We start from the raw sequence: 288358 nt of genomic DNA, 5'->3' as shown, positions 1-288358 counted from the left end.
AAAACAAAACGTGGAACGTTTAATAAGTGGTTTGGCAGACATGAACAATGGGAGAAAATAAGTTCAGGGATGGCACTAAAGTGCAAATGGGAACTGAGGTGAATGCAATGAGTAAAAGTCAAGGTAGTGGCAGATAGGAGCAGTCCAGTATCCGGGTCTTGTGAAGGTAGTGAAAAAAGACTTGTCCAGCAGTGTGAGTTTCTGGTTAATAGAGAAATGTCCAGTTAATGATAGGCAGGGGAAATCAGGTGTCGTGGTTAAAATGAAAAATGCAGGCTGAGGGAAAATCATCCAGCAGAGTGTCAGTGGAGGCAGGGTGCAGGGTGAACAGCAGACTCAGGTTCTCAGGCAAGGTGAAGGTAATGGAGGATGCAGGGTAGTCCAGCAGGGTAGGAGAAGACAAGCAGGCAGACAGGTTACGTACACAGGAACAGATGGTGAGCACAGGGAACTCGTTGCACTGGCAATGAAGTGAGGCTCTGAACCTCCCTAAATACCAAGTGCTGTGCCATGACTGGCCAGAGAGAGCATGTGAAAAACCAGGATTGGGCGATTAGGTCACGTGACCAGTGGCAAGATGGCGGCGCCCATTGCAGAGCGGAACCGAAGCACCACCAGGCCTCACCAGCCCAAAGTGACAACATACCCACACAGAACCACGCACAGCCAACGCCCCTCACCAAACACCAGCGCCACCGCCAGACGCCCCCCGCCATAGTGACCTCACAGGTAATACAAGTCGACCACCATGCCAAGAAACTCTGGTCGTGACACAAGCCCTCGATGGATGCAGATTTCCTGGCCTTGACTAGGCACCGGCCAGGCAAGGTAAGGTTGTTTTGCAATGGTGATCTAGGCAGTGTCTACGGAAGCGGCACTAAGATTGCAAATGCAATGCAGGAGGTGTCTATATATAGATACATCCTGCTGCATTTCCTTTTCTTTGGATGCTATGGCACAGCCGCTTCTGTGCGAATAAGGCTGGATTATAGGTGAGGGCCCCCACACTGCCGCAAATATTTACCGGAACCTCGCTACTCACCATGTCTGTCTCCCGGCAACATCACACAGGCACAGCACACTCTCACTGACACTGACTGACGGACCCGACAGTGACTGCCTATGGAAGCCCCACCCCTTTGTTGACGTAATGCCATTATTCAGAGGTGCTACCATGCTGAGACGTGTAGTTCTATTGCACCGTGAAGTGGTAGGTGGGCAAACATCTTTGGCCAAACATTTACTAAGAACCTCTATATAACACCATGTTAATTGATAGTTTATTATATATTTTTTATATTTATTATTCTTAGTACTTATTATCAACATTATTTTTACTAAAATAATGTGAAAAAGGGTGTTTTCACACCCTTTTCACATTATTTTAGTATCACCTATAGTTATTACAGGGCAATTGGAGTAGAATTCGTAAAATTCTACTCCAACCCCTAAGTATCACTTATTTTTAGTAAGCAGATCGCATTTCCCATAACTGTAATTGGAAATGTGATCTGACCATAGTTACTAAAAATAAATGTGAAAAAAATACCGGGGAAAGCCCTGTGATAATAACACCACCTGGAGGTGGCGTTATCCAGGGTCTCCCCTGGTTACCGGCCTCCTGCCCTGCTCTAACGGGGAGAGCAGAGCCGGGAGTCGGTCCCAGTAATCAGCTGTGTGGTCTAAACAGACCGCAAGCTGATTACTGTAAAAAAAAAAAAGTAAAAAAAAAAAGTAAAAAAAAAAATTTACTTACCTGACTCCAGGGACCGGTGATCGGGCGTCCGGTGATGTCTCCCCTCCGGTCAGCTGGTCTCCCACAGTGCACTGCTGCCCGGTCACCAGGTGATTGGGCCCCAGTGCAGTATGGGAGATCACCTGACCGGAGGAATGGAGAACATCACCGGAGGCCCGGAGCATGCAGGTAAGTGTAAGTAAGGGAGAGGGGGGTCGCGGGGGGTCCGTGATTGCGGGGGCGGGGCTTAGCGCCAGGGGGCGGGGCTTAGCACCGGAGGGGGGGTAGCTGCGGCGAACGGTCGGCGCATGCGCGGGCACTTAATCACGGTATTTTTTGCGAAAATACCGTGATAAGGCTCCGAAGGGGATTAGCAGGGACAGAGCTTTATCGCAAGCTCTGTCCCTGCAAGGGATTTGTAGAAAATCCCTGTGATATTGCCTGAATTCGCAATGCGAATTCACTCGGTAATATTACACTACAATCTGCATTACCAAAGCGTATTGTAGTAAATAGAGCCCTTAGAGTGTGCATCAGCTTCCCCCTTTTTTTCTGCAATAGAACTACATGTCTCAGCATGGTAGCACCTCTGATAATGTTGTAATTAGGTTGTGCAGCCCATCCCACCCCTTTATTCCCATGTATGTGTATTTAAGGTACACTTGAAGGTGTGAGACCCCTTCTGGACTAGCACACCTCCTACCTGACCCAGGTGATTTTAATTAGTATTGGTCCTTGCATTGCAGTACACACATGTAATGGGCACTAGTACAGGTAAGTCCTAGATAAATTTATACAATGTATCAGTATTAGGGATGTTAGGGACCCATCTGATGAGGTTCACCGTGAAGTGGTAGGTGGGCAAACATCTTTGGCCAAACATGTACTAAGAACCTCTATATAACACCATGTTAATTGATAGCTTATTATATATTTTTTATATTTATTATTCTTAGTACTTAGAGTGTGCATCAGCTTCTCCCCTTTTTTCTACAGTGTATAAGATCATGTCTGCTATGCTGCCGGGAGCAGCACAGCGGACATGATGTAGTATGCTTCCTTCCCAGTAGTGTCATGACATGATGTAGTATGCTGCGACCTTGCCAATCAGTGGAGAGTCCAGAGACAAGGAATAGTAGTCATTGAGTGAGGCAATTTTATCGATGGGACCCCCACATCTTAGTTGTCCTTAATCCGGCCCTGTGTGCGACTGTACAATACCATCCATTTCTGAACCAGGCCCAGGGCTCATTCTATTCCAAGAAACAGCACTACCTAAAATAAAGCTAAAACAAGAATTGGAAATCAAGTATGTTACATTAGAAATGCCAGAAACTGGACATGTGTCTGAGGTAGAGACTGCCATTATGGGCATCCAACCACAGAACATCAGTTCTGCAAGATCAAATAGGGAAAAAAAATAAAAAATATATTATGAGGAATTTGCAAATATCACCTTTTGTGAAGCCCAAATTATGCAGGAAGCAAAGTCAAGCAACGACTGGATAGAATGGAGATCAGCAATTTACAAAGAAATGGCATTATTGAATGACAATACATGGACTGTAGTTAACAGGTAGAGTCACCACAAGACAGCCAAAAGCAAATGAGTCTTCTGTAAAAAGCCGAATGCAGACGTAACTATTGCACTTTACAAGACCCATCTCGTAGCAAAATGATGTACATAGAAATCTGGGATTGACTGTGGTGAAGTCTTTTCTGGTGTGGTAAGATGCAATATGTTTGTTTAGTCATTGCCATGTCTGCCTCACATGATTTGTTGCTATACCATTTGTTTGACTCAGTTTTCTTGAATGGTGGATAGACATAAGAGAGTTACATGGAACAGCCTGAGCATTAGTGTGAAAATATGTTCCAAAAAGGGAGAAGTATGTCTCTTAAAGAAAGCTTTGGACCTCATTCAGAGTCTCTCACTAGGGCACGGTCGCTCGCTGGGAGTGATATTCGCACATCTGCGCATGCGTATAATTCGCAGTGCGCATGCGCAAGTCATTTGTTGAGATCTTATTATGGTAGCTCACAAGCCACTTTCAGGTCGCTGCTTTGAGTGACAGATAGTGCCGTTTGTGGGTGGTAACAGGGGAAGGTGCTTGTGAACAGGGAAGTGGTTGTGCGAACACAGGTGTCTGACCATCAGAAATGCGTTTAGTGGGTGTGCATAATTAGCAAAGTAGCGTCATTGCACACGTGACTTGGTTGTTTTTTAGCCTGAACTGCTCGCAGTGCTTGGGACAGGCTAGGTCAACCCCAAGCGCTGCGAACAGCTCCGATGGCCCTCGATGTTCACGATTAATCAGACTCTTCCCGGAGATGACGTGTGCTGCGAGTGACAGGTGGAAGGTTTTATAATCCAGCGTATGCTAACTGCCGTCGCTCACTAAGACATAGAGGGCGTCCTTACAGCGCAAAGAGCGATCGTGGCCCCTTTTTGCAAGCGAGGATTGCATCTTGCGAGCGGCTCTGAATGAGGTCCTTTGTACGGTTTGAAGCAGAGTGGTCTATGTTGGAATTTTAAGCTAGATGATGTATTACTAGAAATGGACTGTTTGTTCAAAAACTGATCAGTGTCTCTACCATAAACACGTAGAACAGAGACTGTTTATCTTTGTTGTGTACTATGAGGAGGGTCTGTTACTAGCAAGCCTAGAGTAGCACATTACAAATGTATACCAGCTATTTTGACATAATTCCAAGTCTTAAAATGTAGGCCCTAAGCCAGGGACAGGCTGGGGCTGCTGAGCAGCCCTGGCAGTGTCCCCCTGCATGTACATGCCCACAAAAGAAGTGTGACATCGCCTTAAAAGAGGCGTGGTTAGGGCTCATAGGGGCGTGCCACAAGTTACGGGAGCCTGGCCTCACAGCACGCCCCCATCTGTCAGTTTCCCAGCCGAGCAGAGTGCTGGGAGGCGGAGCTGCTCTGCCAGGGTTTAACACTGGCCCGGCCCATCTGACATTTGCCAGAAGTGCCAGATGGGCAGTCCAGCCCTGCCCTGAGAATCACCTGCTAGGCTTACGAATCTTACAGATCTTGGAGTATGAATTGTCACTATTGATCATCAGACATACATTGAAGCAATACTTGCAAAATACAATATGTCAGATGCAAAACCAATAAATAGGTCCATTGACAAAGGCATTAAGCTGACCAAAGTGATATCACCAAGTAGCAAAGGTTCTTGGAAGTTTAATGTATGCAAGTGTTGGAACTCATCCAGACAGAGGTGTATGTAGGGGTCCAAGCACCCCTGGCAAAGTAAGGAACTGGTGCACCCATCCCCCATGTCACTCTAAGCTCCCCTGTGTCACCCCAGGCCCACCACTGTGTCACTCTAGCCCCCCCTGTGTATCTCCAAGACTCCATTGGGTCTCTCCAGGCCTCCCTGTGTCTCTAGAGACCACATCTGTGTCACACCAGGCCCCCCTGTGTCATGGCTCTGTGTTTCTCCAGGCTCCCCTGTGTCTCTCCAGACCCCCTTGTGTCACTCCAGGCCCACTGTGTCTCACCAGCCCCCCTGTGAATCTCCAGGTCCCCAATTGTCTCTCCAGGGTATCCCTGTGTCACTCCAGCCCCTTACATCCCTCTGGCTCCAGCCCAGTCATTTACCTTATTCTCTTCTGGCTGCTGCTCCTCTTCACACCAGGCCGTGGCTTCTCTGCTTCTTAGCGGTGCAGCGTGGTGCGACGTCATGTGCGCTGTGCTGCAAAAACAAAACAAACTTTATTATCCCTATCCATAGTTATTGACTCATATTATATATATATATATATATATATATATATATATATGTGTATGTTATTTTATGTAATGATTTAAACTGTTAAACTAGACAACAAATGAAATTTTGACTGACAAGTGTGATACATGCACAGTTGACATACTGTATGGCACTACTAACATTAATCAATTTGCCATTTGGTAATTTGAGAATATGTAACTGTAAACGGTGCTGATACTAGTAAAAACTGAGACACGTTAGTAAATCCATTAAAAAATCACCAACAATATGGCCACTCCCATAGAGTAGACATGATTTGAATTTTCTGCAGGTAAAACAATAGAGAGAGAAAGGCAATCGCTGCTGATATACTTCCCCCCATTCAATGTAGACTGCAGGCTGGAATGGTGCATGTGTGGTGAGACCATGACCCAGGAACACGCTGGAGCTCTAGTGGCGGCACTAGTGCTCATACACAGACGGACACTGGAGGACACCATTGGGCTCTAGAGTCAGCATGACTGCGCATGAGCACATGGCGATACTTGGAAGTCCGGGATTACTGAAAGGCAGGTGGCACTTATAAGCAGTACAAGGTATATAAACCCCTAGCAGTGGCAAACACAGAATTTCTAGAGGGGGTTTCCAAATGCTTGATTTTAGAGTGAGTGTGGCCAGTCCATGAAGAGGGCATAATTAGCACTTAAGCAGCTTTAATATGCATAATACAAAGTGTATTGTGTGTGATAATTCCAACATATACAGGACCAGCGATCACAGTAAGCCATTAGATGCGGCAGTAGTGCCCTCCTGTCTGAGCTGAATGTTATTTCACATGTGGGCACCATTCCAGACCGGTGAAGCAGGTCCTGGAGTCTGGGGGAGCAGGAGAATCTAGCACTGCCCTGGACATATATGTACATATTGGTCTTGTTATGAACTGGATAGTGTATTATTATACAGTATTAATAATTTAACCTTATTGATGGTCTATAGCAGTGCACCCCCAAAAGTGTATATTTTCCATATATCCTAGTTGGTGCACAGGTGTATTTATTACTGGCTGACACATTTTAAAAGATCCACAGGTGGTGCGGATTATTTCATTTGTGATATTGTGGTCATAGGGCCTGATTCAGAGCCGGACGCAATTTGCGGACGGTCGTTCAGGAAAAGGGGGTGGCTATTCAAATGAACCGTTCGCTCTTTGCGGTCTGTTCACGCCTCTATGTCTGAACGAGCGAACAAAAATTGCGGTCGTTTTTTGAAAAAATACGCCCCCTGGCCGCTCGCATCCAACGTCATGTCCGCTATTTATTAGATTAATCGAGTACATCGACCAGCGTATGAACTGCTCGCTATTCTTGTGGTTGGTTTTTGCTACCACAATCTTGCGAGCAGTTCTGGCTATAAAATAACCCAGTGACGTGGTCAATGACGCTGCTGTTTTAATTATGCACACCCATAAAACGCCCGTTTTGACCTTTAAGCACGCCTGCGTTCGGATCTCCACTCCCCGTTTTCAAGCACCTTCCCCTGTAACCACCCACATACGCCTCATTCTGTCACTCAAATTATCAGGCATTCGCTATTTTGCGAGCACATGAATTTCGACCGCACTGACTGGTTCGCGCATGCGTATAATGATCCGCACGCATGCGCAGTTGGGCAAACATCGCTCGGAGCGAACGGCTCTGAATCAGGCCCATAGTGTGGTCTGGGGAGTTTCCAGGCAACCATAAACCCCCTTGCATTTGCTTATGCCTAGACAACGAGCAACAGGTAACACACCCTTAAAAAAGTTCTGGGATGAAACGCATTGGGATATGCCCCACAATTTTACCATACACTAGTTGTCAATTCATACGCCTTTGTTACGATTACAACCAGATGTAAGTTGTCAACTTTTGTTTTTTGTACAGGTCACCTTTTTGGGTTGCTTTTTGTTTATGTTTTGTTTTGATTTTGAAGACAATACTAAAATCATATATTCCTAGCATTTTTAATTTTAGTTAATTTAAGTATATTCACCATTAAGAAGTAACTACCATCAATGTTAAGAACACCCTACCTACAGATTTTAAAGTTTATTCATCTATACTCCTTCAAGGATCCTATGGATGGACTATTGACTTTTTATGCTAGACATCACAATACCTGCTGCATTTAAATAACTATGGTACGACCTTTCCCACATTCAAACACCCCATTACCCCCAAACGCCATAGTACTGTAGTTAAGCTTATATAGGATATACCACAATATACCAGGAGCGCTCTAACATCTATCCATCTGTTTATATTAGAGATGTGCGCCGGGCCATTTTTGCTGGTTTGGGTTTTAGTTTTGGTTCTAATTTATCAACCGGCTTTGCTTTTGGTTTTGCCAAAACGCCGTGACTGGTTTTGGCTTTGGTTTTGGCTTTTTTCCAAAAATTGACTAAAAAAGCAAAAATCACATAATTTGGGCTTTTTTTGTTCCTAGAGTAGAATCCACAAGATGTGCCACTAGTATGAATGCAAGACACACCCCCAGAGATGGATTAACACTTCAGGGAGCCCTAGGCAAGTTACTGGTCTGGGGACCCCGCACCCATCATTACACAACTCCTCATCAGCGCTGGCTCCGCCCACACCATGTCCCCACCTAGAAGCTTAATGGCAGCCTGCTTCAGCTGCCAGTGAGTGATTCCTCCTCACCCCACACAACTGCCCACCTGGATAATGTACAGCGGCCCTGCCATTGGGCGGAGGCTATAATAGTTGATTCAAAATAAAACTTATTTTATCTATTTATTGCTGGTTGTGAGAGGCGGGCCCCCTAGGTACCACCGAGGTAGCCACCTCTACCACCTTGTTATAATGAACACCCATGAGTGGCAATAGATATGCCCATAGGTGGAGCTAGACAAACCCTTTGGACGGGGTATGACACGGCTTCATGCAACGCATTCTACTTCTAACTGTAATCTCCCTGACACTGTTTTTTAAAAGTAGGCACGTATATGCACTACTATGGGGTATAAAAGGAACTAGGCCACTACTATGATGCTTAAAATGAACTCAGGCACTACTATGGGGCATAACATGAACTAAGGCACTGCTATGGGGCATAAAATGGACAATTGCTGCAGGGAGAAGTGTCTCCTAGAAGCATTGAGGCAGGCGCTCCTTCAAATGTTGACAAAGTTCTGGCTATGCCCAAGAGTGCAGCTACAGTAGATGCAGAGGATCAGCTACTACTGGGCCCAGTTCGCCTCCGGGGCCCAGCCCTACCCCTGAAAATATTGCAATGGGGGTTCCCTAAGGGGCCTATTCATCATCACTTAATTTTTACAAAAGCAGCTGAAACTTAACATTTTCACCTGTAATTGTAAAAATTAAGTTTCCGGGCCATTCATCAAGAAGGTAAAGCAGGAAATATAACAAATACGGAATAGCGGAATGGCCTGCTGTCCCCATACATTAGTATGGGGACAGAATTCATCAGTCTCCGAAAATACAATATTTTTGGAAATTCAGTGTGGTAGCATTCACCATCTTCAGCTGGCAAATGCTCCCGCTTGACTTGTGGATTGCAATTCGCTCCTTCTCTATGAGAAGGAGTTCCAGGTTGCAAAGAGAGATCCTCTCGGATCCTTACGCTGGACGTCGGGGCTCTTGTGCGGATGTGTGACCTGTAGGTCACTCATGCGCACTCCCTCACTCCTCCGAAAGGAACAGTGAAGCCGCTCTCGGGGACAGCTGATTTTGCATCAGCTGTCATTGCGCAGGAGCAATGATGAATTGCTCCGGATTCCGGGGCGAGTTAGAATATTAATTTTTCGAACCCCGATAATAAACATCATGAATATGCCCCTATTTTGCACTGTTTGCCTCTTGAGATTTCCTTCCTCTCTGTAAACCTGCATTCACTTCTATTTGAGCATCACGGACGGTCTAATGCAGGGGCGTAACTAGGCATTTGAAGACCCCATAGCCAAAGTTTGAAAGGGCACCTATGTACCACCCAATTATGAAAAATGTATATAACATATGAAACTTTAACAAGTAAGATGGGCACCCCTACTCTCTGGGCCCCATAACAGCTGCACCCCTTGAAACTAGGGTAGTTATGCCCATGGTCTAATAGTTAGCATTACTGCCTCACAGCTGTGTGGAGAGTGTATATTCTCACCATGTTTCCGTGGGTTTTCTCCAGGTACTCCAGCTTTCACTACACAATCCAAAAATATACTAGTAAGTTAATTGGCTCCTGACAAAAATGAACCCAAGTGTGTGCTTTTCTGTGTAGTAGGGAATATAGATTGTTAGCTTCACTGGGGCAGGGACTGATGTGAATGGGCAAATATTCTCTTTAAAGCGCTGCAGAATACATGTGCCCTATATAAGTAACTGATAATAATAATAATAATAATAATAATAATAATAATAATAATAATAATAATAATACTGTACTGTTCAAGTGTTCAGAGGAATCTCCTGATAGCAGACTGTAGCCCCTCTGTATACTGCTAACACTGGCACATTCTGTTTAGTATCTAAACTTTATTTGTATTTTTATTTCCTGACAGTAGAGGGCAGTGAAGTCATTAATAAGCACTGTGTGAGCCAGAGCCATAACAGACTCTAGAGGTCTAGATATTGTGGCAATATTTATACATTAAAGTCATTTGCTCTGCTATCTTTATATTACACACAGTATACTTAAACCCCTAGGTATATCATGTGTGAATATCTAAGCTTCAGCTCTCCACTTGATAAATAGTGTTAATATTGTGCAATAAGGGGAATCTGCAAGAAGAAAAATGAACTGTTACGGATTACATTAGTAAAGTGCCTAAGAAGAGCGGTTCAGGCTCTGATGTGTGATTGTTTCAGCATCTGGAGGACATCGGGAGAGACATTTCTTTACTGGAAGAGTGATAGATTTGTGGAACAGGCTTTCAACTCTCCCAGAACACATCAAAGTAATGGTAACCTTATTTTCACTGTTACATTTTACTTATAAAATGATAAAATCCCCTGGACTATGCACAATAAAACAACTAAGTAAGTGCAACATACATATAACCATATATAGATTGGGGGCAATGATAAGGATTTATAGACAAAAGAGTCTTTAAAAAAAATACAATAAAATCTACAGTATCGAGTATTATTTATAGTTACTTGTCACTTTATACTTCCTCCATTCTTTCCTTGGTTCATAATGGTGTAGAAGACTAGAAGTATAATGATGTAGAAGTATATGATGCTGTACCACTATTAATCAGTCTTCAGTGACAAACAGCCTTAAACATAACATTAACCCCCTTGTATGTGCTGCTCCCCACATAACATTAACACTGGGGCAGTAGGGGGTATAGGGTTGTTTGCCCACGGAAGAGCATGGACATAGGGACAAGGGGTGCTGCTGCTATGGGGCCTAGAGCTAAGGAGGGCCCATCTTCCTTGTCAAAGTTACATGTGTTATATACATTTTTCACCATTGGGTGGTACAGTACTGTACATAGAGGCCCTTACAAACTTCAAATACCTAGTTAAGCCCCTGATTAGTATGATCAGCTCTACATGGTCATATGACATCTCACAGGGAGCCTGATTCATTACAGATTGCACCTGCGATTGCAGCTGCGATTAAGCATGCAGTATCACTTCGAAGGTATGCTAATCTCTGCGATCGCAAAGCAGTCTTCGCAAAACATATGGATGTCCACCTTACCTTACACACATCCGTAATGTTTAGCAAGACTGCAAATCCATCGGTAACATCGAGTACCATCGGAACCTCACATAGACAAGGTCTGACCTTAGTCAGAAATTGCTAGATTAATCACATGCTATTAGTAGTCAAGCTGTGTATGGCATCGCTGTGAACAAGCCGGTCCTGGTTGTGAAAATACAGGGATCTCCTGTATTTAGCACAAGCAGCACTGGACTCAGCGAGCTGGTCCTGGTTTCGGAAATACAGGGGACAAAAAGCATAGGGGTCCCCTATATTATCCATAACCAGCACCAGATCCTTTCTAGCAGCGGAATTAATGACACAGCCAGGGGAACTCTTTCACTGGGTTCCCCTGCCAAAGCATTACCCCTGACCACTAGTCAGCCCAGGCTGGGGATCCCAGGGGAGGTGGGGACCACTCCAATAAAGCCCCCCCCCCCCCTCTCCAGGGCACCGCAGGCCTGTGCTGATAGCCCAGGATAATCCCCGGCACCCCTAGGTGGTGGGTGCTGGATTGATTATGTAAAAGTCTAGTGCAAAGAAAAAATATTGTCTTTTGCACGTAAACTACAGGTCCCAGCAAGCCTCCCCCACATGCTGGTGCTTGGAGAACACTGAGGGCCCACTGTTACATATATTACCCCTGTAACAAAAATATTAAAATAAAAACATAACACTGAATGTTTTCATTTATTTTTCTGCACCTTCACATGGGGGTGACATCTACGTCATCTTCACCTGGGGGCCGCCACCGCCCAAGGGCTTCCGGCGTCTTCGCCTGGCGGGCGCCAATCCACCAGGGCTTCCGGCATCTTCGCCTGGAGGACGCCAACCCACCAGGGCTTACTGTGTCTTTGCCTGGTGGGCGGCGGACAATTAGCTCTTTTACGCGGCCGCTAACTCACCAGGGCTTCCGGTGTCTTTACCTGGCGGGCACCAACTCACCAGGGCTTCCAGTGTCTTCACCTGAGGGGTGGCAGCCAATTAGCTCTTTTTCATGGCTGCCGTCCACTAGGAATTCTGCCATCTTCTTTCTTCAGGAGCTCTTCCACGTTCCCTCCCCACCGACGGACTGCCAGCCGCTGCCTCGTGCTGGCTTATATAATCCAGCCGATGGCGTGGGGCGATGATGTTGCGAGCTGTGATTGGCTTGCGGCAGCCATCTTGAATTTCAAAAATGCTGTTACCGCTGAGGTGTCATTTTTTAAATTGGCACCGCTGCCGAACTCTGCAGAATAGCTAGCAGGGACTGGATCTTCTCGGATCCAAGCCTGCCGCCAAGGCAGCTACCTCCGCCAAGTCCCATCGCAACTAGCACCTGCACCTCCGCCGTCAGCTAATGCCCGCACTGTCGCCGGGTCCCCGCCGTCAGTAATGTCCACAATGCCGCTGGGACCAGCCGTCGCTAACACCAGCCATGTTTGTGCACCCTGGTGAAGCCACTGCAGGAGGCACCTACTGAGCAGTAAGTTGAATTTCCCTATCTATATAATGGGGCATTTGTGGGCTAATAACTTAAAAACTGTAACTTTCTCAATAACCTGAATCCCAAAAGGCCCTACACTGGAACAAGAGCTACCTAACAAAACAAACCCCAAGTCTTAATTCGTCCTCTGCACTGAGTTATGCCTTCCCATAAATCCCTCATAGACTAAAGAAGAAAAGTGTCAGTTTTGACCAAACAGGAAGTGAAAGAAAAAAAAATGATAGTTTAAATTTTAGATTGTTCCCAATTTTTTTTTTACCCTGAAATTTGGCATACAGCACAGCGCAACAGCTCCCCCTCCCCCCCCCTCTCCCCCTCAGGAATTCCCTGTGGGAGAATTCCATTCATTCGATTCAGCCTTAATATAAGGGCATGACCATGCCGTTATAATTCTATACAGAATTAATTGTTTGTGTCACATAATTTCAGAATACAACTGGTGAAGAGGAAATATAAATACTAAATCTCTTTGGAACAGAACCAATGTTCAGTTTATGTTTTAGTGATTTCAGAACCACGAATGAGTTCCCAAAATAGGAGACAGTATAAAAGCAACGAAAGCTTTCTGATATGCGACTGCCCTTGCAGTTTCTATTACAAATGTTGTAAGGATCTAGATCAGGGGTTCCCAACCACGGTCCTCAAGGCACACAACAGTCCAGGTTTTAAGGATAGCCACAGTGAAGCACAGGAGTCTTAATTATTTATACCTTAGTTATTTTGATGTAACCATCTGTGCTCAAGCATGAATATCACAAAAACATGGACTGTTAGTGTGCCTTGAGGACCGAGGTTGGGAAACACTGATCTAGATGCAAAAGGGGCACTCCATAGTGGAGATGAAAATGCATTAGACAATTCACAATCACACTAAAATCTTTACTTCCGTACCAGATTTAAAATCAGTATAGGCATGTAAAAGAACTTTGAAGATGCCATTTGGAATTATCATTGATTGTTTGTAAAATGTCTTTACTCCATATGCTTGTTGTGATAAACTCTGCATATACTGAAGCTATATGTGCTTGGTCTCCACGCTGCTCCCTTGTGCTCCTTTATATAGGATCTGGCACATGGCAATTCAGTAAACTTTATGTGGTCATGTGACTGCTAACATCATGGAGGTGAGCAGTTCACAATAAACTCCCCTATATAAACTTCACTATGGGTGCTGTATGATGTCAGAGTATTAGGCTCATAACTTTTCCACAGCTACCTTGTTTCTGCTACAGTTCATGTGTTGCAGTGTATGTCCTGAGTTGTTACTGACCAGGGCCGGACTGGCCATTGGGCACTTCTGGCAAATGCCAGAAGGGCCGATGGCCACAAGGGCCGGTTTGATGGAGTGCAGGCTTACTTGGGAAAACAACCTCCCGGGCGGCGCCATGCTCTGAAATGCGTGGCCGCAGTTGCGCCATGATGTCATGACACGGCCGGTGCCAAGACCCTCCCTGGCAGCGTCCACCCGGGCATGTGGATGCTGTCAGCCCGGTAGCCCTGCTTCCTCTGTTGCTATGTGCGGACACGTCGGGGCCGGATTATAGGCTGGCTCCTGCTTCCCGGCAGCAGGAACCAAATGATGATAGCGGCTGACTTAGGAGGCCCCGCCTCCTTTGATTAAATAATGCCGTGATTTGCGGGTGAGTAGGGGGCGGGGCCTTATGCCGCGAAGTGCCCGCCCCCTTTAGAAAAGCTAGTACCTGAGGTAAGTGTGCTTCCGAGAGAGCGTGCACACACTCCTTTCCTCCCTCTCAATTCTCTCTCTGTTCCTCACTCCCTCCATTTCTCTCTGTCCCCTACTCCTGTCCCCCCTCCCTTCCCCCACCCTCTCTCTTCTTTTTTCTCACTCTCTGAGGGTAATTCAATTAGAAGCAAATACATTCGCCTGGTTGAATCTGCGCAGCAGCTGCCGCACTTTACGGCAGCGGGATTTCGCTCAAAAGTGTTCGCAACCCCATAGGGTGACGAGCCCTTTTCAGCGAATCGGGCATTAGGCTGACGTGCGAAGGGTGCGAGAAGGGCTGCCGTTGCCGAAGTATAAATGCAGTGGCAACGGCAATTCGCACCCTTCGCCTGCAATTGAATTCCCCTCTGTCTCTCACTTTCTCCCCCGCTCTCTTACGGTACATACACACGTGGATATCTACCAGCGATACGATATCGCTGGCAGATCGTTATGCACCCTCCCTGGTATGCTGGATGATCAATATCGATCATCCAGCACACCACCAACTTACCGACTACTATAGCGATCTGCGGTCATTGATCGCGGGTCCCTATAGTAACTTGCTCGAAATCGAGCAAGTTGACATGCATGCACTCCCGATGGGCGATGTCGCTATTGTCGGACGATTTCGCTATCGTCCATATGTGGCCGCGCATCGCTGGTTGACGGTAAGTTGGTAGGGACCATTTAAAAGAACAATTTGAAAGATTACGGTAACGATATCGTTATCGTTCAAATCATTCTTTTAAATCGCAACGTGTGTCCGCACCATTACCCTGTCTCCCTCCCTGACCCTTCCTCCCTCTCTCTCCCCCTCCCTGTCTCTCTCTCCCTCACCTCTTTCCCTCTCTTAGAGGTCTATTTGTTAATTATCAGGGTCCAAACGGATCCTGATAATTAACATTCTAACGCTACACGAGCGCTGGTGCAATTCATCATTGCTCCAGTGTTGAGACATCTGATCCTAAAATCAGCTGTCTCCCCAAAGCGTTTCACTGTTCCTTTCAGAGGAGTAAAGTGCGCATGTGTGACCTACGGGTCACGCATGTGCACAGGAGTGTATGGGGACAGCGGGTCATTCCGAGAGAGGAAGGTAAGCTTTACCTTCTTGATGAATGGCCCAAAAACCTAATTTCTACAATCGCAGGTGAAAGTGTTCATTTTCCTCTGCTTTTGTAAAAATGAAGTGTCGATGAATAGGCCGCTATGTATTTCACTCCCTGTCCCTCTCTCTCTCGATTTCCCTGTCCCTCCTTCTCTCTCTCTCTCTCTCCCCTCCCTCACTCTCTCTGTTTCTCTCCTTTTCCCCTTTCTTCTCCCTGGCAATTTTATTGATGGGACCCCCCACAAGTCTTAATCTGGCCCTTGGCCACGTCATTACTTAGTGACGCGGCCGGGTATGAGATGCGCAGCGGGGCCGGGCCCGGTAGTAACCTGGGAGGAATGGCTGGATGACATTTTGAAAGCTCCTGTGAGCTGCCAGTAGGATTGCCTGGTGCAGTGGCGTAACTAGGGCAGAGTGAGCGGGGTTCGTGCCCTGGGCGCCGTTGGACCGGCTGCGCGGGGGGGGTGCCGCCGGCCACGGTACCGGCCCGCCCGCCCTAGATAGCCAGTGTAGCAATGAGTGCGGTCAGCGCTACACATTTGCACAGGACCGGCGCTAGGCTTCCAGCGCCGGTCCTGTGCTGCACGCCTGAGCCCGTTCCCTCCCCCTGAGTGCTTGCCCAATAGCGCCAGGAGGCGGGCTCAGGCTGTGCATAACACATGCATTGCCGCCAGCGCTGGCGGCGATGCGTGTGTTAAACAGCAGCCAATGAGAGTCAGATAGACTCTCATTGACTGCTGCAGCACCCACTGCAAGAGCCGGACTTCCGTCCGGCTCCTGCAGTGGGTAATGGGACTGACGTCATGACGTCAGTCCCATAATGCTGAGCACGCCAGCCCGGGCGGACTGGAGGGCGGGAGCAGCATCGCGGACAGGAGCAGCGTGGAATCAGGTAAGTATATTTTTATATATATTTATTTATTTTTAAACCTATCTGCACAACGGGGGAGGGGTTGGCTACTACTGGGGGGGACATCTACTGGGGGTGCCATTGGGAGGACCTCTACTGGGGGGGGCTACTCTACTGGGGACTACTACTTGGGGGGGGGACTACCACTGGGGGCATTCTATTCTAAAAGGGGCCTAGTATTACTAGAGGCACTGCACTCGGGGGACCACTACTGGGGGCAATAATAGGAAGGGCCACTACAGGGACCACTGGATAGGGGGGGGTCACTACTGGGAGCTGGCATCAGGGGGACCACTACTGGGGGCACTGCATGGGAGGGGGGACACTACTGCTGGGGGCACTATATAAGAGGCTTACTGCTAGGGGCACTGCGGGGACAACTACCGGGGGCACTAGATAGGGGGGATCACTACAGGGTGCCTGCATAAGGGGACCACTACTGGGAAAACTGCATGGGGGGGACTACTGCTGGGGGCACTATATAAAAGGGCACTGCATAAGGGGATACCGCTACTGGGCGCACTGCATTGTGGGGACTGCTACTGGGGGCACTGCATAAGGGGGAACACTACGTGGGGCACTGTATTTGGGGGGGCCACTACTGGGGGTACTGAGTAAGGGCAACTAATTGGGGGCTGTATAAGAGGGACCACTACTGGGGATACTGTATAAGGGGCACTACTATGGGCCTGCATGAGAGGGACCACAACTGCATACTGGGGGTACTGTATAAGGGGTACTACTGGGGTTAAGGTGCATATGGATAGGAATGTTCAGTTTGAAAATAAAGGGGTGTGTCATGTTGACACGCCCCATTTTTAAGTGACCACGCCCATTTTTTTTGACGCACGCGCCTTCGGCGCGCGCACGTGGGGGGGGCTCCCTTTTCAAATTTGCCCTGGGCTCCAAATACCCTAGTTACGCCACTGGCCTGGTGGCACCATGCACGTGCGCCCGCGGTGGTGTCATGACTCGTCTGGCTGATGGATGAAAAGCGTGGCAAGGGCGGACGAGAATCTGACTGGATGGACTGGATGCCATCTTCAGACACCTCATGATGTGCTGACAGACGCAATCTGCATATGCCCGATATTGCTGTGAGTGGCATAATGTGTTATAAGAAGCATTATTGTGTGTGTCATAATGTATAAGGGGCATTACTATGTAGCATAATGTATAAGGGGCACTACCACTTGCGTGGTACAATTTATAAGGGGCACTACTACTGTGGCATAAGGTGAATGGGCTCTGGGTAGCATAACGTGAATGTAATGTGAAAAAGGGACCCTACTGTGTGACGTAAAGTGAAAAAGGGACACTACTGTGCGGTGTAATGTAATGAAGGGGGACTACTGTGCGGTGTAATTCTTTTAGATTGTAGGCTCTCACGAGCAGGGCCCTCTTCCCTCATGTGCTTCTCCTTATACTTTCTTTTACTTCTTACTCCTCAAAAACGCTCTAACACTTGATTGCTGACTTCCTGCTGCTTATTTTGAGCGCTATGATCGCTAATGCAGCATATTTTTATCCTGTATTGTATTGTACTGTAAGTCACTGGTTTCTTATTCACTTATTTGTTTATGTACTTTGTAAGGTGCTGCGGAACACTTATGGCAGCATAGAAATAGAGGATAATAATAATGTGACTAAGAGGCACTATTGTGTGGCATAATTTGAATTGGGGGTACTACTATGTGGGTACGGACCTTCCCAGCAAGACCACACCTGGATTTTTTTGCACGTGCCTTAGGCACGCACTCTCCCTGATTCACCTGTGGATTGCGGCACTAACACTCTTTTGTTAAAATATGTAGTTACAGCTCTGCTTTGGTGTGCACAGATGTGTTTTCTCGTTCAGCACTTCTGCCCTAAATAATTCTTGCAGTGAACACTATGTAACCCTATGTAATCCTGTACAACTGCTAAGCTAGGGCTTGGTCATTTGGGAAAATGTCTTCCCTTTTCTTTGTGTGTGACCTACACCAGTAATGTCTGACTATGGCACATGTTTGAATTCCCTGCAGGATGACCTCTGTTGTAGGTATTACATTTTTAAAATAGAGAATGATGTGTACTTGATTGTTGTTCTAATATTAATTGTAAGAGCATAGACTAAGAAGTGGGAGTGGTCATGATAGTAAGGGGAGGATTCTATGCCAGGAGCCAGATGCTGTCGCGAGTTGGGCCTGTTTGCTCTTTAAATGCCAGGGCCTATTTTTAGTCCCAGTCCGGCCCTGTTACTGACTATGCTGAACCATTGTGGCTTTCAATACCTTTCCGTGTATGAACCCTGGCCTGTCCATTACAATTTTCTGCTAATTTGCTGAGGCTTTTGAGACCTCCCTGTGCATAGACCTAGCCTTGTACCTGACTCTCCTGCCGTCATCTGTGGCTTCTCAGTTACCAAACCTCAGCTTGTCATCATCTCCTAGTGTAAATGCTTACAGTACACAGCTGTGCCCCTTGTGTTAATAAAATGGCCGCCTGCTCTCTCGATAGGAATAGGCAGCATGTGTAGTTGTTCCCTGAGTAATATAGACCACCAGGATCAGTAAAATATAGTAAAACCACAGGTGCAAATGCCAGATCTATAGTAAATGTTGTGTCCCTGGGTGAGGTGGACTTCACTTAAGAGTGTTGCTGGCTGTATGCCTGATCTAGAGCAAATACTACTCAGCTCAGAACTGTAACAAAATGGGACAATCTCTGACCCAACTGAAGTTAGATCTCTTCCATAATTAGCCAAGTCTATTATAGATAAATGCTGCTATGTGTCACCTAGTGTAATATACCTAGTTTCCCCCTGACTGAGAAGAATCTAATGAAACAAAGCTCAATAACATAAATAGGGGAATTCTACCCATAAAAATGATCAAAGTGCTACCCTGCTGTTCTCTTAATTATTAAATAATTTAGTTGCTAACCAACATCTGCATTTTGTTGCTTAGCAACATTCAGCCTATTGACACCGAAATTAAAGCAATATACAGTGTAGGAGACACCACATACACATGACGCCTAATAAATAACTCTGTTTATCACATACACCACTGCAACACAGACAATAATGCTTTGCAAACATGTTCTGGAGGTTTTACATGTCCTTTCACAAAAGCAGTTAAAATTTGTGAAGTCTCTGAAGCAAAGCCCTTAGGATTGCATATAGAAAACGTATTTACTATACAAGCTAATAAACCTATATGCTTACCTCCCATCATTGCCCTAAATGTTATTGGGACAAATTTATAGTCATTCCATGTTTATCTGTAAAACCAGTGCTTCCAGTGGATGGCTGCAAACATTCTTACTCCCTAAATACCCTTGAATTTTCCTCACACCAAGGGACAAATGAACATTTTACAGCAAATCAGGGATAATGACTATTCATCAATAACCTAATAATAAGGCTTTTTGTTCAATACGGTTAAGTGCTGACATGTGCTCTCTGAGTGCATTTGAATTCAAGCCCTTATAGTGGCAAGGTGTGATGTAAGGATCAGTGAACAAGGTCATAATAGTGATCAGAAATCCAGGATGGTCACCAGAAATAGCTGGTGTCATACACAAGCAGTCACATCTAAAGTCATAAAAATGATAAAAAAGTTAAATAATCTGGTGGTTTGTACAACTGCTGCTATATTTATAAACTAGAATGTAGGTAAATGGCTGCAGACAGGAAGTGGGCGCTTGGCTGATGTGAGCATCCTGCAAGCAATGCATAGGATACAAGCTCTCTAGAATGAGAGCTGAGATACAACAACTGCCACTATGGCGCATGCAGTTCATATGCACTTCCCCTCTTGTATCCCCTACTGGCTATTGGTTCTGGTGAGGGACATTACAGAATATGATTGTCCCTGAATGAACTGTCTGCAATATACAAGTAGGACTCACTGTAGAAATGACTGATTTTTGTATCAATGTGGGAATATTTTATATTTCTTCATAGTATAATAATAATAATTTTATTTATATAGCGCTTTTCTCCTAAAGGACTCAAAGTGCTTTACATTTGCCTTTACAGTACCAAAACACAAATAAGCTTAAGCAAGGGACATTAGTGAAATGCTTGGGTGAAGAGGTAAGTCTTGAGTCTATTTTTGAAGGATTCTAGAGTGGAGGCCTCTCGAACTGTGCGGGGAAGTGAGTTCCATAAGGTTGGAGCCCCAAAACTGAAAGCTCGACCCCCAGACGAATTCCGGGAGATTCTAGGTACTGTTAATAGCCCTTCATCAACGGATCGCAGCACTCATGTGGGATGGTACGGAATCAGAAGCTGATATTTATTGTAAACTTTGGAAGTTGAGATTTGATCAGATCTGTCCCTTGCGTAACCACAACCTGGGAATGTCTTTGTTGCTCTTGATTACATTACGTATTTACATAAAAATTGCCCCTATGCAGGGCCAACCACAGGTCTACTAGCACCCTGGGCAAGAAATTTTGGAGGCCCCACCCATCCAACTATTTGCATAATTAATACTATAGTAATAATAATAATTAATAATAATACTACACAGTTGCCACCCCACAGGGAAAAACAAACAAACACACTGTCCCCCACAGAAAAAAATAAAGCATATTGATCACTGAAAGGTCAGTGAATCACACACTGACCTCCACCGGGAGGGGAGGGGTGTGGGGGCATTGATTCAAAATGCTCTGCTCCTGGACTTCCCACCTAATGTATGATTGCAGTCACCTGTGTTGAACTAGGTAATTGATAAGACAGGTGTTTCACCACAGGTGGCTGCAATCATAAAGTAAGAGGGAAGTCCAGGAGCAGAGCATTTTGTAACTATACACTATAGCAAGCAATCTGCAAGGGTATGTATATACAATATATATTGTGTATGAGGGCAGCGACAGTACTGCGATTTCAAGCTTAGCTGACCAATGATCCAGTTTGCTCAGTGCTGTACATGTCAAGGGGAGATAAGGGATATACACTATGGGGCATATCTAATTGCCCCCGAGGTGTTGACTGCAAAAAACTCAAGCGAACCTCGCAACCAATTTTGGATTATTGCGGGTAATACCCTATACCGTCTGTAGTCAATGAAAAAAATTCAGCTTTGAAAACCTAGCAGTGTGTGAAAAAAAAAAAAAAGAACTCACCTGCTCCGGACATCTGCTACCATCTGAAGCCAGCTGCTGCATCTTCCGAAGGCTGGACCAGCTCATGTGCTCTTCTGCAGCAGAGTGAAGCTGGCCAGGGAAGGTAAGTGTAGTGTGTGCAGGGAGGGGGGTGCAGGGTAGCGTGGGGTTGTCTAGTGTGTTTGGGGTGGGAGGTGCAGGAAAGTGGGGGTAGTGTAGTGTGTACGGGGAAGGGTGCAGACTAGTGGGGGTAGCGTAGTGTGTGTGGGAGGAGGTGCAGGGTAGCAGGGATAGTGTGTGTGCGGGAGGGGGTGCAGGGTAGTGGGGGTAGTTTAGTGTGTTGGATGAGGGAGGTGCAGGGTAGTTGGGGTAGTGCAGTGTGTGCGGGGAAGGGGTGCAGAGTAGTGGGGGTAGTGTAGTGTGTGTGGGAGGGGGGTGCAGGGTAGCGGGGATAGTGTAGTGTTTGCGGGGTGGGGGGTGCAGGGTACAGGGGGTAGTGTAATGTGCGAGGAGGGTGTTGAAGGGGTAGTACATACCTGTCCTGTGCTTGGCCAGTCCCTGAAAGCTGTATGCGATTCTGGAGAGAAGAACAGGAGGAGGAGGCAGCACTGCAAAAGGTGAGTAATTAATGACTAATTAAGCTAATTGGAAACTTACAATTGCTTAATCAGTCATTAGGGGTGTTACCACTGGGGTCCCAGATCAATACCTGACCATTTTTCCTAAAATTATCAATTTTAAGAAAAATTGGTTGTGCTCTAGAAGTGCGCAAATAAAACCTCCTGGCACTCAAATAATTAAAAACCCTGCACTTAATTGAATAGCAAAAATCCTGCACCAGCAGGAAAAACCCAGCAGGTGCCGAATTTTTGCTATTCTTGCACTTAATTTAATATGCCCCTATAGCTAGTAATCTGCACGGGCTCCTGTTTGTGTATGAGTCTGAGCTGCACTTACTGTGTACACATTTGAAGAGTATATATCTTGTGCATTAGGGACAGAGACAGTACTGTGATTCAAAACAAGAGGAGAGGTACCGCAAATGCCCTAAAAATAATATATTTTCTGGGGCACTGCTAACCAAAAAATACTGTACTGTGTCTGAGTGAGCTGCACCCCAAAGAAGACAAAATATCTCCCATCCGGACACTAGTGCGGACTTCTCCACCAGACCATCAGTAGCTGGAACTCTCACACTGGCCTTCTGCCATCCAGATACTAGTGTGGACTACTCCACCAGACCATCAGTAGCTGTAACTCTCACACTGGCCTGCTCCCATCCAGATACTTGTGCAGACTACGCCACCGGACCATCAGTAACTGGAACTCTCACACTGGCCCTCTCCCTTTCGTACCAGTGCATATTACGCCATTGGACCAGCCTCACGGCTGTACAATTGTGTGGTTAGCCACCATGGCTGCCTACACCTGGTAATTGTAACAGCTTCTATTTATCCCAATATAATTTATTTTTGTTCACAGCATCCCTTATATACATTGGAGCGACAGTGCTTATGCTAATATGCGATCACACTTTTATTGTGTTTTTATTAAAATTGGTTTTCAAGTGAAAGTTAGATAAAACCTGTATGATATTAGAATTTTATAAATATATGTTTAAATGGTCTCATATGCTTGCATTTGTTTATATTGCACCAAAACATTATGAGCATGAATATGAGTCTAACATCTTCTGAGTACAGTATCACATGATTAATATCACTTTTTTGTATTTATGTTTGTTGCTTATTTTTTCAGTCAGATACTTTTTGTACATTAGTGCATGTGACTGGCCCCTCTTGATATTTTCCCCTCAGTTCACTTAAAACATTTTGTAAAGGAAAAAAATGGATGAAAGCATTTTATATAGAGTAAGACCATATCCCTCATTCTGTAAACTGCAGAACTATTTATGCAGTGAGTATCCTGTTAGTTTAATTTTACCCTTGTATGTCTTATTTTCATGTATTGCTAATAGCACATTGTAACCTATGAAGTGTGAAGTGCACCCAAGATGGCTGCCTCGCCTGGTGCTCTCTTGTATAGAATAAACAATGCATTGTTCTGGTGATTTAGCAATGATCTCTCCTAGTATTTTCCCAAATTATGTGTCATCTCTTGACTTGCATTAATCTCTTACATACAATTATTGATCACTTATTACTCAGAGGCATCGATCCAATCTCATCATGTCTCCATAAACCGCTCTCATTTGCATTGTCACCTCAGTGTTTAAGCCTGCAGATCTCACACCTTTACCTATACTTTATCTAAGCTGAGCTTTCATCCTCTCCACCACCATATTATTTCCATTACCAACTCTGCTCTCATTTACCTCGCCAGGCCGCACTTCAGCCTCTTCACCTTTTGAGAGCATTTATTCATAAAAATACAGACAACTTCAAGCAGAAATATATTTTAAGCTTTTATTTTAATATATAAACTTTTGTTTTATTTACTCTGCATTATAAAATAGAGAATTCTGGACCAAGATTGATCCAGAATTCTTATACTCTTGTCCTATAAGAGGAACAAGAGGGGCGGAAACCTCATTACTCACGAAGAATCATCCTTCAGCACTCAGGAGAGGTAAAACCCCCTGTGAAGAAAACCTCTGGGGACCCATGGCTAAAGGACTGCCCGTCCCTCTAAGCAAAATATATTTTAAAAATAAATGTAAGCTTTCATTTCAAGTAAAATGTAACTTTTTTATTTACTCTGCATTATAAAATAGGTAATTCTGGACCAAGATTTGTCCAGAATTCTTACACTCTTGTCCTATTAGAGGAACAAGAAGGTGTGGAGTGACAGATAGACAGTACTAAGTTAGACAGTCAATAGATAGACACCAGAAGGTAGACAGTAAATAGGTTGACAGGTAAATGGTCAACAGTGCTTTGGGTCAACAGTGTTAAAAGGTTGACATGGTCAAACGGTTGACATGCAAATGGTATCTATCTATTGACTATCTAGTTACTGTCTATCTACCATCCAGATACTGAACAAGATGGCGGGCACCTCATGACTCATGAAGAATCATCCTTCAGCACTGAGAGGAAAAACCCCCTGTGGAGGAAACCTGTGGGGACCCATGGCTGAAGGACTGCCCGTCCCTCTAGGCCAGGGGTCTTCAAACTTGGCCCTCCAGATGCTGTGGAACTACACATCCCAGCATGCACTGCACATAGTTTTAGCATGCTGTTATATCAAAAAGGTGGCAGTGCATGCTGGGATGTGTAGTTCCACAGCAGCTGGAGGGCCAAGTTTGAAGACCCCTGCTCTAGGCATTAAGATGCTATGAAGAGTTTGCCCAAATCACCCACCCACCACTAATCGTGTATATCCCGTCATCCCTTCTGTTACCTCAATCTGCTATTTGTACCTATTACCCGGCCGGTGATAAACGCATCTGCACATCGATGGTGAGCGCATGTCCACGGTGAGAGATAGAAAAGTGTGACAAACAGGGGAAGTGGGCATGGGAGGGGGAGAGACAAGACAGAGAGGTGAAGATGGGGTGGGAAGGAAAAACCCTAGCACCCTTTTAGTATATAGAGCTCCATGTAAGAAAGAGTTATGACACCTTTAGTACTCATTTCTAGTGCTACAAATGGGTGATGACTGCAATGCTATATTTAGCAAACAGCTCTAACGCTGTTTCTAAACTCCCCACAGGGTTTGAGCTCTATGCGCATACACAGACGGTCATCACGTATGTACATTAGTCAGTGACCCATCGCTGGCAGCATTAGGCTGCCAGCAACACAGCAGGGGATGCAGAGGAGGAGGAGGAGGACACCACTGGACTTCCCTGGGGTGGTAAATACTAGCAGCATATTCGTATGTATCACAGTGACACAAAACAAAATATGCCACCGGAATTAGTATCACTCTTACATGGAGCCCAAACTATGATATAGATGTAACATTTACTAATGACAGTATTGGATAAAAACAAATAACTAAAGCACAATATGCTGTAATTCTGTCACACATTAATAACAATGGAACAGGCCGTAATACTGGCATACCGGGCTTAGGAGGCAGCATGTAAAGGAATTAATTAGGAACAGTATAGTCCCATCCAGACAGTGCCCACCTAACACCTATTTAACCAATACTGCCCTGTCCCAAAGGTCTTAAGTCATATTACAGTAGTCACGCTGTCTGTCGACGCATGGAACTAAGCTGCCCATATCTTTGTTCAGTCACTAACCTTATCTGAGTATCTCCTGCTGGTGTGTGGTGCAGTGTCCGTGAACTGGTAGTGTATGAGAGAGGCAGCAACAGCAAAGCCCTGATACAGGCAGTTACCATTATGACATCACAGCATGATCTCACAGACTCCAACAGACAGGTCAAGACTGGTTATTCCTGGTTTGAGGCCCCTGGTGTCTTTTGTATGACTGACCTAAGGGAAATGTGATGTCAATTTTTATTTACAACGATTACATTCACATCAAATTATTATTATTATTATTTTTATGGCAGGGTTTCCCTTTTAATTTTTGTGCTGCTTTGTATGAACCCAATTTCACTGGTTACAGGTTTTTAAAAAAAAAATGTATTAATAAAAAAATGTATTCCAGTATAAAAGACATTATCAATACAGGTATGTAAAATATCGGTGTATCATTTACATTCCTTTGGGGAGCATTACATTTGTAAATGAAATCACATTCAGCACCATGCTTATATAAAGTTATAAACCCAAAAAATGATATAAACAAATTGAAATCAATAGCACCTCTATATAAAGAAGTAAAACTTGACGTTGTTTTTTTAATGTTACAGTGTATCAGTGATCGCCTCAATTAAGGATTAAACACTGTTTATGGCACTGACCTCCCTCAGACCTATTGTGATACTTTCAATTAAACATCATATTGGCCATAAGACTCAGCACTTTATTCTCTCCCTTCCCCATTAGGATCTGCAGAGCAGCTATGGAAAGTGTTGTCCAATTATCAAGTAGAACTTTGTTTAGAAAAAAATATATGGATTAAAATATTATAATAATAATAGTTGTCAAAAACCATAAGGGCAGCAAGTGAACAGACCTATATAAGGTCACCAGAAGCTGCATCTGGGAGCTTCAGGACTCTGCTTTATGGACGACAGAAATCACTGCAGCACATTAAACAGCTGAAATTAATTAGTTCATGTCCATGTGACTGCAGTAACCAGTCAGGAAAGCCCTGGCATGGGCCTGTGTGATGGGAGGGGCTATTCTAAGTGCACCAATCACACCAGGGTATATCTGTGGGATGTATTATTCATACATACCACATTTTATTAGGAGAATGTTGCTGAGAAAGGGTCCCAGTCTGACAACCAACTTTATTTAATCACATCATTAACAACAGGCTACCTACCCTCCAACATGACCCGTTCCATTAGGTACAAAATCTCTGCTCCTGGACTTCCCACCTAATGTATGATTGCAGTCACCTGTGTTGAAGTAGGTAATTGACGAGACAGGTGTTTCACCACAGGTGGCTGCAATCATCAATTAAGAGGGAAGTCCAGGAGTAGAGCATTTTGTACCTAAAGGTGCCCATACATCTGCGACTGATCGCCGCGATGCAGGGCTGCGATCGGAAATTTCCGATCGCCATCGGAAATTTATAATCGCCCACCATCGATGTTCTGCGATCCGTCGCCGGATTGCAGACATTTGACATGTTAAATGTCCGCGATTTGGCAATTTCGATCATTTTTTGATCACGATCGTCAAGTCCACGAAATCCAACATGTTGGATTTCTGCAATGCAAGTGTGCAGCATCGCGGGATCGCACAATCCATTTCAGATGGATGGGGCCCATAATGGAACAGGTCATGTTGGAGGGTCTGTAATAGTTGCTGAATAATGGCTGGCAGCACTCCTAGGGGTACGTCCGACAACACCCAAAAGCCTAAAAGGTGATTTACTGATAGATGATAGCACCAATATGCCTATATCGGACCCAAGAGACACAACAAAATATAAAAGTTATTTATTAATAGAAAATGCAATACTTATATTAAATATTCTAAAAAGGATAATCAATAATAAAATAATTTCATTATCTCATAAGTGCACATAAAATACTTTCTGCATGTAGAAAAAAATGAATTAGAAGTCTTCAAAAATCACAATCACAATTAGTGGTCTGAAGCTTAAATCGGCTTTTTACTGTGTGTTCATGCCTCTGGAGAACTGTATAAAGTCAAAGGCCCTCATTCAGAGGCGGTCGCAAGAAGCGATCGCTCGTTCTGAATGAGGGCGGACGCTAGTATTTTTTAGTGCAGCCTCCTGGTCGCTAGCTAAGCTATGGGTTACCACCACCAACCAGGGTGATGGTGGCGATGGTTAAGACCATCGCGACCATAGGGGCTTGCGACCCTAAAGTTGGGTCTCGGCAACCGCAAACCCCAGGGAGCTTCCTGCTCTGATCGAGCAGGAAGCTCCCCACTGACATCACTGCTGATGTCAGTGCGGCCGCCCACAAAACGGCAGGCGTTCCGTCAGGAACGCCTCCGTTTGTGTAGTCGCCCCACCTACAAAACGGGGTGAGCTGTCGACAGCCGCCCCTTTTGTAGAGAGCTCTGGAGAGAGAGAACTTCTCTCCGCCCCGTGGCTTGCGCACGCGCAGTGCGGCCGCTGCGTGTGCGCAGGGCCTTAACATCCACCCGGTTGCGAGCGCTCAGCACTTGCGACCGGGTCTGAATGAGACCCAAAGTGTAACAAATGGTTAAAGTGTTGTATCACTGCAGTGAACAGGCATGTATCCACTCACCACGAGTGGATACATGCCTGTTCATTGCAGTGATACAACACTTTAAATAAAACTACAGTAAATAAAACTCCTGACTAGGACTCCATTAGTTTACTTATAACTTTCCCATAGTCTTAGGCCGCCCATACACGGTAAGATTTTTTATACGATGTGCACGATTTCGATCGAGAGTAACGATCGATCGTACACATCGTATGTTGTTTTGGTGTACATACGATGGCGATGCGCGTCCCTGCAGTCCTATAATTGGAACGCCTCTCGTACTGGAAAACCGTATGAGGATGACTTATCTTACCACGATGTGACACACATCGTATCACTTTTGGCAAGTAATACGATCCGATGTCTGATTACAAAGTGTATAAAATTCCTAGCCACTCCCCTCCTCAGGGGCGTCTTAAGAGAGGAGGGGGCCCGTATGCACTCCCTGTGCAGGGCCCCCTCCTCTCTCCCTGGTGGCTGGCAGCTGACTGACGCAGCTAGCCAGCCACCGGAGCCTTAGTAGACTCCGGGCACTAGAGTGAGCCCGGAGTCTACTGCGCATGCGCAGAACGCCGGAAAATGGCCGTGGCGGCCATTTTTCTGGTGTTCTGTGCATGCGCAGTAGACTCCGGGCTCACTCTAGTGCCCGGACTCTACTGCGCATGCACAGAACACCGGAAGAATAGCCGCGGCTGACATTTTCTGGTGTTCTGAGTAGCGCAGACACCCGACGTGGGACCACGGACAGGTAAGTCTAAAATAATATGGGTGCAGTGTGTGCGGTGCGGGGCCCCCCTGGACCCAGGGGGCCCGTGTGCCCCACACACACTGCACATTATAGATGCACCACTGCCCCTCCTCCATTTTGTAATGAGACACGGCGTTCCGAGCAGCAGCATTGCATCGCAGTGTGTGTAGTGTTATTGAAGTCAGTATACTCAGTACATTTGTCTCTGGCCCTGCATTATTTATATACCACTATGCCATCAATGCATATGCCCCCTGGCCCTGCCATTGTTATATACCACTATGCCACCAACATGTGTCCACCCACATGGCCCTGCATTGTTCATATACCTCTATGCCACCAATGTGTGTCCCCCCACATGGCCCTGCATTGTTTATATACCACTATGCCACCAATGCATATGCCCCCTGGCCCTGTATTGTTATATACCACTATGCCACCAAAATTTTCAAACATTTAAACATTAAACATATATATTTACAGATGTTTCTGATTTTTATTTCCGCATAAATTAATAGCCCTCGAGAACGCCAGTTTATAAGTGGATTCCTCGAGCGCTATCGACCGTTGGCTTCCCGACTGTCTAATCCCGGCAAGGGGTTAAATGACAGGCAGTGAAATCCCGACGCCTGTCATTTTACCTATGCCGGGAGCCCGACACCCGGCTTACCGATCGAAGGTAGGCTGGGCGCCGGGCGCGGACAGCCGCAGGGGGGAGGGTTAGGTTTAGGGTTCCCGGGGGGAACTTAGGGTTAGGCACCCCCCTGGGAGTTTAGGGATAGGCTGGGGGAATGGAGGGTTAGGGTTAGGCACCCCCGGGGGAGGTTAGAGTTAGGCAGCCCCTCAGGGGACTTAGGTTTAGGCAGGGAGGAAGGGGGGGTTAGGGTTAGGCACCCCTAAGGGAGGGTGAGGGTTAGGGGGTAGAATAGGTTAGGAAATACTTACCTGGGGACGATCAGGATTTTCACTGCTGCTGGGATGCCACTGTCATACTGAATCCCTGTGAAAGCCCGTGTAGTTAAAATAAAATGAGCCGCTGCAGGCAGGCGGGATAATATGTATGTGTTTCCCATCAACGGCTCCTACGCAATTTGGGAAATTCCCCAGGCAATCAAATTCATCACCTATGGTCTGCCAATCCTCCACCGTTGTAGGAAACTAAAATAAAGATAAAATATAAATTAGACTTTACTGTATATTAACATTAATCTCTCTCTACTCCTACTCCCGGCTGACTTAGACCCCTCCATTAGTCCACAAAGTGCACCGGCTACAACTTCTGAGAGTGTTGCAGAGGCACCATAGCCTCCCCGCTGAGCTAGAAGACAGGCACGCAGGAGTCTGCCAAACCCGGATCCTATTATGCAGCAAGTCAGACAAGCACTCTGTAAACCCTCAGACCAGTTCTACAGCCTGGGGTCACACATTACAGTACCATCCGGATGATGGAGGAGGAGCAACAGCTTCATGCTGAAATAATTATTTACCAGGTCATTATGCGGGGTAAATTAAAGATGCTGACAGACACCTCCATTCTTGACCTACAGCCTGTAACCCTGTCACCTCCACTCCCACCTGCAGGTCCTCTACTCCAGTTGCCTCCACTTCATTCCGCAGCACCATCCTACCATGGTCACCCATCACCAACCTACCTGGCCACAAACCGAATGGGGCCATCCCCATCCATTCCTACAATACCTCCCACCTACAATATGCCCAAGAGAATCTATCCCTCCACATCCACCTCTTCGGAGATTGTATATAGTGCCATGTTGGCTGAGGGGGATGAGAATCCTGAATTTTATCAACTTGGGTGATACGGAAAAACATTTTATGCTCTTTTTCTACTGTATCAGCCATTTTTTTCTCTCCCAATACTTGCTGCATGGTATGGGGTGTGGATGATGCGGATTGAGCAAGGCCACTAAAACGCATGACGCAAGGGCAGATTATGGTTTGCCGGGGCCTCAATCTGCACTTGCGCCATGTGCTTCTTGGCCTGTTCAATCCGTCATTTGACACACCGCATACCATGCAGCCAGGATATCGCAGGCTAACCACCAACCTGTCCTCAGCCAGAATAGCCATCCTCATGCTGGTGTCCTGCCTCTGAATATAGGGAGTCACCAGAAGCAGCAACTCCTGGAAGGTGTTGTCATCCATACGCAGGTAGTTGTGATAATTGTCTGGGTTGTTCTCCCTAATCTCCATCAGCAGGGGCATATGGGAGCGACTCTCCCTCCTCGTCAGCCACTCCTTAGTCCAGCACGACCTCCTCCTCCTCCTCCTCCTCGTCTCCTCAGCTTCCTCGCCTTTCAGCTTCAAGTAGCCATAGGCTAGCAGAAGCTTATGGCGATAGGAATCCATCAGAAGATGATAGAAATCAGAAGAAATACAACACTTTGTACAAGGCGTTCCTTTAACAAAGCACACTAGCACTGCACAGCATTCAGCAGGCATACAAATTAACTTCACTAGTCACAGAGCAGAGTATATAACATACCTAAAATGGTGGCTGCCTTTTATACCCCTTAGATAAGCCCTCCCCTATTCACATTCCAACAGATTCATCATAATGGTTATGTGCACAACTGATCACTCGTTTACAATTTGTAATCGTGAAACAAAGCATCAGATCATATGATCGCATGGAAAATCGTACACTTTTGAACACATCGTATCTAAACTTTCAAGGGAAAATTTCAAGGGAAATCTTATAAGACATGTTGTTCGTCTTTTTATCGCACCGTGTATGGACCGCATTAGTAAACTCAGGCTCCTTAGAAAGCTCCACATCTATAACACAGTTATGCCAGAAATCCAAATTGCCCTAAATCACTTATACCAGTGCGGGGGAGACCCGGTCTGTACGTCACTGCTACGACACACTGAAATTAGCTAATTGCCGGGAAGCTGCTGAATGCAACTCAGGAGCACCCGATGGGGCTGCTGTTCACACAGATGTCTGCTGACACCAGGGAGTGTAGCCGGTGATGATTGCTAGGTTCTGGAAGCAGCTTGGTTTCAAGCTCAGGGCAAAACATCCTGATGGAAAAATTATTCGAAGAGCTTATCACAGTGTTGCCGTTAAATGGCTGATGGTAATCGCCGAAAGGAAAGGAATTTAAGGTTATTCCACAACATATTATTTTATTATTGATTATCCTTTTAAGAATATTTGAAGTATTGCTTTTTGTATTATAATAAATATACTGTTATATTTATATTTTGTTGTGTCTCTTGGGTCCAATATAGGCGTATTGGCGCTATCGTCTATCAGTAAATCACCTCTTCTGCTTGTACAAATATTGGTAAGAGAGAGGGCCTTATGAAAGTTGCATAGAAGTGGGGTCTCTGAGTCCTAATTACTTGACCTTTAGCAGAAGTGGTGATCACAGTAAGTGAAATAATGTGTAGTTGTCACTGTTGCTGATGTACTGTTACCTCTGATCTCTAGCTGGTATACTGTGAGGAGCATAACAATCTTCAAATAACAAGTGTATTAGAACAAAGAAATCAGAATCCAGATAAAAGTTTCACATTTGCAGAGGTATAAATCCAGAACAAAACTTCCTTCCTGAATCCAATAATGAACCTGTGAATAATTCTCCAATAAAGTAGTCAGTTGCAATATCAGTGTTTATTTAAATTGGTGATTTTTTGCTATTGCACATTCTAAAATCCAAAGATATTGTTGAGATAGAAGATAAATTTAAAGTGGCAATGTTGAGTAAGGCAAAACCAGTTGGTTTTGCTTTACCAAACATTGACACCTTAAATTTACTGCTAACTTTCCAAAATCTCAGGACTTTTAGAATCACACACCCAATTACATTTGACCCAATATATTTTAAAACATATAAATTCTCCCGTCTGATTCTTGCTATAGGAGGCGTACTGTCCTCCATTCCTGCTGCCTTTCTACAGTCTACAATATTTGTTCTGTTATGAGAGATAAATCTATCAATCAAGTGTTGCTCAGTTTCTCACGTTTGTTTGTGACTGGCTTTATGTTGTGATATCTTTTTCATTTAGAAGCTTTGATGTAAATATCTTTAGTCCATGATATGCCGTATATATGTTATTGTATGTGACATAGCTGTAACCTTGCTATTCTTCTGGTGTCAGAATTCAGTGTTCTTGTTATACTTGGAGCTAGACACCCCCTAAAACCTAATAGATCTGGTCATTTTGCTGTTGGAAATGATGTGTGTGCAGATGTTGTTGTTGCAGAGTTATATAGGCACACACAACATCAAACTATGAACAGCCCAGTTACTTAACCAGTGCTGTTAGTTTATTGATAGATATCAGGTACAGCAGTACTCCCTGTTACATATACACTGGCGCTGGAGTGGAACATGAGCAAAGTGGGGTTTCAAACAGCTCACCAGCCAGTGAGTTTATGCTGGTTGTGGGTAGCGGTGCAGGTTGCTGAACCAGCTTTATAGCACATATGAATCAGGTTCTCTCTAGGAGAATAGTTAAGATGGCTGCAGTCACATGCAGTAGCACATCAGGTTGGAAGTCGGACCTCCCTGCAGACTTTGGGTCCTAGTGCCCAGTATATATGTAGCAGCATTGTCCTCTCTTTAAGGAGCCTGGTGAGCTTTTGCGTTGGTATTAAAAAAAACTGGCTTTAGCTACTTTTGCTTCAAGGTTGTGGAAATAACAGTCCATTCTCTTCATTAATTAAGAGTTTCTCTTCATTAATTAAGAGCTTCTATTAGTTCATTAAATAAGGACCAAACTGCTGCCCTGGCTCAAAGAGTAGGAGACTAGGGATTTGTACCATAGCTTCATTGGGTGAGAGAAGCTACCAGGTGCAGTTTTGTAGCACTGCAGGAACTGGGCAGGGGGTGCTAAATGCACAATGTGTGGACAGATATGGAATTGTGCGGGTGGGCGTGGTTGGGGTAGTAGCACAACTCTAAATTGGAGTGTAAAATAAAGCTGCAGTATCTGTACAAAAGCAAGAAGTATTTTCACTACATGGAGACAGTTTTCATTTGTACAAGAGCAAATTTTCTAGCTGGATTTGCTCCTAGTCCTAAATGGAACATGTGTGTAGAGGGGAAGGTCACACAAAAAAATCTGAATATAGTTTTAACACATGGATCATAGGGCCTAACCTACCCAGTCCCTGAGTGTCCTCACCATCTCTAGAGTCAGAACAGATGTTTTGCGCAAGGATGCTGCTGTCAAATATGATATACCAAGATCTAAATGAGCAGTTCTATTTAATGGATTATTTAATACCAAACTCCCAGCACAGGGATAGTTGGATTTTTTTGACATTGTTGCCACTACCAGATCATTTCACTTTGGTCTATAAAAAAATCCAATCTCTTCAATAAATTAATTTTTTGGTCTGGGATATTCAATTCTGTTTCTAAAATCTCCATAAGCTATGGGTGATGGTACACTGCTTTTGCTTTTATTTGAGATAATAGAGAAGATGGTCTTCATTATTAATTTAACTGATATAATTAGTTTCTTTATATTCTCCTAATAAAAGGGAAAGTTATCCACTTATTTTTTTCAGAATTCTTCTGATTCTATTTTTTGCTGCCAAATAACCTTCCTTATTTTCAAGCAGCATCTCTATACTTTTACTGTTTATTGTCTGGTTGGTAATAAAGTTTCAATTGTTTTTTGACCTTGAGAACAAATTCTTTAGCTTGTGGATTTTGTTAGTGTATAGGATCTTGTTCACATACTATAAGGCATATGATAGCGTTGATCATTAATAAAATATGGCTGTTCATGTCTGTGGCAATCTGTATTTAGTTTTCCTTCTATTTCTCTTTACTTCACTCTGGGGGACTAAGGAGAAGATTAATTAAACATATGAAAGAAACTATCTTAGTCCTTAAAAACTGACAATATTATAGATTATGGGTCTTAAGTAATAGGGTGGGAGCTGCTCCCACTGCGGGAACTTCTGCGAGTCTTCCTGTATTTTTAAAGCACTAGATAATAGGTAAAATTTGCGCAATAAAATGATAAAATAGCAGCTTAATAGACACTTAAAAAGAATATACAAATTAAAATGCCACCTAAAGTGCTGTTCACCATATACATGTCCAAACATAAGTTTGTAATGCAAAGTAATCACCTGTTTGAGATGGAAGTTCTGTCCAGATTTTTCCTAGATAAAATTGTTCTCCAGAGAGTAATAATTCCACAATTTCTAGATGTTTTACTTGACAGGTGTCTGAAACGCGTTAAGCCGTTTATGGACTTTGACCGATACTGTTATATGGGACTTTAGGGATTACCACTTGGTAAAGGACGCATGATATCTGGAAATCATGTGATTTTGGTCCAAATTCCTTCTGGACCCTGGGTAGGCGAACCCCTGACCCTCATTTTAATGACTGGAGAAAGAGTATATTATATGCTTGTATATATTGTTAACATTGTGAGTGTACCGATTTTATATTAAGATTTACCCTTGAAAAAAGGTCTCTGCACTAGCACTTTGTCTTATGTATCGGCCCAATTCCTTTCCACATTGTATGGAAAGTGGGAGATACGATTTATGCCTTTCAGATTGAATACCTAGCCATTGGAGTATAAATCAATATTCCTAGAAATTGTGGAATTATTACTATCTGGACAACAATTTTATCTAGGAAAAATCTGGACAGAACTTCCATCTCAACCTGGGTGATTACTTTCCATTACAAACTTATGTTTGGACATGTATATGGTGAACAGCGTATTTTTAAAGCGGCAATCATTTGAAAGGCAAAGCCAAGCTGGTTTTGCCTTTAAAATCATTGCCGCTTTAAAAATACGGGAAGACTCGCAGGAGTTCTTGCAGTGGCTGAAGTTCCCAACCTGTTACATAAGCCCTATGTATTTTATATGAACGGTGGCCTCTAAAAGACAGAAGAGAAGACTGAGAACACAGAGCCACCATAAACAACATGTAAATAGGGAATTTTCACATTGTCCACAATGGCTGGCAATGGCTGGCATATCTGTAATGTACAACTCAGACAACAAGAATTGCAGGGAAAATAGAAAAACAAGAACATGCAGGTAGCATGTGTAAAATATAGAGATATGTAACATTATATATATAAATATATATATATATTTTTTGTCTGTCTGGTTTTTCCACGTTGCCGCAAAATCTATTGACATGAATAAGTACAGAAAACAGAACATAAATTTGTAGTCTTACTATGACTTTATATCAGTTAAAATGTAAATTCTTTATTATGCTTACATTAAAATTAATGTATTACTTCTCTAGAGACTCCTATCTCAGGCAAAATATGTATTATAATAATAATAATAATAATAATAATAATAATTATAGAAATAGTAAATAAATAAATGAAATAAGCAAATTAAATTTAAGACTTACTGTACCTGTCAAAAGGTACTTTCTATATAGCTTGATATATATTTGTCTGTTTCTTAATGTTTTTTTCTTCTATCATAGTAAATATACACATATTGTGAGATGTGAATAACTGTATTATATTATTAGTCTTGTAATTAGTTTATCTTGCACAACTAGTCTATTGTAGTTTACTCGTTATTGTGTCAATCACTATAAAATATTACTGTGGTAAAGTGCACCAGTATAAATTACATTAGAGGGAACTCTAGGTATGAATGAATATCCTGTATGTCTTTGACGGCATAATTATACAATTCCTTTTATATACCTTGTGGTTACCTCTTTTATGTTTGTTTCAGTGGTTCCCAAACTTTTTAGAATCACGGGACCCTAGCTTATCAGCATTTATTCCATGGCACCCCTGGGTCAAAAGTTTCTTATTGAGAAATTCAGCAAAAATGAAATTAAGTAAATTGTGTATATGTCGCTCTTAGGTTCAATTATGTGGTGGTTGACAGGGCTGTGCTTCGTTTTGTCCACATATTTTTGATAGGCAGAACCAGTGCTAATGGCTGCCAATCACATTGACTAAAAATCATTTTATTTGGTACTGGACCACCAACCTGAGGCACCCCTGCAAGTGCTCTGGAACTGAGTTACATGATCTTATCACTTTTATTCAAATTGAATATGCAAATGCCACAGGAAAGAAACAGGAGGCAAATCTCATAATAAGCATTTGACTTCTGCCCCTGATTTAATAATTAAGCAGATATATTTTTTTTCTATCACGCTTATGTCCTAAGGACTCCAAAATGTATTTTCTTCTTCCCAGATATGCATTAATTGTCAGACGTCTTATGTCACTTTATTTATTATAACCTGCCAGTAAGTGAAATTAGGTAGCCCTATTCCTTCCAGACATCCACATATTCCCTTACACAGGGCAGTCAGTATCAACTACTACTGTGTAGTTGTCAAACTTATTGAGGAACCCCTTCATGAACACCGTGGCTTTCTGGTGCTGTACGACACCTAGACAACTAAACGTAATTGTTTGTAAACTCTGTTATACTTATACATTATTGTTGTTTATTATACTTATAACTGTTGTTTTTTTTAATTAAACTGGCTCTAGAAGATCATGGACCCTTCTGTCTGCAGTCCATTTGATTGTTGGCAAGTGTCCTTTATTGCAAGCAGATGAATGCTCTGGCTCTTACAAACAGAAATATATTTTTGTTATTCAGATGTTCACATTTGTACTGTCCCTGAATTGCTACAATTGTATATGAACTATTCATCCACTCACTTGTCTGTGGGTAATTTGTTGCAACAATTGTAGTATGTTTGCCAGGACCTCTGAGTCTCTGATTTATAGTTAGTTGTGTATTAAACCTCCCTCCAGAGCTTGTAACCTTTTGTGTTCTTGTATATAAATATATAAAACTATTTATCTGTGGACTTATCTCTTATGTCAGTATGAATCTCACTGTGTAGCATATCAGTCTGCAGTACGCTGTGCACACTGCTTGTGTATTTACACTTCACATAAAGCCAGCTTCTTACATAGGGGAAGTCGATATCAGTGTGACTGGTAATATGAGACCGCTGAACATATCAGTAAATAACAAAAACTACTGAACCAATTTTCATGAATACTGCATCATTTTGTAGTGAAAACTCCTAGAAATAACCTGCACTTTGTTTCATCTCGATCCGTCAAGTTAAAGCTGAGCAATAACAAAAACAAAATCATCAATGCAAGAGATTAGTGTGGCACCATGCGCGCTGCCGGTAAGAGGTTCACCTCAGTGACTGCCTGCCGCTACTGTGGCCTGCTACCCTCTGTATCTGCTGCTCCCCCTCCTTTCTATCTGCTGCTCCACCCCTGCACTGCCCCATCCTGCCTCCTCTTTGCCTGCTGCTCTCTGTCCCCTCTCTGCCTTCTCCTCTGTCCTACTCCACTCCCTGTTCTGTCCCGCCCCCATACTTACTATGTAGCTGGTGGCCCTGGTCCTCATCCTCCTTCCCTGCTAGGCTAGGGTCTGTCCTGTCTATGACCCGTATATACCATATAGGGCTACTTTTCCGCTCTGTTTTACACTCTATAAGGCTACTTGTCACTGTTTCACAATATATTGGGCTACATGCTAATATATATTATATGCCATATGGCACTGTCACTGAATATTATACATTATAGTAGGGTTGCCACCTCATCACTTTAATAAGAAATACATATGAATTACACAGATTCTGTGACTGACTGACTTAAAGTCTTCATTTCACCTAGTTTTAATCAGCCACAGAACCTGTGTAATTCTTATGTGTCCTTTATTAAAGGGATGATCTCACAACCCTATATATGGGTCTACTAGTCACTATATGTTTTACACTATAGTGTGCTACATGCTGTTATATTGTATATTATATGCTATATGGGTCCAACTGACACTGAATATTGTACACTATGTGGGCCTATTGGTAGGTATGTTATACATACCTCCCTCTCACTAGTGTATGGATGCAATTCACCTCCATCCACCACTGGTCTCCTCTTTTGGGAGGTTTGTGTTAAACACTTATGGGGCACAACCTAAAACTTAATTATGTCTCTGGTATCACTTAAAATACATGGGGATCATCAATGTACTGTATGACCCTATTATGACGCCAAATCAAAAATAGTTTTTCATGTCTCTTACCTACATATGGTAAAGGTGTTGTTTATTGTGTGAGGCTGGTAGATATGTCTCCATTCACCGTGGAAAATGCTATTTGGTGTGTGCAGCAATTGAAAGACGTTAGGAGCAGGTGGTGGCCCAGCACTTTATAATCTCTAGACACCTCTACCTTGTGACACATCTCTAAAATGGTGCACTCACAAATCCTTAACAGAGGAGGCTTGCCAATATCCAGATTTAAAAACATTTAACATTTTGGTGTGTATGTTGAAAGATTTACATGACTTTAAGTTCCATATTATTTTACCATTATTGAATTCTCCAGTGTCTGTTTATTTCCTTTGAACAATGCGTTGTTGGGCTTAGACATGGAAAACACCTTGGTTCAGGCTAGGAGACTGCAGCCCTGACAAGCTGAATTGTGGTTTGTTACTTCTGAAAAAGACTGCAGAAACGGGAAGCTGGCTCATTAGTGTAAGGCTCATATGACTGAGGAATAGCACAATCTGATTTGGGCAGCCTGAGGCTGGAGTGGCCCTGATTGGGGAGAGAAGTATCTGCAATGAGTAAAGTATGAGCTATCATGGCAGAAATATATTTTGGAAAACAAATGCTTGGTTTATTATTTGGGGTGTTAATAATTCATGTGCATGGATTTGCATTTGGCTCTGTGTGAGCTAACAGCCTCTTAATATGTAAATTATACTAATATGAAATGATAATGAATTCCTGCATGATTTTATTAATACTATGTGTGCCACTGCACGGTCTCTGTTTGTCTCCTTATAGATGATGATGCCTCGTGCATTTCTGGTTGGTCAGTACAATTAAGTGAATAATCATTGTGCCCAAGAAACAAATTGCAACATTTCAAGGTCAGTTTAACATTAAGATGAGAATCCATCCTTTATTGTGTAATTCCTCAATCCTGACAGAAGATGGCAGATGAGTCCTTAGTATGCAGAGACAATCATTCCTGGATATTATAGCAATATTTTTACATTAAAGTAATGTTTGCTGTCATCTATACATTACACACCATACGTACCCCCAGACTATATCGTTTGTAGATTTCTAAGCTTTAGGCCTGCACTTGATAAATGTTGTTAATATACAGTAAATAGAGGGGGCTGCAGGGAATGGGATTACATTTTACAGGTTACATTAGAAACAGCGGTGTTGGAGAACAAGTAATCTAGGTAATGCATAGTTGCCAATGGTCACTTATTTCCAGGGTCAGTCACAGTTTTAAGTATTTGTTATAATTTAATTCCACTTTTAAATAACTAAACATTATAACTTAGGCCCTTGCTTTACTCAGCATGCTGTCTGTAACTCTCTCCTGTTTCCCTGGGATTTACTAGTTATTTACTGAACACTATTTTAAATCTAAAAATTGCATTACAAATCACAGTAATCATGGCATTATGTGGATTTAATATGCAAGGTCCACTAAGACAGGATAACAATGGACATGCTTAGATACACTCAGCAGTGAAATGATCTAATACTACTTAGTTTTGCACAGAACTGAGCAGATTTTCCATTATTTGATTCAGCAAATATGTCGGGCAAGAAGTAATAGGGTGTGAGTTTGGAAAATGAGCACACACGCGGCATGCATTCAGTGACGGGAGAGTGCTGGGGGAAGCCCAGCTAGTGAGGCTCCCCCCCAGCCTGACGTTATTTGGAGGTGTGCCATGTCGGACTTCGAAGAGCTGGCACAGGGTGCTCCGAACCCTGGAGCCGACCCTGTGTGAGAACATGCAAACTCGCACGTTTCTCACACCCCCGCAATTCACAATGGCAAAATATGCATCCAGATATTTTCCCATTGTGAGCATACAAGTCGGACAATGTAATAGCGTGTGAGTGTTTAACTCGCACACTATTACTGTCTTAAACTCGAAAAAAAACAGACCTGCTTCAGCACAGCGAGTCTAGCCTGTGCAGGTCTAAGTTACATAGAAAGATGCACAGATCCATGAGATCCGTGCATTTCTGTGTGTTTAAAAAAAGAAAACAGTAAAATAAGAAAATTACGTGCCCCCAACAACATAACAAGCTCCAGGCTGGTTCTTGAAATACAGAGGAAAACATGTATAGGGTTCCCCTGTATTTTATGAACCAGCACAAGGCTCTGTTGAGCCGGTCCTGGTTGTGGAATTACAGGTGACAAAATGAGTAGGGGTCCCCTGTATTTTCTATAACCAACACTCTTTCTAGCGGGGGTGTAATGCCACAGCTGGGAAACCCTTTCAACAGGTCCCGCAGCCGAAGCATTACACCTGACTGCTAGTCAGCCCATGCCGGGGATTCCTGGGGAGGTGGGGACCCCCCAATAATGGGGTTTCCCCTCTCCAGGGCAACCCATGCCAGGGCTTATAGCCAGGGCTATCTCTGGCACCCCTGGTCGGTGGGTGCCGGGTTGATAGTGTAAATGTCTGTGTAAAAAATAGAAGTAATAATATTGTATTTTGCTGGAGAACTAGAGGAACCACAAGTACTAGAATGCGGGGCATTAAGGACCCGCTGGTACCTGTAGTTCACCTGCAAAGGAAATATTAAAATAACCACAGCACACACACCGTGGCAGTAAAATTTTATTAAAACATATATGCACACACACATTCACGTTCACACTAACACTTACGCATACTCACCTACAATCTCTGTAGCAATTCGCATCCACTTGTCCAGTATAATCTGTGGCACCTGTACAAAAAAATCTAGATCATGTCCTCTTTGGTCCAAGTAGAAATCCAAGGGGTTAAAAACAAAAATTTGCGCACGCAAAACAAGGTCTGACAAGAGGAAATGTATGTGTTTACACATACCCTTCCTCCGCGCGAATTACCGGGACTCGCATGACTTCCGTCATTACTGTAGCTGCCATCCAATCAGTGGGCACCTTCATAGGAGCTGCCCGCTGATTGGCTGTGAGCAGTCAGCCTGTCTGTCAAACTTTCCCTTATACACCTCAATGATGGGAAAGAGCCATTGAAGTCTATGGCGAGAACTGCAAGGTTCACCTCAATTATCCTTGCAGTTACCATCATAGGGGTGCCCTGGAGAGGGGAACCCCTTTATTGGGTGGGTCAGGTCTGGGCTGACTAGTGGTAAGGTGTAATGCTTTGGCTGGGGAACACAGTGAAAGGGTTCCCCCGGCTGTGGCATTACACTCCCGCTAGAAAAAGTGATGGTTATGGAAAAAAAAAGAGGAACCCTACACATTTTCCCCTCTGTATTTTAAGAATCAGGACAGGCACAGGGCTGGTTACGCTTGTGGGGGGGACGCATGTAGTTTCTTTACTGTTTACTAATTTTTTTAAACGCAGAAGCTTTCACGGATCTCACTGATCTGTGAAGGCATCTGTCAAACTCTGACCTTTTAATGCTTTAAAAGGTGTGAGTTTTCATAGGAGAAACTCACCCGGACTCGTATAATGTAATAGCCTAGATCTCACTTGAATCCTATTACATCTCACCCGTCCTCTTTATTCTAGAAGTCTGTGAGGCATGATAGCGCCTAGAGTGGTGGTGTGCTGTAAGCATAGTCACTTGATAACAGCGCTTGCGAGTCTTCTGCAGCTCTCAGCTCTGTTTCCCATTCTTACGCTCTGCTCTGTTATGGAGCAGAGAATAAAACTCTGTACCCCCTCCACACACTGCACAGGGGTCGCGCAGCACAATCGTAGATGATTTGGGCCTAGTACCAGTATATACAGTATCTTGGGCCTAGTGCCTGTTTATACCTTGGGCCCAGTCCCAGCAGATGGCTTAGGCTTAGTACCCACTTACAGCATACCTTGGACCTAGTGACCGCTTATACAGTACCGTGAGCCTAATGCCCTGCAGATGTGGCAGATACCGGTTTTTCTAGGGTTGATATAGAAGGTCCTGCCTGTCCTGCAGTCTTCAGCTGGTTTTTCCCAGACTCAATCGTAAAGTTTGCAAAGAAGCAGAAGAACAAAAAAGTATTTTCTGGTGCACTCTTTAAGAAATATCTCAACAAATCATAACATAAAATGAAATAATGAAGACATAATAATTAACTTTTATTGAATAATCTGTTTATAAAAGGGAGTATATTACAGATTAATTCCTACGATCACAAAAAGTAAAGGAGAAAAGGATTTTATATAAAATCAGTAGGTACACATCCAAATAATTAAATTTATTACATATATTTATGGATGTGTCACATAGGATACTTGTCACTGGGTTTAAAGTCCAGAATACAGCTGCCAGTGGTATATCTGCTGGGCTGCTGTGAACAAACAGCCCCGTTGGTGGACGCGCGTTTCACCTACACAGGCTTGGTCACCTGATCGCCAAGCTGTGATAGGTATCCTCTTTACTTTTGCTATATAGCACTCTCTCATCCAAGCCGGGCAGAGACTTCTTCCCTGCAATGCTTTAATAGCAACAGGGGGAAGATACTGTCAGGAGCGTGGACAGCAGAAGCGCTCTCTCTGTTGTTTCCCTGGGGATCATGTCCACCTCTCTCTCTCATCCCTTGTTCGATAGCTTAGACAAGAGAAAGCAGAAGTTGTGTTACATATCTTTTTCCCTGGGCTTTCCTTACTTCTGTGACCCACTGACTCAAATTCAAAAACTTGGCACAGCTCACGCATTAGCGGCCCCCTGAAACAAGTTCCCTGATCAGAATGAATCTGCATGGGGCAACCATTTTGTCTCATGAAATGACACGCTAATGCTTGAGTGACTTATTCTGCCATTTGGTCTCTGGTAGTTACCACTACTGTAAAATTAGTAAAATGGTCAGTCATAAAGAACAGGTACTGTTGTCCTCTAAAAGTATATAGTCAATCATGAGAATCTCCAATGGCTTTCCAGCCATTTTGGTTTAGATGGGTGCGTACTATTCACTCAACACTTTGGACATTTCTGCCACTATGGAACCCAGCCTGGGCAAATTGAATTGTCTATACACCAATTGGTGAGTTTTCTCCACTTCCAAATAGGCACTTTGGAATGCACCTTCTCCACAATGGCCCTCATGGCCCTTATAGGTAAGACAATTTGCTACACCCTCTGGCCCTCATGTTGTAAGTAGTCTCATCTCCTTAGTACCCCATCTTGGAGAACCAGCCAACCCCATTGTCAAATACAGGTGCTGTAGGCCAGTATGGCGGCTCCGCTTACACACCCTTAGTTACAGCTCTGTCTAAAATAGTGCTTATTAGTACATTCTAATTTTTTAGTGAGCTGGGCAGATAATGGTCTTTTGCATTCCCTTTTATCTTTCCCTCTCAGCACTTTGCACAGCATTTATTGCCAGTGAATTCTATGATGAGGTGCCATTTCTGAAGTCAGACCTCTAGTTGCAGTCAGTTAGTATGTCAGAATGCTGTGCTAGGGAGCTCTAAGGCCCAGGAACCAATTACAATAAATATGTTTCTGTTATTGCGCTTTGGATAGACACTATGTTCTAATTAATTTATTTTTGTTTTACTTTCTCCATTTTGTCATTGTGCCTTAAGACCCAATAAAATGTATAGTTCCTAGTGAATTGAGAGTCTGAATATTGGTTCACCCTCAAGATGGCTGCCTCCACTATGTGTGCGAGGGACTGACGCACTCTAAGGGTATGTTTACTATACTGCGGGTTTTTAGAAGTGGAGATTTTGCCCATTGCTACCAATCAGCTTCTAAAGCCATGGCCAAAAGTTTTGAGAATGACACAAGTATTGGTTTTCACAAAGTTTGCTGCTTCAGTGTTTTTAGACCTTTTTGTCAGATGTTACTATGGTATACTGAAGTAAAATTACAAGCATTTCATAAGTGTCAATAGTTTTTATTGACAATCACGTTAAGTTTATACAAAGAGTCAATATTTGCAGTGTTGACCCTTCTTTTTCAATACCTCTGCAATTCGCCCTGGCATGCTGTCAATCAACTTCTGGGCTACATACTGACTGAGGGCCGCCCATTCTTGCTAATCAATGCTTGGAGTTTATCAGAATTTGTGGGTTTTTGTTTGTGTACCCGCCTCTTAAAGATTGATGACAAGTTCTCACTGGGATTAAAGTCTGGGGAGTTTTCTGGCCATGGACTCAAAATTTCGATGTTTTGTTCCACGAGCCACTTAGTTATCATTTTTGCCTTATGGCAAGGTGCTCCATCATGCTAGAAAAGGCATTGCTCATCACCAAACTGTTCTTGGATGGTTTAGAGAAGTTGCTCCTAGAGGATGTTTTGGTACCATTCTTTATTCATGGCTGTGTTCTTAGGCAAAATTGTGAGCTAGCCCTCTCCCTTGGCTGAGAAGCAACCCCACACTTGAATGATCTCAGGATGCTTTGCTGTTGGCATGACACAGGACTGATGGTAGCGCTCACCTTTCCTTCTCCAGACAAGCGTTTTTCCAATGCCCCAAACAATCTGAAAGGGGATTCATCAGAGCAAATAACTTTACCCCAGTCCTCAGCAGTCCAATCCTTGTACCGAAAATCAGTCTGTCCCTGATGTTTTTCCTGGAGAGAAGTGGCTTCTTTGCTGCCCTTCTTGACACCAGGCCATTCTCCAAAAGTCTTCACCTCACTGTGCGTGAAGATGCACTCACACCTGCCTGCTGCCATTCCTGAGCAAGCTCTGCACTTGTGGTACCCCGATCCCGCAGTTGAATCAACTTTAGGAGATGATCCTGTTGCTTACTGGACATTCTTGTGTGCCCCTGAAGCCTTCTTCACAACTATTGAACCTCTCTCCTTGAAGTTCTTGATGATCCGATAAATTGTTGATTTAGGTGCAATCTTACTAGCAGCAATATCCTTGCCTGTGAAGCCCTTTTTGTGCAAAGCAATGATGGATATGCGTTTTTCCTTGCAGGTAACCATGGTTAAAAAAGGAAGAGCAATGATTTCAAGCTCCACCCTCCTTTTAAAACTTCCAGTCTGTTATTCTAACTCAATCAGCATGACAGAGTGATCTCCAGCCTTGGCCTCATCAACACTCTCACCTGTGTTAATGAGAGAATCGCTGACCTGATGTCAGCTGGTCCTTTTGTGGCAGGGCTGAAAATGCAGTGGAAATGTTGTTTTTGGGAAGTTAATTGTCATGGCAAAGAGGGACTTTGCAATTAATTGCAATTCATCTGATCACTCTTCATGACATTCTGGAGTATATGCAAATTGCCATAAAAACTGAAGCAGCAGACTTTGTGAAAACCTATACTTGAGTCATTCTCAAAACTTTTGGCCATGGCTGTACTTAACATTTATTTGGCACCTTCTAAAAGATAATAGCTAGAATCTGATTGGTTGGTATGGGCAAGATCTCCACTTCTAAAAACACGCAGTAAATAAACCCCTAAGACTGCTTGTAAACAACACACTCGAGGATTCCTAAGAAACCAAGAACAGGCAAACATATTTATCACACCTAAATTTGGGAAAACCGGTATAGAAATGTGCACAGCTAATAGAACTACAGAAAAATAGCTGGTTGACATGTAAAGTTTATATCCTACAAATCATATACATGTATGCACCACTTAATTTTCCATATGGCCATAGAGGGTGCTGGAGACTCGTAGTTATTTGCAGTCCAGCTCTATAGATTACACACTTTAGCAGTCATGCAAATACAAATGAAAATAAAGCTTAATATGAAAAGCAATGAACACCTCAATACATTAAAGTTGCTGCTTTGCATCATTTCATCTGTGTCTTAACCAGGACATAAAAAGACAGACATTCATTTAAATAATTCAAATATCACTCAATCAGCTTTGCATTTAACTAAAGTTACTTGTTATGTTTTTGCTGTAGTACATAATAATGAAGTGTCTTTACCCCTATTCGTATAAATAATCTGTAACTTTTGACTCTTATACAGTATTTGTCATCTACCATTCTATACCCTATAGGATAGGATCTGTATGAAATCCCGATGCCAGAAGACCGGTACCAGTCAAGATCCCGACAGCTGTAAAGGTAAGTACTAACTAACCTAACCCCCCCAACCCTTCCTTAGTACTAACTAACCTCCCCCCAAAGTGCCTAACCCTAACCTCCCCTGTAAGTGCCTAAACCTAACCCCCCCTTTCCCCACAGCCTAAACCTAAGTCTCCCGGGGGGGTGCCTAACCTCCCCCCGGGGGTGCCTAACCCTAGCCCCCCCTTCCCCTAGCCTAACCCTAACCCTCCCAGGGGGGTGCCTAACCCTAAGTCCCCCCCAGGAGCCCTTAACCTAACCACCCCTGCACAGCTTTCTGCACCCGATGCCCAGCTTACCTGCCAACGGTCGGCATTTGGACCATCGGCATCCTGACTGCCACCCTGTAGGATGCACCCTACCTACATTAAATAGTGGAGTATGTCTCTTTAAAGGAAAGAATATGAGTTATGGTGGTAGTGAGGGGGGGTTGTTAATGTGAGGAGTAGGATTTATATTTTTATCTAAATCCCTAGAGAACAATGAAGTGTGTACCAGAGAGGACATACCAAGAAATGGATTTTGAGGTAATGTAGCTATTGTGTGTTAAGAGCGCCCTGACTTGGAGTGTAACCGGGCCAACATGAAGTAGGACGCAAGTACTCTCCAGCTTCAGCGGAATTAGCCTACCTGTGATATTACCTTCCCTCCTGGAGTTTTGGTCCTAAGGAGCCTCGTCTGTAATCGACGGTGTTGTTTTGGAGGTTGCAGCTTGCTCAGCCCTTTGGACGTGCTGACGCCCACCATTACTGTTACAGGTGCCATCTAGTGCTGTGCAGTCCCTTCCTTCTCCTGTCTGACCTCTCCTCTGCCCTCCACACCCAAGGTGTACTACTTACTGGTCACCTGTTGTAAGATCCTTCAGCTGTCATTGTAATCATCTTCTGATGCTGAGGTGGGTACAGATGAGTCAGCTTCTAGTGCCGTTTCTATGTGCGGTGTCCTGGTGAAGCTGTGCTGGTTAGATGCATGTCCATTACATATTGCTTCTCTCTCTACTGAGCATCTCTTGCAGGGTCTGGTGATTCTTCTCCTTCTCCGTTGAGCTGCTGGTTGCGTGTGCATCTCCTTGCCTCTCTGGGTCTGGTGTCCCGTGGGCTGCCTATGTCCTGTACCTGTGTCATCGGTGTGCCCCTTAAGCCTGGTCTCTAACCTAATTTATGCTGGGCAGGCACTTGTGAGCCTCGGTGGATGAAAGACTCTCCAGTAACCTTTCAGCCTAGAGTTAAAGCCTACTTCCTTGGCCACGTCATCACAGGCTATATCTGTTGGTCCTCTACCTGGTAAGCTGAACATTACTCTACCAATTGCTGCAAACCATTGTCTTGTTGGAAAAATAGGTGACCAATTACAAAGGGGAGATGCAATTAGGTTTGTCACTAATCTGGCAGGATAGAAATTGCCAGAATGTATAGGGTAAGCAGAAAGTCTTTTTTTTATTAGAGGATATACAGCAGTTGCTCCTGTAATGGCCCTGTTCTAACCAATACTGTACTTCCCAGATGTTGGCATGTTAGCAACATTTCTTGATATTAAGGGGCGTCTTCACTGCAGTACTTTACAGATTGTTTTACCTCCCGGGACACCTTATGGGCCAGATTATGAGGCTTTTTGGTACTGGCTAGACTCAGAGGCCCTTTGAAGTGCAATGGGCATACTGTGGTGTTGCTTACGTCTCTTTGGTAGCTTATATAATTTGTTTTTGGTTCATCCAAGTTAAACAATGACTCCGAGACTTCTGACTGTCATGTGCCATGCTACTCCTGGCTCGCTGTACATGGTGACTGGCAGACAGACTCCCTTTTTTAATTCATCTAGGGGGGCCGCTTCATTGGTTAGAGCGCATGGCTCTGGAAAATGTCAATTCCCTGGACTAACCTTGGAGCCCTTTAGTATAATATAATGAAGTCTGTAATAACTGTTGTATTAGAATAAGTTTCTATTTTCTCTCCATTACTCATAGCCATCTGCCATAGTGTCCAGGCCTGACCATAATCCAACATTAAACATAGGTTTTGCTCCTTTAGTGATTAACTCTTCCCAGAAGTATGGAGGTCACTGCAAAAGTTAGCTTCAGAGAGTTTAATGTATTCACATAAATGCACAATCAATGAAACAATACAGAAGTATTTTGATTTAACTTCAGCAGTCCACCCTGTTGTTAATTATCATTAACACCCTAATCAACTAAAATTCAAATATTTCAAATTCTATATGAGATAGAAAAAGGAAATTAGAGTATCTTGGGACATAGGGCCTAATTCAGACCTGCTCGCGAGCGCTGATCGCTCGCAAGTGGGTCGATGTTGGCCCAGTGCGCATGCGCATGATGGAGGTGCCTCCATCGTGCGCATGCGCGAGACCCGGATAGCGATGGGCAAGCCGTCGCTATGGGTCTCGGTACAAAGGGGGCGTGCTGTCGATGGTGAGTGACAGCACGCCCCCTTTGGTGGGCATGCCGGGGGCGTGCCTGCCCAGATGGAGGCGTTCCCATGGTGATGTCAGTGGGAGTGCTTTCGGCTCTGATCGAGCCAAAAGCACTCCAGGGCTTGCGGCAACGAGACCCTACCACAAGAGTCTCGTCATAAGCCCGATGGTCGTGATGGTCTTGACCATCGCGACCATCTTCCTGGCCGCTCGCTATAGCTGTGGGAGGTCACCCACAGCTATACGAGTGGCCAGGAGGCCGCTCTAAAAATTCAGAAGGACGGCCCTGATTCAGAGCGAGCGCTCTGTCAGAGCATCCAGTTCTGAATCAGGGCCTTAGTACTAACCCTGATTTCGCCCGCGGATTCAATTCCTGAGTCATTGGTGATGGTGAGGGGCGCACCATCCCCATCAAGGTATAAGAGTGGGAGCGAAAGAAGAGGAGACGTTCCTGTTCCATCCTCGTATTCCACAGGTTCACCCTACATTGTGTGCGTGCTAGAGGTAAGCAAAAAATAACAAAAAGATGCATGTTCCCTTAACTGTTCTAAATGAATCATATGGCCACCGGAATGTAGGTAGTAATGAGGGGTGTGCACCGGCCACTTTTCGTGTTTTGTGTTTTGGTTTTGGATATGGATCTTTCTTCGTGTTTTGGATCTGGATTGGTTTTGCCAAAACCACCCTTCTGTGTTTTGGGTTCTGGGTTTTGTGTTTTGGATCTGTATTTTTTTGAAAAAAAGCATAAAAACAGCTAAAATCACAGAATTTGTGGGTTTTTCTGCTCCTATGCTATTATTAACCTCAATTACCTTAATTTCCACTCATTTCCAGTCTATTCTGAACACCTCACACCTCACAATAGTGTTTTTATGTCCAAAAGGTTGCACCGAGGTAGCTGGATGAAAATGCTAAGCGATACGAGTGGGCGGCACAAACACGTGGCCCATCTAGGAGTGACACTGCAGTGGCAGACAGGATGGCAGTTTGAAAAACTAGGCCCCAAACAGTACATAATGCAAAGAAAAAAATAGGTGCAAGATGGATTTGTCCTTGGGCCCTCCCACCCACCCTTATGTTGTATAAAAAGGACATGCACACTTTAACAAACCAATCATTTCAGTGCCAGGGTCTGCCACACGACTGTGGCTGAAATGATTGGTTCGTTTGGGTCCCCACAAAACAAGCTGGCAATTAATCTGTCCCTGCACAAACTGGCTCTAAGGAGGCAATATGTCGTCCTCATCCTCCTCATTCACCGATGCCTCACCCTCTTCAGTGTTGTGTACATCCTCATCCTCACAGAGTATTAATTCGTCCCCACTGGAATCCACCACCACAGGTCCCTCTGTACGTTCTGGAGGCTGGTCTCCCTGGAAGAGTTAATAATTCATTTTTATGAACATCATCTTCTCCACATTTTGTGGAAGCAACCTCCTACGCCTTTCGCTGACAAGGTTCCCGGCTGCACTAAACACTCTTTTGGAGTACACACTGGAGGGGGGGCAACTCAGGTAAAATAGAGCCAGTTTGTACAGGGGCCTCCACATTGCCTCTTTTTTCTGCCAGTACAGGTATGGACTGTCTGACATGCCTACTTGGATGCTGTCACCAATGTAATCCTCCACCATTCTGTCAATGGTGACAGTATCATATGCAGTGACAGTACACTTGTCAGAAATTGTTGGCACATCCTTCAGTACGGACCAGATGTCCAAACCGGCCCTTGACTTATGACATAGGCGCATGCTTGGCGCTGCTGCTGTGTTGATGCACGTGCGGCTACTGCGCATACATTTCGCACACAAACACAGAAAAAAAAGAATTGTTTATTTTTTGTGGAGTGCACTTTGGGGGTTACACCACCCTTTAACAGACTTATGGGACACAGGTGCACGCTTGGCGCTGCTCCTTTGTTGATGCACGTACAGTGCACACAATTCACAAACACAGAAGAAAATGTTTTATTGTTGTTGGAGCGCACATTGGGGATTACACCACCCTTTAACAGACAGACACAAGCTTGTCGCTGCTGCTTTGAGGATGCAGGTGTGGCTACTGCGCATACATTTCACACAAACAGAAAAGAAAATAATTTTTTATTTTTTTTGGAGTGCACTTTGGGGGTTACAGCACCCTTTAACGGACAAGTCATCCGGCCCTTTACTTATGACACAGGCACACGCTTGGCGCTGCTCCTTTGTTGATGCACGTGCAGCCACAGTGCACACAATTCACAAACACAGAAAATAATTAATCCACCATTCTGTCAGTGGTGACAGTATCATATGCAGTGACAGTAGGCATGTCAGAAATTGACATTGTTGGCACGTCCTTCAGTCCGGACCAGATGTCCAAACCGGCCCTTGACTTATGACACAGGCGCACGCTTGGCGCTGCTGCTGTGTTGATGCACGTGCGGCTACTGCGCATACATTTCATAAACAAACACAGAAAAAAAAAGAATAGCTTATTTTTTGTGGAGTGCACTTTGGGGGTTACACCACCCTTTAACAGACTTATGGGACACAGGCGCACGCTTGGCGCTGCTCCTTTATTGATGCACGTGCAGCCACAGTGCACACAATTCACAAACACAGAAAATTATTTTTTATTTTGTTTGGAGTGCACTTTGGGGTTTACAGCACCTTTTAACGGTCAAGGCAGCCAGCCCTTTACTTATGACACAGGCGCACGCTTGGCGTTACTTTGTTGATGCACGTACGGCTACTGCACACACAATTCACAAACACAGCAGAAAAAAATTATTTTTTTTTGGAGTGCACTTTGGGGGAGCACCCCTGATGCACAGATCACTCCCTGGACAACACTACAGCACCCCTCTAGGACTACAGCCTTTATGGGACACTGCAGAACACAGTCCAGCCAGCCCCTATGACAGCAGCACAACACAGCCCAGCCAGTCCCTATGGACAACAGCAGCACAACACAGCCCAGTCAGCCCCTATGGACTGAGTGGTCACAGCCCCTATGGACAACAGCAGCACAACACAGCCCAGCCAGCCCAAGCTCCCACCCTCCCTCTTCACTGTCCAGAGCCGGAGTGAGAAATGGCACCGACGCGGGGACCTTTTATAGAATCAAAACCCGCGAGATCCGGAAGGCGGGATGGTGACATTTTGCCTCGATTTCAGTTCCGAGTCAGGCGGGAAAAGTCGAGCCTGACTCGGATACGACTCGGATCGGGGGGGCTCGGGGGGGTTCGGATTTCATAAATCCGAACCCGGTCATCCCTAGTAGTAACTGGTTTCATGGCCATTACCTGTATAGTACGTCTCCTTTGGGCTTTTCCTATCTTAGTGCAATGGAATAAAACTATTGGGATACATCTAACACACAAATAAATCAGAAAAGCTATTACCAATGCGACCATGACATAATAAAGTATCTGAGTAAGCCACAGTGAAATTCCTTGTCCAAACCACCCAAACGGATCGCACTCATTCCCTAGTTTTACATGTTTCTGTATACTTTGCAAGTCTTTAATTTTTTTTTCAACAGGGTTATAATTATCAGTAATGTTAAAACAACACGTCCCTTTAAACTGTTCACAACCACTCCCAGCCTTTAGTAATAAGTAATCAATAGCCACTCTGCCCTGGGTTGTTTGTGGTGAGGACAGGGTAGAGAGGTGTGTAGGGTGTATTTTGCTGATAATTTGGGGAGGTGGTATTAGAAGGAGGTGGATTTTCTTCCCTTGTGTCAGTGTTTGCTTTCCACTTTCCCATCTCTTTTTTCCATAAATGTAATACTAGCAAATGTTTTACTTTCAGGTTAGGTTTTGTCAGCTCCAGTATCTGTTTCTCAAGGCATTTAATAACTAGTGGGTCAAAACTGCCCATTTCAGCGAATGGATGCTCAAAGTCCAGTGTGATGTCATACCATTCACGCACATATTTGTCACACTCATCACCATGACTAGTAATCATACAACTAATTGCAGTCCCTTCAGGACACTTTGAATTAGTTATTCCCATATTTATATCTCTTACAAAACAACAAGATTAAGCTGTGTTTACTTCTGATTGCCTCATGTGGCGCTCTATCAGACCATGTGTTCCCGGTGGAACGAGATAAGGTTCTTGGATACAGAAGGTTAATTAAGCCACACAAACCAGTATCTTGAAAAAAGATATAATTTATTACAACAGATAACAAGATATGGAAGAATAATAGTTACTTAGCTTTGGAATATAAGATGGTTACACGATCCAGGAGCCTCCTCTCAGAATAGAGCTGGAACGAACAATTTCCTGGCCACCAGCTGCAGTCTAGTCCAGGCATAGGGCAGGCCACTGGAATCTCCTTTGTTCTTCGTTTATATAGTATCTTACTTGCATACCCATCTAACTCTTACTAATATGGGCATAAACCTACTTCAAACTACTTTATTGGTTAACTACTGATAAGGACTTTCTAAAACTTAACGCAAGCATACATCGCAGTAGACAACGCCTTGTGGATTTATGGCCTGTCTGCTTTCCACATTCCTATACCATTTCATGCCTGATACACCACTTCATGTCTGATACACACATAAGAACCATGAATAGAAATGGCTGTCAGTAGCCATTTTGCTATCCCAATACAATCCACCCTTGGGCTTATGGTGTGGAAGACATGTATATCATGTTCTCATAGGAATCTTTCCTCCTAATCGGCATCAATGTAGCAAAATCCAGCATGTTAAAACATTTCCCTGCACAAAGAAATAATACTTTGATCCCATGATACATACATATTATGATCATAATTCCATAAATAAGCATATGCAGTAAACCAGTGAACCAACCCCCTATTTCTGAACAGGGTTGAACCACTGTAACCAACTTTCCTCATAATACTGTTTTAAAAGCCGCACTGCTCTCTTGGTTAACAAATGATGCAGAATCTGCTTGGTATTAACTTGATTCCCATTTGTAAAGAATGTGGTGGGTATCAAATGTCCCAATGTACAATTACCAAATCCCCCATAGGGCAACCATTTTAGGCCTTTCTTCCACAAAGGTAATACACATCATCTGGATGAATATATAGAATATTAGCCACCACAGTGTATACATTGGCCAAAAGATCTCTGCTTTTATCATGATCAAGTGTTAATTGCATCATGTCTGGGGTATCACTACAATTATGTGTAATGTTTAACAGAGCCCACCATTACCTGGCAGTATTAACCAATTGAGCTCCTACATCCCATATTTAAAATATCTTCCTAACCACCATGCACTCAAACATAAACAATCCCCTTTTATATGTAAATACTCTAATAAAATAGTGAATAATACATATAATTATATCAAATATATCAGCTACTTATAAGATAATATCAGTAAAGTAAAACTCAGTTCAGTGAAATCTTGAAAAAGTCTTGAGAATATTGGTGAGTGTGGATCCAACCAATATAAGGCACAAGTTCAGTCTTGCACAATGCACATAGATGTATGTAATGGTTGTGCTGTCAGATCTTTTAACTCTGTTGTCCTCCTGGTCTCTCTCCTGTATAAGAAATCACTCTCTGGCCATCGCCATCTCAGGCACATCTCCAGCAACGTTCTCTCACCTCCTGCTCCAACCAGCAACCTGTTGGCTTAAACAAAGAAACAGTGTGAGATAAACCATAACAAAACAAAATAAGCATTTACTTATCCTGCTACAATTATCTATTACACCTGTCTCTATTCTCTTCCTACTAAACATTTCTTAACAACCTTATCATAAGTGTTTGTGTCTGTGCACAAGATATCACTTTAAAATTCAACCTTTTACCACCCTCCGGTTATCAAAATATATATACTGTATACAGCCTGCTCTAAAAACCCAACATTGTATATATAAACATTCCTGTTTCCTAAACAACACATCCATTCATTCAATCATACTGATGTCAGTTTTGTGAATGGTATGAAGCATAGAAAAACCCAATATAATCCATGTTGTGTCTGTAAAATGGGTGTCTTTGTCTGCCTGAATCCTCTCAGACATCCCATAATATCAAAAAGTAATTAAGTCTGTGTCACATACTCAGGATAGTCTCTTATCTTGTATCACTCTGCTTGAGAGAACTTCACTCCTGAATTACAGTATTTTGTAGCTGTTCAGTACAACACTCATTCTCCATCTTCTTGGTTGCAAACAAAGAATTCAAATTGCCAGACTTGCACAGTCATTATTTCACAGTATATGAGGCCTTTATCAGCAGCAAGCAAGGAAGGCCACATTTCCAGCTGTTGGCAAACATAACAGGTTTTTGCAATGTCTCTGACCATGGTTTGGATATAAGGAATCCCTTTGATTTGAGCTTGCTCGAATGCAGCGTCAGCTCTGTCATGGCTTAACAGTTCTCCTAGCACCATCAGTGTTGTCTTTGCGGTGAATTGCACACCATGTTCTGTGCTGAGATCACTTGTGCACACACCAATGAAGCTGTAGGTGTGTGTATCCGCATGTCCCACGTCGATCTTCCAGCTTTGGACAGCAGCGCATATAGACTTTGTGTCAAATGTCCATTTCTCAGTGTGTAGACTTACAGGGCATCCAGTCTTGTCAGTGACTTGAAAAACAGTCATAGATGCAACAAGTTCACTAGCCCCTTCTTCTGGAGGTTGGCTGTCAGCTTGTAAAGATAGCTGCTTTGCTTCAGCAATGGGCAACAACAGTCCTGTGTGGGTGCAGGTAGTACCATAGTCCATGAACCAATAATGCTCTCTGTCTTGGAAATCTTCCCACCACTGTATAGATGTGATCATAAAGAAATCCAGTATGGACAGTTCAAACATTGGTTTAAATTTCACTCGGCCAGCAAGTATCACTTTGAACTCATCAATCAGCATCAGAGTTTCTGCCATTGTCGTTAGCAACTGTGTGTCTTTCAGCTGCTTCAAAACCTTTGGCTGGTAAGGCTTTGTAAGGAAATACACTGGGATGCGAATTTCATTACCAAACACAAAATCTGCAACTTTGTCACAAAACATTCCCACAATCAATGTGTCTATAATGCATGTATGCCCCTTGTGGTTAGTCAGTATGTACCCACCAACCCCTCCTTCACAATGAGCAAGTAAACCATGAACATCATTGGCAATGGATGTTTCATCAGAAAACACATCTTGTTCACTTTTTGCAGTTTTAAACTCAACAATGACTCGTTGATCATGCCATGTAAAAGTAATGTCACAGTAATGTCACAGGGGGAGTCTTCAGTCTCAGGGGTATGGTCTATAACTGCAATCCTGCCTAATCCCCACCGCTTGCATTTTGTCTCATTGGGCAAGGCAAAAGGCATCATCACCACCCCTTCACTCAGCAACACCCCTCCCAATGGCCATGCAAACACATCTTTTTTTTCAATCAGTTCACATTGCATAGCAAACGGGACTCTCCTGGACAAGTCAGACATGCCATCATTCACCTTAAGAGTATCACTAACAAATGGCATGTTACCAGAAACTTCATCTGCATTAAATTTTGACTCTGATTTCTGGACATATTCTTTGCATTCATGGGTTTCAACATTTTGTTCACATGTTGTCAAATCATAAGACATCTCCATCACACAACTCCTCTAATCAAACACAATTTCTGTTTCAAATTCTTTCTGACACACTTCTCTGTGTATCTCAAACTCACTAATTTCTACACTTTCTGTGTGTAATAAATCAGCACTTATTTCTGCGCTAGCTGACATCTCAACTCTTGCTTGTGAAGATTCACTCCCCCTGCCTATGGAATTCCTGGGACAATGTGAATTCAGGCTTACTCTCTCTGTCTGTGAGACAGGCTTTCTTATCACTGCATTCTTCTCAACAGATTTTACACTTCTTTCAACATATATTGGTCTATACAAAATTTCACTATTTTTACTCTTATCAATACCACGCAGTGAAAAACCAACATTATGCTTTTTCTGGAAATCAGCCAGCTGAAATCCCAATTCATCTTTCAACATATTTACATATTTCTTAAAAATCTTAAAATGCATTGTTCTTGTTTTTTTCAACAACATAAAGACAGTAAACAGACAACATACAGATATACTGTGATGTACAGTATACACTCTGTGACTGATCAGGTCACACCTCCCTCATTCTCTTATGAGACAGAGCATTTTTTACATGGGTTTGCACAACCCTGCATTTGCACAACACTACGTTTGCACAGCAATGCTAAAACAATCTACACATTCCAAGCAGATTTATGACTATTAACTCTCTGTATCCCACTTTCTAACACCACTTTAATGTTCCCGGTGGAACGAGATAAGGTTCTTGGATACAGAAGGTTAATTAAGCCACACAAACCAGTATCTTGAAAAAAGATATAATTTATTACAACAGATAACAAGATATGGAAGAATAATAGTTACTTAGCTTTGGAATATAAGATGGTTACATGATCCAGGAGCCTCCTCTCAGAATAGAGCTGGAACGAACAATTTCCTGGCCACCAGCTGCAGTCTAGTCCAGGCATAGGGCAGGCCACTGGAATCTCCTTTGTTCTTCGTTTATATAGTATCTTACTTGCATACCCATCTAACTCTTACTAATATGGGCATAAACCTACTTCAAACTACTTTATTGGTTAACTACTGATAAGGACTTTCTAAAACTTATCGCAAGCATACATCGCAGTAGACAACGCCTTGTGGATTTATGGCCTGTCTGCTTTCCACATTCCTATACCATTTCATGCCTGATACACCACTTCATATCTGATACACACATAAGAACCTTGAATAGAAATGGCTGTCAGTAGCCATTTTGCTATCCCAACCTATTGATTGCCTCATACGGCACTCTATCAGGACATTTAAGATCTGCGCATTTGCAGGAGTACTACTAAAAGCTTACTTATGCACCACAATTTAGAATTCAGTACTATCCTGACTGAAACAACATCTTTTCTCAGAAAGACACAATGCCTAGACTTTGTACCAGTACTATAAAAGCATAAAATTCTGTAAGTCAATAAATCCAGCAATCAAACAATACTTGCAGACAAGACATCTCACAGAGAACATTGAAGGAGTTTCCTTGATAATATAATCTAGCAATACAAGTAAAACACAAATGCTTTTGAAAAGTCAGATAGTGAATATTGGTACCAGTTATTAGTGCATATGCTCAAAAATGATTCCTTAATATACAGGTTGAGTCTCCCATATCCTAATATTCTGAAATATGGAATATTCCGAAATACGTAATATTTTGTAGCATGACTGAGAAACCTTTGCTTTCTGATGGTTCACTATACACAAACTTTGTTTAAAGCTCAAAATTATTAAAATATTGTATAAAATTACCTTCAGGCTGTGTGTATAAGAAACATAAATGCATTTCATGTATGTACACAAACTTTTTTTGATGCACAAAATTATAAAAAAAAAATAATAACCTGCAGGCTGTGTGTATAAGGTGTATATAAAACATAAATGCTTTCTGTGTTTAGATTTGGGTCCTATTCCCAAGATATTTCATTATAGTATGCAAATATTCCAAAATACGGGAGACTCAACCTGTGTATATATAATACATTTGCTTTAGCACAAACTCACCCTAATCATGGGTTCATTATTATTTGCCATGGAACGATACACAGATCAAGAGTCTCCCGTCGACAAAAAAAATGCAAGACCCCCAAAAAATATATCTATAAAAACCTGTTACCTGGACGGGTCCACTCTTTCTGTCGACTGGGAGAATCAGGTGGGATATGTGGATCGATCGATGTAAAGATCGCGGACGAGCCCCCAATTGTTAAAGTAAATTCTTCAAGACAGCTTGCAGTAAACCAAAGGTAAATTTATTTAAAGGGTCCCGCCATAAAATTGTGCGCACAGACGTGGACCATGTACAATGAGATATCAGGAAGGTATTCTGCTTCAACATCAATTTACAATACAATACAATTTATACACTACAATAACAATTATTAATGAAAAAGGGTGTACAGAATTACATTGCAATACATCATAATACAGAAACATAATTTGTGGAAACATTATCAGTGGGAGTAACAGGGGCAGGGATATGGATAGTTCTTTAGAATGGGCAAGTCTCACAAGTCCATGCAAAAGTACAGTGATACGTGCTGATATTTGCAGCGTATTCACTTTTAGGGAGGATAAAGAAGTTCATTATAGATCATAAAAGTCTCTGTCAACAGGTTCATTGGCCATCTTGATTTGAGGTGGTATGATGGTGTTATCTTTATAATGAATTCTGTAAAGAGTCTTGTATTAGGATAAGTTTCTATTTTTCTCCATTATTCAGAGCCATCTGACAACATGTCCAGGCCTAACCATAGTCCAACATTAAACATAGGTTTTGCTCCTTTAGTGATTAACCCTTCCCAGAGGTCTGGTGGTCACTTGATTTATTTTCAACAATAGAAACAGCATGTACTGTACTCACTGCGCTGCCCACTGCACTAGGGATAGAAGCTAAACCAGCCTAGTTTAGCAGTTATTTATGTTGCTGTTTTAAATCCATCTGTCAAAACTGCTGATCATCAGAGGCTTTGATGAACCAATAAATAGTAAATATAGCCCATATGAATGTTCTGCCATGTACTATACATTGTGACTTCACTGATATATGTTATATGTTTCTAGTTTGTAAGGTATGTTTTGTATACCTTGTTTTGTGTAAAAATATTGAAGCTTTTGTACAATTAAAAAAAAAAACCCCAGAGTTCTCTGAATTATTTACAGGACACCCCATGTGCTCATACACTATTGGAGATTTAGCTGGTTGTAATGTAAATACAATAAAACTATTTACATTGCTGCTTTCTGAAAAGAGTTGCCTTAGGCAGCTGTCTACTTTTGCTACTATAACAATTATAGATCTGCACAAATGGGTTTATCAGAAGATATTACTTATTTTTCTTTCTGCCTGTTCACAATAAACACCTGTTTTTGCACAGTACATGGTAATCTAAATAACATGTAACACAACTAATGAACTGTAAGTGTACACCCTCCCATCCCCCTTTATCACAGATATGTTTGTTTATTTCTTCTAAGCACTGTTTCAGGTTGGGAGACTTCCAAAGATAACAAGTCATAGATGTCATACAATAGATGGAGGGCAAGTAATGTCACATTGTATTATGTCAAGACACATCCACGCAACTTAATACAATATGATGGCTCTGGCTGTTATTTAGTACAGCAGACTGCAGACTTAGAGCAATATAAGTACACTCACCCCGCTATCCACTAACGGGGCAGAGCCTATACCTGTTAGATATTTCCACCACAACTGCTTTCTATACCTACTAGTTATCTCCCATAGAATACTGGGCTTTATTCAGAAAAGGACACATTTGCTATCGCAGTTGCTAACATGGTAACAGCAGCAATAGTACTAATATGGTAATGCAGCAGGAGGCCTTATACCTTTACTGATCTCAGTTGCATTCTAGAACACAACATCGGACCATCTGCAATCCCACCGGCTGGTCAATTGACCCATGGAGTCATGCAGGCTGGCTGCCATAGATGCACAAAAGAGGCCAGGAAATCTCCGTCAGTCAACGGAGATCCTGGCTTCATCACTCCCGCCAATGGCAGCACACTTACCTGGGGCTGTCCGGAGGAGGGCGATGACATGATTTGCCCTGAATTGCATCATTGTAGCCCCACCCCCTGCTGAATAATGCTGGAAATCTTGGCATTGCATAGCGAGGGCCGCGATGATGTGATTGTGTCGTCACGGCCCTGCACCGACCACCATTGCTACCATCACACCCCCTACAGCACTGGCATGGCTTTCCTCTCCCAGAGGGGGCAACGAGAAAGTCGGCTTGTATGAGACAGAGCCAAGAGGACATGGCTGCTGCTTCCAGAGTGTCAACCAAATTCACAATGATAGCCAGCCATAACTATCAGGCATGGAAATTCAGAGTAAAAATGCTGCTCATAAGAGAAGGTATGTGGAAACGTATAAATATGTGCGCTCAAGGATACTTGTGATACTTAAGCCTATATGGTGCAAAATAATGTGTGTGTTAGTTCCAGTTGATGTAGTCAATGTCCCAGTTATCCTTGATTCTTTAGAACAAAGTGTCAAAGCTGGATAATTGGCTGAGACCTAAATTGTAAAAATAATATCTGCACAATGCCATTTTGCAAATGGCTACACAACCCCATTTTGTGAATGGCTACACAGCGCTATTTTGCGTTCCCCACACAGTATCAGTATAATATGGCGCTATGTTGTTATTTAGCATCGTACATTTCCCACGCAATAGAACACTGTTAAAAGTTCTCATTATATAATTACATACATTTATTACTACATATAATATGAACAACCCCGCAAAGCACGTACCGTGGTGTACTCCACAAACACATAGACGCACAACGCATACTAGCGTCTTTTCTTAATATCCCTACACTTATACATTGCACACTTACACAGAAAGGTTCCCTAGCATTAAGGTTAATATTCAAGGATTTATTCATTATTAATTATGATGTGAAATGACTGTATTTGAGATCTAAGGTTTAGTGCATGATAAGCAGACCGTGTTTGGTGCTATTCTAAACCACTGTTTATTTGCAGATCTCCGGTTCCATCAGCAAGGAGATCGCAACATGCGTCTGTAAATTATGAATCATAGAGAGTTAGGCATTGAAATATACTCTGTAATGTAATGTTTACTAGCCAGTTTAGACTTGTTCTTTGGCGGGAAAACAGACACAAAGAGCTGTTGGAGGCTGAACCATTACTGTACAAACTGGCCTATGGACTGCATCGTTACAGAAGAACCAAGATGAAGAAACAATGAGATTATGCCAACTCGTTCTATTGTATTGCTTATCTCTGTAAGGGTATATATGCAAGCGTTCTATATCTGGTAGTGAGTCATCTTTTTCTTTCTGTTGGCGGAGGTTTCATATTTGATGCCGGGAAATCTGGATCCAGAGCGCATACGTATGTATCGATTGTACCTTGTGATTGTATAACACTGTTTGCGCTAACTGTATTTAGATTAAGGCGTGTAACTATATGCTTTTATGTGAACAATATCTTTTTGTGCTTTGGAACCACAATCAAAGTCTGGAAAGCAATTATTTCTTGTGCGACTTGCAACGCTAAATAGCGACATTTGGGTATAAAGATAATTAGGTATTCATAAGAGATACTCTAAAGCTTGGAAACTTTGAGACTTTTCAATCTGTAAGTAGGGTGTTCTTAGATAATTATGTTGTTATGATTCATGATGTCTTGCTTCTGTGTATTGTATTGGTCTGTGATTCCACTATTGTGCCTCCCTCTGTCTATGGCAGTGTTTCTGCTCAATGCCTTCACCGTCTCTCTGGTACACGGATGGAATATCTACAGTCAAAAGGTTGGCACCAGATTGTTGATATGCAAATTGTCGCGAGGGACAAAAAGTCAACAGTTAAAAGTTCGACATGGATTTATGTCAACATGGTCAAAAGGTTGGCACTCAAGTGGTCAACACGGAAAAGGTCAACACATGGTTGATATTATTTGTTATGGTAAGGGTTAGGTTTAGGGTTATGCCAAGCATTTGGCGTAGTGTTAGGGTTAGGCTGCAGAAGGGGACAGTTAGGGTTATGATGAGGATTAGAGTTAGAGTTACCGATAGGCACTAGAAGGAGGGTTAGGGTTAAGCACTAGGGGGAGTGTTAGGGTAAGGAATAGGGTTAAAATTAAAAAAAATGTGTCAACTTTTTCTGTGTTGACCATTTGACCCTATTGACATATTGCCTTTTGCCCATTTGGTGTCAACCTATTGACTATCTAAATACTGTAGATCTTTCAATCCATACCTGCCTTTCCACATTAAACCACACAGTATCAGGATTATAACATGGAGTGTAGGTAAGATGATGTGACTTACCTGGATGTTCCTGTGGTCTATGCTTGTCCTGCATGTCCCGATTGGATCGGAAACACAGATCAGCTGGTCGGAAATGCCGACCGACGACCATCCATGTTCCGTGATCCGTTCAGAGGATTGGTGAAATGATACATGTTAAATTTCACTGATTTGCAAATCACAATCATATTTTGATCGTGAACGGCAAATCGGTGAAATTCAACCAGCATCTGGATTGTAGCATCGTGACAATCTGTCGCTAGTGTATGGGGGCCATTACCTCCAGGAAAATATGCAATTAGATGTAAATGGGTTTTAAGACCAAATGTGAATCTGAAGGTAGTTTATAGATCTAAAATAATGTTAGTGGCAAAAGGTTATTTTCAAAAATATGGTGAAGATTTTTATGTCACTTTTCCACCAATTGCTACATAGAGTATTTTCAGAACCTTGATCGCTTCAGCTTCCTTAAGAAATATGCAAGTGAGACATTATGACATCAAACTGCTTTTCTTAATGGTGATATAGATAAAGTATTGTACATGACACAGCCTGAAGGCCAAGGGCCAAGAACATCTTGTTTGCAAATTACAAAAATCTCTCTATGGTCTTAAGCAATTGGCACGAGCATGGAATTGTAAAATTAACAAAGTTTTATTGGTACAAGAAGTAAAGCTGATCTATGCTTATACTACTCAAAGCTTGGAAAAGGGAAATGGATGTATCTGCTCATATATCGGGATGCTTTGATTATTGCCCATTAAGAAGAGATCACAAAACTATGTGACGTTCTAGACTCACACTTTGATACTAAAGAACTGGGAGATGTTACATGTAATCTAAGAATCCACATACAGGGAGAAGAAGATGGAAGTCTTTTACTCAATCAGTCAGCTAAAATTGGTACAGTTAGAAAAAAATCAATTTAGAATGTCAGAAGCAAAAGATGTGACAACACCAATGGATGCCTCATATAAAAAATTAGGAGAAGATGATCTCTTACAAAATAATGAACAGTACCGGCAAGCAGTAGGGGCAATTTTATGAGTGGCAACTACTACAAGGCCAAATATTTCAGCAGCTATGTCTCATCTTTGTAGATGTGTGAGTAAACCTTTTTAAAACACACCTGATATTTTCAGTAGAAGGTAAACTTGAATTGTAAGGATATGTACTGTAGACGCAGATTGGGCAGGTGATTACAGGAACCGCAAGTCAACCAGTTGCTGTTGCGACTGGAGAAGGAAGTGGACCTGGGCTGGGTTCAGGAGAGTACTTGTGAGCACCTTCTTGAAATTGAAAAGAGGCTGGTTGCAGGAGGTGTTTGATCATGGGAAGCACCGACTAGTTCATTTTCCCTTCAGTTTTGTCTTCATCAAGTGAAATGCATGGTCAATCGGATTCAGGTCAGGGGATTGACTTGGCCATTGCATATCATTCCAATTTTTAGCCTTAAAAAACTCTTTGGTTGCTTTTGCAGTATGCTTCGGGTCATTGTCCATCTGCACTGTGAAGCGCCGTCCAATGAGTTCTGTAGCATTTGACAGAATATGAGCATGTAATATTGCCCAAAACACTTCAGAATTCATTCTGCTGCTTTTGTCAGCAGTTACATCATCAATAAATAAAAGTAAACCAGTTCCATTGGCAGCCATAGATGCCCACGCCATGACACTACCACCACCATGCTTCACTGATGAGGTGGTATGTTTTGGATCATGAGCAGTTCCTTTCCTTCTCCATACTCTTCTCTTCCCATCACTCTGGTACAAGTTGATCTTTGTTTTCCATGGTCTTCTGGGTTGTCACGATCCGATGCAAATGTTCCGCTGTGGAGGACGGTAAGCCGGGGGGTTCGGGTCACCTGGGAAGTGACTGGACTAGGTCTCCTAGTTGCGGCCGAACACAGGTTTGGCTAGACCTGCCCAGAGGCGCGGAGTCTAACTCACGGCACCTCTGGACAGGTACCTGGGAATGGCAGAAGACCAGAAACTATATTTAACGAAGCAAATGCTAGAGCACAGGAGGTAAACTGGATGCTTAGATATTGAAATGCTGTGTAGGGATCCTAATCACAGGCTAGCATAGGAATACTGGAAAGTGTACTGAGAATCACTAAGAAATCCAAGTGCTGATTGCCCAGAAAAACAGAGGCATATATTGGGAATAGCTAGATATGTTTAGAGCTGATTTGCAGAGACAAGACACAGAGCAAAGAACATCAACATGCACTGGAAAGCTATAAATGTAGGTGTTGACTGCACAAACAAGACACAGAGAGAAGTGGACACAGGCAGATGTAGTAATCCCAGTCGCAGGCTAGCTTGGAAACACAGGAAAATGTACAGGAACTGCAACAGATTCCGGAGCTGATAAACACAGTAAAACACAGAGGGAAGGCAGGAATAAACTGGGGAAGCTAGTAATGCTGGTACTGGACAAAGGCAATTACTAGGAGAGTGCTGGAGGTCCAGCTGTGAGCTAATTAGTACTAGCAGGTAATCTGACACCTCAGTGACACAGGGTAATAGCCACAGGAAAGCTGCAATAGAATTAGCAGCACATATACAAAGACACACAGGGAAGGGACATGAAACACTGAAGTACTGTGAGAAAGCTAAAGTCTCAGAGTAAGGGTTAGCATGGAAGCTAATACAGGAAACTGGAAAACTGTGAGCAGGCTGAAGCAACATGCTAAAGGATTTAGCACAGAGCAACAGTGGGAGTAACACAGGCACTTGGAATAACAAAGTTGAACAGCATCTTCCTGAAGTTCTGGGGGCGGATTTATACCCAGGGGTAGCAGATTATTGGAGCACAGCATCAGCTGACCGAGATCATGCTACCATTGGTTAAGAGGACTGTCACATGAGAGGAACTGTCATGGCGGCGCCCATGATGGGAACTCCGATCCCCAAAACACACAGCCGACCATGGAAGTCCGCAAAAGCACCTAAGGTAGAATACTCAGCATCTCACCCCTCACTGCACCAGGCGTCTGACCACAAGGAAGTCAGGGGAAGCCAGCACGGAGGTAAGAGATAGCCGATCCTAGGCTGAACCCTGACACGGGTCTTTTGGTGTTGCTGAGCTCTCCGGTGCGTTCTTTCTTTTTAAGAATGTTCCAAACAGTTGATTTGGCCACACCTAATGTTTTTGCTATCTCTCTGATGGGTTTGTTTTGATTTTTCAGCCTAATGATGGCTTGCTTCACTGATAGTGACAGCTCTTTGGATCTCATATTGAGAGTCGACAGCAACTGATTCCAAATGCAAATGTCACATCTAGAATCAACTCCAGACCTTATACCTGCTTAATTGATAATGAAATAACGAAGGAATAGCCCACACCTGTCCATGAAATAGCTTTTGGGTTGATAGTCCCATTACTTTTGGACCCTTAAAAAGTGGGAGGCACATATAGAAACCGTTGTAATTCCTACACCGTTCACCTGATTTGGATGTAATTACCCTCAAATTAAATCTGAAAGTCTGCAGTTAAAGCACATCTTGTTTGTTTCATTTCAAAGCCATTGTGGTGGTGAATAGAGGCCAAAATATGAAAATTCTGTCAATGTCCCAATATTTATGCACCTGACTGTATATCCTTATATCCTCTATTCACTTAACCCAATCTGAATCCACCTCACACCCCAAAGGTATAGAAGAGGCTTTTTAAAAATATTTTAAATCTTTGTACTTGTAGATGATCCTAAGGGAATTGAATTTTTGAGACAGGTTGGAGTTTATGAAGGTCAACCTAACAGGGAGAATCTTATTTCTCCAATTAAGAAATCTCTGTGCACATTAAACAATTACTGAATGGTAAAAAGCCTGGCCCTGAGAGCTTCACAGCTGCCTATTACAAGCTACTTTCCCTGCTTATCACACCACACCTCTCTACTCCCTTTAAGTCCATCCTTAGGGCAACCCAGCGCCTTCTGGGTTTAACCAAGCATGTACAGTATGATTGTCCTTCCTAAACCTAACAAGGATCCCATTCTGGTCTCATATCGCCCAATATACTTATTAAACCAGGAGTTAATTTTTTTTTCTAGTAATACTCCCAAAGTTACTACATTAAGCCCAGACTGGTTTTGTTAAAGGCCGACATTCTATCCATAATGTTCGTACTCTTTTGGTGGCAATGTTCCGGATGCATGAGGTTAAAGGAAAGGTCATATTGTAGTAAACTGTGACACTGATAAAGCTTTTGACAGGATTCTGGTCCCATTTACTTTGGATGTTTCACCACCAGCATTTTTGGCCATGAATTCATCCATGTCTTTGACACATTGTATCATAAACCCTTAGCTTTTCTATCAATAAATTCCTTAAACACCCATTATATTCAGATGACTAGAGGCACAACAAAAATGTGAAGAAAGAAGATTATGTCCTTTGCATGGCGCACAGAGAGACTATCATATAGAATATAAAAACTTGACGTTTAATAGGTATACTTTAAAAGGGTCCCTATATATTATGGGACAAAAAAAGCCAGCAAAATAATTGTTAAAAAGTAGAAATATAGTGCTAATGAAAGTGATGAAAAATTGTGCATTAAAAATAAAATTAAATTAAACCCTACCTTGTGTCTGTGTTGTATTCCTACTACGTGGTACAAAAGAAATGTGAAAGTTAAACACAAATCACATTAGTAATGGAAGGAGTCAAAGTATCTATTCCATTTATTAAGAGATTATTGATAGAATATAATGGATTAATCGATACTTCTCCTATTAGTCATAAACTGTTTCACAATATGTATTTCAGGTTTCACAGTGTCTGTGTACTTCAATCACTCCTGAGGTCATATGCCGTAATTTTATATCTTATTACGCATATTGTGACATTTTCATTATCCTCTATCTAGGATAATTTAGACAGGATACATTGTTGCTATATTAATAACAGATAAAAATATTGTAGTGAGACTGGTTGATAGGCTGGTTGATAGTAAAACTGCCTCTACATGGGCTAATTAATTATTTTGTCAAGTATAGTGTATCCAGTGCCATCTCAGTGCCGTCTCAGTCTACATATGCTTCCTGCAGTAGTTATTATCAGGAAGAGAAAATGGTAACATTTAGCAACAAAGAATTAAAACAATCCCTGTCTCCACAATCATTCGTCTAACAAGTCCTTGTAACTAGGACCATTGCCCACATAGTTCATTCATACTATTGCATAGTTGATTATTATTGCAACTTAATTAGAACATATCAATTTATACAGACACGTGGCGTGGGCATGCTTATTCTTAGCGAAACGTGCGTCGGCATGCCACGTGTCTGTATAAATTGATATGTTCTAATTAATATGCATAATAAGATAAACAATTACAGCATATGACCTCAGGAGTGATTGAAGTACACAGACACTGTGAAACCTGAGATACATATTGTGAAACGGTTTATGACTAATAGGAGAAGTATCGATTAATCCATTATATTCTATCAATAATCTCTTAATAAATGGAATCGATACTTTGACTCCTTCCATTACTAATGTGATTTGTTTCTAACTTTGACATTTCTTTTTGTACCACGTAGTAGGAATACAACACAGACACAAGGTAGGGTTTAATTTTATTTTATTTTTAATGCACAATTTTTCATCACTTTCATTATAACTATATTTCTACTTTTTAACAATTATTTTCCCGGTGACCTGTGCATACACTATAGGCACACTTTAGTGCCCAGAGTCTATAACTTTGGAGCTGGCCGCGCACAGTTCAGTGCGCTGCCGGCCGCTGGGTGGAGAGAAAGGGGCCCATATCGGAGACTGCACACGGGCCCCCTCCTCTCTAGAAACGCCCCTGACAGTAGTGCAAGATTTGGCTGCAATGGTTGTGTTCTGCTTCCATTTAAATAATTGATATAGTGCAGAATATGGAGTGATTAAGGACATTGTTTTTCCTATGGGAGCAATGTGTGTTTTTTTTGTTACTTATGGGAGCTCCAAAAATTCTTGCACAGGATGCAAATAGACCTGGTAAAACTCTACTCAAAACTGGTGATGGATGGAGTTTAATATAAAAGACAAAATTGTACTTACCATGGATTTATCATTTGATGTATCCCGGGGAATACATAATGGTCAGGTGCGTATCTATAATGGGTGCAGGGTATGTGGTGCACACGGGCTCCCGGGTCCGGGGGGGGGGGCCCACACCGCACACCCTGCACCCATATTATGTATAACTTACCTCTCCGAGGTCCTGTTTCGGGTCTCCCAGCGCTGCTCAAACGTGGAAAATGGCCACTGTGACCATTTTTCTGACGTTTTCCGCATGCACTGTGAGGAATTTGCAGGGAAAATGGTGCCACGCCATTTCCCCGGTGATCTGCGCATGAGCAACAGACTCCGGGCACACTCTAGTGCCCAGAGTCATTTTGATTCTGCGGTGGTCAGCCAGCTGCGTTAGTCGGAGTGAGAGGAGGGGGCCCATGATGAGGGATGCACACGGGCCCCTTGCTCTATAAAGACGGCCCTGATCATGGTTGTAACAAGCCAAGTTGTTAAAAAGCGAAAGGTGTGTTGTATGAGTACATTACAGCCATTGGTGACCACCCTTAGTCCAGTATCTTTTATTTGCTTGTTTAATGCAATGAACTGAGGGCCTGATTCAGAGATTTCTATAAACACGATATTTACGTAAATCTCGATTGCTTTTTGATCTGCACATGCGCAGGAGCCACACTGCACATGTGCAGATCAGGTGCTGCGCCATTGGTCGCAGTGCCCCTATAGCCGCAGAATGATTGAAATGCTACAGGTGTTTGGGGGCGGCAACGGGAAGCATTGCAGAAAACAGGAGCGTGTCAGCCAAGTTTTTTGGCATGCTGAAGCCATACTTCAGCTCCCGTCCGGGAGGGAGCTGAATGCCTGCATTCTGTGGGGGGCGTGGTCAGGCTATGATACCGTTTTGGGGGCAGGGCCAGGGGCGTGACCGCACAATCGCGTCATCATGCGATTGTGAAGCAGGGGGCAGAACCACAATGACGCGATTCAGCGCGAATAGCATCATCGGGCACCCCCCGCTGCAGGGTTTTTTACTAGTAGTTTGGGGAATAGGTGGCAGCCGGGAGGCTTGCCTGCGTTTCCGGGGGTCGGGAGTGGCACCCGATATTCGGGAGGCTCCCGACCAAATCGGGAGGGTAGGCAAGCCTGGCTGAAGCTAGTGGCTAGTGTCCTTAGTAGCAGCTTCACTGGTCCCGGCATCGTGATTTTGCAGGACACCCTGAGTAACTTGAAGGTTACTCAGATATCCAATGGTCACGCAGTTGATCCAATTGCTGTGTCTTTTGATGCAGCAGTGGATCAGAGGAGCACGCGTCTTTTACTTAAGACACCTCCTGCAGGTTTTGCATATTTTAGCACAGCTGTGTGCTATTCCGTAAATCCCTGAATCGGGCCCTGAATACTTTTTATTAGCAGAGTAATCTGTGACCTAGGTTTCAACCTGTTGACTATCTATACAATGTTGAGCTTTTATACCACACCCCTCCGCATGACATCATGTGATTGCAGGAAGCTTCCAGCACAGGGTGCCTGTTTCGGCTCTGTATATACTGTGTATATATATATATATATATATATATATATACACACTGTATATCCTTTAGATTGTAAGCTCTCATGAGCAGGGACCTCTTACCTCATGTGCTTCTCTTTACATTTTCTTCTACTCTTTACTCCCCATAAGGGCACCTAACACGTGACTGCCAACTCCCGGCTGCTTATTGTGAGTTCTTTAATCGCTATTGCAGCAATGTATATAAATCGTGTCCTTGTCCTGCACTGTAATGTACTGCAAGTTACTTGTTTCCTGTTCACCTATTAGTACTATGTACTATGTAAGGCACTGCGGAACAATTGTGGCGCCATATAAATAAAGGATAATAATAATAATAATAATAATAATAATAATAATAATAAAAAGCATGAGTGCACTCCCCAGTAATAGCTGAGAGGAGGGTTATACAGGTATTTAATGGCTCTTGGCATAGATTGTGTTCTGTGATTGCTGATATGCCTCAATAAAGACAATTTTTTATTTTGCTAATACAGGTGATTGCACCCCTGTTTTTTTAGATATATTTTAGACTGGAGCTGCTGCCTTGATATCCTTACATTGTGTGATACCCCAGGCTAACATGTATCTACTATTTTGGATTTATATACAGTCAGGTGCATAAATATTGGGACATTGACAAAATGTTCAGATTTTGGCCTCTATTCACCACCACAATGGCTTTGAAATGAAACAAACATGATGTGCTTTAACTGCAGACTTTAAGATTTAATTTGAGGGTAATTACATTCAAATCAGGTGAACGGTGTAGGAATTACAACGGTTTCTATATGTGCCTCCCACTTTTTAAGGGGCCAAAAGTGATGGGACAAACTAAACAATCCTAAATCTAACTTTCACTTTTTAATACTTTGTTGCAAATCCTTTGCAGGCAATTACAGCCTGAAGTCTGGAACATATAGACATCACCAGACGCTAGGTTTCATCCCTGGTGTTGCTCTGCCAGGCCTCTACTGCAAATGTCTTCAGTTCCTGCTTGTTCTTGGGGCATTTTCCCTTCAGTTTTGTCTTCATCAAGTGAAATGCATGCTCAATTGGATTCAGGTCAGGGGATTGACTTGGCCATTGCATAACATTCAACTTTTTAGCCTTAAAAAACTCTTTGGTTGCTTTTGCAGTATGCTTCAGGTCATTGTCCATCTGCACTGTGAAGCGCCGTCCAATGAGTTCTGAAGCATTTGACTGAATATGAGCATATAATATTGCCCGAAACACTTCAGAATTCATTCTGCTGCTTTTGTCAGCAGTCACATCATCAATAAATACAAGGGAACCAGTTCCATTGGTAGCCATACATGCCCACGCCATGACACTACCACCACCATCCTTCACTGATGAGGTGGTATGTTTTGGATCACTCTGGTACAAGTTGATCTTTGTCTCATCTGTCCATAGGATGTTGTTCCAGAACTGTAATGGCTTTTTTAGATATTGTTTGGCAAAGTCTAATCTGGTCTTCCTGTTTTTGAGGCTCACCAATGCACCTGACTGTATACTGGAAAAAGCTCAATAGTACAAATTCAATATATAGGCCTGTATTCAATTGCCAGCGAAAAGTTTCAGAATTTTCGCATGCCGGAGTTTTCGCCGTCATCGCCAGTTTTGGCTCCGGAAAAGTATTGTGCTCGTCACCGCAATTCGCCCTATTCAATTGCAAAGGATGTGAAAATGCGTCCCGGCAAAACTCAAACAGGTGAAAAGTGCTGTCAGATTTGGGGAAGTCAGCCTGACACCCCCCAAAAGATGCACTGACATGGGGGATCACTATGGATAACCCCGAATAGCCCTGCTGGAGGTATTCGGGGTGCTTAAATGCTCTCAATTGGTGCTATTTAGCATCTTTGCACAAGTGGTGAAGAATAGCATTTAGGAGTTTTTTTGGGGCAAAAATAAGTAGTCCCTGCAAATTTGGGGTACAAGAAAATGGGTGCAAGCATGGTTAAAAATTGCTAAAGTGTGTTTTTAAAATACAAAAAAACCCGCACCATCAGCATGCACCTGCAATCCAAAAAACAGCTTGGGCATACTTGGGGGACCCCCTGGAGTCGATTTTGCTAGTTTTTAAGTTTGTCCTCCAACTTTGTTTTTTTTTCGCTCCCAAAATGAAAGTACTTTTTTGTGGTGATCTAAAGTAATTTTTAAACTTTTTTTTAAGCAGTTTACCTTTGGGGGACTATACCAAGGCTGCAGGGGTGTTGCCACAACTTTGCACCACAAAACCCCAATTCTGCACTTTTTTCCGCCTCCATTCACAGGTGAATCTTTTCCGCTGGTTACAACAGTGGCAAACGCAGGATTTCTAGAGGGGGGTTTCCAAATGCTTGATTTTAGAGCAAGTGTGGCCAGTCCATGAAGAGGGTATAATTAGCACTTATGCAGCTTTAATATGCATCATACAAAGTATATTGTGTTGCATAATTCCAGCATATACAGGACCAGCGATCACAGTAAGCCATTAGATGTGGTAGTAGAGCCATCATGTCTGAGCAGAATGTTTTTTTTCAGATGTTGGCACCATTCCAGAGCATTGGAGCAAGTCCGGGAGTCTGGGGGAGCAGCAGAAGAATCTAGCACTGCCCTGGACATATATGTACATATTGATCTCCTTGTGTACTGGATAGTGTATTATTATACAGTATTAATAATTAACCCTATTGATGGTCTATAGCAGTGCACCCCTAACAGTGCATGTTTTCCACCTCTCCTTGTTGGTGCACAGGTATATTTATTACTGGCTGACACATTTTAAAGATTCACTGGTGTTGCTAATCATTTCATTTGTGATACTGAGAAGAACATGCAGCACTAGTAATATTCTATTATATTACTATTTCTATTGTGGTCATGGTGTGTGCTGGGGAGGGGGTTTTCCAGGCAGACAGAAACCCCCCCTGCATTTGCCTATGTTCAAGGCGCAGACTTTTTGCACCGCCGGAAAGTCTTTGCAATTGAATACGGGGAAAAGTTCTCGCCTGGTGAAATGACGAGCACGGACTACATCCAAAGAAGCCTCACAGCTGAAAGATCAGGTGACTGAAAAGCTGGCACAACAAGTTCCTGATTGTAGTGGAACTTCGAAACCACTTTAGGCAAAAACTCAGGACGAGTGCGAAGTACCGCTCTGTCCTGGTGAAAAATCAGAAAAGGGAGATGACAGGAAAGCACCCCCAATTCTGACACCCTCCTGGCAGAAGCAATTGTCAGGAGAAAAACAAACAGTCTTAAACGTTGAATACATGAGTTCCACCGACTCAAGAGGCTCAAAAGGAGGACCCTGCAGGACCCGAAGAACCACCGCCAAGTCCCAAGGAGCCACAGGAGGCACGAAGGGAGGCTGGATTCGGAGAACACCTTGGAAAAAAGTGTGAACATCTGGCAGTGTAGCGATCCTTCGTTGGAACCACACGGACAGCGTGGACACATGCACCTTCAGGGAGGCAAGGCGTAAGCCTAGGTCCAACCCTGATTGAAGAAATTCCAAGATCCTAGAAACTCGGAACACCTGAGGATCATAGTTTCTGGACTCACACCACTGAAAGTAAGTGCACCACACCCTGTAGTAAATCCGTGCGGAAGCAGGCTTGCGTGCCCTGAGCCTGATACTAATAACCGAACCCGAGAAGCCCCGAGACCTTTAGATGGCTGTCTCAAAAGCCACACTGTCAAAGACAGCCGACCCAGATCTGGGTAAAGGCAGGGCCCTTGAGACAATAGGTCCTGACGCTGAGGAAGAAGGTATGGAGCGTCGATGGAGAGGCTCCTCAGATTGGAGTACCAAGGACGTCTGGGCCACGCCGGATCCACCAGCATGAGCGTGCCGCTGTCCTGCTTGAATTTCCGCAGGACCCGAGGTAGCAGGGATATCGGAGGAAACAGAAACGCCAGTTGAAACGTCCATTTCACCAACAGCGCGTCTACCAGACATGCGTCTCTCGTCCTTGACCCGTAAACGGGCAACTTGTGATTGTGATGGGAGGTCATCAAGTCAAGCTCCAGCAGCCCCCATCTGTCCACGAGTAGCTGAAACACCACTGGGTGAAGCGACCATTCCCCGGGATGCACATCGTGATGGCTGATGAAGTCCGCCTCCCAATTGAGGACTCCGGAGATGAAGACCACCAAGATTGCTGGAATATGGCACTCCGCCCAAGCAAGGATGTGAGACACCTCCGACATCGCAGCCCAACTGCGAGTTCCTCCCTGGTGGTTGATGTACGCCACCATGGTGGCGTTGTCGGACTGAACTTGAACCACCCTTCCTTGAAGAGTGGTGCCGGACAACTGCAGGGCCCTGTACACCATCGGCAGTTCCGGGATGTTGATGGGGAGAAGTGCTTCTTCTGCAGTCCAACGTCCCTAAAGTGACAACGAGCCTGTCACTGCCCCCCAACCCCGGAGACTGGCATCTGTTGTGAGCAGGACCCAGTCCGGGATCCAAAAGGGGTGCCCCCGACCAGATGAGCTGTCTGAAGCCACCAAGCCAAAGACTGCCGAACCTCCGGGGACAACACCAGCATCTGAGAGTGGATCCGGTGAGGTAACCAGTTCCATTCTGATAGAATCATCCCCTGCAGGGGCCGGGAATGGAACTGGGCAAATTCCACCATGTCGAATGCCGGCACCATGGACCCCAGAACTCTCATTGCCGAATGGACCGACAGACGGCAACTGCTCAGGCAACTGTGTATCCGCAGCTGTAGGGAGGAGACCTTTTCCGCAGTCAGGAAGATCCTTTGCTGACGAGAATCTAGCAGGGCTCCCAAATGAACCATCCGCTGTGATGGAATCAGGGAGGACTTTCTCCAATTTATCAACCACCTGTGCGCTTGCAGACAAGCGATCGTCAGGTGGAGATGTTGAAGCAGTACCTCCGGAGAGCTCGCCAGCAAAAGGAGGTAGTCTAGATACGGCAGCAGCCATACATTCTGGCTCCGAAGATGTGCGGCCATGATCGCCATCACTTTGGTGAATACCCTTGGTGCCGTGGAGAGGCCAAAGGGTAGAGCCCGAAACTGATAGTGATACTGTAGGATAGCGAACCTCAGATACAGCTGGTGCGAAGGTGCTATCAGAACATGGAGGTAGGCATCCTGGATATCCAGGGAGACCATGTAATCCCTAGGTTCCATCGCCAGAATGATGGAACGTAACGTTTCCATCCTGAATTTGGGAACTCTAAGGAATTTGTTCAGAGACTTCAAATTGTGGATAGGGCGATGAGAACCATTGGGTTTCTGCACCAGAAACAGAGTAGAGTAGTACCCCATCCCTCATTGTTTTTGTCCTGAGAAGGACTCGTGCAGAAAAACTGGTGGAGCGGTCTGTACCGAAAAGACAGGGTGTACCCCTGGGAGACCACTTCTCGAACCCATGCATCCGTGGTGGTATTGTGCCAGCACTGGGCAAATTGAAGAAGTCGGCCTCCCACTCTGGGTTCCCCCAGAGGGAGGCCCGTCCCATCAGGCAGAAGGTTTATCTTCCTGCTTGGAAGAAGGGCGCCTGGCACTCCAGGCCTGCTTCTTGGGCTTAGAGGCAGTCTTGGTCGCCGACTGCCTTGGGAAGGACTGACCTTTGGCCCTGAACCCGAAAGGACCGAAAAGTGGCTTACCTTATCCCCGTCGCTTCCGGCAGCAGTCGAAGGGAGTCCAGAAAGCCCGGCTAGTACAGACTCTGGGGTCCCGCTGCGATCCCCAGATCTGTACTGGCATCACGGCACCAGAGGGGAATAGGAGCGGCAGCATGGACGTCCTAAAGGACAGTCTGATGCTGCCGCTCTAAACAGTGTAAAACAAGAAAAAAATAAAAAGCTTTTCTTCTTTAAAAATAACCTTAGGGGCTGCTCCTGCAGCCCCACTGCAAAAGGGTGACCTGACTACGGCCGGGCACCAACTAAAACTGAGGAGCCTGTGGCTCGGGGGCAGGGTATAGAGGAGGATGGACCCAAGTGCATCCTGGGAGCAGCAAAAGCTTTAATTGCGTGGTGCCCGTGGATCCAGATCCAGCTAAACCCCAAGGTAAACCCTGTGGACCCCCTATGGACCCTGAAGTAGAAACTATATTTTCTGGAGTTCCATGGTGGTAAATGGGGTTAACAATACTGCATTGATAAGACCATAGTAACTCTCTTTTGCTGTATATTTCATCATAAACAATTATGTCACATGTATGAGCTGAGCCGTTTGACAGACAGATAGACAGGTAGAACTTGTGTGCACAGTAAGGACACTGTACACTTTGACACAACTAACATATAGAAATGTTAGAGACGGCAAGTTCCAGTAGATTGTTATATAAAAGGAACTAATTAAAGAAAGGAGCAAGTGAGGCTTGTGGGAAGCTGAAGTAGAAAGGTCAGTGCTGTCAGGTCTGGTTATAGCCTGCACCAAGGAGACAGAAGATGACAAACAATACAGATGAGAACAGTTATTTTATTTTTCTAGTTTTATTTATTTAAAAAATATATATATATTTTCTGCTGTTATTTTCTATATTAGCAGTTCAGGTACTTAATTGTGACATGGTTGTTGTAGAGCAGCAATAGTTCTGCTACTGTTCTCGCACAGGCAAAAAAAATCCTAAATACATTCCATCCTGACTGCTAGGCAAAGGTGACACAATAGGTCTCATGAGCATGTACCAAGAGCTTCAGAAGATAATCTCAGGGCTCTATATTTACAGCAAACTTGCTGTTTATCACAGCGAGTTCAGCCCTTATTTAGAGAACTTAACTTATTTTCTCCAGTATTTTAGCTGGAGAAAATAAATTTTTCTCTTCTCCCTATTTATAGAAGAGAAAACTGCAGAGTTTTCTTATTCCTTTTCTTACTGATGCCACCCCCATAGGTCTCAACGGGGACTGATCAGTCATGCTATTTATGGAGAAGAGAAAAACTTCTCTTTTCCAAAAGTTTCTACAAAAGATAACACCACTTCTACATGGTGTTATGGTAGGAGAAAACAGAAACAAACAATTAATTGAACAGTTAGATAAAAAAAATATTAATAAAAAGAAATAGGAAATGAAAAAGTATTTTTAAGTGTGTGTGTGTGCGTCTCTCTCGCTCTCTCTCTCTCTAACTCTCTCTCTCTCTCTCTCTCTATATATATATATATATATATATATATATATATATATATATATATATATAAGGTGTGTGTCCTGCACTCTCATCTTTGTTTGTCCCAGCTACCAGGGAGCTGTTCAGTGATCTCCAAGGGATGTCCCACACATGTTGGACTCTACTCCTAAGTTGCCAACGTTTCGATTCTATTGCAAATCTTTCTCAAGACTGAGTTTTAGGCAGTATTAATAATAATGCACTTAATGGGGCATCTGGTCAGTGTAGTACATGTTTGCTTGGAGCAAATAAAATATTTCAAATATATATATATATATATATATATACACACTGCAAATAGAAAATAAAGCAGGCGGTGAATTGTTTTTATTTTAAAATAGAGTAAAAAAACACTTCAGGTATTAGCAGGTATCGCTTGTACCTACTAAAAAAGCTCTGTGGACTGGGTACCACATGGTATAGTTACTGCACTTCCGTGGCAAGCTCCGACCGTCTGCAGTTGATTCCCCGGGAACCATCACCACATGTCTCCAGCGTAAGTTAAGCCCCTCTCTAACGCGTTTCGTATAACACTTCGTCAGAGGGCTGGTTTAACTGACATAGGGCCTGATTCAGACCCACTCGCGAGCGGCTGTCCGCTCGCAAGTGGGTCGATGTTATGGACTGAGCATGCGCACGACAGAGGGAGCTCCGTCGTGCGCATGCGCCAGACGCGACGAGCGAAGGAAAGTCCTTCGCTCGTTGTGTCCGATCAAAGGGGGCGTGCTGTCAATGTTGATTGACAGCACGCCCCCTTTGGTGGGCGTGCCGGGGGCGTGCCTCCCTGACGGGGGCGTTCCCACGGGAACGCCTCCCGTCAGAAGCCGGCCCACTGACATCACTAGTGATGTCAGTGGGAGTGATTTTGGCTCTGATAGAGCCAAAATCACTCCGGAGCTTGCGGTTGAAAACCTCAACCGCAGGCTCCGGCTCGCAAATTCGATGGTCGCGATGGTCTCGACCATCGCAACCATCACAATGCACGCTCGTATAGCCTGTGGGTGGTGACCCACAGCTATACGAGCGTCCAGGAGGACGCTCCATGAAAATGGAGCCCGGCCCTCATTCAGAGCGTGCGCTCTGCTCAGAGCGTACGGCTCTGAATGAGGGCCATACTCAACAGATTATAACAGGGCTAAGAGCCATACCCTGTACAGCACATCACATGTAATTTACATATGTAAAGAAACTATGTAATCGCTGGATGTAAACGGGAGCTAGCTTCCTTTTATATACAACCAGATTATACAGCTATATAGTAAAACAATTTACCTCTTAACCACAGCTTATTGGCCAGTTCATTCATATACAACTATTAAATAAAATGTAACCTATTGATTTCAAAATGCATCCAATAGATATTTCTCGATAATTCAAATATCAACCAATACTAAGGATTACTAAATCTCTAAATATTACTGGTTTTAGAAATACTATCTGCCAAAATCATACTTCCAGCACTCACATTTACAAAATAGTATACATTTGGATACCTTGGCACCATAAAAGAAAAATTAGATGGCAACTCCTATTTCATAAGAACAGTCATCTTTTACACTATAGAAAAGCTTCTGCCAAATAACTTTTCCCCATTCAAATGCTAAACTTCAGGATGTATATAATGGCATAATGACATAATAAAACATGGTCACCAAGAGACATATTATGGCACATTCACAACATTTTTCTACAATATTAGATATCAAAGTTCAATTTAAACTGTAGAAATCCATCAAGAATACTTAGATCATCTATGTAGGATCACATCATTCAATACAAGTAATCCAGATTTTATAGGGCTATTTCAAATTATTTATTTTGCAAAGTGAAGGGACATTTATTCTATGAATGGTGTAATCTCATGCCCCTCATTTAAACCTTTGGGGACTTTAGTATCTAGGGTGATGATCCAGTATGTTTCTCTTTTGGTCATAATTTTTTCCCTATCACCCTCCCTTTCTGGTTTAGAGACACATTCTATTCCTTTAAATTTAATTCCTTCAGGATAACTTTTATGATAAGTTTTAAAGTGACGTGGTATAGTGTGATTTAATACCTTATTCTTAACATTTTGTACGTGCTCCATTATTCTCATTTCAAAGCTCTTTTTGTCTTACCGATGTATTTAAGACCACACGGGCGAAGTATTCATGTATGCTATAAAATTAGAATGACAATTAATGAAATCCTTGATAGTGAAGGATCCCTTGGAGTTGGAGCCAGAGAAACATTTTGCTCCTTTTCTCCATACCTACACCTTTTAAATCCTTTGCATGAATGAAAACCTTTCACATCTGAAAGCATATGTTTTTCCACTTTACAGTCAGGTTCCAATAAACTTTTAGATACCATAGATTTTATACTTCTAGCTTTCTTATACACTATATAAGGTTGGTCAGCCAGATAAGTAGATCTAATTTCAAGATATGCCAGTTCTTATTCATGATATCCCTTATTTTCAGAACTATTATATTGTGTAACAAAGGGACAGAACAGTTTAGGGTCTTCTTTTTAACATTTTTCTTTATATCTTAACAATTCATCACTCGGTCTGTTTTTAACTTTTTCTTTTGATTTAGCTATTAACTCCTCTGGATATCCACGTTTTTTAAACCTGTCCCCCTATATAACAGCTTGTTTATCAAACATATCTGAATTTGTACAATTACGCTTTAGTCTGGAAAATTGAGAATTTGGAATATTTTTAATCCACTGAGGAAAATGACAGCTGGAATATTCGAGGTCGCTATTACTATCTACACTCTTAAAATGTGTATATGTTGGAACTCTTGTCAAGAGAAAATTTTCAGTATCCAAGACCAAGTCCAATTTTCTTACTCGATATTGAGTGTGTACATTTTTCAAACTGAGGACCTCATTCAGAGCCGCTCGCAAAATGCGAGCGCTCGCTCTGAATGAGGGCGGCCGCTTCTATGGTCAGAGCCGGCCTCCTGGCCGTTCGCTAGGCTGTGGGTGACCACCCACAGCTTTAGCGAGCGGCCAGGTTGATGGTCGCGATGGTCAAGACCATCGCGACCATCGGGGCTTGCGATGAGACCCTTGTGGTAGGGTCTCATCTACCGCAAGCCCCAGTGAGCTTTCGGCTCTATTAGAGCTTGAAGCTCACCACTGACATCACTAGTGATGTCAGTGGGGCCGCCCCCAAATGGCAGGTGTTCCGTCGGGAACGTCGCCGTTTGTGTAGCCACCCCCCCCCCGCCCCACCCACAAAACGGGGCAAGCTGTCGATCACCATTGACAGCCGCCCCTTTTGTAGTGAGTCCTGGAGCGAGAGAATTTCTCTCTCGATCCGGGGCTTGCGCACACGCAGTGCAGCCGCTGCGCATGCGCAGGGCCTCAACATTGACCCGCTTGCGAGCGCATAGGCGCTTGCGAGCGGGTCTGAATGAGACCCTGAGTTTCTTCTCATATATAATATATATATATATATATATATATATATACAGAAAATAGGTCGACTGGCACTCCTGGTTTACCAAGACAAATCAGCTGCGTCCGGTGCCTTCCGCTTTACCTCTCACACCGGTGAGGGACAAATGTATAGAATTCCATCCGGCGGCACTCAGGACGACTTGAAATAAGTACTTTACAGCCCGCTCTTACTTATCAACGTTTCAGAACTTTAATGTGTTCTTTCGTCAGGATACAAAGTACAATGAAAAACAAGCTTACCTTATAAGCTGTATACACCTCACGTGCAAAGACGCCCACCTGCCCGTCGCAGACGTGGCTGGAGATGACGTCACTATCAAAATCAGTGTCTACATTAACCCCTTCACCATTGTAGAGCATATTATAACATAGTTTATCTGAAAAGGCATTAAGACATAAATATATTAAATTACTTCAATAAGATAACAGTTACGCTCACATAGACCTTAAGTATATAACACTAGAAATAAAGAAACATGAATGTGAACATATATAGGAATATGTTATTATAGATTTAGCCCACTTCATAAAAAACAATTAAGACCGAGCTGTTCGTTTAACCCCTTTGGAAACATTGTGTCTAATTTAAAGATCCATTGGGATTCCTTTTGAAGTAATAATTTTGAACGATCCCCACCTCGTTTGAGTGGAGGGACATGATCTATGATTCTATACCGTAACGCTGCCAAGCTATGATTCGCTTCCACGAAATGCTTGGCAACCGGCTGATCTGAGTTTCCTCTAGTTAATGCTAAACGAATAGCGCTCCTATGGAGAGCCATCCTCTCCTTAAACATCCTCGATGTTTTCCCTACATATAACATACTGCAGGGACAGTTAATAAGATAAATGACATACTTACTAGTGCATGTCACATGATGTAAGATGTTTATTAGTTTACCGGATTGAGGGTGTGGGAACGAATCTCCACTGATCATATAATTACATGTGGTACAGTTTATACATTTAAAACAGCCTCTCTTTTTGCTTAAGAAACCCTTTGTAGTCGCATTTTTACTAGTGACATCTGTTTTGACTAACAGGTCCCTGAGGTTACTACCTCTTTGATAACTATGCATTATTTTATAGTTATGCAGACCTTTTAATGCAGGGTCTCCTGAAATCAATGGCCACAATTGTTTGGTTTGATTTGATACAGTAATACTGCTGTTGTTGAATTTATTGACCCATGTCAATCTGTTGGTAGCTTTATTTTTAATGACGAGTCTCAATAGATCTCGTCTAGGAATAGACAAAGCTTTCTCTTTCTGTCTTTGCAATGTATCTACATTGTAACCACGTTGTTGAAATTTGATACATAGATCATCACATAATTTAACTGTTTCCAATCTGTCTGAGGTGATACGACAGATTCTCAAAAACTGAGAATAAGGCAGGCTGTATTTAAGGTTTTTTGGATGGCAGCTTCCACTATGTAACAAATTATTCCTATCTGTAGCTTTTTTTATAAAGCGTAATACATAGTCTACCCTGTTTAATTTGAATTAATACATCTAGATAATTAATGTGGCTGGTGCTAATCTCAAAGGTAAATTTAACTGGATGATCTCTTAAATTATGCTCTTCTATGAGATGTTGAAACTCATCCCTAGTACCTGTCCACAAAATTAGTAAATCATCTATATACCTTAAGAACAGAAATCATTTTTGACTGATGTTAGGATTGGAGAAAAAAACATTGTGTTCAACAGAAAACATAAAGCTGTTAGCAAACGAAGGTGCGACTGCCGACCCCATTGCACAACCTGCTACTTGGAGAAAAAACCTGCCATCATAATAGAAATAATTCCTAATCAACGTAAGCTCTAATAGTTGTAGGAATAAACCTACATCCGGTCCTTTATATAAGGGATTATTAATAATTAGTTCTCGCACTGCTTGGATCCCTGCTTTTTGTGGAATGCAGGTATAAAGATTTTTCACATCCACAGTGCACAATAGCAGCCCCGGTGGCAATGGAGGTAAATATTCCAAAATATTAAGCAACGTGCTCGTGTCTTTTAAAAAAGTGGGTTGTTCTTGTACACATTCCTGTAAAAAGAAATCTAAATATATAGAAATCGATTGAAATAACGACCCCCTGGCAGAAATGATTGGTCTGCCAGGGGGTTGTGACAACGATTTGTGTACTTTTGGTACCGTGTAGAGCAGTGGAATAATTGGATGTTCACAAATAAGTGCTTTTTGTAGTTCAGTTGATAATAAACCATCTTTGACTGCTGTATCAATAATTAATTCCAATTCTTTTTTATACATGGTAGTTGGATCTCCCTTAAGCTGTATATAGGTAGATTTATCCTCCAGTTGATGTTCAATCTCTAATTTATAATCCGACATGTTTTGTATGACAATCGACCCTCCCTTGTCTGAGGGTCTGATAACGATGTTTTCATCTTTACGCAGAGAATCGATGGCCAATCTTTCATTCCTATATATATATATATATATAATCCCAAAATCTGCCGGCACTCAAATGATAAAGTCACAACTGGCCTTGGTGTCCATATCCATGGTAGCGTACATACAATCCAAAAAGGAAGATAGGCACTCAGGGCACAATATAAATGCAAAAAGAAAGTGTATTGAAGCACAACATTTCGGGGCACCAGCCCCTTCGTCAGGACACACTGTAAAAACAAATGTTTTTACAGTGTGTCCTGAAGAAGGGGCTGGTGCCCCGAAACGTTTCTTTTTGCATTTATATTGTGCCCTGAGTGCCTATCTTCCTTTTTGGATTATATATATATATATATATATATAGACAAATAGATGCGGGCGGCACTCTCAGTATATAGAAGAAAATAATAGAGGATTCCCAGCCTCTTATATCGTTCAACGTTTCAAATTGACTGCAAATTTTTCGTCAGGAACAAAAATTTGAATTACATTTGAAACGTTGAACAATATAAGAGGCTGGGAATCCTCTATTATTTTCTTCTATATACTGAGAGAGCCGCCCGCACCTATTTGTCTGCATTTTGGATATCCATTTGGGGAAGGCACCCAGGACTTATTTACCATATTACAGCGGGAGTGCCGAGCGTTTTTTGGAGGCTATATATATATATATATATATATATATATATATTCCTACAGTATTATTAACCTATATAACATTAATTTCTTTTGACCACCTCACAGCTCACAATATTGCTTTCACTTTTCACCAATATAGGCCATAGGCTGCAGCGGGATGGCTGGCTAAAGTAAGCGACAGAGAAGCGGTACAAACGCACGACAGTTTAAAAGCATATAGGTCATCTAAGAAATATTGCCACACAGCGGTGGCAGACAGGATGGTAGTTAAATAAATGCTAAATATGTTTGTCGTCTATGCAGCAATGCCCCAAACAGCGCATAATGCAAAGTAAAGAGGTGCAAGATGCAATTGTCCTTGGGCCCCCCCACCGGCCTTATGTTGTATATTGAACAGGACATGCATTATTGTCAGCGCTCATCCTCATTGTAAAACTGTATATCTACTGTTTATCTAAGAGTGAAAGTATGAGGATTGGAAATTAGTACAGAATTTGATCAAAAGATTTAAGCTGCGGGGGACGTCATGCATCCTCATTTTTGCAAGTCCTTTAAAGTAATTTGGAAGTTCGGGACAAGAGCTGTTGGATGCTCTGTATAAGGGGCACTACTGGGGTACTGCATAGGGGGGACCCACTACTGGGGGCACTACATAGGGAGGCACTGTATATGGGGCACTAATGGGGACACTGTATAAGGACCACTACTCGGGGCACTGCATAGGGGGACCACTACTGGGGGCACTGTATAAGAGGCACATCTGGGGGCACTGCATAGGGAGACCACTACTGGGGGCACTGTATAAGGGGCACTACTGGGGGCACTGCATAGGGGGACCACTACTGAGGCACTACATAGGGGGGCACTGTACAAGGGGCACTACTGGGGGCACTGTATAAGAGGCACTACTGGGGGCAGTGTATAAGGGGCACTACTGGGGCACTGTATAAGGGGTACTACTGATGGCACTGTATAAGGGGCACCACTGGGAGCACTGCATAGGGGGACCACTACTGGGGGCACTGTATATGGGGAACTACTGGGGCCACTGCATAAGGGGCACTACTTGGGGCACTGTATAAGAGGCACTACTGGGAGCACTGTATAGGGGGACCACTACTAGGAGCACTGTATAAGGGGCACTACTTAGGGCACTGTATAAGGGGCACTACTGGGGTCACTGTATAAGAGGCACTGCATAGGGGGACCACTACTGGGGGCACTGTATAAGGGGCACTACTGGGGGCACGGCATAGGGGGACCACTTCTGGGGGCACTCTATAAGGGGCACTACTGGGGGGGAGTTTTTAATAAATCATGCTGGCTGTATTTATTTGTCTGCTGCATTCATGTTTTTTAGTGATAGAGGTCTGCGTGTGTCTGTCCGTGTGTGTCTGTGTCAGTCAGTGTGTGTGTACCCCTTCATATGCTGAGTGGTATATTATACTGTAGTGGTCCTATATCCTGTGTAAGCTGTTCATATGTATATATATTTGTGGCTAGATGTTTTTTTATTGGTTCGGTAAACAAGGATTTGGAAACCCCCCCTTTCAAAATCTCGAGTTTGTCACTAGGAGGGAATGTTGCATGTGGAAGTCAGTGAGTATGTTGGAAGCCACAGGTAGAGACAGCTGGATGAAAGCCGCATTCCCAGGAGGTCTGCCACAGAGACAGAGCATGGAGCAAGGAAGCAAGTAAGTAGACTGGCGGCTGCACCGAATAGTGCAATTTGTGACTGTATACTATCTTTAGGAGCAGCCTCTGGACACTTCTTGGCCTTGTGTGGGAATTTGTCATGAAAATTCCGTAGATGCAGGGGCAGTCTGCATCTCCGGGCCCACCCGGAGAGACTACAATGGGGGGTATGGGCCGTGTGGCCATGCCCCCTACCCACGATGCCATGCACCCTTACTGCAAGCCCATGCCCCCTATGTCCCTGTATTTTTAAAGCAGCAATCATGTTAAAGGCTAAACCAAGCTGGTTACTGCTTTAAAAATACAGACATACTAGCATATATTCCGGGTGACTAAATGTATAGGCGTAGAAACATCTCCAGGTATTGATACACAGGCTCAATCTACCCATTGGTCTGGGGATGGTAGGCCACGGACTACTTTAACTTGACCTGGAGTGTTGAACAGAGAGCCCTCAAAAACTTTGCAATGAACTGGGCTCCTCTATCTGAAATGATCTCATTTGAAAGTTCATGAAGACGGAATATTTTTGAAAGGAAAAATTGGGCCAGACCAGGAGCAGAAAGGAGGCCAGTCAGAGGGATAAAATGGGCCATCTTTGAGAAGCGCTATACAATCACCCAGATCGTATTGTACCCTCCAGAATTTGGTAGATCAGTCACAAAATCTATGGACAGATGGGTCCAAGTATGAGTGGTATTGGACAGAGGATGAAGAGGTCCAGCTGGAATTTGACATGAGACGTTGTGTTGTGCACACTTCACACATGATGACAGGAAAGCCGGAACATTGGACCACATGGATGGCCACTAGTATGATTGGCTAATAAATTTGAATGTCTTTTGAACTCCTGCATGCCCAGAGAATTGAGAAGCATGAGCCAAGTGGAGTAGCCTTTTGCCTAGGTTGGATTTCACAAAGGTCTTCTGAGGTGGTGGAGTGGACGATAGCCTCATAGAAGCTCGATGGCAGCTGAGTCTTTGTCTGAACATTTTGAGAGGGAGAGAGCATCAGCCTTGCTGTTCTTTGATCCAGGGTAAAAGTGCAGCTTGAAATCAAAAATGAGAAAAGAACCCTCGGATGAACTTCCGGTAATAATTTACGAAGCCCAGAAATCTTTGAGGGGGGTTCATCACATGTCAGTACCGCTTGCACCTTCCCAGGATCCATCTGGAGGTTGGAACCAGAAATTATGTATCCCAGAAATTAGGTAGATGGGACCTCGAATATGCACTTCTCTAGTTTGCAAAATAGATGGTTCTGTCGTAGTCGCTCTAGAACTTTTTTGACCTGAGCCCGATTAGTGGAAAGGTTCTGGGAGGTATCATCCAAGTAGACTATGACTGAATGGTAAAACAGGTCCCAGAAGATCCTGTTGATGAAATGCTGGAAGACAGTGGGAGCATTGCTCAACCCGAATGGCATCACCCGGTATTCGTAGTGCCCATTTTTGGTGTTAAATGCTGTTTTCGATTTGTCCCCCTTTCTGGTACAAATCAGGTTGTAGGCCCCTTGAAGAACAAACTTGGTGAAAATGCTGGATACTTTGACCCGGTAAAAAAGTTCAGTGATAAGGTGTAACGGATAGTGGTTCTTTATCGTGATGTCGTTAAGACCTCTATAGCCGATACTAGGATGTAGGCCACTGTCCTTCTTGACAAAGAAAAATCCTGCTCCCGCAGATGATGAGGGAGGATGAATAAATCCCTTTTCAAGGTTTTCTTTAATATACTGTAGGCGGACATGGCAGCTGTCTCGGAAATGGAGAGTCGATAGATATGGCTGCTAGCAGACATCTTCCCAGGTATCAAATCTATGGGACAATCCCATTTCAGTGTGGAGGAAGATGATTGGCACATTGTTTGCTGAAGACGTCCATGTCGGAATAGTACTGGGGAGGTAACTTCTCCATGAAAGAATGCTGAACAGGCTTTTCTCCGAAACAAGATCTGCATGGAGGACCACACAAGCTTTGGGTCATAATTTGTAACCAAGTAAGCCCCAGAACCACAGAGTGAGTAGCTTTAGGAATGACCAAGAAGGAGATTTCCTCCAAATGAAGGGCTTCCATGCAGAGTTTCAAAGGATTGGTCTTTGAGGTATCGGTGCCTTGGGGAATCAGGCTGCCATCCTCCGCACATAAGGAAATGGACTGAGGTAAGGTATCTGTGGAGATTTGATGTTGATGGACATATTTAGCAGTGATGTAGTTCTCCGCTGCACCAGAATTGAGCAGTGCTGATACGATTTCCACCTTACTGTGCACCAAAGTGACAGAAATGATGGAATCTGGTTTTTGTGGAGAGTGTTGAGTACTCCTAGGGGTATATTTACTAAAGGACATGATTGATTGCTATGGGCAACATCTCCATTTCTAAAAACCCACACTTTAGTAAATATACCCTCTAGTTTCATCTCTCCTCATGAGGCTGCTGTCTAGATGATTTTCCTACATTTTTATAATATTTATTATATAAATAATTATCTGCGCGATTGTTCCATAACTGTGTTGTACAGACCATACTAAATAAAGCACTGGAGTTTACACTATTTAGGAAACCCACATGTTTGCATGCCATTATCCAGGGGTCCCCATGTCAGTTGGCCTCAGTTTATTTCCACCCTCAAGTGGGGGTCCGAGCGCGACAACCTGGATGCAGTATTTGAATCTGTCCACTTGCTATGCTAAAGAGCACGGCCCTACGTTCCTGTCTGGTGGTGGTCCTTACCTCACACATGCGGTGCCGGGATCCTCTTCCTAAGGCCTTGGAGTGCTGTCTCTGAAACTAAAAAGCAGAAATGGACTTTCTGCTTCAATAGTTTATTCCTCATAGACATCTTACTGTAATAAAAAACTTCATTAAACACCATATTGCCTAATGTCAGCCCTTACTTCTCAGGCAGTTGACAATCAACATATATTTGTCTAAAATAAAGGGTCAGTTTATATTTTGTTTTAAATAATTTTATTAATTAAAAGGGGAAGTATGGTAGCAAAGAAGGAACGGCCCTACTGACAGAATAACCATCTGCAAACCCAACACCAAGGCCTAGAAGTGGGCTTTCTGCCATCCCATCATACTCCACTCAAAGTATCCAGCTTCCCTCCCAATGACACAAGTTCATACCACTACAATATTTAGTATTAACAAAGTGTTACACAACATAATTAGCACTTCTACTGAAGTATGTTTTATATTACCAGAGATGTATCTTCTGACCCTTCCCCAGCAGCCTCCATGCTCCCCCCCCCAAGCTATCGAAATTTGCGACTATACATGTACTGATGTCCAAAGTCAACCAGCGCTCTACTTGTTTCTTATGCAAACTGGCATAAACAATTCAGTATGAGTAATCTATATTGTAAAGACGCATATCCACTACACGATTCGCTCCATGAGTGATATTGTGTAGTGTGTCCCTTGAGTACCCACACTGAACAATATATCGTACAGTGACGTCACCGTCCCTCATCCTTTACTTGCAGAACCTGACAATATCGTCCGGTTGCCTTGCAAGTATAGGTGATGAGCGACATTGTCAATGACCAGCGGGAGCGAGTATCGCTGGTCGTTGATGGCATATCCACCAGCAGATATAATGAACAATAACAATATCGTTCAATCGTTCACTTTAACGGCTAGTGGATACGCGGCTTAAGACAAATATTTGCTTTTCCACAATTATTACACTTATAAACAGAGCAGTTAAAACTTTAATGTTTAAAACAAGGAAATTATCATTATATTATATTATCATATACTTTGCTGCACCCCACATTGTTTTTTGACACGGCCTGGCACAATTACCACACTTGTCCTCACTGTAATAACAACACTAGTTTAAGTACAATATGAGTAGAGTCCATGGACTGCACAGAAGCTGATCTGAGGATGGATTCAGTCATTAATGACATCACACAGGCAGAAAGAAATGACACCCAGCGATCTCCCGGGGAGGTCACAGATGTTCAGGCAGACATGCAATAGTCTAGTGTCAGCCGAGCATTTCTCAGGCTGTGCGTTAGGAGCAGCTGAGTCGCCTGAGGCTGAGCGAAAGCCACATACTTACCCTGCACCCAACATGATGAATAATGGAGGATTGTGTCTTATTCAGGGATGTCAATAGATAAACAGTAACACTGGAACTTCATCAGAGACAAGGAAACAGCGAGGGCAGCTCATGTCAGAAGAGGTGACCAGATTTTAACATTCAATTGGGTCAGCGTTTAAGCTCTTGACTGCCAGCAATAAAAAGCAAGCAGCTATTAGCCCACAGTACTGTATAGAATCCCATCATGTATGGAATTGAACATAGCAGAGAGCATATCAATGCACTGGAGGCTCAGTGGGGTAATGAAAGAGTTAATAAATGCATTCACATCTCACCTACATTAAAATTTTCATTTCTACGAACCTTTTTAACTCCTTTTGAAAAACTGCAAGATAAAACACTATTCACTGAATAATTGGTTTGTATAAAACCTTTTCATTTTAAGAATGTTGGTAATAGTTGCAGGAAAAGGGGAAGACTATATGGGCCAAATGGTTCTTTTCTGCCGTCTAATTCTATGTAACATTAGTATTACTCAGACATAATTGTCAGCGTAGAATATGCAGCACAAAATTTACCGAGCAGCATATTTAAGCCTGTCACTCTCAGGCAAATTTCTCCATTTAATATACTCAACAAATGATTGTGACTTCATTTTACTGTCTTCTAAATACGCCTCTTCAAGTAAAATGACCTTAAACAATTGAGAATAGTACCTGGAAACTAACAACTATACTCTGTGATGATAGATAATATTGGAGAAATTTATTGTAAGTGCACAGCATTGTCCCTTGGCTAGACCTCAATGAAATGGCATTTTTCCATCCAAAATACAGCGATTGTTAATACATTTGCGTAAATCATTTGTAAAACACAAACACAACATTTCCTGTTACTTGACCTCAACTTACTGGTCAATTAATGGAACACAAAAAGCAAACTGAATAAATAAATATATAATTTATATATACAATGTACTAACATGTCAGTTTGAAAATCTGTTACCAGATTTGACAATCATTGAACTGTGTGTGTTCCCATCCTGAAAGATCCCAATCCATTATACTTTCAAAGCCCTAAATACAGTACCTAGGCTCTAAGATACTGGAAGCAGCTTCCAATTCCTTATACTCCCACTCATTTACCTCAATCTGCAGATAAAGGACTATTGGCAGTACCTAGAATCTCACTTTCTTCATTTGCATGTCGAGATTTTAGTTTTGTTGCTCCAACTCTCTGAAACTTACTGCCTCTCACGGTCCTAGAGGCCTCCACTCTAGAAACCTTAAAAAACAGATTCAAGACCTGTTTACTCAAATATTTCATGAATGCCCTCTAGTTTCTAAAACAAAAAACTACAACACTTAGCTTAGCTCTCTTTTCTGCAGTATGTTAATACTTAAGTTTATTTAGTATTGTGTGTTTTTTTTTCCGTTGATGTCCTCCCTTCGGGGCTCCAGTCAGCTGGTCTCTGATCCAGCACTGTGACCCGGTCAGCTGTTCTATGCAGCAGCTGACCAGGGTTACAGTGCAGGATGGTAGACCAGCTGACCGAAGCCCTGGAGGACATCACTAGAGCACCAATCACCGGCCCTGGACTCAGGTAAGTTTTTTTACAATTTTTTTTTTTTTTTAGCAGTGATCAGCTTGTGGTCTGTTTAGACCACACAGCTGATCACTGGGGCTCAGCTCCCGGCTCTGCTCTGCCTGTTAGAGCAGAGCAGGAGTCAGGGGACTGGAGGAGACCCTGGATAACGCCATCTCCAGGTGGCGTTATTATCACAGGGCTTCCCCCGGTATTTTTTCACATTTTATTTTTAGTCAATCTCAGGCATTTTACAAATGCCAATTGCCCTTTAGTAAATTTAGGTGAAACTAAAATAATGTGAAAAGGGTGTGAAAACACCATTTTTCACTTTATTTTAGTAAAAATAATGTTAATAAATAGAACCCTAGTTGGAGGGAAAGCAAAAACAAGTCAATATAATGCCAGTCTCTTAACAAGACTATTTGCAATCCAAGTGTAGCTGAAAGTGAAGGGCATATAAGCGATGCAATTTTTTAAGCCTTATTGCTGTTGCTAGAAGTGCAAATATGTATTTTGCAGTTTTGTACTTCGCTAACCTATTATCCAATTGTAAAGTGCTCTAGTGAAGACTAGAATTGTATAAATAAATGTTAATAATATTATTATTAATAATATTAATATGCCAGAAGCTGATGTTTATGATGTGTGGAGAGTTGCCACCTGTTGAGAATCAGCGGTATAGTGTTGATTGCATACAAGAAAGTTGCATTGCAATTAGGCTTTTACGTTATATTTTCTTAAATTGCATGACAGGTCCATTTTAATAATATTACTGGAACAACCACTAAACATATCCCTTTAAAATGTTCATCATAGAACCTTTTCAGCACAATATGACTACTTTATTAAGCCACTACACTGTATCTTATGACATAGCCATACAGTATATCTCATAAGAACAGAAGACTCAAATGTCTCTGATCAACAAATTATATTGATGCTTGTGTTTAGGAATAACAGCAAATCTGGCAATGTTTTTAGCCTATTTCAATTTTTCCTAGAACCTCACAACCCATTTTCTGTATATAAACAGCTCTATATGAGTGCATTAAATCTCAGCATGTTACAAGAATCCATTTCTTTCTCTTTTTCCTAATAAGGCTTATGATCGGAATCTCATTTCCACAGTTCCTGGTTTCTCTCTTGAAAGAGCACATGTTCCTGTGTTCTGTGTCTTGTTAGTAGGAGGCGTAATTATCCCTCCTGGCCACTGAACAAAGCTGGGTCTTCAATAATGATGTCCAAGTCGGTCATGTTTCTACAATTCTAGAGGAACTAATTAAACTACATATCAAATATGCCAATCTGTGCTTCCAACTAGCGGCACTTCCCCTGAGACCATGTCTCTCCAGCATACATCACCAAGCACCCAGGACTCACAGAGACATATAGTAGTATGATAAGGAGAGCAGACCCAGGCCCGTTGGAGTGTTGCTACATATCCTGTTATATAATAAAGCCACAGATCAGAACAATAAGAGATTACAAGATTCACTACCTTTTATATATAAGAATTGCCGTATCTCTTTTTTTCCCTCTACAGACTTCTCACTGCCAAATGAAAACACATTAAGCAAAGGATAAGCAACAAATAAAATCTGCTGTCTCTTATTGAACAATGGCTTGGGAGGGCCAGTATTCCATCTTTTTTGTGATTAGTTCAGATTAAGCAATGTAACTGGGGTGTGGTATAAATATTTAAGAACAAGATAAGTCAGATTGTAAAAGTCTCCTCCTAAAAACAGAAACTCAGAAGTTGGCCGTTATACTACAATAAAAGATCTCCCAAAGATTTACAAACATTTAAAAAAATTGTAAAACTTTATTTTGCAGATTGCTTCATTACTTTGCTCCCGTTGCTCATTTTTTTCATGCAGGAAATTCAGCTGTACTTTATTTTTATTTGCAGACTCTTGTAGGCTCCCCGCATTCTCTAGGATTTCTCTAAGATTTACTCTACACTCAAAGGCCACTTTATTAGGTACACCATCCAAGTACTTGTGTAAGACACACATTTATCCCCAGAACACCCTGTATCACGGATTCAACAATATGCTGTTATAATTCCTAAAGGTGGGCACAGACAGTAAAGATATATCTGCAGATCGAGTGATCTTCCAGGCAGCCACGGGTCCGCCCCCTCCCTGCGGCTGCATGTGTACGGGTGATCAGCTGATCGTCCGTACACACTTGCCGATGGACAGATATATCTGCAGATATTTCTGTCCGTGCAGCCGACGCGATATGTCTGTGAACAACGTCGTTCACAGACATATTGCTGGTACACACTGGCCGACGGGCGCCAGATAAATTGGCTGAGTATTAGTAGGTACTTGGTACACAGTACTTGGAAGGTGTACCTAATACAGTGGCCTTTGAGTGTAGAGTAAATCCTAAAGAATGCTGGGAGATTACAAAAGTCTGCATTTAAAAGTAAAGCACAGCTGAATTTTCCTGCATAACCAATTCTCTCTTATTACAAGGCATTTTTTGTCCATTAAACTGCTGCTCACTGGATGTTTCTTGTTTTGCATACTATGCATATTATACAATTCTCTGTATATTAAGATGGGATGTAGTTAAAATGTTGACAGCACAATGTCGACACTGAACATGTCGACACCAGTGTCAACATTATTTATTATTTTTATTTATTAACAGTTTCTTATATAGCGCAACAAATCCTGTTGTACAAACTGGGTAATAACAGATAGACATATAGGTAGGAAGGCCCTACTCGCAAGCTTACAATATACAAGGAAGTAGGCATTGATACACATGGAAAGGTGCTCAGTGGCGTAAGTTCATTCCAGACGCTCGGAGGCAAGTTATACTTTTGTGCCCCCCCGTCATAGCCGCTGACACTATAATGTATTAATTCACATGCTGACAGGCTATAGATGGACAAAGGCAGCAGCTGATTGTCTGACATGGAGCTCTACACTAGTGTATGGTGGCTTCTGAGGTGTCAGGAAGAGGTGCCATGTATTGGGCGGCTGTGACGGTACACCCTGGGTACATAGTTACAGCCTTAAGTGGGGTGAATATGTTGAGGACAATAGAGGAGGAGCCCCTTCAGAGCTGGAGCCCGGTGGCAGGCGCCTCCATTGTCTCCCATAGTTCTGCCCCTGAAGGTGCTATATATTGCTTTTTGGTCCAGCCAGAATGCAGAGTTTCTTGGTGAGCTGTATGATCCAGTCACACAGGAATGTCGGCTGAATGTCAGGAGGATGTGAAAGAAAGACAATGTGTGAGGTTATGTGTGGTCTGTGAAAGGGGATGTAATTATATATGGTAGCTATGAAGGTTATGTGGGCAGTTCTGGAATCTGATAAGCTTGTCTGAAGAGGTGAGTTTTCAGGGAACGCTTGAAGGTTTGGAGACTAGAGGAAAGACATTGTGTGTGGTGGGGCATTCCACAGAGTGGGTGCAGCCTGAAAAAAGTCCTGTAGCTGTGAATGGAAGCAAGTAATGCATGGAGATGCTAGATGCAGATCTTCTATTGAATACGGTAGAAAACTGGCAACCAATGGAGGGACTGACAGAGCGGAGCAGCAGACATTGAACGTTTGGCAAGGAAGATCAGCCTGCAGGGACCAAAGTGTTACTGTTAGACTGCATCAGTGGAGGGTTAGGCACTAGCGGGAACATTAGGGTTACGCTGTCATAAGGGAGGTTAAGCATTAGGGGGAGGGTTACGGTTAGTGGTTAGGCACACTCATCACTGCCACAGGATCCACCAGAAGTCATAAGGACTTCCCGGCCACAAGCAAGTCACCACTAGGTCACCAGGGAAATTTTGTTGATATTCTAATCATGCTGACATTTCATCAGTGTTGACATGATTAGAATGTCAACATAGTATCTTAAAATCTGTGTCAGTTAGAAAGGCATTACATAGGACTTAAACCTAAGATCAAAAATGGGTGCCAAAATGTAATGATCCAATTGCAAGATGTTGCAAACCCTTTTGTCCTGGCAAATCAAATAAAAAACTTGATCTACAAGTCCAACATACTTAGCGGCATCACTTAGTTTCATCTCCTCCTTCAGATTCTTTAGTTGGTTTTCCAGTAGTTTACTTAAGGGTATGACCTAACTACCTACCTTGCATACCTAGCTTGCATAAAGATGAGCATATTCTCCGGTGTGCTGCAGTAAGATGGTAACATGCCTGCCCTCTCTATCTCTTGGCTTGATGTATACATTTGTATGGCTTGTTGCTGTTTCTTCAGTTGCTGAATTCCACCTGGTTGCTACCTCTTGCTTCTGTTGTGGCATGGCAAATTATACTGTTGTTGCAGCTGCTGCATTCTTCTACTTTTATGGGCCACAGCCAGCATGTCCTACATGGACCCATCATTTTTAAATATATTCTGAACCACCAAGTTTGCAAAACATGGTACGTGTTGAAATTGAACAATTTTTAATGATTGTATAATGGACCTGATTCAGAGTTGTATGCAAACCTGATGGTTTGCATACAACTCCGGTGTTAGAAGATCTGCACATGCGCATGTGCCCAGATGCTGTATCCTGATTGTCAGGATGCTACCATTTGGGGAGGGAGCAGAGGTGGCATCAGGCAGCCTCCCAGAAAAAGGGGCATGTTGGCCCCATTTTCTGGCCATGCTGTAGCAAGTAACAAAAAAGTAATCCCCCAGCACTCAGAATGAAATCAGCAATAAGATTTGAAAAACTACATGGTGGTAGAAATTTCAGAGATCTCACTTGCATATATTTGCAAAGATATGGCTAAGCCTCTGGGCCGTGTCACGGCGTCTCTGATACTGGAGGTCCCTATCTTACGAATTACTAATTACTGAAGTTATTGAGCAGCTACCAACATGTAATGCTGTAGCAAGTGGCTGTGTCCTTGTACTCAGCTTTACAGACTGCAGCTAAGTGAAATCAGTGGCTACTCTGAAGCCAACAGGAGGTGTCTATTTATACAAGACCGATCCTGCAGCATTATTAGATTATTCTACAGTAGTGCAGCATAAGAGTTCTAGCGAGGTAAGATTTTTTGCTATCACATCTGAGTTTTTCCAACAGATTGACACCTGTATGCTTCTTAGTGATGCCAGTGATCTGCCTGTGAATGAGCTGGCGTTGTGTGCTAGATACTGCTGCTGAAGGCGATACACCCACCCAGTGTGCTGTCACAGTCATGTAATCTTAAGTTTGATCACATATCTGTAGTAAAGTGGATAGTTGGTACAATGGCATTATCTAGGCAAAGAAGAACTTCTTGTTTAATGTCCCAGTACAGGTGAAGAATTGCTACTCTGGCAAAATAGAATCGATATGGAATTGGTAGTGTGAACACATAACCTCAACTAATTGTCTAAAACCAGATGCGTTGATGACAGGGGATGGGTACGGAATGCCAACGGTCAGAATACCAATGCCAGCATCCCGACAGGCTTAGGATACTGACAACTGTTGGTAGGTATCTGAACCCTCTCCCTACCCTAACCCTCCCTCCCCGGTGCCTGAACCTAACCTTCCAGCACCCTAAACCTAACCCTCCCCCATAGTGCCTAACCCTAACCCTCCCCATAACCCCGCTACTTAAGCTGGGTACACAATGAATATATCTGTCCAATCTGTCTGGTGGAAAGGAAAATATGGTCTGTCTTCCAGGGTTTTGGAGCAAATTTCTATTGGTATTTGCTCCCATAGATTACCAGATTTTCCTTCCCACCAGATTGGACAGACATATCTGTCAGTGTGTACCCAGCTTTACTTTTGGGATTCCGGCGGTCGGGATGCTAGCACTGGGATTCTGATAGGTGTCTGGACTCCGTTGCCGGCATTCTGACCGCCGGAACCCCTGTGGTCGGTATATTAACTGCATCCCGATAGCAGATATTGAATGCAGATCTAATACTAACATACTGTAGCTGTCATGGCTTCAGTGATCCGCTGTGCAACAGGATGGAGGCTGTCATACTTGGTTCCTCTTACAAATGATTGTTTCACAGTCAATTGTTGTTCGAAATTACTATTCTTCTTCTTGGTCTCCTTAAGTGATGAAGATTCACCCCCAGCAGCAGCAGCTCTATCGCACAAGGATTCTTCTTGAGAATCCTGGATAGAGGAGGAGTTAGTTTGTCTTTGCAAATTGAATGCAAAACTACAGCTGGGTACACACTATACACTGTGTGTACCCATCAATGGCATGATGCAATGGAACAATATATTGCGTGGCCTTACCACACTACATGATCCGGTGAATGACCATGCGATATAACTTTCTATGCTGCATTTAACAGCATGGCATTGGTCACTGCATCATCCCATCTGCTGTACAGCAGATGGGACAATGTGATGACCGACCCTTGTGAACACACGATTGGGCATACACATTATACGATCCGTACAATATATTGCTCAGATCTGTTTGGAACGATATATCATAAGACAGATCGCATAGTGTACCCAGCTTACCTTCGATCATTAATGATGAGGTTGATGATGAAGGGGTTGGAGGTGGAGATTGCATGTGCTGGGATCTATTCATGATGCTGGTAGTTGATGCTGGACTGTTTTTATTATTTTATGATTTTTATATTTGATAAATAATTTTGCATGAACAGGGTGGAGGTGCCTATATGGTTAATGTCCCTACCTCTACTTTCTTTGGCACTAAAAAAGGCACAGATGCCTTGACAAATGTCAGGATATGGGTAAAAAAAATCCACATGGAAAAAGGTGAAGTTTTTGGTCTTTTGCCCAGGCATGACAATTTATTTCTTCCCATCACTGGCAAGAACTACTGCCACTAGTGGCTGAATTACTTTGACACAGACATCATCCTTCTGAATTTTAGCAACTTGTTATAGTCCATCACATTCATCATTAGTGTTAAATACACAGTTATTCCCATCCTATTGCACTTCCAAAGTAGCATCATCAATTTCTAAGATTGTCAAATATTGTTTATATTTTCTTACACCTTTTTACACCTTGACCTATTTTAAAAGTAGATGTTGAATAAGTACTATGCTCTTGTTCTTCTATCAACTGATCCATGATTGATTTTATTTCTTTATACCAAGCTAGAAGTAACTGCCACCACACCAAGAGAACAATTAGATAAGGAAATGAGGATCTGTTACCTTTACCATGCAGTTGTCTTAAAAGACTGGAGATTTTTTTAGACCCCAGAAAAAAATGTTTTTTGCACTTATTATTTTGGGGTGCAGCTGATGGAAACACCACCACACCCAAAGTAAGTACAGTAATATACCCTGCCTTTCAAGATTATACATTGCTGCAATACTATTTACACCCCCACAACCAGAGTAAATACAGTAATACATGCTGCCTCTCAAAATCACACTCTTGAAATATTATTTAAATTGAATTATAAAAGATTTAACAGAAAAATAAAAAACAGGAAAAAAAATTTTCCCACTGCTGAGGACACCACCACACCCAAAATCATACACTCTTGAAATATGATTTAAATTTAATTATAAAAGAAGAATGGGGAATTTTTTTAAAACAGGAAAAAATATGTATTTTTTGCACTTATTTTTGGGTGCAGCTGCTGGGGACACCACCACACCCAGAGTAAGTACAGTGATATACGCTGCCTTTCAAAATCACACACTCTTGAAATACTATTTACATTGAATTCTAATAATACAAGAATGGAGATTTTTTTCAAAACAGCAAAAAAATGTTTTTTTTTGCTGCTAGGGACATACCCAGAGTAAGTCATTGCCAGATTAAGGTTTGCATGGGCCCGGAGCTAAAATTTATGAAGGGCCTATTGTGTGCCACAGGGGTGTGACCAGCAATGTGGGAGGTGTGACCAGTGCTGTGGGGGTGTTGTCTGTACAGGGCTAGTACCTCAACCTAGCTCACCTCTTCATATACTGTATTTGTCCCTGACCTCACACACATTTTGGTAGGCCGATAGCTACCTATGATTGTGGGGCACATATTGCACCACCTTTCTGCCTGTAACTTACTACCTCACTCACCACCCACCGAAATACCATTTGCCCATCAAACAATGCTGTTTACAAAACCTCATAGATAATAGTACTCCCAGATACCATCTTTCAAACATTGAAATACCCCTCACTTGTCAACCCCATACAACAGCCACTACCACTCCCTGATCCACTGAAAAACCTCTCACTCACCATCACTCCCTGACCCCATATTCCACCCTCTGTATTTCTTCTCACTGCCACACTCTGATCCAATAACTGACACACACATACCCCTCACTCACATCATGCCCTGCCCACATAATGGACACAGGAATACCTCTTACTCATCATCATATCCTGACTTTGTCTATATGTGCCCCTCTTTGTCTATAGGTTCTCAGACCCCATACCCCAATAGTTCTCAGACCCCATACCTGGGTGTATGCACTAAGCTTGTCCCATTCAATGTATATGTTCCATATTATGCTACCCCTGTATATTTTGCACTATGTTCTTCCCTCTCTCATCTGTATGTCAATTATTGTGCTCTACCCCCTCCTCCTCCTCCATTATTTTGTTAACCCTCTTTATCTGTGTCCATTACAGTGTTCTCTCTCCCCTTCTCCTTCTCATCTATCCGTTACACTGCCCCCCATCATCACTGTGTCCTTTATTGAGTTCCCTTTCTCCTCTCTGTGTCCATTACTCTTTCCCCCTCCTCTATGTCCATTACTCTGTCATCGTTGTCCCCTCTTCCTGTGTCCATTACTCTGTCCTCCCTTTCTCCTCCTTCATGTCCATTACTCTGTCTGCCGACACCCCCCTCCTCCTTCGTGTCCATTACTCTGTCCCCCTCCTCCTCCGTGTCCATTAATCTGTCCCCCTCCTCCGCCAATTTCAGTACTCTGTCACCGCTCCTCCTCTGTGTCCACTAATCTGTCCTCCTCCTCCTCCTCCTCCTCCGTGTCCATGACTCTGTCTCCCCTCCTCATCTTGGTCCATTACTCTGTCCTCCCCCTCTCTTCCTCTGTGTCCATTACTCTGTCCTCCCCTCCTCCACTGTGTCCATTACTCTGTCCCCCCTCCTCCTCATCTGTGTCCATTATTCTGTCCACCCAGCCCCCTCCGTGTCCACGACTCTGTCCCCCCTCCTCATCTGTGTCCATTACTGTGTCCCTCCTCTCCTCCTTTGTGTCCATTACTCTGTCCCCCCTCCTCAAATGTGTCCATTACTCTATCCCCCCTCCTCTGTGTCCATTACTCTGTCCCCCCTCCTCCTCATCTGTGTCCATTATTCTGTCCACCCAGCCCCCTCCGTGTCCACGACTCTGTCCCCCCTCCTCATCTGTGTCCATTACTGTGTCCCTCCTCTCCTCCTTTGTGTCCATTACTCTGTCCCCCCTCCTCCAATGTGTCCATTACTCTATCCCCCCTCCTCATCTATGTGCATTACTCTGTCCTCCCCCCTCCTCCTCCATGGCCATGACTGTCCCCCTTCTCATCTGTGTCCATTACTCTGTCCTCCCCCCCTCCTCCTCCATGGCCATGACTCTGTCCCCCCTCCTCATCTGTGTCCATTACTCTGTCCTCCCCCCTCCTCCTCTGTGTTCACGACTCTTTCCCCCCTCCTAATCTGTGTCCATTACTCTGTCCCCCCTTCTCATCTGTGTCCATTACTCTGTCTGCCCCTCTCCTCCTCCGTGTTCATTATTCTGTACTCCCCTCCTCCTGTGTCCGTTACTCTGTCCCCCCTTCTCCTCCTCCTCCTCATCTGTGTCCATTACTCTGTACCCTCTCTTTTTCCTCATCTGTGTCCATTACTCTGTCCCCCTCCTTCTCTGTGTCCATTACGCTGTCCCTCTCCTCCTTTTCTGTGTCCATTACTCTGTCCCCCTCCTCCTTCTGTGTCCATTACTCTGTTCTCCTCCTCCTTCTCTGTGTCCATTACTCTGTCCCCCTCCTCCTTCTCTGTGTCCATTACTCTTTCCCCCCTTCTCCTCCTCCTCATCTGTGTCCATTACTCTGTACCCCCTATTTTTCCTCATCTGTGTCCATTACTCTGTCCCCCTCCTTCTCTGTGTCCATTACTCTGTCCCCCTCCTCCTTTTCTGTGTCCATTACTCTGTCCCCCTCCTCCTTTTCTGTGTCCATTACTCTGTTCCCCTCCTCCTTTTCTGTATCCATTACTCTGTTCCCCTCCTCCTTTTCTGTGTCCATTACTCTGTCCCCCTCCTCCTTCTCTGTGTCCATTACTCTGTTCCCCTCCTCCTTTTCTGTGTCTATTACTCTGTCCCCATCCTCCTTCTCTGTGTCTATTACTCTGTCCCCCTCCTCCTTCTCTGTGTCTATTACTCTATCCCCCTACTTCTCCTGTGTCCACTACTCTGTCCCCCTCCTCCTCCTCATCTGTTTCCAATATTCTCTCCCCACCCCGTTATCCTCATCTGTGTCCTCTCGTATGTTTTGCTCTCTCCACCCCAAGTTCACTTACCTGCTTCTCTACTGTCTTCTGCTGTCTCAAAATTTCTGCGGGTCTTCTCTCCACTGCCAGGAGCTGCCAGGGAGATAAGGTCAGTTGCTGGTGGCAGTACAGCCACAGCACTCTGATAGTCAGGAGGATCCAAGGGTGCCTTCTCAGTCAGCCACAGTGTCAATGGCAGGCCTCACATAGGGCCATGCACCCGGCAGCATCGATGTGACGTCAGCAGATGCAGAGAAGCTGAGGCACGCTACACGGCACAGGGAGAGCCTTCCACTGCATCACTCTTTGGATTAATTTTATGTTGGCCCGGGACTCGGGGGAGAGAAGTTGGTTGTCCTGTGCTGATGGGGGGAGGGGCTGGAGGTGATGGGAGGAGGGATTTGAGCAGACAGGGCCCGAGTCAGATGGCTGCTGGTGGTGAATTTTTTTTCCCTGTCTCCAGTGGATCCTCTTTGTACTGTGGGCCTATTTTCATTGGGGGCCTGGAGCTGAAGCTCCACCTGCCCCATTGTTAATCCGGCCCTGGAGTAAGTACAGTAATATACGCTGCCTCTGAAAATCAAACAAATATGATTTAAGAACCCACCAATTATTTTAAAACAGGTACAGCAAAATGTAATAAAGAGGATTGTGGCATATTTGTGATAGCTTACAATCCGCACTTAAAAATATATTTTCCAAAAGCACACATTATTTAGGGGCATATTTATATTTATTTAGCCCCTATAAATATAATTTCTTATTGCTTCATATTGCAGAAATAAGAAATTATTAGGGCAATGTACTAAAGAACACCTGCAGGGAACCCGTCACTGTAAAGTGTATAAAGCTTGTGCGATCACTTTACTTCTGCCATTCTTGCTGCAAATGTGTAGATCCCCCTGACAAATAATGTAACAAAATGGACCCGTAGGCCATACTTGCCTACTCTCCTGGAACATTAGGTAGCTTCCCGCACCCCCGGAGGAGTAGGCACTAGTGAAGTGGGCAGAATGGGGAGAATCTTATCAGGAATCTGTGGATCTGTGATTCTATGATCATTTGGGCAAACCCCTATTTAATTATGCATATTTCAAGACATTTTGCTGCGAGGGTCGGGGCAAAATGATGCAAATAGTCCGGGCCCTGTCTCCCCCCATCACTGCCCACCTGCGTCTCCGCCGGGCTTCTCCCTTAGAGGAAATGAATACAGTAGGCAATTATGCCATAAGCTTCAATGGATAAAATAATTTAAAGAATGCATTAGCTATCGGCCAAAATCCAAAAAGCATCTATTTTCTATTGTAAAATCAACCCCTAATATAAGGTGTACCAAGCTCTGTGAGGGATCTTTGAGGGAATCATTTGGAAACTACTGTTTTCGGAAGATTTCTCACAAAATACTGTTAATAAATAGACCATAGATAATTAAATACCCCCTCATGATGAAGGCAAAGACACTCCTAAAGATCCTAGCTGTCCATAAATTTTAAAAAGGCAATCCAGTCATATAGTGGCATGCACATACTGAACCTATGTTTCTGCTTATACATGGCTTCGTTGTACGCATTTAATAGATAGAATTACCAATAGCGAGCTAACATTTGTTTATAAAAAGGAATAACACAAATTAAATTATCACAAAATATACTTCCATCCATTGTTGTGACATATATTTGAAATGTAAAAGTCATGTCACATATTTCAGTTGAACTACAGTTTAAATACAGTGTATTTTCTACATTGTAAGTTATTCGTCTGACTTTGAATTTGTTTTATACACATGTGCAGCTTTACACTACCCGCACAATACTGTGCACTGTACAAAAATTGGAGATTTGCAAATTAAGTAACCTCAGATTTCTAAAATATTGAACACATTTCATCAGTTTTGGGCTTATTCATAGAACAAGTACCAGAATTCTCCAACTGCAGAAGAAAACAGCACCAGGCTGCTAAGCATGTAAGCACTGGATGATATATAAATGGAATTACAGTCCTGCGTGTTGCTCCAGTATACAGCTGTGAAGTGTTACAGAACAAATGTATAATTGATGATTAGAATGTATAATTCAATAATACTGTGATAGAGATAAAAGTGATGAGTTCAATTAGAAACAAATTAAGTTGTCAGCTCTGCACACAACCATATTCGCCAGCTGCAACACAAGACAGAAATGTGGCTCTTATACAGTAAGATTTCTACGAGAGTCTATTATTTTGAGTGAGCTTGGGGGAAGGGAGGGGGAAGTAAGTTGAGAGCAATAATGGTTGGTACTTTGACCTGTTGTCCTTCTTAAAATTTCAAAGGGTTACCAAGGGAAACAGTCACTAAGCTCTAAAATGTATGAAATTTTAATTCGACTGCGCATTACACAGGATATATTTACCCTTCAGAGGTAATTATTAAACAGTGAAAGTTATTGTGGCAATATAATATCCATTATAAAAATCATAGGAACAGGTATACATTAACCTGTAGCAGCCAGGCATTAAGGGCCTGATTCAGAATTGCCTGTAAAGCGGGCCCAATTTCCACGCTCAGAAGTAAATGCAATCGCACCTTTCATCCATCCACTTGTGAAAGTAGCTGCATCACTATCAGTGTGTATTTGCACTAGCCCTATCCTCAGTGCAAGAAGCATGTCTGAGATTGCACAAATCTCTGCATATGTACAACTCTGAATAGCCCGGAATTACACCTATATGGCACAAATCCTATGTGCAAATCCCATTTGCCGCCCAGTTACACCCACAAGCAGAGATAAGACTTCTGTAATTGTAATAACGCTGGAAAACAGGAAAAATGGTTGTTCAGACAAATTGGTTAAATCCGTTTGATCCAACCAATTTGTCCAAACATCCGTTTTTGTCCGTTTTACGGCCTTTTGGGACAAATAGTTGATTGTCATTTGCTCCCATACATTAACAAGGTTGTCGTTCTAACCAGCCAGATTGGACAGATAATCTAAGGATGTACATCCACTTGCCGATTTCTATATGCGATTGAATGATAATGATATCGTTATCGCTTAATCGCACATGAATCGTGCATGAATCGGGCACATTAATGTCGGAAACAACCAGCGATGCGCCCTCCCGCTGGTCGTTTCCGACATCAATCATCGGCCGAACATGCTGTACAACCTGACGATAACGTCAGGTTGAGCATGGTAGGGGATAATTGAAGTGCCTACACTAAACGACTGAATGTTCAGTGTAGGCACAGCACAGACTGTGAAATGACTGCACGATTACAATGTTGTAATCGTGCAGTCGTTTTTTGGTCTGCTAGTGAATGTGCCCCTTTATAGTGAGTACCTACAGGAGCTTTAGATTTAAGAACAGGGGACCGGGCATATAAAGGTAAATATAATTGCCGTATCCATAGTAGAAATAAAAAATAATTTATTAAAAAGTTTTAACAAACTATATAAATAAATTGCATAAATGAACACATAGGCAGATGGAAAAGCATATAACCTGCGTTTGGGCAGAGATGTCACGGACCACCACAACACAGGTGACACGCTACCTCTCCTTACCACAGTTTTCAACAGGGTTAAGGAGAAAGATGTTATGTTGACATGCGTTGGAGGAGGGACTGTGGACCTTTTGTGAAGTTACCGGCTATTGTGTTCACTTATACAGTTTATTGATATACTTTGTTAAAACTTTTAAATAAATTACTTTTTATTTCTCCTACTGATATGGTAATTATTTACCTTTATACCCAGTCCCCAGTTGAAAAATGGGGTAAGGAGAAGGAGTGTTATTTGGAACACCCTAAAAGAAACCTTGATGAGCATTCTTACGCAATTTTTGCTGTGAGTAGGGTACGCCCACACATTATTCTACTTATACACCAGATACATTTTCCCATTTATTGTGTATATCTAGAATGGGGTATGGAGAAAGAAACCTTTATATTATTATTACATCTTGCTCCTGTGGGAGTATGAGCATCATTTAAGAGGGATACAGACAGAGAACTTTTTTTTCCACACAAGTTGGGGCTCCCTATAGAAAAAAATACTGTGGCTCATTTGAAGCCACTTTCTACTATAAACATTGGACTATATGACATCAGGAACTTTCGAAAAGGAAGGTATCATTAAGAACATGATTAAGCAATTTGCATATACTTGATGTGGATATCCGTATATTTGTAGTGAGCGCAATTATTAGCTGTTTGTATATATTTTTTTTATGTGTTAGCGCAGCTCCTAGTGTGCACAGTGATTCTCTATATTGTTTGTTTGGTATTTTGTTTTTGAAGTCCAGCACAGACTGGGACGTCTACATATGAATGCAGATTTTTTGTCCCAAACAGGGCTGGAGAGTCGGGCTTCTGCTGCGGGCAATTTTGGTTCGCCCTTTAACGGAGGAGGTATGTGGTAGAGTGGGTCTCTTCCACATTCTGATGAAAGGGTTAACCTCCTGTAGCCAGGGAGTAACCGCACTCGTTCCTCAATTAAGACCAGCTAAGATGAGTTATGCTGGGTACACACTATACAGATATATCTGCACAGGGCCGGCAACAGAAATCTTGGGGCCCTGTACACTGATTTCTCTGGGGCCCCCCTCCCCCCCATCTCAGAGGGTGGCAATCAGAAAAAAATAATAAAAAAATAATAATAAATATATATACAAAAGATACTTTGAAAAGTCCTATAAATTAGCAATAGGTCATATTAACTGTCCTTTCTTGATTAGTGATTTATTGTTTTTTTTTAAGTTCTGTGAGTGCAGCCATCAGTATCTTGTTTAATAGTGGTGGGAACTCTTTCACCTGGGGAGGGCACCAGGGCAAGGTATATATTCTCATTATATTCTTCCAGTTGAGTGGTGATCTTTTGTATATGTGTATATATATATATATATATATATATAAATATATATATATATATATATATATATACTAGGGGTGAGCGGGTTCGGATTTCTGAAATCCAAACCCCCCCGATCCGAGGCCGATCCGAGTCAGGCTCGACTTTTCCCGCCTGACTCGGATCTGAAATCGAGGCAAAACGTCATCATCCCGCCTTCCGGGTCTCGCGGGTTTTGGATCCTATATAAGGTACCCGCGTCGGCGCCATTTTCTCACTCGGCTGTGGACAGTGAAGAGGGAGGATGGGAGTTAGGGCTGGCTGGGCTGTGTAGTGTAGTGTAGTGCAGAGTAGTGTTGTGCTGTGCTGTGCTGTGCTGCGCTGTGCTGCTGTTGTCCATAGGGGCTGTGTCCACTACTTCAAAGTCCATAGGGGCTGGCTGTGTTGTGCTGTGCTGCTGTTGTCAATAGGGGCTGTGTCCACTACTTCAAAGTCCATAGGGGCTGGCTGGACTGTGTTGTGCAGTCAGTTGTCCATAGGGGCTGTGTGCACTCCAAAGTCCTGTGCAGTGTCCCAGTCCTAAAGGGGTGCTGTAGTGTTGTCCAGGGGGTGCTCTGTCGGTCAGGGGTGCTCCCCCCAAGTGCTAAAAAAAAAAATATTTTTGCTGTGTTTGTGAATTGTGTGCGCAGTAGCCACACGTGCATCAACAAAGTAGTGCCAAGCGTGCGCCTGTGTCATAAGTAAAGGGCCGGCTGGCTTGACCGTTAAAGGGTGCTGTAACCCCCAAAGTACACTCCAAACCAAATAAAAAGATATTTTCTGTGTTTGTGAATTGTGTGCGCAGTAGCCGCACGTGCATTAACAAAATAGTGCCAAGCGTGCGCCTGTGTCATAAGTAAAGGGCCGGCTGGCTTGACCGTTAAAGGGTGCTGTAACCCCCAAAGTACACTCCAGTCCAAACCAAATAAAAAAATATTTTCTGTGTTTGTGAATTGTGTGTGCAGTAGCCGCACGTGCATCAACAAAGTAGTGCCAAGCGTGCGCCTGTGTCATAAGTAAAGGGCCGGCTGGCTTGACCGTTAAAGGGTGCTGTATCCCCCAAAGTACACTCCAAACCAAATGAATTTTTTTTTTCTGTGTTTGTGAATTGTGTGCGCAGTAGCCGCACGTGCATCAACAAAGTAGTGCCAAGCGTGCGCCTGTGTCATAAGTAAAGGGCCGGCTGGCTTGACCGTTAAAGGGTGCTGTAACCCCCAAAGTACACTCCAAACCAAAAAAATATATATTTTCTGTGTTTGTGAATTGTGTGCGCAGTAGCCGCACGTGCATCAACAAAGTAGTGCCAAGCGTGCGCCTGTGTCATAAGTAAAGGGCCGGCTGGCTTGACCGTTAAAGGGTGCTGTAACCCCCAAAGTACACTCCAGTCCAAACCAAATAAAAAAATATTTTCTGTGTTTGTGAATTGTGTGCGCAGTAGCCGCACGTGCATCAACAAAGTAGTGCCAAGCGTGCGCCTGTGTCATAAGTAAAGGGCCGGCTGGCTTGACCGTTAAAGGGTGCTGTAACCCCCAAAGTACACTCCAAACCAAATAAAAAGATATTTTCTGTGTTTGTGAATTGTGTGCGCAGTAGCCGCACGTGCATTAACAAAATAGTGCCAAGCGTGCGCCTGTGTCATAAGTAAAGGGCCGGCTGGCTTGACCGTTAAAGGGTGCTGTAACCCCCAAAGTACACTCCAGTCCAAACCAAATAAAAAAATATTTTCTGTGTTTGTGAATTGTGTGTGCAGTAGCCGCACGTGCATCAACAAAGTAGTGCCAAGCGTGCGCCTGTGTCATAAGTAAAGGGCCGGCTGGCTTGACTGTTAAAGGGTGCTGTATCCCCCAAAGTACACTCCAAACCAAATGAATTTTTTTTTTCTGTGTTTGTGAATTGTGTGCGCAGTAGCCGCACGTGCATCAACAAAGTAGTGCCAAGCGTGCGCCTGTGTCATAAGTAAAGGGCCGGCTGGCTTGACCGTTAAAGGGTGCTGTAACCCCCAAAGTACACTCCAAACCAAAAAAATATATATTTTCTGTGTTTGTGAATTGTGTGCGCAGTAGCCGCACGTGCATCAACAAAGTAGTGCCAAGCGTGCGCCTGTGTCATAAGTAAAGGGCCGGCTGGCTTGACCGTTAAAGGGTGCTGTAACCCCCAAAGTACACTCCAGTCCAAACCAAATAAAAAAATATTTTCTGTGTTTGTGAATTGTGTGCGCAGTAGCCGCACGTGCATCAACAAAGTAGTGCCAAGCGTGCGCCTGTGTCATAAGTAAAGGGCCGGCTGGCTTGACCGTTAAAGGGTGCTGTAACCCCCAAAGTACACTCCAGTCCAAACCAAATAAAAAAATATTTTCTGTGTTTGTGAATTGTGTGCGCAGTAGCCGCACGTGCATCAACAAAGTAGTGCCAAGCGTGCGCCTGTGTCATAAGTAAAGGGCCAGCTGGCTTGACCGTTAAAGGGTGCTGTAACCCCCAAAGTACACTCCAGTCCAAACCAAATGAAAAAATATTTTCTGTGTTTGTGAATTGTGTGCACTGTGGCTGCACGTGCATCAACAAAGGAGCAGCGCCAAGCGTGCGCCTGTGTCCCATAAGTAAAGAGCCGGCTGGCTCATTTCTTAAAGGGTGGTGTAACCCACAAAGTGCACTACTCTTCAGCAAAAATAAAAATATATTTTCTGTGTTTGTGTGCGCTTTAGCCGCACGTATATATCAATATAACATAAATGGAGGACCAAACTTTCTCTGATAAAAATAAAATAGGGAAAGATCAAGAACCACTTCCTCCTAGTGCTGTTGCTGCTGCTGGGAGTTGTTCATCATCCCAGAGAGGAAGTAGGAACATCACTACTTTTACTAAACAATTGACCCTCCAACAGTCCCTAGCAATGAGGATGAAGTACGACAGCAGTCATCCTGAAGCAAAACGTATAACTGAGGCCTTGACTGCTATGTTGGTGTTAGACGTGGGTCCGGTATCCGCCATTAGTGCAGTGGGATTTAGACAATTGATGGAGGTAGTGTGTCCCCGGTTCCAAATCCCGTCTAGATTCCACCTGCATCCTCAAAGCAGCAGCGACAAGCGTGCGTCTGTGTGTTAAAGGGTGGCGTAACCCTCAAAGTGCACTCCACAAACAATAAAAAAATTCTTTTTTTTTCTGTCTTTGTGAAATGTGTGGGCTGTAGCCGCACCTGCATCCTTAAAGCAGCAGCGACAAGCGTGCGTCTGTCTGTTAAAGGGTGGTGTAACCCTCAAACTGCGCTCCACAAACAATAAAAATATTCCTCTTTTTTTTTCTGTCTTTGTGAAATCTGTGGGCTGTAGCCGCACCTGCATCCTTAAAGCAGCAGCGACAAGCGTGCGTCTGTCTGTTAAAGGGTGGTGTAACCCTCAAAGTGCTCCAAAAAATAAAAAACTATTTTTTTATGTGCGTGACTTGTGTGCGATGTAGCCACACGTGCATCAACACAGTAGCAGCGCCAAGCGTGCGCCTGTGTCATAAGTCAAGGGCCGGTTTGGACATCTGGTCTGGACTGAAGGACATGCCAACAATTTCTGACAAGTCTACTGTCACTGCATATGATACTGTCCTCAAAGCAGCAGCGACAAGCGTGCGTCTGTCTGTTAAAGGGTGGTGTAACCCTCAAAGTGCGCTCCACAAACAATAAAAAAATTCTTCTTTTTTTTTCTGTCTTTGTGAATTGTGTGGGCTGTAGCCGCACTTGCATCCTCAAAGCAGCAGCGACAAGCGTGCGTCTGTCTGTTAAAGGGTGGTGTAACCCTCAAAGTGCGCTCCACAAACAATAAAAAAATTATTATTTTTTTTTCTGTCTTTGTGAAATGTGTGGGCTGTAGCCGCACCTGCATCCTTAAAGCAGCAGCGACAAGCGTGCGTCTGTCTGTTAAAGGATTACATCGGTGACAACATCCAAGTAGGCATGTCAGACAGTCCGTACCTGTACTGTCAGGAAAAAGAAGCAATTTGGAGGTCCCTGTACAAACTGGCTCTATTTTACCTGAGTTGCCCCCCCTCCAGTGTGTACTCCGAAAGAGTGTTTAGTGCAGCCGGGAACCTTGTCAGCGAAAGGCGTACCACAAAATGTGGAGAAGATGATGTTCATAAAATGAATTATCAACTCTTCCAGGGAGACCAGCCTCCTGAACGTACAGAGGGACCTGTGGTTGTGGATTCCAGCGGGGTCGAATTAATACTCTGTGAGGATGAGGATGTACACAACACTGAAGAGGGTGAGGAATCGGTGGATGAGGAGGATGAGGACGACATCTTGCCTCCGTAGAGCCAGTTTGTGCAGGGACAGATTAATTGCCAGCTTGTTTTGTGGGGGCCCAAACGAACCAATCATTTCAGCCACAGTAATGTGGCAGACCCTGGCGCTGAAATGATTGGTTTGTTAAAGTGTGCATGTCCTATTTATACAACATAAGGGTGGGTGGGAGGGCCCAAGGACAATTCCATCTTGCACCTCTTTTTTTTCTTTGCAGTATGTACTGTTTGGGGCCTAGTTTTTCAAACTGCCATCCTGTCTGCCACTGCAGTGTCACTCCTAGATGGGCCACATGTTTGTGCGCCCACTCGTGTCGCTTAGCATAGTCATCCAGCTACCTCGGTGCAACCTTTTGGACATAAAAACACTATTGTGAGGTGTGAGGTGTTCAGAATAGACTGGAAATGAGTGGAAATTAAGGTTATTGAGGTTAATAATAGCATAGGAGCAGAAAAACCCACACATTCTGTGATTTTAGCTGTTTTTATGCTTTTTTAAAAAAAAAAATACAGATCCAAAACACAAAACCCAGAACCCAAAACACGGAAGGGTGGTTTTGGCAAAACCAATCCAGATCCAAAACACGAAGAAAGATCCAGATCAAAAAACCAAAACACAAAACACGAAAAGTGGCCGGTGCACACCCCTAATATATACACACACATACACACAAATACTGTATATATATATATATATATATATATATATACACACACACACAAATACTGTATATATATATATATATATATATATATATATATATACACACCGATTTTTACATAGTATTAATTTGGAAGAGCAAAAGAAGTATCAGTAAAATGAAGGCTCAGGATGCTGGGCTGCCAGTCACTCTGGCATCTAGGGGAGACTGACATCCAGGGAAGGTATAGAAGGAGAGATGCAGGCCTGCAGCTTAATGCCTGAACTGACATTTCTCCGGGGGTCGGCACCGAAGATTACTTCCTGCTCCCCGGCTGCAGCCTTGCTCTTCTAGCTTTTCTGGGGGCCTTAGTGGAAGAGAAGAGCCGGCGCCTGGGACAGCATCATGCGTGATGATATCGCGCGTCGCGTCATCTGTATGCCTAGTGCCCAGAGGACCGGACCGGACCAAGTGACAGCACTGGTAACGGGGAGGTGTTGGGGTGGCTTATTAATTTGTTTTGGCCTATTTGTGGAATGCGCTGGTCAGGCAGCCAGAATATTTAGTCAATTGATCGGCCATTATATCTGTCAGTTTGTACCCAGCTTTAGTCAGCGGGAATGTGAGGGAGAGGTTGCACTTTCGGCAGCTCTCTCTATGCTGGACAAGCTGCACCCTGACTTTGCAGTGAATCGTTTGAACTGCTCTCATGTAAGCTGAACTGTTGTACAGTACCTAAACTGTTGTTTGCCATGTGTAAGAAGCCATTACATTGGCTCTGCCATTTCAGTCTGGAATAAAAGCTTACTTGTTTGCAACATCTTGGTCTCCCATTGGTCATCTGTAGCTTACCTGCTACAGGTATTCTCATTGAAAACAAAACAATCCTGATGCATAATCTTTTAGCATGTCATCGCCTCTGATGTCATTACATGGCCTGCATCAGATCTATCAGACTACAGCATAATGATGGAAGCAGCATTCCCAAGTAGTGTGATGTCACCATGGCATCTGCCTGGAATCATCAACATTCTATTGGCCAGATACAGCTCATGTCTAGGTCCCTGGGTCACAATGTTATCATAATGTAGCATTTGGTAACACCTGTGTTTTTACTAATTAGCTACCACTTACCACCATAGCACACTGTTAATTAACACTCCGTCTGGTGTCCCTGCAGTGCTTGGTGATTAGACACAGATCAATGACATAAGACAACAGTCATTAGCCCAAGGAAAGTGCTTTAGTACTGAAGGAATACAAGAAAGATTAATCTAAGTATAGGATAAGGAACTACAGGGTTTCAGTTACCACAAATTAGTGGGGGGATGGGGTAATTTTTATGTGTCTCTTTCAGTGTAATTGTAAAGTGATTTATACACTAGCAACTCACTGGTAGCACCACAAATAACCAAACATTTGCTATTTGCTTTGTCTATGTCTTATAGATTATTCATTACGCTCTGTGGTCTGAGGTTAAAGTTTTTAACCCCTTTGTGTTATTTCCCAAATGTATTACTCGTTCCATCTATATCCATAGATACTTTCTTTACTGAAAGATCTTTCCTCTCTAAGTTTTCAATGGCATGGGTGCATCTAGTATGAGCAATGGTCAACTTTACTTGAATACCACTACCTCTACAATGCCCAAATCTGAGACCACCTTACAGTTTGCCCTATTCCCACGCTTTTTTAAAAGATAATTCCAATTACATTGCTATTTCTTCTGGGTATGCATGGGAGCAATTTCCACTGTGATACCTATTAAGCTAATACATAGATAATTTTCTTGCCACCTAGCTACAGTAAAGTGTTCATTACTTACGCATATGGTTCACTTTCCATTTATGTACGCTAACTGTATGACATTCAATGTGTTCAAAAACAGCCCTATTATTAGTCTTCGTCCATTATTTGGCAAACATTTAGTGTACACCAATCAGGAGCTTGCTCGCAACCATTTAGTGTATACCAATCATGGGCTGGCTGGCAACCATTTAGTGTATACCAATCAGGAACTGGCTGGCAACCATTTAGTGTATACCAATCATGGGCTGGCTGGCAACCATTTAGTGTATTCCAATCAGGAGCTGGCTGGCAACCATTTAGCGTATACCAATCAGGGGCTGGCTGGCAACCATTTAGTGTATTCCAATCAGGAGCTGGCTGGCAACCATTTAGCGTATACCAATCAGGGGCTGGCTGGCAACCATTTAGCTTGTGCCATTCTCTCATCTAACTAGAGTAAACTAACTTTTTCTGAAAACATTAACCATCAATATAATATTTTCAGACATGAAATATTAATAGTTCTTCATGATTTAATGGCATTAGCATATTGCAAAGACTGCAGACTAAAGAGTCAATGTTCACTACTCTATACATTGCCAAGACTATCCAAGCGACTGCGTTATTTTGTAAAATTTTGTCAAGACAATTAAATGTGTTTTTCTACCTTTTTTTTATCAACTTTTAAATGTTTGGGTTAACTTTTTCTTCCTGTATGTTTTCTCATTGTTGGGTATCCTGACCCATCCTCTCTATACCCTGTAAATCATTTGTGATCTCTTACCCCTGTAAGCATTTTTAATGTAATACCTCTCAACTCATCTACTATAAACAAAGTTTATACAAACTAATTACCGGTTTAAACTAGTGGCTATCTCGCCTATACAGTATTCACCCTGGGACCAGCAAATTGCAATTTATTACATAAGGTTCAAGATGTTCCAAATAACATCTTTGGCTAACCCAGGGTCACTTTCAAAAGTATGGTGCACATGTAGTTAGCAGGCAAGCTGATAAAACTAATAAGTCCCACATCTTATTCCTCTCTATATATAACAATTATTTTAAGATGTCTATTAATATAGTAGTTAGGTCTATACATCAGATCCCCAAGACATAAAGAGATAGTTCAGGGGCATATTAACGCCTGGGGGGGCTCTCTGAGCCGGCCTCCCCCCCCCCCCCCTCTCTCATCAGCCCAGTATTTTTTTTTTACCAGCAAGCAGGTCACTCCTTCTCTGTTGCTCCATCTTCCCAGTGTGCACAAGAGAGCAAAGGCGCTGGCATAGTGACAGAAACTTTGCTTTAATTTTGCATGTCACTGTGAGTCATCTTCACAAAGATATCACTGAGAAGATAGCGCCATCTTCTCAATGACATCTTTGTGAAGATGACTCACAGTGACATGCACAGTGAAAGCAAAGTTTCTGTCACTGTGGTGGCCATCGGCATGCTCTCCATCGATGGAAAACATGGAAGGAACCTTCGATGGTATGAAATGTATGCAATGGTGTACCATCGATGGTTCCTGTCATCAAAGGTTCTTGTATGCGCAGAAAAGACTTGGCATGTACTGACATAAAAAACTGAATCAGCAGGCAAAGTTTCTTCTGCACATGTGTGGCGCTGCTGCCGGCTGCGAAGCTCAGTGACAGACTGCCTGTCTATGAAGAAGATAGAGAGTGGACTGGGCGGTGCTGCTGACTGACAGCTGAGCCTGTCAAGTCAGCAGTGCATTACAGTTCGAACAAGGGCGAGACAGCGGGCCAGGTCAATCCCAGCACCAGAGCCATAACTAGACTATTTGGTGTCCTGTGCCAGAGAGAGCATTGGCGCCCCCCCTCCATTTTTTAAATAGGGACATAAGATGCACCTGAAAAAAGGCCACGGCCTCATGGGGAAGGGCCAGGGAAGAGATAGGGGAGGCCAGGAGATGCTGGGGATAAAAGAGGAGGAAGCTACAAGTGATAATGATAATAAACAGGAAAATTGGCAAGCCCAAACAGCGCCCCCTGCCCTGCGGTGCCCTGTGCCATGGTACTGGTCACACTACCCTAGTTACGGCCCTGCCCAGCACACTCACTCTGTTCCTGTATGTGAGTGAGCGGGGGGCAGAGTTAGACTACTGACTGACAGTTGAGCTCAGCCAGTACCTAGTGTCAAGCCAGCATGGCGGGTCAGCTCCAGCCATGCCCCCATCCCAGCACACGTCGGGTCAGTCACTGTCACGTATGTGTTCTACAGTTGAATTTAACTGTCTGTAAGCTGCCAGACTCAGAGCTGCAGCACAGGGCTTCTGGCTGACAGCTTCATAGCTCTGCAGCCTCATAGCTCTGACAGCCTCATAGCTCTGCGCTGCAGTCCAAGCCTGATAAAAACCCACGGCTACCATCGATAGCGGGAAACCATCTGTAAAACCGCTGTCTGCCAATGGACGACCATTGTTGGTTTTAAACCATCGATAGCCATCCCTAGACTCGCTTGGTAAGTATACTCTGGGTGCAAGGTGTGTGAGGGCCCCCTAGACCCTTGGCCTGGGTGTACCGCACACTCTGCACAGATTATAAATATGCCTAGGAGATAGTGATAACACTTTATGCATCACTGGAGTAAGCAGAGTATATTACTAGACTGAAAACTGAACTTTTTGGAAGATTGAGCTCTAAAGTTGCCCATTTTCCATTACAGTAGTTCAGCCATTTCACCAACATGTGGTAGATTTAGCCACATAAAATCTATATGGCAGTTCACCGATCAAACCCAATGGCCAGATCTGACATTGCAGTACCCAACTTTTTTATTACCAAATCTGCTTTTATTTACATCAGAAGCCAATAGGATTTTTCACACAATTGGCTATATACATTATAATCCTGGTCCTAAGGTGCTAAACATGACCATCCATATTCCATGTAGTGTAGGAAGGGAACTTAAGGTTAGAGGAAGTATAGGGAGCTACTGCATTGCAGTATATTGTTTACTCTTTTTCTGGCACCAGGTATCAATTGAACCCTGCTCATGAACAGTTAAAAAACTGAAAATTCAGGGCTATAAACAAATGAAAGAAAATGTCCTTCTAAAGCCCAGATATCACACAAAGTGAAGCCGCAGTGAACTTAACATGCAATAATCGGCTTTGACTAAATCCCACACTGAGCGGCCACTGATTCACTGTAGCTGCAGGGTATCCTCCAATGTTAAGGCTGATTTTTTAAGATTGTCAGATCTGCAGACGGCTTGGAAACCTCGCAGAGTCCGAGACAATAAAAAGAGATGACAGTTTGGGGGCTCTGAAGAAGTCCCCTCTGTGACTACATCAAAACAGTAGAGAAACTGGGTTTTACTAGCTGGGGATCAAATATAATGCATCATTACAGTGTGCACATTATATATTCTTAGCAGTGAATTTAGCGCTTTTTAGTGTCCCATGCAAAAACCTAAATTCCTCTCTGCCCACAGCTACATTATGACACTACAGACCAGTGACAACACAACATATGACATCACAGTATAAAGTGCAATAATGCAAGAAAGAGTAAGGCAAGTAAATAAGTAAATATTTTCATCATAGACAATTTCTAGAGCCTATACTGTAGATGCTCCCTCTTGATTCTTTAGTCGGAGCTCTCTCCCAAGTAACTGGCAATGATGGCTGTATACAGTATGTGAAACAAATACACAAACTAATATAGGGCCCCATTCAGCTTGGATCACAGATCACAGATCTGCGTTCGATCTTTGCGGTCTCTGCATGCATAAGCACTGCAGTGCGCATGTGCGAACCGGCCGATGCGATTGCTAATGCGAACACGGATGCGAATGCAGCGGATACGCAATGGCACGGTGAAATGATTGACAGCGAGTGCCGTTTGGGGGTGGATAGGGGGGTGGTCAAAGGAACGAGATTTAAACTCTCATTCAGATGTTTTCCCAGTTTGAAGATAAAACTCGACCAATGTGGGAGTTTACTGCTAAACTCTCACATCTCACATTCTCTAAACTCTCACCCTATTACATTCGGTCCGATATGTCTGTGAATTACATCATTCACAGACATATCGCATCAGCTGTGCAGCACAGCCGATATATCTGCAGTTATATCGGTTTATCGGGCTGTGTGTATGGGCGGTCAGCACTTGTTGCAGAGGGTGACTGACATCACAACTGGGCGGGCACATGTAACTGCCCCCCAGTTGTGACGTCAGGCACGACACATCGGGCCAATGATTGGTAAGTGTGTCTACACCTACTAATCGTTAGATAGGACAGTGGATCGGCCAATACATCGTCCTAGTGTGTACCCAACTTAAATCCAGAGTCTACTTGTGATATTAAAATAAATGTTACTTAATAAAAAAAAGTATTTATTAATTGAATTCCATTTAAACAGCAAGAGTGGTGTAGGACAAGGAACAATTGGTACTGTAGCAAAACATGACTGGAGCATATCCACTGTCCTTACCCTTTCCAGGAGGGCATTCTAAGAAAATCTGTATAATGGGCACACGTTTCAGAAAGTATGGGTATGATATAAGGCAGTAGCCAGTAGGTCAGTAGTTAAACATTTACAATAAAATGATTTATTAATATAAGTGATCGTCATAAGCCTTCCACCCAGATGGAGCAGTCCAATCCTGCATCTGGGTGGACACCCATGGTGACAATGCTTGGACATTCCAAACACATACAATCACTGGGACATTTAGACATGAGTTTTTTAAGTCAGTCTCAAGATTGCAAAGCTAAAAGAGATCCTCAGGGAAAGAGATATGAAATGATGGCATAAAGTTCTGGGAAGCACATGGGAGAAGAACATTGAGTACTAGAAAATTAAATTTGCAAGTATAGTTATACATAATTAACACGTGTATGCAGAGATTATTGGGAAGGGATCCTTTGGATCACTATACAGAAACATTTGGAATAATATAACCCAGAGATTCCCAAACATGGCCCTCAAGGCTCCCCAACAGTTCAGGTTTTAGAGATATCCATGGTTGAGTACAGGTGGTTAAATAAAATTGACTGAGGTAATAATTAAACCACCTGTGCTTAACCATGGAAATCTTTAAGACCTGAACTGTTGGGGAGCCTTGAGGACCGCTTTTGGGAACCTCTGATATAGCCCATAGGCTACAGTACCTTAAGCTATCTTGATGGCGCTAACTATTGGGGCCAAGCGTAGCTTTCCGGAGCCTGGTAAATTTCAGAAATTAGCAGCCCCCATGGACACCTAGGCGCTGCTTTTGTGAATGCAAATGGAGGAACCAGGAGCAGCTGCCGGTGTTATCTCTTGCTGCAGTTTCCCATTCTTAAATCAAGCAGATGATTTCATGGGATTTCTTGCTAAATTAATGTGCTAATAGCTCCCAAATATTACAGTTTGTAGATATTTCATTATGTTCAGTAATGACTGAGTAATAATCAGTAGCTGAGCTTTCTTAACCATCTGTACTTAGGAGTCTATTTCTAAAAGGCAGCAAGCCGTAAAATCCTGTGGACGCAAGTTTTCACAGGAGTTATAGTTTCTACACTTGCGATTCTTCCCCACACTTCTGCTGTGGTACAAGTACCGCTGTGCCCTAAAATAGCTAATCCTATTTTAGGAATCTGTAAACCAGTAGCCAGCTGTTCCCAAACATGGTCATCAAGGCACACTAATACCCCTTTTCCACCTAAATTCCGGGTCTGACCCGGAGTTGGAACAAAGTTCCTATCCGGATAAGACCCGGAATTTTGGCAGCGCCGACTCGGGATATTCCCGAGTCAGCGCCGCTCACACCGCAGTCGGGTCTGCATAGACCCAGCTTTTGCGGAGTGAAAGTGGTCGCATGGAGATGACGTCATCTCCAAGCGCCACTGAAGCCGGACCAATCGGCTGGCTAGCAGCGCACTCCAGGTCATCGTGACCCGGAGTGCGCTGTTCTCACAGCAGGGTTTCACCGGCTACGCCCGTGTTAAACCCTGCTAGTTACCTCGACCCGCCGATCCAACTCTCTCCCCTTTTACACCAGGGAGCTGCCCGGTGTTTAGAGGATAGACACACTTGAGCACAGGTGACTTAATTAGTACCTCAGTTATTTTGATTTTACCATCTGTGCTCAAGCATGACTATAGCTGGCCACACATCTAAAGATTATCTGTCCAACCAGCCAACTAGTTGATTGGTTGGAATGAAAGTCTGGTAAGGTATGAAAGCAAATGACAATCAGCAATTTGCTCCCAAAGCCGGAAAATGGACAAAAACTGTTGCTTGAACAAATTGTTTAGATCAAACATTTAACAAACTTGTCTGAACGACCCATTTTCATCTGTTTTCTGGCATTTAGGAGCAAATTGCTGATCATTTACTCCCATTCCTTACCAGATTTTCATTCCAACCAATCAACTAGTTGGATGGTTGGATGAAAGTTGGTCTAGTGTGTGGCCAACTTATCACTAAAATCAGGACTGTTATACCCCTTTTACACCAGAGCAAAAACCTGGGTTTTGCTGGGTCTACCCGGGTTGTAGCTCAGTGTAAAAGGGTCCCTGAAAAATAACCTGGGTCAAGTGACTCGGCAATCCAACCCAGGTAGTTACTAGGGTTGGACCCAGGATCGACCCGGGTAATGGTGCAGTGTAAACGGCGTGACCCGGGTTATCTGACCTGGGTCATGCCTAAAATGAGCTGATTGGTGGTTGTGGAGCAGTCACCTCCCACTTTTTATGACCTCACAGGTTTAGCAGGGCAGACCTGGGTTCAGTATGAACAGGGCTGACCTGGGAGTAACCCAGATGGATGGTGCTGTGTAAATGGGGTCTGACCTAGGTTGGAACCATGTCTGAAAACCCAGGTCGGACCCGGGTTTTTGGTGGAAAAGAGGTGCTATAGTGTCCTTAGGACCCCACACAGGTCACGTTTTCCAGATCACCCAGCAGGAGCACAGGTGTATTTCTTACTCACTAACACATTTTAAAATTTCCACAGGTGGAGTTAATTATTTCACTTGTGATTATGTGAGGAGACCTGGAAAACATGCACTGTTTGGGGTCCTGAGGATCGAGTATGAGAACCTGTGATGTAAGCCATTCACACATAAGGAAAAAATGCTCTCTTATTAAAATAAATAATTTTTCCCTTTTTTGAATGGAATGTTCATGATCCTCAGATATAGGCTATTGCTGACCCTTATATTGATGGTTTCCATTACAACAACCAAATGTCTGAGCTGCTGGAATAGTGAAAATGGACACACAATAATACATTAGGAATAGTTAGCACAGCAAAAACTATTCTAATTACCATTTTCCAACTTTGACTTCAACAAATCTATTTCCACCAGCAGCCGAGGGACATTTGAACATTAGTTTGCTGGAAATGGAAATCATGTTGCTTTACTTGTTTAATCACAGACATTTCTGACAAGACATTTTCCATCCAGGCTCCTTGTCATTCACAATTGCTATTCAGATCCAAGCAAGCCGAGGAGGGTCTGTACTGAGGAGATTGTTTAGACATTTCTCCTGAGGGTGCTCTTTTAAAGAAAGAGATCTGCACCTCCTCTATTCCCCAATGTAACAGTCGCTGGCAATATTGTTTCTTAATTGATAACAGAAGAGAAACACCCTACAGATTTTAAATGTCAGTCTGCCGTATTTGGTGTTTTTCAGTCTCAAAGATACTGTACAGTGAATGAAATAAAAAATAAAAATAAAAGAATAAAAGATAACACATTCTTTGATAACAATCCCCACAGATCCTTAGAAACAAAAAGCCCACAGCTAAGCTCATGTTCGTAGATGTTAACACAGGCTGTAGTAATAAAAAAAAATGTAAAAAAGAAAAATAAACCTTGTATGGCTCTTCTGAGGGTAAGAATATATTATTTAAAAATCTATTAAAAAAAGTGTGCTTTATTAAGAGAACAGATAACAGAAATACAAACAAAGAAGGAAATTTACTAAGCAGCGTATTAATGTATGGTTTACAAAACACATCTAATGTGTGGCAATTTGCAAACCTCTACACTGCATGCAGTTCTGGCTGAAATGGATGTGAACTATCTGGCTTTAGATAGTGGGTTGCCTATATTTAGTGCCTAGCTTCACAACCACACCGAGAAAAGATAAAAAAAATATGCCCCCTCCCTTAAATAATGGTAATAAAGAGGGTCCCTTTAATAATCACTCATTATTATATGCCATCCATAGGAAGAGGGTAAAGGTCAGATCGTGCCAGATCTATACTCATGCTGGGTACACACTTGAACGATATATATTGTTCGATCTAGCGACGAACAACATATATCATCAGCGGGTGTGTATACCCAATATAACTGTGAACAACGTCGATCACAGAAATATCGGATTGGCCCTGCAGCACAGCCGATGACTATATATCTAAAAGATATATTGTTTCATCTGGCTGTCTGTTTGGCCAACCAGACAAGTAAGAAGTAATTGAATATGACATCACAAGTGGGCTGGCATATTCAAACGACTCTGCTGGCCACACACATCGGCTGAACGATTGGCAAGTGTCTATGCATCGGCCGGATGTGTGTCCAGCTTAAATTTATTGAAAAATTTGGCTCCATATTAAGTCTATTGAAGTAGCCGGATTCATTAAGTCTATTGAAAAAGCCAGATCCACACTAAATTCACGCACACTCAGAAATGCTGGATCCACACTAAGTTCACACACACATCCAGAAAATTAGTTTGGATCCCCATACGTATACATTTCGAAGAGTGCAGAAAAGCAGGAGGAGTCTATTTTTGGGAATTAAAATTTTGTTTTTGATTTTTATTTTCAATGTTTACAAATACTATATTAATATACATAAGTGCACATATATTACTATAAGAAATGCCTATATTTTCTCATAGGTTATAATAAGCAAACAAAATTATTTTCCAATAGAATTATTGTTGTTTGCTAGCACCACACTGCGTATTTCAGCAATACTCTGAGTGCTGTATTGCCTGTTCACGAAATAGAAGAACAGTAAGGGCTCAAATAGTCTTTTACCAGTGATATCATGGTGAAATGGTATAAAGGCAAATACAACCTGCAGACTTGTGGGCAAGCTGTGCTTTGTTCTGTCTAAACAGAAATATCTCATAGATATAGATGGCTGAATCCTGGTTAATCCACTGTATAGTACTAATCAATGAAAACTTATGCACACCTAGAAAATCTGGATCCACGCTATTTTACTCTTCCAGAAAAGCCAAATGCAAATGAAGTCTATTGAAAAAGCCGATCAACAGTAAATTTCAATTATTTTGGAGACAAGCAGTAGTTGATATTCTGTACCTTCCATAAGGATCTATGCCTTCTTCACCTTAATGTCTCACTGAAAGACATTTATTGTGCAGGATATAGTAATGATTCAAAAGAACAAATATATCATAATTGCTGCATTTTTGGCTTCCACCTCTAAATGGGGGCAGCCAGGTGGGTGGTGCAGACGGGCATGATGCAGGCTAGAGGATGGCACTGGGGGCACGGCACAGGCTAGCAGGGGATTGATGCAGAGAGTGCGTCCAGGGAGACTTGCATACTCTTCTGGTTATCTGTGAAAGCCACCCTAGGATCAGGAGTCTCCCAGATATTCCATGAGAGTAGGCAAGTATGAAACATATCCTACTGGATCCTTGTTACTTTGTGTGAATTTTGTGTGGATCTGTGTTTTCCTGTATATTTAGTATGCAAGACCTGTGTATATGTGAATTTAGTGTGGATCTAGTTTTTCCAAGAATGTAAAATTAGCGTGGATCCGGCTTTGTGTTTGTGTGTGTGTGTGTGTGTGTACTTAATATGGATCCAGTTATAAAAAAAAAGGATGGTTGAACAGCGCTATGGGAATCTAAACAACAATAAAATAATGATCATATGGCTTGAAAAAGATGCATTAAATATGTATGGTATTTAATGAGAAAAAATCAATGATAACAAAATGACAAGCATAATACAATAATAATAAATCATTTAAAACACAGGTTAATGGTAATCTGTTAAGATATGACAAGGTATATTAATGGGCCACTGATATGTCCAAATAAGTTAGTTTCAATAATGGTAGATAGAGGACCAGCCGCAAATGGTAACTTCAAAAGTTAATAGATGTTAGAAAGAAGTTAGGTATATCTGGGTAATTTCCAGTTAGCAGATAGTTATATTACTGCTTGCAGTGATAGAAGTCTGGACCTGATTCAGAGCTATTTGCTAAAGGAGTGATCGCTCGCTGCCAGGCGATAGTTGCTCAGTGCGCACGTGTATAATTTGCAGTGCGAGCATGCAAGCCAGTCTCAGCGATGGGGATTGTGCACTCGTAGTACACAGACTGCTCGCTACTTTGAGTGACAGAGTGCCGTTTGTGGGTGGTAACAGGGGAAGGTGCTTGTAAACGGGGGAGTGGTGTTGCGGACGCAGGCGTGTCAGGCCGACAAAACGCAGTTTAAAGGGCGTGCATAATTATCAAAGTAGCGTCATTGTACACATCACCTGCATGTATTTCAGCCCGCACTGATCGCAGTGCTTGCGGCGGGGTAAGGCTACCTCAAGGGCTGCGAGCAGCTCCGATGGCTCTCGATGTTACCGATTAATCCTACAATTCCAGAAGATGACGTGCGTTGCGAGTGGAAAGGGGGAGTCTTTATACACTAGCGAGTGCTCAGTGCCGTAGCTCGCTAAGACATAGAGGGCGTCCTTACACCACGCAGTGCAAGCGTGGAATTTGAATATCCGGCCCCTTTTTACTAGCGAGCAGCCGCATCTTGCATGCAGGTCTGAATGAGCTGCTCTGTCCACTCTTTAGCAAGAAAGCTTGCAGTTGGCAGTAGCTGACAGTTGTGAACCCTAGATGTCCCAGGATTCCTGCTTTCAATCCTGGTTCGGATAAGGAAGGACCAGTGTCCCAAAAGTGTCAAGTGGATAAAAGTAATATAACTGTTATCTGCTAACTGGAAATTACCTGGAAAACACATATCCGCACAAAATGCACACAAAGTAACAAGGATACAGAAGGATATATGTCATGCTTGCCTAATAAGGATCCAGTTTCTCTGGTAGTGTGAATTAGAATGGATCTGGCTTTTCCGGGTGTGCATGAATTTAGTGTGGATCCAGCTTTCACAATAGACTTACAATGGATCCAACTTTTTCAATAGACTTTATATGACTCTGCTTTTTTAGTAGACTTATGAGGGTATTCAATATGAAACGTAAACCTCGCCATCGAAGTTTTAGCCGCACATCGGAGCTTTTGTCGGCGAAAAAGTATCGCGCGTGCCCCCGCTTATACCCGTATTCAATATGAAATCATCGAAAACGGCATCCGGCGAATGTGAAATCTGCGAAAACTTCACTGATTTTTGGGGAATTGACCCTAACACCCCCAAAAAGATGCTCTGACATGGGGGATCACTCTGGATACCCCCGATTAGCCCTGCTGAAGGTTTTTGGGGTCTTTTAACGGGCTCAATAGCTGCTATTTTTGGGATTTGGGAAGGTGGTGAAGAATAGTATTTAGAAGGTTTTTTTGCAGAAAATAAGTAGTTCCAGCAAATTTGGGGTACTTGAAAATGGGGGTGAGCATATTTAAAAGTTGCTAAAGTGAAGTTTTAAAAAACATGAAAAATCCACATGCCGCAAGCACCTGCAATGAAAAAAACACCTGGGGCATACTTGGGGACTCCCCTAGATTGTAGTTCGCTAGTTTTTAACTTTGTACCCCCTAATTTTTTTTTTCGCCCCCAAAATGAAAGTGCTTTTTTTGGGGTCTCCTGAGGTTTTTTTTAAAATTCTTTTGACACAGTTTACCTTTGGGGGACTGTCTGAAGGTTGCAGGGTGGTTTCCAAAATGTTGCACCCCAAATCCCCAATTCTGCACTTTTTTTCGCCACCCATTCCTTGTTGAAAATTTTTCGCAGGGTCGAATGCAATAAACTTTTTGTACCGGCGAAAAGTGTTCAAATTGAATACGGTGTAAAAGTAAAAGCGGCGAAAATTACGTCATCCGAGCGAAAACCGCAGAAACGTCTTTTTCGCTCCATATTGAATACCCCTATTAATATGAATCTGGCTTTTTCAACAGACTTAGGGGTCATCCAATTACATGTGATGGGTACGAGTTGCCGTTGCAACTGTGTTGAAATGCCGGCAACTGCACCGCACCTCGCACCTTTCGCGGCCGCTCCAAGCCCGAATTCTCATAATTTTATTCTCGGACCCCTATGGGGCTGCGAGCACTTTTATGCGAATTCGGGCAGCCGTAAGATGTGGCCATTGCCGCAATGACTCACACTTGCCAGCACTTTGCGTTCAATTGGATTGACCCCTTAATATGGATCTGGCTTTAACCCACACCCTTAAAGTACCTCTCACTGTCAAATCACAGAAAACGACAGTGTTTGCAACATCCCCCTTCCTTTCCCTAAGTGTAAACGTCGGAGCTTCTCCAAACAAAGAAACGAGAGAGGGAGGGAGGGAGGGAAGGAAGGAGGGTCACAGTCAATGGGTTATATAGGGAGGAAGGTTCAGTTAACCTTTCGGCTTCCTAGCAGAGGTATATGTCACACTTACTTTTCTAAGTAGTTCAATAAAAAGGGACATAATACAGTACCCACCTTCTCACAAATCATACATTTTTAAGTTAGCCACCCCTTGCTGAATATTATCACCTGGATGTGCGAGATCCCCCTCACCTCAATAAAAGAGAAAACTTCTAGATGTTAGAAGGCATAATGTGCTTAAATGCAATTGTGTAATGTTATCTGTATGTAATAGGGGTTAAATGTCCACACACAAGGGATGTCACCAGCCTGACTCTTCCAGCATCTCTGGTAAGGAGGTAGTATGCTATCATCAAACCATCTATGCTTTATCAGGCTATTGGATGGAACGTGTTGTTTTCCTCTCTGTACTCTTCCCTGGGGGGTCTCAGCCAGCCAGAACCCCACATGCCTATTTGCATATCCATTTCTGATTGGTGGGAAGGAAAGGGGGAGTGTGCTAGATGGTAGGTTTGTACCCCAAGCGTCTTAATGAGTTATACATTAGAACAGAGGCTCTTAATATACAGACACTTTTATTGAAGTGCTTCCCCAAAGGTGCTCATAATTGCTCCTCTTTATCCTGTATAAAGAGTAGTCTGGACCCCATGCCTTAATCATTTTCACTGACAGTGAATCACTGTGGATGAGGCACCCCTTGCCCCCCATGTCTGTGTCGGAGGCTGTGGACTGAATCACTGGCTGCCTCACCCAGGGCTCCCAGGGGACACAGCAGCCAGTTCCTGTTGCTCAGTCTTGCTCCACCTCCAGGCTGTGTTTGTGGAATATGAAGCACCATGGTGTGGTGTGATCGTGGGGTACAGATGCTGCTGACCACAGTGGGGGCTTTCGCAGCCTTTAGTCTAATGACCATCGCTATTGGCACGGACTACTGGCTGTATTCCCGGGCTCACATCTGTAACGGAACAAACTTAACTATGGACGACTCTCAGACCCAACCTAAGAAGACCAAAGGGGATCTCACCCACTCCGGGCTCTGGAGGATCTGTTGCATTGAGGGTGAGTGTTTCTTTCAGATACTGTAGACATGAGATACAGGTGTATGGGCGCCCCGCTTGGTTGTGTGCTGAGTCTGTCCAGGTGGTACCTCGAATTTCATTGTGTATTTGATCTGGTTGCTTAGCAACCAGCATATGGAGATTTGCTATAAGCCTTGTGATTTATAGGGAGACATTAAGGTGTAGCCGTCATGTGTCCCTCTCTAAAATCCTTATCTGGGGACGTTGTGCGGCCCCGAAACATCGGTTATTTGCAGTATATAGTAAGTTTCCCAATTCTCTTATTTCCCAAGTTGCCGCAGGTCAGGGAGATTGAGAATCAGACAGAGAACCGAACAATATAAATCTATGGAGCCGATGGAAAAGTTCAACACATGCGCTGGGGTATAGACTGCAGAGATGGATACACAATAGTCTAGACGGGGATTATTACATTGTCAGCACGGTGTTCAGCATCGCTCCTCTCACATACCCGGGGTGACTTGGGAGATGTCCGCCAGCTGTGGTGCTGAACTTCGCTGTGCGCCCAACGTGCTCTGCTCTGTAATATTCACACACCACACAATGCATTGCAACTGTAACACACACATGCACCACACGAACCATCTGCAATGTGCACCACACAACTCACTTTAGCACACACGTGGACCAAATGAAAAAAACTCCTGGAACACACAGACCAAACAAATCATTTTTAATACACAAATACTACATCATTCACCTGTAATAAATTTATATATATCACACAAACCACCTATAATACACACACAGGCTGCACATAGCATCTGTGACACACACATATACACCAAACAATTCACCTAGAAAACACACAGACCACATAATACATCTGTGGCATGCACATGGGCACTATGACTCTGTAACACACACAACCACATAATGCCCCTGTAACACATACATGGATCAGACAATGCACCTGTAACACACTCATGAACCAGACCATGTACCTGTAACACACTCATGAACCAGACAATGTACCTGTAATACACTCATGAACCAGACCATGCACCTGTAACACACACACACACACACACACACACATGGACCAGACTATACATCTGTAACACAAATACATGGACCAGACCATGTACCTGTAACACACTCATGAACCAGACAATGTACCTGTAACACACGCATGGACCAGACAATGCACCTGTAACACAAACACACACACACATGGACCAGACCATGCACCTGTAACACACATACATGGACCAGACTATGCACCTGTTGTTACACACATACATGGACCAGACCATGCACCTGTTACACACATATATGGACCAGACCATGCACCTGTGACACACTAATGAACCAGACAATACACCTGTAACACACTCATGACCCAGACCATGCTCTGTAACACACACGCATGGATCAGATAATGCACCTGTAACACACACACACATGGACCAGACCATGCACCTGTTACACACATACATGGACCAGACTATGCACTTGTGACACACTCATGAACCAGACAATGTACCTGTAACACACACGCATGGACCAGACAATGAACCTGTAACACACACACACACACACACATGGACCAGACCATGCACCTGTAACACACATACATGAACTAGACCATGCACCTGTTACACACACATGGACCAGACCATGTACCTGTAACACACACACATATGGACCAGACTTTGCACATGTGATACACACACACATGGACACACAATGCACTTGTAACATACACTATCCCACGTATAGACCGGTCAATTCTCAATTAACATGCAACATACCACGCCATTCATATGTAACACACACATATATCAGTGCGTAGGGACGTGCAGTCAGGGCAGAGCCTCCCCTGCCATACTCCCTCCCCTATTGTACTCCCTGTCATGTTCCAGAGTTTGATATAAAAATTGTGTTTTTATATATGTGTGTCTCCCCAGCCACTGACCTCACCGCACGTCACTGTCACTCCATACACCAGTAATACACATAAGACCTGATTCATAGATGTACGCTAACCCAATGGTTAACGCACATCTCTGATGATTTGGGGCTTGACAAGCTGCGGCGTTTGGGGGGCGGAGCTGGCCACTGTTCCCGGAAACGGGGGCGTGTCGCCCCCCCCTTTTCCGGAAGGGTTGAGGACAGAGTCTGCGTCGGTGGACATAGATTTCCTGACCACTCAATTGACCAGGACCCGACAAGGCTGTGGTAAGCCTCGGTTGCAGCGCTGGGATCACAGATGCAGTAAGGAGGTGTCTGTCTTCTGTATTTGCATTTTAGATGGACAGAATAGTACAGACGCTTGTGTGCGGCTCTGCAATTCCGTCCATCTCTGAATCAGGCCCATAGACCACACCATGCACCTGTAACACACACACACACATAAAGCACCCACTGTAGCTGTAAAACACACATATACCATGAAATTCACATACAGTACATCTAGCCACACAATTAGTCTAACATACACAGAGCACATAATACACTTGTAACGCATACTCAGACCACATTACAGAATGTAGTCTCATCCCAGTCTAGTCTCAAACATAGCGCCTGATTCATTAAGGATCTCAAATGCAACAGTGCATGCAGTTGGGCGACTGTTAAATACAGCGTATGCGTATGCATGGCAGTGTACGTGCGCGAAGGCACCACTGCAGTCGCACTGCGATCACACAAATCACGGCGAGCCATCGCAGAGTGATTGACAGGCAGTGAACATTTGAGGGTGGTGATGGAGGGGTGGTTGGAGATACGCAGACGTGCCTATCCATTTGAACGCCGTTGCATGGGAGTGCTTAAATTAGCCAGCGCGATTGCCTACACAGCTTGAGTACTTACTGCATGCAACAAGGTTAGCAGTTTCTAAGTAAGGTCAGGGCTGCTGTAATTCTGCATGAGTGGCCGATGGTACTTGATGTTACCGATGTATACACAGGATTGCAAAGTATTACGGATGTCAGATAGCGGTACTGGGAGCCAGTGGGCGTGCGTGTTAGTGCCACTACATTGTGATAGCATTCATTTGCATATTTTCGCAACAGATCTGCGTGCGATTACGGAGCTGCAATCGCAGTAGTGATCCTTAATGTATCAGGCCCATAGACCATTCAAAATACTTATAATACACACACACAGATCAAACAATATACATGTAAAGGCCCCCATACACCTGCCGACGGATCGCTGGATCCTGCGATGGGATCGGAAACGCCGATCCACGGGGCAGAAATGCAGACCGGCGGCCATCGGGTGATCGCTGAAATTAAATTTCACTGATGTGCCAATCAAGATCATATTTTGATCGTGATCGGCAAATCAGTGAAATACAACATGTTGGATCTTACCCATCCTGCAATGCCGGGTTGCAGGATCGTAACATTGCGGTAATCCGTCGGTAGTGTGTGGGCCCCATAATGCATACATAAACCACACAGTTTACCTGTAAAACCACATAATTAACACCGTGCACCTGTATCAAACAACAAGACCACACGATTCACCTTTGACACACACCTAAACAATAAATTTGCCTGTAACACAAACCTATGTAGTATAATTCAATTGCAAAATACACCTGTAACACACACCTGCACATAACAGTTCACCTGTAACACACACACATACACAGTACAGTAGAATTCATCTGTAACATACAGCTGCACAGCACAATTCACCTGTAATACGTACCTACACAGTACAGTTCACCTGTAACACATACCAAAATAGTACAATTCACCTGTAACTCACACCTACATAGTACAATTCATCTGCAACACACACACTACACAGTACAATTCCCCTTTAGCACACACCTACATCAGTATATTTCACCTGTAACACATATACAGTTCACCTATAATAGACACTTATACAGTTCAATTCACATGTAAACACCTATACAGTGCTATTCACTTGGCATATACAACTACAAAATAGCATTAACCTTTAACATACTTAAACAGTAATATTCATGTGTAATACAAACATATTTAGTACAATTCACCTGTAACACATAGCTTTATAGTACACCTACATAGTACTATTCACTTATAACACCCATACACAGCACAATTCACTTGTAAGACACACATACACATTACAATGCATCTGTAACACTCACACTACACAGTACAATTCCACTTTAACACACACCTACACAGTATATTTCACCTGTAACACACACCTACATAGAACAATTCACCTGTAACACACACCTGCATAGAACAATTCACCTGTAACACACACCTAACAGAACAATTCACCTATAACACACACCTAAATAGAACAATTCACTTGTAACACACATCACAGTACAATTTCCCTGTAACACACACCTACACCATACAATTCACCTGTAATAAACACCTACACAGCACAAGTTACATGTAACACATACAGGGCCCGATTCAGACCCGGTCGCTATGAGCATACGCTCGCATGATGCGTATGCGAATATTTGAAAGTGACGCGGTGTGGAGCGATCGCTCACCAAGGCATAAGCACGCCCATCGTACCTGTACAAGCGTTCACTTTGTGTATGCAGACTCCCCTTAGAGTATGCAGAAACGCCCACTGCCCCACGTCATCTCCCGGTAGTTTATGAAAACATTGGTACATCGCCCACTATCAGATGTGAACGCAGTCCTTGTGGTAGCTTTTTTTTACCGCAAGCATTGTGAGCATATAAGAGGAATAAAATGGCTGGTGACGTGTACTATGACGCTGCCTGTTAATTATGTACGCCTCTAAAACGGCGTTGAAACACTCGGGCACTCCTGCGTTCGCATCTCCAACCCCCCCGTTTTTACTGGACTGCCCCTGTCACCACCCACAAACGGCCTCTCCTGTCACTCACTCTGCTGGGCTGGTTTTGCTGGGCGAGCGAGGGATCTGTGATCGCACAGTGTAGTTTGCGCATGCGCACTGCGATGCATGCGCAGATTAGCAACCATCGGCAATTGCGAAGGGACTGCAGATACCGTCCTGGTCTGAATCAGGCCTACAGTACCTACAAAGTAAAATTCACCTTTACCACAGTTACATAGTACAATTCACATGTAACACACACCTACAGAATACAAGCCACCTGAAACACACACCTACTCTGCTAGCGCCGAGCATCTTTTTTGCATATTTTTCACCTGAAAATGTGTCTTACGTCAGAATGTGATGCGACTAAGATGTACCACGAGACTGCACTGATTCATTTGATATGCAACATCTGTATGCAGCTGAATCTGTATATGAAGCACAACAGAACTTGGTGTGGAAAACAGCCACAGCCTCTGCATCATAGCCAGTGGCGTAACTAAGTGGGGTCGAGCAGGGCTCGCGCCCTGGGCGACACCGGACCGGGGGCTGGGGGCGCTCCCGGCCACAGTCCAGGACACTGGTGGTCAGTGTAATGCGCACCGCACGGAGTGCAGCCTTCACTACACAGTAACAAACACTGCCGCCGGCTAGTACAGTCGTACTACCCGGCGGCAGTGTGCTGTTTTGGCAGCCAATGAGAGTCAGACAGATTCTCATTGACTGCTGCGCTGCGCCCACTGCTGGAGCCGGGCTGGAGCTCACTCATGAGCTACATCTTCCGAGCCCCGCAGTGGGTGATGGGAGAGGCGTCATGACGTCTCTCCCATAATGCAGAGCGGATCGGCCCGGAAGGATAGAAAAGTGGACGGCCGCGGGAGCAGGAGCAGAAACGGGGATTCAGGTAACTGTTTTTTTTTTTATACGTGTGTGTCTTTGTCTGGTACTGCTGGGGGGGACTACTACTGGGGGCACTATATAAGGGGCACTACATAGGAGGGACCACTACTAGGTGCACTGCATAGGGGGGACTACTACTGGGGGCACTATATAAGGGGCACTGCATAGGAGGGACCACTACTAGGTGCACTGCATAGGGGGGACTACTACTGGGGGCACTATATAAGGGGCACTGCATAGGAGGGACCACTACTAGGCGCACTGCATAGTGGGGACTACTACTGGGGGCACTGCATAGGGGGGACTACTACTGGGGGTACTATATAAGGGGCACTGCATAGGAGGGACCACTACTAGGCGCACTGCATAGGGGGGACTACTACTGGGGGCACTATATAAGGGGCACTGCATAGGAGGGACCACTACTAGGCGCACTGCATAGGGGGGACTACTACTGGGGGCACTATATAAGAGGCACTACTGGGGGCACTGCATAGGGGGGACCACTACTGGGGGCACTGCATAGGGGGGGACTACTACTGGGGGCACTATATAAGGGGAACTGCATAGGAGGGACCACTACTGGGTGCATTGCATAGGGGGGACTACTACTGGGGGCACTATATAAGGGGCACTGCATAGGAGGGACCACTACTAGGCGCACTGCATAGGGGGGACTACTACTGGGGCACTATGTAAGAGGCACTACTGGGGGCACTGCATAGGAGGGACCACTACTAGGCACACTGCATAGGGGGGACTACTACTGGGGGCACTATATAAGGGGCACTGCATAGGAGGGACCACTACTAGGCGCACTGCATAGGGGGAACTACTACTGGGGGCACTATATAAGAGGCACTAGTAAGGGCACTGCATAGGGGGGACACTACTGGGGGCACTGCATAGGGGGGACTACTACTGGGTTCACTATATAAGGGGCACTGCATAGGAGGGACCACTACTGGGGGCACTGCATAGGGGGGACTACTACTGGGGGCACTATATAAGGGGAACTGCATAGGAGGGACCACTACTGGGTGCATTGCATAGGGGGGACTACTACTGGGGGCACTATATAAGGGGCACTGCATAGGAGGGACCACTACTAGGCGCACTGCATAGGGGGGACTACTACTGGGGCACTATGTAAGAGGCACTACTGGGGGCACTGCATAGGAGGGACCACTACTAGGCACACTGCATAGGGGGGACTACTACTGGGGGCACTATATAAGGGGCACTGCATAGGAGGGACCACTACTAGGCGCACTGCATAGGGGGAACTACTACTGGGGGCACTATATAAGAGGCACTAGTAAGGGCACTGCATAGGGGGGACACTACTGGGGGCACTGCATAGGGGGGACTACTACTGGGTTCACTATATAAGGGGCACTGCATAGGAGGGACCACTACTGGGGGCACTGCATAGGGGGGACTACTACTGGGGGCACTATATAGGGGCTAACTACTGGGGGCACAATATAAGGGGCACTATTGGGGGACCTGCATAGGGGGGACAGGGACTACTATTGTGGGCATTGCATAAAGGGGACTACTACTGGGGGCACTATATAAGAGGCACTACTGGGAGCACTATATAGGGACTTACTACTGGGGCACTATATAAGGGACACTACAAGGGGCACTGCTACTGGGGACATTGCATAAGGGGCACTACTACAGTGGGCATTGCAAGAGGGGCACTACTAGGGGCATTAAGTTTTAAGGTGCATATGGAATGGAATGTTCCCAGAGTTATGAGAAACGCTGGTGTGTCATGTTTCCACACCCCCATTTTCCAGTTTCCACGCCCCTTGTGGCATGTGACCACGCCCACTTTTTCAGTGTGTGCACCTACTTGGAGGGGAGGGCTCCATTTTTTAACTTGTTCTGGGCTCCAAATACCCTAGTTACGCCACTGATCATAGCACTTTGCAGTGGCTTCATGAGGCACACATCTACAGAGTTAAATACACTTAACACACACAAACACAGTACAGTATACATGTAACACACACTTACACAATACTGTTCACCTGTAATAACACCTACACAGTACAATTCACCTGTTACACATACCTACATAGGGCCTAATTCAGCAGTGCGCGCAAGTGCACTGCTGAACGCAGATTCCTGATGATCGGGAAATCTGCGCAGGCACATGACCCGTTCTGCGCATGTGCAGAACGGGTCTGCGATCCTGCAAGCAGACTGCCAGCAGACTGTCAGTGATTAACAGTCTGCTGGCGTTTGTGGCCGGGGAGGGGGCGGCGGTGGCCTCTGTTGCCCGAAACGGAGGCGTGACGCCTCCATTGGTGGGGAGGGAAGAGGACAGGATCTTCATCGGCTGACGGAGATTTCCTGGCCTCTTACTCTAATCTGCGGCGGCCGGCTGCGTGACCCCCTGCGTGCAGCTTTGCAATTGCGGTCCTTGAATCAGGCCCATAGTACAATTCACCTGTAACCCATACCTACATAGTACAATTCACGTGTAACCCATACCTACATAGTGCAATTCACCTGTAACCCATACCTACATAGTGCAATTCACCTGTAACCCATACCTACATAAAACAATTCACCTGCAACCCATACCTACATAGTACAATTCACCTGTAACCCATACCTACATAGTACAATTCACCTGTAACCCATACCTACATAGTACAATTCACCTGTAACCCATACCTACATAGTACAATTCACCTGTAACCCATACCTACATAGTACAATTCACCTGTAACCCATACCTACATAGTACAATTCACCTGTAACCCATACCTACATAGTACAATTCACCGTGGTGCGCAAGATGACTCACCATTGAGTGAAAAGCTGTTGGAATTTGGCCGCTGCAGTGAGAGGAACTGCGTCTTTCGATGTAGTCCCTGACAATAGCACGCCCCTTACGCGCTAGCCACATCGAGGCTTTCTATAACCGCCCAGGAACGCCTATCGGCACTTCATGGATCTCTTCGGAACACAATTGCAGTGGGTCTTGGACACATGCGCATAAGTAAAACATCGGGCGCTTTGCATTCGATGTTTTACTTGAGACTGGGTCTAAATCAGGCCCATAGTTACAAAGTACACTTCCCATATAACATACACCTACAGAGTACAATCCATCTGTAACATACACCTACATAGTATAATTCACCTGTATCACACACCTACAGTACCAATCACCTGTAATAAAAAGCAATACAGTATATTTGACCTGGAACATACACACACACACAGTGAAATCCACCTGACATACACAACTACAATGTAACTATTCACATTTTACACAATTCACCTGTAACACACACCTAGTATATAGTATAATTCACCTGTAACACAAACGCCGGCCACACAATTCACATTGATGAATAAATAGACCATATCATTATCCTTAAAAATGCTGTTAGACCACAGTCTCCCTTATAACTCATATAGATGTCACAATTCACAATAAAACACACAAAGACCACACAATTGTTATATATCACACATACGAGGCTACACACCAGTAACACACAAGTAGACTACACATTTCACCTTGGAACACCATCAGACCAAACAATCTGTTCCCGTGAATTTATCTATAATAAAAACAAACCAAGGTATTATTAACTTATTACTAAACCCTCCAATGCAAAGCGCTGTCTGGTAATGCTGTTCCTTATATACTTATACAGTATAGTGTGAATGGATGGCGGATGATAGACTATCCCCAGAACACTTCTTATAAATAGATTTTTGTTTACTTCCCTGATTAGTACCAGGGAATGGGTATGAAATACCGCCGGCCATGCGATTCCCGTCAGCGGTAGCCCGACAGGAGCAGAGTGCGACGCAGCGGAAGCCCGACAGCTCTGGAAATCCCAATCGTGGATAGGTAAGTATCCACTAACCTAACCCCCCTAACCCTAACCCTCCCTAGGGGTGCCTAACCCTAACTTCCCCCCCAAGTGCCTAACCCTAATCCCCCCTCTAAGTGCCTAACCCTAACCACCCCCTTCCCCGCTACCTAAACCTAATTCCCCCAGGGGGTGCCTAACCCTAAGTCCCCCCCGGGGGTGCCTAACCCTAACCCTCCCTCCCCCTAGCCTAACCCTAACCCTCCCGGGGGGGTGCCTAACCCTAAGTCCCCCTCGGGAGCCCTAAACCTAACCCTCCCCCCCCTCAGATGTCCGCTCGCGGCGCCCGGCATCACTACGATCGTGATGCCGGGCGCCGGTCTCCCGGCGTCGGTGAAATGCGGGCGTCTACATCTAGATGCCCGGAATTTCACCGATGCCAGGATAAGACAGTCGGGATGCCGGCTGCCGGTATATAGGCAGTCGGCTTCCCGATTGCTTCCCAGTACCAGTGCTGTGACACAATAATTTTGTGTGGTTTTTTGGACATGCATAAAAAGACTGATTTTAACTTGTTAGGCCTAACAGCTGCAAGTTACAGGTCTTCCTGGACCGTCACAGTAATGAGTCTTTTGTGGTCTCTCAGCAGTAATAGCGCAGTGTACAGTAATTATAATGATTGAGGGGTCTATTTACTAAGCAGTGTTAGGAGACAGAATGAAAAGTGATAAGGTGCCAGACAATCAGCTCCCAACTGTCTTTTTTCAAACACAGCCTGTGAGATGGCAGTTGGGAGCTGATTGGCTGGCACCTTATCACTTTTCATTCTGTCTCCTAACACTGCTTAGTAAATAGACCCCTTAATTTCATACTGTATATTGGACAATATGGGTCTGATTCAGAGGTGCATTCAGTGGCAGCTATGGCTGCGTCTTATGCTAATGCAGGCTTGCTGACAATCTAGCTGCCTCTTCCTGGAGGAGGAAGCCAGCTCGACACAGAGGGAGGGGGGGGACGTGACACGATCTTGAGGGTGGGGCTGGGGCCATGACCACGTGATTGCGGCCTCACCCCCGCTACACAGTGGCAAGATTACTGACATTGTGTAGCCAGGCGTGGGGCCACGAAAATGCGATTCAGCGCGAATCGCATAATCAACTCCCCCCGGACTGGCCACTGATGTAAGGAGGGAGCAGGCGCTGGTGGGAGGTATGGAGGGTTGGCGTCGGCCAGGAGACTTGCCCACTCTTCCGGGTGGCTGGGAGCAGCACCCGATTTTCGAGAGCGCTGCCGGGCCCCGGTAAAGAGGGGGCGTGGCCTACTCGCGGGAGGCGTGGCCACGCCCCCTCGAATAAAAAAGTAAAAAAAAGTGTACATTTGCAGCGCCGCTGCACGCCGGGGAGGGAGGCGCTGCGAGCCCCTCAGCCCGGCGCAAAGCCAGGAGGGGCGCGATCAGTGTGATCGCTCCCCCCCTCAGGCATAGGAGATTGCTCGCGGCTGCTAAGCAGCAGCCACAGCAATCTCCCACTGCATCTCAGCACACGCTGTGTGCTGGGAGATAGTGAGGAGGGAGGGGGGGGCGGCGCCGGACCCAGGCCCCCGCCGGGCCCCTCTGGAAGCCCGGGCCCGGGTAAATTGTACCCGCTCCCCCCCCCCTCTCGGCGCCCCTGGGGTTAGGGTGCGGGTGGGGAGGGTTAGGATTAGGGTGCAAAAAGGGAGGGTTAGAGGGAGAAGGGGGTAGGGTTAACATACTTACCCGACCCCTGTCGAGATTCCCAGCATTGGGATGCCGCTGTTTGCAATTTGACAACAGGTATCCCGACTACCGGGATTTCATACCCAACCCTTATTACTAATGCAGGGAAATTGTACTAATGATCCCATATGAATGTACAGTATATATGTAACAACTATATAATGGGGGCAAGGTACAATCAGAGAGATTGCTAGACTCTTCAGGGAGTCAGGGAGATTGGAGTCTCCCTGACAATCAGGGAGAGTAGGAAAGTATGCCTATGGCAGATGCCGTTTCTCCATCTGACCATGGCGTCCTGTGTGAGTGGCTGTGTATTTTTGGACGCAGTTACTGTCAGTAATATGCCTGCGTCTGCTTAGCCACCGCTTATTTCCTCCCAGGAATGCTCACTGAAATTCACAGATCACACGTCGAAATCTGTGCTGCGTCTCTGTGCGGTAACAATCGGGATAGTCTGACAGTGAAAATGTGTGATTGGTAGAAGTGTACAGAAAGTTGAAATCTTAAAATACAAACAGCTCCAACAAGCAAAGACATAGACAACATGGGAATAATAATAATAATAATATTAGTCAATATTAGAAAGTAGTAGTCTATGCTGTCCATATGTGACTCTAAACTCCAAGATGCCTTCTTAGTGCGTTATAGGTTCCACAGAAAATGTTAGTTCTTACATAAATAGCTAATTATCACTGTGCCTTGGGCCTGATTCAGAGACGGACGCAATGCCGTTATATTCCCAGAATTCGCAAAATGAGAGATTGTTAGCTATTGTGCATGCGTGAAAGCCAAACTGCTCACTCGCAGCGATTGTATTGCGATCACTCTCGTACACAGGAATCATATGCAAAGTGAGTGACAGGTAGCGTTTGGGGGCCAGTAACGGGGGTTGGTTAGAAAAACGCAGGCATGTCTGACCATTTGAACACCGATGTGCGTCGATGGTTTACACTGTTGTACATCATTGGATGGATATGAGAAGGCAGCAGTGGGTGTCCCAATGCTCGGCTAAGCTTTGGAAGGCATTAGCATATTTTAGCAACTGTGATCTGTGCAAAATACAGTTACCATTGCATTAGCGTCAATCTCTGAATCAGACCCTACTTTCAATAACAGACCCAACTTGAGAAGCTGAATTGGATAATGTAGAGACATGTAATTATAATCATTATACACATTGCCCACACTATACCGATACATGTTTTTCACAACTACATTTTTAAAATACTTCATGTCAGTTATTAAAGGTAAATTGTATTTTATGTACATGAGATGGATATAACTAGCAGTGAAAATGTTACTGTAATGGGAAACGTATGAGAACGCTAAGGATAAAGCAGTAAATTAAAAGAGCTTCTACATTTATGATGGTAACATTGTATATATTGTTTTATCTTGGTCTTTATAAAGCAAATTCTAGGAGCTGAGGTTAAAAAACATGTAACAATGTATAATCCCACCAGGCTGTGGTGCAAGTTACGTTCAGCTCTCACAATAATGAGGACTAATAAATAATGTTTTGTGTCACATTACCGGTATGCTACAAAATACATATCAAACGAAATCCGAAAATATAAATATGTCGCTAGAAGTTGCAGTCAGGGCAATTTTCATACCTAGAAAAAACATATAATTGTCTGCACAGACACATATTAAATAGTTCCTCCTTCCCCATCAGTTAGATCCCCTAGTCCTATTATATTTATTGGGGAGGATAAGATCCCCTTGTCCTATTATATTTATTGGGGAGGTGCACACAGAAATAAATTGACAAGCATAAACAAAAAAGAAGAAAAAGTATTCCAGCAAAGGGCACTCACGGATTATTGTTATATGGACTCATCCGAAGACGATTCTCTATTATGGTGACCCAAGAGAACATTTAAAATATACAACTTTTATTTCATCCTTTTAATATATTATATGCCAGCGAAATATGAAGTGCAAAAATGTGTACAGTGATACAAACATAAAAAATGTATAAAAATTAAAATGTTGTGTCCACTCTCAATTGCTTGTATTTATTTAATCATTCATAGTATTTCAGCCACAGTCTTCCAATGTGATACTGTTACTCAGCAGGATGCTATAAATTATAGTCACACTATGGTGATGTCACAGCCCCTATATTTAATAACTGAATATACTATATGTTCATAGGGTACTGAAACCCATTGAACAAATATAATTAGCATTGGGCTTGATTCACTACCGTATGCAAGTGCGAAAACGCACGCAATCGGCCGATTGTTGCGTACCGCGCATACATATGCATCGCAGTGCTTGTGTGCGAACTAGCCACTGCGATCGGGACTGCGATCGGGACTGCGATTGCAATGACTACGCAGACCCATCACAGAGTGATTGACATGAAGGGCCCTTTGTGGATGGTAACAATGGGGGGGGTCGGGTGAACGCAGCGTGCCAGTGCATGGTTGTTAGCAAATTCTGAGTAAGGTCAGGGCTTGAGGCTTCGATGGTACTCGATTGTACCGATGGTTTCGCAGTCTTGCTAAACATTACGGATGTGTGGTAAGTAAAGTGGGCATCATTGTGTTATGCTGCGAGGGCATTGCGATCGCAACAACTTTGCATACTATCGCAGTTGAACTGCGTGCATAATCGCTATAGCATTCACAGTTGCGTACGGTAGTGAATCAGGCCCCTTATCCCATGTGATGCTCCTAATGGCTGAGTAACAGTATCACATTGGAAGACTGTGGCTTAAATACTATGAATTATTAAATAAATACAAGCAATTGAGAGTGGGCGCAACATTTTAATTTTTATTAATTTATCGCGTTAGTATCACTGTACACATTTTTGCACTTAATATTTCAATATTCATACCTCTCACCTTCCCGATTTCAGTATGAGAGATCCTACCATGGGGCATTTTCCCGCTGCCATTATGCGGATTGCTTTGTCCCGAGCTGCCCAGGAGGTAGGAGCATACTTGCCAACAATCTGGCTGCCCCATCTGGGAGAATGCAGCTAGGTCGGCACAGCGAGGGGGGGGAGGGTCTGTCAAGGGTCGTTGACAAGTGATTGCCGGCAATGTGCAGCAGGGGGCGGGTTCACTATGATGCAATTCAGTGCAAATTGTGCCATCGGCTCTCCCCTGACTGCCGGGAGAGTAAGCAAGTATGAGTTAGGAGGCAGGACCCATTCTCATTTTATAGCAGAGCAGAGCTGGCCACTGGTTCTGGCGACATAATAGGGGAGATAGGAAGGAGACTAAAGAGATGGCGGTGAAAGACCCCCAGGGGTGTGACCATGACCTATCCCTGAAACAGACACATCCCCTCTGCAATGTAGACACTCCCCCAATCTCAGTCAGTATACCCCCTCAATTTTGGGAAGTATGTATATTGAGATAATGAAAACGCCTTTAAATTACAACTGTGTATCCCATATGTCATGCCTCCATTATACCACACCCTCAACTCCATTATTTTTACCAGGACAAATGGCTGGTAAAGAAAAGTACAGTAGCTGACAAAGGCTATTGCCAGAGACAACCACCTGTTTGCTGCCTCCTGTACTATGCGCTAGATGTGTGCCTAGTTTTCCTATATGGCACATATAGTCCTGGCGATAATGGGGCTTATGTAGAGTAGGATAAAAATACAATTTGCCCCAACCCCCCCCATGCACACAAATGACTCTTTTACAATAGTACATGTGTAGCCAACAGTCTTACACATCTCTTCCCATGCCTACAGAAACATATTTATTGCACTAAGGTTGAAAGAAAAGGGGCTAGACGGCATGTAACTGAGGTCTGAACGCAGAGCGGTATGTTTGTGCAAAGTGCTGACCACAAACTAGAGGCATGTGCTGTCTGTCCTTGCCCAGCTGCATTGCATCTTGTATATACAGCCAGCTCTGCAAACTAAGCACAATGCGCCTCATTTCTGGGTGCGTGTTTGGTTTGGATGCAAATTGTGACCAATTCTACATGAGCCCCAGAGCCTGATTCAGAGGTGAACACAGTGTTGATGTCATATGAAGTAATAAGTCTGTGCAAATATAGGAGTCGCACAGAGCATACGTGCCGATGGTCACCGCACAGAGACGCAGCACAGAGTTGGACGCAGGGTCTGTGGATTTCAGTGGGCATTCCTGTGAGGTAAAACCAGACACAGGTGTGTTGCTGAAAGCAGCTGTGTCCAAAGACGCACATGTGCTCACACAGGAGGACGTACGCAGACGGAGAAACTGCATCTGCCGTAGGTCTGGTGCAAGTGTCGATGATGCGTCCAAAGACTCACCAAGATGGAAATGCACCGTCACAAGTGGGCTTCTAAGTATTAAGAAAATCAGCTGTGGCATTAGCATAAGATGCAGACAAGGCTGTGGCAAAAGCAGCATCTGTGGCCACCTCAGAATCAGGCCCCCAATGTTTACCTACTGAGAGCTAGAAAATAAGGAAGATTCAACTAAGAATTTTATTATGAGGAACAGTAGCTGGAGGTTGACAGGTCCATATAGATTATATTTCAGATCATTGCTTTCCTTACTGCAGACTATCTTACCAACCTACTGTATAGTACAAATCAGCGGCAGGTTTCCTCTGTGCCGAAAATACATCTAAGGGCCATATTCAATTGCCGGCGAAAAATCCCGGACTTTTCGCCGTCATCGCCAGTTTTGCCTCCCGAAAAGTATCGCGCTCATCACCACGATTCGCCCTATTCAATTGCAAAGGAAGCGAGAACACGTCCTGGCGAAACTGAGATCGGTGAAAAGTGCTGTCAGATTTGGGGAAATCAGCCTGACACCCCTCTAAAGATGCACTGACATGGGGAATCACTATGGATACCCCCGAATAGCCCTGCTGAAGGTATTTGGGGTGCTTTAATGCTCTCAAATGGTGCTATTTAGCTTGTTTGCACCAGTGGTGAAGAATAGCATTTAGCATTGGTTTTTTTTGCAAAATAAGTAGTCCCAGCAAATTTGGGGTACATGAAAATGGGTGTAAGCATGGTTAAAAATCGCTAAAGTGCATATTAAAAAATCCTAAAAACGCACCTTCAGCATGCACCTGCAGGGCCGGATTAAGGTTTGTGGGCGCCCCTGTCGCCCCCCTTATAATCCGGCCCTGTGCACCTGCAATCCAAAAAAACAGGTTGGGCATACGCGTCTATGGACTGGTCTATGGACTGGTTGTAGCCTGACGAATGCTGCGCTATGCCGCAATGCGTATACACATGTGTACGCATCGCAGCAACGATGAGCGTGGCTACATCTGTATCTATGTGCTACAGGGGGCCTGATTCAGCTTTTGGAATAGAGAAAGATATAGCAAGTAACTGTGCATCTTGGCAAAACCATGTTGCACTGCAGGTGAGGCAGATGTAAAATGTGCAGAGAGATTTAGATTTGGCAGGGCCGTGTCCAAACTGAAATCTGAATTGTAGAGTAATAATAAAGCTGTGCAGTATTTGTGGGCTACATGCAAAAGCAGCCAGTATTTACCCCACATGCAAAAAGAAATGTATGTATTTGTATATCTTGCATGGTTTGTTCAGGCTCGCAGTTACAGTACTTGCTATATCTTACCTCGATACCGACCCGTTCGCTAGTTTGCGTTCGCACGCAGCCGTCAGCAGCCGAAGTATGCAAATCCCGCGATCGCTAGCAAGACATTAGCACACCCACTATCTCTTGCATAGCGATCGCGGTATGTATTTACACACCCACCAGCCTAACACAAGATGCCCACTTTCCCTAAGTAACATACGTCATCTCCAGGAAGTGTAATAAACAATCGGTAATATCGAGTAACATTGGACCCATACGCAGCACTTGAGTCTGACCACACCCTACCGCAAGCACTGTGAGTGCTGCTGTGTGTAATTCAGCCGTGTGACCTCTGCGTCTTAATTATGCACGCCCCTGAAACGGCGTTCAGACGCACAGACACACCTGCCTACGCACCACCACACCCTCGTTTCCATCGACCATCCCCTGTCACCACCCCAAAGAAATATAAAAGGTACTTATCATTGAGGCCATATCTATAATATGCCCAATCTTGCTTTTTTCCATCAATGATAATCATCTCATGGCATAACTGCAAGAATTTTCTTACCCAAAATGATACCAAAATTCTTATACACTCTAGGGGTGATTCAGCATTGCACAAATGTGCAGAATGGGTCCTGCTTGAGCAGCCCCTTCTATGCCTCTGCCTGACTGACAGGCAGAAGCATTTAAGAGGTGATGCGGCCGGCGTTCCTTGAAACAGGGGTGTGTCCGCCCCATTTTCCGGGTGTGGCAAGGCCAGGGGCTGCATCCACAGATGCAGTTTCCTGGCCTCGCAAGCCAGCCGGCAACCTGGCGCCATCCACCATCGCGACCGATGGTGGGCGGCGCCTGCCGATGCCTGCGTGCAGCTTTCCAAATCCGTCCTAAGCTTAATCACCCTCTCTGTCATCATCTTCCACCTTTCCTACTCAGGATTGGACTGGCCCACAGGGGTAGAGCGAAAATCCGCAGTAGGCCCTAATGCATGAGGGCTCATTCCTGCATCTAGGGGTCGGATTTCAGACTATGTACTGGAATTATACATTGTTACTCTATTAGACTGTCAGTTACCTGGTGGAGCAGACCACAGATGAACATGGGTGCTTGGCTCGCGTCATTAGAATCTACACCAAGACTTGCCTACCTGCCAATCAAAGGGGATGGTTATGACACCCTCCTCTTGTTGACTGTTGGCTTTAACATAATGAACACTGTATTTATTCATTATCTTACAATTAAGTCATCCCCGTGGTAAGGGTATACAATTGGGAAGCCGGCTGCCTTAATACCGGCAGCCGGCTTCCCGACTGTCATATCCCGGCGAGGGTGAAATGCCGGGCATCTTGATGTAGACGCCTGACATTTCCCCGACGCTGGGAGACAGGCGCCCGGCATCCCGATCGAAGGGATGCCAGGCGCCGCGAGCGGACAGCCACGGGGGGGGAGGGTTAGGTTTAGGGCACCCGGGGGGGCTTAGGGTTAGGCACCCCCCCGGGAGGGTTAGGGTTAGGCTAGGGGGAGGGAGGGTTAGGGTTAGGCACCCCCGGGGGGATTTAGGGTTAGGCACCCCCCCCGGGGGACTTAGGTTTAGGCAGCGGGGAAGGGGGGGTTAGGGTTAGGCACTTAAAGGGGGGATTAGGTTAGGCACTTGGGGGGAGGTTAGGGTTAGGCACCCCTAAGGAGGGTTAGGGTGTTAGGTTAGGTTAGTCAATACTTACCTATCGACGATCGGGATTTCCAGCACTGTCGGGCTTCCGCTGCCGGGGAACTCTGCTGTGGTCGGCCAGGCGCTGCCAGGAATCGAATGCGGCCGGCGGTATTTCATACCGATTCCGTGGTAAGAGCTTCGATAGCTGATTATTGTTCTCTTGCAATGGCACGTACAGTATTTTGCCTTTACTAGATTTAATACAGTTCTCATTGACACTGGCTGGTCAGTATCATGGTCCCCTATCACAGGTACTGTGCAGTATTGTGGTATATACAGTACAAACAGGATATCCATCATGGGCTTAACTATTACATGTACGGAATATTATACTGGATTCCCAGGACTACAGCATATTCAGTAAAGTGCATTGCTGTTATTAATCTGGTACATAATCATGTATGCACTATCTGTATTGATTGTGCCAGAAAGAGCCCCTCACTTTTTAAGAAGGGACATTAGGTGTGGGCCTGAAAAATAGGTGTGGGAAAGTGGCATGGCCTCATGGCACAAATACGGTGGTGCTATGAGACAGAAATAGAATTAAAAATTCTAATAGTCTCTTTACAGTTTGTTAAAAATGCATATACATACCATAGAAACATAAATAATACAGTAGTACATAAAAAATCTCAACATATCTGTAAGAAAATTGTTTAAAAAAATCGAACAATCTCTCTATACACTGAAGTGGCAAAAGTCATGGAATTACGGTAAGCAAAGGTAATGGTAGGTGGCGTTACCGCACTGTGACGTACTGTAAATGCCCAGACCTGCATCAGTTGTAATCTGACATCTCGTGAGTCAATCTGAACACCAGCTAGGCTGCTCATGGCAAGGCAACGTGAATTATTGGAGTTCAAATGGGGTATAATAGTGGGTGCCCGACGAATGGGACATTCCATTTCCGAAGTTGTAAGGACATTCAACATTCCTCGATCTACAGTGTCACTTATGTACCAATAATACCTCATGGAAGGCATTACCAGCCATCGTGGACAGTGCAGTGGCTGACCATGGATACTTAATGATCATAACCAGTGGCGTCTGACAAGAATTGTCCATGGTAACAGACAAGCGACACTGGCTTTAAATCACATCCATATTCAATTCAGGAGGTACAGTACCAGACGCTTATCCGGCAGTATTCTTGTGTGCGACTCTGCAATTCCATCCATCTCTGAATCAAGCCCATTGTACTTACATAGTATATCAGTTTCAATATAAAAACTACTATACAGCATCTTGACTACCAGATGTTGTTGTACAGTATAAAAAAATAAAAAAACTTACATCATATCCAAACAAACTTTAGCATTACTCCTAACAATCATTTTTACTTTCCCCTGCTGTTTTTGTTGTTAATATGCACAGTTGGCATGTTACATTTCTAATTAAACCATTTTAGTTAGAAAAGCAAAATGGCGCCCCCTGCAGCTTTTTCTGAAAGAACAGTATTAACAAATTACAAGACTTTGCAAACCAAAATAAATAGGTATTTAAATAATGTTTAATGGTTACCAAAATGCAATGATCTTAGGTGTCTTTCCCTTTAATACTTTAAAACGACCCACCAGTTAATGTAATAAAGAATGAATGTGTCAGAATGAATGAATATCTAAGCGGATGGCTTATAGCTGAGATGTGGCACAAGGAATTGGGGACAAGCAGTAGCCAGCAGGACTTGCTCATAGCCTCGCCTCTGTCATGTCATTAGAAAGGCTTGTTACCAAGGCCGTCTCCTGGAGCTGTGCAGTGAAACATACTCACATCTGAGCCCTTCCACTCCAGACAGATCTCTCTTAGTGCCGAATATCTAATTACAGGATTTGTTTCTAAAATACATTCGTATCACTGCTAAAAAATATTTTTCCTAGTTCAAACCCTGCTCTGAATTCACATTTTGTACAAGGATTCTCTGAAGTTAACACTTTGGTCCTAGTTTTACACAAAATTATACCAGACAGCGCAAGGTGTGAAAATTTTATAAGCAGAAATCTACTTTAAAATGCATTCAGATCTCACTTCTGTAACTGTGCCACAAGCTTCTGTCACAGACGACTGAAATGCAATGTCACTATAGCTTACATTGACAGGAGAGAGATGGCACTTTTGGTCTAGGAGGCAAGCAGAAATACTTTGTACATGGCTACTATAGATAATTGTGGAAAAGTATACAGAGATAGATATTGGTTCGGCAGCTGTTAGCTCCATTTCATGTTCTACTCTTTAAGGCTATGCCACTTCTATAAAGCCCTGAGAAAAATGTGAGTCTGTAAGCAATTGCGGATTAAGAGAGGAGGGGGCACGTGTGCAACTAGGGCCGTAACTAGCTATGGGCGACCGATGTAGTCTCATAGAGTTCACTAGAACGGCACCCTGCAGCTAGGATTGATGCTGCAGCACCTGCAGAACATCCTGTGGACGCTCCAGACAGGCACCCAGCACAGTATATGCAGCCGACCGGATGTCCTGTGGATGCCTGTTCAGCGCTGTACTTACCGAAGCTGCCAGTGATGCCCCCTTCTGTGTGACATAATGATTATCTTAACTATTGGACTAAAATCCATATTTCATCTTAACACACATTTCCGCTACCATGCAACCATCTAACATACTGTATCACTCACTGTAACTATGGGCCTGATTCAGACCCGCTCGCGAGCGCACATCGCTCGCAAGCGGGTCAATGGTCCCCCCTGCGCATGCGGCAGACCCGGCCAGCGACGGGCGCTCCGTCGCTACGGGTCTCGCACCAAAGCAGGGCAGTTGTCGATTGTGATTGACAGCTTGCCCTGTTTTGGAGGCTGGCAGGGGGGGGTGGCTGGCCAAACGGAAGCGTTCCCGAAAGATCGCCTGTCATTTGGGGGCAGCCCCACTGACATCACCCACAGCTATGTGAGCGGCCAGGAGGCCGCTCTAAAAAAAACAGAGGGAGGGCACTGATTCAGAGCGAGCGCTCTCAAAGAGCGTCCAGTTCTGAATCAGGCACTGTGTCCCCACAAATATTAAAAATCAAATTCATAGGTTTATTTTTCTCATAATATTACCCCCTTCGTGCAGATTAATCACATGTGCACAATGCTCTTCCCCTTGTATTCTTGCTACTTCTTGGACCACCAGAGCCCATTGCATGCCGCTTTCTGAACTAGAGATGTGCGCCGGACCATTTTTGCTGGATTTAGATTTGGCTCTGATTCGTCGTCCGGCTTTGGATTAGGGTTTGTATTTGCCAAACTACCGTGACTGGTTTTGGATTTGGATTTTTTACAAAAGTTGACAAAAAAAGCTAAAATCACATAATTTGGGCTTTTTTTTGTTCCTAGAGTATTATTAACCCCAATAACATTAATTTCCAGTCAATTTAGATCACCTCACAGCTCACAGTATTGTTTTCACCTTTATTGGCCAAAGGCTGCAGTGAGCTGGCTGGTTACTATGCAACAGAGCAGCGGTACAGATACCGCAGTTTAAAGCGCATCTATGAAACATTGCCACACAGCAGGGGCAGAAATGAAAGGTAGTGCAAGATGGAATTGTCCTTGGGTAGTGGGGTATGGCCAGCAGTGTCACAGTACTTGTATACACAGAGGGCTACGGCCCAAGGAGTCACAGCATACCTCCCGCATCCAATGGGACAGTCCTGTTTTTCTGGGACTGTCCCGCTGTCCCACCCACAGGCCACAGTGTCCCACGGTGGGGGGGGGAAGTTGGGGTGAGCACACACCGCTGCTCTGCTATGCAAAGCAGCTGGTGTGCAGGAGGAGAACAGATGCCATGCGAATGCGCACGGCATCTGTTAACCAGTATATGGAGAGCCTGGGGGCTGCCCAGCATCTCAGAGAGTGCTGGGCATGTCCCCATAGTGACGTAAACGAGGAAAGCTGTGAGGCTACGCCCTGTTTTCCAGAGGCCCCTCCCCCTTTCCCAGAAGCCATGCCCCATTCTGGCTGCGCGTCTACGCTGTGCAAACTGTCCTTCTTCGGAGGACCTAAAAGTTGGGAGGTATGGTCACAGTGCTTGTATAAACAGAGGGCTACGGCCCAAGGAGTCACAGTGCTTGTATACACAGAAGGGTGCAGCCCAAGGAGTCACAATGCTTGTATATACAGAGGGGTACAACCCAAGGAGTCACGGTGCTTGTATACACAGAGTGCTACGGCCCAAGGAGTCACAGTGCTTGTATACAGTACACAGTGGTAAAAACATTTTTATTACTTTTAGTAATTTTTTAAAAACTTTTTATAAATATTATTTTACTTTTTTTCTTTACACTGGAGCAGATGGGCATGAGTACAGCGCATCATACATCTGCATGCCTTGTACACACAGCCACTTGTGAGTCTGGACACAACCACTTTAATCAGCAGAGTATAGCGCAGCCACTTGTGAGTCTGGAGTCTGGACACAGGCTACAGCCACTTTAACAGCAGAGTAGGGCAGCATACATCAGCGAGCAGTGTGCCCCCTATACAGTCACTTAACAGCACAGCCACTTGTGAGTCTGGACACAGGCTACAACCACTTTAATCAGCACAGTAGCATAGCATACATCAGCGTGCAGTGTGCCCCCCTACACATAGTCACTTAGTGAGTCTGAAGTCTGGAGTGCACACAGGCTACTACAACCACTTTAATTAGCAGAGTAGTGCAGCATAAATCAGCGTGCAGTGTGCCCCCTACAGTCACTTTACCAGCTCAGCCACTCTACACAGCCACTTTAACATATGCAGAAAGAAACTGCAGAGCAGCGCACAGCATGCGAGTGAACAGCGAAATGGCGCCGAGTCCCAGTTGCGGCGCCTTATATAGAAACGAACTCTCGCGAGAATCCGACGTCGGAGGATGACGTTTGGCTTCAAAGTGGGATCCGAGTCAGACGGGAACACCCGAGCCGAGGTTCAGGGGACTCGGATCCCCGGTGTTCGGAGCAGTTTGGTTTCCACAGAATCCAAACCGCTCATCTCTAGTCTGAACAAGTGTAGTCTTATTTGCTCTCCATCAGTTCATGTTCTGTCCCAAAGGCAGCGCCGCGGCCATTATTTCTGCCTAATCTATGTATGTGTCCATGTACATACCTACTTTAAATAGCCACAGCCTGGATAATTTGAACAATAATATGCAATTTATTTCACATTTTATGTAAAGACTACGCCCCTTTGCCTGTCACTGACTTCGTTTTCTGCTTTTATTTTTAATATTTAACATAATATAGCACACAGCCATGTCAGGCTTCAAATCTTATATTAATCCAAATAACTATGACCTGTCGTAACAGCTCAGCTGTAACTTTCACCCTTAATGAATATGCTTTAAATTATGTCACGCTTTACAAACCTGCCGGGTGCCTGCTTTAAATATTGGATTTTTTTGATTTCTTTTATGAACCAACTTTTTTATTTCTTATCACCCAAGTTGCAATGACACCCTCAACTCAAGGGCTACCTGTAACGCTAGATTGCAATAGCAATATGCAGTTCCCCCATGGGATCAAGTGGCCACTTTAGTCATACAAATTACAACTAACAGAGAAGATCTGAAACACTGCCACACTCATGAGGTTGCTGCCTCTCAGAGGTGAGCAGGGAATCTACAGTATAAGGGGCTGTTTTCACTAGCGGACCCAAGCCGCACTACAGTATGTACTGTATGTAATAATGTGAAATCTACATTTATTATTTCATTTATGGCTCCAGGGATGTGCCTTGCTCTCGGAGCACCAAAGCCTGAAACAAAGCCACTATCGACTGTGATTTAGCTTACAATTGGGCAGATGTATTATACTGGTGTATAAAGATCATTAAATGCATGGCACTGCTTTGCTCATTTTCGAGGTAAAACGGCCAATTGCAGACGGGATGTATGAAAAAGTGTTAAATCACCTTTCTGGTGAATCGCGCTCTCGGCGTCGCTTGCAGTGAATCTGCACATGCACCGGCCTACAGTTCCCAGTGCCCCACAGACTCACCTTTGTCTCCTCAGCTGTACTCTCTGCTACTGAAGGGAGTAACTATAGGAACAGTGTTAAAAATAAATTTTTTTTTATTATTTTTTGTAAGCACAACCGCTGGATGCAAATACTGACAGCCAGGGACAGTGCTGTGTGTTCGGCACAACAGCTGGAGCTGTCAAAATCGATAGCTGCACTTATTGGAACAGTCAAGACCCGTTCTGTGCATCTACAGAACGAGTCCTGCGAGATCGCATGCAGGCCCCCCTATGCCTCTGCCTGATCGACAGGCAAAGGCATTTGTGTGGTGGGGCAGGGATGACCTGCGTTCATGGACACAGAGTGTGTTGCCCCCGTTTTCCAGGAGGGATGAGGTCAGGGTCAGCCTGCATAAGCTGAGGCTTACTCAGCTGGCCGGTGTCCAGGCTGCGATCTCGGTCGCAGTGCTGGGATTGCAGATGCTGGCAGGAGACGTCTCTTCACTTCAGATGCCTCCTGCAGCATTAGAATATTAGCAGGACGGAATTGCAAAGCCCCTTGCGTAATTCCATCCCTGCAGAATCAGCCTCATTCTCCAGAAAGCGTTGCGGCAGCGTGCCCACACATACCCAGAAGTAAGCAGTTCCAGGTTCCGATGTACAGTAGGAGCCTGGGAGAAGTGGTTCCAGGTGCCATTGTAGGAGTGTGGGTGCAAGTAAGTGGGGCGAGGTCATATGGTCACAGTGTTGAAATCTAATTTTAGAAGAATCATGTGGCAGATTTACTGGAACTGTTTTGGGTGGAAGATTTATAAAATGAAAACTCGCTGTAAAGATGTAGTGGTGCCAGTCTGTCCACCCATATGTATAAACTATATTTAAATAGACAGTAGAATTCATGAAAAGTGTGCACCATTTTGTACTTCTGGATCATCTTCAGTTCTGCAGACTTATTTGTAACAGCCCTAGCCTTGTGTGGGGTACACACTTGGTCAACGGTGCCACCGTCCAACGAACCCAGCGACCGTGTGACCGTTTTTGGTAATCATGCAAACTTACTAAATTGCCGAGCAATATGTCTGGCCAGACATCACAACTGGGCAGGTATTTAAATATGCACGCCCAACTGGATGTCATTGTCACTGGTTCCTGTGACCAGCCTATAGGTCGGTCTTCTGTATAAATACTCAGATGCGTGAACGATATATTTTTCAGTTATATCGCATTTGCTGTACTGCATGGCCGATGCAACAGTATCTGTGAAAGACGTTGTTCACAGATATATCGTGTGTACACACGAGCCGATGCACTGATATGTAGTTCATATATATATTTGAAATGTAGTTCATCATCTGTATGATTGATATATTGTCCAGTGTGTACTCAGCACTAGCCAGGGCTACTTATGAGCAATTACCACCATTCTGCTTACAAGAGTCTATGGGCTCTATTTATTAACATTATTTTTACTAAAATAAAGTGCAAAAAGGGTGTTTTCACACCCTTTTCACATTATTTTAGTTTCACCTGTAGTTATTACAGGGCAATTGGAGTAGAATTAGTAAAATTCTACTCCAACCCCTAGTATCACTTATTTTTAGTAAAGCAGATCGCATTTCCCATAACTGTAATGGGAAATGTGATCCGACCAGAGTTACTAAAAATAAATTGTAAAAAAATACCGGGGGAAGCCCTGTGATAATAACACCACCTGGAGGTGGCGTTATCCAGGGTCTCCCCCGGTTACCGGGCTCCCACTCTGCTCTAACGGGGAGAGCAGAGGCGGGAGCCGGTACCAGTAATCAGCTGTGTGGTCTAAACAGACCGCAAGCTGATTGCTGTAAATAAAAGAAAAAAAAAATTGAAATTTTTTTTTTTACTTACCTGAATCCAGGGACCGGTGGTCGGGCCTCCGGTGATGGCTCCTCTCCGGTCAGCTGGTCTCCCATAGTGCACTGCGGCCCTGTCATCAGGTGATCGGGTCCCAGTGCAGTATGGGAGATCACCTGATTGGGAAGCCCAGAGAAGATCACCGGAGGCCAGGAGGATGCAGGTAAGTGTAATGAAGGAAGGTGGGGGTTGCGGGGGGCCGCGATCGCGGGGCTTAGTGTCGGTGGGGGGGAGCAGCGACGGTGGGTCGGCGCATGCGCGGGCTCTTAGTCGCGGTATTTTTTCCGAAAATACCGCGACTAGAGTGCGGATGGGATCCGCAGGGACATAGCTTTATCACAAGCTGCCTGAATTCGCAATGTGAATTCACTCGGTAATATCACACTACAATCCGCATTCAATATGCGGATTGTAGTAAATAGAGCCCTAAGGGCTCTATTTATTATCAGTAATTTTACTAAAGTAAAGTGAAAAAAGGGTGTTTCACACCATTTTCACATTATTTTAGCTTCACCTAAAGTTACTAAAGGGCAATTGGAGTAGAATTTGTAAAATTAGTAGAAATTTTAAAATTCTACTCCAAGCCCTAATTATCACTTATTTTTAGTAAGCAGATCGCTTTTTCCATAATTGTAACGGGAAATGCGATCTGTCTACCAGTTACTAAAAATAAATTGTGAAAAAATACCGGGGGGAAGCCCTGTGATAATAACGCCACCTGGAGGTGGCGTTATCCAGGGTCTCCCCTGGTTGCCGGACTCCTGCTCCGCTCTAACAGGCAGAGCAGAGCTCGGAGCCAGCCCCAGTGATCAGCTGTGTGGTCTAAACAGACCACATGCTGATCACTGCTAAATAAAAAATATATATTTATATAGTGAAAAAAATAACTTACCTGAGTCCATGGACAGGGGCTCAGGTGAAGTCTTCCTCTGGTCACCGGAGCTGACCGGGTCCCAGTTCAGGATTGGAGATCAGCTGACCAGAGCCACGGAGGACATCACCGGAGCCCCGATCACCGGAGGTAAGTGTAATTAAGGGAGGGGGGTCACGGGGAGGGGGGGCACGATCGCAGGGCTTAGCGGCGGGGGCGGAGCTTAGCCACGGCCATTCGGCGCATGCGCAGGCACTTGTCACGGTATTTTTTGCAAAATACTGTGATAAGTGTGCGGAGGGGATTCACAGGGGCAGAGCTTTATCACAAGTTCTGTTCCTTCAAGGGATTTTTAATATATCCCTGTGATATTGGCTGAATTCGCAATGCGAATTCAGTCGGTAATATCACACTACAATCTGCATTCCCAATGCGCATTGTAGTAAATAGAGCCCTAAGGGCCTGATTCAGCATTCAGCGAATGCTATTACAATCGCGTATGCAGACGGCCAATTGTTGCATACAGCACATGCGTATGTACCGCAGTGTGTGTGCGGAAATGCTTCATTGCATTTGCACTGCGATCATGCTGACCACACAGAGCAATCGCAGAGTGACTGACAGACATAGCGCGTTTGGGGGTGGTGACGGGGGGAGGGTTGCTAGAGAAATGCAGGAGTGCCAGTGCGTTTGAATGCTGTTACAGGGGCATGCATAAATTAGCCACTACGATGCCATACGCAGCTTGAGTACTCACTTTGTGCAGAAAGATTAGCAATTTATAAGTAAGGTCAGACCTGCTGTAACTGTGCGAGAGGCTCCAATGTACTTCAATGTTACAGATGTTTTGGATGGATTGCAAGGTATTACAGATGTAAGATAAAGGAAGTGGGGGTCCTCATGTTGTCCGTGCCAGGGCTTTGTGATTGCAAACATTAGCATACTTTTGCAGCATACCTTTGTGCGCGATTGTAGCCCTGATTTACTGTATGAATGAAGTTAGAGTTATAAAAAGGTGTATTTGACACCAGAGTAGGGATGGCAAATGACCATCAATGTTTTTAAAATAGCAAGTGATTTTTGCATCGATGGCGTGTCACTGCTGATGCACCATCGATGGCAGTACACCAATATTAAAAAAACATTGATAGCACCAGTCCGATGTATGAGATATGCGCATGCACAGCTCTCAGTCATCGATGATCAAACCATCAATTGGTTTCTGTTAATAGTTTAAAACCATCCCTATTAATAGTAGAGCCATTGATGGCCATCACTACAATACACAATCAGTGTGATAGGAGACTCCTATCACTACTTTGTACTATTGGGGAGCCTGCTATTTTCTAGATTTTGGAACCTTGCACCATCTTGTTATGTAAAGTAAGTGAGAGCAGAGTCAGTGATATCATGTTTGCATCTGATAAAACACACACAATGAAAAGGTGTGCTCCCCTATCCCTCTATCCAGTAAAGCAAGTTGAAGTAACCAGGTGGGTTGTGGCAGCCTATAAACAATGGAAAGAAGGTATGGTGGAAACTTTGAAGCAGGCTGGGGGCAGCTTTAAGTGTGCTAAGAGCTGGGATCCAAGAGCGAGATCCCAAGTGGTGGTGAGTAGGAGTCTGGCTCACAAGCCATGGCAAGGACAGGGTCCACAGGAGCGCCATCTGCTACTCCATCTGGGCTGGACAATTTGGAATTTTAAAATTTGTTGGTATAAATTGATGACTGAAGTGGAGCGGAGGAATGGACTACTCAAATCTATCTGAGTCTTCAGTGAATCAGTCAGTTTCTTTTAGATCAGAGGTTCTCAAACTCGGTCCTCGGGACCCCACACAGGTCACATTTTCCAGGTCACCAAGCAGGTGCACAGGTGTATTCATTACTCACTGACACATTTTAAAAGATCCACAGGTGGAGCTAATTATTTCACTTGTGATTCTGTGAGGAGACCTGAAAAACATGCACTGTTTGGGGTCCTGAGGACCGAGTTTGTTGGGTCTTGGCATGTTGCTGTCGGTTTGTCTTTCCTTACAGTACAGGTAGTCTCCTGACCGGAGTTTCCACCTCATCTTATGGAGAGAAGCAAGGCGGCATGTTGGGAGAAGCAGAACAGAAGTGGGACAACGACCTTTCCAACTAACAGCTGGCTTATAGTCTGCAGCAGGGCCATCACATAGTGCAAATGAGAGATACAGTAGCAGCTGGTAACATGGTCAGACCACACCGTTGAAATACTAAAAGATGCATTGTAGGTTTTGCTTGAATAGCATAGGTTGTGAGACAATCCGGGACATGCAGTCAGGGTAGGCAGATCCTCCCCTAACATACTCCCTGCCATGCTCCAGAGTTTTGATATAAAAACTGATTTTATACAAGTGAGCCTCCCCAGCCATTGACCTCACCACACTTCACTGGAGACAATATAGTCAGCATAGTCACACAGAGTTTCAACAATGACAGGTGGTATTCAAAGGCTTTTTCTCGTCTTTATATGCCTCTGATGCATGGTAAATACTGTCTGCTTTTATTTCTACACTGCGATTTAGATTTCAGTTTGTACATGCTCCTCTAAAGCTGGGTACACGCTATACGATCTGTCGTACAATATATAGGTTTATTGTGGATCGAAACAATTTTTTGTATGGATCATGTGTACTGTACATCCGATTGCACATTCACAAGGGTCATTCATCGAGTCGTCCCATCTGCTGTGCATCACAGCTAATGGGAAGATGTGATGAACGACCAAGTGCAGTTACATGCAGCATGTAACGACACATCGTGCAATTATATATCGGATTGCGCAGTGTGTGTACGGTATTGGTACATCACATTGCACTGGGGTCTATTTATGAAGCTGTGTTAGGAGATAAAGTGAATGGTGTACCAGCCAATCAGCTCCTAACTGCCATGTCACAGGCTGTGTTTAAAAAATGGCAGTTAGGAGCTGATTGGCTGGTACCTTATCACCGTTCACTTTATCTCCTAACAGCTTAGTAAATAGACCCCTAAATCTCTAAAACTGTCCCACCTGCAGTGCAACATGGTTTTATTAAGCTGCAAAGTAACTTGCTCTTTCTTTTACTTTGCTCCAAACTCAGAATCAGCCCCTAATAGGTGACTCAGGATGCTGGGTCTAACACAAAACAGCCAGGGAACAGATAAGTGTACTGCTTCCCGATCAGGTGATCTCCCATACTGCACTGGGGCCCGATCACCTGATGACCGGGCAGCAGTGCACTGTGGAAGACCAGCTGACCGGAGAGGAGCCATCACCGGAGGCCCTATCACCGGTCCCTGGAGTCAGGTAAGTAAAAAAAAAATGTTTCAATTTTTTTTTCTTTTATTTACAGCAATCAGCTTGCGGTCTGTTTAGACCACATAGCTGATTACTGGTACCGGCTCCCGCCTCTGCTCTCCCCGTTAGAGCAGAGTGGGAGCCCGGTAACCGGGGGAGACCCTGGATAACGCCACCTCCAGGTGGCGTTATTATCACAGGGCTTCCCCCGGTATTTTTTTACAATTTATTTTTAGTAACTATGGTCGGATCACATTTCCCATTACAATTATGGGAAATGCGATCTGCTTTACTAAAAATAAGTGATACTGGGGGTTGGAGTAGAATTTTACTAATTCTACTCCAATTGCCCTGTAATAACTACAGGTGAAACTAAAATAATGTGAAAAGGGTGTGAAAACACCCTTTTTGCACTTTATTTTAGTAAAAATAATGTTAATAAATAGAGCCCATTGTCCTCTAACTATGACCAATTAAACTTATACTTTTTTTTAAATTAAATTACTATAATACTCATGAGCATGACTACCTATGTAGCAGGGATAGCAGCTGCTATTGGGGTCTGATGAAAAAACGCAGGGACCATAGTAAAATGACAAAAATCTAGGCTACTCATGCTCTTCACAATGTTTCCCTAATAGCTAAGTGCACTCACAGCGGTATATTTACTAAAGTGCTGGTTTTTAGAAGAGGAGATGTTGCCCATAGCAACCAGTCAGATTCTACTTAACATTTATCTGGCACCTTCTAGAAGATAGGCGCTAGAATCTGATTGGTTGCTATGGGCAACATCTGCACTTCTAAAAATCTGCACTTTAGTAAATATACCCTTCAGTGCTCAGTTTCCCCCTAAGAGAATTGTAACTTAGGCAGAAGAAAAAGTTGATAACTTATCCTAAGCTCTATGTAGCTGGAACACCAAGTCAGGATTAAGGCAGGTTCAAAAGATGTATCTAGGTCAGTACTAGTCAGGTTTGGCAACTGTTCTTCAAAACAGGAGACACCATCACCTGCCCTGTCCTGTCTATGTCTAGGCTAATGCCATGGCAGGCTGCACAACTTTAATCATTAATGTCAAGCATATGGCCAGTTAAGGGGTTTCAATTCATACAGTACTTAGGTCAGAGCAAAGGGCAAAACTTAATTGGTCAAATCCATGTTTAAGTCAGGGCAGACATTAAAACTAATGGTCAAATCCAAGCAAAGGTCAAGGCTTGCAGAGAAAACACAGTAGTTAGATGTAGGCAAGCAAAAGGCAGTCAGAGATCAGAACTGATCATTGAACAAGTTGGCTTAAGAAACACCCAGAATATCAGAAATCACCTTCCTTCAGGATCACTGCTAGTGAATGTCTAAACTAGTAATAGAAACAGTTCTCCAATCTGACAGTTGGTATTATTATTGATATTAACCTTTATTTATAGGGTACTACAAAGGGTCATTAGAGCGCTGCAGAGTGCATATGCAGATTTAGTACAAATAGCCTGGGTATATGGGGCATAACATTCCGATACAAACAAGCTAGATATTTAACAAACAAGTGTGCATATCCAGACATAGTAATATATAGAGTCAGTGCTGGCTAGTAGATGGGTTCAGCAGAAATGTTACAGGCTACTGTAAGCAAGAGGGAAGATAATGGGAAAAGTGAAGGAAGGAAGAGTACAAGAGGGAAGAAAGCTCTGCTTGTGTGAACTTACAGTCTATAGGGGGTGGGGCAGACAAGGGTGACACAGAAAAGTAACTGACTGTACTGGGATAGAAAGGGGTGCCTTAGGACAGGGATGGGGAACTTCAGGCCCTGGGGCCGTATATGGCCCGGGGAATCATTTGGTCTGGCCCTCAGAGCCTTTTTCTGGCTAGCATGGTGCCCAGAATGGCACCCTGCAGCCAGAATCTATGCAGCAGTGCCGCCAGGAGCATCCTTGGGACCCTTTGATGGTAAACCGCTGCCCTTACACCTCCCCGAAGCATCCTCAGGATTCTCTGGGTGTTGCTGTAATCAACGGCGATTGTGGCCCCGCCCTGTGTGACGTCACATTGAGGGACCGTGGCCTGCACCAGGCCCGCGAATGATGTTATATATATCAAAATGGCCCTCGACAGAAAAAAGGTTTCCCACCCCTGCCTTAGGATGAGATCTGATAGACCTTTGTAAAGAAATAGTTTTTGAGAGCCCGTTTGAAGATTTGCAGGAAGGTGGAAAATCTGATAGCGAGCAGCACAAGTGAAATCCTGGAGGTTGGACAGGTACTGTAAGAGGTTATCAGTTGGAAAGTGTGAAAGCAGTCGTTGGCAGAGCAAAGTGAGAGGGTGGGAGTGTGGAGATGTAAGGATTGGGTGAAGGCTTTATAGGTGACAGTGAGAAGTTTGAAATGGACTCTGTAGGGGTAGAGGAGCGTTGCATTGAACATCACAGGGTAAATGCAAAGTGTGTAGAAAAAGATGAGCCAAGCAGAATCATTAAAGATGATTCGGAGTGGAGACAGGCAGTAGTTGGGAAGGCCAGATAAGAGGAGGTTGCAATAGTCCAGTTGAAAGATGACCCATGAGTAGATGAGGGTATTTAGGATAAGAACAGGTCTAATTCTGGTGATATTATATAGGTGAAAAAGGGACAGGGCATGAATGTGCAATTTAAAGGAGAGTAGGGAGTCAAGGTAGGTGATCACCATTGAGCCCCGTAACCCAAGCCGTAGAGTTAATCCCAAATGGTCAAGTGACCACAATTCAAAATACCTACCCTACCAGTTGGAAATATCCTTGGAAGCCAAGTAACCAGTGGGGAACAAGAATATAAAAAGGCAAAGTGCACATGTTCCCACCACATATCACAATACTCCCTTTTTAAGGAACCGTAGTAAAAATTTCTGCATGTCAAAAGTCTCCTTAAACAAAGTAACCCAAGACCACTCTTCAGAGCATAATCCCTGAAGCTGAGCTCAAACCCAACCTTTTAATCCAATACTTTCCCATCACCAATGAGTAGGTGAAGTCGGGACAATACTTATGTGATCTTTGCGAGAACACTGGTTTAAATAATGACACATTAAACACTTAAGGAATCTTCATAGATGGTGCAAGTGTAGTAGAAAAGTAAATAGGTTTATGATCTTGGTCATCTTATAGGGTCCATTGTAGGCTTCAGTTTAATGTATCTAATGGATAGCCAAATCCTAACTCTTGACTTCACATTTTGGGGGAGTGTTCATCTCAAAGAAGGGTGGACCTTATACAACACCTTTTGAATATGAACACAGTATATTCAGCCTCAAGGACTTTAATAATCTGCAGAAATGAGAATGTAAAATAAATCAGATAATAGGCGCAATAGATGTCTATTAATTATTAGGTATGTGATGGATTATTATAGACAAATTCTACCAAAGGTAGATTATTAAATTAGTCATCTTGGATACTTAACACATAACACCACGGCTATTGTTTCATAGAACAAATATACTTGATATGGACATTGGTATCAAGATGATATGGAGAAGAGAAGAATACTGTAAATAAATCCTCATACTCCAACAAAAAGCCCAGCAGAACTTGGTGAGTAAGCATTGACTGGGAGAACAGCAAAAAAATTAAGTAACTTTGCACCTTGGTAAACACTAGAGATGAGCGGTTCGGCTTTCCTGAAAACCGAACATGCCCTCCTTTGGGGTTTCAAGTAGAACAGAGGCCTGGATCTCAAAAACGGATCTCACATGTTTTGGATTGCATGTTAGTCCCACCCTCGTTATTTCAGATGCCATTTCAGTTTCACACAAGCGGGTGTGGGCTGTAGTTCATGCTGCATTACTAAATACTAGTCGCTATTAGAGAAAGATTTGTAGGTACTGTAGGTGGAGTGGATGGAAACGTGGAAAGACTGCTGGCATCTTTGTCACTGTGTATGTTTGTCAGACACTAGCTGGCACCTGCAATCCAGTGTAAACAGGCTATTGCATATGTTTGTTAGAAGTGAACTTGAAGTTAGTTGCACTAATTTACAATTGTGCACTTACGTACAATTCCTATATGTGCTATATTATTTTAACCTGCCATGTGTTTGTGCTGCAGCCCTGTCGCTTAGTTTAGCCAGTCAGCTCACTGCAGCCTTTGGCCAATATTGGTGAAAACAATATTGTGAACTCTGAGGTGGTCAAAATTGACTGGAAATTAATTTTATTGATGTTAATAATACTGTAGTAACAAAAACAGGTCCAATTGTTTTTATCAATTTTAAAGAAATCGAAAATAAAAAAGGAACCAAAACACTGAGATAGTAATGCTGGGTACACAGTGGAGCGTATTGTACCCGGACGATACGGCGGCCAACGGGCAGACATATCGTATCAGTGTACACATCAGAAGAATGTAATGATGGATGGTACGATCCCTCGTTCCATCTGTCATTACCTTGCATGGTGCAGCATTCTATATCATACAGTTGGCCATGCAGTTCGGGCAACTGGGAGATATCGCTAACGACCGCAGAAGTGCGCAGATTGGCCGTACACACTGAATGATCCAGCCGATATATCGTTACTGACCGAAACGGGACAACATATCAGGCTGATATCACTCCAGTGTGTACCCAGCTTTAGATTTGGGAGGGGTGTGTCCAAACTGAAATCTAAAAATAAAGTGTAAAAATAAAACAGTTCAGCATTTTTGGGATACATGCAACAGCAGCCAGTATTTACGGATGAAATATAAATAAATAAATGTGTTTGCACTTTTGCATTGCAACATGTTTTGTCCAGTTGTCCAGTAACTTGTTTTTATTGCTTTGCTCCAAACCCAGAATTAGCCCCAGTGAACCACAGTCAGAGATAATATATACTGAGAGGGATGTAGTCGGCATCCCAGTGGTCAGAATCCCGGCGCCAGAATCCCGACAGCAGTCTGAATCCTGGCTCCAGAATCCCGACTGATGACATCCTGACGGTGAGTATTAGGGTTAGGGTTTGGCTATGTGAGAGGAAACTTGACTCGTATCTCACAAGCTGAGACAATCTTTGTCAACCTTTTAAACAAAGGCCACAACACCACTTGAGACAATAATTTATAGTCTTACCGGCATTATCTATGGTCAGCGCCACTGCCCTGCAGTGTGAACACCGAAACAATAAACTGTGCTTGTGCTGTCATTCTGGGCTCCAAAATAAAATTTGGATCAATGAGGGACTCTGATCTTTCCTTCTTCCTTATACGAAAAATGTTCAGAGTAACATGCAGATGAGAATGAGATCTGTATACAGAATAACTCTTGGTACTGTTTAGGTGTTCATAAATACAGAATACAAATAGATGGCGAGAATTACTTCCAGCATACAGAACACATCTTCTAATTGCTGGACAGTTGCTGGAAACTGATGATAGTTAGTGTTCAGTTGGCAAGAATATGATTTAATACACTCTCAGGACACAGAATAATTGTGCTGTACAATTCACACAGCTGGGAAGGTAATGTAATATTATTTAAGACGAATAGGACTACAAGTGTGGTCTTTGGGGAAACCAGATTACTCTATCTCTTGTAAAAGTAAAATTCACTCTGGTGAATTCATGCAACACCGAGTTTGGATGAGGTTGATAGGAGCTCCAGGCTATGTGATACATCCCAATGGACTAATATTTCACTGTGTAGCTAATCAAAGGTGAAACACCATAACAGACATAAATAAAATGCAGACAGAGTTCTTCTTTTAGTCCAGAGTCATTCAATACATAGACTATGCAAAATGTTGTATTTATTGTTTGCTACATAGATTGATAGGTATTTTTAGTTTACATTTGTTTTGAAAAGTCAGCAGAGTGCCATTTACTGGTCTGTGGTTGACAATCAGTGTAATTTTAATAAGGGTTTTGCCCTGCAGTCCGCTTTAGACTTTCTAGTAAAGTCGTATACACACGGGTTGATGTGACGTTCGAACAATATTAGTGAAAGATTTCCCTTGAACTTTCTGTAGTGCAGGACAAACGATACTGTATGTACACACTGATAGATGTCTTTCAGTGAAGTCATCCTGCCACATCTCTGAACAGCCAATTCTTGACTATATCGTCCAAATTGGCCTACATGTACAGACGACCAAAGACATCGTTATCGTCCAGTGGGAGCGCGCATTGTTGGTTGTTCATTACGTACACACGGAATGATATGAACGATATATTGAACGATATCGTTATCGTTCATATCGTTCAAAGATATTGGGCCTGATTCAGACCCACTCGCGAGCGGCTGTCCGCTCGCAAGTGGGTCGATGTTCTGGACTGAGCATGCGCACGACGGAGGGAGCTCCGTCGTGCGCATGCGCCAGACGCGACGAGCGAAGGAAAGTCCTTCGCTCGTTGTGTCTGATCAAAGGGGGTGTGCTGTCGATGTTGATTGACAGCACGCCCCCTTTGGTAGGCGTGCCGGGGGCGTGCCTCCCTGACGGGGGCGTTCCCACGGGAACGCCTCCCGTCAGAAGCCGGCCCACTGACATCACTAGTGATGTCAGTGGGAGTGATTTTGGCTCTGATAGAGTCAAAATCACTCCGGAGCTTGCGGTTGAAAACCTCAACCGCAGGCTCCGGCTCGCAGTTTCGATGGTCACGACCATCGCGGCCATCAAAATGCACGCTCGTATAGCCTGTGGGTGGTGACCCACAGCTATACGAGCGTCCAGGAGGATGCTCCATTTTCATGGAGGCCAGCCCTCATTCAGAGCGTGCGCTCTGCTCAGAGCGTACGGCTCTGAATGAGGGCCATTGTCTCATGTGTATGCCCCTTTAGACTGGAAAATAAGAGAACCATAAGAAGTTTTATTTCCCCATTTTCATAATGAAGAATCACTACAAGCATGTACAATTTTACAATAGATAGATGGAACAGATTGTCTAACAATATATATTTTGCAATAATGAAGTTATCTGGCCAGATATATTTTTTTCAGATATAAAACACTTACCTTAGAGTATGTGATGATACATTCAGCAGACACAGGAATAAACTGTGAATATATATACAGAACACACTCACAGACATCTGATAACTGACTCTTCTGTGCTCAGCACTAATGTTTTTACCCTAGCACGGTGATGTCACAAGAGCTGTTTATGATGTAATTCAGCCACACACTGTTACATCTCAGGCTGCCAGGACCAGATTAAAAATGGGCGGGTGGGACTATAGGCCCGATTCATGCTATTTCCATCACAGCTGTGATCCGTACCCAGCTATGTAAATGTTACAGCCGCCAGGATACGTATTAAGACACCCACTGGCATCTTTGCCGAACCAAGGATATGAGTATATAGATGAAACATCGCTCGCAGATCATTCAATGTTAGCAGTCCTGAGTAACTCTATGGTCGCTCAGAATGGCCACTGGAAATGAGATGCCTCAAGCATGTTTACTGTGTATGTGATCACTGACGCAGGATGTGACACGCCCCTGAAACGGTGGCGACATGCCTGCATTTTAAGACAACACTTCCCATTACCACCTCCAAATGAATAGATACTCGCTGTGGATGACTACGGTAACGTACCTTGACGCATGTGCAGACGGCCGATATTCGCTAAACTGCTAAATCATTGGCATAGCGTACAACCTAAATCGGGCCCTATATCTCAAGGCCTCCACATACATATAGGCCCATCATCTTGACAGCGAGCTGCTCAGCTGGCCACACAATTGCCCATAAAATGGAAGCATTAAACTTGTATTTCTATTTTCAAAATTCTGCAATGTTTCTATATTTAGGAAGAGATTTGGGCTGATAGTGTGAGGGATGTACATGCCCACATGGAACTGGTCATACCCACAAAGCACTGGTAACAGCTCCTCCACTTCTTACAATAGGCCTTTGATCACTTTCAGCCCCAGGCCAGTGTATCCCTTAATTTGGTTCTGCAGCCCACCAACATTTTATAACTGAACAGAAGAACATTCCATAGCTGTTTATAACAGGTTAATGGTTATTAACACAGTTTTATAAATATCAGTGGCAGGGGTGTATTAATGCCCAAGGGGGCCCATGTGCAGCGGACCCCCTCATCTGAGCAGCACCCCCTCCCTTATGTCCCCTCAAACTGACACTGACCCAAGATACTTGTATGTTACATAGTGTGTATTAATCAATATGTGTATATCCATTTTTTGCAATTCTCTAAGCCTCAATATTTATATGGTTTATGTACAAGTGAGCTTATCATGTGGAGAGATTGGAGGAGCTTTTGCTGAGATCCTCCAATTAGGGGCCTCACAAGCTCACATGATTGAGACAGTAAATAGAGATAGTGCAGCAGGAAGGGCCACCCCTGCTAGTATAGCTATCTGACCTGCGCCGATGTCACTCTGCCATTAACCTTATAGGTGCTTGCCAGAAGTCTCGGAGCCTGGCAGGTCAGGGGCCTGGCCGACATGCACTACAGTACTAGTTATTTTAATATAATTCCAGCTGCATGCAGGGCTGGTCCCACGTGGACAAGGAGGAAGGACTGTCAAGACATGCTTCGGAAGATGTATCAACCCTTCGAGGGAGATAACCAACCAATCACCTTCTGTCATTTATCTAGCACAGCCTGTAAAATGACAGTTAGAAGCTGATTGGTTGTTATGGGCAACGACTCCACTTTATTTCTATTGAAGGTTTGATACATCTCCCCCGCAGTGATTTACACTTCTACTGCTACCACAGATAGCCTTGCTCTGCAAAAGTAAAGCCCTCTTCCTGAATGAACAGTTCAGCATAGGTACTAAAGGGGGTGATGTATCATGCCAGGGGCGTTTCTAGAGAGGAGGGGGCCCATGTGCAGTTCCCGTCACGGGCCCCCTCCTCTCAGTCCGGCGGCTGGCAGCACAATGAGCGCAGCACGGCCAGTGCCCTACGGATAGACTCTGGGCAATAGAGTATGCCCAGAGTCCATAGCGCATGTGCAGGAAACCGGGAAAATGGCCACGGTGGCCATTTTCCCTATACCTCGCCTGTGCAAAACGATGAGAAAATGGCCACGGCAGCTATTTTCCAGGCATTTTTACAGCGTTGACGGCGGTGCCGAAGTGGGACTCCGGAAAGGTAAGTATAATATGGGTGTAACGTGCACACCCTGCACCCATTATAAATATGCCCTATGCCCCTGTATCAAGCAGTGAAAAGAGTGGAGAAGCATACTTGCCTACTCTTTCAGAACCTGCGGGAGGCTTCAGATTTTTTGGGTAGTCCCCTGCACCCCCGGAAGAGTATGTACTCCTGCATCCTGCCCACTTCCTAGTGCAGTGGGCAGAATGGGAAGAAAAATACCAGAAATCCACAGTTCGTGAGGAGGAGGTGGGGTCTAGTAACATGATTTTATGACATCACTGCATTTTGCAATAAGGGGGCGTAGCCTAATGATGCGAATAGTCCGTCCCTGTCACCCAACACCGCCCCCCTGCATCTCCTCTCCGGGCCTCTCCTGGAGAAGAAACTACAAAAGTGGAAGAAGTTATACAGTGTACAAGTTGCCCATGTCAACCAATCAACTTCTACCTATCATTTTATAGAATGTACTTGAAAAAACTGCTTTGAAGCTGATTGGTTGCTATTGACAATTTCTTCACTGGCCCACTTTTTACCGCATGATACATCTCCCCCTAGGTACAGCACTGATAGGGCAAATTATCTCTGCGTATGCCAATACAGTGGGCGGGGCCGCAGAGTTTATAATAAATAGTACCTGAATGAGTCTGCAGAAAAGTTCCAGGGAAAAAGTTTGAGCTGATTTGATCTGTACTGCAGCCTGCTCTCATAGGAAGGACAGGTGCTAGATCATCCAGATTGAGGCACATAACTATCCCCAGCCCGTTGATATTAGCTTATTGAATACACTACTACACTATGCAGTCTCCTGCACAAATGGGTAAACCCCAGCCTTTCTCATTCCAGCACTGCCTGTGTGTAACCTTACACAGTGTGCTATATACTTCACCATCTAATATGTACATTACAATCAGCCAGTTATGGATGCATAATCTGCTATACATAATAATGTGCTGAATCCGCCCACTCTAAACAAGGTTTACTTTATGTAAAAATATTCTACACACATTAAAAACAAAGGAAATAACCAGAACACAATAATCTCATGAAATTGTGTTTAGAATTATATATAATATAAGAATTCAGTCAGACAAAGGAAACTACTTATAATTGGTAATTTACCATGGCTGCAAAACAGATACATGGTATATCATCCACATGGCACTGATTACTGTACAATTATATACATTGGGGGTATATTATCCATATCAGTCAATTCATTTTTGATATATAACATTTTTCAAACTTCTCTTTCAAGATGAGAGAGGCTCGGATCGAAATTTGTCACGGTGTCATGCGTATAACTCTTATGGGTGGTCCTGCCCATCAGTGCAGTTGGAATTCGTGGGGCCCCTCTTGCCCCTCCATGGTCTGTGTCTTGCCTGTCTATAAAGAATAAAAAAATAAATTACATGTTATTTAAATATCTGGCAGTGGGTGGATGGCAGGCTTACTAGGACCCATTGGGTGGAACCTGTCTGAACTACCTAATGGGTAATCTGGCCATGTACACATCCCTGTTGAAGTGTGCCCATTTCCTTCACAGAGTAGAGGCAGCCATTTTGTGGGTGAACTCATCTTCACACAGAACCAGTAACATCGCTGGGGCAAGAGGCACAAAATGGGCCATATGCAAATACCGGATGTCAGCTGTGGAAACAGGATCAAGCTCTTTCCATGATAGAACTGTACTGTAAAAGCACCCAAAAGTGAGCATCTGTCCATCTCCACAGCTGACATTTGGCATTTTATATAGGCCCTGATTCAGAGACGGACGCTCTGACCAGAGCGCTCGCTCTGAATCAGGGCCCACCTCCATTAATATGGAGCGTCCTCCTGGACGCTCGTATAGCTGTGGGTCACCACCCACAGCATATACGAGCGTGCAGGATGATGGTCGCGATGGTCTTGACCATCGCGACCATCGAAACTGCGAGCAAAAGCCTGCGGTTGAGTTTTTCAACCGCAAGGCCAGGAGTGATTTTGGCTCTATCAGAGCCAAAATCACTCCCACTGACATCACTAGTGATGTCAGTGGGGCCGGCTTCAGACGGTAGGCGTTCCCTTGGGAACGCCTCCGTCTGGCAGGCACGCCCACCAAAGGGGGCGTGCTGTCAGTCAACATCGACAGCACGTCCCCTTTGATGAGACACTCCGAGCGAAGGAAAGTCCTTCACTCGTCGCGTCTCGCGCATGCGCACGACGGAGCTCCCTCCGTCGTGCGCATGCGCAGTGCAGACCATCGACCCACTTGCAAGCGGACAGCCGCTCGCGAGTGGGTCTGAATGAGGGCCATAGTGTGCAGTTATATTTTACAAACATACATAGAGTACAAGGCACTAATTAAAACGTGCGTTTCTGAAACATGACAGGTACTCTTTAATAATATGTATAATGGATGCCAGCAGCAGTATTTAATTACAAACCAGTAAAAGAAAACATTATTGAGTGTCAAAATTTAACATTTTACTCTCTGTAGTTAATACGTTGCTATTTTTAAAGAGTTTCCTGACAAACCATCAGTGCTCAGTAATAAGTCATCTAAAAGCTAGATCGATTTCCGGATTCAATTAAAGCCCCTGACAGGAATTGCTGTAGGGGTTGGCCTGGATTACTAGAGACTACAGAAGTCTCCTCTAAGTATATGCAACCAAATAAAAATGAACATTAGTACAGTAGATGTCATCAATGCCGTTCTGTCGGCAGCAGAGGTATGCTGCAGCAGCTGGTTCTAATTGAGTAATATGATTTTAATGTGCTTGTCCGCTCCTCGTCTATACATAACTGTAGAAGGCAGCAGGGAGCACAGACAATGGAGGTGTCAGGAGGATACCTCTAGGCATTATGGGAAGGCAATTCATACAGACAATTGTGTTGTCACGGAGCAAGTGTAGAGTGCTCTAAAGGACTTGAGGGATTAAGGGGCACTTTCTATTGATGCAACATCTCACTCAGCTAGTGATGTCTTGTCAGCGGAGATTCACATAAACTCTTAGGAAAAGATAGTCTTATTTTAGGTACTTGCCAGTGCATACCTTCTACCATTTTAATGATAAAGGGGGACAAAGCTAATTTGTAATTACAAGTTGTACATAAAAATATGTGAAAAACATTTGTCATAACTTGTATTGCTGATAACAGAGCAGTGTATGTGTTAGAGATGAATCTATATTAGGGGTGTGCACCGGCCACGTTTTGTGTTTTGGTTTTGGATCTGGATCTTTCTTCGTGTTTTGGATCTGGATTGGTTTTGCCAAAACCACCCTTCCGTGTTTTGGGTTCTGGGTTTTGTGTTTTGGATCTGAATTTTTTTGAAAAAAAGCATAAAAACAGCTAAAATCACAGAATTTGTAGGTTTTTCTGCTCCTATGCTATTATTAACCTCAATAACCTTAATTTCCACTCATTTCCAGTCTATTCTGAACACCTCATACCTCACAATAGTGTTTTTATGTCCAAAAGGTTGCACCGAGGTAGCTGGATGACTATGCTAAGCGACACGAGTGGGTGGCACAAACACGTGACCCATCTAGGCGTGAAACTGCAGTGGCAGACAGGATGGCAGTTTGAAAAACTAGGCCCCAAACTGTACATAATGCAAAGAAAAAAAAGAGGTGCAAGATGGAATTGTCCTTGGGCCCTCCCACCCACCCTTATGTTGTATAAACAGGACATGCACACTTTAACAAACCAATCATTTCAGCGCCAGGGTCTGCCACACAACTGTGGCTGAAATGATTGGTTCGTTTGGGCCCCCACAAAACAAGCTGGCAATTAATCTGTCCCTGCACAAACTGGCTCTACGGAGGCAAGATGTCATCCTCATCCTCCTCATCCACCGATTCCTCACCCTCTTCAGTGTGTACATCCTCATCCTCACAGAGTATTAATTCGTCCCCGCTGGAATCCACAACCACAGGTCCCTCTGTACGTTCTGGAGGCTGGTCTCCCTGGAAGAGTTGATAATTCATTTTATGAACATCATCTTCTCCACATTTTGTGGAAGCAACCTCCTACGCCTTTCGCTGACAAGGTTCCCGGCTGCACTAAACACTCTTTCGGAGTACACACTGGAGGAGGGGCAACTCGGGTAAAATAGAGCCAGTTTGTACAGGGACCTCCAAATTGCTTCTTTTTCCTGCCAGTACAGGTACGGACTGTCTGACATGCCTACTTGGATGCTGTCACCGATGTAATCCTTTAACAGACAGACGCACGCTTGTCGCTGCTGCTTTGAGGATGCAAGTGCGGCTACAGCCCACACAATTCACAAAGACAGAAAAAAAAAGAAGAATATTTTTATTGTTTGTGGAGCGCACTTTGAGGGTTACACCACCCTTTAACAGACAGACGCACGCTTGTCGCTGCTGCTTTGAGGATGCAAGTGCGGCTACAGCCCACACAATTCACAAAGACAGAAAAAAGAAGAAGAATATTTTTATTGTTTGTGTAGCACACTTTGAGGGTGTCACCACCCTTTAACAGACAGACGCACGCTTGTCGCTGCTGCTTTGAAGATGCAAGTGCGGCTACATCGCACACAAGTCACAAACACATTAAAAAAATAGTTTTTTCTTTTTTGGAGCACTTTGAGAGTTACACCACCCTTTAACAGACAGACGCACGCTTGTCGCTGCTGCTTTGAGGATGCAAGTGCGGCTACAGCCCACACAATTCACAAAGACAGAAAAAAAAGAACAATATTTTTATTGTTTGTGTAGCACACTTTGAGGGTGTCACCACCCTTTAACAGACAGACGCACGCTTGTCGCTGCTGCTTTGAAGATGCAAGTGCGGCTACATCGCACACAAGTCACAAACACATTAAAAAAATAGTTTTTTCTTTTTTGGAGCACTTTGAGAGTTACACCACCCTTTAGCAGACAGACGCACGCTTGTCGCTGCTGCTTTGAGGATGCAAGTGCGGCTACAGCCCACACAATTCACAAAGACAGAAAAAAGAACAATATTTTTATTGTTTGTGTAGCACACTTTGAGGGTGTCACCACCTTTTAACAGACAGCCGCACGCTTGTCACTGCTGCTTTAAGGATGCAGGTGCGGCTACAGCCCACACATTTCACAAAGACAGAAAAAAAAAGAACAATATTTTTATTGTTTGTGTAGCACACTTTGAGGGTGTCACCACCCTTTAACAGACAGACGCACGCTTGTCGCTGCTGCTTTAAGGATGCAGGTGCGGCTACAGCCCACACTTTTCACAAAGACAGAAAAAAAAAGAACAATATTTTTATTGTTTGTGTAGCACACTTTGAGGGTGTCACCACCCTTTAACAGACAGACGCACGCTTGTCGCTGCTGCTTTAAGGATGCAGGTGCGGCTACAGCCCACACATTTCACAAAGACCGAAAAAAAAAGAACAATATTTTTATTGTTTGTGCAGCACACTTTGAGGGTGTCACTACCCTTTAACAGACAGACGCACGCTTGTCGCTGCTGCTTTGAGGATGCAGGTGGAATCTAGACGGGATTTGGAACCGGGGACACACTACCTCCATCAATTGTCTAAATCCCACTGCACTAATGGCGGATACCGGACGCACGTCTAACACCAACATAGCAGTCAAGGCCTCAGTTATACGTTTTGCTTCAGGATGACTGCTGTCGTACTTCATCCTCATCGCTAGGGACTGTTGGAGGGTCAATTGTTTAGTAAAAGTAGTGATGTTCCTACTTCCTCTCTGGGATGATGAACAACTCCCAGCAGCAGCAACAGCACTAGGAGGAAGTGGTTCTTGATCTTTCCCTATTTTATTTTTATCGGAGAAAGTTTGGTCCTCCATTTATGTTATATTGATATATACGTGTGGCTAAAGCGCACACAAACACAGAAAATATTTTTTTATTTTTGCTGGAGAGTAGTGCACTTTGTGGGTTACACCACCCTTTAAGAAATGAGCCAGCCGGCTCTTTACTTATGGGACACAGGCGCACGCTTCGCGCTGCTCCTTTGTTGATGCACGTGCAGCCACAGTGCACACAATTCACAAACACAGAAAATATATATTTTTTTGGTTTGGAGTGTACTTTGGGGGTTACAGCACCCTTTAACAGTCAAGCCAGCCGGCCCTTTACTTATGACACAGGCGCACGCTTGGCACTACTTTGTTGATGCACGTGCGGCTACTGCGCACACAATTCACAAACACAGAAAATATATATTTTTTTGGTTTGGACTGGAGTGTACTTTGGGGGTTACAGCACCCTTTAACGGTCAAGCCAGCCGGCCCTTTACTTATGACACAGGCGCACGCTTGGCACTACTTTGTTGATGCACGTGCGGCTACTGCGCACACAATTCACAAACACAGAAAATATTTTTTTTTTTGGTTTGGACTGGAGTGTACTTTGGGGGTTACAGCACCCTTTAACGGTCAAGCCAGCCGGCCCTTTACTTATGACACAGGCGCACGCTTGGCACTACTTTGTTGATGCACGTGCGGCTACTGCGCACACAATTCACAAACACAGAAAAGATATATTTTTTTGGTTTGGACTGGAGTGTACTTTGGGGGTTACAGCACCCTTTAACGGTCAAGCCAGCCGGCCCTTTACTTATGACACAGGCGCACGCTTGGCACTACTTTGTTGATGCACGTGCGGCTACTGCGCACACAATTTACAAACACAGAAAATATATATTTTTTTGGTTTGGACTGGAGTGTACTTTGGGGGTTACAGCACCCTTTAACGGTCAAGCCAGCCGGCCCTTTACTTATGACACAGGCGCACGCTTGGCACTACTTTGTTGATGCACGTGCGGCTACTGCGCACACAATTCACAAACACAGAAAATATATTATTTTTTTAGCACTTGGGGGGAGCACCCCTGATGGACAGAGCACCCCCTGGACAACACTACAGCACCCCTTTAGGACTGGGACACTGCACAGGACTTTGGAGTGGACACAGCCCCTATGGAGAACTGACTGCACAACACAGTCCAGCCAGCCCCTATGGACTTTGAAGTAGTGGACACAGCCCCTATTAACAACAGCAGCACAGCACAACACAGCCAGCCCCTATGGACTTTGAAGTAGTGGACAACAGCAGCACTACACTACACTACACTACACACCCCAGCCAGCCCTAACTCCCACCCTCCCTCTTCACTGTCCACAGCCGAGTGAGAAAATGGCGCCGACGCGGGTACCTTATATAGGATCCAAAACCCGCGAGACTCGGAAGGCGGGATGATGACGTTTTGCCTCGATTTCAGATCCGAGTCAGGCGGGAAAAGTCGAGCCTGACTCGGATCGGACTCGGATCGGGGGGGCTCGGGGGAGTTCGGATTTCAGAAATCCGAACCCGCTCACCCCTAATCTATATCATAATTTGCATCTAGCTGAACACAAAATATGTGTATAGTTTGGGGGAGGTAACAGGGAGTGGCAGCAAAGAACCATTTGGGGCGGGTGTCACACCCTGTGACTGCGATACCTTATGCAAGGAATATGGCTCCGGTGTCTCAATTCCCACGGCCATTCTGCGGGATTATAGATTCACTCCGGATCGCAACAATCTAATGATCTGCGATGCGACCGAAGCCTCATCTTTGTACACAGATCCTGCAACATTTTACTTAGTTGCTTGGATTTGTAAAGCCGCAGGTGGGCGGCCTTCTCGCCCGGTGTCTGTGACATTTGCATGTGTTTGCATAGCAGCTGCATACAAATTTGCAGCTGCGACGACATTAGCCCACAACTCTGAATCAGGCCCCAAGTCAGTGGTTTGTAATGTGAATCGGACTAGTACAAAAATAAGACAGCTGTTTTTGTCAAAACCACTTTTCTAACAGCCAAGGTAATAATGGAACAAAGTACAGTACATATCAATATATTTAGTATGACACTATGGGCCTGATTCAGCAAGGATCGCAACTGCTGGGCTGCAGCGCTGCAAAAGTGTGGTTTTTTTTACAAGGGGGCATGGTCACGCCTCCCGTAGTTAGGCCATGCCCCCTCTTTACCGGGCCCGGCGGCGCTCTCTATGCCCCTGCCCCCACTATCTTATTACTAGGCAGCTAACCCCCTCCCCAGGCTCTTACCGCTGCAATCATCCGCTAGACAATCAGTGGAGGTGCAGAGCACAAGTGGGCTGGGCAGTCTGTGTGACCAGCGGCTGTCGTTTCCACTTCCTGGCCTCCCTGCTCCTAGGTGGATGGACGTTGCAGTGGCAGCCATGCAAGGAAAACAGGGAGGGCCACGCAGCCACGGAGCGTCATGCACAGTGACGTTATGATGCACTATGCGCAGTCCCGCGGCCACTTAGAACCGTAATTGAGGTCCGGGGACGGGGAGTAATGTGTTTCTTCTTCCTTATTATGCACCACAAGGGCGGCCGGCGGGGAGGTAAAATTAATTGTTTACTATCAGCCGCGACCCGCTGCATATGCTGTTTGTGCCCCTGAACCCTCGGGCCCCTCAGGACCACGGGGCCCGGCACAGGTTCACCCCTTGTTCCCCTGTTGCCGGGCCTGGGTGGCGTTATCCAGGGTCTCCCCCTGTTAACGGACTCCTGCTCTGCTGTAACAGGCAGATCAGAGCCGGGAGCCGGCCCCAGTGATCAGCTGTGTGGTCTAAACAGGCCACAAGCTGATCACTGCAAAAAAAAAAAAATTGTAAAAGTAAAAAAACAAAACAAAACTTACCTGCTTCCAGGAACCGGAGATCGATGCTCTGGTGATGTCCTCTGTGTCTCCGGTCAGCTGGTTTCCCATCCTGCACTGTTACCCGGTCAGCTTGCTGCATAGAAAAGCTAACTGGGTCACAGTGCAGGATGGGAGACCAGCTTACCGGAGCCACGGAGTACATCACCGGAGCACCGATGACCTGACCGGAGGTAAGTGAAATTAATGGGGTGGGGGGGGGCGTGGAGGGTGTAGCAGCGGTCAGTTGGTGCATGTGCGGCATCTCGTCACTGTATTTTTTTCAGAAAAATACAGTCATAAGGCTGCGGAGGGGATTCGCAAGCTCTGTCCCTGCAAGCGATTTTTTATAAATCCCTGTGATATTGCCTGAATTTGCAATGCGAATTCAGTCGATAATATCGCAATACAACCCCGTTTTAAATATAGATTGTAGTAAGTAGAGCCCATAGTCACATACATACAGTTACATTACATGCATACATACAGACACACTTATTCATACACAGTCACACAAATACAGTCACACTCTAATACACACACACACAGTCACTTATACACGCACACTAATACAGACTTGTACACACACATATATATATATATATATAGTTACAGGCACACATACACAGTTACACAAATAGAGACACATACACACATACATAGAGTCACAGACACACATACACAGTCACACGCTGCATAAATACACATACATACACAGACAGTTACAGACATACATACATACACACATTCACACCAGATCCTCCAACCAAGGGTGTATCTATAATGGGTGCAGGATGTGCGGTGCACATCGACCCCCGGGCCCGCACCGAACACCCTGCTCCCATATTGTTTAAAACTTACAAGGTCCCGCTGTGTTTTTTTGATTGCAGGTGCTTGCTGAAGCTGCATTTTTAACGCTTTTTAAGACCTCAGGTTAGCAATTTTTATCCATGTGTGAAACCATTTTCATGTACCCCCAAATTTGCTGGGACTACTTTTTTTGCAAAAAAAACCCTGCAAAATGCTATTCTTCACCACTTGTGCAAAGACGCAAAATAGCACCAATTGAGAGCATTTAAGCAACCCAAATACCTCCAGCAGGGCTATTTGGGGGTATCCATAGTGATCCCCCATGTCAGTGCATCTTTTGGGGGGTATCAGGCTGATTTCCCCACAGTGGCGTAACTAGGGCAGGGCGGGCGGGGTTCGTGCCCTGGGCGCCGTTGGACCGGCGGCGCGGGGGGGCGCCTCCGGCCACGGTACCGGCCAGCCCGCCCTAGTTAGCCAGTGTAGCACTGAACGCAGTGAGTGCGGTCAGCGCTACACATTTACACAGGACCGGCGCTAGGCTTCCAGCGCCGGTCCTGTGCTGCACGCCTGAGCCCGTTCCCTCCCCCTGAGCGCTTGCCCAATAGCGCCAGGAGGCGGGCTCAGGCTGTGCATAACACACGCATCGCCGCCAGCGCTGGCGGCGATGCGTGTGTTAAACAGCAGCCAATGAGAGTCAGATAGACTCTCATTGACTGCTGCAGCACCCACTGCAAGAGCCGGACTTCCGTCCGGCTCCTGCAGTGGGTAATGGGACTGACGTCATGACGTCTTTCCCATAATGCTGAGCGCGCCCGCCCAGGTGGGAGCGGCGTCGAGAGCAGGACCAGGAGCAGAGATTCAGGTAAGTATATTTTTATAGATATATATATATATATATATTTATTTTTTTTAACCTATCTGCACAACAGGGGAGGGGGATGGCTACTACTGGGGGGACCTCTACTGGGGGAGGGGTGGCTACTACTGGGGGGACCTCTACTGGGGGAGGGGTGGCTACTACTGGGGGGGACCTGTACTGGGGGGAGGGGTGGCTACTACTGGGGGGACCTCTACTGGGGGAGGGGTGGCTACTACTGGGGGCACCATTGGGAGGACCTACTCTACTGGGGACTACTACTTGGGGGGGAACTACCACTGGGGGCATTATAAAACGGGGCCTACTAGAGGCACTGCACTCGGGGGACCACTACTGGGGGAAATAATAGGAAGGGCCACTACAGGGGGCACTGGATAGGGGGGATCACTACAGGGTGCCTGCATAAGGGGACCACTACTGGGAAAACTGCATGGGGGGGACTACTGCTGGGTCACTATATAAAGGGCACTGCATAGGTGGGGGACTACTACTGGGGGCACCATATGAAGGGCACTGCATAAGGGGATACTGCTACTGGGCGCACTGCATTGTGGGGACTGCTACTGGGGGCACTGCATAAGGGGGAACACTACTGCATTAGGGGGCACTGCATTTGGGGGGCCACTACCGGGGGTACTGAGTAAGGGGAACTAGTTGGGGGCTGTATAAGCGGGACCACTACTGGGGATACTGTATAAGGGGCACTACTATGGGCCTGCATAAGAGGGACCACAACTGCATACTGGGGGTACTGTATAAAGGGTACTATTGGGGTTAAGGTGCATATGGATAGGAATGTTCAGCGTGAAAATAAAGGGGTGTGTCATGTTGACACGCCCCATTTTTAAGTGACCACGCCCATATCAGTATGTTAGTGTGGGGGGGGGGCTCCGTTTTCACATTTGCCCTGGGCTCCAAATACCCTAGTTACGCCACTGTTTCCCCATATCTGCCAGCACTTTTCACCTGTTTGAGTTTCGCCGGGATGTTTTCGCGTCCTTTGGAATTAAATACGGGGATAAGCGGGGACGCAATGCGCTACTTTTTTGCATGCAAAACCAGCAATGTCTGCGAAAAGTCCGGCATGCGAAGAGTACGGGACTTCTCGCTTCTAATTGAATATGCCCCCTCCCCCCCCCAGTCTGGCTCCGACTATATTATCTAACCGGATAACTTTATAAATGGGCAAAAAGCCCTACTGCCTGCAAAAACTTTTCACCTGCATTAGAACTTTTTTTTTGTTTTATTACCAACCATTTCATGTACCATACCAAATGATAAACACCCTATTGGCGAGGAAGCCTATTCGGCAAATAATGTAATTATACCTGTTCTGCTATAGCAAACTGAGGATGGCAATAATAGATTAAATTCATTAAAAAAATTTAATAAGATTTTTTTCATGAATAAATGTTTTTTTTCTATTTTACTAATTTGAATCTAATTTTAAACTCCCCCCGCATTAGTGGAACTGAAATCCCAAATCTGGGCTTTCAGTACCTCTGCGTACATGCGTGTTACCACATAGGTTCATGCAGACACAGTGACGTGCAGTGAGGTCTGGGGAGGCACACATGGAGATAGGACTGAGTGCTGGGAACCTGTCTCACCCCCTACTCACTGTAACTCTCCCCTCACTACACTAAGCTTCAGTGTCCATTGATTCTCCTACCTGCATCACTGTGTCTTCTCTTGATGAGATCCGATCTCTAAACACTGCAGTGCACTACCTGGTCACATGACGCATCCAAGGTGTCCATTATTGCTCAAGGAACAAACCCCCATACTCAAAGGCATGTCTCTATTAGCTCTCTTTCTGTGCAGCTTACTGCCCATGATGTGGCCCAGCTCTGCAAGCAGTGTCTGGCTATACAGAAGCGAGGCAAAGCTGTTGCTGCCTCATCTCTCGTCTCCCTGCAGACCCACGGCGCTTCACAAAGCTGGTGAGTGTTAACTATAAAAATGATTACAATAAAGATAAAGATGTTTATAAGTTATAACCATCTTCTCTGTATTATTCTAATCATTTTTATATCAAATATCAGGAGTATGACAGGGGAGGCTCTGTCCCATAGGGCTCTATTTACTACAATCCGCATATTGAATGCGGATTGTAGTGTGATATTACCGAGTGAATTCGCATTGCGAATTCAGGCAATATCACAGGGATTTAATATAAATCACTTGCAGGGACAGAGCTTGCGATAAAGCTCTGTCCCTGCGGATCCCATCTGCACTGTAGTCGCGGTATTTTCGGAAAAAATACCACGACTAAGAGCCCGCGCATGCGCCGACCCACCGCCGCTACTACCTCCCCACCGACGCTAAGCCCCGCCCCCCGGCGCTAAGCCCCGACCCCCATGACCCCCCCCTCCCACCCCCCGCGACACCCCCCCCTTCATTACACTTACCTGCATCCTCCTGGCCTCCGGTGGTCTTCTCCGGGCTTCCCGATCAGGTGATCTCCCATACTGCACTGGGGCCCGATCACCTGATGACCGGGCCCCAGCGCACTGTGGGAGACCAGCTGACCGGAGAGGAGCCATCACCGGAGGCCCGATCACGGGTCCCTGGATTCAGGTAAGTAAAAAAAAAATATTTAATTTTTTTTTTTCTTTTTTTTACAGCAATCAGCTTGCGGTCTGATTAGACCACATAGCTGATTACTGGTACCCGGCTCCCGCCTCTGCTCTCCCCGTTAGAGCAGAGTGGGAGCCCGGTAACCGGGGGAGACCCTGGATAACGCCACCTCCAGGTGGCGTTATTATCACAGGGCTTCCCCCGGTATTTTTTCACATTTTATTTTTAGTAACTTGCACACAGATCACATTTCCCATTACAATCATGGGAAATGCGATCTGCTTTACTAAAAATAAGTGATACTAGGGGTTGGAGTAGAATTTTACTAATTCTACTCCAATTGCCCTGTAATAACTACAGGTGAAACTAAAATAATGTGAAAAGGGTGTGAAAACACCCTTTTTCACTTTATTTTAGTAAAAATAATGTTAATAAATAGAGCCCATAGTCATTTCCTTTACGTAAAAGCCTATTCATGTGCTGTATCCAGAAGAGGCCACTCCTCAGCCTTCTGACGTATGATACATATGTATTGTTACAATTTCTCAGGATTAAGACCCCACATTAAGCAATACTGTGGGACAGGCTAGTAAAAATCCCATCACTGAGCTGCAATCTTAACATACCAGTTTTAGCTGCCACACGGGAGGTGAGAGAAAAAAAACAAGTGCATTGTAATCTACTGTGGCCTTATCTTGAAAACTGTCCACTACTCCCCATGTTTAATGTACCGATGTCACTTGACACAATGTACAGATCACCAGCAAATCATTGTCAGAATGTTGCCACACAAATAGATAAGCTGGAATAATAAAGATCAGAGCTGTGTGTTTTGCTCTTTTTTTGTGTGAACTGTTTGACATAAAGACATTTCACATATAGGGGTCTATTCATCATTGCTTCATTTCTACAAAAGCAGGTGGAAATGAACATTTACACCTGCAATTGTAGAAATTAAGTTATGGGGCCATTCATCAAGAAGGTAAAGCAGAATATATCACTTACCTTCCTCTCCCGAAGTGGCCCGCTGTCCCCATACACTAGTATGGGGACAGAATTCATCAAGCTCATAAAATACAATATTTTCAGAGCTTGACTGCGGGAGCATTCACCATCTTCATCTTCTCCGCGCCAGAGAAATTATGAATTGCTCCACTGCTCGCGGCGAGTTAGTATGTTGTTTATTGGACCCCGATAATTAACATAATGAATAGACCCCATAGAAATGTTGCTGTCTATTTTGTTATGAGTGATAATGATCTGTTCATTGAATGGAGACAGACATTCGGTAAATACTGGATACAGAGTTGTACGCTATTTTGACGTTTTCACAGTTGAGCGATTATCAGCCATCTGTGCATGTGTCTGAGTTACACTGCGCATGAGTCTGGTACATTACCATAGTCGCTCTCAGCGAGTACTTATTCGCACTGTGGGAGTGTTTCGGGGTGGGGGGTGTTGCCTAAAATGCAGGCGTGTAGCAAATGTTGCAGGGGCGCATCCTGCGTCTGCGATCCTGTATACAAGAAATAGGGTAACAGAGTCTCAGTTCCTGCGGCTATTCTGCGCGACCATAGACTCGTTCAGGACTGCAAACATTGAATGATCTGCGACCAATGCTGGGTCTTTGTACACAGATGCTTAGATTAGCATAGACGCCAGTGGGCAGCTCAATACATATCTGTCAACTATGATATTTGTCTATTTTCGCACAGCATGTGTGTACGGGGTCGCCACTGCGGTGGCATTAGCGTCTCTGAATCCGGCCCAGAGCTCAGTCTCACTGCTGCTCACTAGAGTAACAGTTAGCTATGAGCTGAACATTATGATGCTCTGAGTAGTTACTGTAAGGTGTAGTCCTGGCTATTTCAAATAAGGAAGTGATGGATGTGAGTGGAGAGACTGTGAGTGTGAATGGGGAGACAGAAGGCAGCACCACAATCTTTCTGTGTGCTCCCTGACAATCAAACCCAACTGATCAGAGAGGGCACCCCTGGGAAATTAGATCAAAGACAATATCGGGGCAAAAATATAAATGCAGTAAATATATCGGACTGGCTTTATCATTGCAATAATGCCTGATATTTGACCGGAATGGGATTGAAATGCCGGCGGTTCAAATCCTGACAGCGGATGCCCGACAGGATCAAGATCCCGACAGGGGCAGGTAAGTACCCTAATTTCCCCTGTCCCCCTCTAACCCTCCCTTAGTGGTGCCTAACCCTAAACCTCCCCCCTTAGTGCCTACCCCTTACCCTCCCACCAGGGGTGCCTAAACCTAACCCTCCCCTTAACGCTCCCTAAACCTAACATTCCCGTGGGGGGTGCCTAGCCCTAACCTCTCCCTGGGAGTGCCTAACCCTCCCCCCTAGGGGTGCCTAACCCTAATCTCCCCCTTCAAACTTAACTCTCTGAGACTCCCTAATCCTAACCCTCCCCCCCAGCGGCTAACGCTATGGGCGCCCTGGGCTTATCTTCGTTCAGGATGGTGTGCTCGGCGTTCCGGCATCAGGATTATGATAGGTGTCGGTATTTAGACGCCTATCATAAATCCCTAGCCGGCATTCCGTCTTATGACTACATCCCATTTGACCATGACATTGATGTGTTTGATTCATTGATGTTCGATGACCATCTCTTCCGTGGGCACCGATCACTTGGTGGACCTACTTTTCAAGTTCAATTTGGAACAGGAAGTGAGCAAATACTTTGAATAAGATCGGCTGAGGGATTATTTAAAACAGATTTACAGTAATTAAACTTGGCAACTGAAAGAGAGTGAATTAGTTCTTTTGATAGGGCCTGATACAGAGTAGCATGCAAATCTGATGGTTTGCATAATACTCTGATGTTAGAAGATTGGCGATGGTGCATGAAAAGGATCGGTACTGTGCATGCGCCCAGTACCGATCCTTTTGAGGCTGATGGAGCTGTAGGCTCCAGGAGGCAGCATGACAGTAGTCTTTTTCTTTTTACATCAGTCTGCATTCGCCGACCAAGCCCCTCCCTGGCCGCGGGTCGCATGCTGCCGGCATAGATGGATTATACATGACGGCGGGTGCAGTGGAAAACTTCACTAGCCCTCCCTGCAACGCATACACATTGTGACTCGGGCTCGGCACCTCCTACGCGCCGCGAGAAGTTACGGTGTGTGACCACACAAACATGCTGCCCTGGGATATCCACACCCTGGCCTGAAGCAGCCCGGCCATGTCCACAGTCCGACCAGCACAGGCATAGCAGTCACACAGCAGCTCCGTTTAGGCATCCCGGCAGTGGCAGCGTGTCTGATCCTCCTGATTGAGGTAAGGTGTCACACCTGCTAGCCTGGATGTCTGGCTGCTGCTGCTGCTATTAGTAACTGATAGTAGTGCCTCAGCCTGCCCTGCATTATGTATACTATCAGTTACATAATTATATATATATTTTCTTATATACTCTAAAAATTAATAAATACACATATTATACTATGTATACAGTCAGGTCCATAAATATTGGGACATTAACAGAATTTTCATATTTTGTCCTCTATTCACCACCACAATGGCTTTGAAATGAAACAAACAAGATGTGCTTTAACTGCAGACTTTCAGATTTAATTTGAGGGTAATTACATCCAAATCAGGTGAACGGTGTAATAATTACAACGGTTTCTATATGTGCCTCCCACTTTTTAAGAGGCCAAAAGTAATGAGACAAACTAAACAATCCTAAATCTAACTTTCACTTTTTAATACTTTGTTGTAAATCCTTTGCAGGCAATTACAGCCTGAAGTCTGGAACGCATAGACATCACCAGACGCTGGGTTTCATCCCTGGTGATGCTCTGCCAGGCCTCTACTGCAAATGTCTTCAGTTCCTGCTTGTTCTTGGGGCATTTTCCCTTCAGTTTTGTCTTCATCAAGTGAAATGCATGCTCAATCGGATTCAGGTCAGGGGATTGGCTTGGCCATTGCATAACATTCCACTTTTTAGCCTTAAAAAACTCTTTGGTTGCTTTTGCAGTATGTTTCGGGTCATTGTCCATCTGCATTGTGAAGCGCTGTCCAATGAGTTCTGAAGCATTTGACTGAATATGAGCATATAATATTGCCCGAAACACTTCAGAATTCATTCTGCTGCTTTTGTCAGCAGTCACATCATCAATAAATACAAGGGAACCAGTTCCATTGGCAGCCATACATGCCCACGCCATGACACTACCACCACCAAGCTTCACTGATGAGGTGGTATGTTTTGGATCATGAGCAGTTCCTTTCCTTCTCTTCTCTTCCCATCACTCTGGTACAAGTTGATTTTGTCTCATCTGTCAATAGGATGTTGTTCCAGAACTGTAATAGCTTTTTTAGATGTTGTTTGGCAAACTCTAATCTGGTCTTCCTCTATATTCACTCTTGTGAAATATTCTCTTGATTGATGACTTTGACACATATACATCTACCTCCTGGAGAGTGTTCTTGATTTGGCCAACTGTTGTGAAGGGGTTTTTCTTCACCAGGGAAATAATTATTTTGTCATCCACCACAGTTGTTTTCCGTGGTCTTCTGGGTCTTTTGGTGTTGCTGAGCTCTCCGGTGCATTCTTTCTTTTTAAGAATGTTCCAAACAGTTTATTTGGCCACACCTAATGTTTTTGCTATCTCTCTGATGGGTTTGTTTTGATTTTTCAGCCTAATGATGGCTTGTTTCACTGATAGTGACAGCTCTTTGGATCTCATATTGAGAGTTGACAGCAACTGATTCCAAATGCAAATGTCACACCTAGAATCAACTCCAGACCTTTTACCTGCTTAATTGATAATGAAAGAAAAGAGGGAATAGCCCACACCTGTCCATGAAATAGCTTTTGAGTTGATAGTCCCATCACTTTTGGCCCCTTAAAAAGTGTGAGGCACATATTGAAACTGTTGTAATTCCTACACCGTTCACCCGATTTGGATGTAATTACCCTCAAATTAAATCTGAAAGTCTGCAGTTAAAGCACATCTTGTTTGTTTCATTTCAAAACCATTGTGGTGGTGAATAGAGGCCAAAATCTGAAAATTCTGTCAATGTCCCAATATTTATGGAAGTGACTGTATATACATATATATATATATATATATGTATGAATATCGGAACTGTTATAGAGCGCTCAGGGCCTGATTCAGAGCTGTATGCTCTTTCAGAGCGCTCGATTTAAATCAGGGCCCTCCCTCTCTTTTTTTAGAGCGGCCTCCTGGCCGCTTGCATAGCTGTGGGTGACCACCCACAGCTGTAGCGAGCGGCCAAAAAGATGGTCGCAATGGTCAAGACCATCGCGACCATCGGGCTTGCGACGAGACCCTTGTGGTAGGGTCTCATCAGAGCCAAAAGCACTCCCACTGACATCATTTGTGATGTCAGTGGGGCCGGCCTCAGACGGTAGGCATTCAGATGGGAATGCCTCCGTCTGGGCAGCAACGCCCCCGGCACGCCCACCAAAGGGGGCGCGCTGTCACTCAACATTGACAGCACGCCCCCTTTGTAGCGAGACCAATGGCGACGGCTTGCCCGTCGCTATGCAGGTCTCGCGCATGCGCACGATGGAGCCGGCTCCCTCATGCACATGCGCACTTGGCCAACATCGCACTGAATCAGGATGCACATGCGCACTGAATCAGAAAAGTGCAAAAATCTGTAAAAAAAATAAATAAATATTGATCTTCTCTATATGATCCGCGGCATTGCGGCCATCTATTAGCATTTTGACCTATTTAGGCCACCATATTGCAACATGCGGGTGAAGCTGACACGCGGAAGTGCGTCAAGGTAGGATCGCGCACTTCCGGTCTCGCTGCTTTTTTAGCCGGCTTTGGGACATCAGCATTAAGCAGCTGATCGATTCACCCACAGCGCCAACACACTGATGCTCCACATGATCCATGTACCTGCCTTGATGTATGAGGTAAGGGTACACTTGCGTAATAGCGCGGTTTACGTTTTTGACCTGTTAGGTCATGATGTCTTTATTTGTTTCAGGCTTTAAATTGCGCTTGAATCTTGCTCCATATAACGACGTTATGATCATGTGATTGACCCATGAGGTATTGTTTCACATGTTTATATGTCTTGTGTTGAAAGGTATCAGGTGCTCAGTGTGTGCTGTGAGGTGTCACTTATTTCACCTTAAATGCATGGTCTTTTATACTTTGGCCTTATATTCATATATATATGAGAACACTTGTATATGGGCCATATGCTCATTTTTTAAAAAAAGCTATCTTATTCAATCTGTCTTTACATTCCCAGGGTATATGGATACCATACACATTACCCTGTGCATGCAGGTAGATTTGCACATATTTCCTTATAAGTCACATATATTATGCTGGGTGATATATTGTTATATATCACTTGTTTGGGGAGCCTGTTAGACATGTCAACATGTTCTTTTTTCTTTTCTTCACAGAAAATATGTGTTATCATGTATATGTTTGATCGTTTGGATGTGGTCTTGACAAAGGTCCGGTTGGGGACCGAAATGTTGACCCAAATATTGATGCATCCAAAACAAGTCCTTCCATCGAATGGGAAACTCAAGTATATATATATATATATATATATATATATACACACAATCCCAGGACCTGGGTATGTGTGCAAAATAGAATATAAAGTGCAATCAGTACAATTATGTGCAAATTAAAGTGCAGTCCAGTAACACATTATTTCACTATAAAAGATACCAATACAAATGAGAATAAATTAAGACATGAACTGTGAGAGTATAAAAAAGGGGAAATTTAATTATAACACAGAAATACCCTAGACATATAGGGCAATAACCTACAATAAATAAAAATATGCCAATAGAGGGAATCAGTATGATATCCCGGTTGCCCGACAAACCATCGGAGCCCGGCAGCGGAAGCCTGACAGCGCTGGAAATCCCGATCGTCCTAAGGTAAGTTTCTACTAACCTAACCTAACCCCCTAACCCTCCTTAGGGGTGCCTAACCCTAACCTCCCCCCCGTGCCTAACCCTAAATCCCCCCTCTAAGCGCCTAACCCCCCCTTCCCCGCTGCCTAAACCTAAGTCCCCCAGGGGGGTTCCTAACCCTAAGTCCCCCCCGGGGGTGCCTAACACTAACCCTCCCTCCCCCTAGCCTAACCCTCCCGAGGGGGTGCCTAACCCTAAGTCCTCCCCGGGTGCCCTAAACCAAACCCTCCCCCCCCGCGACTGTCCAATCGCGGCAACCGGCATCCCTTTGATCGGGATGCCGGGCACCTGTCTCCCGGTGTCGGGGAAATGATAGGCGTCTAGATATAGACGCCCGGCATTTCACCCTCGCCGGGATATGGCAGTCGGGAAGCCGGCTGCCGGTATTAAGGCAGCCGGCTTCCCGATTGTATACCCTATAGAGATATTAAAAACAATTAGCATCAAAAAATGGAGGAATAAAAAGAATGGCTTATCTGAGTGTATTCCACCTTCAATTAACTTACCAATTAATATACACTCAGATAAGCCATTCTTTTTAATTCCTCCATTTTTTGATGCTAATTGTTTTTAATATCTCTTATTGGTATATTTATATTTATTGTATGTTATTGCCCTATATGTCTAGAGTATTTCCGATAACAAATGTTTGGCTTAGGGGTGCCGTGAAAACAATGCTGATACTCTAGGGCGCCGTGAAAAGAAAGTTTTGGATCCTCTGCCCTATTACATTTGGCCTGGAATTCTGGATTAGGCTTAGAAATTCTCTCAGACATGATTACAAAGAAAGGGCCTAGTGGTGTGTCCGGTGTCTTAATATGCTCACTATTGGGCAAGGACATGGGACTGTCCCACACCCCAATAGGTGCTTCTTCATGGGACTCAACGTCCATGATGCTTGGTGTTCTGCAGGAAAGGAAAGTACATTTATCTCAGTATTTCTCAAATTGAGGAGTGCCATAAATACGTCAGAACCCTCACTATGATATCTGTCTAACAGGTGCTTCGCAGAATGCATTGCCTTTTCTGCTAGTCCGTTAGACTGTGGATAGAGAGGACTGTTGGTGACATGTCAGATGTCTCATTCACTGGTGAAAGTCTAGAACTCACTACTAATGGCATTGTCAGTAAGTAGCTTACATAGTGTGCCATGTGCAGAAATGTGTCTTTTGATTTTGATGATGACTGTGGCCCTTGTCAGTTGAGGAGATAATCTATCTCGGACCAACTGGTATATGAATCCACTAACACAAGGTGCTCTTTCCCCCTCCATGTTCTGTAAAGAGATCTTCAGCAACAATGGACCAAGGGAAGTCTAACATTTTAAAACCTTACACACTGCAGTGAGTATTATGTAATAAACCGGATTGCGGCCATCCTCCTGTGCTGTTGATATGGAGGGTACCCAGTGAGCAGATAGATCCAGCTTTATATATATATATATATATATATATATATATATATACACATAATTTATTAGGGATGAGCAGTATGAATACCGTATTGTCGTTACCCCTAAATAATCGCAAGACGCTATTTAGCGTTACCTGTCACACAATAAGTTACATGCTATGATCTATCACAATTAGTGCAAGGACAATTAAATACAAAAGGTACAGCTTGATGCATACGCAAGCGTGTGTATATATATATATATATATATATATGTGTGTGCAAATGTGCATCAGTGTCATGGATTTATATATATATATATATATATATATAAATATAGAAATCACAGGGACTCTGCACTCACCATAATAACTAATAAGTTACTGTGATTTCTATTTAAACAATGTGGTCACATACCATGTATATATATATATATATCTAGCTTTATTCAGTAACTGGTATTATTGATATTGCTTCTATCTGAACTAAGTTAAAAAATGACAGACAATGGAGTTGTTCTGATCAGAGATGGCCAACGGATACTTGATGGAATCACAATGTAATCAAAGGCCTTTCTAGCCTATTTGGAATGTAAATATAGTTCCTTTAGGCATACAATGGTAGTCAGACTTAAAGACAATGGTTCATTCAAAACACTCGTCTGTACCTCACAGTATGTGTGTGTTTTTCAATTACTAGTCACAGACATGTCCACAGGACTTATCTCCCAGCATTGACCAAACCTTGCATATATATATATATATATATATATATATATATATACAAACATAGACACACAATTGTTTTAAAATGAAAATGGATGTCTTCATATTTCGTATAGCACTGATGAGGGAATGTGTGACAAGAGAGTATTGTACAGACTGACAGGCTGCACGCTGGCCCTATCCATTTATCAACATCTCACTTCCCCGTAATGTGAGAGGACACGGAGAGCTTGGGGACAACAAGTACAACACATTTAGTGCCCAATTAAATATTAAATTCAACTAAAACAACTTATTCTGGTAACCCAGCAAAGACTCACGGATTACAGAGGAAAAACCTAATTCATTCTGAGATGGGATAATTGTGGGTGGTATAAAGTAGGGGTGAGTGGGTTCGGATTTCTGAAATCCGAGCCCCCCCCGATCCAAGGCTGATCCGAGTCAGGCTCGACTTTTCCTGCCTGACTCGGATCTGAAATTGAGGCAAAACGTCATCATCCCGCCTTCCGGGTCTCGCGGGTTTTGGATTCTATATAAGGTACCTGCGTCGGTGCCATTTTCTCACTCGGCTGTGGACAGTGAAGAGGGAGGGAGGGAGTTAGGGCTGGCTGGGCTGTGTAGTGCAGTGTAGTGTTGTGCTGTGCTGCTGTTGTCCATAGGGGCTGTGTCCACTCCTCCAAAGTCCATAGGGGCTGGCTGTGTTGTGCTGTGCTGCTGTTGTCCATAGGGGCTGTGTCCACTCCTCCAAAGTCCATAGGGGCTGGCTGTGTTGTGCTGTGCTGCTGTTGTCCATAGGGGCTGTGTCCACTCCTCCAAAGTCCATAGGGGCTGGCTGTATTGTGCTGTGCTGCTGTTGTCCATAGGGGCTGTGTCCACTCCTCCAAAGTCCATAGGGGCTGGCTGGGCTGTGTTGTGCAGTCAGTTGTCCATAGGGGCTGTGTCCACTCCAAAGTCACGTGCAGTGTCCCAGTCCTAAAGGGGTGCTGTAGTGTTGTCCAGGGTGTGCTCTGTCCATCAGGGGGGCTCCCCCCAAGTGCAAAAAAAAATATATTTTTTTCTTGTGTTTGTGAATTGTGTGCGCAGTAACCGCACGTGCATCAACAAAGTAGCGCCAAGCGTGCGTCTGTCTGTCATAAGTAAAGGGTCGGCTGGCTCGTCTGTTAAAGGGTGGTGTAACCCCCAAAGTGCACTGTAAACAAAATAAAAAAATATTTTCTGCGTTTGTGAATTGTGTGCACTGTGGCTGCACGTGCATCAACAAAGGAGCAGCGCCAAGCGTGCGCCTGTGTCCCATAAGTAAAGGGCCGGCTGGCCTTTCCGTTAAACGGTGCTGTAACCCCCAAAGTGCACTCCAAAAAAAATTAAAAAATATATTTTTTTGTGTTTTTGAACTGTGTGCGTAGTAGCCGCACGTGCATCAACAAAGTAGCGCCAAGCGTACGTCTGTCTGTCATAAGTAAAGGGCCGGCTGGCTCGTCTGTTAAAGGGTGGTGTAACCCCCAAAGTGCGCTCCACAAGAAATAAAAAAATTCTTCTTTTTTTTCTGTCTTTGTGATTGTGTGGGCTGTAGCCGCACATTCATGCTCAAAGCAGCAGCGACAAGCATGCGTCTGTCTGTTAAAGGATTACATTGGTGATGTAAGCCAAATAGGCATGTCAGACAGTCCGTACCTGTACTGGTAGGAAAAATGGGCAATTTGGAGGCCCCTGTACAAACTGGCTCTATTTTACCTGAGTTGCCCCCCCCTCCAGTGTGTACTCTGAAAGAGTGTTTAGTGCAGCCGGGAACCTTGTCAGCGAAAGGCGTAGGAGGTTGCTTCCACCAAATGTGGAGAAGATGATGTTCATAAAAATGAATTATCAACTCTTCCAGGGAGACCAGCCTCCAGAACGTACAGAGGGACCTGTGGTGGTGGATTCCAGCGGGGACGAATTAATACTCTGTGAGGATGAGGATGTACATAACACTGAAGAGGATGAGGAATTGGTGGATGAGGAGGATGAGGACGACATCTTGCCTCCGTAGAGCCAGTTTGTGCAGGGACAGATTAATTGCCAGCTTGTTTTGTGGGGGCCCAAACGAACCAATCATTTCAGCCACAGTCGTGGCAGACCCTGGCGCTGAAATGATTGGTTTGTTAAAGTGTGCATGTCCTGTTTATACAACATAAGGGTGGGTGGGAGGGCCCAAGGACAATTCCATCTTGCGCCTCTTTTTTTTCTTTGCATTATGTACTGTTTGGGGCCTAGTTTTTCAAACTGCCATCCTGTCTGCCACTGCAGTGTCACTCCTAGATGGGCCACGTGTTTGTGCCGCCCACTTGTGTCGCTTAGCATAGTCATCCAGCTACCTCGGTGCAACCTTTTGGACATAAAAACACTATTGTGAGGTGTGAGGTGTTCAGAATAGACTGGAAATGAGTGGAAATTAAGGTTATTGAGGTTAATAATAGCATAGGAGCAGAAAAACCTACAAATTCTGTGATTTTAGCTGTTTTTATGCTTTTTAAAAAAAAAAATACAGATCCAAAAAACAAAACCCAGAACCCAAAACACGGAAGGGTGGTTTTGGCAAAACCAATCCAGATCCAAAACACGAAGAAAGATCCAGATACAAAACCAAAACACGAAAAGTGGCCGGTGTACACCCCTAATATAAAGTAATATAGCAAACTTTCAAATAATAGATATTAATATTTCCAAACTTATTTTAAAAGTATATGGGGCCTATTCAACAACACTAAACTATCATTTTTAAGGCCCTTTTTCCTTAAATTACATTTCTCTTGTATTCATTAATATACTTAACGCAGGAGATATTACCGATCTCTCCTGGTTAAGTCTGTCTGCATTAATTTAAACACTCGGGGATGTAGAAATTAGGCTATTCATCAAATTCCGAAAATTATGTATTTTCGGAATTTGATGGTGTTACTGTATGCTATCTTCAGATGGCATACAGCCCCCATAAGGCTGTAGCAGTAGGATATATTTACCTGGTTTCAAGTTTCAACTGGGCGGCTCCCTCCGTCGCTCTGTCCTCTGGCTCTGGCTACACGGTGTGTTCTCCCTGCGGCTGCATGCTGCATGCTGCTTCTGACAGGAAGTATCTCCTCTCTGTTCCCCCGGTGACACTTGTAATTGCTTTTTCAATTTACTGTTTATTTACTATAAACAGTTAAGTAAAGAAGCACTTACAAGTGCCACCAGGGAGCATACAGAGGGGAGACACTTACTGTCTGCAGCAGCATGCAGCTGCAGGGTGAACATAGAAAAGCATTTTGGGGGAATAAAAAGTATAAGTTTTGCAGCCCCCTCTGCCCAGCTCCTTCCAGGAGATGGAGGATGGCAGGGGATGCTGGTAAGGAAAAGTATATTTTTCCAAAAAGATGTAATTGCAAAAATGACAGCTTTTCGGAATAGATACTTATGATGATGAATTCCTCTGATAATTATGTAGAACTCCATGCGATTTCTAAATCTAATTATCTCCATATATTGTTTAGTAATGATAAATAGGCTCCTGAGGAGCTCATTCAGACCCGCTCGCTAGATGCGTTCTTTTGCACCCACGGCAGGCGATCGCACGGCAAGGCATAAGCACACCCACTATGTGTCTTGGCGTGCGATCGCCCTGTATATGCAGACACCCACCAGCCTGTCTTAAGACACCCACTAGCGCACGTCATCTCCAGAAGTGTATGCAAGCATCGGGTACCATTGGAAGCGAACGCAGAGCTTGAGGTTGACTATACCCTACCTCAAGCACTGCGATCACTTGAGTGTAAAAAACAGCCAGGTGACTTGTACAATAACGCTTCCTTATAATTATGCACGCCTCTGAAACAGCGTTGGGATGCTCAGGCACGTCTGCGTTCGCATCTCCACTCCCTTGTTTTTAGTGTCCTGCCCCTGTCACCACCCACAAATGGCTTTTCCTGTCACTCACTCTGCTGGGCAGTCTATGCGCAACGAGCGAACGCATCCTGATCTTTCGCACTGGTTCGCACACGCACACTGCGATGCATACTATGAATACCTTAAAGTCGCTATTTAGCGCTGCAAGTCGCTTTAAAAATAATTGCTTTCCAGTCCAATCATGTGGTTCCAAAGCACAAAACATTATTTATGAAAAAAGGGTAACACAATGTAAGAGTTAACAATTAGAGTAAAAAGCATTTATATAGCCGATACATACGCGTGCGCACTGGTCCCAGTATACAGTCATCAGTCCTGAAGTCTGCGGTCGCTAGAAGATGTGTGTACACTGGGGTCAGGACACCAGCCTATATACCTTACAGGTTTCAGAGTTAACAATGGGACAAATTGACAAGTTTTCATTGGTTCTTGCTTCCGGTCATTCTGGTCATTGGTCAGTTCATACGGTGTCATCAGGGGTATGGCTCAGTCCTCCAATGGTCACATTGTGTAGTTTCCCGCTGAACAACTGGTTAAAACTGGCTACAACACTGCATACAAGTAATAACATTCTATTCAATAACTCCCTATCATCCATAACTAGCGGACGCATGATGCGACTTCTTTGCCGATAGAAACGGATGTCTGCAAATAAACAGTGATTTAGTATGATACTAAACATGACATGTCCACTGTATTCTGAACCTTAGATCTCTTTTAAGTATATATTACATTATAATTATTAGCTAACAATACCTTTAATAACTCTGGTTATTAACTGTAATGTGTGGGAACCATTTTATATGTATGTGTTCGCATATGTGCGTCTGTGTATTGAAATAACAAAGGTGCGTCTATGTGTATGTACGTGAATATATACAGTTGAGCGTCCATGTGTATGTATGTGAATACGCATATGAGCCTCTGTGTGTATATATGTATATATATGTGTGCGTTATGTGCATCAGCGTATGTGTGTTGTGAATTCGCATTTGTGTGCATTGGATTGCACTCACGCAAAGTAGCATCCAAGTAACATGTCATCAGACTATAGACGACTATATCGTCAGATAATAATTGTACAGCGATCATATCCAATTATTTGACTTTGACAGTCCATCCTTTGATAGCAAATATAAAACTATCACATTCTATTCTTAACCTATGTAGACATGCATAATAAATTATCTAATGTTCTATACGGTATGACACAAATCGGTCATTGAACAGTCAATAGTGTGCCTCAGGAAAGGGTAAAACAACCCTTATACGCCATCTGCGGATCTGTAGGGGACCATTGGTAGGATGTGGGACCTCATCGAACCTTTAAAGGAAGTTTGGGGGAATTGAGACTACATGATCTATGATGTTTAATGGAATATTTACAATACATTTTATTATACATGACCAAGCCTATTCACATGTTATTATCTGATGGTACATTCAATTTCATGATTGTAATGCAGTTCTTTGACAACCTTAGTACCTATACCACCACTACTCACCACCATTATGATTTCATTTTCACAGGTTACCTTGGTGGTACATTTTCTACATTTTACCACAGTAAGAACACATCTGACACATAGACCAATTACTAAAATGACAACAAGTATAAGAATAAGGAGCTTACCTACGCTAGCAATCATTTCCTGGGCCCACTGCCCTAGACCGGAGAACCATTTTACAGGGTTTAGCCATGAGAACCATTCCTCTACCTTTACCTCAGTCTCGTATATGGAAGTATTATGGTCCTTCTGAAATTCCCATTTCAGTTGTAGGATTTCATCCATTCTCCTGTCAATCACCCCTTGGATTCATTAGTATTATTGGTGATGTACGTGCAACACTTGACACCAAATTGGGTGGCCAAAGTCACACAATATCCACCAGTAAAAGCTGTCATGTAGTTTAACACTAGCCTATGTTGTACCAATTCCTTTTTATAAGCCTGTAGCTCCTTATCTGTATACCTGAAAGTGTCATTATACATCTCGGTGATGTTGTCTATTAATTTAGCCAGGTCTTGGATGTATCTAAAATTTAATTGTTCCCCCAGTGATCCTGGTGGATCTAATGCTACCAAAATTTGGAAGCCAGTTGTTTCACTAATCAACTGTGTGGCTATATGTTCTTCACCAGGGATCATATTTTTTTTGTCACGATGTTCATACTGCCTGTGTATGTATGGGGGTGGTGCGGTTTTATGGAAACCAATAATTTTATCATGTGTAAGGGTCATTACCTCTGGGACCAATTTACCTATAAAACATAAACCATTGGAACTCAGAGATAACCAAGAATAAACCCTTCTTCCACAAACATAGTATACATTATATGGGAGGACATATGGTCATATTACGATCCTGCAGATTATCGCATAAAGTTTTAATAAAATTACCTATGCCTGTTGTTCCTCATCTGTTCAAGACACGTTTCAGCCTGAATAACATTTTTACAATAACCCATAGGAACTTTTCCAATAGATACCACATTTGGTTTGTTCCTCTGTCCTCGTCTCTGGTGTTCATCACTACTGGTGTGGCGAGCCATTGTCTGATCCAATAAGTCTGCTTCCCAATTCTCCAGTCTTTCTATGTATGAAATGTTCAGACACAGCCAAGACCAATCTATGGAGTATTGGCGGAGCTTTAAACTAGGGAACCTGGTAATGTTATACTTCCTGTCTATGGACCTCCCTCCCCGTAATTCAAGGACCTCAGAGAAGTTTAATGGGAATGGTACTAATCCTACATTATGTTGTCCCTGAGGCATGTGAGTGCACACCCAACATTCAGTCTGGTTTAAGACCTTACCCACTAAGGAATGGTAATCCTCTAAAGGATGCCCGCCCAAATACAGATTATGCTTTAACTGGCATCGTTGGATGCATTTCTCATCAACTAGGGATCCACAGTACTCACAGATACAATATTCCTCAGACAATAGCCCCTCACACTGTCTCCGAGTTCCATGGCTAACAGATCTCTTAACAATCCCTGAACTGAGTTTGACCATAGGTCGCCCTGATCGTTCTATCGCTCTCTCCTCCGGCTTCACTCTACCGACATCACTATCGGCCTCCCTCTCCGTCATCTGTCCTCCGTAACAGAAATAGGAAATCCTGAAACAAATAAGAATGAGAAGAACCCTGGAACAAGAAAAGGAAACAGATCGCCACTCCATTGCTGGAATAGTAGTATGTACACGTCTCTGGCTCAGGTGTTTTCACTGCAGTCTCTAGTTCTATCGGAACAGGCTCGCAATCGACAGGTCCACGTTGTCTGTCTTGACTTCGCCTTGTACCTCCTTCGGGTGGTTGACCTTTCTGCAGTGAGTGGAATGGACCCAGGTATCTCTTTCTGCTACCTTCAAAGATGTGGTACTTGTCATCAACACCTGGTACGGACCTTCCCACCGGTCTGTCAAACAACCTGAGCATAAGAAATTTCGGATCATAACATATTCTCCAGGTTCAACATCATGAGTTTGTTCCTGGCATATCAGGTAACAACAGTTTCTGTTTCTGTTGCTGCTGTTTCAGCTGTCTGCTCATTTTTATAAGATATCGCACAGTAACCTCATTATTACTCTTCAAATCATCCTGTGGACTTATAATCAAATGAGGTTGCCTCCCAAATAGTATCTCAAAGGGGGACAGATTAAGAGGAGGTCTGGGAGTGGTTCTGATGCTATGGAGGAAGAGCGGTAAGGCTTCTGGCCATCCTAATCCAGTTTCAGCCATGATCTTACTCAGTTTATTCTTAATAGTACCGTTTACACTCTCCACCTTGGCACTGGCTTGCAGTCAGTAGGGGGTGTGGTCTACTATTGATTCCCATAAGTTTACACATGTTCTGGAAAACATCACCAGTGAAATGAGTACCCCTATCACTTTCTATGATTGTAGGGATACCGTATCTGCATACAAACTCCTGAACAATCTTCTTAGCAGTAAAAACAGCAGTATTAGTGGCAGCTGGATATGCCTCTACCCAAATGGAAAATACATCAGTACAAACTAATACATATATGAGATTCCTGCAAGGTGGTAATTGAATGAAGTCAATTTGTATTACCTGAAAAGGTCCATCTGTCAGAGGGATATGGGATAGCTCGGTTGGTATTGTCTTCCCGATATTTTTCCTCAAACAAGTCAGGCAGGACATTGCTCTCTTTCCAGCTTGAGAAGAAAAGCCTGGTGCACACCAATATGCTCTGACCAACTTGCACATACCTTCTTTTCCCAGGTGAGTCAGACCATGCGCTACCTCAGCCAAGCTTGGGTAGTATGCCCTGGGAGCAACAGGCCTACCTTGTCCATCTCTCCAGAGTCCAGAGGACTCCTGACCACATCCCTTCGATCTCCAGACCACCTTTTCCTGTAGGGAACACAAATCTTGCATTTCAATTAATTTCTGTGTGTCTATTGTCTGGAAGACCATCACTTTGTTAGTTGGTATGTTTATGCATAACCCTGCTCCCCATTTGGCAGCTTCATCTGCTCTGTTATTGCCCATTGACACCGGGTCTTCTTCGCATGTGTGGGCTTTGCATTTGATGACAGCTACTGCCTTTGGTAACTGAATTGCTGACAGAAGTCCTTTTATGTGTTGTGAATGTGCTACTAGTGTGCCTGCTGCTGTCATAAAGTTCCTAAGATGCCAAAGAGCCCCAAAATCATGTACTACCCCGAAGGCGTACCTAGAGTCAGTGTATATATTAGCTGATTTACCTTCTGCCAACTCACACGCTCTCCTTAATGTCACTAGTTCAGCCACCTGGGCTGAGTGAGGTGGACCAAGGGGTTCAACCTCTATGACATCCTCATCATCTACAACAGCATAATCTGTGCATAATTCTCCTGTGTCAGTCTGTCTATGACAACTCCCATCCTTGTAAAATGTCAAATCTACATCTTCTAATGGTGTTTCACGTATGTCTGGTCTTGCAGTAAAGGTCTGATTCAAATATTCCATACAATCATGTGTGTCAGTATACCTGCAAAACTCACCTCCAACCAGAAACTCACCTTCCTCCACCCTTTGTGCATCTCGAGGCACATATGGTAAGTACATTGCTGGATTTAATGTATTGCACCGTTTAAAGGTACTATTTGCAGGTGCCATCAGAGCTCGTTCCCATTTCGTGAACCTTGCTGAAGAGACATGTCTGGTTTGGGCAGAATTCAACAAAGCAGATACTGCATGTTGTGTATAGACAGTTGTATCATGCCCTAATACTACGTTCTTGCTCTTATTTACCAGAGCAGTTGCAGCTACACTTCTTAAACACGTAGGGAGTGATCTTGCCAGTGTCCAATTGTGCACTGTAGTATGCTGCAGGTCTGCTAGCGTCACCATGTTTCTGTGTGAGGGCACCTGCTGCACAGCCATCAGCTTCCATACAATATAACTCAAAGGGTTTTTCATAATCTGGTATTCCCAAGGCAGGTGCTCTTGTCAGACTATCCTTAAGGTTAAGGAAGGCCCTGCTCTGTTTCCTCAGTGTGTGTGATACGGTCGGGTTTTGAGGATGAAACTAAGCCCTGCAATGGTAATGCCAAAACAGAAAAACCTGGGATCCACATCCTGCAGTATCCACACATGCCCAAGAAGGTACGGATTTGCTGCTGGTTTTGCGGCAGTGTCATGGTCTTTATGGCCTGAATTCTGTCCTTTGTCAAGTGTCTTAGCCCCTGGGTTAGACAGTGTCCCAAGTATTTGACCTTAGTGTGGCATGGCTGTAATTTGTCCTTTGCAACCTTGTGCCCTGTTTGTGAAAGATGAAGCAACAACAGTTTAGTATCATTTATACATGACATAAACGAATCAGAGCACAAAAACAAATCATCTACATATTGGATGAGGACAGACCCATTGATTGGTTGAAAAGATTGTAAACAGTCATGCAAGGCCTGAGAGAAAATACTGGGGCTATCTATGAAGCCCTGGGGCAATCGTGTCTATGTATATTGTTCCCCTCTGTAGGAGAATGCAAATAGATATTGACAGTCAGGGTGAAGAGGAACAGAAAAGAAAGCCGAACATAAATCAATGACAGTGAAATGAGTAGCAGATGGTGGAGTCTGCATGAGGATGACAGCTGGATTTGGCACTACGGGGAATTGGCTTTCAACAACTTTGTTAATTCCCCTAAGGTCCTGTACTAATCTATAGCCCCTCCCCCAGCCTTCTTCACTGGAAAAATGGGACTGTTGGCTGGACTAGCTGTATGAATTAAAATCCCTTGTTGCAATAACCTCGCAATTATGGGATACACCCCTAGCTCCAACTCAGGCTTTAATGGGTACTGAGGGATTTTTGGAGCCTGCCTACCACTCTTCAAGTTATCCATTACAGGAGCTACGTTTAGCATTAATCCAGTGTCCTGTCCATCTTTGGTCCAGAGGGAACCCGGTATTTGCGATAACATCTGTTTTACCTGAGATGGACTTTGTTCTAAGATGGTAGAGTGCAACATTAACCTTTGTGGTGTATCCAATATATCCTGTACCTCATGCGCAACTTTTTCTGGTATGTCTAGGAATATACCATCAGGGGTACAATATATGACACATCCCATTTTACACAGCAAATCCCTTCCCAGCAGGTTAGTAGGAGCAGCAGCTGCCAGGAGAAAGGAATGTTTGGTGTGCAGCGGTCTGATAGTGACCTCTGCAGGTTTAGTTAAAGGGTAATGCTGGGCTCTCCCCGTTACTCCCATTGCTGATACTGTATGTTCTTGTTGGTAACCTGTAATTAAATGGAGAATTTATCATGGATCTTGTCGCCCCTGTATCTACAAGAAAAGTGTGTTTAGTACCAGATATATAAACTGTCATTGTAGGTTCTTCCCTAGTATTCTCAGTTAACCTGACTGGCTGTAGACTACAGGTATGACCTGACCCCTAGCACTGACTATCATCCTCCAGCAGAGCATTTGCTGTCACTATGTGAGCGGGTAACTGTTGGAAATTTCCTGAATCTTGCAAGTGCCCTATCTGAGTGTATCTATGTGTTCCCTTCTTAGGTGGCCCCCAATTTCTCTCTTTACAGTGCCTTTTTACGTGTCCCTCTTTGTTACAATTAAAACATCTTACTGTATAATTTCGTTGTTGGTATGTGTTGTAATTATGTGACTGTGTAGGTAAACCCTCTAAAGCCTGAATGCTCACTGCCATTAATTTCTCACTCTGTGCCTCTTTCTTTTTGGAAATGTTCTTATCATGTTCTATGGCAGACTCTCTAAATGCATCTACAGTAATCCCTCTCCAGTTAGGTAGAAAGGTTTGCACCCTGGTCTTTAGATTATCTTTAAGACCATCCATTAGTACTGTAACAGCTACCTCCCTGTGGTGTACATCATCTTTTATATCTGCTATCCCTGTGTACTGGGTTATTGCTAGTAGCGCTCTGGAAAAATAATATGCTGCAGATTCACTATCTTTTTGTTTGATAGTGAAGATTTTACTCCAGTTCACTACCACTGGAAAGTATATGGCCAACTGTGTGATTATTCGCTTTATATTCACCTGGTTATCCTCATCCATTAAGGATTCATCCTTCTCCAATATACAATCCTTAATAAACTTTTATACATCAGTATTGGAAGGAAGACAGGCCCTTAACACCACTCGACAATCTTTATTAGTTGGCTCATGAGCATTACCTAAATCTTTGACAAATTTCCGGCATTTGGCTAACTCTTTCCTAGGGTCTGGGAAGTCTGACATAATTGAATGCAATTCTGCTCTCATGGACAATGCATTGCTACATTCCTGATAGGAAGTACACCATCTTTGTCCGGTTTCCCATTGGGAACTGCTATTGTACGGACAGGATGTATAGTTACCACATCACTATGTTCAGGATTAAGTTCTGGACTTACTGTTTCGGTACCAGGGATGTTCCCTCTTCTACTACACTCTCCACTACTCTAACCAGTTTCAGCTGCTGCCCCTGCTGATTGGATCGCTCCCTTTCCTTGTCTCTGTGGAACATCTAGTATATTAACAGCATGTGCAATGGCTGAAATTACATCTTCTACAACAACATTTTCCTTAAGGTGACTTAAAACAGGATATAAGTTACTGGTTATGATTTTTTTGTTTTTGGTATCGGCTGTACTTTTACCTGTGGCCGCATAGGTCAGTGGAGGTGCTCATGCGCTCTCTTCTTTATGTGCAGTAAAGCTACCTTGCAGCGTGGGTACGCTACTTTGTGGCGTGCTGCTTTGCGGCATGAGTACGTTGTTTTGCGGCGTGCTACTTTGCCACGTGTGTATGCTACTTTGCGGCGTGAACATGCTACTTTGCGGCGTGTGCACGCTACCTAGCGGTGTGAGTACGCTGCTTTGCGGCGTGCATACATCACCTTGCCACGTGTTCCCCTCGTACTGCCACAACTTTAAACAATCATTATACTTTATTCTTTTCTTCAATGATTTGACTAAACATATGTTATCTCTAACATTACTTAGTACCTCCGAATCAAAACTGCCAACTTTAGGAAATGGTTTCATACATCCTGTGGTCATCTTGACCCATATGTCGCAGTACACTGTAGCATACGCGCCATACTTCACATTCATTATATACCTTGCCGATCCAATCGGCCCATTCATGAGCAGCTCTTCCTAGACCACCCCTAGCGACTGCTTAGCACCCATCTGGGACAATGCTTTCATTCCTTTCACTAGGGATTTGACGGTGGACGAATTCACAAGCTGAGTCCACTCACTTCCACCCACTGCGCAAAACCGACCGCTTAGGCGTGATTGTCATCTTACACAATGAGGAAACAGAAAATAGCCTATGCAATTATTCTGTTTTCCGGACAAATTCACAAGCTTTGTCTCTCAGCTTCCTACTTTGAGTACCGTGTCTGCCTGGTAGCATTTAAGTATTAACACTTAACCTTGCCAGCAATTTCCTCCCACAACACCTCAAGTCACAATCACAGTTTACACAATCATGCGGTCCAATTGCATTGCACAGAGAAACTAACTTATAACTGAATTTTGCAATTACAATTGGGGGTTGGACCGAAAAACTCCTCCCGGTTTTTCGATACCACAATATACCTGCTGTGTATACTGGCCCAGTAGCAGTTTGCCTCGTCAGACACCTACCGAGTTCCAAAAGAAAACCTTTTCCGTTTTTTTTCCTTTTCACATCACAAGCACCCGTTCACATTCATATCCCACCTTGTTTTCTGCGCAGAAATATTGCTTTCCCTAGTGGCAAAACCTATTCAGAGGTTTTAACAAGTGATTATTTAACACTATGAATACAACAGGACTATCTATCACAACGATTACTTAAACATGTGGCAGCAATACAGGGAAGATGCATACGCTATGTGCGAATCGCCTATTGCAGCGCAAAAAGTGACAACAAAAGAAACAGACTTTTTTCTCTTGTCCCTGGATTCTAATCAGTGCTCCTTAGTTTACACAAAAATGGATATTCGGTTTCACAACACAGAGTACAAAACAGGCTTCAAACAGATTGCATTCTTACCCGTGTATGACGCGTCCACCCTTTATTGAGGAACCGAATTCCGTACGCTTTACGTAATTTACGGTAGCGTGATATCAGTCATGAGCCCCCATCTATGAATACCTCTAGGTCGCTATTTAGCGCTGCAAGTCGCTTAAGAAATAATTGCTTTCCAGTCCAATCGTGTGGATCCAAAGCACAAAAAGTTATTTATGAAAAAAAGGGTAACACGATGTAAGAGTTAATAATTAGACTAAAAAGCAATTATATAGTACAGCCAATACATACGCATGCGCACTGGTCCCAGTATGCAGTCATCAGTCCTGAAGTCTGCGGTCGCAAGAAGATGTGTGTACACTGGGGTCAGGACACAGCCTATATACCTTACAGGTTTCAGAGTTAACAATGGGACAAATTGACAGGTTTTCATTGGTTCTTGCTTCTGGGCAATCTGGTCATTGGTCAGTTCATACGGTATCATCAGGGGTATGGCTCAGTCCTCCAACGGTCACATTGTGCAGCTTCCCGCCGAACAACTGGTTAAAACTGGCTACAACACTGTATAAAAGTAATAACATTCTAAGCAATAACTCCCTATCATCCATAACTAGCGGACGCATGATGCGACTTCTTTGCCGATAGAAACGGATGTCTGCAAATAAACAGGGATTTAGTATGATACCAAACATGACATGTCCACTGTATTCTGAACCTTAGATCTCTTTTAAGTATATATTACATCATAATTATTAGCTAACAATACCTTTAATAACTCTGGTTATTGACTGTAATGTGTGGGAACCATTTTATATGTATGAATTCGCATATGTGCATCTGTGTATTGAAATAGCAAAGGTGCGTCTATGTGTATGTACGTGAATATATACAGATGAGCGTCCATGTGTATATATGTATATATATGTGTGCGTTATGTGCATCAGCGTATGTGTGTTGTGAATTCGCATTTGTGCGCATTGGATTGCACCGACGCAAAGTAGCATCCAACTAACATGTCATCAGACTATAAACGACTATATCGTCAGATAATAATTGTACAGCGATCATATCCAATTATTTGACTGACAATGCGCATGCGCAGAATGTGAACATTGGCCAGCTACGAGTGAATGCATTTTAGCGTCCGGGTCTGAATCAGGTCCTGAGTCTTATAGCACTTAAGATCATGTAAAATCATAGCTTATGTCTATCAATAGCTGAAAAAAAAATATTTAGATGACGGAACTGTCATTCAGTGTAGAACACACTGGAATATGGCCATACTGTAGGTGACATACCAGAGCCTTGGTAACCAGGCAATACAAGTTAAAACCATAGATGTTGTTGGCAGATACCCATTTAATCAGAGACTTTGGGGTGTATTCATGAAGCAGTGAAAAGTCCTGTTTAGTTGAAAACAAGGATTTTCACTGCTTTCGGCGAATCATAGAGGGCAGTGGTGTAACTTGGGGGGGTCGGCCGGGACTCGCGCTGTGGGCGCTGTCGGACCGCGGTCAAGGTCAGTAGTTTTAGTTAGTGTAGTGGGGTCCACACTACACAGTAAAACAAACACACCACTGCAGGTGCCGGGTAGTACACTTCTTCTACCCGGTGGCGGTGTGTTTGTTCTAGCAGCCAATGAGAGTCAGACAGACTCTCATTGGCTGCTGCATCCGGCTCCCACAGTGGGTGAAAGGAAAGACGTCATGTTGTCTCTCCCATAGTGCTGATCGGGAGGACAGAGGAGAAGACAGCGGCGGGCGCAGAAGCGGGGATTCAGGTAAGTTTTTTGCTTTTTGTGTGTGTTCTGTTTTGTTTTGTCACTACTGGGGGCACTGTGTAAGGGGCACTGCATTGGAGGAACCAATACTGTAGGCACTGCATAGGGAGGACCACTACTGGGGGCACTGTATAAGGGTACCCCTACTGGAGGCACTGCATATGGGGACCCCTACTGGAGGCACTGCATAGGGGGACCCCTACTGGGGGCTCTGCATAGGGGGGACCACTACTGGGGGACTGCATAGGGGCACCACTACTATGGGGCTCTGTATAGGTAGAACACTACTGGGGAACGGCATAGGGGGGACTGGGGGCACTGTATAAGGGGCACTGCATGGGGGGCACTGTATAAAGGGCGCTACTGGGAGCACTGTATAAGTGACACTACTGGGGGAACAACATAGGTGGACTACTACTGGGGACTCTGCATAGGGGTGTAATATCCCAGAAAAAAATGATATTCATTATAGAGGAACTGTGTATTAGAACTGGGTTTTAATATATTGATATATATAGCCTATTGATATATATAGCATGATGTATGTAAATGAATATTTATGGGGTAAGAAGGTCATTAATGCAGAGAAAATGTAAGAACGAACCCCCCCTGAGTACCTACGTACGGTACTGCCCTAGGACGTTAGAACTGTTGAGGTGAGGAGACGCACTTACAGGGCAGTTACTGGGAGTTACCGGCAGTTGGAGAGAACAGACGGAGGCTTCAGTGCATCGCAGCAGACAGCAGGGCCTGTAGACCTTTCGGCAGCCAACTAGGGAGTGGTAGGAAGAGGCGGAGATTGTCTGGAGGAGATCGGGTACTCCCGTCAGTGTCCAACAGGACTCCTGGGAGGCGCGGCAGAGGCGGAGATCGGGAAGAAGCCTGGCTGTTAAGAGGCGGTTCCTGGTGACACAGGGGCCCAAGTCAGTCGGAGTTAGGATGTCTAGCCCACTGAGTACAGTAGTTGACATTTGGAAGTAACCAAGTTTTAGTGAAAAGGGACCTAATACCTACTGTATTGAGAAAGTGAGGAAATTGCAGAAGGATACGGTCTACTGAATAGATACAGTTGATCTCACTGCACGGTAACACAATGTATCCTGAAGTATTTCTAGGAAAATTTAGAAAGTTATTCCTTGAGCAGTAGACTTTTCCAGGAAAGCGACAAATTATAATAACCAGAAAGCAGGGAGGAATTTAGGGATTTCTGACTATCTTAAATTAATCAACCAAGGGATCCCCATCTTGTAGTGTGCACTACTAACTGTGACTTTGCTTCAACCCAGGCAACAATCAGTATACTGTTCTCTTCCTTTAAAAGTTACTACTTTGGGACTTAGGGCCTGATTCAGAGCCACTCGTAAGCGGCAGCTCGTTCGCTCCGAGCGATGTTTGGCCAACTGCGCATGTGTACGGATCGTTATACGCATGCGCGAACCAGTCAGTGCGGTCGAAATTCATGTGCTCGCAAAATAGCGAATGCCTGATAATTTGAGTGACAGAATGAGGCGTATGTGGGTGGTAACAGGGGAAGGTGCTTGAAAACGGGGAGTGGAAATCAGAACGCAGGCGTGCTTAAAGGTCAAAACGGGCGTTTTATGGGTGTGCATAATTAAAACAGCAGCGTCATTGACCACGTCACTGGGTTATTTTATAGCCAGAACTGCTCGCAAGATTGTGGTAGCAAAAACCAACCACAAGAATAGCGAGCAGTTCATACCCTGGTCGATGTACTTGATTAATCTAATAAATAGCAGACATAACGTAGGATGCGAGCGACCAGGGGGCGTAGTTTCCCAAAAAACGACCGCAAGTTTTGTTCGCTCATTCAGACCTAGAGGCGTGAACAGACCGCAAACAGCGAACGGTTCATTTGAATAGCCACCCCTATTTTCAGGACGAGCGAGCGCTAAATGCGTCCGGCTCTGAATCAGTCCCTTAATTAGAATAACATGTTATTCTAGACTAAACATTTGAAAACTGTATTAGTTAAGAGGGTAATTGAGCGGTTGCATTGTATCGGAGTTATATGTATAAATAAGGGGTGTTTGTTTACTAACCTTTAGAAGTCCACAGGAACCCCTTACAGTGAGGTGCAGTCGGATACCACCAAGTTCATGAAAAATAAAAATATTGTTGTGGTTTCATAGAAAAGTGTTTTCTGAACAAAATTTATTGTTTTACAAAAATTGTACTGTATAATCCTTGTACTATCTGACTTATTGCGGAATAAATCTTTAAAAAACGCATTTGTATAATTGGCTACATTCCAAACCTTTCCTAATACAATCTAACCGGGAGTGTTACAGGGGGACCACTACTCTGGGAACTGTATATGGGGGCACTGTATAAGGGGCACTACTGGGGGTACTGTATAAGGGGCACTATATAAGTGGCACTACTGGGGGCACAGTATAAGGGGCACTACCACAGGGGACACTGCTACTGGGGACTTTGCATAAGGGGCACTACTGCAGTGTTTATTGCAAGAGGGGCACTACTATTGGGGGCATTAAGGTGCATAAGGAATGGAAATTAATGTTCACAGAGTGACGAGTATCATATGATGAAACGCCCAAAATTTTCAGTGGTGGCGCCACACCCCTTGTGGCATGTGGCCACGCCCACTTTTTCATACCAGTGGGGAAGACCCCATTTTTTAACTTGACCTGGGCTCCAAATACCCTAGTTATGCCACTGATAGAAGGGGTTACCGTGGAGAAGGTTCTTCCTTCTCTAGCAGCACCCCCACTTCATGTATGAATCGCAACACCATACTTTTGTATGGTGAGTGCAATTCATAAAGGAACAAGCTCAGCTTTCCATTCCTCTCCTGCGTACAGATTCAACATCTGAGGATGCCGTGATCTGTACCGCAAGCCGAACAGAGCAGGGAAGCTGCATACTTCCCTGCTGTCTGCCCGGCACTCGGCACTGGCTACGCCCCCTTTTCTCAGCGTCCATTGCAGCAGGTGTGACCTGACCTGCTTCTCTGGGACGTTGGCGCATCGCAGTGAGAATACAGGCATATTGGGCTCCCGGAATGTCTGTCTTCTTATTGTTTTACAGGATCGCAGACAGGTAAGTCTACATGAATGGCTACTAAACATCACTATATATTGCATCGATGTGATGCGATATACAGTATATAGTGATATTTTTCAGTAGCCACTTCATGTGTTACATGAATAGACCCCTATGGCGGGAGTTGTGTCAAGCAGTGAAAAGAGTGGAGCAGTGGACCAGTGGAATACCCTTAGCAACCAATCAGATTCAAGGTAGCATTTATCAAGTAAACTGTCACTGCCAGAATCACGCCAAAGAAAGCCATGCGACCGGCACTCTGGGGTGCATGCGCCTACAGTTAAAGTGGGAGGAGGGGAACATACGGTAGTTCTCCTACGAGCATCGGTATGTGTGCAGAGATCAGCTGCAGCAGGGGGGACTAATGATCAGTTCCTCCTGCACCATACTCCGCTGCACTCTGCATTAAGGTGAGGGGGCGAGGCTAGGCACAGGGGAGGGGGAGAACACGGTAGACATCTATTGACACTAGGGGGGGAGGGGGGTTATGATGAAGGGTAAAATATTTTTTTTTTCTGGGGTGACATAAATATATATATAAAATGTATGACTATATATAGTGACACATGGGGAGGTGTTTAACTGGGGATCCATTGTACCTGCGAGTAAGGGTGGGGACTCTGCCAGTGGACCTATTACCACAAGGTGGGTGGGGGGATTATATTGGCGGTGATTTGTTTTATACTGGGGGATGCTATTTTTCATGGTGGTTGGGAAGCAAAATTACAATAGGGCAAAACACCACCTAGGTATATTTTCTAAAATACAATATTTAAATATATTTTAAAAAAATTGCTTTTAAAATGTATTTAAGTTTTTTTTCAAAAAACGACAATTTCTGTGCGGTTCTGACAAAAAAATGTGTCAGTTAATTGGTTAATAATTGTAAATAAAATATAAAAGTACTCACATATATGTGTAATCTGTCTATCCATGAATATGTATGTATAATTTAAAATGTATTACTCACCTGGTGGTCTAATGGGGGCCAGGTGGCCATGGCAGTATTACAATGCTATTCCTCTGGTCTTGCATCTGGGATCAGAGAGCACCCTATATGGAAGGGTCTAATAAAGCCTGAAGGAGCATTGCATTTTGGCTGGGCAGCGAATTATAGATAAGATTCCTCAGAATAGACTAACAGGTGCCAGTGGTGAGGTACCCCCTGGCACCTGACTCCTAATGGCCAATGACTTGTGTTTGGCCGCTGTGGCTCTTTCCTACCTGTATTCTGGACATTTCCTAGCAACTAGGATGCTGGCTGCTACGTACAGCATGGCACGCCTCCAAATAATGTCAGGCTGGGGGTAAACCCCAGCCCTCCGTCACTGGCTGGGCTTCCCCCAGCCCTCTCCCGTCAGTGAATGGATGCCACGCGCATGCGTGCGCTGCATCCATTCACTCTCCGGGGGTCTGGCACGACCGCACAGCTGCTGCAGTGGGGGTCCCCTAACCTCCCAATTTGACCACCCAGCGGGAATAGGGATGTTGGGGAGGGTTGCGCCCTCTATGGATGGCGCCCCTGTGCAACCGTACTGGTCGAACACCCCTAGAGGCGGCCCTGCTCCTACAGTTAACCCTTGCCTTGCTGTGTTCATCCAGTCCTGCAGTCTTCAGTCATCATTCCTTGCTAAAGGTGTGTACACAGGACAATTTTCTCCCCGAACGAAAATTGTCCCATGTGTCCCCGGCAAGGATGTGCTCAGTGTTGTTAACAACACTGAGCACAACACTGAGCAAAATCAATAACTATTTCGTTCAGTGCCGAGCTCCCTCCCTCATACCCAAAAATGTTCAAACTGGCATTATCGTCAGGTTGGACAGGAGGTTTGGGCAATGAACGCAACTACCAACTACAAACAGGAGCACGCATTGGTAGTTGCCGTTCATCGTTTTGTCCCTGAAACTGAACAATTTTTTGAACGACCGAACGTCCAAAGAATCGACTCGTGTGTACGCACTGTCTTTCATGGTGTCTGTCTGCAGTTACTATTGCCTTGTCTAGCCTGCAGTTAACGCTTGCTTTGCCAGCTGCTATACTCCAGGTTAATTACCTTGTGGATCCCAGTCTATTTGGGTCTTATTCAAATAACAATGACAGATGCTTTCTCCCCATTTCATTGTTGTCAATAGGCTGGTTTTCATGTAAAGATAAAGGAGTCAGCTCTGAAGCCCTGAATTGGAGCAGGTACGTCCACCACCAGCCATTTGTATAACACTGTATAAAAGAAGGGCAAGTAGCTTGCTTAAAATTATGTCTAAAGCACTGTAATTCAGGTGGTGGGTGATGCACTTATAGGAAACGTTCTTATAGTACTGTTTGAGCCAATAAATATCATTGCTGTTAAAGATCTTGCTGTGTTTCATTATTTAAGGGGCATATTTATCAAAACATATTTGGAAACACCAGTTATGTGATCTATTTGAGATCCAAAGCAAATTGATATTGTATAGGCCCAACATAAAGGTGATTTCTGCACTGTGTATGAAACTTACCTTCACCAGGAGAGCATATTTTTTGTGGGTGGGGATGTCCTCTGACTTTAGGAACGTATTACCATATATACAGTATATAACACCTCTATCTGTCATTTAACTGCTGGAGGTATATGCATGTGATCAATTAGACCCAGCAGAAAGGGGATTTCTGCAAGGTGCTGACTCTCACCATAAGCAGATGAGCAGAACCTCATTAGACTTGTGACTCGCAGATTGTTGTGAGTGTATTGCACTATATTATTTTTATTTATTTCCCCTCGGTTACAATCTGCGCCAGACCATCGCGACCATCGGGGCTTACGATGAGACCCTAGGGTAGGGTCTCCCTTGTCGTAAGCCCCGGAGAGCTTTCGGCTCTGTCTGAGCCGGAAGTTCTCCACTGACATCACTAGTGTTGTCAGTGGGGCCGCCCCCAAGCGGTAGGCGTTCCCATGGGAACGCCCCCGTTTGGGCTACCACCCCCCCGGCCCGCCTTCCAAACGTGGCGAGCTGTCAATCAACATCGACAGCTCGCCCCCTTTGGATCGAGACCCGCTACGACCGGTGCTGTCGGTCGTAGCGGTTCTCACGCATGCGCATGACGGCGCCGTCGCCGTCGTGCGCATGCTCTGTGGGGGGCCATCGACCCGGTCCGAGCGCATCGGCGCTAACGACCGGGTCTGAATGACCCCCTCTGTGTGGACACAGCTGTATCAGTAGAGAAGCTTTGTGTCATATCCAAGAGCAATGAAAAAAGAAACAACCGTGGCTGTTTGAGGTAAGGCACTAGTGGGCAATGGACAGCTCTGCAATGTATAGCCTGCAGCCCCCATCTCGGTGTCCCACTCATAATATTAAGATAAATGAATCATGGCAGACTTTTGTCAACACCTTTAATGTGACCTAGCAACCAGCAGGAAAAAGGATTGAATATGATTGAATCCCTGGTGCCATACCTATAAACTAATACTTTGTGGAAGTACCTTTTGTTTTATTGTAGCAATGATTCTTATTGAATGATTCTCTATTATTTGTATTCCACTCATCCCTGCAAAAAAGTTCTCGATCAATCAAATTGTGTGGTCGTCTCCCGTGTCATTCCACAGTTCATGAATGGGATTGAGGGCCTTATTCAGACCCGGTCGCAAGCTCTGAGCGTTCGCAACGGGTCGATGTTTGCCCACTAGGCATGCGCACGTCGGAGCCGGAATCTAGCGATCGACTCTGAATGAGCTCTCACTGGCCCAGTCTTTGGTTGGCTTGCATATGTGCTTTAGACCGTTTTCATGTGAGAAAGTGAAATTCTTGTACATCCTCAGCATTCTGACACAATCACTTTATCCTGACTGGTGTATCCTAATTACCTTTGAAATTGATTTTGAATGTGATTGGTTAACTCTGAACAAATCTACAGTCCCATTATGAAAGGATGTGCACTCTAATGCCAGGTAGACACTAGACGATATGTTGTCCAATCCGACTGGACCGAATTACACGTCGGCAACATCGTCAGTGAATGCAACATGGACCCTTCTGCTGCGCTGTCACTCCCGACATCAGCAAGCAAAACATCACCTTTTTCACATTATTTTACTTTGCCAAAAATGTATCAAAGGGCTTTTGGATGAGTTTTTGGAAAAACATCTTCCAAGCCCTTAAATGCGTATTCTTTTAGTAATCCGATTACATTTCCCATACTTGTAATTGGAAATGCAATGTGTTCAAATTTAAATGGTGTAATGCAGACTTCTCTCTATTTCCCCTACTCCTGCTCTGCCCTGCCTGCAGGCTGACAGACAGAGCAGAGCTCTGAGCCAGCTTTTGTGCTCAACCTGTAGGGTATACTTACTAAAGTGCCTATCAGATGCTAGCTTTTATCTTCTAGACGGTGCTAGATAAATGATAAGTAGAATCTGGTTGCTATGGGCAATAACTCCACTTCTAAAAACCCGCACTTTAGTAAATATACCCCTGTGTGTCTAATAGACTACAGGTTGACCACAGAAAAAATTATTATAATAGAAAATAAATGAAATTAAGCTTATCTGCACCAGGCTAGTTGGCCGATGGGTTCCTTCTCCGTGACACGGTCAGCTGAAGTTCCGGCTGGCACCTCAGCTGACCACACAAATCAGCTGATTGGGGGCCACAGAAGGAGCCCACCGATCATCGATCCCTGGGTGCAGCATGCAGGTACATTTTACTTTATTATTTTCTATTCTAAACCATTTATTTTCTCTGTGATCAGCCTGTGGTCTATTCAGACACACAGGCTGATCACAGAAGCCGGGTTTTGGTGCAGGGGTATTGAGGCCGGCACATGCGCAGAAACATTCTCTGGGTATTTTTTCCGAAAAATATCCTGCGATGTGCAGACAGGCAAGCTGTGTCCGGTGATGTGAGTTTTAATACATAAATATCACAAAAAACTGCAGCTTTAATAAGAGTATATAGAGTTTTTAGATCCACATCCGGGGGGCTGAGGGGCATGTTGTAAGGTCCGTGGCATCTGGGGAAGTTAGTGGGATGTGAGTTTGTTAAAGGGTGGGCTATATATGCTTTTATAGCACTGATGAGCTAATAGTGTGGAAAATGTCCTCTCTTGACCATTTAATATCTAATCTCATTAATTACTGGTTTGTAACAAAAGTTTCATCTTTAACCACTATTTTCATCACAATGAAAAACAACAAAATCCATGACATCTGGGATCTTTTTAAGAGGCTTCTTTATCTACAGCTTTCATAAACTTCTTTGCCACTACAGCCATAGACAGTGAATTCCAGCTGTTAGGCTAATGTGTCCCAACTAAGAGGGAATGGGTTTGAAATCCTGGTGGGATTGCAGCATTTTCCCAATGGGATTTACTAAATTGAAAAACTCAAGAGTAACCACAGTTTAGAATAGAACAGTGGTTCTCAAACTCAGTCCTCAGGACCCCACACAAATCCCGTTTTTCAGGTCACCCAGCAGGTGCACAGGTGTATTCATTACTCTCTGACACATTTTAAAAGATTCACATTTGGAGATAATTATTTCACTTGTGATTCTGTGAGGAGACCTGGAAAACATGCAGTGTTTGGGGTCCTGAGGACCGAGTTTGAGAACCTGTGGAATAGAAAATGCCATCTCGATTTCACCCTTTAAAAGTATAGAGATCGAAGTAGCTGATTTGGAACCCAAAGCAATCCCACCCAAAAAATTATTTACCTCTTACAGACATGTTGGTTTAAAGCTCTGCACAGAACACAATATTTTTTTGTTTTGATTTTTTTTGTTACTAAATGACTCAGGGGCCTATTCATCAACACTAAAATAATGTTTTTAAATGACATTTTCCTTAATTAACGTTTATTTTAGTATTCATGTAGAGACTTAACACAGGAGATATCACTGATATCTCCTTGCTAAGTACCCCTGCGTTAATTTACATACTACCCATACAATAGTATGGGGATATGGAAATTATAGCATTCCTCAAATTCCGAAAATTATGTATTTTCGGAATTTGATGGTGTTACCATACGGCCACTGGTAATGGTAACACCTGCTTTCAGCTGGGCAGGTCCCCCGGCGTCTTCCTCCATCGCTCTGGACTCTCCTCTGGCTCCTCCGTCTGCTATGCTGTCATGTGTTCTCCCCAGCAGAGCACAATAAAGTTTAGAAAAAAAACCAAACTATTTTTTTTTCAAAACAGTACTGTGTTTTGCTGGGAGACCACATGACAGCATAGCAGACGGAGCCTGAGGCTGCTGCGCGAGCAGGTAAGTCAGGACAGGAGGGAGGTGAGCGGAGGGGGCAGGACACACACACACACAAAATTACCGCCGCTGTAGGCAGTGCTGCGCATGCGCTGGCTTTATGAATGTAACAGTGCATGTGCAGCACGGATTCCAGCTGCGGTAAGTTAGAGTAGATAGGGATAACTATCTATTTCATGAAAAGCTGTCATCGCAATAATGACAGCTTTTCGAAAATAGATAGTTATGGGGAGGAGGAATGATGAATTCTTCCGGTAATTAGGTAGAACTCCATGCGAGTTCTAAACCTAATTACCTCCAGAGAAAGTTTAAGTATGATGAATAGGCTCCTCAGGGGGAAATTTATCAAACCTTGGAGAGAGATAAAGTAGCAACCAATCAACTCCTCACTGTCATTATTCAAACACAGCCTGTAAAATGGCAGTGGAGGCTGAAAGATTGGTACTTTATCGCTCTTTTATCTCTCTCCAAGGTTTGATACATCTCCCCTTAAAATGAAAAAAATTGGCATGTGAAAGGTGATAACCTCTGTAGTAGGTGAATATAATATATTGACTCACTAAATGTAAGTGCTGGTCTTTTTTTTTACTTTTTTCTTTTGGAGAAAGTGAACTGGCATATTAATAAGACATCCTGGGACCTTGCACCACCCAAAATTAACCAAGGATTGAGTGACATCTATATATATATATATATATATATATATATATATATATAGATGTCCGTATGTGTGTGTATACATATCTATATATATATCTATATCTATTTATCTATAGATATATATAGATATATATAGATATATATACACACACATACGGTTGGTATTCTTTAATTTTATAGCAGACACAATTCCTATAAGGAGAGTCTGAGATATCTGCAGTGGTGTAGCATTATTATGGATTTTTGTTTAAATGATTTCTGAGGGAGGCTCACAACCCCATTGCATATACTGTAGCTGTGCAGCATTAGCCTTCTAGGCTAATAAGGTCATTTATTTAGCTATACAAATTAACCTCCACAAATCTCATTATTTAAGGACAGTGCTTTCATTACGAAACAGCTAATCTATCTGCATACCCATCTCACTCCTTCCTTCCCACATGCGCTCTTAGGCACTAGTCTGCGCCATGGTACCCATTCCTGATCTGATTACAGACATGGCAGAGCATTTATCAAACTGGGCACCAGGGCACAGTGTACAAATTAAACTAATAAGAAAGTTCTACTTGAAACATTGTGATCAAAGAAGCGTGAACAGAATGTGACTCTAGACACACTGGAAACATATTGCATCAATATTCGGGCGCAAATAAAACTTTATTTCTCTGATGATCACCTGTACTGTACATAAAGTAGCTCCTATAGGTTAATTCCCATTTTACTCAATACTAAACAATAATTTAAAAAGAGTGCATAATGGATCTTGTGTAAGAATTGTTTATATAAAAATCTGTAAACAATAAGAATAAACGTACATAACCATAATATATAATAAAATCTTATCCAATAAATAGCTGTAAATCTAATAATAAATAGACTCAATGCAATGCCCCAAGGAAAATGTCATTGTACTCAGCAAGAATTCATTATCCAATTATGTCCAATATTGGTACACAGGAAACTTACATTGTAATGGTAGCTAATATTCATATACAGTAATGATGCACTATATAAATACAGATGATGTCAAATGTATGTACAGTATGCGTGAGGCATTATTGTCCTTACCATGTTTACTGAATTTAGGGGTCTATTTACTAAGCCTTGGATGGAGATAAAGTGAAATGAGATAAAGTACCAGCCAACCAGCTCCTGTCATTTTTCAAGCACTGCCTGTGACATGGCAGCTCAGAAGTGATTGGATGGTACTTTATCTCGATCCACTTTATCTCCAGCCAAGGCTTAGTAAATAGACCCCTTAATTATAGTATTTTCTTGCATTTAGAATATTCCTCATGGGGTGGATATACATTTCAGATGTCGACATTGTGAACATGTTAACATTTTGCATATGTCAACATGTTTAATGTCATCATACCTGTAGACATTGTGGTATCTGCATTATGATTGTCAACATTCCTCTCTTTTAACTACTTGCTTGGCATAGTGACACCATATGTGACCACGCCAGGCTGGGCTTTCCCTGACATGGTCGCATCTGGAACGCCCAGTGGGTGGTTGTTAGAAGACAAGGGTGGCTATTCAAATGAACCGTTCGCTCTTTGCGGTCTGTTCACGCCTCTAGGTCTGAACGAGCGAACAAAACATGCGGTCGTTTTTTGGAAAACTACGCCCCCTGGCCGCTCGCATCCTACGTCATGTCCGCTATTTATTAGATTAATCGAGTACATCGACCAGCGTATGAACTGCTCGCTATTCTTGTGGTTGGTTTTTCCTACCGCAATCATGAGAGCAGTTCTGACTATAAAATAACCCAGTGACGTGGTCAGTGACGCTGCTGTATTAATTATGCACACCCTTAAAACGCCCGTTTTGACCTTTAAGCACGCCTGTGTTCGGATCTCCACTCCCCGTTTTCAAGCACCTTCCCCTGTTACCACCCACATACGCCTCTTCCTGTCACTCAAAATAGCAGGCATTCGCTATTTAGCGAACAAACGATTTTCGGCCGCACTGACTGGTTCGTGCATGCGTATTACGATCCGTACGCATGCGCAGTTGTGCAAACATCGCTCGGAACGAACGAGCGGCCGCTTACGAGCGGCTCTGAATCAGGCCCAATCTTCCAACAGCCAACATTCCCAGAGGGCCCTTGCAGCCCCTCTGTATCCTGCACCCTCCCACAATGCTGTGCAGCCAATCACTGCTGATAGGGTAGCCCGGCAGCACCTCACCCACTGGTGGCTGCAGAGAGGAACAGCCACCGTGGAACTGTAAAGTCACAATGTTGTGATTATCGATATTTGGGGGAGCTACTTCCAATGTAAACTTAGAATCATGCTTGCCTGCTTTTTGGACCTCTCCTATGGGTTTATCTAGACGGGAGGTGAAGGATGGGGTGTTCCAATGCGATTTGTGTCATCATTATGCAGCTGGGGATGTAGCTGTAATGAGGTGTCATTCTGCAGCACGAGTGTCTCCATAGCCCCCAGCCTGCACACTTCTCAAGAAAAAGAAGTAGAATGAGGCCAACTCTCCCATGAGCCTGAAAAGACTCCCTGAAAATGAAGGAATCTCTTAAGGTGCATACACACTTAACGACGTCGTTAATGACAAATCGTTCAAAAAATCGTTATCGTTCAATCGTTCAAAGAATCGTTCAGTTTCTGAGTTATAACATTGAACGATAATCGTTCAAGCGTGCTCCCGTTTGTAGTTTGTAGTTATCTTCCATTTCAGAGTGTCCAACATAAAGATTTTCAGTAAGGGAAGGAGCATTTTTCTTTCATCGTTGTAAAAATTATTCACTACACTTCAACAATCGTTCACTTTTCAACTGAAAATCTGACAGAAAATCTAACAGAAAATCGTTGGTTACAAAATCGTTATGTGTGTTTGCACCTTTAGGCATTTCTGGGAGAGTAGATAAGTACTGTATACTCTGATTGTCCTGCATTTCATTCTCTCACATTGTTTGTGTTAACATAGACTTAGGCACAGGGCCGGCCCGAGCCTAATATTTTTGGTAAACGAAGATACATTTTGGCTCCCCCTGGCTGAATTTGCACACGCAGAAGGTGCACCCGACAAAGGAAAGGGATGTGGTCTCATGGGATAAGCCCGAATCATAAGCGCCAATCATGCTGGGTACATACCCAATGCTCTTGGAGCTGCTGGGCATGCTCACAGTCCCTTTCTCCAGTCAATAGATGCCGCATGCATGCACATGTCATCTATTCACCATTCCCCCCCCCCCCCTCAGCTAGAGCACTTTGTCGCCAAAATAGGGATGGTTGGGAGGCATTCTAAAGGAAAGGTCTCAAAAGAAAGGTGCGTGGTCACACAATAGAATTCCCAATTCAAACTACACCACACAAAAACACAATCTTATTCACATTACACCGCACATAGGGCCTGATTCAGACCCACTCGCAAGCGGGTCGATTGCCAGGCAGTGTGCACGCTTGAGCCCCAGAGCGAGTGAGAAATTCACTCGCTCCGGGGCTCGCTACAAACGGGGCGGCTGTCGATGTTGATCGACAGCTCGCAACGTTTGGAAGGCGGGAAGGGGGGTTGGCTGTTCAAACGCCTGCCGTTTGAGGGCGGCCCTACTGGCATCACGAGTGATGTCAGTAGTGAGCTTCTGGCTCTATTAGAGCCGGAAGCTCACTTGGGCTGTGGCAGATGAGACCCTACCACAAGGGTCTCGTCGCAAGCCCGATGGTCGCGACCATGCGACCATCACTTGGCCGCTCGCAAAAGCTGTGGGGGGTCACCCACAGCTTAGCGAGCGTCCAGGAGGCCGTTTTCTTTTTAAAAAAGCGGCCGCCCTGATTCAGAGCAAGCGCTCGCTTTTTGCGAGCGGCTCTGAATCAGGGCCATATTGTCCGATTCACATTACACCACATAGTAGTGTCCCTTATTTATGTTCTGACACACAGTAGTGCCCCTTTTACACAATGCCAACATTAGTGCCCCTTATACACAATGCCTACAGTATTAGTGCCCCTAATACAATGCGCACAGTAGTAGTGCCCCTAATACAGTGCCCACAGTAGTAGTGACCCTTGTACAATGCCTATAGCAGTAGTGGCACTTACACATAATGCCCAGAGCAGTGGTACCCCTTCTGCAGTGCCCCCCAGTAGTGGTGCCCCTTCTGCAATGCCCCATTAGTAGTGACCCCAGTAGTAATGCCCCCAAAAGTAATGCTCCCTGTATTAGTGCCTCAGTAGTAATGCCCCTGTAAAATTGCCCCCAGTAGTAATGCCCCTGTAAAATTGTCCCCAGTAGTAATGCCCCCTGTAAAAGTGCTCACAGTAGTAATGCCCCTGTAATAATGCCCCGAGAAGTTAGCCCCCAGTAGTAGTGCCCCTGTAAAATTGCTCCCAGTAGTAATGCCCCCAGTAGTAGTGTACCCAATAGTAATGCCCCTGTGACAATGCCCCCAGTAGTAGTGCCCCTGTAAAAGTGTCCCCAGTAGCCCCTGTAATAGTATCCCCAGGAGCCCCCTGTAAGAGTGCCGCGCAACACACACACACACACACACACACACAAAAACCAGAATACTTACCTTAAGCTTCGATCCTGTGTCCGCTGCCTTCCGCCGCTCCTTTTAACTATGGGAGAGACGCCATAGTGCCTGTGGGGGAAGCCTAGCTGGAGCTCAGGAGTGAGCTCTGGCTGCTGCTGCGGGGAGCCGGGTGCCCGGCAAATGAAGCCTCCCTGCGGCGGCCGCGGGTAGAAGGCAGGAAGGAGTGTGGCGCGCTCGGGGGGAAAAGGGAAGGAGTGTAGCGGCGGGTGGGTTCCTGTATAAGTTTGGCCGCGCTGGGGATTGAGCGCTCTGCTGGCGCCCAGCACATGCGTAGTCGGCATAACGGGCGGACCGGCCCTGCTTAGGCAGTAATAAGAACAGGAGAGGAAAACTATATTATTTTAGCAGATAAATAATTGACTGGCACTAATTGTCATAACAACAGAGTACAATTGCCTAATGTGTGTGCACTATGTCGGGCCATGCGCGTTCCCGTTTGGTCATCAGTCGCATCGTCAGGTTGTCCCTACATGCAGCTTAATCTGTGACTGATGACCCCACGCAGCGGGATGCGGCTGGTGCCGACATATCGGGTGGTTGGGCACCGGATCGGCCCATCATCCGTGCAGTCATCCATCGCATCGAGGGGTACACACATTGTTTAGTGTGTACCCAGCCCTTAGTATCAGGGTCATTTTTTCAGTGTAGTAGTTATAGTTTTACTTTCAGTAAAGCAGAAAATTATTGTATTCGTATTTCTGTAGACTTTTCTACATTGAGGGCCTGATTCAGAGCCGCTCATAAGCGGCCGCTCGTTCGCTCCGAGCGATGTTCGCACATCTGCGCATGGGTCGTAATGCGCATGCACCAACCAGTAAGTGCGGTTGGAAATCGTGTGTTCGCAAAATAGCGAGTGCCTGCTATTTTGAGTGACAAGATGAGGCGTTTGTGGGTGGTAACAGGGGATGGTGCTTGAAAACAGGGAGTGGAGGTCCGAACGTAGGCGTGCCAAACGGTCAAAACGGGCGTTTTAAGGGTGTGCATAATTAACAAAGCAGCGTCATCGGCCACGTCACTTGGTTGTTTCTTAGCCTGAACTGTTCGCATGATTGCGGTAGGAAAATCCAACCACAAGCACTGCAAGCAGTTCAGACGCCTTTCGATGTACTCGATTAATCTAATAAATAGCGGAGATGACGTATGATGCGAACAGCAAAGGGGCATCTTTACAAAATAGCGAGCGCATGTTTCGTTCACTCGCTCAGACATAGAGGCGTCAACAGACCGCAAAGAGCAAGCGCTCAATTTAAATAGCCGGCCCCATTTTCTGAACGAGCGAGCACAAATAGCGTCTGGCTCTGAATCAGGCCCGAGTCCTGATGTGTAGTCTACATAAAAATCAGTGCTATAAATAACAGTAACAGTCCGTCACCTTATCACTGTCTACACATATCAGCATTTCCATGTGACCTTTTATTACTACAGACTGTGATGGAATGACAACATCTCAGCCATGTTTTATTCTCTTTGTTCAGGCCTATACAAAGGAAACTGCTTCAGAATTAATCACTTTCCAGAAGACAACGACTATGACCACGACAGCTCAGAGTATATTTTACGTGAGTACCTTTTTCTTTTGTTGTAAGGCATTCAGGGTCAACCTTGTTCTATAAAACTATCTGGATATAAATGATGCTAATGCGTGGGGACTTGGTTTATGTTATGAGTGCCAAATACAGAAAGATAATAATAAGAACCAACCTTCTTCTTCTGTGAGTTTGTATTTGCTGTGTTGTATTTATCCTATGTGCTCACTTTTGTATACAGTATATGTTAAAGATCTCAGAAGGTTTTTTTTTTTTTTTCAAGCAAAAAGTGTTTGTTTATTAAAGCAGTTAGCCCTTATTCCTGTGAAACTGGGACACTTTTACAGAATTAAGGGCTTCTGCCTACGGGCGGGACGTATTAATCAAACAAATGCTGTCAAACCTCAGAAAACTTACATTTTCTGAGGCTTACCGCAATACATTTGGTTTCCCATATTTATTAAAATGATCCGCAGAGAATATCAGAGACAGGGCTGGCTCTTAGGGTGTTCGACCAGTGCGGTCAAACAGGGGCGCCACCCCATAGAGGGCGGTGCTGGGCCCTGGAGTAGCTGCATGGATTCAGTACCGGTAGAGGGCTGGGTGAAGCCCAGCTAGTGACGGAGTGCTGGGCTCTCCCCCAGCCTGACGTTACACGGGAGGCGTGTCATGCGGGCACGCCCCCAAATAATGGCAGTTATGGGGCGTGGCCTATGGCAATTAGACCACACCTCTATTTTCGGTCGCTAGAGGGGCTTTACACTGAGCCGGCACAGTGCGCAGCTACCCCTGGAGTCGGCCCTGATCAGAGATATCCGCTGTGGACTGCCGACACTTCAAACCCCTCAGATTTCTATGGAGCTGCGATGTGTCGGTATGCAGCAAAGTCCGGAAAGAGAAACTTTCTGGAGCTTCTGCCCGATACACAACTATAGGTGGCATTGCCTATGGACTCCTTTCCAAAGGATCCCTCTCTGTCCCCCTGACATAATACACCCAGAAGTTATCATTTTGCAAAGGGACAGCTCTTATCGGAGGAGGTAGGTAATCATACATACTGCGTTATTAAACACCAGTATGTATGTAATAGAAGGCGGGATGGATCACATAGTATATGCGATACATCATACATCCCAATATATGTATTAATCTGTGTAGCAGGTGGTGGCCATCACCAGATGTAGCCATTGGTGGCTAGCGCAGAGTCTCTTATGTGATAATGTCCCCATGCTAGTTGTCACACATTTAGGACAACGGCGGCACCTGACAGCTGACTGCCCTCCTAAGCTGAATTGCACAAATGGATCTTCCCAGAAATTACGACCTAGAAGTCCAGGATCATCAAATACTTATGCAAAACAGTCAATCAGCAAATATATGAAAAACCTTTCAATAGTGCTCACAATAAAAATGAATAAATGCAGCAAATATTAAATGTTCAACGATGAAAGAAAATCTTTCACTTACAGTGGATTCGTTTTTATTTCTTTTTGTTATGTATTAATTTCACCATATCCTTTTTTCCTTCTTCACATACGAGGTATGGCTATTAAATAACGAGAGTGCGTGAGTTTAAAGGGAGCGGGGGAACAATGACTTTGGAATATTCTAAAACGGTTTAGCCAGTTTCACCCCTCTCACACAGATAGTTTGCTGTCACATGGTGTTCGAAAAAGTTGTTTTTCCCATGTGTTGTAAAAATGCAAAGTAGTTCAAAAGTAGAGCAACGTATTCCCAGAATAGATAAAAAGTTGTTGTTACTTTTGGCTGCAGTAGGTCGGAAGGCTATATTACAAATATGGAATCATGACTCAACACTTACTTTAGCCATGGCTACCTCTAGGCTACTCTTTTGATTCTCTATGGATTGGATTGAAGCAACCTTAAATAAAGAAACACTGATGCCCTCACTGTTTCAATGCTGGAGTAAATATATTCAGACGCTCCTTTTATCTACGAAATTAGCTATCCAACGATGCTTCCAACACACTTCATGGTATTTTTACCAATTGCTAGATGCTCCCCCATGGATGAATCAATGACTCGTGGACTTCGGGTGAGCACCAGTTGTGCTTGTTACTCGTATTTTATTCTTTTCTCTTTTTTTCTTTTTATTGTACTGCTTCAGAGTATTTGCTAATCTGTTAATCAACGGGTGGTCGCAACATGGGAGTGTTATCTTTTATATTATTTGCTTTACACATATTCATACTCTGCCTAAGATAGTCACACAATACTGTTGATGTCAATTAATATATTAATATTGGGTCTACATTAGGGATTGGTTTTTCCTATCCTTAACTATACTATGCTATTTACTTTTCTTTGTTATGTAATAACTCTTTTAGATGGTACCATCTTATATATTGTATTGTACTGTACTGTGCAAAGCTTCAATAAAAATATTTTTGAAAAAAACAATAATATAACTTACAATCTGACCCGTAAACCAAGATTTTATGTCACGTGCACATGTGTTTGAGTGGCAGAAAAGATTTAGCGTAGGTCGTGAGGATGTTGGAGGTGATGAATGTCCCGGAAGGCCTTGCACATCAAAACCAAATGAAAATGTGGAAAAAATTTAGAAAATTGTTCAAATTGGCCATTGACTCAGCATCCGAGTGATAGCAGAAATGGTAAACAACAACAAAGAAACTGTTAGGCAAGTATCCCATCAAGATTTTAACACAACAAAAGTTTTTGCTAAGATGGTTCCAGGGCTTCTCACTGACGTGCAGGAAGAAAATCGAAAGCAAATGTGTACAGACGTTTTAGAACAAACTGAAGCGGATTCGCATTTTTTAGATTAAGTTATAACCTGTGAGTCCATGCACTGGAAAACACCATCATCACCAAGCATGAAGAAAGCACATCAAAGCAAATCCAAATTCAAAGCCATGTTAATTGTTTTTTTTATATCAAGGGTTGATTTTGGAAGACTGGGTACCAGAAGGTGCAACAGTGAATCAACATACTTCAAAAATGTTCTAGCAACTTTGCGCAAAAGAATCAGAAGAAAGAGGTCGGAGTTGTGGGAAAAAGGTTTCGTCCTTCATCAGGACAACGCACGAACACACACAGCTCTCTCTGTGACGCAGTTTAGTGGCGAGAAACAGATTGCAGTGCTAGAACACCCTCCATACTCGTCAGACCTAGCACCGTGTGACTTCTTTCTTCTCCCTAAAGTCAAATCTGTACTCAAGGGAACCCATTTTGCATCAGTTACTGAAGAAAATGATGAAGCTGTTGATACAGCTGACAGATAATGAGCTTTACATAGAGGGGGAACCAGTGGCAAACAGTGGATTTCTAGAGGAGGGTTACCAAATGCTTGATTTTAGAGCGAGCTTGGCCAGTCCATGAAGAGAGCCTCATTAACACTTAAAGTGCGTACACACTGGGTGATATTACTGATCGATTGCGCAATTACGGCATCGTAATCGTGCAATCGCTCAGTAATCGTGCACAAATGGTGCACTTTTATGTCAGAAACGACCAGCAATGCGCTGGTCGTTTCCGACATTGTCCATCGCCGGAACATGCAGGACAATCTGCCGAAAATGACAGATTGGCATGTTCAGGAATGATGGACTGTGCCTGCACGGAACGACTGATCGTTCAGTGCAGACACTACAGGTGATCAGGAATGACGGTACGATTACGATGTCATAATCGTACTCTTTCCTGGTCGCCCAGTGTGTACGCACCTTTAAACAGTTATAATATGCATCATACAAAGTGCAGTGTATATCTATATCATAATTCCGACATATACAGGGCCAGCAAACATAGTTAACCCATTAAATGTGGCAGTAGGGCAATCCAGCCTGAGCTGAATGCTTTTATTTCAAATGTGGGCATCAGAGCAAATCTGAGAGTTTGGGTTGAGCGGCAGTAGATCCTAGCACTGCCCTGGACATATATGTACACATTTGTTTTCTTGTGCACTGGATAGCGTATGTTATACACTATTAATAATTATCCCTATAGATGGTCTATATTAGTGAACCGCTACCAGTGCACATTTTCCAGATCTCCTGGTTGGTACAAAGGTGAAATCATTACTGGTTGTGTTAATTACTTCATAGTAAAATCTAATTATATACTGTTATAGTTGTCATAGTGTGGGTGGGGAGGGGGGTTTCCAGGCAACCATAACCCCCCCCCTGGGTTTGCCTATGGGAACACAGTTAAAATGTACTTTATATAATTAAACATAAATTATAGCATCAGTCTTGTTATTTAATAGCTACTGCTCATAATATAAGATATCCCAAGATCGTGGTGAGAAAAAAAATATACAAATAAAGAATGTGTGTGTAGTGTAGACATTTTTAAATAACATTTTTAACCCTTGTTAACATGCACAATTTTGAGGTTATTGAAGGTCACTGTAGACATCCCCAATGCGTTTACCCCCAAGTAAACACATATAGATTTGGACAAGATGTATGTGGGATAACAAGAATGCAATGCACAAAAACACTGGTGAAAATGTGAGTGGTTATGTTGACCATAGAAACAATTGTAAAACACATGACATTAATACCAGTACATATGAGGTCCTAAATGGCATGAAAACGCAGCTTTGTTATGTCCCCCGCTCCACACCGTATGTGCAGCATCACATTCATCTGGCATTATACAGAGAAAATACACCTCAGCTATACTTCAGATGGGGCATAAAATATAAATTAGAAGATCAGACACATCTTTTAAGATTTTGTCTGTGTATATCCTGCCTGCCTACTTCCTGTGTGTCCCTAAATATCTGCCTTCATTTTCCTACTTAGTGGAATTACAAACTCTATCTGAGATGCTTCTTTGGTGCATTGCTGTTTCAATAAATGCCAAATGGATGGAACATAGCACAAACAGATACGTGGCAACTGTTCCTATGTACCTGTACTTAAGGAGGGATTGAGAGTAATGAGGAGAGAGAACATTAAAAATGTTTGCATCCCATAGCAATATTTTGAAGGAATCCACCAATTGTCTAGTGCCACCTAGGGGGCATGTGTCATGTCTTGTCATTTTCATGTCAATAATACCACATATAATTATCAATCCACCATTTCATGGATATCATCAAATTCCCAGATCATCTCTTTTATAAATCATCAATAATATAATGTCCTCCAACAACACCTTTCATCACCATGGCCTCCATATTATCATGACACTGATCAATACTATATATCATGTCTCCTACTGAATATTATCATATCACCCATATCATAGTCTCCTCCATTAAACTAAAATTATTCATGTCCCTCATAATTCCTAATATCACCATATCTTCCACCAATCCTCTTTGTCATCGTGTTCCAATCAATCTATTATTGAGTCCTTTAGGAGAAAAGCGTTATATAAATAAAATTATTATTATTATTATTATTATTATTATATCTCCATGTCCCACATCAATGCATATCATCATCATGCCCCCATCAAATCCCCCACATCACCTTGCGGCCATCAGTCCCTGTCCCTTATTTAATCCTCTCTTCCATCAACTAAGACTGGAATTGTTTAATTTAATATGACATATATATAATGATACTGTTTATGCTTATGTCTTGGTGCATACACATGGTCAGATTTCTTAGTCGATTTAAATGATAACGATATTGTTTGATCGTTTAAATCAACCTTTTTTTGCCCCTTCAAACAGCCAAACGATGCGTGGGCACGGATGGTCGATATTGACCATCGCCCGTGCATGCAGGCCAACCTGGTCAATATTGACCAGGTTAGCCTGGATACTATAGGGACCCCCGATCGTTGATCGAGGGTCTGTATAGTAGTTGATGGAATGGAGCATGTGCTGGATGTTCGATAACGATCATCCAGCACATGCTGGTCGATCAGACAACGATATCTGATTGTTGTCTGATCTGAATGTGTGTACTACGATCCATTACTTTGTTGCACGTAAATGTATTAGTCTACACTGTACATTCTTGCCTGTGTTTTGTATGTATCCATCTGTTTTCAGGTTTCTACAGTATTTGAAGGTTCTTAAAACCTATCTAATTTCTCTATCAATATTACATACTGTATTGTCATTGTCTCCACATCAATCCCCCAATATCATCATGCCCACTAGTAATCTCCAGTATCATCTTATTAAACACTGATTTTTTCCCTACACTCCACTTACCTGCTGCCCTCCTCCTCTATGTGCCGCAAGTACAGTGCAGCCCCCTGACCCTTCCTCCTCCATACACCACAGCAGCCTAAGGGGTCTATTTACAATGCTGTGTTAGGAGCTGATTGGCTGGTACCTTATCACCGTTCACTTTATCTCCTAACTGCCATGTCACAGGCTGTGTTTGAAAAATGTCAGTTAGGACCTGTTTGGCTGGTATCTTATCACCGTCCACTTTATCTCCTAACACAGCTTAGTAAATAGACCCCAAAGAGTTGCTGGAGTGGCAGAGTGGAGACTGTATGTCCCCCTCTCATTGCATGTAATTTCTCTCATAGGAAGGTGAAAGAAAGGTTTTTCTTTGATGATCCAAAGAGGTACAAGTTCCCTTTCAATTATTTTATAACTGTGGGTCTCATTCAGACCCGCTCGCGAGCGCAGGACGCTCGCAAGCGGGTCGATGTTACCCCAATGCGCATGCGCACGACGGAGGGAGCTCCGTCGTGCGCATGCGCAAGACCCGGACAGCGACAGCCAAGCTGTCGCTCCGGGTCTCGCACCAAAGGGGGCGTGCTGTCGATGGTGACTGACAGCACGCCCCCTTTGGTGGGCGTGCCGGGGGCGTGGCTGCCAGATGGAGGCGTTCCCATGGGAATGCCCACCGTCTGGGTCCGGCCCCACTGACATCACTAGTGATGTCAGTGGGAGTGATTTTGGCTCTGATAGAGCCAAAATCACTCCAGGGCTTGCGGCCACGAGACCCTACCGCAGGGTCTCGTCGCAAGCCCGATGGTCGCGATGGTCTTGATCATCGCGACTATCATCATGGACGCTCGCATAAGCTGTGGGTGGTAACCCACAGCTATGCGAGCGTCCAAAAGGCCGCTCCACATTTAAATAGGATGGCCCTGATTCAGAGCGAGCGCTCTGGTCAGAGCATCCGGCTCTGAATCAGGGCCTGTGCCAATATGCAATAAATGACCACAATCTAAATAATAATAATTTATTTATGAACCGGACAGATTCAGCATGATAACAATATAGTTGGACAGTGTAACATTTACTACTTCATACACTTTAAAGTCTGACTGGGCTATACTATTGTATTATTCTGTGGATTATACTTCAGTGATGGACACTGAAGTTTAGAAAACAAAGACATAGGTAATTATTCATGATATATCACATAAATGTGATAATGACACTGTAAGTAAACATTCTGATCTTTAATTTGCAGTTCTGTGTCTGCTTGAGGCCTTTAAATAAGATGGATTGTTTCAGGAGACATGTGCTTTGATGTTTGTGAAGATTATAGTCATTACTGACTTAACAGCTCCTGTCAGTATCTGTCACAACATTCACTGTATTAGGTGCATTTGCCATACTGTACTGCACATAGAGAAATCCTTCAGTTTTAAATGAAATTATGTGTTTACCTTTAGTGGAAGAAAAAAATGTTGATGTATTTTAACAGGCTACCACCTGGTCCACTCCATTGTCTTATTAGTTGTAAAAATGTCTAAACCAGAGGTTCCCAAACGCAGTCCTCAAGGCACCCCAACAGTTCATGTTTTAGAGATATCTATGTTTAAGCACAGATGGTTAAATCAAATACTATTTAAGTCACCTGTGCCCAAGCATGGTTATCCTTAAAACCTGGACTGTTAGGTAGTCTTGAGGAACGGGTTTGGGAACCTCTGGTCTAAACCATGCACGCAATAGTTCAAAAACAGGGAAGAAATGTTGTTTAGGAGATGTTATTAAACAACTGCAGCATAACCCACATCCTGAGTATTCCTATTCATACACCAAGGGGCCCATTTATCATAGTGGCATTGGGGCCCCGAAAAGCATAATTACTTGTCGTTGCATATTGAGGCTATTTAACAAAACACCCTTCTAGGGACACCTGCTGCAATAGGACCCTCTGCACAGAGGCTGGCTGTATAGTGATAATAACTATCACTTTACTGCCTGTGCTGACACTGGGCCTGATTCAGAGCCGGACACTCTGACCAGAGTGCTCGCTCTGAATCAGGGCCCTCCTACTTGAAAATGGAGCGGCCTCTCGGACGCTTGCATAGCTGTGGGTGACCACCCACAGCTTATGCGAGCGTCCATGACCATCGCGACCATCGGGCTTGCGAGGAGAACCTGCGGTAGGGTCTCGCTGCCGCAAGCCCAGGAGTGATTTTGGCTCTATCCCATGGGAACTCTATCCCATGGGAACGCCTCCATCTGGCAACCATGCCATCGGCACGCCCACTAAAGGGGGCGTGCTGTCAGTCACCATCGACAGCACGCCCCCTTTAGTGCGAGATCCATAACGACGGCTTGGCCGTTGTTATTCGGGTCTCGCGCATGCGCACGACGGAGCTACCTCCGTCGTGCGCATGCACATTTGGGTACCATCGACCCGCTTGCGAGCGTCCTGCGCTCGCGAGCGGGTCTGAATGAGACCCACTGTGCATGGCAATATCATTTTGCGATAATCAGCCAGGGAGGAGATAGGAGGCTGCCTGGTTAAGGATCTTCTGGATCCCTCTCTGGCAATAATCTCCCAAGTTATATCAGCTAGCTAGTGCGACCAAGCTTTAAAAAGCCAAGCTTTATGGAGTTTGGTAAAATGGGAATAGCAGTCTGCAGTGTTAGTTATTCTAAAGCTTTGTTGAAATTGTCTAAGGGGTCTATTTACTAAGCCTTGGATGGAAATAAAGTGAACAGAGATAAAGTCCCAACCAATCAGCTCCTAACTGTCATGTGTCATGCTGTGTTTGAAAAATGAAAGGAGCTGATTGATTGGTACTTTATCTCTGTTCACTGTATCTCCATCCAAGGCTTAGTAAATAGAACCCTTAGGGGTCTAGTTAGTAAGGGGAGAAAAGGGGGAAAAACGCTAAAGACAGAGAAAATCCCTGTACATACCACTTCTCAGTATGTACTAAAGGGATTTTCTCTGCCTGCAGCCTGCCAGCGCTAAGTGCAGGCTACAATATCACACTGCACCTGGGACACTTAGCGCTGCCAGAAACACCTATGGCAGCGCTAAGTGTCCCAGGTATTACTAAGAGGAGATGTCACTTACCGTCTGCTGACTTCTCCAGCGCTGATTTCGCCTCCAGTAGCTGCCGTTATCTGCTTCTCCTCACTGGAGAAGCAGGACTTGAGCTGTGTCAGGTTGGCCGTTTGTAAATAAAGTTTGTGGGAAAAAAAAGTCGCTGCTGCTGCCGGCCGGAGATGGTGAGTAACACAGGGCTGTAGGGGAAGGGAGTCTCAGCTGTTACCGCCGAGGGGGTGACTTAACATTCACCCTCCTCGGCTGGTCTATTTTTAGTAACTGCTGCGTTAGCCAGCTCCTGCTTCGCAGCAGTAGCAGACGAAGCAGGAGTGGCATTAACGCAGGGTCTTAGTAAATAGACCCCTTAATCCTTAAAGCATGCATAACGTGCTATTTTCTGCATGGTTGTACCTATGATAAATAAACCCCACAATATATATTGCACAATGTAATTATTATTATGTGTCTTACGGCCCAATTCAGAGTTATACGATATTCTCATCGTTGCGACGTCTTTGGACACAGCAATGATGACAAAAATATTCTAATGCTGCAGGAAGCATCTGAGGACATCAGTCGAGATGGCTGCAGTCATAGTCAATTTGTGTAAACTTAGTAAGCTAAAGATTACTCAGAATGGGAAACGGAACTGCTCAGCTGGGGCCAGGAAATCTGCATCAGAAAACACAGGCTCTCGTCCTGGCATGCCTACAAAACAGGGGCGACATTCAAGGACGGGGGAAAGCGATCTCGCAGGATCCATTCTGCATATGCGAATAATGGGTCATGAGTATGCTCAGTCCCTTGGTGCTGGTTCTAAAAATATGCAACTTTTTTTTACACCCAGAAGCATGCACAGATCCCATTGATCTGTGCATGGGTCTGCTGAACACACTGCCCATAGGCAGCTCTATTGTGCTCAGTCCAAATACAACTGAACACTCACGCTTGCAAACACGATTGCATACACCATCATTAGACATGTTCAGTCACACAGGATTAGCAAATTTGTGAGTTTCTTTGAAACAAACTTACTCGGGTCTATGCAACATCAAGTGTGTTTACTACTCGGCCAGACATAGATTCTTAGTAAATTTACTCCTAGTCTGCAGTGCTGGAGGCTGACAGCTGCTGCAATGTGACAGTAGGTGTCCAAGGGAAAGCATTCAGGTGGGATAATGGAGGAAGTGTCATGATGTGGGGTCACAAAATGCACAAACCATACAGATGTGACATTTCAGTAAATAACCAAAGTTACCAGTTAAAAACATAGAACACATTTTGAAACTATCAAAATAATTAAAACATTGCCTTTATTTATTTATTTTTTGAAATCACTAAGGACATTATATACACCTACTGTACAATTATTATTTTTTTTTCTAGGAATCGTGTATATATGAAAAATCCCAGAACATTTTTTTTACCCCATTATTGGGTTGTGTGTTTACACAACTGCAAAATCCATTATGAAAACAGACAATACAAGACACTACCTAAAACAACACCTCAAAATAGCACAAATCTGGGTCTCTGAAATCAATAGCTTCAGCAGGTCTACATCCTTCAGTGTTGCACTTCGTTTAAGCAGGAAGAACAAATTTGTAACAAAAACTAGGCTGAACCCTGGGTGTTTTCACTGAGGCATATTTTTATGATTATTAACATCATAGTTGCCAAATTTTCAGAGCTCCCCCCTGGGTGATCCTTAGGGAGTTCTGTGAAGTCCGCAATGTGCAGGACTTGATGGCTTGAGGCCTCACAATCGAGACTGCATTAACCCCGGCAATTTTAAAGCAATGGTCCGCTCACTGCTGCAATACATAGCAGATCAGAGGTGAATTGCTGCACCATACTTGCCGGCTTTTAAAATGTCCTTTCCGGGAGCAGCCGGAGAGGATCTGGTGCTCTCAGCTTCAGGGGGCGGGGCCAGGCTACAGCCATCATTAGGCCCCACCCCCTTTACAGTAAATCCCTGTTATTTACGGGTCCGGAGGGAGGGGCAAAACTGTCACGACTCGCATCATTAAGACCCACCCCCTCCCTACGGACCTGTACATTTCTTGGAAAATCTCCCCATCCTGCCCACTTCACTAAGGAAGTGGGCGGGATGCAGGAGATTTGCCTGCTCCTCCAGGGGTGCCGGGGAATACCAGAAAAATCGGGAACCTCCCGCAACTCTCGGGAGAGTAGGCAAGTAAGTGGTGCACACATACTGAAAGAGTGATCAGAGGGCAAAGGAGATAACAACCTAGCCTCCAGGTCGTGACAAGGTAACATCTGACCATGAGCACAGTCCCTGTCCCAATCCTCTCACTTGGGGGGAGATGCACTAAGCCTTGGAGAGTGATAAACTGGAGAGTGATAAAGTACCAACCAATCAGCTCCTGAGTTTAGAGGCTGTGTTTGAAAAATGACAGTTATGAGCTGATTGGTTGGTGCTTTCACTTTATCACTCTAAGGGGTCTATTTACTAAGCTTTGTTAGGAGATAAAGGGAACGGTGATAAGGTACCAGCCAATCAGCTCCTAACTGTAATTTTTCAAATACAACCTGTGACATGGCAGTTAGGAGCTGATTGGCTGGTACCTTACCTCCGTTCACTTTATCTCCTAACAAAGCTTAGAAATTAGACCCCTCAGGGCGGTTTTCAATTGTTTCGCACCCCTACGCACCCGACAGGAGCTATTCAATTGTTGATCCTGTCTGGTGTGACTAGCTGCCGACGCACCATTTCAGCTCGCACTCCCCAGGGGGTGCAAGCTGAAATGGGAGAAAAGTGACCTGTTTGGGCATCCAAACAGCACTTTTCGTGATCGCGCCCAGCACTTTGGTCGGGGGTAGCCGTTTTACGTGGCTAAACTCGACCACTATGGGCGTGATCAGCGCGAAAATCGGCAACAATGGAACAGCACCCCACAATCTCCTGTCACTTTAGACAAGAGATCGGACGCGCTATAACAATTGAATACCGCCTTTAAAGGCTTAGTGCATCTCCCCCCAAGTGTTGTGAGGTATGCCTTGTACCATAACACTCTTGCTACACCAGTGTGGCAATGCAAATGACATCATCACACAGGTTTGTGCACACTGCTTCTCATGAATATTGCCAGACTCTCTTGGGTATTCGGGAGATAACCCATTATTTTAGGAATCTCCCAGACACTCGGGAAGAGCTGTCAAGTACGACTAACATTTTTTTTATGTAGCAACAGCATATTCAGCATAGCTGTACATTTGGGAGCAACTGCGGAAATAAACTAATATTTTGTATTACAAAACAGACAAAGAGATAAGAAGGCCTTGCCTGCAAGCTTAACATTTCTAGATATACACTACTTTCTCTACTAGGGGTGGCAGTGTAGCAACTATACACACACCAAATACACACCAAAAGTCAGCAAATTATGTAGCTGGGGAAAGCATGATCCAGTCCTGGGAAAATAAGGACTTTCAATCAGGGTACCGGGATCCGAAACACCACCCTGAAGGTTGAGATCTGAGGACCGCTTAAAAAGTAAATGAGCTGAAATGTGTCAGGACTGGCAAGGGGTCATGGCTTCTGTTGGACTGAAGAGTCCGAGTGCTACTGAAGGATCGGCAGATCTTCTTGCCTCATCTTCGGTATAAACTGCTTGACCAGCACTAAAAATAAAAAAATAAGATGTTTTGCAGGTGAAAGTCCACATGCACCATCCACTTCAGCGTGCTTCATATACAGCATATACAATAAATAAAACTGAGATTTTAGTGATCCTGGATATTCTGTTCCAAAGAGCTTACATTCAGTTTACCTTTTATGTGTTAAGTATTCAGTTTGGTAAGCTCCACTCTGTATTTTATACCTTTGTGGTCTAAGGCATTTTACGGATTGAAGATGATGTCCTATGATAGCCTGGCATTGTAACGCTGGAGTCACTGATTACAAATTCCACTGGATGCACCTGTCAGTCACTCTGTTATCTTTTGTAGGATAGGTCCAGCAATTACCCAGCATTGCTTTCTTTGAGCTGAACAGCCTTATTATGCAGCTACTGTAATGTCACTGGCTCTTTGACATCAAACACTTTGAAACAATACGTTGCACTTCACAAGTCTTACTGGCCTGGATCTGGAAGGAATAATTATTAGAGGCCTTTAAATAACACAGAGAGAAAAAAAAGAGATGAACTGTCGGGACTTGGACACATATTGACAATATGATATTGTATCTGCAGAGGGAACATATACAGCACTTCTAATTAGTTTTATCTTTACTAATTTTTTTTAAATAGTCAGCAAAACATGTTATGGAGCTAAATTATTCTGCAGAGAGAAGCTTAGGTTAGGGGCTCCTGGGGGGGACTTATGGTTAGGCACCTCCCTGGGAGGGCTAGGTTTAGGCTAGTGGAAGGGGGGGTTAGGGTTAGGCACCCCTGGGGGGAGGTTAGGGTTAGGCACCCCTGGGGGGAGGTTAGGGTTATGCACCCCCCGGGAGACTTAACGTTAGGCTGTGGGGAAGGGGGGGTTAGGTACTTAGTTTAAGCACTTAGAGGGGGGTTAGGCACCCCTAAGGGAGAGTTAGGGGAGAAAATAGGGTTAGTTATACTTACCTTATTAGCGATCTGGATCTTCACCTCTGCCGGGCTTCTGCTGCCGGCAGTAATACTTACTACACCCGTCTAGATTATTATTATTGTTTATTTATCATGCACCAATTTCCAGTGGGGAGTACATAAATCTTAGAGGTCCATCTAGCAATATAAAGAACATGCAAGGGGAAAATACAGAATAATCAAGGAGCATAAATGCCAAGAAATTAAGCATAATAAGCAAAATGTAAATAGACAACATACAGAACTGACATAACTAGTAGAAAACATGCAAGAGTTGATTGAGGTGGGAGTGGACAAGAAGACAGGTGGAGGTAGGTCCCTGGTAGGTCTACTCCTGAGCTCTTACAAATTAATGAACTGGAAAGTAACGTTGCAACAAATTGAAATATATATTCTGAATTAATAATGAATCTGAATATGTTCTATTCAAAAATAGAAGTTTTAAAAGTCCTTCACAGGGAAAAATACAAGTGACAAAGCAAAACATGAGCACAGGGAATGTCACCTGTCCTTAGATCATTCATTGGAAATCTTTTTCCAATATCCGAGAGTAATCAGATGCTGCAGGTCTGATGACTAATGTCCGAGTTGTGTTGTCCCCAGGCATTGTCCGCGCCTCCAGTGTGTTTCCGATCCTCAGCACAATCTTGCTGTTACTCGGAGGGCTTTGCGTTGGAGCAGGACGGATTTATAACAGAAGGAATAACATTATACTCAGTGCTGGAATTCTCTTTGTAGCAGCTGGTAAGTGCAACCATATTATACTTTTACTGATAGCCCAGTATAAAACATTTACTAAGTAATGTCAAATAGTGATGAATTGTATATCATTGTGGTATCACCTATTGTATCAAAATAAATACTGAGAATTGTATACACTATACAGAAGGGCAAACACAGGATTTCTAGAGAATGGCTTTTCACGCCACACTGCCAGAGTGTACAGGGCTAGCACACAATCTGCATAGCTATCACTTCCTACAGTCCTATGCCACTCTCCAACCAAATCTCGTCCCTTTCAAATACACAGGCATGGCTGAGCGCATTACTGTGTACACTTATAATTCCCTTTTACAAGCAAATATGAAGTAATACGAAGTGGGACATACCTCCCAATATTAAATCAATAACATCCACATTTAATAATTTGGTCTCTGCAATTAGCCCCAGAATTGAATTAATAGCACTCACATTTTTTTCTTAATACAGCCTGTCATGTTACCATTCATTTCTAAACAAATGCAGACCTTCCAACATGACCCGTTCCATCAGGTACAAACTGCTCTGCTCCTGGACTTTCCACCTAAATTTATTATTGCAGTCACCTGTGCTGAACTAATTAACTGTTAAGAAGGTGTTTAACCACAGGTGACAGCAATCATACATTAGGTTTGAAGTCCAGGAATAGAGCATTTTGTACCTGATGGAATGGGTCATGTTGGAGGGTCTGCAAATGCAACATTTGTCTGTTGTTCAGTGTCACATGACAGTGAACACCCAATCATAGCCCCCCAGTTACAACTTTAATCTTTGCATTGGAGCCCCTTAAAAAGCTCTTCTGTGCCAGGACAGATATGAGGCTGACATAAGGCCCTTGTATTGCACATTAACCTCTCACTCCCCTCTCCAGGATCCACTTCTGAACTTCCATCATCATCGTCATCATTCATCCTGAATCAGAGGTTTCCAAACACGACACTCATGGTTGAGCACAGGTGACTTAATTAGCACCTCAGTCAATTTGATTTAACCACCTGTGCTCAACCATGGATATCTCCTAAACCTGAACTGTAGGGGTGCCTTGAGGACCGCGTTTGGTAACCTCTGTCCTAAATGTAAGAATTCCTGCGTGCTTATTGATTGCAGTGCTAAAACACACCCTTTTCTGTGATCTATTTTTTGATGTGAAAGGAGACACACTTGTAGAGTTACAGCCAATAAATGCAAAGGGTGGAATTAAAATAGAAAGTTCAAGCACAATTTTGAATTTACTGCATATAGATCACAGCGTTGGGCCCTCCAGAATTATTAGACTAGTTGCAGTTACAGTACCTATTGCTACCCCACTGCATTATGGTACAGTTAGTGAAGTCATCCAACGTAATACCACTCATTGTTATAACATCATACTTTTGATGCCATCAGTGATTTTGCTTTATTTATTTTGTTGTTACATTGGGGTAGATGTACTAAGCTGTGGAAAGTGACCAACCAATCAGCTCCTGCTATTTTTCAAACACATCCTGTAACATGACAGTTAGGAGCTGAATGGCTGGTAGTTTATCACTTTCCAATTTATCACTTTCCAGAGCTTAGTACATCTCCCCCTAAATGTGAATCAATGATACCACTAGTTGTAACTGACTGTAAGGTCATCAGTAATATTATGTATTATGATATAAAAACAGTAATGTTAATCTAATCTGTGTGATTTATTAATGTCACTCGCTGATGAGTACCTGTGATATCATTATTATAATGTCATCAAGAATGTTACAAAATTCTAGTGTTTGTGATATCCATTAAATTGTAAGGTTCACTCTGCCCTTGTTTTTCATATTTGCATTTATTTTGTCTACCTTAGATATGCCCTGCTTTTCCCATTATCTGGTGTTGTAGAACACTGTGTACCTTACAAAAGTCAACAAAACAATAAATCAATAATAAGTTCCCACTGACCTACATCATTATCAAATACATCACAAATGAATGCAAGTGGAATAGCATCACAGATGATAATATTATTGATGAACTTGCAATGGTCAACATTATTATAGTGATAAGGCCACAAAGGTGTCTCTATCGTTTTCACAAAGTTTAGTGATATAACTGACATCAGAATGGTCACAAATGGTAATCACACTGGATGATATTGCTGAGTCACACTGAGTAAAGAATAAAATTGATGACATTATTGATATTCTAGTGCTAAGGTGCTAACTATAGACTAAAGTTAAGTAACATCACAGTGATGATCTTGGTGCCCTCACTGTAGTTGCCATGACAATGGATGAGATCACTGATGACTTTATAATGATGATGGCAACATCAGTGGTGACATCACTGATTCACAATGGATAACATACAGTATTGTGTTACAATTGATGACATCAGTAATGACATCACAGTGTTGGTGGTATAATCATGTGTGACAAAATTGTATATATGCCTACTTATGACATCATAATAAAGATAACTGGAGACATCAGGTTGAAAAGCATTACTAACAGTATTACAGCATAGAGAGATTTATGATAACATAACAATAGGTTCACTGATTCACACATAAAATCACTGATGAGAATATGACATAATGAGGGACATCATGCTGGATGATCTTACTGATGGCAGAGCAATAAGACCAATTAATACCTTCCTCCTCTTCATAAAAAAGAAATTGAAAAGTGGAGCCGTACTGCTTCTATATTAGCACAAGTGCTCGTCCACTTCCGGGCTTTACAACTGCCTCCAGAAAATCAAAAAGTGCCTAGTTTTTGCAGATTCACAGTGCAAGTTTCCACCACTGCTTTCTTTAATTTATACATGTATTTATCTGCCATCTTGGTCCTCATATCTATGTGCTCCCCAATAATCTTTATGCAGATGCATATATCACAAAACAGCATGTGAAGTGTACTTTTGTAAATGAGCCATAAATATGTCACAATGTAAATGGTGAGATTATTGAGATATCACAATTCAGGACATTACTGATTACTTTAAAGTTAGTGATGTCATCCACAGTGAAGTCATCAGCAATTTCAATTATGATTTCATACACAGTTAAGTGAGCTGAGATTTCAGTGATATAATTATTGATATAATTATTAATTATTTTATAATATGTAAGTCACCCATATCATTATCATAATTGTCATGACATTAGTGCTGAACCCAACTCAATTAACTTTAGTGTGATGAACAATGATGTCACCCATTGTTATTTAATCTATTTTAAGGCCATCATTGTTATCACCTGTGCTGTCTTCCGTAGCGTTACTGTGTCATTAATTGTGATCATTGATGTCAATCATTCCAGTATTGTCAAAATTGATTTAATCACAGGTTTGGTATTATCAGTGATCACTCTTTTCCCTTTTTCGCTGTGACCTTTTGTGGAAATTCTTTTGTACATGCAGAACAAGAGAGGTAATACTGTGTATATGCTTGATCATAAAGAACCAAATTTTGTGCTCAATAACAAAAAATTAAAACAGTTATGATGTCCCCCATTTCTTGATTACATAGTTATGTCACCTATTCCAATGTCACCCATTATGGGTACGTCAGCGATGTCAATTCATGTCATTGGTGACCTATAATTCTAATGTCTCCCAGTGTGATTGCATTATTTGGCTTTAACTTTACTTTAAATAACCTAATTTAAATATGGGATGTTTAGATAATGTCCTATGTAAAAATACAGAACCTAAATATATAGGTTGTGGATCCATCTAGTTTGCCTATTTTCGCATGATTGTGAGTTAGGTAGATGCATAGCTGTTTTCACATCAGATCTTCTTTCTTTTCCTAGGTCTCAGTAACATCATTGGAATCATTGTGTACATATCTAGCAATGCTGGAGACCCCAGTGATAAAAAGGATGAGGATAAGAAGAACCAGTACAACTATGGCTGGTCGTTCTATTTTGGGGCACTGTCCTTCATCGTGGCAGAGACTATAGGAGTGCTGGCTGTAAATATTTATATTGAAAGGAACAAAGAGTTGAGGTTTAAGTCAAAGAGAGAGTTCATTAAGACTTCATCTTCTTCACCGTATGCCAGAATGCCTAGCTACAGGTACAGAAGAAGACGATCAAGGTCCAGCTCTCGGTCCACAGAGGCTTCTCCATCCCGGGAAATATCTCCAGCTGGCATAAAGTATGCCAGTGCCATTCCCATGGGTGAGATTTCTATGTACACTCTTACCAGAGAACCTTTGAAAATTACAACAGCTGCCAGTTTTAATCCAGACCAAGATGTCAGTTTCATGCAGGTGCACAACTGTTTTCAGAAAGAACTAAAGGAAGGTCTTAATATCAGCGTGGTTAACCGAAGGACGACCCCTGTTTGATAAAGACTTATTTCTCTCTTGGGGATGTTATACACTGAGAAGAAGAAAAGTGAGTGGACGTTAATGGAAAATTGACCACAATAGTGCCACCAAAACATAAATTAATGTTAAAATCATGTGAAAGGGCTATTTTCAGCATAGTTTTGGAAAGGATAATGGCAATGGGGGCACAGCAATCTGCATTATGCTGTACAAAGAGAAGAAATAAGATGTCCAACCCTGAAGGAAGTATGTCTCCCTTTCGCTACTCTTTGATAGACTGTTCAATGTTTAATTCTTCCCTACATAGTGTAAAGCAATGTACTTTTGAATTCTTAATTATAAGGTGAATGGGAACATTCTAGTTTTAGAAAGGGATGGTTGAGATTTGACCATTCCTCCCAATAATCTAACTTTGTGGAAACAAGTAAGAGTGGATTCTCTTGTTTTGACAAATAAGCCATGTTGAATTTTATGAATTTACTTTACTGAAAGCCCAAAGTACAAGGATCACTGTGGTTGTAGAAGCCTAATGCAATCCAGTATTAGAGATAAAATGGAAAGCCTATGTATTACAGTTTCTGTCTATGTTAAGACATGTTTACTTGAAATGTCCAAGCTATGTAACTCTTAAAGTTATTGGTATTAATATGAAGATAGGCTATCTATAACCAGGCTCAAAATATCTCCTTCATGAAGTACAGAAAATCGGAAAATATCAGTATTGCTTGCTTAGGGCCTGACCAGACTAGTATATCAATGTCTCATTTGTCAGAGGCAGCAAATGTGCATAGCAGCCATTCTCCATACTTTGTCATTTGCCCTGTAGATTCTATAGCTCCGCCACTGAATCCTTTGCCAGGGTTAATGTGTGAGTTCTGCCCATGCTGCTGGTTACTAGTCTGTTTTTCTCCGTGCTTTGGAGCCTGACTGTTTGGATTAATAAGACTGTTATATTATTATAAGAAAATTACTTTGTTTACCCCACAAACACTCTATAGGCAAAAACAATATTCAATGTTAACGCAGGTGGAAATAAAAGTGTTTGTTGAACTCTAACATTAAACAAAGACAACTGGCAAAATGCAGATTTGCTAGAAAGCATTGATAGGAAAATTTATAAATGTATCATTACTTTTCTGATTATTTCTTTGCTTAGAGTGTCTTTAAATAATATTAAAGAAGTGACAGTTTTGTATTGTTTGAAATAAAGAAATTTAATATAGTTTGGTAGCTTATTACCACTGTATCACTTTGGAATCCAAATTCATTAACGTTAATGTCATTTTTTGTTCAGGACATTTTTGGATAGCTATTTTTGTTATGTAGCACATAGTGTTGGAGATTTGCCCCATGTAGCCCATATTGTCAAAAATGGAGTACATTTTAAAAAAATGGTGTCCAAATGGTCCAAGTAAAAGTTGTTGGTTCTATTTGTATGCCACTTTCTCAAAACAACCAATTTGTTTTAAAACCATTTCTGGAAGTTAAATGCTAGAATAGCACTATTCTAATGGTACTCACCCAAATTATTAGCATGAGTATTATTATAATTATTAATAACATGTATTTAGATAGTGTCAGCGTACTACATAGCAGCCACAATTTGGGACAAACAGCCATAAAACAAGAATGGCTATGAACAGTCAAAGCAGTAAGAGGGCCCTGTTCTCAAGCTTATACTCTATATGGAGATTTAATTTTTGCATATAAGGTTAAGTGCCACTTATTGCATGTTGGTGCAGCCACATAGCAATGGGGAAAAGTGTTTAGGGGGATCTGTGATCCAGTCTTGGAGGTCAGAAGGTATTTGAATAGAGAAGTATAAATGTAAGTTTGATGTAAACCGTGTAGTAGTAGTAGTAGTAGTAGTAGTAAGGTTAAGAAGATGGCTTGGAAATTTAAGCCATTCTGAAGAGGTGACTCTTCAGTAAATTTATTATTTTATTTATTATATATTAACAAGAAGGAAGAAGGGCATTGCAATACGGACTGTGCAGGAGTTTTTGAAGTGTCTTACATGAGAAATGTATGTATTCTGAATATGAGCTTGAGGGGTACAGTTTATTTTCCTGTTGTCCGCAGATACCAGGTAGGCATCTTCTGTTGTTGACTGGTGGGAATATTGGGCCTGATTCAGCAAGGGACGCACGGATGCAGATGCACGCAATCGGTTGATGGTTTTGCTCTGCGCTTGAGTATGCATCGCAGTAAGTGTGCGCGAACCGGCCAGTGCGATGAAGTTTTCATAAGCAGGGAGTCCGCAGCCCCAGGGACAAGTGATTGACAGCAAGTGGCGTTTGTGGGTGGTGATGGGAGAGTGGTCAGGAAAATGCAGGCTTGCCTGTGCGTTTGGACGGCGTTTCAGGGGCGTACATGATTATGCCCTTGCAGCGACGGACGCAGCCTGAGGACTAGTTGCACACAGGAAGTCTCGCTATGTCTGCAGGAGGATCAGGTCGACCAAATTGTGCATATTGGTCCTATGATTCTCGATGTTACCGCTGTATTGCCAGGTATAGCAAACGCAAGTAAAGGGAAGTGGGTGGTATTATATAGTGCCGGATGTCTGCTGCGATTGCCATGTGTATACATTCATTAGCATATTGTCGCAGCGACCGGGTGTGGGAATCTGTGCATTCCTTGCTGAATCAAGCCCATTATTAGCTCTATTTTTGAAAGATTGTGTTTGAGTTGGCGAGCGAACATACATAAAGAAATGACAGAAAGTTATCCAGTAATAGTGGCCCACACAGATGGCGAGAGATCCAGAGGCGATAGATAGATTTGGCATCATAAACACACAGAGAGGATAATGAAACCCAGAAAAGCTTTTAATTTTCCAAAACAATTGGTATAGATAAGGAAGAGTAAGGGCTTAGCACTGAGGCTTGTGGTACTTCAACTGATAGATGAAGCAGAGAGGAGGTGCATCCTGATGAACAGGTCAGGAGCAGTTTGATAAGTAGAATAAGCATAAGAGAGTGTCCTTTAGAACTTAAGAATGTAGCATTGGAATGAGACTATAGAGGTCAATACCGTCAAATGCAGCAGAGTTTCAGAAATTATCAGTGAGTAATAGAATGAAGGCAAGTCTCTCAAATCTCTCAAATCCATACCACTGTATACACCATACACTTTGTAAATTAATCAAGTTGAAATAATTTACACGGTTCTTATGATTTTAGAAACATTTTACGGTAAGTTTTTCAGTCCATGGTGTTTGCTTGCTGCACTGTAGGCAACTGTGTTATTGCCTCACTGGCCCTGGCAATGAGCATTCAGTGAAAGTATGGCAGAAGCTGGTCATTAAGTTAAGTCAGCCATATTACCAGATTCACGTGAATATAATAATGGAAGATTTTATAGGTAAAGCTATAGGGGCGAGCGGTATGTAACGGAGATCAGTCCACATGATTAATATCTTAACTAGGATTGGTTTATTAACCAGGTAGAGTAAGTTGCTCTGTGACACAGGGTTAATGCAATAGATGCACAATACAACTGGTTCTACAGATCCAGCCAGGAAGGTGTGAGAGCTAATGTAGGTTGTGTGCTATACAGAGAGGCACACTCCTGCACACATATATACTATGGCAATGGAATACATGGAGAAACTAGCTGTGGTAACATGGTGGTACATAAGAGTCACACAAAGTCTCCTTTCTGAGACATTCAAGAGCACATCCTTCTTCTCTGAAGGACAAAGCTGGAATGGATGAGGAGACAGCGCAGAGAACTCTCCTCCAACACTCTCCCTTGCTCAAGGCTGTCCTGAGTACATAACAAGAAGTCATTCCACATTTTGGATGCTTCACCTTTAACCAAAAACACAGGATGGCATAACAAATCAACATTCAGATGCACGCCAGTCCACACTTTTGTAGAAATGCATTTAGCATATGTGATGTCAGAGCTTTGGTTAACATACCAGCAAGATTCTCCTAACTAATCACATATGTCAGTGCTATCTACCAGCTCTTATGAAATTATTTCTTATGGCAATATGCTTAGATCAATCATGATGTTTGGTGCTGGCAGACTAGTCAATTGCACCTTTCTTATCACATGTAATGCTGACGATGTCATGTGTACTAAAAACACCTAGTTCACACAAAATCTCCTTCAGCCACTACGTTTCCATGAGTGCCATGTACTCAGCTTTGGTGGTAGACAAGGCATCAGTAGGCTGTTTCCTGCTAGCCCAGCTGATGGCTGCACCTGTCAATGCAAACAGGTATTCAGTGTAGGAACACCTATTGTCCTCTTCTGATTCTTTATCGGCATCACAAACTAAACTATAGCTTCAAGGAACTTGTACCCTTAACCCAGTGGTTCCCAGACTCGGTCCTCAAGACACTCTAACGGTTTGGGTTTTAAGGATAAACATGGTTGAACACAGGTACCTTAATTAGTACCTCAGTCTTTTGATCTACAAATCTATGCTCAATTATGGATAGCCTTAAAAACTGGACTGTTAGGGACCAAGTTTGGGAACCTCTGCCTTAAGGTATCACAGAATACATTTAACAGCAGTCCAATGTTCTATTCCAGGATTAATTGCAAATTTGCTAACATTGCTTGCAGGTGTGAAGTCTGAATGTGAGCCAACACTTGCATACATTAAAGTTCCAAAGGCACTTTGATAAGGATCTCTGCTCAGCTTTTATTACTTTTATTGATCAATAGTAACAGTCCCAACACTCAAATTTTACAAAATACTAAGACCCAGCTGTTGGTGCAAGGTCTTTTAGTGTGAACTTTTACTTCTGCTATGTGACTTTCTTTAACAGTCATACTTTTTCTTCTAGGAATGAATAAACACTGTAGTGTTCAGTGGCTTCATGTAAATCTCTTCATCTAGCTCTCCATTCAGGACTGCTGCATCAAAGGCTAGTTGGTACAGCAGTAAATTATACACCGTAGATAAAGTAATTGACCACACGTAATATAAAGTACCTTGCAACAGGTGAGAAGATCTTCCCATTGTCAATGCCTAATTTTAAACTGTATTTAAATTCTTGCAGAAGACCAACTTGTTTTTGATGGTTTTACGGTAACTCGGCCTGTCCACAATAGTCCATGTGTCATTGTCATTCAGTGGCTGACTTCCACTCTTCCTAGTCACTGCTTGACTTTGTTTCTTGTAAACTAAGCAAATTCCTTGCTGTGTTTTTTAAGCAGTTTATCATTTTTGCTCCTCATAGAGCTCCTGTTTTGTGCTTGATCACCCGCATCTGTAGTTTCAGTTTCTGGAACACTTCCAGCTGTTGGCATATCTAGCATTACAAGTTTTTTGTTGTTGTAACATCCTGCTATTGGAGGAGCACATCTCTTTACATTATGAGCTTTTGGTTATCAATGTCCCTTGACAATATCCAAGCATAATACATGAGATGGACTTGGGATCTAAATTGCATCTTCTTTCTTTAGGTATATGGGCATATGCTTTACACCTAAAGACACAGAGATGACTGACACTTGACATTTTATGACCTCCAATGGTGTTTTATTTTTAACGGTCACTGTAGGTGCTCAATTCTTGAGGCACACTGCACTTAGGACTGCCTCTGCCCAGAACCTCTTAACTCTCATCACTTAGCTCGTGTTTTCTCAAGATTGTTCTATTTACTTTATTACTCATGCCATTTTGTTCTGGTAATCTTCAGTCATATTGTGTGCTGTCACTTTCCTGTGAATGATGGAATATACATACTGCTCTACAGCTAAGCCTATAATCCCCATGGATCTATCCATATAATTTATATTAAGATTATTGGCTGGATCCTTAGTGATATTCCACAAAATGTCCTGCTTTAGCTGCATCTGCATGGCAAATTTTCATATAGTGTAGTCCTCTGAGCATGCTATCTTGGCAAAGTTCATACTGTCTCCTTCACTGTATATTTTCACCCTTGGGGCCGTATTCAATTGCCGGGCAAAAGCCGTTATCGACGTAATTTTCGCCAATCTGGATTTATCCCCGTATTCAATTCTTCTGACTTTTCGCCGGTGCAGAAAGTCAATGGATAGAACCCTGTGAAAAAGTATAGGTGACGAGAAAAAGTGCAGAATTGGGATTTTGGGATACAAACTTCCAATAACCACCCTGTGCCCCTTGGACAGTCTCCCAAAGGTATTGTGTGTCCAAATGTTTTAAAAAGTACCACAGGACACCCCAAAAAAGTACTTTCATTTTGGGGGTGAAAAAAAAAGTTGGGGGACAAACTTATAAACTAGCTAAATAGACTCAGGGGGTGTCCCTAAGTATGCGCCAGGTGTTTTTTTGATTGCAGGTGGTTGCGGCAGGTGGATTTTTCACATTACTTAAAAGTTCACATTAGCCACTTTTAAATATGCTTGCACCCATTTTCATGTACCACAAATTGGCTGGAACTACTCATTTAAAAAAAAAAAAAAACCTGCTAAATGCTATTCTTCATCACTTTTACAAAGACGCTAAACAATACCTATTGAGACCATTTAAACACCCCAAATACCTTCAGCAGGGCTATTCGGGGGTACCCATAGTGAATCCCCACGTCACAGCATCTTTTGGGGGGTGTCAGGCTGATTTCTTCAAAAATGACAGCAATTTTCGCTCATTTCATTTTCTGCGGGTCCCGTTTTCGCCGATTTGGAATTGAATATGGGGATACGTGGGACGAGTGCGATACTTTTTCACTCTGAAAAGCGGCGATGACCTGTTGCTGCAGCTGCTTTCTTCGTATCGCTATTCTTAACACACTGGTGACCTGGGCCCATAGCTTATTGGCAGATTCTATAGGTATTAATATAGATGCCAACAGTGTGTAATGGAGCTCAGGCTTCATGATGAGCTTTACCAGGATTGGTTTATTAACCAGGTAGAATGAGTGGCAGTGTCACACAGAATCTCTGTTCTGATACACTCAGGGGCATGTCCTACTTCTATGGAGTACGGAGTTGGAAGATGCAAGGGTCCCGGCCGCAAAGGATGAGAAGACAGCACAGAGCACTCTCTCCCCCAACATATAAGCACTAGGTTATAACAACTTATTACTTTAAACCCCATTAGACATTTGTGAATTATATCAATCAGGAAACATTTTCTATCACTTAAGATTGCATTAGATTTTACAGATATCTTCCAAGTATAAAGGTGTAAAAGAATAATGTCATTTAGGTGTTATTGTCATTAATTAGATATAAAAAGACATTTGTTTGTAAACATGGAATAAACTGGGGGGGGTGTATGAAGGGGTGATATGAGTAATTTCGGTAATTGCGCAAGTTACGTGCTGGAGTTACTGCTTCCTTGTTTGTAAAAATGCAGGGAAGTGATCAGAATGACAGGGGCGCTATGCACTATCGGCGTCACTAAACATATATAGGCCACCGAAGTGGTGTGGCAATGTATGAACGGTCAGTGGCACTGACTGTTCCGACAATTGCAGCTTCCATACACACAGCACTGTCCCTGGCTGTCAGAATATGCTGCCAGAAACTGTGCTTACAAAAAATAACAATACCGTTTTTTTTTCCAACAAAGGCATGGGTGCAGCGGGGATTTGTGACTGGCACATGCACAGATTCACTGCAAGCACTGGTCAGATGCGGAAAGAGGGAGAGTGCCATTCACCAGAGAGGTAAGTTAACACTCTCCCTCTTTGTCAAAAGTTTGTTTAATACATGCAGTTGGTAATTGGCCCTCGATAATGGGCGAAGCAGTGCCATGCAGTTACCAACTGAAAATCCCCCTATCACACATCTCCCAAATTATTTACAAGTTAAAACATTTTCATATAAATAAAGAAGTGAGGGAAAAACATGTGAACTGTTTATTTTCTTATATTTGGAGCGTTTTAAACCACCTTGTTTATACATGCTCCGCTTTTGAAAATATGGGTCAAATTGAGAATATGAACTAGGTCAGCCAAGTGTGTTGAAGTCTTTCATTGTTTTGAAACCTATTATTTACCAGATCACCCTTAAAAGATAACTATAAGGATAAAGTAAACGTCTTGATAGGCTGTACCTGATGATAGTGCATGTAGACATTGTATGGTCAAAAAATAGATAGATGGTCTAGTTAATGATGGTTCCCCCACCTTCCATGCCAACAACCTCATATAATGATTTCTCATGACACATCTTCCAGTAGTGCAGCCTTTATCACTGCAGATGAAAACCATGTCCCGACAATAACCCCTCTCTTATTGCTATCCAAAGTATCTTCCGTAAGCCATGGTAGACTACATGTTGCAAAGTGGACATGTCATTATTCTCTTTAGATATGACCCTACCACAGTGCAGAAATCGATGATGTACGTTGTTTATTAACTCAGGAATCCCACCTTGTGGTAGCACCTGATGGTGACAATATAATTTGTTTCTCTCATTAACTGATGTGCCTCTTTTTATTTAGGTAATTAGCTGCATTACACTGTGATCCTCAGAAACTTCTGCAGCATGTAGATTTAACGGTGAATCTCCATCAGTTAGTCAGTAGTATAAATCATGACGTTCCACACTTATAAAGCAGGGTTCTTTCCTCCAGCCCAGATTGCCTCTTAAATTTAAAAATTATACATATCGATAAATTACAGATTGGTTTTACTATAGTCCACTAAGGATAACAGCAAAGACCACCAAACCCAACAACCATATTTTATGGAAGAGTCAGCTGTACATATCCATGATACAGTCCTGTGCGGTTATCCAGAAACAGATATCAGACTTGAACTTGTATGAGAGTTGAGAACAACCAGTGGCCTGTGGACTGGGAGACGGGTCACTATTATACCTTTAGGGTGCAACATTACAATATGTGAAAGCAAATCACCAATGCCTAATCCAATTATTATGGGTAATAAAAAAAATATAACACCAATGCAAAAAATATTATGACATTCTGTGATAAAACCTTTGATCACTGTAAATATGTGTTATTGTAAACTGCAGAATTGTGATTTAATATTGTACATGAAGCAAGAATGTTTATTTATAACTATCTTTGAAAGTGAATTTCTGGCTATGTGTACAGTGATCCTTCAGTAAGCTGCCGAGCAGAACAAAGAGATTGCAGAAATGGTTAACACGATGTTCATGGAATGTGATGTTAGCAGTATGGTCGGAGAGAAATGAGAGCTGGCTCAATCCGTCTTGTACATCTAGTCCACTGTGGACATCAGTTAGGAGTGGCTACTTTGTCACTAGTTGAGTAGTGCTTCCCAATGCAAAAACTTGTTTTAAGATATAAAGCTTACGATTAGGTAAATATACAGCACTATAGTTTCGAATATACAGTATGTGTTAGTGTCTATCCTAAATAATTGTATTTTGTGAAACCTAGACACAAAAACTTGATACTAGTGCACAATTATCCCTGAAAATAAATGGCAGTAAAGCTGGCCACACATCTAAAGATTATCTGTCCAACCAGCCAACTAGTTGATTGGTTGGAATGAAAATCTGGTAAGGAATACAACCAGCAATTTGCTCCCAAATGCTGGAAAATGGACCAAAACTGTTTTGAACAAATTGTTTAGATCAAACATTTAACAAACTTGTCTGAACGACCATTTTCATCTGTTTTCTGTCATTTAGGAGCAAATTGCTGATCACCAGTTACTCCCATACATTACCAGATTTTCATTCCAACCAATCAACAAGTTGGCTGGTTGGATGCAAGTTGGTCTAGTGTGTGGCCAGCTTTAGTCTCTCCAGGTGATGAAATGTACAGTAATAAACTGCTGCTTCTTGACTCTTGTTTGAACCAGAAACAAACTCAAATACAATTCTCCACTAAAGAGGACAAGAAGGTGCAATATTGTGATACCGTAGACAACTGTATACTGACTCTTTTCCCAAGTATTGAACATACTTGGGGGCATATGTATCAAGATGTTTTTTACATAAAATATGCAGAAACTGCAGTTTCTGTATAATTTTATGTATCAGTCCTATGTAGTAATGGCACAATGCAGGAGATTTCACAGAAGAATAAGGAAAGAGGCGGCACTCCTGGATTCAGTGAAGAAATAAGTATATATTCAAAGCATCAAATCATAGTGTAGTCAGTCAACCTTTCAAGGTCCTAATACCTTTTCATCTTGAAACATCGACTGATTACACCATACTTGCCAACTCTCCCTCATTGTCAGGGAGACTCCCTGAAATAGCAGCAATCTCCCTGACTCCCTGAAGAGTCTACCAATCTCCCTCATTTCACCTTCCCCCCATTATGACACTGTGATATAAGAGAACAAAAAGAGATATATACATTCAAATGGGATCATTAGTATAATTTCCCTGCATTGGTTATAAGGTACAATGATACCTATGGTTACATGCGTTTTCTGAGAAGTATCAGTTTGTTTTCATCAACAAGTAGATCTTACTAACTGCTTTGGGGCTCATTTACATGTGAAAGTAAATCAATTTTATGACACGCCTCTCAGATTAGCCGTCCACACCCACTTTACTCCTGCGCTCATAGGTGCTGCTTTCACAATCTCCCTGAAATGCTTTTTCAAAAGTAGGCAAGTATGGACTACACTATGCCTTTGATGCTTTGAATATATACTTATTTCTTCACTGAATCCAGGAGTGCCGCCTCTTTTCTTATTCTTCTGTGGTTGCCATACCACACTACAGGAATACACTCTATATCTTAATTTAGAAGGGCACCCTGCTATACTTTGTCATCCAGAGTGCCGAGCAACAGAACTTGTGTGTGTGTATATATATATATATATATATATTATGTAGTTTTCACTATGTATATTTCATTTGTGCTGCGTGTATCTCACCCTGAAGACGGTGTTAATCACACCGAAACGTTGATGATGAATATGACGTCTTAAATATACATTTTTCTATATGTGGTGCCGTCCTCATTTTTAGGAATATGATTGCGGAAAACCGTATTGGACTTGGACACAGGGGTCTTTTCACTATGGTATATTGAGTGCCGGTATAATAATACTATATATATATATATATATATACACACAGTATATATATATATATATATATATATATATATATAACAATCCACCTACTGCCGGCACTCCCTCCAAAAAGTGAATAACTCCGGTGCACAGTTCCAATGTAATCATACACAAACTCCAGCAAGAAGAACGGCACTCAGAGACTTAATACTTGCAAACAAATACCTTGTATTGTCAGTCTACACGTGTTTCAGGGATACAACCCCTTCGTCAGGACCACATACAACAAATAACATACATTACAAAGACCCCTTAAATACCCCCTAACTCCATACCTGAACTCCAGTCACCCACAGCATCCACGTGTCCGGCCGTCGGGCTTCCACTGACGTACTTCCGGGATCTGCAAGGGTGTGTTTCCATGGTAGCGCATCACTTGCGTTCCATAGCCCTCACTCTCCTGCGTTCCACCTTGTGCTGCCGCATGAACTCCCATAGACCAATGGACAAGTGGCACCAGGTGACAGGAGCCTATATATACAAAAAATTAGAAGAAGAAAAAGGAAAACATAAGATCAATACAATACAATAAAATATATTAAATGCAACTACTGCAGTAGGAGTAACATCAACTTCTGTTAATACAATAATTCTTAAACCCTAGATACTTTCAAATGTCATAATATCACAGAGTCTGCACAAACAAGAGAAATTTACCTAATACAAAGCTACATGATGCTGTTCCAATTGATTTTATCATTAAGTCCTTTCGGACCAATAGTGTCCAATTGAATAATCCATTGTGCTTCTCTCACAAGGAGTCTTCTAGCTCTATCCCCTCCTCTCAATGAAGGAGGTATATGATCAATCATAAAATATGTTAGTGTTGAAAGCGGATGGCCCCTTTCCTTAAAGTGTTTTGCCACAGGTTGATCAATAGCTCTGCCATTTAATGATAACCGAATGGCAGAGCGGTGAGCTGCCATACGCTCACTAAACTTTCTCGTAGTCTGACCAATATAGTTAAGACCACATGGGCATACAATTATGTAAACCACATGAGTACTACTACACGTCAGAACATATCGGATATCGAAGATTTTATTATTGTGAGGATGTTTGAATGACTTACATAGTATCATAAAAGAACATGTAGTACAATTCATACATTTATAGCAGCCCGGTGGCTTATAATAAACATTTGGTGGATTCGGAACACCCCTCCCAGTGATATCTGTCTTTACCAGTCTGTCCCTCAAATTCCTACCTCTCTTAAATGCTGCCAAAGGACGCACATTTTTAAATGCTGGTAAATCACTATCAGATGTTACAATAGGCCACAATGCTTTGGTGGCTCTTTTGATAATGGGACTGGCTACTGTATAATTACTGGTCCAAGGGATGAACCGTTTCTCAACCCTTTTAGGAGGATTCAAGAGCATCTCTCTAGACATATCTAGTACTCTAGATTTTTGTACCTGCAAATTTCTCCAATCATATCCACGGGCCACGAATCTCTTAATCAAATCATCCAGCAATCCCGGGAGCTTATCTCTGTCGCTCGTGATGTGTGCAAACCGCATCATTTGCGACAGAGGTAAGCCCTGTTTTAAGGCCACTGGATGATGGCTAGAAGCCATCAGAAAAGTATTCCTATCTGTTTCCTTCCTGTACACCTCTGTCTCAATCAACCCATCATTAATCGTAATTTTTACATCAAGGAAATGAATTTCCTTACAATTAAACACATACGTAAATTTAATGGGGGATTCTGACTCGTCAATCCAACTCATTAAATTTACAAAGGAATCCACCCCCCCCCGGTCCATAGAAGAAACTTAAGTTTCACAGGAACTTTGTTAAATTTGATGACCGCATCGTCTAATAGACGTCCGAATGTTTTTAATGATGCATTCGATGATATAGGATCAAATGAAGATCTGACAGCAGAGGTAAGGAAGATGTCTACAGCTGATCTATCTGTTGTAACGTCTCCCCGTTGGAAGAATTCTTTGAGTCGCAGCTTACGCGCAAATCGATGTGCATCCAACTTCCAATCAAAACAATCAAAAGCATTAGTTGGAACAAAGCTAAGTCCCTTACTCAAAACCTGCATTTCCATGTGGGTTAAAGATCTCTGTGAGAGGTTAAAAATTAAACTCTTCTCCTCGTTGTCACCTTCCTTCCTCCTTTGGCTCCCCCTTTGTTATTTGTTGTATGTGGTCCTGACGAAGGGGTTGTATCCCTGAAACACGTGTAGACTGACAATACAAGGTATTTGTTTGCAAGTATTAAGTCTCTGAGTGCCGTTCTTCTTGCTGGAGTTTGTATATATATATATATATATATATATATATATATATATATGTGTGTGTGTGTGTGTGTGAGAGCATTATGTACCAGGTGGAAGGGGTCATGTTGGCGGGTAGGCACATGCATACACACACCATACATACACACATGCATGGCATACATACAAACACGGCATACACACATAACATACACACACGGAATACTTACAAACCCACACAAACAGAATACTTACACACTCCCTATGTGCCGGGCTGCTGGGCGGTTGCGGCCGTGAGCCTCCCTCTTTCTAGCTCCCTCTGGGAGGGCTGTGATCTCAGCGCACTGCCCATCCACTGCCGATTTAGTTGCCAGCGCTTCCGCGACAAGTGATATGAAAGCCACCTGACGCGGAAGCGCTGACAGCTGAACAGGCAGCGGATGGGCAGCGCCGATCGTGGGTGGCACGAGGATGGTGCAGAGATGGAGACAAGGCTGTCTCCATCTCTGAAAAAAACCATTTGGGTGGTCAGGTGGGGTTTCTGGTTACTTAGAACCCACCCTGCGTGCACTAGTGATTGCCCTACAGTGAGAGACCACTTTGCCCTATTTAAGTATACTCGATAAGCTTATATATTATACTTAAAGTACATGGAAATGCAATACTTATGAATAGTCAGTATACAGTTGTCTACAGTATCACAGTATGTGCGCCTTTTTGTCCTCTGTCCTATAAAATTTTAAAAACATATGTACATTTCCCACTTCCGAATGAATGGTTATTTACCTCTAATGGGGCAATGTGCTATACTTTAATACAATTGCTTACTTTAACTCACCTGTACACTGAATTTTCATTTTCTAAAACCTCTCTGCATAAATACTGAGCTTACATGTTTTGGAGCCTCTCTAAAAAAATATATAAAAAAAAAATACTGAGCTTACAAGGTCTAGAGCAGAGTTGACCAAACTTGGTCCTCAATGACTCCTAACAGTTCATGTTTTCCAGATCTCATGGTACAGAGATGTATTCATTAGTAACTGATACATTTTAAAAGTCCACAGGTGTTCTGAAAACCATGAATTATTAGAGGTCATGGAGGACAGGGTTTGGCCACCCCTGTTCTATAGCTCTCAACATGAATACTAAGTTTGCATATCCTAGAGCAGGGGTGGGGAACCTTCTTTCTGCCAAGGGCCATTTTGATAAATATAACATTATTCGTGAGCCCGGTGCAGGCCATGCCCTCTCCATGTGATGTCACACGGGGTGGGGCCACAATCATCGGTGATTACAGCAATGCCCAGAGCATCCCTGCATGCTCCGGGGAGCTGTAAGGGCAGCGGTGTGACCGTCTGAAGCGCCCTAAGGACACTCCAGGCGGTACTGCTACATAGATTCTGGCTGCAGGGTGCCATTCTAGGTACCCTGCGAGCCAGATGAGGTTAGCAGAAAAAAGCCCAGAGGGCCAGACCAAATGATTCCGAGGGCCCCCGGGCAGGAGGTTCCCCATCCCTGTTCTAGAGCATCTCTACATAAATACAGAGCTTACATGTTGTAGAGCATTTTTACATAAATACTGTACTTACATGTTCTAGAGCAGGGGTGGGCAATCAGCGGCCCTCCAGCTGTTGTTGAACTACAAATCCCAGCATGCATTGCAACATTTTTAGCATGGCTAAATAGCAAAACTGTGGCAGGGCATGCTGGGATGTGTAGTTTTACAACATTTGGGGTGCCGCTTACTGTCCACCCCTATTCTAGAGCAGCTCTACATAAATACTAGGCTTAAATGTACTAGAGCAGGGATTGGCAACCTGTGGCATTCCAGCTGCTGAGAAAATAAACATCCCAACATGTCCTGTTCTAGAGCATCGCTATACTAATAGTAAGTTTACATGTCCTAGATCAGTGTCTCTCCACCCTAAAGCTGGCCACACATCTAAAGATTATCTGTCCAACCAGCCAACTAGTTGATTGGTTGGAATGGAAATCTGGTAAGGTATACAGTCAGCAATTTTCTCCCAAACGCTAGAAAATGGACCAAAACTGTTGTTTGAACAAATAGTTTAGATCAAACATTAACAAACTTGTCTGAACGACCATTTTCATCTGTTTTCTGGCATTAAGGAGCAAATTGCTGATCATCATTTACTCCCATATGTTACCAGATCTTCATTCCAACCAATCAACAAGTTGGCTGGTTGGATGTAAGTTGGTCTAGTGTGTGGCCAGCTTAACAGTGCATATCTTTAAGGTAACCTCAGGAATAATTAGTACCACCTGTACTATGGTAGTAATAATAATAGATCACTATTTGATATATTGTGTTTCGCAGCCTTTGGTTTTATTCACACATGCACAGGTTCTAGGGTTTTATTTGTTTTGCTCATATACACTAAGCGTAGAGTTCTATGCCTCATGTTTTTACTAGAACCTCTCATTTTATTTTATTTTTTTTATTAGCCTTTATTTAATTGGTACCACAGGGGCTCCGCGGCGCCTTACAAAGTACATGAACTTATATGTGAGCATAGACCTCCGAGATAACCTCTATTTTCCTTGTAATTTAAACTATAGGGTCCAGTATTGCACATGTCACAGAAGTGATGACAGCACAATTGAATATTTATATACAGATATCATTTACTGAGAGTTATAATATTAGCATCAGTTATAATAGGATATTGCAATTTTACAGCATATACTGAATTTAAATAAAACAAAGAAAACTCTTTTTGTTTCTAATATACAGTATGAACAAAGAACTGCCAATAGTGATAGCATCACTCAACTAATACTGTATTAATCTATATGAATTCATATGTGATGTTTAATATAGTGAAGATTATGGGTATCATGATATTGGCTGAAAATATCTGTATTTATTATTGTTGTGATCCAAATCAGTCCTAATAATGTTACATTGTGCGGTATTTTTACACTATCTGTACAGTATATAGTTGAAGAGATGTACTGTACATTACATGAAAGTGATATATTTCTTATTTAAAACTACATAGAAGATAAATCTACAGATTTGTCCTGCTACATCTTTGCCGCCAGCTGCGCGCCCGCGAACAGGCACGTGCATCTTGTTTGCTCCCGCGATCCACAGGATTGCATAGTGCGAACACTGCCACTTCCTGGCGTACTGTATTGCACGCATGCACGGCAAGTCACATTCTGTGATGCATGAGCACGTTTGCCGCATCGGCGGCAAAGATGTTTCAGGACACATCTGTGTTTATACATATAAATCAATATAATATATATCAAAGTTGAAAGTGTTACTTACTTTTTTTTTTGTAGCAGGAATATTTTTTTTAAGTAAAGTTAGAATAGAACAACCAATATATTTATTTTATTCAATTCTTTTGTTTATTTTTTTGCATGAAAACAGTTTTCTTAATAATTATTTTTTTCAAACTTAAGATACAAAAATTGTTTAAAACTGTATTTTAAAATTACTTTTATAGACTTTGACATACTGTACACGACAGAGATGTTATCTAACTTAAAAGTAAGAAAGCTTAACGTACAGAAATCATGGTTACACACTTTTTCTAGAATAAGGATAATTCTTCCTCCAGAAAATCTTTTCAGTCTATTTTTCCAATGTCATATTTTATAGAATAAACCCTTGTGTGTATCTTTTTATTGGAGTTGCGCAACTTGGAACAACCACCTGTCTTTACTAGCTACCCCAAGTGTATCACTTTAATGGACTGCCATCCCCTGCAACCACACCATCACCTCAACCTAACCATTTGACCATTCTTTGTCACAGGAGCAGAGGCAGTTTGTGGCTGAAGGGCTAAAGCTGTTTTAGGCATCAAGCAAATAGGATGAGAGGCGTGTTTTGAAAGTAGCACCTGACTGGATGACAGGAGTTACTGTTCCATCCTGTGCCAAATTAAGGACTTGACACCATCTATAGAAGTTTAATATTCCCCCCAGTGTAGTCTGGAATCCAGTAAGGTGGAAACCTTACCAAAGTCATATACTGTTGGGGTTAGTTAATAAAGAGAGAAAGAGTTGTACCAATTTTGAAACCCCCTACGCGATCCAGTGTTTGTCAGCAGTAGAGCAAAATTAACCACTCACGTTGCTACGTTCACATCTTTTATAGTCATAACTGCCTGATCGAGACTGATTACTGTCCCATACCGTTTCTTCTTCTACCAGTGCTGGAAAGCAATTCCATTACTCAACATTTCACTCTAGGACCCATGGTAATACAGGCTCTGTGCTGTACTACACTTTGTTCTTCAACTTTGTTGAATACTGTGATACTCTGTCCAGGTTTAATAATCAAGTTTTAACTTGGTAGGATGACGGGATTCACAGAACCTCACAATGTCACCCTCTGTGCAATTTTTTGTAAATGTTTACAATGCAGTCACAAGTGATTTTGTCACTGATACCTAACTCTGTTTAAATAAAAATAAAAAGTTTTATAAAGAAGTTAAACGTGTGAAAATCCTTTTTTTATGTTTTTTTGTAACTGCTACCAGGAATAGAGCAGTATACGTGCCAATCTCAATGGGAACACCATGAGAAGCTATGTGCTGAGACAGGGCCGGACTGGGACTAAAAATAGGCCCTGGCATTTAAGCACACAGGGGCCCACCTCACGTGAACTCATGGCTCCTGGCATAGGCTCCTCCCATTACTATTCCTGACTCCTCCCACTTCTTATTTTAGGATGTTACAAATATAATTAATATTAGAACACCATACAAGTATACATTATTCTCTGTTTTAAATACACACAACAGGAGACATCCTGTAGGGGATTCAAACATGTGCCATAGTCAGATATTTGGTATTTGGTTGGTTCTGTTCGGTAAATCTTGGCACTTCATTGGTGTAGGTTACACACAAATATCAGGGAAGCCATTTTCCAAACTGCCCAAACCCTAGCTTAGCAATTGTATAGGATTAGATAGTGTCACTGTAGGAATATTTTAGGGCAGGGGTGCTGAACACAGAGGATGACACATCTGTGCACACCAAAGCAGAGCTGTTACTACATATTTGGTACCCTGTGTGCATAAAGAGCATTGGTGCCGGCATACATAACTGAAGCAGGGAGAGTGCACGCTGAAAAATACAGGTGTGGTGTCGCTGGGAAGGGGCATGACCACACAATAGTACCTCCAATTCAAATTACACCGCACAGTAGTGTCCCATATTCACATTACGCCACACAGAGCCCATTCACGTTACACCACACAATAGTACTCCTTATACTCATTATGCCACACAGTAGTACTCCTTAACACACATTATGCCACACAGTAGTACTCCTTAAAAACATTATGCCACACATAGTATTGCCCCTTAAAACACATTATGAAAAACAATGAAAAATAATACAGCACACAGGGGATTTATGTAATAGGATGGGTGTGCTGCATCTACAAAGAAGGGTGCCCTCCCTACTGTATACTGTATGTACAAAAAGTAGAGAGGAGTAGTAAATACGTTCAGAACCCCTCTATACTATGCAGCTAGACGGCCTGTCGTGTCAGCTCTGTAATTGACCAAATAAAAAAAAAAGGGTTATGACAAAATTGTAAAATGATCAAACTTTTATGCAATCAAATCTCAAAATACATGTACAAACTTGACCTGATAAACTGAAAGTATATATAATGTCAGAGGTAAATAGGGAGTGTTCAATGGTTGTGAGTAAAAACAATAAACAATAGGATAAATGTTCAGAGTAGGAAACAAAAACAAATTTTAATTTAAATATAGCACTGGAGTCGCCGTAGATTATAGAACACCCCAGTATGTCTAATGTAAAAATAACGGTGATGCGCAGAATGGTATAAGAGTCAGTACTTGGAGAAATTCGGTGTGGAGCGGCGTCCCGCTACTCAACCCTCGAGATGTTGTTAGTCCTTGTGATGCTGCCGTGAAGCGTCCGTTGCCTGGGGTGATCAAGGTGGAATACAAGGTTGGCCGGGGGGGTTGAGAAGCAGGGACTCCGGACCAGGGCACAGATACTGACAGTGCGGACCAGAGCTGCACCTGGTTGAGACACCCCTCACGGTCCACGGGATACCATCGCTGTGTCCTCTGCCTGGGGAGGGAGTGTGGCCGGTTTCGATTGTCATATCTCCGCACATTATGCCACACAGTAGTGCATCTTAAAACACATTATGCTACACAGTAATGCCCCTTAAAACACATTATGCCACACACAGTTATGCCCCTTAAAACACATTTTGCCACACAGTAATGCCCCTTAAAACACATGAAGTGTGTATATGTCTCCTCTCCGATCAGCAGCTTTGTCCCTCTAGCATCATCTCCCTGTCACTGTGTCTCTCCATTCCCACCAGATTCTAACCACCGCATCCCTATAGCAGCAGCTCCCTGTCCCTGTGTCTCCTCTCCCACCAGATTATACCCCCTTCCCCATCTGTTGTTGCTAGATTAAAGTTGAAGAAAGGACCTCTGACGTCACAACCATGTGACTGCTATGGCAGGGCTGGACCGCTGCCAGTGTTACTATCCACATGGAGGGGGGAATATAAATCTGTTGCGAGCAAAGCGAGCCACCATGCCAAAGCGTGGCAAGTAAACACTTTTGACCCCCATTCTAAACCTTGCTGCTCCCCCTTTGGTTGCCAGTCACGTGACTGTGAGGTCAAAGGTCCTGTGAAGCATCTTCTTTTTGACCTAACCCTGTCCCTACAGCAGCAGCTCCCTGTCCTGTGTCTCCTCTCCCACCAGATGACCTCACCCCCCGGTCCTATAGCACCAGCCTCCCTTTCCTGTGTCATCTCTCTCCCATCAGAGGATCCCCCCGTCCCTACAGCAGCAGCTTCCTGTCCTGTGTCTCCTCTCCCATCAGATGATCTCCCTCCCCCAGTCCCTATAGCACGAAATGATCCTCCTCCCCCCATCCCTATAGCACCAGCTCCCTGTCCTGTGTCTCCTCTCCTACCAAATGATCCCCCTCCCCCATCTATATAGCACGAAATGATCCTCCTCCCCCCATCCCGATAGCACGAAATGATCCTCCCCCCCATCCCTATAGCACCAGGTCCCTGTCCTGTGTCTCCTCTCCCACCAAAAGATCCCCCTCCCCCATCCCTATAGCACCAGTTTCCTGTCCTGTGTCTCCTCTCCCACCAAAAGATCCCCCTCCCCCCATCCCTATAGCACCAGTTCCCTGTCCTGTGTCTCTTTTCCCACCAGATGACCTCACCCCCTGTCCCTATAGCACCAGCCTCCCTTTCCTGTGTCTCCTCTCCCATCAGAGGATCCCCCTCCCCCTGTCCCTATAGCACCAGCTCCTTGTCCTGTGTCTCCTCTCCTACCAAATGATCCCCCTCCCCCCATCCCTATAGCACAAGGTCCCTGTCCTGTGTCTCCTGTCCCACCAGATGATCTCCTCATCCCTATAGCACCAGCCTCTCTTTCCTGTGTCTCCTCTCCCATCAGAGGATCCCCCCATCCCTATAGCACCAGCTTCCTGTCCTGTGTCTCCTCTCCCATCAGATGATCCCCCTCCCCCTGTCCCTATAGCACCAGCTCCTTGTCCTGTGTCTCCTCTCCTACCAAATGATCCCCCTCCCCCCATCCCTATAGCACGAAATGATCCTCCTCCCCCATCCCTATAGCACCAGGTCCCTGTCCTGTGTCTCCTCTCCCACCAGATGATCCCCATCCCTATAGCACCAGCCTCTTTCCTCTGTCTCCACTCCCACCAGATGATCCCCTCATCCCTATAGCACCAGCCTCCTTTTCCTGTGTCTCCTCTCTCACCTGATGATCCCCCTCCCCCTATAGCACCAGTGAAATCCAGAAATGATGCAAATGTGGCTGAATGAGATATCCTGAAGAATGGCTTGAATAAGATATCTTTGATGAATGGCTGAACGAAGAGTTAACGACAGGTTCAGAACACAGGAGTGGGTACCCTGTGGGAGACCGGGCAGTCACCACCGGACTGGAGGCTGTGGGACTGGTCAGAGCGGTGCTGGGAGATCTGTGGTAGCCGATTAACTTGACAGGAGGCAGAGGTAGCACCGGAGCAGGAACAAGGCTTAGGAGCACAGGGAACTCTCTCATAGCAAGCTGTGGAACACGTTGCACTGGCAACTACAGGGAGCTCCAACCCCCCTTAAGTACCCAGCAGCAGAGCGTGAGTGGCTGGGAGAGATCACCTGATGCATCAGGACAGGTCCACTATGTCACATGACCTGAGGCAAGATGGCCACGCCCAGACACCTGCAGCATGGTGATGCTGATAGCCTTATCCCTGCCAGCAGGACTCACAGACATCAGATCCCCGCGCGCACCCAGTACCAGTCTCCAAGTACCAGCTCCCCCGCCAGAAGGGCCACGCCACAGCGTCCGCACTGGTAAGCACCGCAGGCTCCTGGGAAGAGATGCCCTGGTCGTGACAGTATGCCAGTAAATGCAGTTTGATTTATAAAAACTGAAAGAATCTTATCTCTATTGCATATAGTCTGAGTGGTGTCTCACACAGTTCCTACAACAGTTTCTGCAGCACTAGGAAACAGATTTATCACATTATCATCTTTTCAATAAACTGACTACTTCAGTAATCTAACTCCATCTTTATCTAACAGGGACCAGTTTAAATTCACCCTCTATGCCTTATTGGGCCATCAATCAAGGTATATTGGGCCCGATTCATTACCGATCGCAACTGCGATTACTCACGCAGAAGGCCGATTGTTGCGTTATGCGCATGCGTATGCATCGCAGTGCGTCTGCGCAAAGGTCTCACTGTGATCGCAGACATTACACAGACCCATCACATAGTGATTGACAGGAAGTGACCGTTTTGGGCGGTGAAAGGGGGGCAGTCGGTGAAACACAGGCGTGTCAGTGCGTTTGAACGCCATTACAGGGACGTTCATAAATTAGCCACTGCAATGGGATCCGCACAGGGGCGGAACTACCAGGGGTGCAGCCAGAGCACTGCACCGGGGCCCGCCGCAATATAGGGGTCCACATTGCCTGTATGGCAGGTGCAGTGCAGCTGCTTGCTGGGCAGCCATCAAGGCTGTGACTGACCCAGCCAGCAGCTACACGCAGGAGACCGGACAGTGCAGTCAGGCTCAGCACTGCAGTGCACTACTGGGTAAATTCCACTAGTCTCTGCAGTGGGGTCATAGGAGCATGTGCTGAGCCCTGATTGGAGGAGCCCATCACATGCTCCTCTGACCCAGCAGCAGCGCATCCTCATGAGTGTGACTCATTGTGAGGCTGTGACTGCTGCTCTGCCGGCTGCCTAAGGATGATGCTGGTGAGCACACTGTGTGGGCACTATAGGCAGGGCCGGCTCTAAGGGTGTTCGACCAGTGAGGTCGCACAGGGGCGCCACCCATAGAGGGTGCAACCTTCCTCAACATCCCAATTTCAGTACTGTCTCGCTGGCCCTGGTGGTCAAATCGGGAAGTTGGGTACCCCTACTGCTGCAGCTGTGCGGCAGTGCCAGACCCCGGAGTTTGAATGGATGCTGCACGCATGCACGCATGCGCTCGGACCGGGTCGATGGCCCCCCACAGAGCACCGGCGCTGTCGTGCACATGCGTGAGCCACTGTGTGGGCACTATAGGCAGGGCCGGCTCTAAGGGTGTTCGACCAGTGAGGTCGCACAGGGGCGCCACCCATAGAGGGTGCAACCTTCCCCAACATCCCAATTTCAGTACTGTCTCGCTGGCCCTGGTGGTCAAATCGGGAAGTTGGGTACCCCCACTGCTGCAGCTATGCGGCAGTGCCCCCCCACTGCTGCAGCTGTGCGGCAATCACCATCGACAGCACGCCCCCTTTGGTGCGAGACCCATAACGACGGCTTGGCCATCGTTATTCGGGTTTCGCACATGCGCCCAACGGAGCCGCCTCCCGCAAGCCCCAGTGAGCTGTCGGCTCTTATAGAGCCGGAAGCTCATCACTGACATCACTCGCGATGTCAGTGGGGCCGCCCCCAAATGGCAGGCGTTCCATCCGTTTGGCCAGCCACCCCCCCCACCATCGACAGCCGCCCCTTTTGTAGTGAGTCCCGAAGCGAGAGAATTTCTCTCTTGCTCCAGGGCTTGCGCACGCGCAGTGCGACTGCTGCGCATGCGCAGGGCCTCAACATTGACCCGCTTGCGAGCGCATAGGCGCTTGCCAGTGGGTCTGAATGAGACCCAGAGCGTAGTGCCCTGGCCTGGGGGTGGCATTGTTGCTGCTCCATGGACTTGCTTCTGGTTAGCAGGCTGCATCCTGTATCACTGCTGCAGTCCTTTAGATACTCCAGGCACGCACTCTGCAGTCTGGCCCTGATACAGAACCGGACGCTCTTAAAGAGAGCTCGCTCTGAATCTGGGCGTTTTTGTTTTTTTTTGCGTGGCCTCCTGGCCGCTCGCATAGCTGTGGGTGACCACCCACAGCTATTGCGAGCGGCCAGAATGATGGTCGCGATGGTGAAGACATCACTTGTGATGTCAGTGGGGCCGCCCACAAATGGCAGGCGTTCGCTTGGGAACGCCTCCGTTTGTGAAGCCACCCCCCGGCCATGCCTACCAAATGGGGCGAGCTGTCAATCACCATTGACAGCTCGCTCCGGGCCTCGCGCATGCACACGACAGAGCTGGCTCCGTCGTGCGCATGCCCAGTGGGCAAACCGACCCGGTTGCGAGCGTTCAGCCCTCTGTTCAGCTGCTCAGAGCATACTCAGTAAGCTACGGGCAGTGCTGCACATCCTGCTGCTGGTGGCCCTACCCCTCTGCTCGAAGTTATGACGTCAAAATCTATATATATATCTATATATACTACACACAGCATTAGTGACCATGTAATACAGAAACATTAATCTCCTAAATACAAGTCTCAGTTTCATTAAAAAACAATCTTAAAACAGTATATATATATAAAATAAGCAGTAGAGCAGCATTCTCTGCACTATTAAACACACAGAGACTTCAAGATGAATCCAACATATTAAAATGTCCTAAAACATTGCATTCATCTTGAAGTCTCTGCGTGTTTACTTTAATAGTGCCGTGAGTGCTGCCTTTCTGCTTTATATATTTGTATTTCAGCAACTGCTGTTAAATGGAGGGCACCAGGCCAAGCAGATTATTTAAACAAGGAGTGCCAGTCACACAGTTTTATATATCTATATCTATTTATATCTATCTATCTCTATATAGTTTAACAACATTTCTTTCTGGCTGGCTCTGGCGATAAGACTCCTCAGTCCCCCTCACTTACTCAGATGCTCATGCATCCAGTGCACACAAACAGCTCCCCGTGTCACATCTTTCTTACCTCCTCCCACTCCCAGCATTCAGTGCGCACTCAGCCAGAGAAAGTTGCAGTGGCCCTGACTTGAAGGGTGATGAATGATCTCATCACCCTTCATTGAACTGATAACACCACCCCCATAAATCCTCCGCTGGGCCTCCCTCTCTCTGTCATCCAGGGCAATTCATTTTTATTGCCCGTGCCAGAGTGGCATATAATGAGTCAGTTTTATGGCAGGCCCCATGCAATGCAATGGCTGCACCGCTGCTAGTTTCTTCTCTGCCCCTAAGACTGATGCTGGAGGAGTGGGAAGATGCATTATTCTTCTTTAACTAGCCGCAACTTAAGAACTGTGCAGGAGGAAAGAATAGATATGTTCTCTGTTTATTTGGTATGTAGCCATTTAGCATGTCGACATTCACAATGTAGACAAAGGGCATGTTTAAAATGTTGACACCTGCAACATGTCGACATCAGAAATAATATAGACATTTTCAGGAGGCATAGGGTTGCCATTAGAGTTAGGGTTATGGATAGGGACTGAATGAGAACAAAACCATTACTTCAACATTCTAACAATGTCCACATGACAACCGTATCAACATGGTCAATGTCGTCATGTCTGATGTTGACATTACAACCATGTTGACATAATGAATTGTGACTGTGAAACATACATACCTGTGGCAGAGTGGGTCTCTCCCACATTCTAAGGAAAGGATTAACCTCCTGTAGCCAGGGAAGAACCACAGAAATGTCCTCAATTAAGACCAGCTAAGCTGCAGGGGTGGTCAATAAGCGGCCCTCCAGCTGAATGAGGGCCAAAGTCCTTTTGTTGTTACCTACTCAGGGAAGCAAATTACTAGCAAAGTGGCAAGGGCCATTTGAAGTCATTTGAAAGGTTGGCAAAATAAATTATGAGGTTTGTCAACCTGACTCTCGTAGAGTTAGGCAGATCTACCTTGTTAACCTGTTGAAAGCATGGAAGGACCAAGAGGTTTTTTTTGGTAGACCATGGTAATGGCCATAGTGACCTTGGTCAACAGATTCGCCAGTCCGATGGGGTCTCTCCCCCCCCTTGAACCTTTGGATTCGGACAGGCTGAAGCCTTCCTTGGGGAACCTTGTTAAAGAGTTGTCAGTTGTTTTTTCTAATAAACCAGGGAGGACCATTTTAGTCTTATATGATATTGTAACCCCACCAGAGGTAGTAGTTCGACAAAGACCCTATAGGCTTCCAAAGGGAAAACAAGTACAGGTAATCAAGGAAGTACAAGATAAGTTTGGGGTAATTGAGGAGACTTCTAGCGACTGGTGTAGCCCCATTTTCTTGGTCCTAAAACCAAGGAGTTCTACAAGCTTTTGTATAGACATCCACAAAGTTAATGCAGTGTCCAAATTTGATGCCTACCCAATGCCAAGGGTTGACAACCTGCTTGATAGATTAGGTACGGACAGCTATATTTCTACCTTTGATCTTACAAAGGGATATGGCAAATTGAGTTGACGGAGGAAGCTAGGAAGAAAACTGCTTTTTCTACTCCTTTGGGCCTCTTTCAGTGGAAAACAATGCCTTTTGGCTTGCATGGTGCCCTGGCATCTTTTCAAAGGTTAATGAACAGGGTGCTTCATACTCATCAGAATTATGCAGCAGCATACTTGGACGATATATGTTATATATAGGCTTAAGGTTGTTCTTCAGTCTTTATGAGAGCCAGATTTAACTGCTAATTTGAAGAAATGTGTTCTAGGTAAAAATAAAACCAAGTACTTAGAGTATGTGGTGGGCAGTGGGTGTCTGAAGTCCCTTGTGACTAAAGTACAAGCACTAGCTGATGTCCCGGTTCCGACTACCAAGAAAGAGTTAAGGTCCTTCTTGGGTTTGGCGGGGTATTACAGGAGGTTTTTGTTTCAAATGTCTACCTTAGCGTCTTCCTTAAGAGATCGTTTGAAAAATTCTGCCCCAGATAAACTTGAGTGGTCTAGGGACTGTCAGTCTGTGTTCCATCAAAACTAAACATCTTTTGTGTAAATGCCCAGTTTTAAAGTCCCTAGATTTGACCAAGCCGTTTGTCGTACAAACAGATGTGGGCTTGGGGGCAGTTTTGTGTCAGGAGTTTGAAGGCGTTGAACACCCTATTCTATATCTATATAGAAAGTTCCCACAAGAAACTAGGGGGCAAATTTACTAAAATGACAGTTTTTAGAAGTGAGTTTTAGAAGAGATGTTGCCCATAGCAACCAATCAGAATCTACTTAACATTTTACTAGCACCTTCTAGAAGATAATAGGTAGAATCTGATTGGTTGCTATGGGCAACATCTCTTCTAAAATGTACTTATAAAACTCTTACTTCAGTAAATTCTGTAATAGAAAAAGAATGCCTCGCTATAAAATGGTCTCTTGAGGCTCTGAGATATTATTTTTGTGGGACCAGGTTTACCATGGTTACTAATCATTTGCCATTAAAATGGTTGCAGTTCATGAAAGATTCTAACGCAAGACTGACAAGGTGGTACCTGGCTCTCCAGGCTTCTTTTGAAGTCTGGCATAGACCAGGACGTCTACATATGAATTTGGATTTTTTTTGTCCCGAACAGGGCTAGAGAGTCGGGCGTCCACCGCATGGGATTTAGGTTTTCCTGTTAACGGAGGAGGTATGTGGCAGAGTGGGTCTCTCCCACATTCTGAGGAAAAGGTTAACCTCCTGTAGCCTGGGAGGTACCACACCCTTTTCTCAATTAAGACCAGCTAAGGTATAAAAACCTGGTTAGATGAGTTAGTCAGGGGGAATGTGAGGGAGAGGTTGCACCTTTGGCAGCTCTCGCTATGCTGGACAAGCTGAACCCTGACTCTGCAGTGAATACTCTGCTCATTTTAACTGCTGTTTCATGTAAGCTGAACTGTTGTACCTGAACTGTTGTTTGCCTTGTGTAAGAAGCCATTACACTGGCTATGCCATTTCAGTCAGGAATAAAAGCTTACTTGCTTGCAACATCTCAGTCTCCCAATGGTCACCTGGAACTTACCCGCTACAATACCGAACCATTTATTTAATTAATAATAACTTGACTTTATTGTTACTAAACCTACATGTGCTGGGCTTGGGCCAACTACCCACTGGCAGAAACTATAAGGGTGGTGTAGGCACACTCCCGTCCACTGCTACTTAGTAAATGGGAAGTAGGAGTTGGAGGATGGCATCTTATATTCCTGTCAAACCAAGTTGTGACATCATATTAATCATTCAGTGTTTTAGACACACATAACCTTTGGATGCTCTGGGCGACCACCTATATGCGCTTAAGGATAGCACTGGCCCTGCCCAGTGTCTCCTGGGGGAAGAGGACTAATCCTGATTGGCTAGTGTGAGGATCTCCAGCGATAAGTGAAATTAAGGTTTTGCAATATATTAATAAATGTGGGTAGGTGATCTTGCTGTTTATTGCAGCCACTTGAATTGTTCATCATTAATCAAGAAAATATAGGTGTCTTTCCCTTCACTTCAGTGTTCAATCTGTACAATGGTACTTTATTATTTTCCTGTACTTTTATATTCACATTATATTTATCTTGAACAGTTAAAAATAAAATATAATGAAAACAGCACTATTAAGTTTACATGTCTAGTATTTCACGATGTTAACAAAATAAACTATATATAAAACACAAATGGAGTATATATCCAAGTAACCAGGAACTATTCATTAATCTCACTAGACTGACATAAAAACAAATATATCCATAAAACCTCATTGTTACATTAACCTGTCTGACCCCATCTTGGAACGTGCACAGCAGGGGTAGGTCTCAAATTATACTGTATGGGAGTGTTAAGCCACGAACCAAACAGTAGATAAAGAAATTGATGCCACTGCAATCTATATTTATAGATGTGAAATGAATCAATTTTCTGCGTAAAAAGCTGTGATGCTCAGGCAATAGAGAAGTCATTATTTAAGCTATACGGCAAATCATTCTCAGTGCATAACCTCAGAAGAGGTCTGTGCGGTTTCTATGATGCCGGATGCGTTCCCAGGCACTTGTAAATGTGCCGCTCACAAGCTCCTGAAGCGTTAGTTTATAGGATTACTTCACACTGTCTCCATGTGCCGCATCTTTAATGATCCCTTCTCACATTTTACAAATTGTCTGGATAAATCTCACATACAGTAGGAGCTTATATTTATATTTATGTCTATACTTTCTCTAAATAAGGTTTCAGTGCCATGGAACCTGTATTCCCATGGCTTACGTTAGACCACCAATTCTCTTACGCTACCTGTCTCTCTAGTCACAACTGGGTACAAGTGTCAGATTGCAGCAAATGTGTATACCTGCATAGGCAGGTATTTTACACTATGCAACATGGCCTTAAGTCAAACTCAGCAACAGCCCCAGTGTGTCATTACCATCATCCCCAGAAATCCCGACTCTAGAAGCATGAGTGGGTTTTTAAAACAAAAGGTAAACAATGCTGGATGCTGGTGCATCTATATACCGGGTCTTGGCACAAAAAACAGCTAAAGTGATAACCACCTGAACGGTGGGAAAGAACATCTAAAATAGGCTCCCCAGGCCCAGATGTTTCCCATGCATCCTTTATAATGATCATCAGACCACTCTGCATGCCCCTTAAATGCCTCTGTTACCTTCCCACATGCCATCAGACCTCTCCACATGCCACTTAAATAGCCCCCAGATTGGGCCAGCCAGTCAGATAGTCTAGTTACATGTGCAAGTACAGCATTAACCAAAGGAAGGATATTGGGCCTGATTCAGACCCACTCGCGAGCGGCTGTCCGCTCGCAAGTGGGTCGATGTTATGCACTGAGCATGCGCACGACGGAGGGAGCTCCGTCGTGCGCATGCGCCAGACGCGACGAGCGAAGGAAAGTCCTTCGCTCGTTGTGTCCGATCAAAGGAGGCGTGCTGTCAATGTTGATTGACAGCACGCCCCCTTTGGTGGGCGTGGCGGGGGCGTGCCTCCCTGACGGGGGCGTTCCCACGGGACCGCCTCCCGTCAGAAGCCGGCCCACTGACATCACTAGTGATGTCAGTGGGAGTGATTTTGGCTCTGATAGAGCCAAAATCACTCCGGAGCTTGCGGTTGAAAACCTCAACCGCAGGCTCCGGCTCGCAAATTCGATGGTCGCGATGGTCTCGACCATCGCGGCCATCACAAAGCACGCTCGTATAGCCTGTGGGTGGTGACCCACAGCTATACGAGCGTCCAGGAGGAAGCTCCATGAAAATGGAGCCCGGCCCTCATTCAGAGCGTGCGCTCTGCTCAGAGCGTACGGCTCTGAATGAGGGCCCTTGTGCAACAGATAATCCGATATATACTGCTGCTACAACAAATGAGTTAGACCCATACATGCCTACCCTCCCGGTTTTCGCGGGAGGCTCCCGATTTTTTCGGGTAACCCCCCGCACCCCCGGAAGGGTAGGCACTTCTCCCGCATTCAGGCCACTTCCTAATGAAGTGGGCAGAATGGGGAGAACCTCTGCAGCGATCGCGGGTCCCCTGTGGGGAACGGGGTGTAATGACGCAATTCTACATGAATTGCGTCATTTAGCCCCGTCCCTTATTTAAATGTGCGCCAATCATGGCTTAATGACGCAAATCATCAGGCACCGCCCCCACCTGCTTCTCTTCCCCGGGTGGAGATTGAAAAGGTAGGCAAGTATGGTTCAACCATAAGGTAAGATCGGGAGGGCAAGGTGGGTGGAGATGTTAATTTAATTCCATATGGCGCAGTCCAGCACCCGCCGACTACTTCCGTGTCGGCTGGCTGTTACAAGAGAGAGAGAGAATGTGTATGCGTGGTGCATGAGACTGATACTGTCTAGTGAGTGATCACATCATTGTTACGAATACCTCAAGATTACATGGTTTGGGTAAAAAGAACCCTTAGCTTTAATTAAACTGCTTTGAATAAAATCATTTTTATAGCAATAAAATATAAGGCCATCCCAAGCTCCTCACCACAGCAGACCCCATCCCCAGCCTCCGGCAAAGCCACAGTTTTCTCCTGCAGAAACACTTCACATTTTCAGAAATCTCCCTGTTGTCTGAGAGATATCGCTCTGCATTATCTTACTGGGAGCTCAGTGGTGCAGAAACTTTTCAGCTGTGTCCTAGTTTATGTACAGTAACACATCTAACCATGGATTAACCCTGGCACACACAAAGGGCCTGCTTCAGGGATGTACACAATGCTGATTTTTATGCAGTTCGAGCGATTGTTTGCTATTGCGCATGCGGGTAAGCTGCACTGTGCACGTGCATCGATTGTTTTGCGATTACATCCGCACAGAGGATCCGTTCGCAGAGTGAGTGACAGATAATCACATACTTGCCCTGTCTTTCATCAATGTTACCGGTGTTTACGCTGATGTACGTCATCGGACGGATATGAGAAGGCAGCTGTGGGCGTCCTATGCTCGGATATTCTTTGGAAGGCATTTTAGCAACTGCGATCTGTGAGGGAACACAGTCGTGGTTCCATTAGTGTACATCTATGAATCAGACCCAAAGTCTGCAGATCAGGATGCTGCATATAGAATGAGGGTCCAGCACTAAAGTAAATATCAGCCTCTTCAAAGAACAATCAGGTGGTAAAAATAGAGTAAATTAAATGCTTCAAAACTAAATAAATTAATCTGAAGATGGAAGCAGTGATTTTTTTAAAACCTCTACCTGTATATACAGTGGTGCTTCAAAGTTTGTGAACCCTTCAAAATTTTCTATATTTCTGCTGAAATTTGGCCTAAAACTACCTCAGATTTTCACACAAGTCCTAAAAGAGAACTAAATCAAGGAAAATGATCCAATAACGAATATCTGTGAGTATCAAAAGTATGTGATACTGATCGGTGCTCAGTGGCTCCTCTGTTACAGCACTGCAGCAGGAGGACATGGAACGGGGAACAATGGTGAAGCAGAGGTGCCCCCTTCAGGGCTGGTGCCCGGCGACAACTGACTACATTGTCTCCTGCAGTTCCGCCACTGTGTAGAGGTGTTAATGATGTAGGACATATACAGTATGTCGGGTGTTGGATTGATGGCAAAGGGATATTTTAACTGGCAGATGGGAGTGTTTTTTCTCAAGTTTTTACAAACTTGAATATACTTAAATAACACTATACAATAGATAAACTTTAATGTACCCTAAAATACTCTGAACACTTATTTGCTGAAATACTGTACACTTATCTCTTGGAGAGAGATAAAGGGGATGTAGTCAAAAGGTTGACAGTAACAATGTTGATACCACAATGTCAACAGTTATGACAGGCAACTGGTCGACATTATCAGACTGTTGACAGATGAAATGTCAACACTGTCAGAATGTCGACATTAGGGTTAGGCGGCTGCATGCTGGAGGGTTAAGCTGGGCTGGGAGGTTAGATTCAGTCTGCAGTGAGAGGTTAGAGTTAGGCTGTGGTGGAAGGTTAGGGTTAGACTGTGTGCGGGAGGTTTAGGGTTAGGCTGCGGTGGGAGGTTGAGGTTAGGCTGCAGGGGGAGGTTAGGATTAGGCTGCGTTGGGAGGTTAGGGTTAAGATGTGGTTGGAGGTTAGAGGCAGGTTGCGGTGGAAGGTTAGAGTTAGGCTGCGTTCGGGAGGGTTAGGGGTAGGCTGCAGTGGGTGGTTGTGGGTAGGCTGCGGTGGGAGGTTGAGGTTAGGCTGAAGGGGGAGTAGCTTAGGGCTAGGCACTGGAGGGAGGGTTAAGGGTAGGGATTAGGGCAGTGGTGTCACTAGTGGGGTGAGGGGGGTGCTGGCCACACCAGGTGTCACCCTCCAAGGGGATGACACCAAAAGCCGAACACTCATGCCCGGAAAACCCCCTCTGACAGACTGGAGTGCAGGGCAGCACCATGTTCTTAAGCCCCACCCCCTTGCATCAATCTGTTGCTATTTACGGGTCAATCTGGAGATGGCAAAGCCAATATGATGCAAATCCATTGGAATCGTGTCATTTGGCACCGCCCCCTCCAGATTTACCCATGAATCATGGCATTTTGCCGTGAGGGGGATGGGCCTAATTACGTGGTGGTGCCAGCCTGTCATGTCCTCTCCCCATCATATCTTCTGCAAGGTAAGTTTGTTTGTACTATATGTGACGTGTGTGTATGTAAATACTGTATTTGTGTGTGTGTGTAAACCACCCCCCATAAAAATCCTGCATTTGCCCCTGTATTTGATTTAAAAAACAAAAACAAATTTGGTGGTAGTGGCGGTGGGGTGGGGTGGGGTGGGGTGGGACACTAATCCTAGTGATGCCCGTGGCTTAGGGTTAGGGATAGAGGAGAAATACTTACCGGAACACTGGAGATAGGAATGCTGACCCAAAAGTGACAGTCACATGACCGCTGGGACCCCACTGGATCCGCTGCAGCCACCAATAGGAGGTAAGTCAGAGCTGGGCCACCAGGATGAAATGTCAACATTCTATAAATTCATAAATGTTGTCATGGTCAACATCGACCTTGTGACCATGTTGAATGTCGACATTTCGTGCCCAACCCGAGCAAAAGTACCAACAATCCAGCTCCTGTCATTTTCAAACACAGCCTGTACCAGGACAGGAGCTAATTGGTTGGTAGTTTATCTCCATCCACTTAATATCTCTCCAAGATTTGATAATGCCCCTCCCCCCTCCTCCTGACTATGATGTTTCCATTGTTCTAAAGGGGCATATTTATCACAATCTGCCAAATCTGCCACCTGCTGGTGCCACCCAGCTGCATGCTGATTAACTGGAGGCAGGCTGTAGGAACCAATCAAAATAGGCAGCTGGCATCTGCCCATGATGGTGAGGAAACATTTTTCAATGGTTCTCATAAAACATTTTTTTATTGCCATCTCTAACCTGTATCTCTCCTCTGCTATCTCTCCCAGAGGGGACAGAAGAATAGTACAGTACTAAGTATGCTATCAGATCTGTCCAAAAACCCATCCCTTTGGGGTGAAACTATGCCCTTTATTGCAGACCTCACCCCTTTTGGTCATGGAAACATCTGATCTGTTGGCATGTATGCAATCCACAAATTGACTGTACTGTGTGTATGTGACAGGTCCACTTTAAACATGGATAAATAAATGTTAATTGCTATTTTAAAATAAATATGTTTGTGGTATAACAACATTTTTTTTTAATGCAAATAGTCCCAGCTAAGTCCATACTTGTCATCGTCACTGATCAGCGAGCTGCAGGGAGCTGTCTGGGCGAGACAAGGGTACAACCATTCTTAGCAATAAAAACATTAAAACCTCACAGCTGTTTTCTCGATCTGACCAGGGTGAGTCACATTTAGACCAGGGGAATGGTGGAAATGACTCATACCCTGCGTCTTCTGGGAGAGATTATCAGATTACGAGTCTCTAAAATGCAAAAGATTCTATACTGTAATATATTAAACAAGTCTGTGCAGTACAGATAACTTCTGTAGATCCGAAACATTTCTTTTCACTCACCAGTTCAGCAGAAGTCAACAACCATGACATAGAGAGAGGAACAGACCCAGCTAATATTCTTTTCACTGAGAACTTGGCCCCCCCCCTTTCTTCCCCAGATGCAATGATAATACATTATCAAAACTATACAAATAAAAAAACAACCATCAGTCGGAATTAATGTTAGACCCTCATTAAACAGGCAACACTGTTATACATTGTATACAGTTTTAGAAAATATCACAATGTGGGTGGATCCCAAATAACTGCAGTAGCAAATAATTGTCTGACCACTATCAGTCAGGTCATTAATTGGGATGTTAGTTTCCTCGGTTGAAAGATTGCCCCACGATAATTAAGTAACTACCATGGCAATGCAATATTGCTCCATTTTGGTTACAGTTGCTCCAAAAAGTAGATGTCCCCATGTTCCCTTACACCGGTGTAGCAATGATACCCTTGCCAGTCTGGCTTGACCCGATTTCACTCATGCGCACTGCCACTGGACACGCAGATCTCTTGGCAAACCGGCATTCCTTCCTATAGGAAGGCGCAAGGTTCTGTGAACCAATGCCATCTGCAGATGGTGTTGGTTTCAGCAGGCAAACTCTGAAGATCACAAGAAAGATTTTGGGCGCTAATTGTAACAATTATTTAAAATATATCTCCTCTAATAAAAATAAATTAATTGCTGCTCCTAAATAGTACCCCTGATTAGTACTCAATAAATATAGAACAATAGAGAATAAATCTCCTCAATGAGGTATTTATATATATATATATATATATATATATATATATATATATCAGGCCAGTGATATTCTAAAGCATGCTAAGAGTCTTTAAAATAACTGCACAAAGTAGCAGTCCCTATTATGCTTTTGAAATTGGACTCCATACACAATTGCAAGTGATCAATCTTGGTACATAAAAAAAATCCCAATTTGCCAGAGAAAATTATTGAAGAACTCCGAAGTGATATAAAACTGACAAAGTTCTTTGATAATAATGCAATTTAAAGTTATCCAACAAGTTGCTTATATAATTTCAATTCAAAGTCAGTAGAAAAGATTTTACCTCGACCTCCCCCCATGTCTCACAGCCCCTTGATAAGTAGTCCTTACCACTGATCGTCTTCCGGCGCCCAGCTCAGTGCCAAAAGGGGAGATGTAGCCCTCCTGGGAGACAGCGGTGAAGCAAGGTTGATGGACACAAATGCCAGGAGGGAGGGAGTACATGCAGGTGATAATCCAAGATAAAGCTTCCAAAGATAAACGACGTTACAGCAAAAATCGGGACCCCCTTACATGTTTCTCCACCTTGTGTGTTGGCGGTTTCTTCAAAGGGATCAGACATTAAGTGATCTGTGCAGTGGCGTAACTAGGGCAGGGCGAGCAGGGTGCCGTAGCCACCCCCCCGCGGGACCGGCGGCGCGGGGGGGTGCCGCCGGCCACGGTCCGGCCCGTCCTAGTTAGCCACCAGTGTAGCGCCGACCGCAGTGAGTGCGGTCAGCGCTGTACATTTACACAGGACCGGCGCTAGGCTTCCAGCGCCGGTCCTGTGCTGCACACCTGAGCCCGTTCCCTCCCCCTGGGCGCTTGCCCAATAGCACCAGGAGGCGGGCTCAGGCTGTGCATAACACAGCGATGCGTGTGTTAAACAGCAGCCAATGAGAGTCAGATAGACTCTCATTGACTGCTGCAGCACCCACTGCAAGAGCCAGACTTCCGTCCGGCTCCTGCAGTGGGTAATGGGACAGACGTCATGACATCATGACGTCTCTCCCATTATGCTGAGCGCGCCAGCCCGGGAGGACTGGCGGGCGGCGGCGGGAGCGGTGTCGCGGTCCGGAGCAGCAGCGTGGATTCAGGTAAGTATGTTTTTATATATATTTTTTTAAAAACCTGTCAGCACTACTGGGGGCACAACGGGGGAGGGGGGTGGCTACTACTGGGGTGGGGGCACAATGGGGGGGTGGCTACTACTGGGGGCACCATTATTGGGAGGACCTCTACTGGGGGGGGCTATTACTGAGGGCACCATTATTGGGAGGACCTCTACTGGGGGGGGCTATTAGAGGGGGCACTTAATCGGGAGGGGGAACCTCAACTGGGGACCACTACTTGGGGGGGAACTACTACTGGGGGCATTATAAAAGGGGCCTACTACTAGGGGCACTGCACTGGGGGGACCACAACTGGGGGCAATAACAGGAAGGACCACTACAGGGACCACTGGATAGGGGGGTCACTACTGGGGGCCTGCATCAGGGGGACCACTACTGGGGGCACTGCATGGGAGGGGGGGGACTACTGCTGGGGGCACTATATAAGGGGCTTACTGCTAGGGGCACTGCGGGGACCACTACAGGGGGCACTAGATAGGGGGGGATCACTACTGGGTGCCTGCATAAGGGGGACCACTACTGGGAAAACTGCTTGGGGGGGACTACTGCTGGGGGCACTATATAAAGGGCACTGCATGGGGGGTCTACTACTGGGGGCACTATATAAAGGGCACTGCATAAGGGGATACCCCTACTGGTTGCACTGCATTGTGGGGACTGCTACTGGGAGCACTGCAGAAGGGGGAACACTACATAGGGCACTGCATTTGGCGGGACCACTACTGGGGGCACTGAGTAAGGGGAACTGATTGGGGGCTGTATAAGGGGGACCACTACTGGGGATACTGTGTAAGCGGCACTACTATGGGCCTGCATAAGAGGAACCACAACTGCATACTGGGGGTACTGTATAAGGGGTACTACTGGGGTTAAGGTGCATATGGATAGGAATGTTCAGCGTGAAAATAAAGGGGTGTGTCATGTTGACACGCCCCATTTTTAAGTGACCACACCCATTTTTTTTCCCGGGTGCGCCTTTGGCGCGCGCACATACCAGGCTGTTGGGGGGGGCTCCCCTTTCAAATTTGCCCTGGGCTCCAAATACCCTAGTTACGCCACTGGATCTGTGTGTTCCTGGCTCCATATCTATGTAAGAGTTGTCCAATAGTTATCCTTGGTTCACACTTGAGCATTAATTAACATCTAAAGGTGATTTGACCCAAAACTACTTTCAAAGTAATATATTTAAAAAAGCTGAAGCAACAGCCACAAACAGTACATAACAATAACACATATATATATATATATATATATATATATATATAAATATATATATACATTAGGGATGTGCAGGCTCGGTTCTACTCGGTTCCGTTCGGTTTTTTATACCGAATCTTATTGGCTATCCAAAACTCGTGACAGCTGATACCCAATAAGATTCGGTAAAAAAAACCGAACGGAACCGAGTAGAACCGAGCCTGCACATCCCTAATATATATATATATATATATATATATATATATATACACATACATACATATAATGGCAACATTTATAGAACATTGGAAACAAAACAATAAAAAGCTTACAGGTCTGGGAAGTATGTATTACAAAAGCTATTGCCCAAAGCATGTGCCAAAATGGCTTAGCCAGCAAATGCGCCAGCATGTTGTGTCTGTGCTAATGGGTTCTAATCCCATTCACTACTCAAATTTAAATTTTCCAGTAAAATGTTTACATGTCTGACAAATAGATATACCAGAAGCCATTACTCAAAGCCTATGCCAGAATGGCCCAGCCAGTAAATTCATCAGCATGTTGTGCCTCTTGTTATGGGCTCTAATCCCGTTCACTACTCAAATTTACATTTTCCAACACAATGTTTATAGATATTAAGAGTAGGGGTGTGCACCGGCCACTTTTCGTGTTTTGTGTTTTGGTTTTGGATCTGGATCTTTCTTCGTGTTTTGGATCTGGATTGGTTTTGCCAAAACCACCCTTCCGTGTTTTGGGTTCTGGGTTTTGTGTTTTGGATCTGTATTTTTTTGAAAAAAAGCATAAAAACAGCTAAAATCACAGAATTTGTAGGTTTTTCTGCTCCTATGCTATTATTAACCTCAATAACCTTAATTTCCACTCATTTCCAGTCTATTCTGAATACCTCACACCTCACAATAGTGTTTTTATGTCCAAAAGGTTGCACCGAGGTAGCTGGATGACTATGCTAAGCGACACGAGTGGGCGGCACAAACACGTGACCCATCTAGGCGTGAAACTGCAGTGGCAGACAGGATGGCATTGAAAAACTAGGCCCCAAACTGTACATAATGCAAAGAAAAAAAAGAGGTGCAAGATGGAATTGTCCTTGGGCCCTCCCACCCACCCTTATGTTGTATAAACAGGACATGCACACTTTAACAAACCAATCATTTCAGCGCCAGGGTCTGCCACACAACTGTGGCTGAAATGATTGGTTCGTTTGGGCCCCCACAAAACAAGCTGGCAATTAATCTGTCCCTGCACAAACTGGCTCTACGGAGGCAAGAAGTCGTCCTCATCCTCCTCATCCACAGATTCCTCACCCTCTTCAGTGTTATGTACATCCTCATCCTCACAGAGTATTAATTCGTCCCTGCTGGAACCACAGGTCCCTCTGTACGTTCTGGAGGCTGGTCTCCCTGGAAGAGTTGATCATTCATTTTATGAACATCATCTTCTCCACATTTTGTGGAAGCAACCTCCTACGCCTTTCGCTAACAAGGTTCCCGGCTGCACTAAACACTCTTTCGGAGTACACACTGGAGGGGGGGCAACTCAGGTAAAATAGAGCCAGTTTGTACAGGGACCTCCAAATTGCTTCTTTTTCCTGCCAGTACAGGTACGGACTGTCTGACATGCCTACTTGGATGCTGTCACCGATGTAATCCTTTAACAGACAGACGCACGCTTGTCGCTGCTGCTTTGAGGATTCAAGTGCGGCTACAGCCCACACAATTCACAAAGACAGAAAAAAAAAAAGAATATTTTTATTGTTTGTGGAGCACACTTTGAGGGTTACACCACCCTCTAACAGACAGACGCACGCTTGTCGCTGCTGCTTTAAGGATGCAGGTGCGGCTACAGCCCACACATTTCACAAAGACCGAAAAAAAAAGAACAATATTTTAATTGTTTGTGTAGCACACTTTGAGGGTGTCACCACCCTTTAACAGACAGACGCACGCTTGTCACTGCTGCTTTAAGGATGCAGGTGCGGCTACAGCCCACACAATTCACAAAGACAGAAAAAAGAAGAATATTTTTATTGTTTGTGTAGCACACTTTGAGGGTGTCACCACCCTTTAACAGACAGACGCACGCTTGTCGCTGCTGCTTTGAGGATGCAAGTGCGGCTACATCGCACACAAGTCACAAACACATTAAAAAAATAGTTTTTTATTTTTTGGAGCACTTCGTGAGTTACACCACCCTTTAACAGACAGACGCACGCTTGTCGCTGCTGCTTTAAGGATGCAGGTGCGGCTACAGCCCACACAATTCACAAAGACAGAAAAAAGAAGAAGAATATTTTTATTGTTTGTGTAGCACACTTTGAGGGTGTCACCACCCTTTAACAGACAGACGCACGCTTGTCGCTGCTGCTTTAAGGATGCAGGTGCGGCTACAGCCCACACATTTCACAAAGACAGAAAAAAAAAGAACAATATTTTAATTGTTTGTGTAGCACACTTTGAGGGTGTCACCACCCTTTAACAGACAGACGCACGCTTGTCGCTGCTGCTTTGAGGATGCAGGTGGAATCTAGACGGGATTTGGAACCGAGGACACACTACCTCCATCAATTGTCTAAATCCCACTGCACTAATGTCGGATACCGGACGCACGTCTAACACCAACATAGCAGTCAAGGCCTCAGTTATACGTTTTGCTTCAGGATGACTGCTGTCGTACTTCATCCTCATCGCTAGGGACTGTTGGAGGGTCAATTGTTTAGTAAAAGTAGTGATGTTCCTACTTCCTCTCTGGGATGATGAACAACTCCCAGCAGCAGCAACAGCACTAGTAGGAAGTGGTTCTTGATCTTTCCCTATTTTATTTTTATCAGAGAAAGTTTGGTCCTCCATTTATGTTATATTGATATATATACGTGCGGCTAAAGCGCACACAAACACAGAAAATATTTTTTTATTTTTGCTGGAGAGTAGTACACTTTGTGGGTTACACCACCCTTTAAGAAATGAGCCAGCCGGCTCTTTACTTATGGGACACAGGCGCACGCTTGGCGCTGCTCCTTTGTTGATGCACGTGCAGCCACAGTGCACACAAGTCACAAACACAGAAAATATATATTTTTTTGGTTTGGAGTGTACTTTGGGGGTTACAGAACCCTTTAACGGTCAAGCCAGCCGGCCCTTTACTTATGACACAGGCGCACGCTTGGCACTACTTTGTTGATGCACGTGCGGCTACTGCGCACACAATTCACAAACACAGAAAATAATTTTTTTTTTGGTTTGGACTGGAGTGTACTTTCGGGGGTTACAGCACCCTTTAACGGTCAAGCCAGCCGGCCCTTTACTTATGACACAGGCGCACACTTGGCACTACTTTGTTGATGCACGTGCGGCTACTGCGCACACAATTCACAAACACAGAAAATAAATTTTTTTTTGGTTTGGACTGGAGTGTACTTTGGGGGTTACAGCACCCTTTAACGGTCAAGCCAGCTGGCCCTTTACTTATGACACAGGCGCACGCTTGGCACTACTTTGTTGATGCACATGCGGCTACTGCGCACACAATTCACAAACACAGAAAATAATTTTTTTTTTGGTTTGGACTGGAGTGTACTTTGGGGGTTACAGCACCCTTTAACGGTCAAGCCAGCCGGCCCTTTACTTATGACACAGGCGCACGCTTGGCACTACTTTGTTGATGCACGTGCGGCTACTGCGCACACAATTCACAAACATAGAAAATAATTTTTTTTTTGGTTTGGACTGGAGTGTACTTTCGGGGGTTACAGCACCCTTAACGGTCAAGCCAGCCGGCCCTTTACTTATGACACAGGCGCACGCTTGGCACTACTTTGTTGATGCACGTGCGGCTACTGCGCACACAATTCACAAACACAGAAAATAATTTTTTTTTTGGTTTGGACTGGAGTGTACTTTCGGGGGTTACAGCACCCTTAACGGTCAAGCCAGCCGGCCCTTTACTTATGACACAGGCGCACGCTTGGCACTACTTTGTTGATGCACGTGCGGCTACTGCGCACACAATTCACAAACACAGAAAATAATTTTTTTTTTGGTTTGGACTGGAGTGTACTTTCGGGGGTTACAGCACCCTTAACTGTCAAGCCAGCCGGCCCTTTACTTATGACACAGGCGCACGCTTGGCACTACTTTGTTGATGCACGTGCGGCTACTGCGCACACAATTCACAAACACAGAAAATAATTTTTTTTTTGGTTTGGACTGGAGTGTACTTTCGGGGGTTACAGCACCCTTAACGGTCAAGCCAGCCGGCCCTTTACTTATGACACAGGCGCACGCTTGGCACTACTTTGTTGATGCACGTGCGGCTACTGCGCACACAATTCACAAACACAGAAAATAATTTTTTTTTTGGTTTGGACTGGAGTGTACTTTCGGGGGTTACAGCACCCTTAACGGTCAAGCCAGCCGGCCCTTTACTTATGACACAGGCGCACGCTTGGCACTACTTTGTTGATGCACGTGCGGCTACTGCGCACACAATTCACAAACACAGAAAATAATTTTTTTTTGGTTTGGACTGGAGTGTACTTTCGGGGGTTACAGCACCCTTTAACGGTCAAGCCAGCCGGCCCTTTACTTATGACACAGGCGCACGCTTGGCACTACTTTGTTGATGCACGTGCGGCTACTGCGCACACAATTCACAAACACAGAAAATATATTATATTTTTAGCACTTGGGGGGAGCACCCCTGATGGACAGAGCACCCCCTGGACAACACTACAGCACCTCTTTAGGACTGGGACACTGCACAGGACTTTGGAGTGGACACAGCCCCTATGGAGAACTGACTGCACAACACAGTCCAGCCAGCCCCTATGGACTTTGAAGTAGTGGACACAGCCCCTATTAACAACAGCAGCACAGCACAACACAGCCAGCCCCTATGGACTTTGAAGTAGTGGACAACAGCAGCACTACACTACACTACACTACACTGCCCTAACTCCCACCCTCCCTCTTCACTGTCCACAGCCGAGTGAGAAAATGGCGCCGACGTGGGTACCTTATATAGGATCCAAAACCCGCGAGACTCGGAAGGCGGGAAGATGACGTTTTGCCTCGATTTCAGAATCCGAGTCAGGCGGGAAAAGTCGAGCCTGACTCGGATCGGACTCGGATCGGGGGGGCTCGGGGGGGTTCGGATTTCAGAAATCCGAACCCGCTCACCCCTAATTAAGAGTAGATATACCAGAAGCTATTACTTGATGCATATGCCAGAATGGCTCAACCGGTAAATGCATCAGTGCATTGTGCCTCTGGTTGTGGGTACTAATTGTATTCACTACCCAAGTTTATCAATAAAAAACATAAGGCTCTCTAATTTATATAATCGTGATGTATATAGCATCTTAAATTTACATTCAACCCTTTTTAAGACTATTAATAACCTCTATAGACCATACAGTATATTCAGGTCAAAATTGAGGCATTATGAATCGGAGTAGATAACTAGGATACATATTATATTTTTTTTAATTCTACATTCCTCCATATCGTACTACATAAACACCCTAATCCATAAAAGATCAACCTGTCCCCATGTTTCAACTACACTACTAACCAATTAAACAATGTCACAACATTAGTAGTCAGTTTTCCCACCGCCTGCGTGGAGTGCAGTAGTGACCTTCCTGGCCTCTCAGGCTCATTGCGCCCGAACTCGTCCGACTTTTGAAGGTACTTATTTATTTTTATTTTCTCACAATTTTGTGTATTTTGCTCATTTTATGAATTACAAAGGTTGTGGGTATTTAGGGGAATTATGTAGGTTTGTCCAGGGTGGCCTCTTAGGCACACTGCGCCTTTTAAAATTTAGTATTTTTTGTTTTACTTGCTTTAAGGTTAATAAATGTGGTTTTGTGAATCACATTTCCATATATTCTCTCTTTGTACATCCTAATGAAGGTCACTGATCACTTTAAGAGCATTAGAATTGAGTTAGTTAGGTGCTAATGACAAATTTATAACAGGTGTCTGTCAGGCGCACTGCGCCTGAACATGGGAGTCCCAGAGGTGCGCCTGACGCAGCGTTAATTAACATTAACATACTACCATTTAAATGTTATTCATTTCCATTGACTCGTTTAATCCCATGGGGGTCAGGGTGCACAGGGCAAATATCCAATAAGCCTCCCAATAAGCACAGTTTATTGCATCTAATGCCACCCCTAACTGTGGGCTTAACCCATTCGATAGATTGAACTTTCAGCACCCTAAAATCCAAATTATGTTTGTGTGCTATATGTTGTGATAAACTATGTTTGAGATTTTAAAATATCACTTGCGCACTAAGGTAGTGGTCGGGTAAGCTGCTAATCGCAGAGGTATGTCCTTCCTCTATATATACAGAGATTAAAAAAAAGGGTACCAAGACACGCTTGGTCGAATGCGCTCAAACCCCATATGTTAGGCTACTTGTGGCATATTCAAATTTACTTTACTCAATGTGGTCAGGGCTGGTGCAAAAAATCTAGAGTGTTAAAAAGTCTGCATATCAGGTATCAACTCAATGTATACCCAAAGTAAATATATAGATGGTAGAATCATATGCAAAAACATAAACATGAGCATCAATTTAATGTATACCCTAAATAAATTTAAGATGGCAGGATCATATGCAAAAAAAACATATATATGGAAACGCACAAATAATAGGTTCAATCTGTAGGTGTTGATGCTACAAATGTTAGGTTTGACTAATGAGACGCTGTTGTACAGTCTCTTGTGTGGATAACCAGTGCAAACTGAGGCAGCTTCAGTTTGTCTCCAATTAACGTAAGAGTCTATCTGTAATAGTCCCAAAGTTGTTTCCTGGGGTGTACCTTATGCTGGTATTCTTACTCACAGTACATCTTGCTCACAGTACAGTATCTGCGATGGGAGTTAGTGTAGAGTCTGATGTTCCAGATTGCGTCGTCCCTCAGTGTCCGGTGGTGGAATGGGCTGCAGCAGGTTCCCGTGGGTGGACTTCTTGATCTTCTTCTTTACAGGGTTTGGGGAATAGGATAAGATGAGGCTGAGTGTCTACAGGGACCTCAGACTGGGTATCAAGTTCTGTGGTGGACCACCAGAAGTGCACTTTGGAGCCAGCGACCCCCGGGGACCGGATCCGCAGACTATGTTCACCGCTGCCTGGAGATGGGGATTATGTGGTTTGGGTTAGAACAGCCCGCTACCGCATACCCCCTCCACTGAAAGGACTCACCATGCTCTCCTCTCGCCATCTGTCTCCTTCCTCACACTGCTGACACTCCCATACTGATGACACCACCGGCACCCCTGCACTGCCGACACTGTCAGCACACATGCACTGAGGACACAACTGGCACCCCTGCTTTGCTGACACCACCGACACCCTGCACTAAGGATACTGCCAGCACCCCCGCACTACTGCCCCACGTATCTAGGATTCAGCCAGCCACCCCGCACTGCCGCTACTCCCACACCGTAAGCAGCCCCGCACAGCCGACAATGTCAGCACTCCTGCACTGAGGACAGCGCTGGCACCCCCTCTGCCGACACTATGCACTCAGGACACTGCCAGGGCTCCCACTCTGCCAACACCGCCACACTGCCAACACTAACGGCACTTCCGCATTGAGGACACCACTGGTAGTCTCGCATTGAGGACACTGTAAGCACCCTGCATTGCCAACACTGCTGTCACAGTAAGTGCTCTATTGGTATAACACACTTTATCCGTGTTGGAACTTGGTAGCTGAACCGCCACGTTAGTGCCACCCACTATGTCGCTTAGCTTAGCCAGCCAGCTAGCTGGATACAACCTTCTGGCCTTAACTAGATGAAAAGTTTATATTGTGAGGTGGTCAAAACTGATTGGAAATGACTGGAAATAAATGTTATTGAGGTTAAAAATACTGTGGGAACAAAAACAGGCCCAAATTATGTGATTTTAGCTGTTTTTATAATTTTTAAGAATAAATCCAGATCCAAAACCAAAAAACAAAACACAGAAGGGGGGTTTTGGCAAAACCAATCCAGATTCAAAACCAGGGGAGATACAGATCAAAAACCAAAACACGGGGGTCAGCACAGATCTCTAATTAGGAATCATGCTTGAGTTCCCTAGTTTGTGATATATGTGACAGGATTTGTAAGGCTTACAGTGCTGTTATTTTTAAAAGTTTTAAGTTTGAGTGTTTTTTGTTTATGTCATTTTTTCAAATATTGCACCACACATATCACTTATTGTCACTGATCTTTGATATATGCACATTGTTTCTTTTATTTGATTAGGTGTACTGTCAGTAAGGGTGCATACACACCAGGATGATATCGTCACGATTTGGCATTTCGGCACGACAAAACGTTTATATTGCCTAGTATTTATGCACTATTGCACGCTCCCACTGGTCGTTTGCGAAATCTTCTGGTTGTCTGTGCTGCATGGACAATCGGAAGATATCACATGCGATAAGGCGCCAATCGCACAGTGTGTACGGCAACCGGACAACGAGACGATTTGTCTATCTGATTTGGCCAATGTTATTATTACCGTTATTATTATTACTATCGTTTATTTATATGGTGCCACAAGTGTTCTGCAGAGCCTTACAAAGTGCAGTACATAACCAAAAAAGTGACTTACAGTGCAATGCAATACAATGCAGGACAAGGACATGGTTAATATACATTGATACATTGGTGGCCATAACACCCAAATAAGCAACAGAGCATAAGCAACCAAGTGTTAGGTGTACTAGTGGTGAGTAAGAAGTACATGAAAATAAAGTAAGGAGAAGCACAAGAGGGTAGAGGGCCCTGCTCTCAAGAGTTTACATTCTCTAGGGGAGGGGAAGACAGACAGGCATGATACAGATGGGGAAAACAGGGAGGAGGGAGCATGTAGCAGCAAGTTAGGATGAGAGCTGGAAAGCATTGATGAAGTAGTGGGTCTTGAGAGCCCGTTTGAAGGATTGTAGAGAGGTGCAGAGTCTGATGGGGAGAGAGTTCCAAAGGTGGGGAGCAGCACCGGTAAAATCTTGAAGGCAGGAGTGGGAGGAAGTAATCAGTTGGCATGAGAGGCGGAGTGCATTTGTTGAACGAAGAGGGCGGACAGGAGAGTGAAGGGAGATGAGGTCAGAGATGTAAATGGGAGAGGAGTGTTGAATTTGTAAATAAACCTTTTAATACATTCCTGCCTATAAACCTCTAAGATTCACCTGCCTAGAACCTCTAAGACAAAAACCTGCCTATACCTTCTAAACCCACAAGATGTCGCTAGTTAGCGCTGTGTTTGATTATACCATTAATGAAATACTGAGACAGTTGAATAGCGGTCCAACGCGCTAAAGATTATTATTCAGGTAAAAGTACAGATGTTACAACGCTATGATCTAATAATGAGCGCAAATAAATTGTACAAACATAAGGTACAGTTAATATACATGAAACGGTTATTAAGGATCAAAATACAATGAGCAATATGAGACAGAGAGACAGAGAGAGAGAGAGAGAGAGAGAGAGAGAGAAAAAGAGACACATCAAAATACAATGAGAGAGATATCAATGTCTGCTGAGAGCACATGTTCAAGATGGCTGGTGATGGTGTGTGTGTGTGTGTGTGTGTGTTTGTGTGTGAGGGGGGGTTGGGAATGCTTTCTGCCCTATTGTCCAAACCGCATGGTCTACAGACAAACTCCATTATTAAGCTACCTCATTGAAATCTCCCATAATGCCATAGTTAATTAAATATGCAAGCTGGATATCATATGCCAACACATCAGGCAAACACTGCACCATTTAATATTCCAACATGTACAACACAAGCTGATTCCAATATAGAACAATACCATCCTACAACAGACCTCATCCAGAACCCACTAGACCGTGGGGAGGGGGAAGGGCTGAAGCACATGCTCTTCCTTTGTTTGCAAGCCTCATGATCCCTAGGCAAACTCCAATTTGAAAACTCACATTAAGTTGTAACACTGTAAATCATACATCCATCAATGATCACAATTATAATAAAGACAATATACCTATCTGACCCATACAACACCATAACTGGGTAGAATTATAATTTCCTTTTGTTCACCCCACATGGAAGTAGCCATCTCTAATAAACTGCAGACAATATACCTATCTGACCCACACGGCAATTACTTATGACCATTCAAAGCTGTTATTAATTCAACTTCCATAATATATAACTGATACCACCCTATGATTACATTCATGAGTACACAACACATACCAAGCCTATCTCTCCCAAGCAGAGATATTGTTCAAGCACATGGGAAGGCCCTAACACAGAGCACATGGGAAGGCCCTAACACAGAGCACATGGGAAGGCCCTAACACAGAGCACATGGGAAGGCCCTAACACAGAGCACATGGGAAGGCCCTAACACAGCTCACCAGAGGATCTCAATCAACCAGCATCAATCATTTACAAATATTACAAAAACTCCATAATCAATCCCTTTCCTGCATGCTAATAACAGACTATTGTACCCTACAGTGTAGATGAAAAGTACAGATTAGATAACATATCATCCACTGTATGCTAACACAGACTCATGAATATCCTTAGAAAACTATAAACCACAAACCATGCTAAGCTAATAACAGATTAACACCAAAAATAGCTACAGACACCCAAATAGGCTAAATATTGCACAATTTATACTTAGCTATAACCCAGAGGAACTGAGACCCATTTTCCGTTGTCTTGTGAGGGAGGGAACCTCTCTCTCTTCCAAAATCTGCAAGTGTGTCTGCTGGCTTGTGTGTTCTCAGAATGTGCATGCTATGTTCCCGCTGCCTTTTACCTGTGAGGTCATCAGAAAGGGAGTATCCTTTTGGTTTCTTGAAACTACTGTTAATTAGGTTCTAGTCCCAGTTAGCTATCTCTATTGATTAGACTGGAATAACCAGTCCTTTGGACAAAAATGTAAACAAGCCTACACAATGTCATTGTCTTTTGGTAAGGGTTAGAAATTTGTTACAGGGCATTTATTGGACAATTTCAAATGGATACAAAAGGTCTCCAACCTCCCTTTGCATCCCCCACATGCAAATCTAAGCTGCTATAGCTTACAACATTTCAAATAGTTATTCTCTCTAACATTCATATTTCATAGCCGCATGTTCTGATCTTCATATTGATGTCACCGGAACGCTGTGGAAACAGAGTAGATCAGTACTTTTCCAAACACAGTCCAATTGTCATTTACTAAGCCATAGTTACAGAAAACATTCATTTCTTTATATACTGACATTGCGTTTAAACCAAGTAATAATTATCCTTTTTGCGTTACGGGACCATTGCTTTTAAATGTATGTATGCGGGGAAAACACCACTGCTTTGCTGTTGCTCAAATATAAGTCTGTGGTGATTTTAATGTGTTGGAAAGTTATTTTATGTATTCTGAACACTGTCGGTATGTGTTTGGGGAAGATTGTTAAAAAGTTGTTCGTGCTACTTTTAGTAACTTTGCACTGTGGTTTGTGTACTATGTATTCTTGACAAAATGGCGCTTGTGTAAGCTTTCTTTTCTAAAATGGAGTCTTGCTGCCATTCACAAGATGGCGTCGTGCAGGTTTTCCTGATTGCAAACAGATTCTGTCTTACCCAATTATCCGGTTTCGACAGTCCACCCTTTGATAGCCAATCAAGCGCTATCACAACCTATTCTGAATCTGTTTAGCCATGCATGAGAATATACCGTTCAATGTTATTATGGTATGACACAGTGTGGTCATTTAAACCATTCAGATAATGCGTCTCCAGGAGGGACATAAAACTGCCCTGATACGCACATTGCGGATCCTTAAGGGATCATGGGAAAGATGTGGGGATGCACCTATCCTATAAGGGGAGCCTTGGAAGGGGTTGGGACTGCATTACCTAAGATGATTTAAAACAACATAAACATTATATTTATGCATGACCACTCAAATTCAGGTTACCTTAGCATAGGGTATGTTCTTAATCAGGGTTATAATACAATTAATTATTACTGTACTATGATTAGTCAGACACTCCCCTGATTGGCATATCTCTCCTCCTTTCGACTCCTCTGCATCAA

At 43.9% G+C, this 288358-nt stretch overlaps 1 protein-coding gene across 1 annotated transcript; it reads left to right on the top strand.

Moving 5' to 3' along the window:
• The first annotated feature begins 127202 nt into the window (after window positions 1–127202).
• Window positions 127203–240381, top strand: CACNG4 (calcium voltage-gated channel auxiliary subunit gamma 4). The gene is made up of 4 exons (XM_088467936.1): window positions 127203–127470; window positions 220299–220382; window positions 234757–234897; window positions 238688–240381. The coding sequence occupies exons 1-4, from the start codon at window positions 127248–127250 to the stop codon at window positions 239224–239226; spliced, it is 987 nt and encodes a 328-aa protein (XP_088324062.1). The 5' UTR covers window positions 127203–127247; the 3' UTR covers window positions 239227–240381.
• Window positions 240382–288358: the final 47977 nt, after the last annotated feature.

This window comes from Taudactylus pleione, unplaced genomic scaffold, assembly GCF_031769625.1.
Source record: "Taudactylus pleione unplaced genomic scaffold, aTauple2 ptg000012l, whole genome shotgun sequence".
Taxonomy (NCBI): Eukaryota; Metazoa; Chordata; class Amphibia; order Anura; family Myobatrachidae; genus Taudactylus; species Taudactylus pleione.
The sequence above is the reverse complement of the archived record's forward strand: the minus strand, read 5'-3'. Positions and strand labels throughout refer to the sequence as shown.

Coding starts and splice junctions, on each gene's coding strand:
- CACNG4 (XM_088467936.1), top strand. CDS start 127,248: ATGGTGTGGTGTGATCGTGGGGTACAGATGCTGCTGACCACAGTGGGG. Junction 127,471..220,298: donor GAGGATCTGTTGCATTGAGG/GTGAGTGTTTCT, acceptor CTCTTTGTTCAG/GCCTATACAAAGGAAACTGC. Junction 234,898..238,687: donor AATTCTCTTTGTAGCAGCTG/GTAAGTGCAACC, acceptor TTCTTTTCCTAG/GTCTCAGTAACATCATTGGA.